The following is a 288358-nucleotide window of genomic DNA, read 5'->3' on the forward strand; positions in this document are numbered from 1 at the left end:
AAAGAACCATGGGTTTTTTTATAGATACTGTGAGACATTGTTATGCTGTGGTAGTGATTGCATTGTAATTATTGCTAACCTGTTTAGTGTCCTTTTGAGTCTTTTAATCACTTGATTCAAGTGTACTGTCAAAAATTCTAGTATTCACAACTGGGTTGTGATGACCAAAAGAGAGAGAGCGAGTGAGCGAGCGAGCTACTGGTATAGTCAAAAACAGCAAAGGTTTTCAAATAAAAGAAGATCTGGAGACATATTCCATTGCACCCTAAGTATAACCTAAGATAAATTACATAAACTTTCTAAGTTTCCTCATCATTAAAAGAAGGACAGGGATGCCTGGGTTGCTCAGTTGTTGAGTGCCTGCCTTTGGCTCAGCGTGTGATCCTCAGGTTTGGGGATCAAGTCCCAAGTTAGGTTCCCTGAGGGAAGCCTGCTTCTCCCTCTGCCTGTGTCTCTGACTCTCTCTGTGTATCTCTCATGAATAAATAAAATCTTTAAAAGAGAGACAAAAACACTTATTCTATAGGAGTTGGTATGTTGATTACATAAAAATCATCCTTGTAAAGGGCATACAGAGTAAGGACTTAGTAAGGCATAGAATTCTGCATCTTACAAAACCTCCTCTGCCTACAGAATATTAATGCACTCCAGTAAATTGTGTCATAATACTGTGGGAACCAGTCAACTAGTGCACCTTCATGTCTGTGGGAAGGGAAAGCATACAGAAGAAAAGTAAGATATTTAGAATAGGTTTCCTTTAAACATCTTTGCAGCCAAGCCGACTGAGTCATCCATCCCAGTTTTCATGAACTAGCTCAAGTGGTTTGGCCACAGAGGGACTGGTGGAACTCCTGTTAGTGGACTTCCTTGGTGATCATTTTCCAACTTGAATACTTTTACATCATTTCTCCCCCCCTCTCTCCAGTGCTTGCTCTCTCTGTGTCTCTCTTTCTCTTGCTCTCTATCCCTCTTCATTGTTTTTCTTTTCTTTTCTTTTTATTTTTTAAAGAAATCTAAGTGTTTACATGGCAAGACTGTTTTTGCAACCATTTTCCCAACAAAGGTTTCTATACCTGACTATGACAGAATATATAATTAATTTCCTGCCTTCTCCCCTCATTCTATTCCAAAACTAAGTATACAACATATTGAAGATTTTATTATAATGTCATTGCAATCAATTAAGGCAAAAGAATAAAGAACCTTATTCTGCTTCCTCTCTCCTCCTTATCATACTCTATGAAAAATGAAAATCAAGAATAATATCCTTCAATAAGAGCTAATGGCAGATTTGGGTACATAAACAACAGAAATAAGTCCTATCCACTTTTGAGAGGAATATAATCCTGAGAATATCGGAGCATTTCTTCTGTGCTAGGGCTGGGAGTCAGTGCATGGGATGTTCTCCAGATAAAGTGCAGAAGAGAGAAGGGAGAAAGGTAAAGATGGGAAGACATCAGCTATACTTACTAGAAGAAGTAGCAGAAGGTTAATAGAAGATCAGCTTCGGGATCCCTGGGTGGCGCAGCGGTTTGGCGCCTGCCTTTGGCCCAGGGCGCGATCCTGGAGACCCGGGATTGAATCCCACATCGGGCTCCCGGTGCATGGAGCCTGCTTCTCCCTCTGCCTATGTCTCTGCCTCTCTCTCTCTCTCTCTCTCTCTGTGACTATCATAAATAAAAAAATAAATAAATAAATAAATAAAAAGAAGATCAGCTTCACAGAGTTATTTCTCCTCTTTCTATCCCATTGTTCTTACCCAGATCAATATTAATCTTGCCTCACAAGTTGTTCTTTAGTTTTCTTAGGATAGTGATAATATTATCAACTTCATAAAGTTGTCTGAGAATTAAACATGATAATAAATGCAAAACACTAGAAGCAAATACATTGTGCATGTAAGAACTCAATGGTGTTAGTCATTATTATTTTCATTATTTTACCTTTTATTGTTGGCCCTACCCTGGAGTGATACTAAGGCAGGATAAAATACCAGATGGATCGTGTGATGCGTGTGAGATAGGTAGGAGAGAAGACAATGTTTCCTGTACTGTGAGAGGGGCTTGCAGATGAATGGAGAACACACACACACACCACACACACACACACACACACACACACACACACAAATTCAAAAGCAATCTACTAAGAGGAAAGGGGAGGTCCCATATCCATAAACATAGAGATGTGTATGGTCAGTGTTTGATTCCAGCCTAGAAGTAAAAAATGCACAGACTATAAAGTGGTGAGAGGGCAAAAAGGCGGGGGGGGGGATTGTGTCAGGATGGAAGTGGAATCAGTAAGCAGGAAAGTCGTATGGTGGATGGATGGTCAAGGAGGATGACCTTAGAAATGCGCACAGATAATTACGAGTTTCAAGCCAAACACCGAGGATTAGAGAGGAGAGCGGTCTAAGAATAAATGGTTCTTCTCAGACTGGAATGTGGTGGCAGAGCAGCAACATCAGTGCAAAGCAAAAACAGTGAATGTATCAGAAGAAATTCAGGTCAGCCCAGGAAACACATCAGAAAATTGAAAGAGATTACGAACAGAAAACTATTCAGAGTTTTGTCCATTGGAAATGAACCAAGATAAATTAGAAAGGAGTATAACCTCAGTCAAAAGGGGGCTCAGACATCAATATTCCCTAGGAACCAATGTGATATGAATTCATAAAAGAATGGGATCAAGTAATTAGCCTAACTTCCCAGGGAGAGTTTTTGAGACAGACTGTTGCCACCCAATCAGGTTGTGTGAGACATTTCCAAGAACATCTTAAGAATAAATTAATTAACTAGGCTTTTATCTCCTAAGAAAATAAGCAGGGCATCCTCCACATACTCAAATGCCCATCTGACACACTTGATTGGAGCAAAGATAGTGCAAGTCTTCTCTCATGCTGAAAGATTTACATTTATGTAAACCAACATACTACAATGCTTGCCTCAGTGTAAGTGCTGAATAAATGTTCACTATATCTAACACTACATTTACATTTTAATCCCAGTACAGAGTATTGATAGGGGACTTTCTAGGACATTGGCAGGAATACAGATGAAGATATTTTGGAGCCAAGAAGACTTTTGCTTGTTTGCTTGCTTTCTTTCTCTTTCTTTCTCTTTCTTTCTTTCTTTCTTTCTTTCTTTCTTTCTTTCTTTCTTTCTTTCTTTCTTTTTTCTTTCTTTCTCTTTCTTTCTTCTTTTTCTTCTTTCTTTCTTTCTTTCTTTCTTCTTTCTTCTTTTTCTTCTTTCTTTCTTTCTTTCTTTCTTTCTTTCTCTTTCTTTCTTTTTCTTATCATTTATTTATTTTAGAAAGAGAGAAAGAGAGCACAAGCAGGGGGAGGGGCAGAGGGAGAGAGAATCCTCAAGCAAACTTCCCACAGAACACAGAGCCCAACATGAGATTCAAACCCAGGACACTGAGATCATGACTTGAGCCAAAATCCAGAGTCAGCAGCTCAGCCAGTTGAGCCACCCAGGCACCCTGCATCTTTTCAAATCCCATCAGAAACCTGTCTATACCAAGAATGAATCTTAACTCAGGCAGTTTTTTTTTTTTTTTTTTTTTTTTAATTTTTTTTTTTTTAATTTATGATAGTCACAGAGAGAGAGAGAGGCAGAGACACAGGCAGAGGGAGAAGCAGGCTCCATGCACCAGGAGCCCGATGTGGGATTCGATCCCGGGTCTCCAGGATCGCGCCCTGGGCCAAAGGCAGGCGCCAAACCGCTGCGCCACCCAGGGATCCCCTAACTCAGGCAGTTTTTATAGACGTTTCAGGGAGTTGTCAAGGATGCCACATATGTCCACATTCCTTGGGAAAATCAATTCGAATCACTTACCAATTGTGTTGAAAACAGTCTGAAATTGTGAGGTCTTCAGAAAGTCACAAAAGTTCTGTCATGGGACCATGTGAGCTCTTAAAATTTTGTGATTTGGGAGCTAGAGAATATATTAAAATTCTTATTAGTTAAAATAAGGGTAAAGGAAGCAGGGTACAACACTGTTCATGTTTATATAGAAATTACATATATATCTAATTTGGCTAACAATATACTTGCCAGAACTTTAAATTTGTGGGAAGTTTAGAAAATAAAGTTCAGGGTTACCTGAGAATAAGGGGCTAACTTTATTTTACCCATCACTGTAATGCATCTATCAATATTTGTTCAAGTAACCTCAAGTTCTCTGAAGTCTTCTGGATTTAACTCAGATTTCTAATACCATTTTAACATTTTACACAGTGGTTTAATAATACAGAGTTTTCAGCTAAAAAAAAAAATTAAGAACAGATGGTGAGAATGGACTCATTCCCATTCCTGATGTGCACTTTATTATACTACTTTCAAAGAGTGACTTAAAGCACATTCCAAAAATGTACAGTAGGTGTGTGGATTGTGTCTCTTGAGAAATGACTATTTTGTGCGGTATTCCTTTAACTATTGCTATTCCTAGCTCTGTTTCAGAATGTAATGGGAAAACTTTAGATGAAAAACAAAGCAAGTATATATTTAGGGACGGAATGCTCAACACAACAGTTATTTTATAACCTGTAAATGAATTTTACTGAGTCTCTTTTTAAAATAGAAAGTGTATTCTCTCATATTTAAAAAGGATTTTTACAACACTCAGTATCATACAATAGGATACTTTGATTTTTTAATTTAATCTTTAATTAACTTTTTGAGTTATAATTAACATATAAATATTGATTCCAAATGTACAATATAATGATTATATATAATACAAAATGATCACCACAATGATATATTTTATATTCCTGATTTCAGAAATTGATAATGGAATAATAAGATAAAAATAATGGTAGCAATAGCTGATATCAAATGATTAGTTATTACTTTCCAGGCATCATATTAAGTGCTGTTCATTTTCAAATCTCAATTTTTGCTCAAGGTTACTCCAATTTTAGCAAATACATATTTAGATAGAAATTTATCCCCAAATCATAGATGAGAACATTGAGATACAAAGAAATTAAATATTTTGCCTTACCAAGATTTATAAATAACATACTCTGTTAGAAGGCAATTAACAGTAACATTTGATCAATAGTAGAATAGGAAATATTTTACCTACAGAGTAAAAAACTTTACTGATTTTTTTTAATGTTCTTACTACTAGATTACAGTACAATTTGTGTCTATCAGAAATATAGCTAGCAATGAATACATTTCTCCAAGTATCCCATTGGCTGCTCAGTGTACTCCACCTACATCCCTAAATACTAGAATTGTGTTTAAAATTTGATATTCTGCTTCATATGTCATAGCTATTTTACTAGAATAATTAACAGAATGCAGAGGTTAGGAGAGGCGGATACATCTTTATAGTGGTAATATCTTGCTTGTGTGCACATGTGCTGTTTCTCTCTCTCTCATATATATATTATTATATATATGAAAAAATATATAATAATATATATATGGAAAACAATGATCCAGATCTGATTCCGGAATAAAGCACAAATACTACCAAAGTGACTGAATGAAATATACTTTGGTATTCTTGAGTCACACCTTCTCTTAGGGAGATTTTCAAAATAACATCCTGTCTTTGAAGAATAAATATTTTCTTCATGTGACCTCCAAAAGATCTTGCTTGCTTGAGAAATTCAAGATGGCTAATGAAACAAAAGACCCATTTTATCAAGCGACCAAGTGTTGGCTTGCATTTCCCATGGATTTACAATTTAGGAAGACTGTACTGAGGTAAGCTCAGAATTAGTTCTTGCCAACCTTGTATGCTGCATAAAGCAGTGGTTTTCAAACATAAGTGTATATCAGAATCACCTGGAGGCTTGTTAAAATTCAGTTTATTTGGGATACCACCCCCAGAGTTTTGGACTCATTAGGCCTAGAATGGAGCTAAAGAATTTGCAACTCTAACAAGTTTCCAAGTGACGTTGAACTGCTAGTTGAGAGATCTCACTTTGAGAATCACAATGCAGTGTGTGCTATGTGAGTCTTAAAACCAAGCATTAACCATTTTGATTTGCATATAATTTTAAATGACTGGGACTATTGCCTTAGAGTTAATTGACATTATTTAAAATTTTATAGTTAAGTATGTTTTAAATTTTATACCTCCCTTTTTTCAAGGATGGTTTCCCTATACATTCTTCTCATCTGGGCACTTGGATCCTAAAAAACAAAAACAAACAAACCAAAAACTAGAAATGTAAATTTTCATAAAGGGATACATTCACATATGTAAATCTTTCTTCCTACATTACCTTCAATTTTAGGTGGGAGTTTCACTTAAGAGAAAGGATTCTTTAAATTGAAAAAATAGTCATACGCTTCAAGTTGATCTTTCTAAATAGACAATATTACAAAGTATTGTTTGCAGTTTTCCAGAGCACATACAGACCATAAAAAGTAAGTGAGACTTTGTGTTAGATGAGTCCCATTATTTTCTCTTTTACAGAGAAAATCACTTATTTTAATAGGAATTAGAATAGTATAAATAAAATTTTGCATAGCACAATTCCTATCAGGTTTTGAGAACAAATTTTTGGTATTACTTAGATATGCCTTCTCTTTTCAATAAGTTTACCCTATAAACCTAATCTTGAAATTAAATATTGACTAATATTATAAAAAGAAAACACATTAAAAGTTGGCTAGAAATTACTTTCTTAAATAACTTATTAAATTCTAATTTATAGTCACATTTGTGGCTTAATATGAAATACATTTTACAGATTGTTGTCATGTTATTTTTAATGGAACTAGCAAGATATCCTCTGATAACTCTACACATGACTATGTTATTAAGGTACCATATTTAAAGAAATGCTTACAAACTTAAAAAAAAAATGCCTAACATCTGTTTGCAAAGTAATTTTGCAGTCACTAAGAGTAAAACTATATTACTATCAGGAGACACCAAAGAAGGCCAGAGGAGTTGTATTTTCTCGGCTTGTTTGTATTGTGAAGCACAGTTAAACAAATAGTGTCTCCCTTTCATGGCTCAGAATCCCAGCCAATAATACAACTGAGGGCTGAAACTATTTGAAAGGGTGATGTGGCTTTTGTTGGGATCTGGCTGGATGACCTTGCTTAGGGGAAAGCAAAAGCGCTGTTGCTCTACCACAAATACTTTACAAGGCAAGGAACTTTAGTGAGGGACGACAGCAGAAACTATTAGAAGATTAATGAGGATCCCCACAGCCTGTTCTTTTATGGATTGCCAGGAACTCTTTCATCAACTATATATACTGAGCAAGTGACTCTACTGCAAAAAAAAAGAAAAAAGAAAAAAAAATATATATATATAGAAAAGGATTTCCTGTGAAGAGACTCTAAACAAAGAGTTAAAATATTTCATCAACAATGAAAAACTCAAGGAAAAAAAAAAAAAAACAAGGGGCAAAGCTAGGAAAACTTTCACTGTGCATGTCAATTAGACGTTTTGCTCTTCAATGCCAACAAGCTTCTGGGTTTTCTCACAAACGTAAAGAAGGTAATGTAGGATGAGAGTAAAATATATCAAGGGTGCCTGGGTGGCTCAGTTGGTTGGGTGTCTGCCTTTGGCTCAGGTCCTGATCCCAGGGTCCTGGGATTCAGCCCTTGGCAGGCTCTCTGCTCAGTGGGGAGTCTTCTTCCTCTCCCTCTAACCCTGCCTTCTGCTTGTGTTCTCTCTCTGTCAAATAAATAAGATTAAAAAAATAAAATTCTGGGGGATCCCTGGGTAGCTCAGTGGTTGAGCACCTGCCTACGGCCCAGGGCATGATCCTGGAGACCCAGGATTGAGTCCCGCGTTGGGGTCCCTGCATGGAGCCTGCTTCTCCCTTTGCCTGTGTCTCTACCTCTCTGTCTCTTTCTGTGTCTCTCATGAATAAATAAATAAAATCTTTTAAAAAAAGATAAAATTCTTTAAAAAAAAAAGAAAGTAAAATATACCCTACTAGCAATGTATTATTGTACATGACAAACCATTTTAAAATTGCTCAACAAATAGTATTTGGTATTTCAACAACAAAATAGAGATTTATGAATTCATTACACAAATTAACAAATGAGTATTTTTCAATTGCAACAAGTTTGATATCAAGTTGATATACTACCCATACAAAACTTATGTTTTTTTTTAAGTAAACAGATTGAACAGGTTTTAATCTATTAATGATTTAGAGCAGCAGAATAAGCTTAAACTTCAGTATTCAAGTAAAACATCAGAATAATCCATGCGATTCTGTATTAGTTTTAAAACAATGCATCTGTGGTAAAGACTGCTCTCTTCTTTTATAGCTCCCCTCTTCCCTTCCTTACTACCTTCCAAGCATCATAAGCATATATAGCTGAGGCAGAAATATGCCAGTTAACCTAAAGCACACATATGATAACTCTGCTAAGAAAGGATGTTCTCTTCCATTAACAGGGACAGTTGCAGCAAAGTTAAATTCTTTTTTAAAAACTGTTTTTGGTAACCAGATTTTATAAAATTTAACACAGGTATTACATGGCCTCCATACCACTTTGAATCACTTTATAACATTACTAAACAAAATAGTATCCCAAACACAGATGTATATTGACCCAGGATATCATTCATTTAAGGAAAGAAACCAAATTAGTGTAGTGGAGTCTGAGCACCATCAAAACTCATAATGTAACCCCAGCCACATACCCACAGTCAAGAATATCATAGTAAAAGGGATGTTCTGCATCATCATAAGTTGAAGACCATTAGAGACGTCAACTATGTATGATTAGAACAAAATTAAACACATATTTGAATATAACCTTCTCAAAATATATTTCAGAAATACTATTGCTTGCACTATCATATTATATCTGTTTGCCTCTTGTTTAACCAAACCCTAAGACTCTTCCATTAGGTGAATGAACAGTGTCATTTACCAGATTAACGAAAAGTATAAACCAGAAGATCTGTCCTCTTCCTTTCTGAACCAAACCTTAAAAACACAGTCATAAATAAAATGCTTAGACTTCAAAGATGTTCTCTGTTAGGCAGCAAGGAGGCCACAAAAGTAATCACATTTACAAAGAAGATTCGAAAGTAAGGTATATCTCTGAAAAACAAGACTAAAGGTAAATTTATTTACAGAATTAGTGTTACTTTAAGGATACTTTCTAATACTGGTTTGGCAGTGATAAAACATTTCAATGATATGAAAAGCTATTAAAAAAAGAATGAACCCAAGAATGTACCACCTAGATTTGTTATCAGTTTGCCATATTTGCTTCAGATATTCTTCCTTCCTTCATTTTATTCTTTTTTAATTAAACATTATAGTTTAATATTAAAGCTACTTACCACATTTGCTAATCTCATTCCCTATCTCCCTCCCACTGGTAGCCTCGATCCAGAACCTGGTTTCTATTAGTCCTTTCCATGTTTTAATTCTTTTATAACACATGTTATGTATCAACAAACAAGATGCAGCATTGTTCTATATTGTTCCATGTGTTTATACACTTTATATGAATGACATTATACTTTTTGTATCATTCTGCAACTTGAACATTTTATCAAATATTGTATTTTTGAAATAGCCACTTTGGTACATATCTATTGAAGCTATTTGTTTTAGCTCTAAATAACTTTTATTATAGGTATATAATATCATTTATTTCCTAATTTCTCCCATTGATTAGTGTTTTGGTTGCTTCCACTTCTTTCCAATTTCTACCCTATGAATAATGATGAATTTTGTGTTGTTTTCTGATATAACTTATGACATTAGTTCAGATTTCAGGCTTCTTTCTTCTGCTATAACTTTTTCCCTCTCCTCTCTGCCTCTTCCTTTCTCTTTCTTCTCCTCCTTCTTCCTCTTATTTCCTTGTCTCTTTTAACTTTAATTGATTTATAGTCTAATGATAGATAAAATCTATATTCAGAATAGTAGAATTTAGTCCTTCCATAAAAAGATAGCCATTTTGATGAAGGATTTGGAACCTATATCATATAAGGAAGAGGTAAAGGTCTCAAAGATTTATCTTTAAGAGGTGACTCTAAGGAGACACAGAAACACTCCTGTCTATATAGTATTTTACTGTTTCTATGCTTTGTTTCATTGACACTTGGGAATATCATAGTTAAGTGTTGTTACCCCTCTCCTAGAAATGAGGAAACTGATGTTCCCTGGCTATATCACTTGATCAAGGTCACAGAACCAATAAATAATGAAGTCAGGTTTAGAACTTAAATCCTTCCAAACTTGAACTGTTGCTTGGTCACTGTATTGTATAATTTTCTGAGACTACCATGACAATTACCACCAACTGGGGGTGGTGGTGGTGCTTAAACAACAGAAATTTATTCATTTACAGCTCTGAAGGCCAAAAGTCCAAAATCAAGCTGTCACACTCCCTTAGAAGGCTCTAAGGGAGAATCAATTATTCCTTTCCTCTTCTAACTTCTGGTGGTTCCCCACATTCTTTGTCACTGCATCTTATCTCTGCCTCTGTCTTCACATAAAAATAGCATCTCTAACACATCACATGATGATCCTTCTTTTCAGTGGTTGGAATCATTACTTCTAGTCTCAGCAAATTTAATGATTATAACACAATATTGTTGCTTATATTCATTTTATGGTGACTATATTTCTAGGACTTATTTACTACTGATTGCAAATTTTCCTCTTAAACAATATCCATCCTATCCCCTCAACCCCATCTCCTGGAGCACCATTTTACTTTCTGTTATTACTAGTTGGCTTTCTTATATTCTGCATATAAGTGATATCAGAGAGCACTCCTGTGTCTGACTTATTTTAGTTAGCATATGTTCAATATCCACCCATGTTGTTGCAAATGGCAAGATGACCTTCTATCTCAGGGCTGAATAATACCACAGAACAAATTCTTAAACAGGTGGAGAGAAAAAATGCTTTTTAAGAGCCCTTTTAACATTATATCTATACTTCAAACTTAAACTTAACTGTTCATAAAGTAGCTCTATAGAGCTACTTTAGAAGCTACAGAAGCCATGCTAGTTACTATGTTATACACTTAGAGTTGAAACAAAACTGGAGCACCTGCAAGAATGTTCTTTCAGTTGATTTGTGGAAATGGTATCAAAGGTAGCTTTATCATGGTGTAGTAGATCCATTATGCAAAAATACAACTGGTTTTAATATTTTCAATTTTTGTTAAATAGGTGATAGGAATGTAAGTTACAATAATACTAATACCTGGAAGGCAGTGGGTTTTACTGGAAAGAGCATGAAGTTTGAAATCGAATATACCTGAATTTAAATCTTGTGCTTTATCACTATGTGAGTTATCTAAGAGATAGCCTTCTCTCAATTAAGATTTTGAGAAATAATGAATACTTGACAGTATTGTGAACATTTTTCTGAATTATGATACCTAAGATCTTAGTATATAATAGTGGTCAAAAATGTTAAATCTGTTTCAAGTTTTGACTGGCTAAACTTAATGGTGTCTTCCATTAAAATGAATAATCCAGGGATGCTTGGGTGGCTCAGCGGTTTGGCGCCTGCTTTCGGCCCAGGGCGTGATCCTGGAGACCTGGGATTGAGTCCACATCTGGCTCCCTGCATGGAGCCTGTTTCTCCCTCTGCCTGTGTCTCTGCCTCTCTCTCTCTGCCTTTATCTCTGTGTCTCTCATGAATGAATGAATGAATGAATAAATGAATGAATGAATGAATTTAGAAAAAAAGGATGAACAGTCCATATTCTAGAATAATATACCTAAATGGTTACTCATCTCTTTATTTGTGTACCCAATTGGCATCTCAATTGACAAGTATAAAACAAAAGTCTTGGGATGCCTGTATGGCTCAGCGGTTAAGCATCTGCCTTTGGCTCAGGGTGTGATCCTAGAGTCCCAGGATTGAATCCCACATTAGGCTCCCTTCATGGAGCCTACTTCTCCCTCTGCTAATGTCTCTGCCTCTCTCTCTCTCTCTCTGTCTCTCATTTATAAATAAATAAAAATCTGAAAAAAAATAAAAGTCTTGACTCCACCTTAGCCCCAAATACCGTACCCCAAAACTGATTCTCTTTTTAGATTTTCTCACTCATGGTCAATGATACCTAGATGATCACACTACAAATATAAAAGGTAAAATTTATTAATCTCTTTCATCACCTACCACATACAATCTATCAGAGAGATCTAATCACTATACTTCTTACATATATCCCAAATCTGACCATTTCCATTGAACATTGACCACCTTGTTTGTTACTTTCTTCTCTCACCTGGAATATTGTAACAGCCTCCCAACCTGTTTCTCAGTTTCCATCATTGGCTTTCACATGGCTCATTTTCCACATGCTAACCAGGGCAAACTTTCAAAAATGTTAATCAAATCGCTCATCTGATGACATCTTCCAATGGATTCTCATTGTAATTAGATTAAAATGTCCTTGCCCTTATACTCCAAAGCAGTGGTCCATTCTAATAATTCAAGTCTCAGCTCAAATGTTACCTCCTGAAAGAGATCTTCCTTGGTCATCTTATTTAAAGCAGCTCTCTCTTCTTTATCTTCCTCAACCACTCCTGATCCCATATTTTAGTTTTATTATTACAGCACTTATTACCATATAAAAATGTCTTCTTGTTTAACTATTTGGGGATATGTTTATACCTGTTCTCTCTATTGGAAGGTATAATCTTCATAAGAGAAAGCACCTCTTTTGACTTGCTACAGTACCTCGTGTCAACTATCAGATAAGCACTCAATAAATGCCATACTTCAAAAAAAGTAGATGACAGCAATAAAATAGCAAAAATGTGTGAAGATTGTGGGAAAATGTTCAAATGATCACAAATATATTTAAGTGTCTGACTGAAATAGAGAAAATAAAGTGAGATAATTATTTTAAAATTCTAAAACAGTGGGAGAAATGTTAGTGTTTTGAAATATTGATTTAATATCCTTATCTTCCTTCTTAAAATACTCTTTGCTGCACATTGAAAAATAGTACAGAACCTAATTACTAATAATAAAGATATAATATTAAGCAATAATAATGCAATTATTATGATTTGGTTTATAAAAGAAGAAATATAAGGAAAATAACATCCCTTAATAAAACTTTAACTCACATAAACATTTAAAGATCCAAACAACCATGCAGTAGGCTGATTCATGTGAATAGTATACAATAATTCCTGCATTAATAAATTAATAATAGTCATTGCTTTTAATGAAGGTCAATTTCCTTCTTCATGTTAATATAATAATTTTGAAGTTTTATAACTGAAGGAAAAACTATATGGAGGCTTGAAAACTATTTCAAGTAAGTCACAAATAGCAAAGGTACACTCTACTCTTGGAAATTTTATTAGTGTAAAATGAACATGATTATGATTTGATTTGTGCAGTCTTGTATCTGTGATTACTCTAAGTGTTACCTATTAATTCTTAGAATTATATTAAATATACTGAAGGAAGATTGGTTAATATCCCTTGAGATTTTCATGAGAAATACATGTCTTTTTCATTTGGCTAGTCAGGTGGGAAAATACGAACACAAAGTCAATACTAATTTACATAACATACTGTTACTGTTTCCAAAGGCTCAAGAATATGCATTTTTCTAGATAGTAATAATGCCTTCCACTTTATAGTTTGCAAATTATATTGCTACATTAATTCATTTGAATCTTATAGCAATCATGTGAGGTAAGCATAAAAGTGTATTTCATTTTTACAAATAAGAAAAAAATGAGGATTAGAAATGTAAGTAATTTTTCAAACCGCATGGCTAGAAAATGGACAACTAACCAACAATAGCCCAAGGTTGAAATTTCTGTCCAGCATGCTTTGTATCATACCATCATCCACCTCTGTTAATTTCCTGACAGGTAGGACATGAAGTAATTAAACAATGGTGCCTTGAGCTATTGCTACCTAAGGAAGTGTCATGACATCAATGTTTCCCTGCAACAGCAGATCCAGTTCTGATTCCAAGCAGGAAGTGAGCTTTAAAACAAGGAACTAAAAACCCCTCTTGCATCAGCAAAGTAAAGAAGAGAATACTAATTCTACAAAGAGAAACCAGCTGCCAGTAGGCACAGAGCTCTCAGAATAGAAGGGCAGAGAGCAGCTGGAAACTACTCCCGGACAGCAGTTTCCAGAGCATATTGAAGTGAAACACAGCTTTCTGTAGAAATCAATTGATAAAGATCTAGTACTTAAAGAGTACGCATTCAGGAAGGAAAATAGGAAAAGACTGAGAATCTTGTATTAAGGATCCTGGAGCTAGGTCAGATAGATTTGGGCAAGACAAACTTGAGACAGAGAGATCAGAACCCAGATTGGATACATCGTATTGTTAAATGAATGTTACAAGTTTTATGTGAGAGTAATTTGGAAATATCAGGACTTACACCCTTTCCATTATAAATCTTATCTGAATATACTGTAAATTTTATAAAGTCCTCCTTTGGTTTATGGACTCAGTTACTCTGGACAAACAAAAGTTGCTTACCTTCATTAAGTTTCAGTGTGAAGAAACTTCTCTGAATATCTGTTTATATGAAGATACCTAAACCACACAGATATTATTAGAGTTGAAATTCAGGAGCCCAGATTTGATTTAATGAGGCTGTTAACCAAGTTTATACCTTTCTGAATGAAATTTATTTCTGTCTTAGGCTGACTGTGTCCCTCCAAGCTCCCAAAACTTATTCCTCCACCATACCCCCTGAATCCAAGTGTGGTAACAATTTGTCTCCTGCTATGCTGCTCTACATTATTGCAATATCCTTTGTGGTTACCATACACCTATACCTCCATAATTAGTATCTCTATAAATACATTATTCTAGAATGAACCTAGTGCAGGTGTGCTGTTTCTTGCTGGTACTATAACAGACACAGACCCACATGGTACAAGACCATTACCTAGTTCTCATCACAAAGATGACAGATACTAATTTTAGTATTTCCTATTGACACCAATGAAACTTGGGCTTGTAGAGTTTAAATAAGTTACCTAATGTCCCACAGAAAGTAAGGTAGCACCAAAATTTTGATATGGAATAATCTGAGCGAAAATCCCTGATATTTCTACAATACCACATTGACTCTTGAGGGTTTTGTTTTTTGTTTGTTTGTTTGGTTGGTTGGTTGGTTGGTTTTTTTGGTTATATATATTTCCACATATATATGCCTTATCTCTAACAAACATTGTTATAAAGTGACAGAAAGTGTTAATTAAAAAGATAGTAGAGATACTCTATCTTATCCTTTTATAAATAAATGAGGTAACAAAACTGGGGAAAATGAACCAATTTGCTCAAATTTACAAAGGTGTTGATTGCCAATTAAGAATCCCATTGATGCAAAAAGGTGAAGTGACTTACCAAACCTGAAATACTCAATGGTTGAGACGTTTCTTATCATCCTCAAATACATGTTATATGAATCGAAGGGCAGAGTAGGTCTCAAAAGTCTAAGAGAGGAAATTGATAAATTTTTGTTAACTGAATATATCCATCAATTGATTTCTCTGACCATTAGTGGTTTGGATTAGAAATAAGAAATCAATTTCTAAAGGTATGGTAATCTGAGGGAATATATTTGATTTTTGCAATGCTATACTTCTTATTCTTATCCTCACGCAATTAGAAGATCACTATCTGATCAAATGAGGAATAATTCTGATATTTGAGGCAATTTGAGTAAACCTTACTACTGGCTTTAAAATATAAAATAAAAGCAGAGATAACTTCATACTAAATATAAAACACTAATAAAATCAGGGGGGAAAACAAGAATCTCCAGTAAAACTGCCATAATTTTTAATGCCTTTGGAAGTTCTATCCACTACAACTAATCAAAAATAGAAATTAAAAGTCAGTCAGAAAAAGACAAGTCCCATATGATATCACTCACATATGGAATTTAAGAAACAAAACAAATGAACAAAGGGGAAGAAAGAGAGACAAACCAAGAAACAGACTGAACTATAGAGAACAAACTCATGGTTACTATTGGAGTGGTTACTGATGGGTTGGTGGGGGGAGGAAGGATGAAACAGGTGATGGGGATTAGGGAGGGCACTTGTGATGAGTACTGGCTGATGTATGGAATTGTCGAAACACCATATCATACACTTGAGATTAATATAATGCAATATGTTAACTAATCAGAATTAAAAACATCCTTTTTATGGATAATATGTTTATTTAGCTAGGAAATCTGAAAGAATAAAGAAAAATACTATAAAACTACAAGAAAATTCAATAAGGTAGCTTAAAACAAATACAAAATGACATAACTTCCTGGGTATCAGTATTAAACAATGAAAAGTATAATTAAAAAACATATATACTAGTATTAAATTTCAGGTACTCAGTAAGAAACGAGCAAGAAATATATGAGATTTGTATAAAATAAACTACAAACTTTCTGAAAGCCAGAAAATAATATTTGAATGAATTAAAAGTCATGAGTTATCTGTGGACATGATTACAAAATATATAAATACCTAATTGTTTCCAAACTACTTTAAACATGTAATAATATTTTTAATTAAAACTCCAAAGAGGTCTTACCATAATTAAAAAATATATATACATTCATGAACAGACAAGCAGGAATCAAACAATTTTTTTGGAAATTTACATAAAGCAATTGGTTTGCATGATGAAAGGAATATATGATTAAAAAATGTGGAACATAGTCATTGTCCTGAATAAATGGTCAGGTAATAGAAAGATATCAATTCTTTATATGACATACCAAAATATATTTAGATTAATTAAAAACTTAAATATAAAATACCAAGACACATAAAACAAACAAAAAAACATACAATTAAAACTTATATGTTTAAAGTCATTAGAAAAAACAGGGAGGATACAATTAATATATTGGCAACATGAAAACATAAAACTGAAAGTTGAAGGTATCATAAACATTATTCATAGAAACTAAAGTTTGAGACAGTAATGAGACAACAGATAAAGAATATGAGACAATTAACTGAAAAGGAATTTCACTTAAATGTATAAAATGTATAACTGTATAAAAATGTTGACTATCAAGTGTAATGAAATGCATTTTAATTAAGATAAAAATCAATTCTTCAAGAAATAGCTTTGCAAAGATATTTTTAAGGTTAATAATTCTACAAGTGGGTGAAGAGAAAAAGTTTCATCCATTAATGGAAGTTTGACCATAGTACAATGTTTATGAGAAGTAATATGAAAATATGTATTGCTATGTCCTGTAATTTCACTCTTGGTAATTGAAAGCATAACAAGGACATAATCTGAAACACCATATTTATGCACTAAATTCTTCTACATTGCATTAGGGTAAAAACAGGAATAAATTGAATATGTAATATGATTTTAACTATGTTCAACCAGATAGGAAAATAGTAGGAAGTTTTGTAAACTGTAGTTCATGTTAATTGATTCTTATATGAATCAAAATATCTGTAATATGCATCGCCCTAATGACAAATGGTGCTGCGCATCATTTCATGTGCTTATTTGCCACCAGTGCATCTTCTTTAGTGAAATGTCTATTCAAAATTTTCCATATTTTCAAAAATCTTTTCTACATTTTTATTAGTTTTTTTATTAGCAAAATTTGAATGTTTTATATATAAAATAATAATACTTTATTTTATAATATTTTTATTATATTATAATATATTATTTTATTTTATAATATTATTTTATTTTATAATATTATAAATATATATATATATGCTACATGGTGAGGTCTTACTCTACACCTATTAGGATAACTGACTATACCAAGAATGAAAATGTTGTAAAGGAACTGAAACTCTCATACACTGTTGCTCATACACTGTACAACCACTTGGGAAAACAGTTTGGCAGTTTCTTAAAGTATTTACTATAAGATCGAGCTATACCATTGCTAGTATTTACCCAAAATAAACAAAAGAATATGTCTGAACAAAGACTTGAATACAAATTTCCATAGTTACTTTATTTGTAATAGCCTAAAATTGGAAAAAAAAATCTTCAATAGATCAACAGATAAATGAATAGTAGTACTTTCATATAACAGAATACTATTCTGTCAATGGAAGGAATGAACTTACTGATATATGAAATGATATGGATAAATTCAAAATAATATGTTAAGTGAAAAAAGCCAGATAAAATGTATGGATATTCTATTATTTCATGTATATAGTATTATAGAAAATGTTAGATAATCTATAAAGAAAGCAGATGAGTGGCACCAAGAGTGTGAGAGGGGGAGAGTGACAGGAGCATGGGAAGGGCAGAAAACAGGAATTCTAACAAAAAACAGGAATTCTAAAGGGTTATGAGATTAGTTTAGGGAATGAAAGATGCATTATCTTGTCCTATTGATGGATTCACAGGTGTAGACATCCCTCAAAGCTTATCAAGATATACATTAGATACACAGTATATATATAATATATATATAATTTAGTGTAGGCCATTTACATCATAATAGAACTTAAAAATTCACAATGACCACGTACTACCTTTTATGTTTATTTTCAATATTCTGTGATTATATAATTTTGTGGCCAGATTCTGACTTTGTACCAGTAACATAGTGGGTGAAGAATTTCCCTCAAGGGAAAGGCTTATGGAAGGAAGTCACATAGGACTTTTAGGGAGGGGATGTTACACAGAAGTCTCTCCATAGAATCTACACATAGGAGGGAAGACAAAGAAGCAATAGGAAGGAAAAACCAGAGGAATAAGAAAGGTGAACATGGGTTAGTGAGATGAAATGAGTTTTGAAAAGTCCAGGAGCATATGTATGCCAAGGTCAGTAATTAAAGATACAAGAGATCAGCGCAGGCTAGTCACCCAACAGGTACAGTCTAGACTGTCTAGTTAGATTTGGAGAGTCTAGCATATTTCATTGGAGTAGAGTAAGACAAGTGACACTTCTATTTAAGGTAGGCAATGAATTTGCTGATTAAATAAAGAAGAGATCTCTCAGTGATGCCCCTTCAAGGAAGAGAAATCCCTATGTTTGAGTAGGAAGAGCATTATGCACATTGTGGAAAGAAAAAAAAAAACAAAAAAAAAAACCTCTGTTGATGACGTTGAATTGTAACTGGAAAGGAAAGTATGTGAACACTTTCTTTTCCTTCTGCGTATATAAAATAATTGCTTTTTGAAAAAGTAAAATCTCAATTTAGTGATAAAGCTTAGGGATTAAGATGTTCTTGTTAATTGAATTTTTTATTTATACAATCATCGATGACAATCATAGAATTTCACAGCTGGAAAGGACCTTGGGGATCATTTAGTCCAACCTCATTTTATAGATTAGGCAACAGAGGACCAAGAGGTTAAGTAAATGGCCCAAGGTGGCAGTCAATTAGTGACAGAACTGGGATTATAAGAGAAATTTAACTAGAACATGCTTTTTGTTTCAATCTTTGTGATTGAAAATTTTCTACTCCAGAATGTGTTCACCTACTTAAATGTTTTAAAATGAAAATACAGGACCTCTGAACCCACAAAGAGGTTGTGCCCACAATTTCTTCTTTTATTAATTTATTTAAATAATATTTATTGAATGCCTATGGGCACTGATTAAGTTCTGAGAATTAAAAAAATGTGCAAAGAGCTCATAGTCTAAGGAACTGAAATAAAATAAATGTAATAAATGCTATGAGATGAAAGCTCAGGTCTCTGAAACCACAACAGAGGGGTGTCTGCTGGGTGGAAAAGAGTGGTGACAAATATTGCATTAATACACACAACATATTAATTAGAGATACACACACATATATAAAACCATAAAGAAGAACAAAGATATGATTATCACAAAATTTAGGATAGCAATTACCTCTAGGATAGAATGAAAGGAGGCAATTATCACAGGCCTATTCAATTGTATTAGTAATGATCTATTTCTTAACTGGATAGGCACATGTGTGCTCACTGTCCCATTTTTAAATAATTATATACACCTGTTTGTGAATTAAAAAAATATTTTAAGCAATTGTGAAGAGAATGAGATGAGTGACAATTACAGTCTCCTCCATGGTAAAAGGAAGAAAAGAGATCTGAAAACGTTCAAGAAGTACCAGGGGAAGAGAGAGGAAATGTTTTAGGTGTTCTGATGATCACAATGAAATAGATTGAAAATGAAGAGGAGAGGACTATAGTAAGAGAGAGAATTATAGAAACTAGAGAATGTTAAAGAAGCTGTGTTAGGGGCACTTGGGTGATTCAGTGGTTGAGCTTCTGCCTTTGGCTCAAGTAGTGATCCTGGGATCAAGTCCTCTATCTGGCTCCCCACAGGGAGCCTGCTTCTCTCTCTGCCTGTGTCTCTGCCTCTCTTCCTGTGTCTGTCATGAATAAATAAATAAAATATTTAAAGGAAAAAAAAGAAGCTGTGTTAAAGAATGGTGGCAGGCACATCTTTCTGTTAGACACAAGGAAAATGGAAAAGAGTTGACAGAAATATTAGAAGCAAATAAAGCCATTGCAGGGAGCACCCCTAGAGTGTCTGTAGTTCTCTTCACAAAGAGGCTTGTTCTTTATTTTCTCCGAGAGTAAGGGCAAAAGATAGTAAGGGACGAGTGGGGGAGTGGAAGTGACGGGGATGGCAGAAATGTTCTTAGAAGCTGGAAAGAAACGAGTGAGTGTAAAACAGCTTCTCAGGGATATAAAAATTACCACCAAAGTTTCTTTGAGGGGTAACAATGAACCTGTAGTTGATTACATTGACAGTCTTAGGATTTTTTTTTTCTTTTTTTAAGCAATGATAAACAACCTGGCTGCAGATGTAGAGAGTTCAGAAAGCTTAGAATACCATAGAATGTGCTGTGGAATTACTGAGGGAGTGAGGAAGCATAGGGTGTTGGGACATGTCACACATTGGGCTGGGGTATGAGATTTGGAGCTCCAATCAGCCAAACAAAAGAGTGGAAAGGAAGAAGCCATTTGGACCTTAATCTAAATCCACTGGACAGAACAGGTGTGGAGATTATGTGTAGGATTTAATAGTTAGATTTATTATGAACTAACTACAAAGTGCAGTTGAAAAGGGAAGGGGTGTAGGAGGTAGTATGAGCCATGAACAATGTACAAAGAATGTAATAAACTCAATTTGGATTCAGACAAAAGTCAAAAAGGGGTTTACAAGAGCAGGTGTTAGATCCCAGCAGGAAGGCAGAGCATGGCTATAATCTGGTTGATGGCCCAGGAAATTTAGTAAGAAAAAAAAAGGTCACTATTCAGAAACAGGTCTAGGTGGAAAATAAGGGCCCAATTAATAGGTAGGTGTTTAGAAGCAACACTTTTGTACATCTAGAAGGGAAGAGAAAAAGAGACTGGCTTATTTATTAGTCCTTTTCTGGGAACGGGATCCCCTAGGGATAAGAGTGAGAATGACTCTAAGCGCTACATTCCAGAGCCTCAGGCTAGAAGAGTCACTTACTCACTAAATATCTTCAGGTTGATGTCTTAGGCTGTTCACCAGTTCAATTGTTCATTCCTAAGTCAGATGGTTTAGGAACTGGGAATATGAAGTTGTGCTCTAGAGAAGTGGACTCGTTTCTATTGGTGGAGTCAAGCGACTCCACTGGGACAGTAGAGTCAAGAGAACGGACATAGACTCTGTCAAAGAGAGCATAGTAAAACAATGATTTAGGTTAAAAAAAAATAACATAAGGTCTAGGAGATTGGCAGAATTTGTGTCCAGCAGTCAATGAGATTCTCTAGTTGTGACTAAATCAATATGTTGGTTGTCTTCAGGTTTTCTATTTGTTCATATCTCTAACTAGACTGTATCAAATGATTTATAGTCACTTGTGTTTCTTCTTATAGATGGACTTCAAGATCACATTCATCAGAATGTCAGATCATGGGTTAGTGTTTTTTTCATACTGGTGTTATTCTTAGGAAGTTTGAAGTATGACCCAAAACATGAGCACCAGTGCTGTCAAAACTTCTATAGTATATGAACGTGCCACAAAAAACATCAAAAACAAAAACAAAACAAAAAACACAAACCTGACTTTATGACCAGTTCAATCAATTTCACCTATAGGCCGTACTTTGAAAAATGACAAATCAGAGTCACCAATCTTGATTACGCAACCTGGTCTCTCATTTGGGAAGGTTCAGAAAAACGGGGCAGGGGAGGAGTACAGGTTTTTTTAAAAAAAGTTATGACATGAAAAATAAAAGGAATAAGGCTACAGAAACATAGAAACAGATATGCGTATAAAATAGAGCAGTTAAAGGCATAATCTTTGCTTCAGAAAATTTCCCTTGTTAAAATGTATTTTAAAATTATCTTTTTAAATATTAAGGATTGACTCTTAAAGAGCTATGTGTGGAAACCATGTTGTACAAGCTAGGTTCTTCACTAGACAAAACATTATAGAAGAAGCAAATCTATTTGAGCATCATCTGGAGGAAGGGTATTTATTAAAATACCAGGAGGATCTTAAAATGATTTCACAACAGGAACCCTGAGTACAGTGTTTTAGCAATGTTTAGTATATTTTTGTATTTTAATACTTTGGAATAAAAACCACAATTTGGTTAGAAACTAAAACAGTACACTAAGAATCTATGACAAGAATGCTAAAAAATTATTTCATGGTCTTAAAAATAATTTATTAATACCTATAACATGTTACTATTGGTGATATCTTTAATTTTCACCTTTTAAAAATATGTTAGAATGAAGAAAAAATAAAAATAAATAAAAATATATTAAAATGTTTGAAAATTATTTAAATTATTAATCTTCCTTACTGTTGATTTTAATTATTTTCCATAGAAAGTATAAAACTAGCTTTTGTTTGTTCTAAACACAAAACTTTCATGGAAGCTTTTCTTTCCTTTTTCTTTTTTTAAGACTTTATTTACTTACTTGAGGGAGAGAGAAATAGGGAGAGAGCACAAGCAGAGAGGAGAAGGTGAAGCAGTTTCTCCAGGAGGAGGGAGCCCAATATAGGGCTTGATCCCAGGACTCTGAGATCATGACCTGAGCCAAAGGCAGATGCTTACCCAACTGAGCCACCCAGGTGCCCCCATGAAAGCTTTTCTTAACCCGAGTTACCCTGAAAAAATACTCTATTTTAATTTGATTTATGCTCTTTATTTTTTAAGATTTTGTATATTTATTCATGAGAGACACAGAGAAAGACACAGAGACATAGGCAGAGGGAGAAGCAGTTTCCTTGCAGGGAGCCCAATGCGGGACTTGATCCCAGGACTCCAGGATCATGCCCTGAGCTAAAGACAGATGCTCAACCATTGAGCCACCCAGGTGCCTCTGATTTATGCTCTTTAATAAATAATTCTGCTTAACAGAAAATTTTCTTAAAATGCACATGCTATTCAACTTCGATTTATATAATTTTGAATTATCGGTCTCAAAGACATTTTACTAAAACATGCCATTGTTCATTTTTAAGTTAGTCTTGCACACACGTGCATCTGCCTAAGGGTGAATAAAATCTATGGTTATATAAAGTTGTAAAATTACACATGCGCACACGCACACAGACACACACAGAAAAAGCATTCTTTATTTGCTTTGAATTTTGTCTAAGGAATAAGCAATCATGGAAATAGGAGAGAATTATATCAGTCAGGTTCCCAATAAAAAACAGATGTCACACTCAAATGAGGATAACTCAACAAACCACCCAAATATGGGGCTATTTGCAGAGATAGGGGTGCAGAGCAACCACAAAGTACAATGCAGCAATGAGAGCTTAGCAGTAACTGTGTAGTTGCAGCACCTTGACCCAAAGGACAAGAGAGGGGGCAGGTACTGGACCACTGCATAAAGAGGACCAAGAGAATAAATAACTGAGTTTATTCTCTTCCCTCTTTCAGATATTCCACAGGGCGCTAGACCCAACTAGAAGCTTCTGGGCACAAGAGGCCAATGGCTATAGGCCAAGTTGTTCAGATTCCTCAGAGAACAAGGTAAAGAAGAGGGTAGAGGATCTAGAGGAGCAAACCAGCAATGTTGAAGCCAAAAATACATAGCCAGAGCAGAAGTTTTTCTCCTAAACTGACATCCAAGGTATTTAAATCTTCTTCAAAACTATTATCTAAGGTGTTTAAATTATAATAATTATTGAACAGTGTTAGTAATTACAGCCAAGAATTATTTGAATTACTTTTGATTTCGATTACTATTATTGATAGAGTTCAACATCTGGCCTAACACAAATCTCATTACTAAATATGTTAGAGGAAATGCTTTCTGGGATTTATTCACACACATACACACACACACACACACACACACACACACACTTAATATATTCAACAGCTACTTTCATTATTCATTCTTTCAATCATTATCATGCACTCTGCTAGGCAGTAGGGATTAAAAAGGAGATCTCTGCTTTCCAGAAATTCACACTGTAGTGAAAGAGAGAAATTTAGCAAGCAATTAGAAGACAATGTAAGTGAAAGTGGTTAAAGACCTCAGAACAGGGAAGCCTTCTTAAAAAGCTAACTTTTGACCTGAGACTTCAAAAAAGAATGATCTAGACAGAGAATAGAGCTTCTGCAAAAGCATGAAGTGAGAGGGTCTGGTATGTTTGGGAAACCACAAAAATTCAGAGTGATGTGGACAAAGAGTGAATGAGAGTAAAGGATACAAATGAGATGAATTAGAAATGATGAATTAGAGCCAAATTATTAAAGGCTCATATGCCATGAAAATAGCTTAAATTTTGTCCTTAAGATATGCTTTTCAAACTTTTTGTCATAATAATACAGAGAGAAGATAGTGAACTTACACACTACAGGTCTGTTGGCAACATCTGTAGCAGTATTCTACTACAAGCAAAAAAATATATAAATCTTATACTTTATCTTGAAAATTAATGAGAATTTTTCATTCTACTCTTTTGTTTGTCATAACATTAAAGGGATATTTTGACCCACTTACAAATGAGTAAAATGGATACTACAGTAAGCACAACCACAATCAGTTTGGGGTTTCTAAAATTCCCATGCATTATCTGAGAAAGCAGATTTGAAAAATTTAAAAAGCAGATTTGAAAAATCTCATGAGGGAGTGAAAAGGCGATGGAAAAATATATGTGAAATACTTGGATGTTAGGGTGGATTTTTAAATGATGTTGCAAATGTACAGAGCCATAAAACAGTGATAACAGAGAAAAGGGAACTGACTCAAGAAATGCAGGATCTCTTGACTAGAAACATTGAGAGATAAAGAATAAGTCAAGGTTCCTACCTTGGGCAGTTGGTCTCAATGATGATGATATTTTTGAAAATCACAAATAAAGAGAGGGACATTTGCAAATAAACATAGTTGACCACAGTTTGGGAACATTCTGAGTGAGTTTCAGGAGGAAGCCATACAGATAAATAGGGCTTTCCAGAGAAATTATATAAAATCAAATTTAGAGTCATAAAAATAAAGGTTGAGATTAAACATCAAAAATTAGTCACACTGAAATCAAATCTAGTCTATACAAGTGTTTTGCTTGATATACACAATGTTGAAATATGTTTCTGGACTAATAGGACAACATTTGGAGACTGATTTCAACTCTTCTTGAGATACAAGTTTAGGGAGGCCTGAAGTAAATTAACATATAATTCTTCCACTTACTAAGTAAAGGATGGCCTTTCAAAAGACATAACCCCTCCTCTCTACTCCACTACTTAGTGAGGAGGCACATACATATACCTCCATCTACCTCCATCTGCCTCATTCATTTGTATTACCTGTGAGCCCCTGATGATGTTTACATTTTCAGCCTCTGGTCTAGGTCAAAGTTAAAGCTGTTACTTTTTTAATGAAATCACTTATAGGAGAAAGGAGGAGAGTAAAAGATGAGAGAGACAACAAAAGGAAAGGAGGGAAGGAGAAGAATGTTTTCCTTGAGTAACAGTTGAAAATTTGAAGAAGTGCTATGAAAACAATTCTAAGAATGGTCAAGCAGGTAAGAAAACAGATTTGCTGCCATGAAAGTCAAGAGAGGAACAATTTCCAATAAAGAGATGAGAAATCCCATGCAGTCAGGAGGTTCAGTCCAAATGAATTTGGCAATCTGGAGATGATTGTTTCAAGAGGAGTCAGATTGCAGTACCTTTTAGGGGAATAAAAAGTGAGAGAAGAGATACAAATAGTCTTAAACAATCTTTTAGGTAAGTGATTTTTATTTGTTCTGTGAGAAGTTTAACACATATGAGAGTATGAATGCATTCTAAAATGATTTTTTAAATTTAAAAGTTTGTGAGACAGATTACAAATTATAAACTCTTGGGACGTCTGGGTGGCTCAGTGGTTGAACGTCTGCCTTTGGCTCAGATGATCATGGTATGATCATGAGGTCCAGGATTGAGTCCTGCATAGGTCTCCTTATTCATAGACCTCATGAATAAATAAATAATGAGAGACACAGAGAGGGAGAGAGGTGGAGACAGAGGCAGAGGGAGAAGCAGCTCGCTGTGGGGAGCCCGATGTGGGACTCCATCCCAAGATCCTGGGGTCAAGCCCTGAGTCTAAGGCAGAGGGTCAACCACTGAGGCATCCCTAAACTCTTTCTTAAACTTGAATTTAAATAAATTTATTTTCAGGATACATAGATCACAAAGGGATCAGTAAAGAGAAGAATGACTCCTATTTTATTCTAGAACACTTCTTGAATCTGAGGATAGATGAGGATTTGAAATAATAAAAAAACCTTCAAGCAAGGCTGTGGTGACTTTTTCAAATTGACCTTGATACTGATTCATCCTTATTTTAGAGGAATGAAAGAAATATTAGTGAAAGCATGCATTATGCCCAAGATTTACACTGATTACCCTCTCCCCCTAATACTAACAAATATATTTCTGGAACAGAGTAAGTCCATTCCCAGACAATGATGTGTCCCATAGCCCACCTGCATTGGCCATGTTATGGCAGGAAACCAGACATACTCCAAAGGAGTATGTGATTGAAGAGAATTCAGAGAAGGGAGTGTTTTACAAAGGTTTTGACACAGTGAAAGGAAAACAATAAAGAATTGTATACCGTCCTTAGATGTTCAGGATAGTGGGAAGAACTCTCAGACTCAGGCCTGAGTAAGGAGAGAATATTTACTAGAACCCAGGTAAACATGCAACTGTAGGAAAAGGAGAACAGGAGCTGTGGCCTTCAACAGAGAAATAGCTACAACCAACCTGAATGCAGCCTGACAGGAAGGCAGCTGGACGAATGAATATCTCAAACTCATGTCCTCCTGATCTCCAATTTCTGGCTTTGTCTCCCATTCTAAACCTAATCAGAAGATAAGGGAGACCAATTGATGTGGCCGTAAAAGTCAGCCTTTCCTAGCACAAAGCAGAGTGGGGGAAAAAAATCGCTAGCACATCCTCCAGAAAGAAAATAAATGAGTTTTCCTTTAGCAAGTTGCCCAGATCCTGTATTATATAATTTTCTTCAAGCAAAAATGAAGTGGAACCCCTATTTCAACAGTAGCGAAGTTTCATTTTCTCTTTCGCTTTGGAAGACTCGCACATAAGGCAAGTACTATAATGTGCTGTTTCTTCTTTGTTTGCTTTCAACAGCATCAAACCCCCTTTTTTATTTTGAGGGAATTTGTCACTGTTTATCGTTTCCATGGGCAAGTGGGGAAAAGTGTTCCTGCCTTGGACTGTGAAAGCTAGACAGATAGACCTTTCCTCTTGCTGTCCTCTCCCCACTAAGGTGAGTCTCTGGAGCTAAGAGCCCTGAATGGGATGCATCTTCACAAGTTTTAAATTTGGAGGAAGTAAACAATATAACCTAAGGAATTAGGATTTATTCCAAGCAGAAGAAGATCTGCTCATTTCCTTAGCAGCAGCAGTAGGAGCCTCTGAACATTTGTAGTACCTTCTGTACTTTTACTACTGGAAGCACTTAGGTCAATCCATTCCACTAACCTAGCCTTCCAGTTTCTCTCTAATTACATAATCTCCAAAAATTCTCCCAATAAATGCTCTTGTTGCCTTCTGCTATGAGTACCCAAGAGCATCTTAACGTGTATGATTCCTGTGTTCAGGGTCAAGTTGCCAGTTGGATGACACCAGGTTTCCCATGGAACCACTGGAGTCTTTTACTTCTGTAACCTGGGCCTATCCCTATTTGTCCTGTTCTCCCTATCCAGTCACTTAGTCCCCTTCTTTAGTGTCTTACTGGGTCCTCTCTTTGTGCTGACTCTGTCCTCATCTGGGGCCTTTCTCTTCCCATGTCTACCCATCTTATTAAATTTGTGATTTTTTTTATCTCAATATCATCTTTGGACATTTAGTAATTCCAGTATTTGAATTCACTTAGGTGTATATCACTGATAGAAGCTTGATAAGATAACCGATAAATTTTCAGGTGTCAGAGGCACACAATTAGTTAAAATATTTGGAGAATAGGAGGATCATCCTGTTAGTCTTAAAAAAAAAAAAAATCAGTAGTTAGCATGCTGACCACCCTGCTTAAAAATGAGGGAAAATAACACTCTGTACTTGTCTCCTGTAAGTCAACCACACTGTACTTTTTAAAAACATTATCTCCATTCATTCTTACCATAAGAAACTTTACGTAACTTCCCAAGTCACTGCTATCTAGTGGCACAGCTGGGCTTGGGACCTCTGGCGCCCACCTTCAGCTCCGCTACACTCTCACCCTGCCTAAAAATGACAGCTACCTCTTTGAAGATCCTGGCACTCAAATATGTGTGTGAGAAAATCAGTGGCAGAAGTCAGTTCAGTGACAAAGGTAAGTGACTATATAGCACCTTAAATTTCGAGATGAATTTTTGACAGCAAGAGGCATTTTATTAAGAAGCCATGAATTTGAAGGGGTTATATGTAAAACATCTACTGGAAAACTCTTTCTTAAATTGACATTTTATTTTCTACGATATTGACAGAACGGAAATTGTATAATTTGTTCACGTGTCAGAGATAATCTGCTTGTTTACTGTTAATGATAATCAAAATATCTGACGTGTAATAATGTTCTGGGTAACACTTAAATCAACCTGATTACCCTGGAAACCTAGTAAACAGTAACTACAGAGTCTTTTTAATATGCTTCTGGCTGTTGAAGCACTGCCAATCTGTAAAATATTTGAATTCCAAACCGCAAAGGGATGTGTAATCGATAGCATAATCAAAATAGAGGAAATAAAAACACAGCTTTGATTGACTAGCCTTTTAAAATTAAATTTAAAAAAATAACTGAAAATCATAAAAAATCGATTTCCATTTTGAATGCTAATTTTAGGGAATTAATATTATTTTGTGGGCAAGATGAGTTTCTTCAATGTAATTGAATTCTTTTTGGTAATCGGGTTTCATAGGTGTGACCGGAAGCAGCTGCAAAAGCAAATCAAGTTTGCTCAGAAAGAATATTAATGACACTCTGAAATTCCTTATTCCCAAGAGGAGAGTAAAACTTTAAGCCGAATACTTGAAAGAATACACATTTTACATGTTTCTTTTATTAGTGATGAGAGTTGCTTATTAATCAATGTTTAACAATGTAATTACAGCTGTTTTAGTCCTACCAGATAACACAGATTAATAAATGACCTGCAACTAGTGAAGTGTGTAGAAAGGGTAATGAATTCTTTCCATCAGCACACTAATTTATTAGTAATAAACAAAGACCATGATGAATTAGGAGAATTGTAGAGTTTCTGAATATTGAAATCAAATTTCCAGATGAAAGCATTTAATCATTCAGTTTTCCTTCATTTATTTCTCTTCATGTCTGATAATGGTTTGGGATTTGCCTTTCTGGTCTGCATTAAATAGTTCATCTAAAGCTCATCTCTTATACTGTTTGCAAGTTTACATTGATTCAACTCTTATTATATATTAGTTTTACTTAACACCGAAAGTAGTATAACTTTGATTTCAAGTAATTGGATTATTATGTTTAGAAGAGCAACTTTTTCCAGCTCAACAATGCACTATTGGATTAGCTCTCTTTTTCCAAAACCGGCTTTAACTATGAAGAATTCTATTTGAAACTTTCAGTTAACTCAAAAGAGAAAGATACAGGTACATGTCACAAGCACATTCAAAACTAACATTGTGCAATGTTTAAGACTCATCTTATATTTTTTTTTGTTTTAAATCTAGCCTTCTTTGGAAATTCTGTGGCATACAGTTGTTCAAATATGAACTTTGCCTGATGGCATGTATTACAGTAAATGCTCCTTCAATTACCACCAATTGGGAGGGCGAGACAGTGAGGGGAGAGCAATTTAAATCTGAATTAGAAATGCAATGTTTCTTTGAAGAAAAAAGATTAGAAGTATGAGATACTTATTTCAGATTTAAATATGTAGGATATTATTTAAGAAAATTAAGAAATTATTGTGCTTAGAATCTCTGTTCTCAGATGGTAGTAACATTTGTGGTAAGCATGCATAACATATAGACTTGTCAAACCACTGTGTTGTACACTTGGAATTAATATAACATTGTGTGTTAAATATATCTCAGATTTAAAACTGTGTGTGTGTGTGTGTGTGTGTGTATTCAACGGAACTGTCTTTTAAGATGTGAATTCTGAAAGAAAGTTGTAATTCCCTTTAAGAAACAGGATGAAAGTAAAGTAGAAGTAGGAAGAGTCAAAGAACAAGGATTTGAAGCAAAATAAATTTTTGCACTAACTTCCTGACCAGCATGAAAATGAGTCTAGCAAGAAAATTACACTTCTGATGAGAAAGGGTAAATTATAGAATTTCTCAAGGACCCTGAGGGGTAACATTGCCTTCTGTCTGTATCTCTATACAGTTGGAGGTATCCTCTCTTCTAGTCAAGTCTGTCTAGCCTAGTGGAGCAGAAAGCTTTTTCCTTCATGAAAAAGAGGCAAGTAAGCAGAGGAGAGTTACTCATGTAGAAGTGGGAGGTAACTTAGTGTTTTTAATTTAATTAGTACCAGGTTGCCAGGAGATTGGGGCAGAGTGGCACAGACTGATACTGTGTTCACTCTGCAGAAGCATTCAGGGTTTTGGGCTCCTCAAACCTACCCCAGATATATGAGGGCTCCAGCATGGCAGAGATCTGTAACTTGTTCCAAGTAAGAGACAGAGGAGACTGGAGAGGGTGAGGCACTTAGTAGGAATGTTGGGATAGAGTCAAAGACTGGGCAAAGGAACCAGGACACATTTAGCAATTTTCTCCATTATCAATTAGGCTGCTAAGTAGTCCACAACAGGTCCACAATTTTATATATATAAAATATATACACAGATTTTATATATAATTACCTATAAATGTGTTTTGTTAAAGACTAATAAAATGTTTTTGCTTAAAAGGTTAATTGTAAAATTTGACTGCAAAGCACTAAGTGAGCTATATTCATAATTTTGAGTCATTAAAATTACTCTGTGAGACGCATATTTTCATCTCTGCCAGACAGATGAGAAAACTGATACTCAACAGCTAGAAGAGACCTGCCCTAAATCACAAAGCATATAAGAATGGGACTGGGATTTGACCCTAGATGCGCATGTGTATATCATTATGTATTATTTAATAATGTACCCCAGAGTAAGGCTGTAATAACCTTTTTGATAGTGTTCCCTGGATAGTATTTATTTCCACGATATATGTCTGGAACTAAGAGCTGGACTTATTACAAAAATCACATTCAATTAGTGAATAGGTACCATCAATTCTTTCCCTTTCATACAATTTTTCTAACAGTGCGGTCTTAGAACTTAGTCAGGCCTGAGTTATTGAAGCTATACTTATTGAAAACCTTTGAGAAAAATGGATGAAAGCAAATGGTGAGATGGAATAGAGAATTCATTATCAACTTTTGTATGATGGAAACAGAGGGAATAGAGCAGGTGCTCAGAAAATTTAATGAGCACTATTTGAGGTTATATGATGCTAGAACCTATACCTGAAGAAGAGACAAAAAGAGAGCTGTTATATGGAAACCTTCTTTGAATGGATAAAACCATCACACATAGTACCAAGAAATCTACCCTGGAAACCTACTTGTTTCCCCAGTCTGTCCATATATAGCACACATGGTAGATCATGATTGCTTTAATAATTCCTTTTCTTTAAAAGTAGTTTTGTCTTTGAAAGACAATGATATATGGATAGCATTTTGCAACTATATTCACCTGCCCAACTGAGTTTAGACAAGGTTATTAAAAATAATTGATAAGTTGTGGGATCTGCAACGTGCAGAGAGAATTTGTTTATGGGTAGCTCTGGGTATAAAGAACAAGTTAATCTGTTACAAGTATGTGGAGTGTATTTCTCTGATCAGCTGCACATATATATATATATACACGTGTGTGCGTATACATGTACACATGCATGTATGAATATACATATATACACACGTACCCATATATTTTATATACATACACATATATTATACACACACACATATATATGACTTCTGTCAAGGCATAAGTCTCTGTAGTAAGCTAAAAGGGTCTTATTCCATCAAACTCTGACAGGGAACTCTGTTGGGAACTCTAGTCTCATATTCTTCCTTTCAAGATGTTTTCCTTGCAAGGAGCTTCTGCCTTGTTGCAGTAGATGCAAAGGGAGTGTGTCAGTGGCATTTGATCATTTTACATCTCATGAACAACTGAATTAGGACCTAGGAGTTAGGCTTAATGCAAGTTAAAGTAACACTATGTTTTCCCTTTTAAATCTACTTTTCTTTTAGTGGGTTATCTTTTGACCTCTTTTCTTTTAAAATTTGTTCTACATATTGAAAATAGTGATCAAGTACATGCTATACATAATACAGTCTATTATGAGGATAGTTTGAGCATAAAGGACTAAAGCTAGGGCAGTCCGGGTGGCTCAGCGGCTTGGCGCCTGCCTTTAGCCCAAGGCGTGATCCTGGAGACCCGGATCGAGTCCCACATCAGGCTCCCTGCATGGAGCCTGCTTCTCCTCTACCTGTGTCTCTGCCTTTCTCTCTCTCTCTCTGTCTCTCTCTCTCTGTGTGTGTGTATGTCTCTCATGAGTAAATCAATAAAATCTCAAAAAAAAAAAAAGACTAAAGCTAGATTTACATCATGAAGATACACACTCTCCTTAAACAAATCTCAGATTTTGCCCATGAATATGTTCCCTTAATTGCTTCATATTAAAACAAACAAACAAACAAACAAACAGTGCCCAGTACTTTGCAGAGGCAGTTCAGGAAACTACTAGATCAACAGGACCATCTACTCTTTAGAAACACTGTATTTCAATTTTTAAAAATTAAAAACTTATTATAAGTCATTTGTGTGCTCATGAGTGTGTGTATATATATATTATACACATACATAAATATGCATTTATATGTCACACATGATTGTGTGAACATACATATGAACATTTTTATGTACATGATGAGGATACAGTCAACTCTTCAATAGACTATTTCATAGATGGAAGTAAGGAAAAGTTGAAAATGTGTTTGTTGAATTAATTGCAACCTACATAATCCTGGTTATTGTCCCAATCTACTCCTACAGAGCCCCTACCTCCCTGCGATGTCCTCTCCCCACCTATGTCCTAGAACCTCCAGAGAATGTACCCCTCCCAGAAACAAGTTCACCCAATAAAGCCAGAGGTGGGAGGGAGTGGTGGAGAATTAAAGACACAGTCAGAAAGAGAGCCTTGGAAATGATTGATTCCCCAGCCTCAGATAGACTTAAAATCAGCCTGAACTCATCAATTCCTGAATGAGTCAGTAAGTTTTCATCTAGCTTTAAGTTATTTTGCTTTCACTTTTCAACCCTGTATGTGCCACAATATTGCAAAACTTATTATGAAAAAACTTCTCAAATTTTGCTTCTATCTTTTCTTCAGACTGTAGGACCAGAGAAACATAAATTTCTGCCATCATATTTCCATCACCATAAAGTACACATACATAAAGTCCATGAGCACTTCTCTATCTTAATCAAATACTCCTTATGCTTGACCTCTTGTCAGTATTTGGCAGAACTGACCACTTCCTGAAAGACATTTTCATATCGTACTCCAGTTTACTTGGCTTCCTTTATGAGGGATAGAAGAAGAAAAAGGTTCACCTTAAGCCTAGAAGACTGACCAATAGCCTGCATAGTTTCAATAACGATCAAGTAAGTGCTGGTTGCTAAGTTATATTTTTTTAAGATTTTATTTATTTGACAGAGAGAGAGAGGGGGAGAGAGCGAGCACAAGCAGGGAAAGTAGCAGAGGGAAAGGGAGACGCAGGCTCTCCACTGAGCAGGAAGCCCAATGCAGGGCTTGATCCCAGGACCCTGAGCTCATGACCTGAGCCAAGGCAGAAACTCAAATGCCTGAGCCACCCAAGTGTCCCGGGGTTGCCACATTCTTAAAGGGTCTCATGACAGACTGCAAATTTCATCCATAGTTAATATCAAAATGAATGATAAACATCAGTGAAATCTTGCAAAATTTGTTTTATGAGAGCAGCCCAGGTGGCTCAGCGGTTTAGTGCTGCCTTGAGCCCAGGCCAGGTCCTGGAGACCCGGGACCGAGTCCCACATCAGGCTCCCTGCATGGAGCCTGCTTCTCCATCTGCCTGTGTCTCTCTGCCTCTCTCTGTGTGTCTCTCATGAATAAATAAATAAAATCTTTAAAAAATTTTGTTTTATGAGTAGAAATTTGAGGAAAATGTTTATGATTTAATACTTCCTGCATGTTCCCTCCTCCTTGAGCACTAAGCATATAACCACCAGCTTTGTACAGCAAAAGCACAGCTGTTTCTACCCACGGGTCTTGTCCCTGTGCTACTTAAATAAACTTACTAAGTTGCCCTGTAAAACATCTCAAGAATTCTTTCTTGATCATTGCACTCAATGATCCCACAACATTCCTCACTTTTACTCCTTTACAACTCCTGTATATTGGGATCCTTATATATCCTCTTCTATATCTACATTCTCACTCTATGTGATTTCATCAAGATCTGAGGCTTTAATTACTATATGACAAATGCATGTGTTTGTATCTGACCTTTCCCTTGACCTCCAGATTTGTATGTCCATTTGACTACTTAGCATCTCAACTTGGATATATTGTAAGCATCTCAGAATTAGCCAAGCGCAAAATAGACGTAGGATACTCAACACTTCACAGATTTATTTTCCACCAGTTTTTACCCATCTCAGTAAACTATAACATTATTTAGCCAATCTCTCATATCATTGAATTTACCTTTTATTCTTCTCTTATGGTCACTACATATATTTATTATATGTACAAATCTTTTCACCCAACTCCAAAATGTAGTTGGAATCCAAGTACCTCTCTCTATCCCCACTGTTACTACCCTGGTCCACACCACCATCATCTCTTACTGAGAATTCTCCAAGAGTCCTTTGACTATTTTGTTTGACTTATTAGTCAAGGTGATCATTTTAAAATGTGTGCACTGGGACGCCTGGGTGGCTCAGCGGTTGAGCATCTGCCTTTGGCTCAGGGTGTGATCCTGGTCTGGGGATCCCAGACCCAATCCTGGTCATTGGGCTCCCTGTGAGGAGCCTGTTTCTCCCTCTGTCTATGTCTCTGCTTCTCTCTGTGTCTCTCATGAATAAACAAATAAAGAAATAAAATCTTTAAAAAAATACAATGTGCTCGCATTACTTCTCTATTTATAACCAACCACCATCGACCCATGGAATGACAGTAAAATAAAAACTTCTTACCTATGCCTAGAAGAATGCGTATGATTTGGCCTCTTTCAACCAACTCCAAAATAGAATCAAACTGTCTTCTCCAACTTCAGCCATACTGACCTTGTGTGTTCTTCAAAGGGATCATTTTTTTTTATTTTTAAGATTTTATTTATTTATTCATGAGAGAGAATAGGCAAAGGGAGAAGCAGGCTCCCTGTGGGGAGCCTAATGTGGGACTTGATCCCAGGGTCCTGGGATCATGACCTGAGCCAAAAACAGATGCTCAACCACTCAGCCACCCAGGTGTCCCAAAAAAGGATCGGTTTCAATGACAACTTAAAGCCTTTGTTCCAACCATTCCTTCAACCTGAAAAGCCCTTTCCCCAGGTTTTTCTCTGCCTCCTTCCATCTCATTAATTCAAAATTCAGCTGAAATAGTACTTCTTAAAAAAGGATTTTGCTTACATCTTGATTTATAGTAGTCTTTTCTTCTAATAAACTTTATTATATTACTAACATTTACTAGTTTCTAAATACTTATTACTAAAATTACATTGCTTTTAGTTCATATTATGTCTCATTCATGCAGAGTATAAATTCCATGAAGACAAGTATGATTTGTTCATTGCTATATCCCAGTATCTGCAACCTCATCTTGCTATGAGAAGGAGAAAGAAGAGGAGAAATGGAAGAGGAATAAAAAGGAGGGGAGGAGGAAGAGTATAAGAAGGAAGAAGGAGACATGGAGAAGAAAGTGAAGAAATGTATTTATAAAACTGAACCTCAACTTAAAATACTTGAATTAGCCAAACCCCAGATGTTTCAGTGAATTTGGAACCTGAGACACTTGAAAGATACTTCTAAATAACTTACAGAATGCACTAGAACAGGTGTGGTAGATGTAAGGGTAATAATCTGACAGTTCACAATGGTTTTCAGACTTTGCTGGGGAAGTATTATCAATAAGTAGTGTGGGAGCAATTGGAGCATAGACCCCTAAAATGAAACTTTACCTAAATCTTCCACCTTATAAGAGAACATTAAATTCAAAGGATCACATTTTTATTTTTTTTAAAGATTTTATTTATTTATTCATCAGAGACACAAAGACATATAGGCAGAGAGAGAAGCTGGCTCCATGCAGGGAACCCGATATGGAACTCGATCCTGGGACACCAGGATCACGCCGTGGGCCGAAGATAGGCACGCAACCACCGAGCCACCCAGGCATCCCAACAGTTTTAAATATAATATGTAGATCTTTCAAACTTTTAGAAACACACACACACACACACACACACACACACACAATGAAAAACATAGAAGAAAGTCCTAAGTCTTTCTTAGGGCAAGCAAAGAGATTTTAGCCTTGATAATAAATACACAATTTATAAAAGAAAAAAAATCAATAAATTGGACCTCACCAAAATTAAAACCTTTTTCCTTGTTAAAGACCTTGTGGAGAGGATAAAAAAACAAGCTACAGCCTGAGAGATGATATTTATAAAGCACATATCTATAAAAGGTTCAGTAACTAGAATATACAAAAACCTCAAAACTCAACAGTACAAAAACTAAAAACCCAAATGATTTAACTATAAAATAGACAAAATATATAGAGTCATTTCATCAAAGAGGATACATAGATGGCAGAAAAGCACATAAGAGAATATTCAGTCTCATTAGATGCTAGTAAAATGCAAATTAAAACCACAATGAGCTATCACTACATTTCTAATTGAATATTTTTTTTAAAGTGATAACACCAAATGCTGGCAATGATGTACAAAATTTGATCACTCATGCATGCTAATCATAATGTAAAATGATTACTTTGAAAAAGATTTTAGCAGTTTCACTTTTTTTATGGAGCTTGTACTTAACCATATAATCCAATAGTTGTAATTTTGGGTATTTATTCTAGAGAAATGGAAGCTTATGAAGATACAAAGACCCATACATGAACATTCATAGTTTTATCTGTAATGGTTAAAATCTAGAAACAATCCAAATGTCCTCCAGGAGATGAATGGGTAAATAAACGGTGGTACATTCATATAATTGAATGCTACTCATCAAAAAGAGAATGAACCATTGATACATTCAACAAATTGGATGAACCTCACACATATCATGCTGAGTTAAAAAGCCAGTCTCAGAAGGTTCTAGACTGTATGCTTCCATTTGTACGTTATTGAAATAACAAAATGATAGAGATGGAGAAAGTATTAGTGGTTGCCATAGTTAGAAATGCTGACGGGAGGGGCTGTGACTATAAACAGGGAGCATGTGGAATCTTTCTGTTGATATAACAATTCTGTATGTAGATTACAGTGGTGGCTACAGGAATCTACACATGGAATAAAATTGCATAAACACAAACACACATATATGCGTAAAACGGATGATGCCTGAATATGCTCCATGTATTAGACCAGTGTCAACTTTACAGCTTTAATATTTACAATAGTTGCTCAAAGTATTGATATCAAAGGAAACTGGATGAATGGCATATAGTCCCTCTCTGTACACTTTCTGTAACATCTGTGAAGCTATAGTTATTTAAAAATAAAAAGTTTAAAAATATCACCTAACAATCTATTTAAAAAACCAAGCCCAGGCCTCATCTCAGATCAGTTACGTCAGAACCTCTAGGTGTAGTATCATGTTAAAAATTTCCTAAGGGATTCCAATAACAGTCAACATTAAAAGCCATTGTTTCAAAGCAGTGGTTTTCATGGTGTGATCCCCAAATCAGAAGCAAAATATCACTTGAAAACCCATTAGTCATGTAAATTCTCAGGTCCCAGCCTAGACCTACTGGTTCAGAAACTCTGAGGAAGCGATCTTAATAAAATATTTAGGTGATTCTTATTCATACTGTATCCAATAGGCTAGCCACTAGCCACATGTAACTATCGAACACTTGAAATGTGGCCAGTGACACATGCTGAAATTATAATATTTTTTATGTATTATGTTAAGTAGAATGTATTTATAAAATGAGTTTCAATATTTATTTAAAATTCTTTCCAGCTCTATTAAGATAGAACTGACATATGACATTGCATAAGTTTAAGGTATATAACAAGATGATTTGATATACATATTGCAAAATGTTTACCATAATAAGTTTAATTAACATCCATCACTTCACTAAGTTACAATTTTTTTTTTTTGCTTTGTGTTGAGATCACTTGAGATCTACTCTCTTAACAACTTACAAGTATATAATACAGTATTGTTAATTATAGTCATCATGCTATATATTAGATCCCCAGAACATATTCATCTTATAGCTGGAAATTTATTACCCTTTGAGCAACATTTTCCTTAACCTATTGTTTTTTAATATTTTTAATATGGCAACTACAAAATTTTAAATTACATATGGCTTACATTATATGTCTATTCAACAGAGCTCCTCTAGAACCATTATTTTTAGTTCTGAATATACAATAGAATCACCCAAGGAGCTAAAAAAACTAGTGCCTATACCCTACACTACATTAGATCAAACTGCTTATAATGAGGCCCTTATGTTAATAATTTTAAAAAAGCTTCCTAGATGATTTTAATGTGTTACCAGATATGAAAATCATTGATCTAAATTTTTGCTTCTGTTTTTTTTTTTTTTTTTTCAGCTTGGATTAGATTTGGGACAATTAGACAATTAGATTTGGGAAACTAACCTCCCTCCCAAGAAAATAAAGTTTTACACATGATTTGCATACATTTTCAAGGTAGTTCTAGTCATCATATAAAGAATTGCTCTACAGCTTTTATATAACTTACTTTTAAGAAACTTGTGTTTTAGTGAATAATACTTTTTCATGTCCTTTATTATCACATTTCATTTCTAAGTAGGTAAACTGTAGGTAGGATGAACTTTCCCACCTAGATCTTCCTGAACTCTCAGAAATGATTTTTTTAGACTAAGCATTAGAAAGAGAACTTATTTTGCTTAATTCTTCCTTATTTCCCTAATAATTATCTGCTGTATTTTAATAGTTATAGCCCTCTTTAAAATGAATATATATCCTCTGATATGTTGTTCCCTCTGTTGAATTTTATATATTAGCTACTCTAATGCTCTTTAAAGATTTGAATTGTTATTACCAGTGGCATTGCCAAAAATCTTGCCTCCAAGTAATCTAAACTGCAAGAAATGTCCTCATAAAACATTTCTCCAGAAATAGCTTTATAAAGCTAATTATAAAACACATGGTCAAACTAATTGAAAACCATTCATTTATTTAACAATTAAGTAGCTGGTATATGTGTGCAGGCACTGTTCTAGGCACCAGGGATATAGAATTTAAAAATCCCTCATCCTTATGAGTCCTCATTCTAGTTTGGAGAGAAGGACAATGTACAAGGTAAGTAAAGCTATGATATATTGAGATGTGATAAAATCTGTGAAAAAAAACAAAAGGGATAGAGAAGCCCAAGGGAAACCTTTGAGAGAAGAGATGATTGAGTAAAACTGTAGGAGGTGAAGGAATGATTTATGTAAATGTCTAGAGGAATTACATGCCAGGCAGAGGACACAGGGAATCTGAATGCCCAGATGTTGAAGTTTGCCTGGCTTATGAGAAAAGCAAGATGTCAGTGTCATGGAAAAAGTAAGAAGGGGGAAAGAGGCAAGACAGGGGGAGTCAGATACATCCTAGATTGGTGGATTGTTAGGCCTTTTATTTTTATCAGTGAACTTGAGTTTTACCACCAAGTGAGATGGGACCCACTGGAGAGTTTCCAGTGGAAGAGTGGTGTGTTCTGATATAAGTTTTTAAAAGAATCCCACGGGGCACCTGGGTGGTTCATTGGTTTTAGTTGAGGTCATAATCTTGGTTGTGAAATTGAGCCCCACAGGCATGCTCTGTGTGGAGTCTGTTTCAGATGCTCTCTCTCTAAATAAATAAATTCATCAATTAAATCTTTGAAATAAATAAATAAATAAATAAATAAATAAATAAATAAATAAAACAGTTTTAGGACCGTGGGTCCATTACTTGCCCACTAGAAACAGCCCTGGTCCCAACTCCTGAGCTCTCCTTGGCCTCTCCCTGCCCTCTTAGAATCTGCCTGGAAGGGGTGAAGTACTGAGGAAAGTGGCAGTGTTCGGGGGACTGTATTAAGTCTACCCCACCAAACACACACAGGAGTCTTTCTTTGATCTCATTAAAGAGATGTGAACCAACCAAAACAAACAAACAAATAAATAAGATAAATAGAAAGATCCCTCTGGCAAGTGTTCCCTCAGTGCCAGAAGCACAGACCTCAGTTAACAGAATAATACAAAAATTATAGGAGATAGGTAATGTATTTTAAACTTAAATGCTGTATTTTATACCTAAATTTCGAAGTTACTTTAATCACTTAATTTACAATCACTTTCAGCTTGTGCTCTATCCCAGGTTGGATAATGCAAGAAGTGCAAGAACAGGAAGCTGCAGGAATACATGGCTCCTGGATCTCTTTTATCTTGGAAAAAGTTGATGGACATACTGTTAAAAGCTTTTCTGTCCCGGCCATGATTCATAATATCATTCATGGCACTGCTTGCTACTTCCTATCCAGTGAAATGGGAGCAAGATAAAACATCTGTGGGCTTGTCTACATCAAGCAATACATTTTCCAAGGATCAAGGGAAACTTAAAATAGATAATAACTAGACAGTGTCTCAAAATATAGAGTAAGATTTTTTGAAGTCCTATTAACAAAATTGGGATCTTTGTAGAGCTGTATGTGATGGCATAGGATTTCAAACAGCACATTTCTCTCTCTTACACAAATAGATAAATATGCAGATTTCTGACTAGCACATTTTTTCTGACAATAGAATTTCCTTAAAAACTTAGTAGGATTGGGGGATGCCTAGGTGGCTCAGCGGTTGAGCATCTGCCTTCAGCCCAGGGCACGATCCTGGAGACACAGAATTGAGTCCCATACCAGGCTTCCTGCATGGAGCCTCCTTTTCCCTCTGCCTGTGTCTCTGCCTCTCTCTCTCTGTGTGTCTCTCATGAATAAATAAATAAAATCTTAAAAACAACAACAACAACAACAACAACGTAGTAGGCTCTTCTACACACAGTCATACACTGGATCTATGACCCAAGCTCTATTGCACTGCAATACAGAAAAGTTGGTCTTCTCAAATGTGATGCTGGGTTCATTGAATAGTAAATGGGAAAGAAAATACAACTTGATCCCTAACTCTCACCATAAATAAAATCAATTCCAGATGGATTGAAGATCCAAATATAAAAGGTAAAACAATATTTATTTTAGAGGAAAACAGAACTATCTTTGTGACCTTGAATTAGGCCAAGATTTCTTGAACAGAATGCTAAAATTACCTATCACAGAAGAAAATAATGATTAATTGGACCATATTAAAATGAAGAAATTTGGGGATGCCTAGTTGGGTCAGTCAGTACAGTATGTGACTCTTTATCTCGGGGTTGTAAGTTCAAGCCCCATGCTGGGTGTAGAGCTAACTTAAAATAATAAAATAAAATGAAGAACTTTTTATCAAAAGATGTCACGAACAGAGTGAAAGGCAAACCACAAAGTACGGCAAGACATATGTATCTGACAAATGATGCCTATCTGTATATCTGAAAAATTCCTACAATCTCTAACAAAAGGACAACTCAGAATAAAAGTACAATTTTTAAAAAATGGACCCTTCACAAATGATAATATTCTGATGGCCAGTAAACATATAAAGGAGTATTCAACTTGAATAGTCATCAGATAAATGAAAATTGTAACCACAGTATGATATCACCGCATAGAATGGCTAAAATAAAAATGTGGAAAATATTAAGTGTTGGTTACTATATGGAGCAACTCAACCCTCATACCTAGGTGATCTGATAGATGATTTGAGAAAAGAGAAACTAACCTAGGCATTTTAAGTTGAAGAGATTCATTTTGGAAATTAGGTGCTCACAACAATTTGTGTAAGTTTTTGTATTAGTTTCATATAATTGCATAATAAGTTAGCCCAAAAGTCATCTGCTTAACACAACTAACATTTATTATCCCAGTTCCTCTGGGTCAGGAATCCTGTGACATTTGTTTGGATCCTCTAGCTAAAGGGTCTCTCACCAGCTGCAGTCAAAATGCCAGTTGGGACTGTGGTCATCTCAAAGCTCAACTCAGGGAGGATTCATTTCCTAACTCACACATCATAAGATCTACTTTCAAGGTCATTTAAGTTAAATTACCTCAGCTTAAAATATCTAGAGTGGTTTCTGTTTCCTCAGTAAACTATAACTTATACACTCCCTGAATATTATCTCTGCTGTATGAAATTACCTTTCCCCTATCGCCTTTATTTTATCTGACCAGGTCTGTGCAACCCCAAATTAATCTAAAATGCCAGTCCCTTCTAGAATGCTCTCCCAGTCTGATTTATTGCTCTAAGCACATCTAACAGACCACCTCTGTCATTTAAAAGGCACTTTTAATTTCTGAATTGTGTTTATTTCTGTCATGTACCAGGAGGATTATTTCCTCTTTATTTTTGCATACCAATACCTAGCCAAAGGCTAAATAATTGGAAGTGCTTTGTAAAATGTGATGAATGAAGGGAAAGAGGAAATAAAGGAGGGAAGGAGCAAAAGAGAGAGTAAGAAGGACAAAAGGAAGAGACGACAAAAGGAAGAGGTAATTCTAAAACCAGGCCTTATTCTACTAAGTTTAGTAATTACAACATGACTTTTGATAATCAGAGGAATAATACATTCTATGGCATCTCATGATGTGGCAAAGACATTGCAGGCTAAATGTAGAAAAAAATATGATAGTAGAAAGGGTCAGGGCTGAAATAAGGTACACCTAGGCTTGATAAATGAAATACCTAAATCTGCAGGTGATTAAGGGCTCTAGAAAGGCAGATGGTATTTACTGGACAATTAATAAAAATTTGATGGGAAAAATGGTACTACATATAAATAGTAGAGATATTACATATAAATAGTAGAGATAAGACAGATTCAGAAAAGTATAGCAGGTGGCAGGAGGAAAAAAAAAAAATAAAAAAGGCACTGAAGAGCAGTTAGCACAGAGGCAGATGGCAGATCGTTCACATCATAACCAGTAATGAGAAAAATCTAAGAGGCCTAAGTCATAGGGCTAGGTTTTAGAACAGGAATCCCATTAGAGGGATGGGTAGTGGGAAGGGACTCACACTTAGGGGCTAAGACAGGGATTTGAATACCAGATTTAGAAAACCAGATATAGGCCTTGATTCAAGAATGAAACATAGGTTCTCTGAATGTTTAACTCATTCTCCTTGAATTCTGCTTCTGAAGACTAGGCTTAGTTAGGATAGAGACTAAGGTGAAAGTCTACTGGTTTCTACTAGGTATAGAGAAATATACAAAGACTGTGAGTCAAGCAAACCTTAGAAATGGTGCATTATATGTGTATCTGAATAGTGAATATTTCTGGATCTGTGTTCATTATTCCTATTATTTATGTTTAAATAAGTAAATGTGATAGGAAAAGCATTACTCTTAACAATGGGACATATGCCTTATAAGAATAACCTGAAAACATTTTAATTTTGAATAACAGATATTATTAACAGAGTATATTTCACAATAAACAATAAAATATGAGAAAATCAAAATTATATATTTTCACAATTATACAAAAATATATACCATTATAGCTAAATTTCATATAGAACTTTAAAGATCTTTATATATAGATACATACAGACACAGATATAGATAGATATAGATATAGATATACACACATATCTCCAACAGCAAAATTTATATAAAATTTATACTTTCATTATCTGGTCAAAAATGAATCTATTTTTTTGAAGTCCTAAACTTTATTAAAGACATTTAAATGAATGGTTTACCTGGGTGGTTCAGTTGGTTAAGTGTCTGACTCTTGATTTCTGCTCGGGTCATGATCTCAGGGTTGTGAGATCTAGCCCTGTGTTGGGTGTGGAGCTTGCTTAAGATTCTCTCCCTCTCTCTCTTCTCCTCCCTGCACTGCACCCCGCCCCCAATAATAATAAAATAAAATAAAAGACATTTAAATGGTGATTATAGAGTAAAATTTTTAAAATACTCATTTTGAGATATTTGAATACATAGAACTCTAACATTAATTCTAAGCTTGTAACTGCATTTTTCCCTGTTTTATTCAGTATCTTTACCATCCTGTTGTATAGCCTTGAGAACAAATACAACCAATTGAGTCATAGCTATTATTCTGTAAAATGGATGCAACTATTTTTTAGCTAAAATGTGATGATGTACTGGACAGTTTCCCAAAAGTACCTGGAGACATGTATGTTATTATAATATATCTTTATTCAAACTTAGAAGGTAATTATTTCCTCAAAAGCTTAATTCAAAAATATATGTAAATATAAATTGTTAAAATGAAGAGAGATTTTTGATAGTATAGAAACATTGAATCTCAGGCAGCCCGGGTGGCTCAGTGGTTTAGCGTCGCCTTCAGCCCAGGGTGTGATCCTGGAGACCCAGGATCAAGCCCCACATCAGGCTCCCTGCATGGAGCCTGTTTCTCCCCCAGCCTGTGTCTCTGCCTCTCTCTCTCTGTCGCTCATGAATAAATAAATAAAATATTTTTTTAAAAAAAGAAACTTTAAATCCCTGTTGAGATCTGAAAATATTCTCATAAGGAGTCCTGGCCTTCTTTATTGGATTGTAGGATAATTTATTCTATTCCTATACTTGTGAGGTAGATAAAGGAGGTTTTGTCTTTTATGGTTCTTGTCTATCCTTAAATGAAGCAACCTTCTGCCATGCTTTTCACATCTTTAGTTTTACAGACTTTGCCACCGGAGCTTGCCTGTTAAAAGACTGACAAGAGAGTGACTATCAGATATTAAAATACTTAATTAAACTGAGATTGACCTCAGTCATTTCATCAATCTAAAATCAACTGAAGAATGTGCCAGGTTAACTCTATAGCTTTAGCTAAAGCAATGCATCTATAAAACCAAACAATGATAATAATAACCCCATAGAATCTGAGATGGAGTGCAAATTTTCATGAAAATTTTCTATCTGATCTGAGTGCAGACAGGGGAAAATGAAACAATCTTGGGTAAGCCAGATGATAAAATCGTATTGTACACTGAATCATCTTGCAGTTTATGTCAATACTGTGATTATGAAGACATCATCACTGTTGACATGACTGAAATCAACACTGAGGAAAACTGGCTAGTTACCTATTTCTCTAAACATATGATCTCCTTGATTCTAAAAGGAAATATGAGTCACAAAGGAATCCTGCTGATGATATTTGGTCTCTGGAGTATTGGGCTAAGCTTTATTCACCTGCATATGCTCCTTTGATGTCTTTCTAACTATACAATAAATACTTGAACATTCTATTTTTTTTTTTTTTTTTAGTAAGCTGAGACCCAATGTGGGGCTTGAACACACAACCCCAAGATCAGGAATCCCATGCTTCACTAACTGAACCAGCCAGGTGCCCCCAAATCCTATTCTTAATTGAGGTTTTTGTTAGTATTCTCCTTCTGAGATATTATGCTAGTTAGATTATGAATCTGTAATCAATTTGATCCATATCATTAGGAAGAAATATAGTCATATCCCTTTTAAGGGATAAACTAAATAGGACTAAATAGGAAATCCTGCATCTCCTTCTTGAGGCTTTCTCCTCTCCATAACTAAGAACTCCTAGAAGTACACTCAGTACAAAGGGTTCAGATTTTTTTCCAAATGAGTAGTATGTTCAGTACATTTTCTTTCCCTTTTTTTTTTTTTTAAAGATTTTACTTATTTACTCATGAGAGACACAGAAAGAGAGGCAAGGCAGAGACACAGGCAGAGGGAGAAGCAGGCTCCATGCAGGGAGTTGGATGTGGGACTCGATCCCGGGACTCCAGGATCACGCCCTGAGCCAAAGGCAGACGCTGAAGCGCTGAGCCACCCAGGCGTCCTAAGTCCATTTTATTTTCATTACTGCTTTACTGTGTAACTTTTGAAACCTGGCTTTATAGAGAATTGCTAGTGATGCCTTACTTTATAGTTCCTTTCTCAGCTATGTTATTTCACATTTGAGCTACAACAGTACAGCTCTTTTAGTTCATTCTTACTTACAGATCCAAGTTGCTGGGTTCAGAGAGCTTTTGACCGTCAGGTATATGACACTTCACCTAGCAAATATTGAGCCTAGAATTATCTTTCCCTCACAATGGGTACTTCTTTGAGGTTCTCTATATCATTTTTTTTAAATAGTCAGAACCATCCTAATATTTCAGAACTTCTAATATTGTTGAAACACCCAGATTGGGATGGGGACTTATGATACCTCTCCTCCCAGGAGGATCTTTGTCTTATATAAATTTGCTCACTTTCTTCATAGGGAACAACACTGCATATCAGGTCAAGGGGTTAGTAGAAGTCACCACCTTTGGCAGTATACAGAACTTCATTCTTAGTGCAGAGAGTACCTGCAGTTTTATAAGTTTATAGTTTGGAGATACTCTTCAAATCTATTTTCTCTCTGAACCTTTAAAATCTATTCCTAAATTACTTTGATACATAGAAATTCCTACTGTTCAGACCTTTTCTTATACCTCCTTGAGAGAGTAGCCAGGCAGATTTTGATAGAATTTCATTTTTAGTATTAACCATGGCAGAAGGCTATGGTAAGAAGTAGTCTCTAAAATGCCCCTTAAGCTAGAGAGTTCTAAGAACTTCACAGGATCCTTAAAGCTCAGAACCATCAAGTTCAAGAGAATACTCAATCTCAGCCTGGTACTATTTCCCAGGTAAAAAAGACTTTTGGGAGTTAAGTGGGTGGAGAATAAGAAAGAGAATATCTAAGGTCTATCTAGGGACTCAGAGTCCCTCAGATGTTAAGCTTTAAAAAACTGGAGAGAGCTTTCCTGCAAGATATTCACCTTCTAAGGTACTTTTGGAGCCCCTTCAGTTAACTTGGTCTCTATAGACTGAACTAGGTCACAGAACATCTCACAAATTTTTATGAAGGCCTTCAGTCGGCTGGCACGGGTACAAAGAGAATAAGAAACTCAAAAGTGCCAATGGGGCAAATATATATTAATTACATATCACGTTATATAGATATAAATACATATAATTATATATTTAATTTCATAATTACCTTGTCTTCATTCCGTGTGGACTTGATTGGCCAGAACACCCAGAGATCCTGGTGCCCCCTGGTGGTCACTGAATCATCGCAGATATCCTTGACACCTAAAATCCAAAGGTTTCAAAGAGCTAAAAAGATTGCAAGAGGAGAAACTACGAAAGCATGTAGAAGTAATTTGCATAATTTAAGCTAGTTCTTCCTATCAGCGCTGGCGATTTATGGCAAAATGAAATATAACTAATAGAAAGGAAGAACCTCTGCAGGCAAAATCAAATTTAAAAAAAAAAAATTCTCAAGAGTACTGAACGTGGGGTAAGTGATTGTGAGTATAATGTGCCACTTTCTCTTAGCAGTTCTTTTAATATTATATCAAATAATAAAAGTTATTTGACTCAACACTTTTGAATACTGTAAATGATTAGAAAATTTCCGAGTGACCACCTTAGCAAATTCAACTGGACTCTTACAATTTTGATATAACTTTTTTTTTTTAATTCTGTTAAGTGGTCTTACAGCAACTCAATAATTGCAGTTAGAGAATTATATTTGTTGTTTTCATAGCAGTATCTATTTATCTGACCTTACAGAAATGAATAAACTTTTGTACACAAAATACAGTCTTGACTTATAATTTGATTCCTGACCTCTGACTTCCTATACCGTTGGCTAAATCTGAAGCTTAGAAAAATAGGTGAAATTATGACTATGAGTTTTATGAACCTAGCTTATGTACTTTTTTTACACTGGACTGCAAATAAATATTTTATATATACTACATAAATCATGCTAATGTAAATATGTAAATGGTTTTCCTGCACAGTGGAAAGATTGTTTACATTTTGACTGAAATCACAAATAGAGAACCCAATTTTCTGTAATATCTATTAACAGAGACATAATGTTTCTTTTCTGTTTATAATCAGTTTCTTCTGCACAGTACCTTTTCTAATTCAGTTTAAATTACCCCTTTTTCTGTGATGAACTTGCATTTTCACATTTACCAGCTGTGAATGCATTTAGACAGTAAGTGCAAAAGTAGTAGGTTCAGAAACAGCCATTTGATTTCATTGTTGTTGTTAACTATTTAGTTTGGCAGCCTTGGATTTGTAATATACTGAAGTCTCAGATTGTACTTTATCCTCTAAAGGCCTGTTTACTATATGCACGTGCACATACACACACACAAAATGGCTTTTTATTTGAAAATTCATGGAACTAATTCCCCAAAGTCACTATGATTTACTCCTAAGTTACTATTTCTTCCTTAAAGTCATAGAATATCTCCCAGAGATAAGCAGTGAGGTGAATATGAGTATTGAAGCATGTTAAAAGGAGATAACAGCTATATCCTCATTTGGAATGTGTGTCTTGAATTTGTACATTTATTTTCATATATATATATATGGTTATGTGTGATTATTAGTAATTAGATGGAAATAACATGGTGCAGAAAAATTAGGCATATCTTCTTGCATCTAAAAATAGGTATTTTCATCTTTCTACTATACATTTATGATAGATGTTTCAAAAGAAGGCATGCAAATGGAAATGTTAAGATGTAGCTCTATTTTTTTCCATTTATTTCAAATGAGCTAAATATATATAGGCTACTCCATCAACTGCACTGCACAATTAATACATAAAAATTAAAAAAAAATAGTTTCAGAATTTCTGCTTTGGCTCACATGTGTTGTTTGTATACATCATTTCATATAGCTCAGGAAGATGAATTCTTTTCTAACTCATTTTGTATACACACAACCCTTTACTTTTCTAGAATTTTCTATAGAGATAATAACAAAAATCATAGATGTGAAGCTAAAATAAACCATTTCTAACGTGGTAGAACGAGATTCGCCATTAAATGTTATTTTAAAACGTGAAAGTTTCGTGAACTGATTATTTTTATTTCAAGGGCTTCATGTACAAATAGGTTTATGTACTTTTCTGTTACCTGAATACTGTCTATTAACAATTCCTATACTAAAATATATGCTGCATAACACTGCACGATAAGCATTCTTTTGTTGACTAAGTCATTCACTTTTATTTAAATGTTTTGACTTCTTTATCAATACCTAGAAAGAAGGTTGGTAAACCTAAAAATGAGTATCACTATGCAATTCTGCAGGGAAAACTGTCAGCAGCCTGGCACATGTGCATTTAATGTGAAGCCTCTTGTCTCTAAAAATAAAAGCAAGGCTGCACATGCCCCTGTGTCTGACAGACAGAAGGGACACAATAAGGGGACTCCCTATACCACCTACACTCATCAGAGTGAAGGATGTTACTTCTTTGGTTTCCTGGTTTAATGGAAAGTTATTTGTATTCACATCACTGAGTATTAGTCATTCAATAGATGAAAGGAATATTTTAAACTTTAAAGGCTACCTTGGTGTCATTGTAAGTAGTGGGGATGAGACCCTGGAGAAAGTGCTGAAATCCTGTAGAATTATTTTAACTATTAGAAGTGGTTTAATATTTGTGAGTTTGTGGTTCTGAGATTAATAGTTTTATAGCATATGTGTGGAGATTTATGTTTTTAATTATGTTTTACTTTACAATTTTTTACTCTAAAGCATCTATTTGTGTAAATACCACTTGATTTTCTCTGTAACAAGTACACTCTACATTTTTTTCCGGGGGGGGGGGGCGGGGGTCTCTTTTCAAGGTTAATCTATTAAGCAGTTTACATTTTCTATGCATCCTTTTAAGGGCACTTAAGATGCTTTTAGACAAAATTTCTGAAATATTTAATAGGCATAATGGCTAGGAACAAGTAACATTTAAGAAATAAACTACAGAAGCAAAGAGAGGCTAGGGAAGGAAATTTCATTTCTTTCTTCTTTGTAATTGCATTAGGCAAGTTAAAACTACAGGAGACAATTTACCATAAAATACAACTTAAAAATCCGGGGATCTGTCATCTCTGAGAGTTCTTTGCTACAAATACCAGAAACAACTCAATTTACTTTATATTTCTATATAGAAAGGGAAGGAAAAGTTTGGAGTTTTAGGCGAGATCAAACTTTGTGTTTATCATAAATAAAGGCAAATCATGAATGAATGGCAGATTTTTTTTTTTAAAGGAAGAAATATGAGACAAGAACACAGAGCTCATCTTAAACATGTGATCAAGTTACTCTGCTGTGACCTTTGAAATTGGTGATTTGGCAATTAAGGTTTTAAAGTTCTTCCTCTTATTACATTACTCACTTCTTGAATTGCAAAGTGTCCGAAACTGCCTAACGGTAAACGGATTTCTCTACGCAGTCGCCCTTGCTATTTTAATTGGATGAATTCAACTGGAGATGTTGGTTATACTTTTTCTTCTCAGTTTCCCTTGAAAGATTGAGTAATAGTAATTATATAATTGGATGATTATTGGAATGTATCGATTTGCTAAAGAGGTCTTGCCTTATGAATTCAATGCGTGGTAACATTCTTTAAAATTAAGTGTAATTCATGCAACGGAATGGGAAACATTCAAAATGGGGCAATCCAAGGAAAACCTCAAAAAACATTAAAACATATAAGAAATGTGACATGGAACCTTCTACACGTTCTTAGAGTCCTACTTCACCCCACAAACTATTGTGAGATGATAGGGCTGGGGGGGGGTGCGGGTGAAGAGGGCACCTAAAACAAAAGACTTCCTTTCTCCACTCCCTTTTCCTCTGTTTCTTTTGCCAGAGCTTGTTGCAAACTCTTGGAAACACTGTTTGGACATGATACATTTGGATACTTTTCTTCTTCCAGGGTCTGTGCGGGGTGGTGCCTAGAGCTGACTGCTGTGGAGTAACAGAAACAGGAAAAGTGGAAACCTTTCAAGAAATGAAAAGAACAAAGTTACCCGACTCGCGGAGGTTTTGAGTAACAGAAAAAAAAAAAAAAAAAAAAAGTAGAAGGCACTCTACTCAAAGACACAGCTTATTTCACTTTCCTGGTTCCGTGCTTGGTAGCTGAGAGGTGGCTGGCATTGCCTCTGGTTCCTAAAAGACCACGAGGAGTACCGTTATATGAACATACACAGGACTCTAAGTTGGGAGCCTTATTCTCGGATTGATTCCGCTCCCCGCGAGCTGCGGTTGCTAAAAGCCGAGCGCCCACAGCAGCGCGCACCGCGGCTGCCATCCGCGTCCTCCCTTTCCGAGCATCTAGCGAAAGCTGGGAGCTCGGAGCCTGGAGGGAATCCTGGACCCGCAACCTGACTCCGCTCGCCGCCGATTGGCCGGCGCCCCGAGGCCCGCCCCCGCGGCCGGGGCGGCCTTTTCCCCGGGCCCCGCCCCCCGGCCCTGGGAACCGCCGCCTGACAGGCCGGCTGCGCCTGCCAATCAGCCCGAGTGGCGGAGGCTCTCGGCTCGGAGCCCCGCCCCCTCCCCCCTAATTGATATTATTGGAGTGTGGAGCAAGCGGCCGGTCTGCAGTCGGAGACTTGCAGGCAGCAAACACGGTGCGAACGAACAGGAGGGGCGGGGGGAGAAAAAAAAATTAAAAAAAAAAAAAAAAAAAAAAAAAAAAAAGCAAGCAAGCAAGAAAGCAAGCTAAACGTGGAGCAGCCGGCCGGAGATCGAGCAGGGGAATTCGATGCGAAAAGCGCAATACAAAAGAACCCACTTCGGAGCAAACAGCATTTAAAAAAAAAAAAAAAAAAAAAAGCTGCGACTCCACTGAAACCTAAAATAAAACCTGCTCATGCACCATGGTTTTTCAAACTCGGCACCCTTCGTGGATTATTTTGTGCTACATCTGGCTGCTCCGCTTTGCACACACCGGGGAGGCGCAGGCTGCCAAGGAAGGTAAGGCGATGGGAAAGCAAAGTTTGTTCTGACTTATTTATTTAGCGGTCTACCTGCACGAGCCGCCGGGTCCGCGGGGCTGCCGGCCGCGCCTCCCGCGCCGGGCGACCCTCCCCCGCCGGCTCCCCGCCCCCTCCCCGCTCCCGCGGCTCCCGCGGCTCCCGCGGCTCCCGGCGAGCTGGGCTGCTCCGAAGCGCCTTCGGCCCGGAGCCCGGAGCCCGGGGCCCGGGGCCCGGGGCCGCCCGCCCGACGGGAGCGGGCTTCAGGCGCGGGCAGTCCGGAGGGCGGGAGCAGCTGCGGGGAGCGGCGGGGCGAGGTGGGGGTGCCGCGGGGGCATCACCGGCGGGCTGGTTCCCTAGGAGCGCGGGCGGGGCAGGTCTCCGCGCTGGCCCTCTCCTCCTGCCCCTCCTCCCCCTCCTCCCCCTCCTCGTCCTCCTCCTCCCGGTGTTCGCCTCCGGCGGGTGAGCTGCGGCCGGAGTTGGTGGGAGGCTGGGGAGCGAGCGCCGCGTCTCGAGTCGGGGCCAGCCGGCCGGCGCCCGAGCCCTCCCAGCGGGGCCGCGGCTCGCGTGAGCCCCGATCGCTCGGGTGACTAATGAAGCGCTCGCTGCGTCGGAGGCGGCGGCGCGGGCCTGCGGTGGGCGCTCGGCCGCCGGCGCGGAACAATAACGCCGCCGAGCTGGAGCGAGCGAGCGACCGTGCGAGCCCCGATCAGCGCGCGCCGCGCGGGGGTCCCGGAGCCCCGGGGCTCGGCCGGCCGGGGAGGCGGGGAGGGGGGCGCTGGGGCCGTGGAACCGACAACGAGGTGCCGCCCGGGCCACTTCAAGTCCCCCAGCAGCTGCCCGGCGGGCAGTTTTGTCCTGACTGGTCAGACCTTGCGGAGGACCTGGACCCTGAAGGCTGGTTCGGGACGGAGGGAGCCGGTTTCGTGTGGGCGGCCAGATAACGCCTCAGTGTATATGGTCATCATCGTCATCATTATTGTTTCTTCTCCTTTGAACCACTGACAAGGTAAAATACCTTTCGGTGCCTGTAGTTGGAGCTGGGGAAAAATAAATCCTCTCAATGGAAATGTCTTGCTTGTTGAGCAATGTCACCATCTCCATCACCCCCCCCCCCCCGCCCCCCGCGCGCGCCCGGCTCCCCGCACCTTGTCTTCCAGACTGCACACCTGAGGTTGATTTCCCGGTATTTAACAACAGAGTACTGATAATGAATTGTTCCTGGAGGCTGGAGGAATCTGTTATCAGATTTAGGTCACGGTGGTGATGCGGGGCGGGGGTGGGTGGGAGGGGGGCTCCGATCGATACCGGTTCTCGCTTCAGGTTGCCCTGAAAACTTAGTGATTCAGTGCTGCCTTTTTTTTTTTTTTTTGCATTCCTTTCGTGCACCCCTCTTCTTTCACTCAAACCACACTCCCCCCAACCCAACGCCCTGTCCTACTTCTTGAGCCAGCCTGACCTTCTGACACCCGCCGCCCCCTCCCCGCGTTTCCACATCTGCAACCGGTGCTGACGCTGAACCCATTCAGAGAAATTTTCGGAGGAAACCACGACTCCGAGCTGTCGGTTACGCGGTAGCGTATGCACCGACGTCTGCCCGAAACACACAGCCCTCCACGCCAAAATGCACGTTCTACTCCCCGCATAACGTTAGCGATTAGGAGCATTCGATCCTGGAGCCTTGCACCGATCGCTCCGGAAGAGCGGGACCCGAGGAAAAGTTTGCACCGCTGCGGCGAAGCCGGGCGCGCAGGCTCGCGCAGACCCGGCAGGAGTTTGAGCTATAAATAACTGCATCACTAGGGGGAGAGGTTCCTGCAGCCAGAACGCCTCGCTCGCTCGCTCGCTCGCTTTTCTCTTGTGCGTGCAGGGTACGTGGAGAGGATTCTGATTCTAGGAGGCTGAATTCTTTCAGTGCAGAAGTGAGATGCTTCAAAGGTGGGCGGGAGGGCGAATGCGCCCCGCTCGGCGGCGGCGAGGTCCGGAGCCGCGGTTCTGGGGCGAGCGAGCGGGACCCGGGGGCGCGCGCTGGGAAACGCCTGGCGCAGGTGCCAGCCAGGCCTCCCCGGGGCGGGGGGCCGGGGGGGACCGCGGGCTGGACGGAGGAAGATGAGGAGGGACCTCTCCTTCCTGCACTTTCCTCCCGCGCGTTCTCTCTCGGGAGGTCAGTTCTCGCTCCTGGGAGCGCGTGTCCAAGTCCGAGTCTGACGCTTGGAGGCGAAGCGCAGCTGCTGTTTTTCGTCTTCTTTAGTAAATGCCGCCGCCGCCGCCTCTCCCTCCAAGGAGACGCTTCCCGAAAGCCTGTCGCCTCCTCCCCCTCCTCCCGCTCCCTGTGGAGCCAGGGCGCCACGGGCCCCCCGGAGCGGCCGGGTCTGGCGGAGGCGCGATGGATGCTCGGCGCGGCGGGCGGGCGCGCCCGTCTGGCCGCCCCGGCCCCGCCCCGCCCCGCCGGGGGCCCCGCCCCGCCCCGGCCCCCGCCAGGCTCGGCAGCCGCGCGCCCCGCACCCTGCCCCGTAGCCCTTACCCCGCGCGGCGGGGCGCGGGGTCGCGAGGCCTCGGCCTGGGCGCCCCAAGCCCTGGTGGGCGTGGAGGTGGAGGGAGCCCCGCGCGGGAAGGCACAAGCGCGCACCGAGAGCGGACGGCGGGAGACCCGCGGCGCTGCTGAGCTCCCCCCGCAGGAGCGCTCCGGGGCCGGCGTCCCGTCCGTTCTGTGTGTTAGTTTCCCCCTTTACTTGTTTGGCATCACCCGCCCTCCGCGGCCCCTGCCCCCCCCCCCCGCCCCCAACCCGGGCAGCGCTGAGGGGTAACGGGGCGGCAGTAAACAATCATCACATTCCTTGTTTCACTCTCCAAAATGACCCGAAGGTCACCTGGGTTTAAAATCCACTTGTCTCCTGTCAGTGCAGAAGACAAAAATAATAGTAGTAATAATAAATCATCTCAAAAGGAGCCCAGATCCCACCTTGTTTCGTTGTGCTTCGTCTGTGTTGTTGAGGACAAAAACAAAATAAACTTCAAACATCCCTTTACGTAAATTCACTAACCCAACGATTTAGCGATGTTCCCAGCGCCAGATACAATTTGGTGTTTTGCAAGTGTGTCGTCCCCCCCCCCACCCCGCCCCCTTATCTGAAAGAGAGGCGAGTGCTTGTGACCGAGGTTTGTGCTTTCCTGGTCTTCCCAAGAGTCTCAAGTGTGAAACATTTTTTGCAAAAAAAGTGTCCCTTTATCCATGTGTTTTCAGTTGCAGAGAATAACCTTGACTGGTGTGAAGGAGCTGAACACATAATCAATGTATTCCTTTGTTTTCTTAGCGTAACAAATTTCCATTACCTTTTAAATGCACTTTTTTTTCCTCTAGTGATTATTTAAAAGTTCATATAAGCGTATATTTTGTTTAAGCCCAGATTTTGACATCTTTGTTGAGGTTGATGTTAAGCACATTTACGAGATTGGGAATATATCCAGTATTATTTCTGGACAAATTGATACATTTGTTAGAACGCTGTAGAGTCAGGAATATTTTTGAAGAATAAAAACTCTTAAGTCAATCAGTTTGAACAGAGTGATTGCTTTAGGAGAGTAACTGCCTTAAAAAGCAATAAAGTGTATTGAATTGGATGTATGATCTATATTAATGTATAACATTTGAATACGTTGTCTTATTACTATCCGGAACATTTGTTACATTTATATACATTTAAATGAATTATTTATGCTTTTTGATAGCATAAAAGTGGAATACAACCGTTTTTAAAAAATCAAGTCAGGAACAAAGTCAAGTCAGAGTTTAAATATATCATTTTGAGAATTAGCTAATGCTTTGAAATATTTGGAAATTTTAAAAAATAGAAATATTGAAAACAGATGTTTGACTAACCCAGAAATATATCTTGTAAAAAAAAAATGGGCAATTTACTTTTCTCATGATGACATTGTCTGATAAAATTTTCTACTGTAGTCGTTTGGCTTAAGAGAAGATACTGTATGGAAAAGTTTTTAAAAAATAAACTTCAATTCTGAAAAGGTGCTAGGAAATACTTTTGGCACAACATTACAAATTAATGATTAGCCGAGGACTAATACAGAATTACATTTTGTTATGTTCATGTTGTTATATCTGACAAAATTTGGAGTGCTCAATGGTTCATAAAATTCTTTACAATATATAATTACTATAGAATCGATATACCACGAATCTTTTTCTTATGTTACTTTCATGCTATTTTTCAGTTTTTGAACTTATTTAATTTAAAAATATCAAAAATCATATGGTATTTTGACATCTTTTCTCCCAAGAAAGGGGAATATACTTGTAGCAGGTGGGTATTCATTTCATCGTTCATTTACATAGATAGCTGTTTACATATCTTAGATCATAAGGTGATAATTATATAAAAATTGGATTCACATTAATAACTTTTACAAATGTGTTTACATTTTTCATGTAACATTTGGAACTAAAACTTTCTTTTTCAGTACTACTGCTGGATTCTAAAGCACAACAAACAGAGTTGGAATGGATTTCCTCTCCCCCCAACGGGGTAAGTGCTTCTCCTCATAAAAAAATCACCTTTTATTTTTGAAAGTAAGAAATACAACCTCCTCCCTTCCCCCATGGAATTATTCACATTCTTCTTATTTAAACTGTTTTAATTCCAAATGTCTCATTCAACATTTTGTTGTGTTATAATGAGACATTGAGTTCTTTGAGTTAAGAGAGGGTATACTTAGTACTTGGGGAAATGGATTTTAAAAAAGTCTCTATAACCATAATCTTTTGAGTTCTTATTGTGAGAGGAATCATACCTCAGTTTCCAGGCTATAAATGCTAACTAATTACAGGGAACATTTCCTCCACAAACTCACTTAAACCTCTTTAGTTGCTTTATACTTCTTAGTATAATCACTAGGTAGGTTGTATGTAGTTCTTTAAAACAGTATGTGATATGTTTCCTCTTTTAAAAACAGTTTTGCATCATTCAAAATACACTTTAAAAGGTAACTGAAAGTGCAATATGCTCAATATTTTGGCATGGAATTTGCTGTAAAATATTATTTGGATTCTCCAAGTTTTTATCACGTGCTATCTGCTGTTGTTAATCAGAAACAATGGCAGGACATGTACATATTAAAAACCTACTATAATAGATAGGAGTAAAAGCTGCCCAATAAAAATTTATGAAAATATAAGTAAAGATATTCTGACCATTACATTTCACATGTCAGGAAAGGTATATCGCTTACTTAAATGTAGTTCAATGTCTTTGACTTTAGGTCTTATTTTAATTGTGAGAGAGGGCACATACTTTATCCTTATGAAGAAAGGGGCTCTGAGAAAGGAGAGTGTATATCTCATTGTTACTTAAGTTGATCTTCCTTACAGTAAGAAGCATAAGTGAGGATATAAAAAGTATAACACATTTTGCAAAGAGAAGAAGGAAAGTCTGAAAGGGATTTTTTTTAGTATAAGAAGAGCATAAAATCAATATGTCATGAACTGGAAGTAAGTTTAATACTGCAAAATGTGAACAATGCAAATCTGCTTAAAATATTGAGATTTTTTATTCAATTAATATTTGAGATTGCTGAAGATCATATTGTAGTTATCTGTATAGGTCAGATTGAATTATGAAAAAATGACAAGTATTTTACAGATTAATAATAAAAAGTGTTCTGGGCTTAAGGTAAGAATGTCATACTTTTCTCGTAAGTGGAATAGTTTCCATGAGTAAAATAATACACATTTCAGGAAGACATTCACAATTAAAAAGAAACATCTTTCTTACCAATGACAGATGTAGACTATTTTCTACCATCCATCAATTAAAACAAATGGAGGTAGAGGATAGTTTTTATCTCTAAGGAGAAGTAAACTGATACAGGATTGTAGTGATTGTAGTATTTCATCAATGTAATCCGCAAAATGATAAATTATGACTGTCTATGTTATCTTTGACTCAAATGGGCATTTTTTATCAGTCCAAATATCTTAACAGTTAACCCTACATATTTGGAGGAATCAAGAGATAATATTAGGAAATGTTGACCGCAGAATTTTTTTATATATGAAATGGATTGACTTTCATGTGATTAAATATCTTGCAGGTAATAAAGTGTTATTAAGATAATGTTTCTAGAAAATATTTTTAGAAGTATACTATAAAAGCATAGTATCTGAATTAAGGCTTCTTTCCTAATGATGTCATTTCTAGAAATGATTGCAATCTCTTAGAAAAGTGAGATAATAAAACAAAAGTTGTGTTAAATGCATTTGTGTAGTCTCACTATTTGTGATCTATACAATAGTTGTCTTGAAATTTTTCCCTCAGGAATAAATTTTTTAAATAAAAATAAAAATTAACTGGGTTTCGTAAGTAGTGAAATTGATTTTTCATACGTAAAACAAAGTAACACGATCGTTCTTGAAGTTAGAAAAAGAAAATCCTGAGATATGCCTTTATAATAATTAGCCTTGGTTTCTTCAGGCTGGGGAATTGTTAAAAAGAGCACATTTTTCTTTGGAGCTTTTGATTTCTTGGTAGATATCATTATTAGTTTTACTTTTAATAATTTCAATCTAATTTAGAGACTAAAATCTACGCATCCAAATGGATGAATTTGGTTATATTTGGCTAAGTGCCATTCAGACAGATTATAATAAGCAGCTAACTGAGACAAAGGGAAATATGCACACCATTAACTAGTCACAAACTCAAGTTGTGTTGAATAAAAGCTGCACATGACAAAGGGTTCTTTGCTGCATTTGAGGAATTTTGATATATATAATAAAATTGTAGCAAATATATAATGTCATACAAGAGATTTCTGAATGATAGTATTTTGCTAATTTGTCAGTTTTCTAAAAAACAATTTTAAAAGTAGGTATTAATATTTTAAAGTATTGTAATAAATTGATTCTCTAATCAAGTTTTACAAATAAAACTCATTGCCACAGGCTTACTAGTTTATTTTCCTATCTGCTTTCTTGAAACAATGGTTTAAATATTACATGCTGTGTGATTTTTGAATTGAATACGAACATATTTTCATATTTGGCATTTTATTTTGGGGAAATGAATACAAGTGGATGATGATTTCACTATTAAGATAGCCTAAATATAAAGTGGGAAATTTTGTAATATGGGTAAGAAAGGACATAATCATCTGTTATTTTAGACTTCTAGGACTATTTTAGGTGAAATGAATTTATTTGCTAATGAGCAGTCTAGATATTATTATACATGGCTTAATAGTCTTTAATTGTTGCAAGTTCTGCTAAACTTATTATTTTCCCTTTTTATGAAAATATATGTTTGCTATAGTATATATTGCATCAGCATGTGAATGGACATTTTTAAACATGTGATATTTTTCCTGTCAAAAAGCTTATTACTGAAATATGATCCAGCATGCTGATTTGCCATGTACATTTGATTGTCTATTGAAAGCAATTTATTTATAAAGATGAATCATGCTTTTATAACTACTTATTTATAGTTTTGTGGCTTATGTACAGTATTATATATAACACTGCAATAAATAACGAACTCTGTAAAATGTTGCTCCCTTATATCTCATTTTGAAAAGATGGTAAAAGATTTCGCATTATGAATATCAACATGTTGTGGAATGCTTTTGCATTTCAGAGGACTCTTGGCATTTTCTTCCCTTGTTTTTTAGGTGCTCTAAGTTGAACATCAACACTTAAAATGTCAACTGAGTTATCAAAAATTCTGCCATGTGTCCATATGCATATGCATTAAATGGTAATTTAAGCGATGTGTTGTGCACTTAGTCTATAAAAGTTATAATCTCAGTGGAGACTATAGACATAAGCAAACATGTAAAAAGAAACACTAATACACTAGCAAACAGACATTAAACAAAATGAAATATTTATTGTATGTGCAAACGATACAAGCAACCTGAATGATGTCCCGCTACCAGGATGAAGCTGAGCTAAGAGCCCTGTATTCTCAGGTGACAGTGTTGGCCACGGTAGGAATCTACCTAACTCTTTCAAAGATAATTATTTGTGCTACGAAAGGTTCCTCATGTACTTTCAAAATACAAATGCTATTTATTTATTTATTTATTTATTTATTTATTTATTTGCTGATTGACTGATAGCCTTTTAAAAAAAATTTTACAGTGGGAAGAAATCAGTGGTTTGGATGAGAACTACACCCCAATACGAACGTACCAGGTGTGCCAGGTCATGGAACCCAACCAAAACAACTGGCTGCGGACTAACTGGATTTCGAAAGGCAACGCACAGAGGATTTTTGTAGAATTGAAATTTACCCTGAGGGATTGTAACAGTCTTCCTGGAGTCCTGGGAACTTGCAAGGAAACCTTTAATTTGTACTATTATGAAACAGACTACGACACTGGCAGGAATATAAGAGAAAATCTCTATGTAAAAATAGACACCATTGCTGCCGATGAAAGTTTTACCCAAGGTGACCTTGGTGAAAGAAAGATGAAGCTTAACACTGAGGTGAGAGAGATTGGACCTTTGTCCAAAAAGGGATTCTATCTTGCCTTTCAGGATGTAGGGGCTTGCATAGCTTTGGTTTCTGTCAAAGTATACTACAAGAAGTGCTGGTCCATTATTGAGAATTTAGCTATCTTTCCAGATACAGTGACTGGTTCAGAATTTTCCTCTTTAGTCGAGGTTCGAGGGACATGTGTCAGCAGTGCAGAGGAAGAGGCGGAAAACTCCCCCAGGATGCACTGCAGTGCAGAAGGAGAATGGTTAGTGCCCATTGGAAAGTGTATCTGCAAAGCAGGCTACCAGCAAAAAGGGGACACTTGTGAACGTAAGTAATATGTGCTATTAAAATTCCACTTTGCATTTTTTTCTATTTCAATATCAGATATATTGAGTAATGATAGTTATTTTAACAAGCAAGTCTATGCTACCCCAGCATTCCGATCCAGCCGATCTTAAGCGAAGTCACTGTTGAACTCTCAAAAGTTTCTCCACAGTGATAACTGCATGAGTGATATGCAATGAATATTGGCAATAATGAGGTTTGCTACTTAAGATTTAATTTGCCCTATGTTTGACCTAGAAGTTGACAGTTGCACATTGGTCCACGAGATTTAAGAAAGAAGAGTGAGCAGAGTGAGGTGTGATATTAATCAGGATTCAGTGATAGGGGATTCCTCCTATTGTGAAATCTGTATTCTCTGGACTTGTAAATCACATAAAAAAAGGAGATTTCAGGGGTCTGCTAACAAGAGCTCTCCTGACAGGGCACATTAAAATATATTTCTAAACTTTCAGAATTTTTTTAATAACTACTAAAACTTTGGTACAAAAATCATCAAATTTCACTTGATAAATCTCTGAGGTTACTTCTGCCAAAGCCATCTTTCTTTTCTGGACTAAATAATAAAATGAATGCTTTTCTGATAAGTCATGTTATCGTGGACCACCTTTTTTGTGGAAGTGGGCCAAAGCAAAGCTTTAGTTATTCTAATACATCAGTTGGACATTCCCTATGTTTTAAAACAATAAGAGCATACGAATTAGTGAACCTTTTCCTTTATTTGGCAAAACAGGATTTTTTTCTTATATAGTATTTTGTAGTCATTATAATTGCCCAGTATTTTTCTATTTAAAACTATGTCACATCGACCTTCAAAATTGATAGATATTTTTCTATTTGTGGATATCCCAAAATATTCTATAATAAGGTTATATTATTTATATATGATTTAATTTATAAGTTATAGAACAAAATACATTCCCAAAATAACTTTTATATACTCTTTGTACTTCAAAGCCAGCAACATAGTTTAAATAATTGCAAATCCTAATTTAGAGGGGACTGGAGCTAACAGTAGTAACTTACTATTTGGAAATACTCTTCCATCTGCTTTGTATATACTAGTTTATTTAATGAGGTAGATTTCATTATCATATATGTTTTATAGGACAAAAAATATTGGCACTATCAAGGGTAAACTGCTTGCTTGTCGTTACTTTAGGAAATAATATCTGTCTTAGCTTAGAATCAAATTCAGGGCATTCTGATTCCCGAGCTTGGACTTTTAGCTACAATATTGACCTGGTTTCTGCACAAAGCAAAGAGAATCCTGGCAAATACTCTGAACTGAACTCACATGTCTTGGTCTTATTAATTTGGTAAATGAAACATTACTTTCTCATAAAATTCCTTTCTAACAGAATAGTTAAAGAAAAAAATGGTCTTAAAAAAATATTTAGGGATACCTGGGTGGCTCAGTGGTTGAGTGTCTGCCTTCAGCTCAGGGTGTGATCCTAAAGTCTGGGAATTGAGTCCCACATCAGGCTCCCTGCATGGAGCCTGCTTCTCTCTCTGGCTATGTCTCTGCCTCTCTCTCTGTGTGTCTCTCAGGAATAAATAAATGAAATCTTTTTTTTTTTTTTTTTAATAAATGAAATCTTAAAAAAATATTTAGATCTGTGTTGTCCAACATGGTAACTAGGAGCCACACATGGCTCTTAGGGTCCTAAAATTGGCTATTCTAAATTGAGATGTACTATAAGTAAAATTTGCAAACTGAATTTCAGTGGCTTAGTAGAAAAAAAAAAGAATGTGACATATCATTAATAATTTTTATACTGCTTACATGTTGAAAGAATCATACTTTAGATAGGCCGGGTTAAATAAATTATAATATTAAAATTAATTTTAATTGTTTCTTTTCTTTTTAATGTGGGTTTTAGAAATTTAAAAATTACATACTTATATATTATATTGTCCAATATATAAGTTATAAGTCAAATAAATTGTTTATTACATAACTTTCTTAATTATATATATATATATATTGGATAATATATTGGACAATATATTACATTGTCCAACTAAATAGTTAAATAAACTATATAGATAAACGGAGCAAATATACTTCTCTATCCTGATTGAAGAATTAAATACTTCATGTGGAGTGGATGGCTGCTAGCATGTAAAGTACTGAGGACCCAGCACTCAATTATCATCCATGCTATAACTAATGTTGTGAAGTGAACTCTGGGCAAAACAAACAGATGCTATAGGTTCAGGTTCTATAGGCCAGTTTAGCAACTTCCTTTGACACCCCTGTGAAGGAGTAAAACCTGTCCTACCCAACTGTCTTCTTACCCTATCCCTTATGCTGGTAGAATTTCTTATTGAGTAGATCACCCTGCAGGTTCCATATATGTGGAAATAAAAAACTTTTGAAAATTTATCAGTATTCGTAGGTGGAATCCTATACCACTGGGGAAGTGTCGAAATCTTCTTAGTGAACTAATCAATTCAATGAAAGGCAATATTCTTATTGACTGAAAGTTAACAACAATTACTTATAATAAGAAAATTTAAGAAAATACTATTACATGATAGCTGTAAAAACAGCTAGTTTGAATAGTATGTTGATTTTTGAATGATGTGAAAGTGGAATTTAAACTTTCGCACTATTAAAAATGGGAAACATAGTAGATAAAGTGAGAATATATATAAAAATGCCCAAATAAATCTGTCTAAGAAAAGTCTAGGAAATAACGGTAAAGTTCCTCCTGCCCTTTTAAGGCTTAAAGATTTTTAAAGAAAATTACTGTGTTTTTTGTATTATTTTGTGTAATTTAATCTAAATGATTTTTGCATTTATTAAAAACAAACAGGAACTATTTGATTTTTATACTTACAAATATAGAACTTAGTAAGAAAAACAGTCTTTAACTACAATAGAGACATTTACTGTGAAGAAAACACTCTCAATTTCTTCCAAATCTGCAAAATAATCTCATTAAATGTGGTACTATTAAAATTATCCACATTTATTTATTTCAATTTCAAGAATTGGGACCACATTTGTGTACCAAAATCATTGTCACCTGCAAACCACACTCAGGTAGTTAAAAATAAAGTACAATGACTTCTCTGTCATATGCATTAACCCTGCATTGAAATAGATGGAATTAACTATTAAAAAGAGTTTGTTAAAAAAACTGTAATTAGTCAAGATGCCTCCTTTATGGTTGAACTGAAAGAGTATGTGTGCACTGTTATAAGTCAAGTAAATTGTTTATCACATAACTTTCTTAATTTTTAAGCTTGGTGATGTTGACAAAGGAATTAAAGACCTTATACTTAACTCTGGCACTATGTTCATTTGCAAAAACACTTCCCTCCTTGGCATAATTCCAGTGCATTGCTGTGAGAGTACTTGCCTCTGGAATCAATCCAGGCCTGCCTTTATAGTATTTCTCCTGTTTCCTTTCAATGATCTTGTTAAGAGTTTGAAAACAAATTCCAGTCCCATATTGAGGAAAACTGAAGTGTTTGGGAGAGGATGCTAGTGAGTCTCTAGCCAAATGAGGGTGGTTAGCCACTTAAAGGCAAGTTTATCAAGGCACTTTGTGGAGAGGAAGTTCATGGTGATATTTCTTAGAGTATAATTTGAAATATGAATAAGTGTGAAAACTGATCACAGTTTTGATTAATTGATATGAGCTCTTTTTTCTTCATGATTTTGAAAAAATTACTCAATTTTGAGAGACAAATGTTTCTCAAGTCGGCCAATCTATGGAGAACTTCTAATTCTTTATGATAATGCTTTAATGAAGACATCTCTTCAGTCATTTAAAAATAAATAAATTCCAGTTGGTTAGCAAGCTTTTATTGTCAAAAAGTCATTTAAAAAAATTACTATGAGTTGTCGTAGCTTCTATGCACATTAGCAGGTTATATTATATTTACATATATAAATATATTCAGAAGATTAATAAAATTGTATTCTGAAATATATTTTGAAAATTTTGGAACTCTTGAATAATTTTTAATTAAAAAAATGAAAGTAGAATTAAAAAAAGTAGAATAGTATTTGTAAAGTGTGGAACATTAATATTATAACTTGGGTTTCTATGGGTGATTTTCAGTTTACACTAAATCATGTTCATTTTATCGATTAATCCTTACCACATCACTAAGAGATTGAAAGTATTATTTTTTCACTCACTCAACATATGAAGAAACTGAAACTCAAGGAAATTAGTATGTAAGAAAATTGGGTAAGAATCCAATATCCTGTTTACCAATTTAAGCCTTTTTTCCCCACTATACTACACTGCGTCCTAAAATTTGTCCTGGATTTTAACCAATGGATTCTAGTTACTGAAGAAATGGTGAAACTTTATTCTAACTAAGGTGACTCTATGCCTCAGTTGCCTGGGGTAATTGTTCTGTTAATATTGTCTCTCTTTGCTTTCCAAAGTGTTCAGATTTAGATAATAAAATATATGGTCTCCCTAACTGTAAAAAGTCCAAGAATATTACACAGTTCATATGCACATATATCAGATCATAAAGATATGATATACTTGCATTATTTATATTGCTTAATTTTGATTTTCTGAATTAAAACAAAAATTTAGGAATTTCTTTTTTGATGATGTTAATGTAAAGGAGAACTCAAATAATTTTCGATTCCTAATTTTTATTATAAGGGATTTCCCTAATAATTGCTTCTTAATACTTTATATTAATATATTAACATATGTCATTATTTTATTAGCATACAATTAATGGACAGATCTATAGTTAAGTAAATGAAAACGTTTATTCAATTTGAAAGCATTGATAATATTAAAATCTGTGTTGATTAGATTTTTGAAGACCATGTTTTTTTTTTTTTAAGTAGCATATAATTTGTACCATCACTTTTTATGATAACAAATGAGTCTTTATAAGATATCTTGTTTATAATTAAATATAAATAGAAAAGTAAGTTAAAGTACAGGGTTGAGAGCTCAGTTGTAGAGTCACAGAGTTTTCAAATTCTCTACAACATACCAAGTCTATAAACTAGGACAATCTCACGAAGTCTTAATTTCCTTAAGTATTAAATGGGGCTAATAAGAAGAGTACTCCCGCATAGGGTTCTTGTTAGAATTGAATGAAATAATGCATGTAAAAACCCTAAGAATAGTATCTGGGACATAGCAAATAATCAATGAATGCTTGCTATTACCTTGTTATTAATAATGCAACAAGGAGTTTGCTAAGTAAAGAAATCTTATGGCAATGACTAAATGAGGCTAGATCTCATGGGCCACAAATGGTTAAATACCCTTTAAGACAGTAATCTCATCCTTGGTAATTTTTTGGAGAAGATATTTCAAAGAAAATAATTTTTTACATAACCTTTTCTTTCTCAGCAATGTATATGACTTGAAATATTGGAAATAACCTAAATGTCTGAAGTTAAGTGCATCACCTTGATTGAAATTAGTCCTTAAAATATCAGCAATGTGACATAGGAATTTTAAATTGCTCTCTATTAATAATTTTGAATGAGGGACACCGGGTAGCTCAGCGGTTGAGCATCTGCCTTCAGCTCAGGGCATGATCCCAGGGCCCTGGGATCAAGTTCCTCATTGGGTTCCCCACAGGGAGCCTTCTTCTCCCTCTGCTTATGTCTCTGCCTCTCTTTCTGTGTGTCTCTCATGAATAAATAAATGGAATCTTAAAACATATAATTTTGAATGAAAAATAAAGGATAAAATTTTGCAGACATTGATATTAGAATATGCAAGATATGCATGGGGAAAGAATAGATGCAAGCATAAATAATGCAATTTATATACTGGTGGGATCGCGAGTGATCTTTTGTTCTCTGAGTTTTTAAGTTATCTTGAACATTGATCTTTTTTTAACAATTATAAGTTATGCGTAACCTGGTATTTCATATAACAACAGCTTGAATTGTATCTTGAATATATGTGTTTTAAAATTAAGTTAGCATCTGTGTAAAATACAGGGCTCAGGTGATGGAGTAGTAAGCAGAAGACATAGTTTAAATAATTTAAAAGAAGGAGATTCAAAAAAAAGGAGATTCAAGGCCTTCAACAAAAGCAGGTCATAGATTTTGGGTGCTTTCTAGTTATTAATAGATAGCAAGAGATTGTTTTAAGTGTTTTCACCATATATTAATTCATTTAGTCTCAGAGGGATGTTACTATTTAATCCAGTAGGTAGGTACTATTATCACCCTGTTTAAAGTACAAAAAAATACTCCTACTGAAGTGTCACATTATTTATCTATACTATATATATTGAGATATGTGTATAAGATGTGTATATGTACATTTACGTATACATATGATATGTAGATGCAAATTCACACACACACACACACACACACTCACACACACATTTTTACGTAAGGAAACCAAAGCACAGTGAGAAGTGGGTTACGTGCCCACAATCCACATAGAGTGGTAGACTGCTATTTACTCAAAGTGGTCTGGCTCAGGAATCCTTGCCCCTACCCAATGCAGAGCTCACATCTTTAGAGATGGGCATTTTATCTATCACAGTCTTTTATAAAAATAAACGGTCTTTCTAAATCTCGAAAGTTGCTACAACTCTTAACATTTTCCTTTATTTATAATTTCAAAATACTTCTATCTCTGTCTTTCCCCACATCCTAAATATTTCATCAGTTTTGCCATTATCTTTCCTCTCCCAGTTTTTTTTTTTTTTCATGTGGCAGTCAGAATGCAGCTTTGCCAAACACAACACACACATTACTTTATTAATCAGAAGGTTTCAAGCTCCTCATTACCAATAAAAAATTTTGTAGTTTTCTAGGCTGGCATTTAACTCTCTTCAACTTGAATCTTCTTTTCTCTTTTTCTGTCACATATGTATCATACTCAGAGCCCCTGTTCCCCGGCCTGGTACTGATCTGTCATTCTACCGTAAGTACACTCATAGATAATTTTTATGATGCCCTATTACTTAACATTTGGCCCCACATACACAGAAAAAATAAAACCCATCAGGGCCTCTCACAGTTATTGTATCTTAATCCTGCACATTCCCAAATTCTTCAATGACCTTTCTCTTCCAGATTCTGATAGCAGTTACTGGTAGTAACACTCTCTGGGTACTTAACATGCCTTGCTTCTACCTGCAGTGCTAGCTAGCTTGTGCCAGCAGGTTGAAATTTTGCCTTTCCTTACAATTTCAAGTTAAATGCCTCATATTCCCTTTTAGATCACCTCTTTTTGTGGATACTTATAAAATACTTTGCACTTTCCCTGTGGGAATCATCATAGGAAATCTGATTTTAATCTTTATTTGTCATTCCTTTTATAGCTTCTAAGCTCCTTAACAATCAAAACTTATGGTTTTTTCCTACCAGCCATTGTACCCACCTAAGTACAGTTCTTATACCACCTTAGTCTTCCAGTAAATGTTTTTCAGCTTTCTTAAAGAATTAATCATACACTGCCCACTTCCAAGGCAAATATTTTTTAAATTTCATATTCATATAACTATTTAATTTCTTGCCTTATATGGCTAGCTTCTGTTATTAGCCTTAAACCTGATGAGTATGAGAACCCTTTATTCTGTTTCGTTCTCCTTATAGCATATAGCAAGATGATATGCTAATCATTAGAAAACCTGGGTGGGAGTCTGCTTCAGATATGGAATTTATTTCTGTGAATAATAAAACTATTTTTCTTTGTTCATTGTCATATTTTCATTCTCTGTCTCTTTGTGTCTTTCTTTAAATTTCTGCTTCTCCCTCCTCTGATGGATTGAAAGCTAGTCCTGTTACTAATATATGTGTTTTGAGAAATATTTAGTTCCAAGAGCCTGGTAACATTTTCTTAAATAAGAAGGACTTGGGGCATGTGGGTGGTTCGGTCAGAAGAGCATGCAACTCTTGATCTCGAAGTTGTGACTTTGAGCCCCACATTGGGTATAGATATTACTAAAAGAAAATAAATAGACTTAAAAAAAAGAAACTCTTGAAGTATATTTATGTTGATCTTACATGGGAAAGTGATTTTTATAAGATTATTTTGCTTCCAAATTATATACTATAAATATTATCTTGAATTGCCAAACAAAATGAAATAATAGAAACAAACCTGAAAAATCAACCCCTAAGCTAATATTATACTCTGTTCTACAAATCAGGAATTATATAAATTGGGTATCATGTCCATATATATTTCTATTTGAGTTATAACTACATTACAGATTTTTTATACTCTTCAATCATTCACTCTCAGAAGCTCGTGATACTTGTTTAAGGCATTTTTGAACAGGTAATGTATGTAGATCTGCAATGAGTGCCATACCTGTGCTCCTGTCTCACAGGGCCTTTTTCTAGTGTACCTACTGTTAGCATTTTTTTCTGTCCTTTACAGAGATATGTGCTCATTAGTCTTTAAAAATACAGATAAATATCATGATCATAGTTAAATTAGAATCATACTATAATTTCCTACCAGGACATTGTAGACTTCACTTAAAATTATACTGCTTTTTACTAATCTTCATTCATCTTTGTATGTACCCACTGTGCATGGAACATGGTAACTACTCACTACAGAAAGGACAGGAAGAAGGAAGATCTGAAGTGAGGGAAAATTAAGGGAGCAAGGAAATATGAAATTAATGTATAGAATTTATACCTTTCTATGATTTATATGACTTCAGAACCTTTCCAATTATCCTAACTTTGGCAAGTATATGGTCAATCTTTTATATTTCAGTGGAAGCTTAAATTGTCATTAATTTCTGGCAGGCAGTGTCATAATGCAAATCAATGATACCTGATAATTTTATATTTGGTTTGATTTCTGTATCGAACTTCTAGCCATTTCCTCTAAGATTATTATCACTATAATTACAACCCACAAAATATTTTCTTTATGATGATATTGTGTATAATATAGTTATTTTGTGCAAATAATATTTTTTTTCATGGGAGAAATCTGACCTAGCTATACTTTTGATATTTTCCTCTGTGTATAAAAATCTGATGCATGATTCAGAGAGGAACGTTTCAGAAAGTCTCTTTATTCTAATTTCCCTCACATTTAATAGAATTTAGTTATCGCATCATCTGCAAAATACCTTAGTAATTTAGTTTATGGAGGCATGTCTTTATTAGGATAGTCATGTCGTGTTATTATGTGAAAAGTAGGTTTTGTGCCTATATAATTTGAGGTTTTAAAAAATCTGATAACAAAAGCAATTCAGCTTTGAGTTTAGGTCAAACTAATGAATTATAAACATAACTTTTTGCTTTCTACCTGTGATATCAACTTTGTTAAAGATTGTAACATCTGTGTATATATATCGTAGTATTTTCCCCATCTAACAGCTTGTCACGGGAACACAGAGTAAGATAAACCTTAGTTGAAGTAAATGTGTATTTTTTCTTTCAAATTCTGTGGTCTTATGAACAAATATGGAAGGTTTATTATTCGGTTTACTTTGTTTAGTCTGGGGTCAATGAATGATACAGAAAACCAGGGAAAATATATTCTAGGGTATAGGAGTGTGAAAATATTTTTCAAGGTTATGTTTTTTGTGTTGTGGGTTTTGAATTTTTTCATTTGAAATGAAAAAATTACTGTTGATGATAATATCTCTTGCTTCTAAGAGAAAACCCAGGAGGCTTTGAATGGACACATACTGTATTTTATATTTAGGTTCAACTAGAACCTAGTTTAGCTTCTCACTTAGGATATTAGCTTCTGACCTGCACTGAAGCCATTAACACTAAATTACAGCCTTTTATTGAAAACCTATATTTGGTGAAGGGAACACCACGGTGGTTTTATTAATAAAATAGACAATCGGATATAATTATTATCTGCATATTTTGCATTTTTCACTTATTAGAGTTGGTTAACAATCTATTAGGTTAGTATTACCTACTTTGCTTTTTAAGAACATTCTATAACAGAGTAGGATAAGAGAGGGATTAAGGATGGGAGTGGAAGGTATGGAGGGATAGAATATATCTAAAGAATCACTAGATATAATAAAAGTTTATTCTAAGAAAAAGAAGCTGAATATTAGTGACTTTACTATACTACTCTGTATTTTCCAGTGATTTTTATGTTCTGTGTTTATTTAGTAGTTTACTATTATTAGCTAAACTGGTTCCCGTTTAGACAATGACATCTAATGGCATTAAGTTCCCTAATGACATTAACGAATGACCTTAATTTAAACTAGTAGAATGCTGAAATAAATAAACCTGATTGATTTTAAAACCATTTCTTCATATCTATTACATTTCACAGGCAAAATAACTTATACTACACAGTGCTCCTATTTCACTTGACCTTTTCCTATAAAGTACTTTTATCCTTGAAAAGAGATGTGAGATAGGACAGGCACCTTACTACTCAAATATATAAATTCATTATAACAAAACTGTTCTGTGGACATTCTTGCACTCCTTGAGGGTATAATCCTTTCCAAGACAATTAGAATTATCAATTCTTGGAGTTTGAGTGTACCTTAAAGATTATAAAAAATAAATTAGAGGGTTTTTCTCTCTCTCTCTCTCTCTTTTTTTTAATAAGTGGGACAACTAAAGACCTCATTTATAGTTCTAACAGTTCATTCATGGCAGATCCCAAAGTGAAATCAGAACTTACTCTTTCCTTTTTTTTTCTAAGTTGACATTACAGACAACACATACATAACGCACACACATACGTATATATGTATGTATACATATACAGATGCATGCACACGCACACACGCCCATTAACTGCTCACCTCTACCTGCCTCAAGGGTAAAAAAGCATAAGTCAATATAAGGGAATAAAAAATTAAGTTTATTTTTTCCTTGACCCATTTTTAGATTTCTAAATTGCTCTGCACTAATATTTTAATTTGTAAGTGCTGAATAGTTAAGTCTTCCTTCTCTGTGGAAATCTCAATTGACTTTTACAAGGAGGCTGAAAACTCTTACAGGATATTCTTGGATTACTGCATATTCAAAAAAGAAAAAAAAACAAAAGCTACTTTAGCAATGTCATTAAATTTTCCTTCACAAAGAGTAACATAAACTAATGTTACTTCTTTATTTTTAAGTAGGTTGTTTCAGGTTTCCTCTGCCATTTAAGAAAGTAAAGTCCTATTTTATTCTTTCTTTTGCTTTTTTTTTTTTTTTAATGTCCAATTCTTTTATTTTACCAGCTCTTAGGAAGGTGAATTTTTAGCAATTAACAAATTTTGGATATTGTGACAATTGTATATAAATGTGCTTCAACACAGGATAGTGGACACCTCTTACATTACCAGAAACCTAGAATTTGGAAGGAAGTAGAGACTCTGCCATTTAACCTAGATTTCTGACTGGATGTCTTCTGAGAAACCTTCTTCAGACCTTAGCCCCTTGGACCCTGCAAGGGCAGAGGGACAGTCAGACTTTTGCAAAATCTATTTCTCAAACTGACCTTTAAAATTAAAACATACTAAGCTTAGGCATTCAAGTTGTGACCTAGAGCTGGGAAAACATGTGGCTCCAAGCTTAATATGTTGAGATAGTATTTTAGTTTGCAAATGAAACCTGATAGGAACTTTTAAAGTTTGCTATTTCAGCCATGCTCCTTGCTGTTTCTCATGTTTATTCTGCACAAACGTTATGTACAAGAATACTGTGTTATTCAAGGCTGAACATAATGGTTAGATCATTTTACTGCTTCTTAACTTTTTCCAATATAACAACATTGCTGTTCACTTCAAATTTCAAACAGCTCTCTTGTTGATTTTCAAGATTATCTACGAGGCTATCCCAGTATGTTTAGCCATCTTTCTTTCTAATATCCTTCCTCTTTTTTTTTTTTTAATCCTTCCTCTTTAAATGTGGTAAAGTAGATGTTCTTTCCCATCTCCACTTCCCTCTCTTTTCTTCTTTTTTTCTCCTCCACATCTTTTCCCACAGTGTTGTAGACTTTGGCAATAGCTTTTCATTTACTTTTTAGAAAATTCTATGCTATTCCCTGGATTGAAACTTTTCAGGGCAAACCTCCCCATCTACCAAGTGCATTAAAATAGTGAAGGTATTACCCACTCTGTGTTTTCACTTATTGAATCTATGCATATAGTTGGCAACATTATGTCTTTTTGCCTTCCTTACGTGACAGTGATTTCACATATTATAATTTCATGCTATGCATATCAATTCAAACATCTTAAACCTTATTAAAAACTATTATTCATTATTGTTGCAAAATTTTAATCTAATGGTGGCATACCTTTGTGTTTTGAACTACTCTCTATCCTTTTATGTTTTGAATAGAAATCTTAATTAGATATAAAAGGAAATCTATTTTTTAAACCTTTTCAAATCATCAATAGTGTTCATTATTTACAAAAATTTATAAAATTAAGCTTTTAATATTAAATTAAGAAGAGAGTTTCATAATGGGAAGGTAAAATGGTCAATTTAAAAATAAAAAATCACAAGTCATAATATGTGGCAAATCTTTTATAATCTGAATTCTAACTTTTTTTTTTTTTTTTTTTTTTTTACTAAACTAAGAAAATAAACTATACTTTGATCAATGCTGGAGGTTATCATCCCTTTTGTAATGTTTGGACTGCGACTGTATAATTCTAGAATTATCATGTCAGTGTCAAAAAGGAATTTAGTCAAGTATATATGAATGTTTAATTAAAGTTCTTAATTCTTATTTTTCAAAAAGCTATAACAGTTTTGTTATGGTATGAGAAAGGGAGATGGGGACTTAACAACAAAGGAGAGTTAGTAATAACTTAAATAGTTTTTCCCACCAGGAAGGAAGATTAAGGGTGAATACAAAGACGAGCAAGGTTAGGATACTGCCACAACTTCTTCCGATCTTTAGTTTTTTAAAGATTTTCTGTCATCAAATACTCTATCGTAGAGACAACAAACTACGTGTTAGGTCCGTAAAAGACAGCATAAATATTCAGGGGCCTGTGAATACAGCTCATTGAAGCTTATATGATACAAGCTGCGACAAGGTTGACTTGTTGAAAAGCAAAATACAAATGTATACCAGAGTTCACATTAAGCACATCTTTTATTGCAGCCACTTGCTTTTGTTTTTGCTTGCGTATTTTTTTTTTTTACCATTGCCTAATGAATTAGATGAGAAACAAACACCCCCCCCCAAACAAAAAAACAAATCTGCTTTTGCATATAGGCTAATCTACACTGAAAATAATATACATCGTATTCATATAAACCTAAAGGGCATACTTATTTATTATTCATTAATGTCAATAGATAACTGACTGTCACTGGCAGTCAGAGTGGATTCTGACAGAATGTTGACATTGATTGACGGACATGCTCCTGAGGATCTTCATAGGCATACTGCTTGGGTCAGTTGAACACATAAAACCATCCTGGACCCAGATTGGGCATGAGGAGTCTTTCTGGTATTTTTATTTTTAAAAAACATTGCATAGTCTGAAGAACTCATCAGGTCTTAATATTAATCTTAGTTGTTTAGTGCCATAATTATCAAATTAAAGTAGTAACTGATTTGATTTTTTTAAAAAATCAGGTTCCTGATCCTTCTGGCTCACATCCTAGAGGCAGAATGTTGACTTTGTTCATTCTCTCCTCTAGAAAAAGAAGTGAAAAAATATATATATATGTATAGAGAGAGGCTGATAGTTGCTTCATGCATACATACTTGAAATTATTGGCATTGTATTGAGGGAATACTATTCAATTTAGAGAATAAAAGCTAAAAGTCACTGATGTACAGTCTATATGATATTAAAAATAAAAGGAAGCTGTGTTCTTGAAGTTTTTTTCCTTAAATCGTCTCAACACTATATTTTTAAGTGGATTCCTCAGCTTTGATAAGTATACTCATTTTAATGAGAGTTGTTAATAATTTATCTAGAGCAAAATGTTTGGCTATGGAGATTTTAATAAATAGTTACTTTCAACTGTAATTTGCTAATTTTCTCAATTTGGATGAAAGCATTAACACTAAAAATAATAGGCAGAATTTCAGAATCTTTGAATAGAGGCTTAATATTTTTATTTCAGAGTACAAGAAAATGATCACATTATATTTTGTCTGCAGTTTAACAAAAGGGTTAACTTGAGATACAATTGGTATATCCTTATCTTCATTTTTGTATAATTTATTTTTATTTTTAGTTCTCTCTTTTTGTACTGAGATCACTATATTTTACATACATATATATTTATTAGTTAACTGCAATTCCATCTATGCCAATATGTTAAATTATATTTTGCATGGAATAAATAATGCTGACAGTTACATATTATAATATTTTAGAGCGTCTGAGTTATCCACACATACTCAAAATAGTCATTTCTCGTAAAATGTGTTACATGTAAATCTGTTTGTAAGAACTTTTCATCATTTTAGCATATGTGTTTTAGAACATTTGAATTTGAGGTTAGGTAATTTCTTTCAGATTACTCAAATATCAATAACAAATCTCTAACATATTAAAATAGCTCACAGCCAGGATCTCAAAGCAACATGTAATTTATTATATCATTACAGCATCTTTGTTATATATTAAATATTTTATATATATTTTTTAGTGAGAGAAGGCCATATTTCACAGTGTCAGCCAGTAGTACAAAGCAAAATGGAAAAATTATATGGAATAGAATCATATAGAATGAAAATCATATAGAATATTTTTGGGTATATTTGTTTTAAAATATGGTTGTCGGTAACTACTTACATAAAATGAAAAGTACTTTCTTTCCTACCTGCTGACTAGTTCCACATAACGTATTTTACATATATTAGTCATCAAATAGGCATGAGATTTTGACTTTCCATTTAGAAGTATACCATGAGATTATCTAAGGGTTAATTCCTTCAGACAGATGACATATCACTTTCATTAAAATGACATTGGGAAACTGAGATAAATAGTTCAACATTTTCTGTGCTGACATGATGTTTGCCTGTCTGACTGCATCCTTTCCAATAGACAGCAAAGACGCAATTACAAAAAAAGACATCTGTGCCAAGGTTTAGCTAGCCAAAAAGGGCAAGCTCTTGTGTTTAAAAGGTAGAGAATCCAATCGATGAAAATGTCTGGACCTGTTAGCACCAATAAAGCTGAAGGCCACTGGGAAGCTCAGAGAGGGTCTTTTGTTGTGGAGATAGAAAGAGACCCAAACTATGACACTTTAGGGGAGCAGGGTCAGCAAAGAAGATCATCCATCTTCTTCAGTGGCAGCTCTCTGTCAGATTCTAACCCGGCTCAGTAGAGGAACTAAGCCTCTCCTGTTGACACCAACTGATTCTCAGCCAAGTGTAAATGAAGCTAATATTCACTGACCTTATGCATAGCAAATGAAGCCCTGTGTGTCATTTGAGAAATAATGTTTTCTGACACTTCAAAAAGTGAATGATGGACAGAATGTGTGTGTGTGTGTGTGTGTGTGTGTGTGTGTGTCAAGTAAGCAAATATATATCCTTTCGCCCCTCCATATTTTTAGTTGATTTTCACAATAGCCACAGATTTACCATTTAGACACCAATTTAGCTTTGTATTATTTTCATTTACATGTCATGACACTTTATATGCAGAGCTTGACTGTGCTGTAGACAAGCTCTTATTTGGCTTCTTTAGTCTTTGTGACAGTGCCTTGTCACAGGAAAAGAAGATTGAGTTTTCACTAATAAAATATGTAAATTTCCAGAAAATTCTGAGTTACTAGTTTGCATTTAAAACATAATGAAACAATATATTTCTTTGTGATTATAAAAAGTGGAATGGTCTCCTTAAAGACTAAGACAGAAAGGCTAGATTTTGTTATTTTTACAGCATTGTCTATAAGCACCTTTTTTTCCTAGTTAGCAATTTATGTTGCAATCTAATAGTCTTTCTTTGTCTATAAATCAAGATTTTCATATATTTTGCTTACTGAGATTACACTTTAAATTGTATAGTGTGCATTTTTCACTCTGAAGTATTTTTCATAGTACTTAAAAAATTCTCGCAAAAATGAAGGTTAACATGTACCAGTGATCATAAATGTCCATTACATCAACAATACTAAGTAGCCTCTGTACTCTGTAAGTAAAACATTACCACTGACAAAAAAAGAAAAATAGCTGTGATAAATATAAAACAATGATTTTTTTAAAAATTGTGGAATTTAAGGATTTAGGGAAAAGATAAAGCACAGCATTGGATTTTCAAAGAGTTCCATGGAAGGTGATAATCTGACATGGTGGATTCATGAGAATCACCAGGACAGATCTGCATCTAATTGACATCAATCATGTTTGAACTGAAAATAAACAGTTGTAAAATTTGTAGAATCTGTGTATTGATTGTTGTTCACCTCATCAGTCTTGTTTTTTTGTACTTATTAAAGGAATGAACATGGTTTTTGTTCCACCAAACTTAAAAAGACACCATCTAATGAGTAAGAAATTTTCTTCTTCCTTCTTTTTTGACAAGTAACTAAGATCAGATGAGATCATAGACAAAGTTTTCTCCTGGCGGTGTGCCTGAACCTAATCATACAAAGACACTAAACATGTGTTTTGTCAATTCTTATTTTTCCCCACATTTGTCTGAATCTAAGCACTCTTCTAAGTAAAGTGATGCTCAAACACCAAAGCGAAGTTATCGTGTTGATAGTACCTTCACTGAGTTCTGACAGCTCTTTCTCATTAGTTGGTTATCTTCTGCAAGATTTAACAATGATGTACATATAAGATGCAAGTATTAAAGTGGTAGTTTTGTTTATGAATTATATGCTACATCTACACATGCAGGTGTTAAACTCAGTCTGTGAATCCATAATTTTCCAGGCAATACTCTGACAAAGAGTAACTTCCTAAATTATATTATTGTGCCTGGTTGTAGCGGTGATTATGATGGTGGTAGCAGTAAGGGTGATGGACTAAATTGAGCTGATTTTCACATCTGTTGAATTACATTAGTATGTGCAGAGGGTCTTTCAGATGAATCCAGTGACATAAATACACATACTCCAGGAACGATAGGAGCCTCCTATCCTGGATATAAGTTTGTTCTTAGTGATCGGTACAGTCTGTTCTCTTTGATAAAAATTTGTGAAAAGTTGTCTGGAGTACAGATACAATTTTGCTTATTTTTTTATTTTGTTGTATATTTTCTTGATTTCTTCAAAAACAAAGAGCTTCCAAAAGGAAAGAAAATAAGTATTGGTAAAAGGAAGTAGGTTTTGCTTCATGGAATCACTGGCTAATGGATTTAGCCAGGTGTTTGAATCTAAATTGAAAAGGCCAATTGTACTTTATGGTCTGCAGAAGTCAGTTTGGATTAGTAACACTGAAGTTTAGAAACCAGTGTCATTTTATGCTGCTAAGTATCAGCCCCTTTGCCCTGAGAGCTTACAGAGTTCAGTCCAGTTCAGTTCTGCAAGCCTAGTAGAGGGTGTTTTATATGCGAATCAGTGTATTATGGTATCATAATGGTTTTTGGTAAGTTTCCAAAATCATCCCTTGTTGAATCATTTGAACCCGTGGAGTAATCTCACAGGACATATTGGCTTATTCTTCAAGGCACTATTTTGGATGGGAAATTTTGAGACTAGGACAGTACTAAACATCTTTCATGTATGTATATAACAATCACTCATTGAGTTACCTCATTCAAAATTATATTAGATACTATAGTTACATACAATATTGATTTATAGTTCAGATTTTTTTAGGCACCAAGCAATGCCTGAAATAATTGGGCTTCCTAGATTCTGATCTGAAAGCCATAATTGCTGAGGGCTATGATTTGAGAAAAGATACCAATAAGGGTTATTAGTAATGGCTAAATTAATGATGGCACATCCGTATGAATTGTGATTTGTTAGAACAGGTCATAAAGTGAATTTCAGAGTTTTACATTCAATCAGTCTGCAGGATCAAAGCATTCTTTTTCAGAGTTTATTGTAATTATTGCCATACATTATTATTAAGTGAGATATTTTGTCCTAATGATGTTCTTCAGAGTAAGAGGTTGCTATAATTTAATAAGTTCACATGTACATTAAACAATCATTCCCAACAAAAATTTGGTTCTGTTTATTTTAAAAAATTGAAATATTTCAAGTAGCATTCTTAATTTTGTATTTTATGCTTTATTTTTTAAGATCTTGCCTGGGAAATCTATGATTTCAAAATAGGAATTACACTTGTTATTAAAATAATAAACGATGTTTATTTTGTAAAGGACAAGCTTCACATGCTTATATTTTTAAATATGAAAGAAATTACTATGTATTTAAATGTCCTCCCTGGAAGTTAGTCTTTTCCTTGGTAGTGACTTTACACACTGTGTCACAGTGCACTAAATATTGCTTTCGTATCCTTAAGGTGCAATTTATGGAAAAATCAGGTAAATGGAGAGTAGCATTTAGTTTTAAGGGCTTTTTTTTAATTTTTCTTGTTTAAAAAAGTACAGAAAAAAAAAGAGACAGGTTATTTGCAGTCTTATCAATGGAAGAGAATCATCAGGTGAACAGTGACATCTCTAACCTGATCGCCATGAAAGTTATTTAATTCCTTTGTGTCCATCTGGAAGGAAAAATAAACCAGCATTTCCAATTCCCAGTCTGACATTTCCCATCTTTTCCTATTGAGGCAGCCAGGCAAAAGCACACACTATAACCCACACGGTAACCATCCCTCTGAGGGCATGGTTGATTTTACTTCTGATTCTTACTGTGCTCTCGGGGTCAAGGATTTCTGGAGAAACATGACCTATGTTTGCTGTCAGGAAAAGTGGGTGATTTTACTCTCTATACCTGCAGGTCTCTGAAGTTATGTGTAGATTGGGGTTTACTCCACAGTGCTTTGTCAGCATAGCTGTGGCTTTTTTTTTTTTTTTTTTTTGACAGTTGTGAAAGAATCTTGAGATGGAAGGAATTCAGTACAAAAATTGCTTTCTTCTGTAAAGCAGGAAATGACTATATAATTTTTCAAATTTTTGATTGTACCATAATTTTTTTTTAATTTTAGGTCGTGCCGCTTCATATTTAAGGAAATCATGCCTAATGGTGACTGACAGATTATTCCAAACTATAAACATTATAATGAGATGACATCCAACTACAATTCAGGTGTTCGGTTTTCAGGTTTAGATTTTCTTTCTCCTAAGCCATGAAGAGTTTTTAACTTCTATTTTTAAGTAGCTGGAAATTAAATGAAGAAGTAATAGGTTACAAGAGTGAATTATTTTATTTGGTTCCCTTTATCTTTTAGCTAGTTAACTAAAGAACATGCTCCCCTGCTTCCATTCCTCCCTTCCATCCTTCTTCCTTCCTTTCTGTTATTTATATTCATAAATATAATACTTATAGGTCATAGTCATATAGACATATTCATAAGTTTTCTGAGGTCAGCGGGCTCTGCAGTATATCCTTGTTTATCTGCATCTTTTCTTTTGTGACTGAAGATATTATTCCTATTCATTTTACTTCCTTTTGGTCCTTCTCTGTTCCATTCCACCAGGACATAAACATTGACGTGAGAAGGTCAAGACGCTCTGTTTTGTTCTTTGTAAAACCATAGAATTGTGCTTCATCATTTGTATACTATAAAGTGTTTTCTAGTTTTCTTTTCCTCTGTTTCCAGTTGTCTGTTTCTGTTTATTTCTTGGACAGTGGTATCGTATTAGTTTTTCCAGAGAAGGTGACACTGAAGTTTCCATTCACACTTTTAGACCTGTAATGACCTTTCTTACCCTCAAGGCAGAGATGCATGTTTTGGAATCTGTAGGAACCTCTGGAGGGTTAGTATCTGGTATAAAATTCCAGAGGGATTGCTCTCATTAGAGTATACTCCTAGCAAGGCTACATATTAAGCTAAATTTAAATATTTGTTGACAATTTTAATTATTGCCAAGATTTCGTGCATTTTACTGAGAAAAAAGGATGAAACTGACAGGCATATAATATACAGGGAGATTAGGAATTCTGCAGTGCTGCGTGGGAAGTAAAAGATCAAACAATACAAAAATATTGAAGTTAAAAAGAATTCAGCACTCTAAGACTTTTGGGGAAAGATGTTTGGGATATAAAACCAATTCAATTTAGTTCAACAAACATTTCTTGAGTGCTTTTTGTTTATAGATAACTATGATAAATTTGTCTGGGAGAGATAAAATTACATGAGCTTATAGATTGCCAAAAACACTTAAAATTAATAACGTTAACAATCCAGTGATGAATTTTTAACTCCATTTGAGAAATTTCTACCTTATAATTTTTTTCTTTTTCAAATGTTTAACCAATAGAAAAGTATAAAGAATAACACATTAATCACCCTACTGGTCTTCAGAGTCTCCAGTTTTTAAAATATCGCCACATTTGTGTATGTTTACCTCTCCCCACCCTTGTGTGTGTGTGTGTGTGTGTGTGTGTGTGTGTAATTTTTTTTTTCCTGGCCGAACCATTTGATAATAAGTTGCTGATGTCATTACACTTAACTCCTACTAAATTGTTCTAGCATATTTCCCCAAAACAAAGACTTTCTGTCAGATAAACACAAAACTATATTTCAAACACAAGAAATTCAACATTCATTAAAAAGTTTAATAAATAATACACATGCCAATTTTCCAGTTGCCTCAGACGGTCTTTATAGTTGACTTTTTTAAATCCATGATCTAATTAAGGATCCTATATTTCTTTGGTTGTCATATTTCTTTTCTTCTCTTTTAATCTAGAACTTTCCCTTAACTTTTGTTTTTTTGACCTTTTAAGAATCTAAACCAGTTACTCTTAGAATAATGCCACATTCTATATTTGCCTGGCTGTCTCTTCATTATTCAGTTCAAGTTAAATTTTTGGCAGGGATACAATATCCTTGATGTGATTTGCTTTCCATTGCATCACATCATGTCCCCTTATTTGTGATGCTAAGTTTGATGACTTGGTTAAGGCTATGTATACCAGATTCTTCTGTTTTAAGTTTACTGTTTTCTGTTTGTAGCTAATTAGTAAACCAGTGAGCCACCCAGGTGCCCTGCAAAATGTTGATTTTTATATTTTCTTCTTCCTTTTACATTTAGAAGTTTTATTCTGTAAGAAAGTTTCCTTTTTCTAGTCTCAATTTGTCTTGAATAGTGCTATAGACTCAGATTCTAATAATATATTTTTTAAAAAATTATATCTACTGAGTATTTACTTAAAGAGAAATAATTTCTGCTTAAAGAAGAATGAAATTGAATATTAATTATATTTACTTTGAAGTCAGGTTATAATTTTTAGGATTTAAATTCTAGCCCACATTCTTGTCTTTGTTCTACTCTTTTTAATTTTTTTTGTTTGTTTTTTAAACCTCTGAAGAGAAGTTTAATACATCTTTATTGTTATGTATCTTTTGTAATGAGTGAATAGGTATTTTATTTTCAGGAGTCTTTTTGAGACATCTTTCAGATTGGTAACATCACTCTACTAAAATAATTAAATAATGGTTAAAAATACCTCTTCTGACTAGATATACATAGGGTCAATTAGCTGTGTGCTCAGGCAAGCTACATAATCTTTCTAGGCCTTGGTCTCTTATATTCAAAGTGAAAAATATTAACTATCAATTCCAGAGATTGTGTATGGACCAAATAATCTAATATACAGAAAACACTTGCAACAGAAAATGGATAATACATGTGCATAAAAATGGGATGGTACTTGTAGAGCATTTAGCATATTGTCTAACACAGGTTGAGTAATCAATAAATGTTACCTGCAGTTGTTATTATTCTACGAATTGCTCTGTGTTTCTATTTTGGTAAATGTGGCTGGAAAAGATCCAGAAATTATATCGATTCTACTTCCATAAAATCTTTTCAATATATCTAATCAGTTTTCCCCATCTCACTGACACTATCTTGGTTTAAGTCTGTGACATACCTACCTTACAGGAGAGTGTTGGTAGCCTCCCAATCTATTTGTTTGAGTTTGCCTTATTCCTTTTCAGTATTTTTTCTACTTACTCTTTGAAGTTATTTTTAAAATACAAATTGAGTTATATCATGGCTTTCTTTTTTATTTTTTTAAAGATTTATTTATTTATTTATTTATTTATTTATTTATTTATTTGACAGAGAGATAGAGCCAGAGAGCACAAGTGGGGGGGCGGGAAATGGCAGAGGGAGTTAAAGAAGTGGGCTTCCCACTGAGCAGGGAGCCTGACATGGGGCTTGATCCCAGGACCCCAGAATCAGAACCTGAGCTAAAGGCTTGATGCTTAACCAATTGAGCCACCCAGGTACCTCACCATGGCTTTCTTTAAAACGTATCATTTCTTCATGTAGTTTCCAAGATATATTTTTCCCCAAGATATTTTTTAACATCTTATTCAAAAGATATATTTTTCCCCGAGATATTTTTTAACATCTTATTCAAAATCCTTTCTGACTCGCCTCTGCTTATCTTTTTCCCCATTACTCAACCATACTGAATAATTTGAATCATCCTAACTGCTGAATTCCCCACTGCAATTTTCATATATTATCATTTTCTGCCTAAATTCCATCTTATTGGGGAAGACTTCTAATCTCCTCATCGTCCCCTCCCAACTCTGTGTACCCTTCCCCATAAGGCCACAGTCATGCTGGTCAGATGTTCATTAGCCTTACTGTAATGGGCTCCATTAGATTATAGGTTCTACAGAATAATGGCATTCCTTTATGTCCTTCCAGCACCTTTATATACAACTAGCACCCTATGTAGCTAACCTCCTTGCTCAGTAAATAAAAGAGGAATGATTGACCATATACATGAAGTTAGGTTAACTCCTATAAGGCAGGATACAAAGATTATAAATGTCCAGTATTCAGTTAATTGCCAACAAGTAATTTTGATGGTGGTAATTATAATAATTTTATATATTATAAAATTATTTTTTTAGGGTAAGAAAAAGACCTTTGACTCTTGGGAAGGAGGTACCAGCCTAAATATCCAAGAATAGGAGATTAAGACTGTTATGAATATCCATAAGATGAGATATCATATAGACTCTGAAATCATGTTGTTAAATTATATATGTATTTATGGGAAAATGTTCACTGTATTAGGCCAAATAAGAAAGCAGTGCAAAAATAGTTTAACTAAATTTTTAGGAAAAGAGTGAAAAAACATACATGAAACTGTTAATATGAATCATCCATGGTCAGTGAGATATAGGTTATGATTAGTTTTCTTTAGATTATTCTATGATCTTTATGTTTTCTGCACTGATCATGTATTACTCTGTGCGTATATGCATATGCATGTACACACGCATCTATCTATCTAATCTATCTCTAACTTTACGAAGAAAAAAAGGAGCAAAGAAGTAGAACATGACAAAATTAACCAACCCATCCTTGCCTTGTTCTTCACTCTCATTAATATTTGGGGTACAAGTACTATTTTTGGTTGTCATTTAAAAATATGGGCTACCATTCTAGTTAACAAATAGAAGGTTCCTTATTTTCAGTAATATTTTAGTATTAATTTAAAATATAATCTAGACCAACTTGGTGACTACACCAAGTTGGTGTAGCAGGAAAACAGGGACTTCGTGGAGGTTAAAAAATTATGAAGTGTTTTAATTGTTATGGTTTCTTTCTGATTGCTGGATGAACAGATTACACTATTTAAACACATTGTAATATTTAAAATTTATCAAAATGAATTATGTTATACGTATATATACACAAACACATAGTTTAGAACTCTTATAGATTGGTAATCCTTGAGATACTGCTGTTAGTAATAAGCCATTATGCATTTTCAGTCAATTGTATTGTTTTGTGGCAATGAATACCACTTAAAGAATAAGCTCCAAATGGGTAGCATGAGTTGTAATAGGTTTTATATATTAATTCCCCAAATGTAAGTGTGTTTTTTGTGTGAGGAAGAAATTGATATATAATTGCATATTAACTATAAAATGATACCAAAATAAAAAACTTAACTACACAAAGGAAGTGAATATCATGAAACAATTTTTTCAACACATACTGAATCTTGGTATATTCTGTGTATTACATACACATTAGTATTTGTAGTGCAAGTCATTTTTATTGTCTTTTACAGCATATCTAAATTCTCTGGGCTTCTTAGTTCTATCAAGAATACAGGTTTTTTATTTTAGATTTATTTATTTCTTAGAGAGAGAGCATGAGCTGGATAGGAACAGAGGAAGAGGGCTGAGCACGGAGCCTGATATGGGGCTTGATCCCAGGACTCTAAGATCATGACACGAGCCAAAGTCAAGAATCCATTGTTCAACGAAATGAGCCACCCAGGCACCCCTCAATAATAGAATTTTTAACTTACATGCCATTCAGTAGATTTCTTTTAAGCAATTAACACTCACTTTCATATTAGACTACAGAACATATTTTAGGGAGATAAATCATCTGTGAATTATGTGGTGAAGTATAATAAGAGGATTTTTTTAAAGATATATAAACTTACAGCCTCTAGCCCTGCTTAGTCCTATATAAAACAAACTACAAAAATAAGGCAAAATTGTATTGAACATTTATTCTCTGCACCTTAAGTAGACTTCATATTTTCATCAACAAATGAATGTTTAAATAACTAGTTACAACATAAGCCAGGAAATTCTAATTGCACACAAATTCTGATTAAACAAGGAAATAAATTTCTATTGGGGAGAAAATAAAGGCTTGCAGGAGATGGTATATGCACTGAGTTTTAATCAATAGATATGAAGTCATAAAAAGGTACTTCCAGGCCCAGTGAATGTTATGAGCAAAGATGGGGGATATGTGAAATTATAGGTCATACTTGGTGATAGTTGGGGTCTGTGTGAAAAGGATTATAGTACTAATGCTGGAAAAATAGATGATAAATTATATTAAATCTTGGGGAGAGGTGACTTTTTATGTTATATGAAGGAATTTGTAGTACCTTTTGTAGACATGAGGAGTTCATCAAGAACTTTTAAGAAGGGCATATAATTAAAGTTGTGTTATGGTAATAAATGAAAAGGAAGTTGGAAACTGGATTAGAGGTGGGAGAAGCTGAAAGCAACAGCTCCTTTCACAGTGACTCAAGGACCCTGTTATGGAGAATGGGAAGCAAGGGTTGTGTTAGGGACAACACAGAGGTAGAACTAATGCTTGGAAAAACAACATCTAAAGGGTGACACATGGCATTAGAATTTTGAGTTATCTTTTACTACTCTCCTTTTTAAAGATTATTTATTATTATTTATTATTTTTTAAAATATTTAATTTATTTATTAATGAGAAACACACAGAGGCAGAGACACAGACAGAGGGAGAAGCAGGGTGCCTGTGGGGAGCCCAATGTAAGACTCTGATCCTGGGACCCCAGGATCATGACCTGAGCTAAAGGCAGACGCTCAACCACTGAGCCACCCAGTTACCTCCCTACTATCCTTAAAAAAAAAAAAAAAAAAAAAAAAAAATATATATATATATATATATATATATATATGGGGGAGGGGCAGAGGGAGAGATTCTTTTTTAATTATTTATATATATATATATATATGGGGGAGGGGCAGAGGGAGAGATTCTTTTTTAATTATTTATTTTTATTTATTTTTATTTTTTAGAGAGATGAAGAGTGAGAGAGTGGGGCTGGGGGAGGGGAGAGAATCTTAAGCTCCCAGCGTGGAGCCTGCTGCCAGGCTGCATCTCTTGACCCTGAGGTCAAGACCTAAGCCAAAACTAAGAGCTGGAGGCTTAAACTGACTATAGCACTCAGGCACCCCATTACTACTATTCTTTTAAAGCCCGTTTTACTTCAGCCAGACTAATTTGGTTTGTCAGTAGTTTCTAAATGTAGCCTTTACTTTTTTGGTTTCAATATTTTCTATTTTGCTTATTTCATTTTCTTGACATGGCTTTTCTTCCATATCTTCACAAAATATTCATATATTTTGTGTCCTTCAAAAGCCCAAGTGTTAGCTCCTTCAGGTAAGCCCCTCTGATCTTCAAGGTCAAAATTAATCTTCCTTGTTCTGGAAGTCCCAGAATATTTAATTTTTCTGCTTCTTATGAAAATTAAGTTAATTTCCTAAGTTACAACATTTTAGTTGGAGACAATTTTTTATTTTATTTACTAATTATGACCTTAGGCAAATTACTTAATCTCATATAATTTCAGATTCTTCATTTCAAATTGAGTATGATGATAGAATCTATGGATTCTGAGTGATATCTGATATTATTATTAACATTAAATTATATAATGCATATATATTACTGAGTGACATCCCAAGATCAAAAATTAGTGCTTGGTAAATTTTAGTCTAACTGCTTGTGTGGTGTGTGAAATTATGTAAATTACCTCAAAGATTTAAGACAATGGGGAATGAGACTCTCCTATCAAAGGATGGGTCACTTAAATTGAACTCTTAATGCTGGGCTCCTAAAACTAAGATAAAGACTTTGATTGAGTACATTGGACAAAGAATAAGAGAGTTTTTTCAAATACCTGCATTTGCTAGTCTCATCCTTGACGAGGTCAGAAAACCTGACAGTGTGGGCTTCTCCCTTTAAAATGAATGTGGTTGTAGATGTTGGCTGTGTGTAGTAGTGGCTTGTCAGAGATAATCTGTGAAAGTGGTAGTAGTAGAAAGTAGTGGAGAAAGCTGGGGAGACAAGTTAGATAAAATCCTGGTAGGAGGGCTTTTCACAGGGGTGTCGTTCCATCACCTAGATAATGGTAAGGGCAGAAACCAAATTCACATGAGCCAAGAATGAATGGTAATGTGAGAAAATCGCTGGAATGAGAATAAACAGTTGTCTTGAAGAAAAGAGGGCAATAACAAAGTAAATTGTTGCAAAGTCGTTAAAGGTTAAATTATTTGGATAGTGCACATAAAATGGGATCTGTTCCCATTTGGAGAGTTCATAATAAGAGAAGAAAGCTTTGAAAGATTGTATTAAAGACCGTTTCTGTCCAGAGTTTGCTAAACTTATTTGATTGATAGAATGTGGAGAGTTGACTTTAAGATAAATCCTTTTTATGTAGTTCAAATATTACTATATTTGGAGCAGTGTTTGCAAACACAGTTGGGAAAATGATCATCTAGGATCCCTGTAGGAGAAGAGCATAGAAAGCAGGATTATAGTGGGAAAGGAACAAGATTCAAAACTGAGATCAAAGTGAGTCATTTCAGTTTGTGAGTGGGAAATAAAAAAAATAAAATTCTGATTGATGATGGTGGCATAAGTATGGCTGGGCATGTTGACAGACAGAAATGCTATCAATTCATCTCTCCAAAAATGTAGCTAAAGAATTGAGATGAGAGGATCACAGGGTGTGAGAAAAAGGGTGGAAGTGGGGGAGAGGGGATTCTCTTAGAATTCCAGACTGTAATGACTTTTTTTCTCCTAACTTATTAGCTCATTGGTTCCAACAACCTTTGATACAGTTTTTAAGCTTTTTAATTTGTGAAATAATTTGTGATTAATTTAACTTAATTTGTGATTAATTTGCTAATGTTTATTAATTATCCAGTTGTTAGAATTACTAACTACATGTGTTAGTAATCACAAAGTCAAAAGAAGCAGCTTATTTGCCCTACAGAATAAATCAAACAGAAAGGTTCTGGTTTTTAAGGACATATTTCAAAATTAAATTTTTTTTTTTAAAACAGAAATCTTTACTTTGTTTCAGGGAATTTAGTAAAACAGAGTATTATCTTTTAAAGGCATACTGCATTAGATCTTACTTGCATTCCCCACTATTTCTTTTCAGTTCTTAATTTATGAAAATATGAATTACTTACCAACCCAGTAACTTAAAAAATAATGACTTGCTTTTACTGCTTATTTTCCTTTTAACTTAAAATTCATCACCTTAGAATTTTCTCTGTGTATAATGGTATTGTCAAGGACATATGTACAGGGAGTAGTGAAAATAGATGAATTTGTAAATAGCAAATGTGATCCTTGGAAATGAGTATACCTGGTTGTAAAAGAGTAAAAAAAAAAAAAAATCAGAAAAATCTACTCTGTGTTTTTTCTAAAGAAGACTTTATTATTTTTAACTAATATGCTCTTTGAAAATGTTCAGGAGGCACTTTTTTAAAATGGTAAGTGAAGCAAATGAAAAGCAAATGGCAACAAGGCAGTCACCTTCTGCAGAGCTTTTAACAGTGAAAAATTAAGGACCACCTGCCATGTTGGATTTTATAAGTATGAATGATGTAGAGGCACTCGCCAACACATCCATGACTATGTGAAAAAGAGGGGTTTTATATAGTAACACAAACCTTCAAATGGAGTTAATAAAAGACGAGGCTTTTCTTTACTGGGTGGAAAGTTATCTGCTATACAGAAAGACCTACTGAATGAAACATTTGTCCTCAAATTCTTTTTAATCTGCTGTGAGGCTCTGCCTGTTACCTCACTTGGAATAATGTGCCAATTTTGTAAGGATAAAGAGAATTTTATCCTTTTTTCGTTCCCCCAGCTTCTTGATGCAGCATTTCCTTGAATTTCACAGTACCTGCCTGTTTTTAGCAGCTCTAATTTCAGACTATCACTTTCCTGGACTAACGTGTAAAAACTGATATTCTCATCTCCTTGATGGAGAATATTCAAGAAATGCAATCCCAGTGAGAATGCTGCTTACTAATGGATATTTCTTTCTCCAGGCATGTTAAAAAGTTCTGTTTCTGTTTCAACTCTGTAATTCCTCCCGTGCTTTACAAAAAACGGATTAAAATGTCTCCTATCCATGGAGGAATGCTTCTGTGGCAGCAGATTGCTTTTGTATTATATATTGTGAGTGGTTCTTGTCACAGCTCACACCGTAATGGTTCTGAGTTAAAGCATTTTTCTTTGCCCCTACCAAAATATTTACTTTGTCCTGTGACAGTTTAAAACTGACATGCAAGAATTGTGAGAGAAATAATAGGGTTGGGTTTGTTTGGTGTTTGTGCTTTACTTTTCAAAGTTAATTGGGTATTGTTCTTACAGATTTAATAGAGTTAATGGAAATAATAATAGATTTTTTAAATGCTATTGGAGATTGACATCTGATTTGTAACTTGTGGCAAGGACCCCCGGTTCTAGCAGTATACGGGGTACTTTAGTTACTGTGGAAGAAGGTTAAAAGCAAATAGCCATAAAACCTTCTCACAGTTTTAAACTCAGTTTTAAGCAAGTTGTTATTGTGAAGTATATTGATCTTAATTCAAAAAACACGTGTAGAGGAGCTCGCTGCTAAAATTTCCCAAATCTCCAAATTTTGGAATTTTGGTATATGTCCAGGTTATTTAGTTACTACAGTTGTATACTAAAGTGAATTTTATTAGGGGCTCATCATTGGAATTTCAGGAACTCTTAGAAAAGCCATTTCCCCTTGTTGTTATCTCATTCTAGTGATTAAGGTGACACTCATTCCGTTGTTATTAATGGCCCTCCTTTCAGTCTTGAAAGGGTCCTGGCCGAGATGATGAATTATATAGTTACCTTCTATGTAAGGCATTTGGTGTCCTCTCACCACACATTTTATAAATTTCCAAAATAATCACTTTATAATTTATATTCTAGTATGTTTTGGTTTTTTAGAATATAAAGTTGTTACCTCCCATATACAAAATAAAATTTATGTATGTGTAACTGGTAGTTTTATCTACTAACAAAAGTAATTATTTTATCCTATAGTTAAGTTATAAAATCGTGACTCAGGTATTCATTTTTCATGATAGCAAATTAATTATAGGCTTTTTTTGAGTCAAATTTAGAGCTGAGAAGGTAAAGCACCTTATAGGATTACTTGTCAAATGCAGCTAGATGGAAAGAAAAATTATGTTTTGGGGGAAGAGGCAATTTAACTTTTTTTTGCTTCTCTGGAATTAATGTGCATTTAGAGTGAACTTACATGAAGGCAAATTTGATTTTCATAATTCATTAAATATTTATATTCTGATCATACTGCCAACTAATCCATGTGAAACACAGTTTTAGCCTGGACAGCACTAATAGATCTCTTTTTTCCTGTATTGCTTATATTAATATAAATGTCTATTTATGATTTTATTCATTTAGTTATATTCCATATAATCAGAGTTTATGACTTTCCCCCCCCCATTTCTTTGTGAGATAGTTACTGAATATACATACACATTTATGAAGTGATTAGAAAATTATACTTGACAGTAATCAGGTGCAAGACTGCACAGTATCCACCAAACAGCCCAGGACTTTGGCAGAGGTGTAGTTCCAGAAGAAACATGCCACTAGAAACTGAACTGGATTCAGAAACTGCTGGCTGGGTTCTAAGCCCATTTTTACCACCTAGTAACATTATAAATTGGTATCAGTTACTTAACGTCTCTAAGCCTCCGCTTTATCTATTGAATGAGGGAAATTTGCTTGCATTGCATATCTCATATGGTGCTGTGAGGACCCTCTTAGCTATCGTAAATCAAACTGCATTTTAATTTCCAATATTTTAAAACCAAAACTACTGGCGTGAGCTGGATAATTGGAAAAATGTAAGAGTAGAAACTGGGGACTATCTAATAAAAATCTCTTGATTCTACCTCCCAAAGATTTACTGAATGTCCAGCTCTCTCAAATGAGCCCCTGTGTCCTGTTCCAGTCCACCACACCATCATCTTCCACCTGTTACCATGGCCCTTTTCTCTCTTCCCTTTTTCTGCTTCCTGCTGATCCATTGCAGCTACAGTGATGTTTCTAAATGCGAGTCTTATCATATAAACGTTGTCTACTCAAAATCCTTCTGTGGCTTTCTGTTCCTCTTAGAATGAAATAAAAGCTCCTTAACTCTCGTCCCTGCCTCTTACCAGCATCATCACTTGCTCCTCTGCCATCTGTATCCTACATTCCGGCATATTGACATCCTGCCATTGCCTCAGATTGCCATGATCTTTTTCCTCTCTGTTCTGTCTTTGCCTGTGAAGAATCTCCTTCCCCTCTCTTTCGCATTTTTCCTACTTATTCTGCAGGTTTCACTTACACCAGAAGAGATGCCACTTATCTGTGTCCTTGCACTGATTCCTGTTCATGATACATCACGCTTTTTAGAATTGCTTGTTGAATTATTGGCCTTCCACCAGACAGAACTCTGTGAGGACAAGGATTATGCCTGTCTTTCTTCCCATAATGTCTACAGTTCTTTGCATAGTGAGCACGTAAGAAGCATTCATAATATTTGTTGGATGATGAATACGTGAATAACTGTACAGGAAGATAGTAGAGTAAATAAGATAAACATTTGTCACAGGGTTACTGTATTGAGATTGTCAAAAGAATAATGGACAAGAATTAACTTGATATTAAGGGAGAAGGAAGTAAAACCTCCATGTTTCCTGCTTCTGAAGGAATTACAAGTTCAGGCTTTATTTATTTTTTGTTGTTGTTGTTTAATTCTACGTTAAGCTGGATTTCTTAACCGGAGACATACCTTATATGTAGATGGAAATTTGAAATAGTGACACTGATAGGAGAGAGGGGATAGTGATAAGAAGAATGTTTCTGTCACATCTCTGTAGCATTTTAAAAAAATTTAAACCTTTTTAAATAGAAATTTCAAGTGAGGTTAATTTTTAAGCAAATAATCTAGGGCTTTAGCTGGAGAAATTTTGAGAAAAACTAAGTTTATAAAAGCTAAAACTAACTTTTATGGCAAAATCATGTTCTATTTTGTTTGCATATCAAAAAGTCTAACTGTAATTTTTTTTTTCCCCTGGTTAAGACAGGACTTCCTTAACAAGGTGACAACTAGGACTCAGAAGTAGAATGAACAGATACCTATTTGTAGGAAAGCAAGTTTTCTCAAGAGTAGCACTGTTGACATTTGTGCCGGATAATTGTTGTGGCAAGTTCTGTAGGTTGTTTAGCAGCACCGCTGATATTTACCCACCAGGTGCCAGTAACATCACTCAGTTAAAATGATCACAAATGTCTGCAGGCATTGCAAAATGTTTCCTGGGGGCAAAATAACCCCCACTTGGGAAGTATTGCACTGGAAAGTTAAAATTATACCCCTATGTCATATGGATAACTTTATAATATATTGGAGCCTTTTAATTCCTATGTAAATTGTTTCTAGATCTATATTTGATGATAATTAGAAAAAATGTAAAGGATCAATGTGACTACTTTTAGATTTTGTGAGGAATGTGAAAGTGATGAGGACTCTGGACTACTTGTTTCAGAAGGGAAAGACGTCCAAGGAATAGAATGAATGACAGAAATATAAGATAAGAAAAGACAGTGAATTTGTGCTTTGAGGATCTGCCTTAAAGGTGTAAAGAGAGAATGAATGAGTCTGCATGAGTCTTTGACTTGGGACCCAGGACTGAAGAATTGAAGAAGTCTTACATTTCTTCCCAAAGGGTAGGGCTTCAGTTATTGGGTATGCACTTATTTATATAGTCTTTGTTTTTGTTCAAATGCACCTGAATGGAAGACAGTGAATGGTTCTTATAATGGATGGATACAATTTTCCAGAAAATCAGCTGCATATATTCCTGTACGTGGGTGAGACATCTTTGGGGTTCTGTTATCATACACTATGATCAGTTGTTTTCATGTCAGTTGTTTGTGGACTACCAGTGTTGTATTAGCATGTGAAAATGAAACCATGAAATGTCACTTGGTCACTGATGGTGACAGTATGGCATGCTTTCTGGAGTGTTCTCTCTCTCTCGATTATTATCTTCAGACTAGTTATTAATTATGAGAAGGCCCCACTTCCTTCTGCCTAACTTCTCTCATGTCTATATATCATAAATCTCTTATAATGAAGGCTTTGTGGACATGCTTGCTAAGAGAAATAATGACAGAAGTCCTAAAATACTGTGATTTTTCTTCTTTAGTGGTCATGAAGAAAGAGAATGGTAGTTTTCATTTTTCTTAGTTGTCTTTAGAAAAAAATGTCAGACTTTACAGATATGGATGGAAAGCAGATTGATATCATGTGTATGGATGATTACATTACTGTTAAGAATAGCAAAGAAAACTCAGTAACTAACTTGAAAAAAAGTTGTATTTTCATAGAAATCTATTCTTTCTTCATGACTTTTCCTTCCCTCTCTCTCTCCCTCTCTTTTCAGTGAATGTTTTATCTGTAATAGCTGCCTGTAGTGTATTAGAGTTTTTCTTGACCCTTTCAAATCTCTGAGTTTTTATCAGCCTGTCTTATGTTGTTTTATTTTAGTTATTACATGGCAAGTTACACAGATTGAAATGTGTATTTGGCATATTTCCTTTCATTGTAGAGTATAGGTTGAAATTGCACCTCTACCTAAATAACATACTAAACAAAGTAGATTTATTCAGACAAAAACAACAGAAGAGAAAATAGGTTAAATTTCAAGTGAATATTTTTCAAAATGATGTTATTTCAAAGAATTCTTTGTATATGATTTCTTTAACTGTCAAACCTATTAAATGAATTCCTAAAATGAAACTTCCAGACATTTAGCTACATAATTTCTATAATGATGCAGTTAAACAGATTGCTTGTAAAAATGTTGGAGAATATTCCAGAAGTGTTTTTTTCTTTTTTTACATTTTAGTGGAAGCTAAATATTCTTGATTAAAAAATAGTGTTCTCTACTATGTTAACATAGTAATTATAATATTACTGACATGTATAAAATGCTCATATGTGCTAGGCACTTTTGTAATTTCTTTAGTTCACATAAGAATTCTATTATGAAAAAAAAAAAACCTTACTTTTCCTAGGCAATTTCCTATCTAGTGGTCTAGTGGTAGATCTGGCATTCAAACCTAGGGTTTGAACGTAAGGTGTTTGGTCCCATAGTTTGCCTTCTTATAAATACTGTTCTCTACTGACCTATAAACTTTTTCTTAATCATCAATATATATTCATGTATACAGGATTCTTCTATTTTGGCAAGTAAAATTGCAAAATACGTAACTATGCTTGAGACCCTATCATCCTGGGCACTATTACAGACTTGCTTAGTCAGGCATAACATTCAGAAGGAAGTCTTCGAAGGACCAAACTCTTGTGAAATATAAAGGAAATATAATTAACACCTTTATATTTGATTGGAAGAGTATGATAACTATCTTGCAAGATTGCAGTGAGAGTGTAATGTACCCTGCATGAGATAGATAGATGGACAGACAGAGACAGAAGTATACATTTTAGCTATAGTGATTAATTATAGAAATGGGAAGAGACAGGAGGGACTCAGTTGTTTAAACCAGAGGTCAGATATGGCTTCATAGGGAGATGAGATTTGGAATTATAGCAAATGCATTTGTAATGAATCTTCTTCAGAAAGTTTAGCACCACATAGCTTACTTCTTGATATAAATAGCTCTAAATTCAAGCCTGACTTAAAAAAATGCTCTAGTTAAATACCTTTTATAAGACTCCATGTAATTTTAGTGCTTTCTGTTAGTTGGAAATTCAATATTCTACTACTTTTTTAAGATTTTATTTTTTTATTCATGAGAGACACAGAGAGAGGCAGAGACATAGGCAGAGGGAAAAGTAGCATCTTGTGAGGAACCCGATGAGGGACTCAATCCCAGGACCCTGAGCCAAAGGCAGACATTCAACTGCTGACCCACCCAGGTGCCCCAATATTCTACTACTTTCTTATTGTTTCTTCTGACATTTGATAAATTCTTCTTTATTTATTGTTACGCTGTTTCTCTCTGGAAGTTAATAGTAGGGGTATTTATGAAACACTGAGGTGTATTGTAAAAGGATTTGTTCCTTCATATATTAATAAAATATGTAAAATGGGAATCAGAATACTATTTATTTTTTTCCTTTTTCAAGAAAGCATGCAATATATTTATCCATTAGTAAATAGCATGCTTATGTTAAGCTCATGATTCTTCAGAAGGGGATGCATTGGAATGCCAGTTTACTTTGTGTGATATAACTTAGATGGATAACTTAATAAAGCAAAGATATAATGAAGATAGTAAGTAAAGAGTGATATACCTTATCGTGATGAAAATTTGTTTCCTCCAAATTCTAATTTTGCAAAATATTTTTATAGCACTCAACACTTGTCCCTTTCTTTTTTTTTCTTTTTATTTTTTTTATTGGAGCTCAATTTGCCAACATACAGCATAACACCCAGTGCTCATCCCATCAAGTGCCCCCCTCAGTGCCTGTCACCCAGTTACCCCCACCCCCCACTCACCTCCCTTTTCTACCACCCCTTGTTCGTTTCCCAGAGTTAGGAGTCTCTCATGTTCTGTCTCCCTTTCTGATATTTCCCACTCATTTTTTCTCCTTTCCCCTTTATTCCCTTTCACTATTATTTATATTCCCCAAATGAATGAGACCATATAATGTTTGTCCTTCTCCGATTGACTTATTTCACGCAGCATAGTACCCTCCAGTTCTATCCACGTTGAAGCAAATGGTGGTTATTTGTCATTTCTAATATCTGAGTAGTATTCCATTGTATACATAGACCACATCTTCTTTATCCATTCATCTTTCGATGGACACTGAGGCTCCTTCCACAGTTTGGCTACTGTGGACATTGCTGCTATAAAAATCGGGATGCAGGTGTCCCAGCGTTTCACTGCATCTGTATCTTTGGGGTAAATCCCCAGCAGTGCAATTGCTGGGTCGTAGGGCAGGTCTATTTTTAACTCTTTGAGGAACCTCCACACAGTTTTCCAGAGTGGCTGCACCAGTTCACATTCCCACCAACAGTGCAAGAGGGTTCCCCTTTCTCCACATCCTCTCCAACATTTGTGGTTTCCTGCCTTGTTAATTTTCCCCATTCTCACTGGTGTGAGGTGGTATTGTCCCTTTCTTTGATAAAAGAAGGATTTTGGGATGCCTGAGTGGCTCAGGGGTTAAGCATGTGCCTTCAGCCCAGGGCATGATCCAGGAGTCCTGGGATCGAGTCCCACATCGGGCTCCCTGCACGGGGCCTGTTTCTCCCTCTGCCTATGTCTCTGCCTCTCTCTGTGTCTCTCATGAATAAATAAATAAAATCTTTAAAAAAAAAAAAGAAGGATTTCATTTTGGGAGAATTCTAGAACTCCAAACCTTTACTGACATTATGATTAGACATACTATTTTAACATTTGTAGCTTTGAAAAGATTCAGCTTTTAGCCTCCTAAAGGACTGCTAATTTAAACTCTAAGATAGTCATATTGAAAAATGGCAAAAGTCATATTCTTGTGAGGTTAGGACTCTCTCCTCTTATCATCGTTGGCATTTGGCAGGGATCACCATTGGTTTTATCATGCCATAGTTATTATTTACTATTTTCATTATGGTGATATAAAATAAGAACATATGAAAATTTTCAAGCATCAGATGCCTCATTTTTCATTGGTATACATCCACTTATAAAAGGGTTTCACAAATTCTTACACAATGCTTGATTATCCCTAAAAGTCTATTACATTGTGGCTTATAGACATTCTGTTTATTTAGACATGTACACAACTGGTATTCTAATCACTCTGTTGAACATTTATAAAAGAGTAATTCAACTTAAATGTTGAAAAAATTATTCTAAAAGTATTGTCTGACCTATTCCACCTGGTTTCCATCTGTCACAGTGTGTCTTCACAATGAGTTATTCTGTTTTTCTCCTGTATGTTCTTTACCATTAATTTTGCATGCAATCTTTGAACTGCTTTTTTCCTTCTTGACTATCTGTAATCTGGTTAGTATAAGTTGATATTTTCAAAACCTTTAGGTAGGTGTTGAGATTACTTGACTCTGATTAACTAGGAATATTTAATGCACTGCCAACTTTTTGTGCATATATTGTGCTATATTATAGCATCGTTGGTGTAGAAATAGAATGGATCGTTATATTCCAGTTTATACTTTCCTTTGCAAGAATGTCCAACACATTTTTGTTTGGAAATACACATTTACATTATTATCCTCTACCATGTAAAAATCAATATTTAACTTATGAAGTTTTCAATTATTTCAGATTTAAATGTACTTTGTAGTACTTACATTACTTTTTCTGAGCTCATTCTTTATGGTAAGGTACTTAATGTTCTTATCCAGTTTTCTTGTCTGTTAGTTTTTTTTTTTTTTTAAGTTTTTAAATTTTACAGTTTATTGAGTTATATTTTTTAAATAAGTTATATTTTTTAAATACTATGATATATTCATTGTTTCTTTTTTTTTTTTAATTTATTTTTTATTGGTGTTCAATTTACTAACACCCGAATAGCCAGGGGAATTTTAAAAAAGAAAACCATATCTGGGGGCATCACAATGCCAGATTTCAGGTTGTACTACAAAGCTGTGGTCATCAAGACAGTGTGGTACTGGCACAAAAACAGACACATAGATCAGTGGAACAGAATAGAGAATCCAGAAGTGGACCCTGAACTTTATGGGCAACTAATATTCGATAAAGGAGGAAAGACTATCCATTGGAAGAAAGACAGTCTCTTCAATAAATGGTGCTGGGAAAATTGGACAGCCACATGCAGAAGAATGAAACTAGACCACTCTCTTTCACCATACACCAAGATAAACTCAAAATGGATGAAAGATCTAAATGTGAGACAAGATTCCATCAAAATCCTAGAGAAGAACACAGGCAACACCCTTTTTGAACTCGGCCATAGTAACTTCTTGCAAGATACATCCACAAAAGCAAAAGAAACAAAAGCAAAAATGAACTATTGGGACTTCATCAAGATAAGAAGCTTTTGCACAGCAAAGGATACAGTCAACAAAACTCAAAGACAACCTACAGAATGGGAGAAGATATTTGCAAATGACATATCAGATAAAGAGCTAGTTTCCAAGATCTATAAAGAACTTATTAAACTCAACACCAAAGAAACAAACAATCCAATCATGAAATGGGCAAAAGACATGAACAGAAATCTCACAGAGGAAGACATAGACATGGCCAACATGCATATGAGAAAATGTTCTGCATCACTTGCCGTCTGTTAGTTTTTATTTGAAAAGAGAGGGTATGGCTGGGTGGCTCAGTGGTTGAGCATCTGGCTTTGGCTCAGGTCATGATCCCAGGGTCCTGGAATCAAGTCCCACATCAGGCTCCTTGCAGGGAGTCTGCTTCACCCTCTGCCTGTGCCTCTGCCTCTGCATCTCTCATGAATAAAAAAATAAAATATTTTTAAATATGAAAAAAATAAAATATTATATGTACATATAAGTAGGCTTTAACCCTTACTTTTGTCATGCCCCTCTGCATAGGTCATATGCAGAATGAATTAATTTATCTTAGAGACATCTGAAATTGAATGCAAAAAGACAAAGATACAGAATGGTGTGTGGATATTTGTGTGTTTATACTTATAATAAAAGAAAAGATGTAACGGCCCATTGTATTTAAATTAGCTCTTTTGTTTACAATAATTGTTTTTAAAATTTAAAAGAGAGCCAGTAAGAAATAAATTGAAATCATTTTTCATAATGTAAGGCATCAGTGATATTTCTGTGTTTTCCAATAGAAATGTTAATTACAAGAATTTATTTTAATAGTGGCCTGTCTAGTTTCAAATTACTAACAGAAATGAAAGTATATGTGTACTTTCTAGAATATGGGAATTCTAGATTATCTACAACTAGGATATTCTTTTTTTTGAGGTTGGTTAGGTCATATATTTAAGGAAAAATGGACTTTTTAAGAATGGGGAGTTATCACTTGATCTTTTTGGTCTTAGAAAAGAGCCTTACACTGACAGTTTTATTATGATTTATAATTCACAACTAGTAGTTTTCCTTCTCTTGGAACTTTTCTTTACCATGTTCAAAGAAAAATGCTCTAATTATATGCTTATAAAATATTTCATATCTCCTTCATTTATTCATGTTACCGTGTTAAGGATGCTCATAGGATCATGTTAGAAATTATCTAAAGCATTAATCTAAACATGGCTGTGCAGTTGTCTCCTTGCACAGCGTAACAGCAACCTCCTTAAGAATAAGAGCCCATGAAATATCTTCCTTTAACCGATACAGTCAGGATTCTGCTACATTCTACTTAAGAATGTGCCATGCTGTTTCCATGGATCTGATTACTATAAAAAGTTTACTAAGTTGTTTTGGTGAATTAGCCTTTGGTAAATGGGACAGTTAGTACCAGATGCCTAATATTGCAAGTTGAATAATGATTCATTCAGTAAATGCAGGTTAACTTTCTGCTATGTGCTAGACATTGTGCTAGGCTCTGGGTTGTATAGATACACATATCATAATCTCTGCCCTTGAAGGTCGCACAGGGAACTGGAAGACATATACATGGAGAAATAAATATGACAGCATTAATGCCATAATTGTGGTATGTCCTACAGACCAGTTTGTACTGTCCACTTCAGTAGCTTTAGGAGGGGTAAGGCTTTTAACTGATTCATAAAGTGTGAGTTAGTTATTCATTAAAACAAGAACTAAACTAGATGTCTTTTTGCATGCTAACATAGCTACCATTTCTAAAAATAGTTTTTATTAAAAAACATATTAGACAATATTCTGGTCTTACATACATTCACTTTTTGCAAAATGCCATGAATGCAAAGTGGATCAGATACAGATAGAGCTGTGTCAGATTGTTTGCTTTGTGTGGAGATAAAAATGAATAATTATTTGGTTTTCTGTTATTAAGGAGTAGAAAATATGGGGATTCAGTTACAAAATTCTTACTGTTTTCTTTATTTTTTAAAAGATTTTATTCATTTATTCATAAGAGACACACAGAGAGAGGCAGAGACATAGGCAGAGGGAGAAGCGGGCTCCATGCAGGGAGCCTGATGTGGGACTTGATCCTGGGACTCCAGGATCACACCCTGAGCCAAAGGCAGACACTTAGCCGCTGAGCATCTCCTTACTGTTTTATTTCTAACAATTTTGTTTATCTCAAAACTCTCTCTATATACATACATACATACATATGTGTATATATATGTAGAAGTCTGTCTGCTTTTGTGTGTGTGTGTATGTGTATATGTGTAGTGAGCTCCTGTTTTTTGAAAAAAGGATTGAGCTCAACATTATCATTTGTTGTGAGGATTTATTCTGTCTGTTATTTTCTTTTATTTCTAAGAATTAAGGATTGAGTGAATATCCTCATTGTCCTAATGCATCTTTTTAAAATGTCATGCTTCAGGGCAAACTGATTTCTTTATGATCTTCAGAAAATTTTCCACTGACATAACAGAAATGATTATTTATCTCCCCACATGTTCAAACTGCCTTAAACTGCTTTAGGGTTATTTGCTTCACAAGACTTAGTATTGATTCACATTATATAACTGACTAAGGAAAAAACTAGTCTTCATAAAAGAGCTAGAAAGATTGTCTTAACTGATGATTTTGTTTTAATCATTTTTGAATTTTTTTCTGAAAATTATAGTGAAAAGCCCACATTTTGTACTACTTGAAACGGAAGGACTGCACTTTGTTTTAAGAAATTCAAATGGAATTATTTCTTTCATTTTGTCTGTGGATCTTGCAGACTTTTTCTACAGATAGGTAGATTTAAGTGTCTTGTGGGAGAAAAACTGATTATTGATGAATCACTCATAAGATAGTTTAATTTTCATTCTTTGAACTAAAAATGTTCATTTTATGAAATGATTAAATTTCAAAAGTTTGTATTTATAAACTATTTCTTACCCACCTAAAGTTTTTTGAACTTAAAGTCACCTGCTTTTATGAAATATTTTGATATTGCCAGATCCACTATTAGCCTCAGTGAAAGACAAAACAGTAACTGCCACAAATAACTCTCTAGTTTAAATATAATTGGTCAATAAGTCCCTACCCACATTTCCTGCATGTCAACCTGCGCTGAATTCTCTCTCTTCACATTGATGAAATGCTACAGCCCTGGCAGGAAAGGTGACTTTAGTGTCTATATTCACCACTGAATTGGGAGATAATTAAGCATATTGCAAAATATACAAATTAAGACACAATATTTATAATTTATATAATAATTTCTGATCACATATCAGAAATTTAATTAGCTTAAGCACACAACCAACTGATTATACATAGTATTTGATACCAGGTCAGAGGTAAAATGTATTTAGAGATCATCGTATTTGTTTTTTTAGTGGACATAACTTTGGTCCACTGCCTAGCACAATGCCAAGAGTAGGCAAACAATAATTATTTAGTCAGGGAAGGAATAGTAATTTGGCTGTATTTACCTAATAATTAATTTGTGTTTTTTGTTTGCATACACATCTGATAATAGAGAAGTGGCTCATTGTTTATCAGAGGTAGAAACTAGGGTGAAATCAAAACAGCATGGAAATTGGCATTGTGAAATAATCATAATAGTTATTTATTGAGTGCTTATTCTCTGCCAGGCAGTGTGCTATATTTTTCACATGAATTAGCACTTTAATTCACAATAGCCTTATGAGATAGTCGTATTATTAGGTTTCTCTATTTTTAATATGGACAAACTGGGCTCAGAGAACTTAAGATTTGCAAAGGTTACACAGCTAGTACAGGCTAGAGGGGAAACCAATGTCATAATTTATATAAAGGGCAAGTTGTATTGCCTTTTCAGGATTGTTGAAGTAAGACTTTCTGTGGTGAAATTAACAATATCTGTCATTCAGAATATGAATTTTATCTTTTAAGAAGTGCAGTTTTAAAAACGATTGTGTTAAAAAAATAAAAACGATTGTGTTAAAACCAGAGTATTGATCTTTCAAAAGAGGAATCCTCACTCCTATATTTTGCATCATTTTTTGTCTTATTGCTACATTGGCTACATTGTCTGACCTTTTTAGGTATATTTTCAAAACTGTGAGGAATGGCTTAGTATAGTGAAAATGAATAATAAAACTGAAATTATAAAACTTACAGTACTATATAATAAATACAAGAGAAATATTTAAAAATAAACTTGACAGTGACCTAAATGATATAGTAATTTGTGCCCCTGCCAAATCTTCCCAGCACCAATTGCTATTTAAGAGCGCTCCTCTTTGCAGCCTCTTGTTCTTAATGACAATGCTCTCAAGGAAATCTATAGTAAAATAAAATAATACTGTATCATAAATAAGTGACTTTTTTTAGTCACTATGAATAAGTAATGTGTGAAGTTGGCTTCCCCTAATATAAGTGTTTTTAATTCATGGGAACCCAGTAATTGTATTGTTTTGCTATAGAGTTGAATTAGGGCTAAAATACTCTGGTTTAGCCCTTTTCTAGTAGGTAACTAAATCCTAAGTTTGTGTAGGTAATTCAGGTTTTTTTTTTTTTTTTTTTTTTTAATCTGAAGGTTGATCTCAGAATAGACCTCTGAGGACAATATTGAGTGAGATCCAGAAGGGTCTGATTTCATTCTGCATCTTTCCTTTTATGGGAGTTGGTTTTTAAGTTATTTACATAATTTAAAAACTCCACTTTTGGATTCATATCTGCATGAACCAGAATGAACATGCACGTGTCTTGGAACACAGACGGTGTTTGACAACAATGGCATAGGGAGAGCTGGAGGTGAACTGCTAGGCAGATGCATCTCTGACACAGTGCATGCCACTGCCTATCAAGGATGGCATGCAGAGGCAGACCAGCTCTTCAGAACCCGTCTTTCACACTCTTGCTGATGCACAGCTGAAAGACTAAGTGGGTCTAAGTTTATATGTGGGGTTTTGGGGGTTTGGTGATGGTGGCCGAAATACACATTTCAAAAAAAACCAATTGTATGGGAGCTTAACAGCTAGATAACTGTGTTATTGTTAAAACAAGTTTTTGTAACTAGAAAAAATATATATATTTATATATACACAAACACACTAGAGTCTCCATAGCACTTAATAATTAGTAATGAGGAAACAAAGACATCGAAGCCCAGGAATGTGAAGTAGCCTTATCCAAATTACATGCCACTAAATGGTGCAGTAGATTTGAACATGGATTTTTTTAATTAAAATCCAGTTCTCTTTTGCTGTTTCACATTACCTATGTAATAAAACCTAATATTTATAAAATAGAATAAGAAGAGAAAAGAGATTTGAATGTTCTAACGATTTTTTTTCCTCTTTTTTTTTATCATTTTGGCAATGACGTCAAAATTACAGTGATTTTCTGGTAAAATAAAGAGTATTTTAATGCCAGACCTCAGCAAAATTCCTAGCATATTCTAAACTAATAATTTAATACAGAACAAAAAAACCTGTCTTTATGTAATCCTTTCTTTTCTTTTCTTTTCTTTTATAGTTTTAAAGAAGTTTTAAAATAAAACTTTTAGAAGGTTCTAATTTTACATGTTTCTTTTCCACTGTATGGTATTAATAAAACATCAAGTTCTCAATTAACTAACACAAATAAATAACACAGATAGATTTATAATGCCCTGAAATTAGTTGTGTGTGTGTGTGTTTTTTTTTTTTTTTTAGTTTTTAAAATCCCCAAATATTTTTGGCAATTGAGCACCTGTTATCACAAACTTTACATTCCGCATCATTTCTTCTCCAAACTCTTACAAGTTATCTGTAGGGTAATGTGGATGGTGCCTCACAAGCTATAATATACTCGTTGCATCACGTTGTTTTTATCCTCTCTGCCCGCTGTTCATTCTCAATGTGAAAAATCATAGCATATCAGTGACAGGAGGTCTGGCGTTCAGGCAGACTTTTGTAATTATTCCCACTGAGGCACTGTCAATAGGATTAAAAAACAGATTCTGGATCTGTCCATCCCAGATGAGGTCAGCACTTTGAGCAGTGGGAGTACTATTTCTACAAGCTGTGCTTTCCCCTTCGCATTATAGAGCATAGACATTAGACATTAATTTGAATGATCCTATGGAAACGGACTAGCTTTTTCTGAATTAAGCTCTGGATTAAGTACAGTGTCCACATGCAATAAATAAAATAACAACATTCGTTAGTATCCCTAACTATGTATGTGTATAGATTCTACAATATTAAAGCCCAGAAAGTTTCAATTACAGAACAATCCACTTATAGTTCATAATTAATAAACTCTTTGCAGCTGCATAACTGTGGCCGGAAACATCTGCAAAGCCTCGTATTTTACACACAGACACATACACATAATTCCTTCAGAAAAAGTTCAATTGTGCTTAAAATCACAGGTCTGGAAACAGAGTAAGACTTGAAGAAGCTGAATCTAGTTGTATTCAGTTAGTTTATGGTAGGAGAAAGAGCTGCTGGGCTTTTCTTGCCTAGCAAAGAGATGGGTTAAAATAAAATAATGTTTAAGGCCTATTCAGATATTCACACAAAATTAACTTTGTATAATTAAAAATCTCTCCTAATTATAAGCTTGTTTTTTTTTATAAGCTTGGTTTTGATAAGAATCTATTTCCTTCTTTATAAAATTTATAAAATGAAATTGCTATCCCTCAGATAAAAGATAAGTTATTATTTATGAAACTCTAAAATTAACAAATGGGTAAAATGAATATATTGATTATAGATTATGATGTAGATTATAGATTTAAAGTTTTCTAATATTTTTTATAATTCATAGTTAATTTATTACATCTAACTATGGCCTTAATTTTTTTAAAGATTTATTTATTTATTTTAGAGAGAGACAAAAAGAAAAAGCAAGAGCCTACAAGTGGAGGAGGGGCAGGAGAGGGAGAAGGAAAGGGAGTGAAGTGGACTCCCAATTGAGTGCAGAGCAGGGAGCCTTATTTGCAGGCTTGATTTCAGGACCTTAAGAACATGACCTTAGATGAAATCAAGTCAGGTGCTTAACTGACTGAGCCCCCCAGGTGTCCCCTAACTACAGCTTTATAAAAATAGATGAATATAGAGTATATGTGTTAGAAAGACAAATTAATATATTATTAACATGTAATTTGGCATTTTTCCTTAATGTTTGCTTGCTCGTATGTTCAATCTGAAGTTGAATTATTAATGGATTTCATTATATATGCCAGCTTTACTGAAATGTAATTCACATACCATACAATTCATCCACTAAAGTGAACAATTCAGTGGCTTTTCAGTAGAGTCCTGATTTGTATGACTATCACTACAAATCAAATTTAGAGCATTTGAATTACCCCAAAATGAAACCCTACACTCATTAATAATCACTTGCCATTTCTACTCACTGCCTCAGCTCCTGGCAACCACTAATCTACTTTGTGTTTTTAAGGGTTTGTGTATTCTGGACATTTCATATAAGGGAAATATATTTTTGTGACTGGATTCTTTCACATAGTCTAATGTTTTCAAGGTTCATCCATGTTTGATTGCTGAATAATATTCCATTGTGTTTTATTTATTAGTTGATGCACATTTGGGTTGTTTTGGGGTTTTTTGGCTATTATGAATAATATCAGTGTGAACCTTTATGTACAAGTTTTTGTGTCGATATACGTTTTTATTTCTCTTGAGTGTATACCTAGGAGTGGAGTTTTTGGTTAATCTGGTAACTATATTTAGCTTTTTGAGAAATTGCCAGTTTTTGTTTAAAGTGGCTGCACAATTTTACATTCTTCACAGCACGGTATGAGGCTTCTAACTCCTTCATATTCTTACCAACATTTGTTATATCTGCCTTTTTTTTTTCTTATTGCCGTCCTAGTGGGTAAAAGTAATATCTCACTGTGGTTTTGATTTGCATTTCTCTGATGGCTAATGATATTGATCATTTTTGTGTGTGTTCATTGGCTGTTGTTCTGTCCTCCATATAGAAATAGCTGTTCACATCCTCTGCCTATTTTTGATTGGCTTATTAATGAATTTTCATTTTTTTCATTTTTATTTTTCTTAAAATTCTAATTTATTAGATTTCTTTGTAATATCTCATTTTACCATCAATTTTATGGTGGAGATATCTTGTCATGCATTCTTTAGAAACTTTGCTAGTTGGAAAAAAGACCTGGGACTTACAGGATGATAGTTCTAAACACGTAGAAAGCTTTTAAAATATAGAAATGTCTGGACCTTAATAATGATTCAATTATTTTGATAAGGCTAAGTTATTAGTGTTTTTTCAAAGAGTCCCTAATGTGTAGTCATGGAAGACAGCTGACTAAGATATAGATTATCAGTGCCTTAAAGTCCAGGATGGTGTCAAGTGTGTCTGAGATTAGAAGTGGAGCTTAAGACTTCCAAAAAATGAGTCCATTAAGGACCAGAAAATCTTTCTTATCTGTAGAGGAACTCTAAAAGCATGTGGATTTTCTGGGATAACCAGTTTGTGGGAAAGGGTCTTTATAAATACAATCGATAGGATATCCCCCAAGTTTACCCTTATAGGTCATAAACCTGAAGAACCAGAGCGAGTGTGAGAATCTGCACCCTCATTCACAAGAAAGATATTCCATTTCTCCTAATTGCTTAACCTACCCAGAAATCTGTCTGTGGCTTTTAGGATGACCTTTAGAATTGTTCATCTGTGTTGAACACAGATTTGTTCTACTAGTACCCTGATTGTTCCACAGACTACATGCATCATGCAAGTATATACTCAAAGGCCTGGCACCTTGTTGCTTAAACACTTGACATCCATTGAAGACAAGTATGGAATCTGATTGTTAGAAGAGTTTAACCAAGAAATCAGAATGCCAGGTTTTAGTATCAACTATCGTGTATTTAAATGTCCTCATGTTCAGAATTTGTTACAGTATTATTACTTTTAAGTAATTCATTTCTAAATGGGAAACTCTGTTGTCTTTGTGTTCTTTTTTTTAAATAATTGAAATCTCAAACATTATTTGAACCAATGCAGTCACATAGGGGCACTATTCTTATTGAAAAATAGTTGAAATTAAACATAATAAATTATATTTATTTCATCACAGTAGATCATATAACATCTTGTAATATAGCTTATTGTAACATCATTTAGTGGCTGTATTGCAGTATATTGTTAGTGCGTGGTAAATAGATGTTTCACATGCTTCCTAGATTCCTTTTACTTTGGTGGTTTTTCATTTAAAGAGTGGAATAAGTGAAGGCTTGCTTAAGGTATGAAATCTGACAAGATTATGGTTCTTGGCTCTAGGATAATGAACTTCCGTTATTTTATTCATTAGGACCCTAAAAGACTGAAAAAAAAAAAAAAAAACATTCGAAAGAATCAATCCCAGGCCTTTGTGGTAACACTGCTAAAATACTATTAATCAAATGATAACTGAAAGATTATTTTTACCAAAGTAATTAAATATTGTAAACAAATTTTATACATATTCCCAGTCTTCATCAATCTAGTGAACGTTACCTTAAAATAATATACAATTAAAAAATCAAAAACATCAAAAGGCAGGAAATTACAATTGTATGGGTTTTTTTTGTAACTAACTTACCATAGTGCTCATACTGCATTAATTAAATCTTGCTTTGAGTTCAAATGCTGTTGAACAACTTGAGAAATAAAGCAGAGAAAGTTTTAAAATTGCATTTGCAAAATTCCTAGAAAGTTATTCTTGCATACTTCATAGTTGCATATAAAGGGAATTTTTCTTTAAGGTTTTAGAAGGCCTTTACCTCTAAAAACTTTTGTATTAGTACATTTTAGAAAACCAGCTGAAAAAAAAAAAAGAAAGAAAGAAAGAAAGAGAGAGAAAGAAAAGAAAAGAAAAGAAAAAAGAAAAGAAAAGAAAAGAAAAGAAAAAGAAAACCAGCTGCATTTGTAAAAAGAAATTCCCTTGATTTCCACATAGGCTTTTTGGGAGCCATTGGAGAGATCACCTAGTTCTTATGTGGCTGACTCTCAGATATGTCACTTCACCCCAGTTTCTTGCACTGAGTATTTTACTCAAGCTATTTTGTATGATATCTCATCTAAAATTGTAATTTTAAGAGCATCTGTTACTTCCTTCCCAAACTTTTTTACCACCCAGTCGTTCACTATTATCCTAAGAGATACAGCTTATGCCTTTGCATGTTCTTGGCTTTACTTTTAACACCATAGCTCCAAAGATTTTGTACTTATTTTTAATAACTCTAAATTAATAGTCTTCCTAGAGATTAAGTGAAAACTGTCTTGTCACAACTTATTATTTTCAATATTAACTGAACTGAAACAGCATATTACTTCAAAGAAAAAATGTTAAGACTTTGATGACCACATTTTTCCGGTACTGCCTCTATCATTATCTATTTAATGATAGCCATGCATGTACTCCACAATTTTGCAGGCATCTTTGGTGCCAGAATTCACAGTGCAATTGAGAGCACGTATTTAGTATCTCTTATGTGAGGTGTGCGAGGCTATTATTTCATAGTTTTCTAAATTAAAATAATAGTTTTAAATTAGTAAAGGGGTATAATAAAAGGCAGCAAGGACCCATAGAAAATTAATTTTTAGGGTTTCTAAAGCCCTGGAGACCCATTGAATAAGTGCCAGACTTTGGCTCATTGAGCAGTCAAGGCTGGTGGAAGAGCATATGGTTGAGTATCAGTAGTCCTGTGTTCTAAATCCAGTTTTAACCTAGACAAACAGAATTATTTGAAGAACTCAGGTTACTTTTGCTTCAAATCTGCTTTCCCATCTGTTAAAGTGGTAACAGAATTTAATGTAACTTTGAAAGTTGAGTGATAAGGGTTTTAAATTTCTCTACGTTAGGTACCATATATATTCTACAAACCATGCAAGTTGAACAAGCAATGTCCCTCCTTATTTGTAAGAAAAATAGGAATATGCCTTTATTAGAAGCTTTTATTTGCAATGGGAGAATTAGGATTCTGCAGAATTCCACTAGGTAGTGTGCTGCCTACTAATTCTGGAAGCCTTCCCTAGTACATATTAAGTTATGTTACCATTGTGGGCCCCATCTCCCTGCTCCCTAAAAACTATTATACACATGTCATTAAAGAGTGTCAGCACATACCTCTTCTCTCTGTCTCTTTCTTTTTCTTTGTTAATTCTCTTCTCCTTAGTTATCAAGCTGCAGGTTGTGAGTAAAGCCCGGTCTTCTCTATTTTACGGATATCATATGTGATCATTGCATTATAGATAATACATAAAGCAAGATACAATGAATACTTACAAAGAGGAATTTCTATCCTGAGAAACCCATGCCAAATCCTTTATCTTACCAGTTAACCATTTTTTTAATGTGGCATTCTATCTTTAGAAACATTTAAAAAAATAAAAGAAAAAAAGAAACATTTTAAAGTGTGGTCTTTGGTTATACTATTTTATGATCAATCTCATTGTTCTCTCTGTGATTTGTAGCAATTACTACTGAGAACATGTGAAGTTGTAATAAGCTTCTTTTCCTAAAATATCTGTGAGTGTTTTCCTCCTGTATGAATTGAGGAAGCCAACTAAAGGCAGATTGGCTTCCGAGGACAGTAGTGGATCATATATTTACAAGGAGATGGTTGTATTTCTCTGTTTATACATCTATCCCTTGTCTGTTGCAATATAACACACCTTTAAGTTTATAAATTATCTAAAATACATGTCTCATTTGTGTGAAATAGCCTTATGCTCTTGAAGCTCAAAAGATGATTGTAAACTCTCAGGTAGATCAGAATAACTTGTTAAAATATTGAGCATGTGAACACAAGTAGGAAATGACTCAGTATACCATTTTGGTAAGATAGGACTGTTTATCCCACCTAAGAGTGAAAATGTGAGTAAGTTCCTGAGTGATGCCCAAGTTGAGGACATTAAACAAATGTGAATATCATAAGTTAAAAGTCATAATTGAACTTATGTTAAATATTCACTAATCTTTCTTTAGAAATATGATTAATTTTTATTAAATATGAGAGTCACTAAAATTTTAACATATTTCATTTGATAAATATGAAGGGTAAATTAAACTTATTTAATATATTCAGTGTATAATGCCATTAATTAATAAAATTGTTGAAATAATGAAAATTTAATTTGCTAAATTTCAATTAAACGTAAAAATGATAAGTAATAGAAAATGGTTCAAGGTTACTTGATTTAATAGAAAATAGGATCTAAATGAGTAAGAGCAACTTCACTAGGAGGTGATAGAGACATTCTTTGTACCTGTCTATTCATTGCTGAGAGCAATTGCCATGTTAGTATGATTGTACTGTTAACCTCTCTCAGCCGAGGAGGAACAGTCCTCATCTGTTTACAGTTGAAGGCTTTCTCCTTATTTCTGGGGGAATAGGTTTCTCCTTTTCATAGGATTTTGTTATTTTTAGTAACAAGGGAATTCACTAGCGGAAGGCAGCCTGCCTTAGAATTGGTTGAAATTATATCTTGAAATTTTCTGAAAATTTGGGGGGGCATACATTTCTGTCATTATCAGTTGATATTTTTTATACCATTGTTCTTTCTGTCAGGTAATTAAAATTATTTTAATATTTTCTATATGAGCCTAATTAACACACACAAAGTTAATTTACAGCTACATTATATTTAGAAAACAAAACTTTGAAGTATATGAATATGTATCAACAAATAAGTTAATTATATTGAAATTGAAGTTACCCTGAATTAAATAACCTGAGTTTTTGTTCAGTTAAATTATGCTTTTGTTCAGTTTGGGGCTCTAGATTTTGAACTGATGCCAACTACAGGTGCAAGGTCACTGTATCATTTGGTTTTTATTATTTCATTTTAAAATGTAGTATCATAAAACTAGGTTATTGATATACACTAAAATTTTGTCATAGAGAGCTTGGGTTTCACAAATTAAATTTCATATTTTATTCTTTGCTAAATATTACTAAAATCAAAAAGTAAGTCTATTTGCTCATATTGGTATTTTCACTTTCTTTTGCATACCCAGCCTGTGGCCGTGGGTTCTACAAATCTTCCTCTCAAGATCTTCAGTGCGCTCGTTGTCCAACTCACAGTTTTTCTGATAAAGAAGGCTCCTCAAGATGTGAATGTGAGGATGGGTATTACAGGGCTCCATCTGATCCACCGTATGTTGCCTGCACAAGTAAGTTCATAATAATAAAATAGGAAAGGACTTTCAGAATCCTTCCACTTGTTTGTACTCGTGTAACATTGTTGAGATAGTCATCAGATTTGTGAATGCATCCTTAATTATTGTTAAATGTTTGCATTTTTTCATGAACTGATAAGGCTAAATAATAACATAAAATAGACACATCTTACGCTGTCTTTAGTGAGACTTTCACATTTGTAAAATCAAGATATATTTAATAATATTTTTCACATATATCTAATGGGAATCATAAATAAATGTAAAACTTATTTGAGTCTTAACGTGGATATGAAATGTGATTAAAAAGTCATGATTTCCAAATTAAAATTCCATCACTAACTAGAGCAAATCTCACATCTTGGTGCTTCAATTAATGAATGTTGGAGAGACCCAAATCCAAAGCCGATCCCAGACTTGCTGTAAATCATTCTTGAGCACATTAAGAATGAATAGATGTATTCTCTGTTATATAGTTAAATGGGAGACTATTTTTAAGCAGTTGCACAACTGTTTTTTTTTTAGGTGCATTAACTGTTCTTTTTAATTGCTTAGAAGAAAAATAACTAAAGACTGTGGCAAAAGTACAAAGACAGTTGTTATCCTGTTTTCATTTTGACATATTAAATGGAAAATAAATAAAGCCTCTTGCCAAGTGAATTCAAGGAGGCTTTTATGCAGCTTCCCTAGGCAAGGTAATGAAATGTTTATGTAAAAGAAAGCATTTCAACTAGTTTTCTGTATGGTAATTGAGCCACTAGCTTAATGGCCCATGTAGATCCTTTCATTCATTTTTTTTTCTATTTTTGTTTATTTGTTTACTTATTTTTGGTTTCCAAAGGGCCTCCATCTGCGCCACAGAACCTCATTTTCAACATCAACCAAACCACAGTAAGTTTGGAATGGAGTCCTCCTGCAGATAATGGAGGAAGAAATGATGTGACCTACAGAATATTGTGTAAGCGGTGCAGTTGGGAACAGGGCGAATGTGTTCCCTGTGGGAGTAACATTGGATACATGCCACAGCAGACTGGATTAGAGGATAACTATGTCACTGTCATGGACCTGCTAGCCCACGCTAATTATACTTTTGAAGTGGAAGCTGTCAATGGAGTTTCTGACTTAAGCCGATCCCAGAGGCTCTTTGCGGCTGTCAGTATCACCACTGGTCAAGCAGGTATGTTTTTGTGTTTGTCTTCACTAAGTGAATAATGTGACTACATAAGTGAGGTGTCTCACTTGGATATTTGGTTAACTTGGCTACACAGAACCCAATTATTCCAGCCTGTTGATTATTCACACCTTTAACTTTTCTTTGTTATTTCTCCTGTCGCCTATTAAACCATTTGCTAGACTCATTAACATCTCCTCCAGAGATCTGGCCAGAGAAATAAAAAGGGATAAATTGTAAACCAGTTAAGACTGTTCTAAGACAGGCAACTCTGCTGAAGATCTTGAGGAAGAGAGTGAAAATATTGGACAAAATGAGATGTAGGCTAATTCTTGCAGTTTTACTTTTTTGTGTGGTACATGCTTATGATCAAAATCTACATGATAATTAGTAATGATGGAAGAGTTGAGTGCACTGTCTCACATTGTGTTAACCAATATTTTACCACATTGAAGGTGATATTTGTAATATATGGCAAGTCTGTTAAAATTTGCATGAGGGAATTTTAAGTTCATCAGATTTATGATCATATTACTGTTCATAATATTAGAGATCATATTACTGTTCATAATAATAGAATACTTGGGAGATCTCATGAGGGTTTCAAAAGAAATGAATTAGGAAATAATAACCATGATGATTGTGAACTTGTAACTTAGCCTAAAAGCAGTTTTCATTTACTTTCTTCTTGGAATTTGAGGTATCCTACTCAGTCCTTCTTTATTGTGGTATGTTTTGGAAAATACAAATTGGTAAAGCAAGTTTCAGAAATTGGAGACTTTCTAAACCTTCAGAAAAATCTTATTACTGAAAGACGTTTCAGAAATTGAGGGCTTTCTCAACCTCTAGCTGCTGAAAGAAGATGCTGTGTAGTAGATGCAACCAAGTGCCATGTCATCATCATTAATAAAATGGGACCTGTGCTGGAGTACTGAGCTGTGTGAGCATCATAATAAGCTTATAACAAAGTCTTCTTGATCTTTGGCTAGTTGTCAGAAACCAGTATTATCCCAAATTCCTGGACATAGATTAATCTATTCTTCACTTCTATGCCAATTTTAACAAAATGTTACCTATTTAAATTGTATCTGCAGAATGAAAACTATGCATATGGTCTCATGCTTACCATTTTGAACAAATTAGTGAGTTCTTAATCTAAAGGTTTCATTTTGATATTTATTTGAAAGGCTATTGCAGATCCGATCTCCTGTGTAAAAGCAGAAATCTGGGGGGAAAAACAACCTAGAAAATTTCAAATTTTCAAAAATTAAATGAAAGAAATTTTTGCCTGTGTTGTTTTACATTGGAATATGTCACTCTAACTTTACAGTGAGTGGGTTTGAATCATTTTAGGATCATGATTGTGACACTATAGCTATCTTTGGAACTATTAATAGAAACTCTTAGGTCTACTGTGTTGGTATGTTCTTTTATCCCTGCTGATATCAAGTATAGAAGGGACATTTTTATTTATTTTTGAATATGACCCAAAGGTGCTGAACTGATGCCCCAAATAGAGTTCACCAAATAGGCTGCTTTGGGGGTTTGTTTGTTTATTTATTTATTTATTTATTTATTTATTTATTTATTGTCTGCCGTTTAATTTTTTAGGTTAATACTTCATGGGCTAAATAGGCCATAGATTTTTCCCATAAATTCTTGAATCAAATATCTTACAGTAGTTAGGTAAAGTGGTTTTGGGTGTTGATTCTCTTCTGGTTAAGAGAAAGTAGTTTTGTTTGTTTATAGGGAGGGAGGGAGGAGGTAATTCAAATGTACGAAAATTAGATTGTGATGATTACAGAGCTCTGTACATATACTAAAGAAAATATTGAATTGTATACTTAAAAAGAGTAATTTTATGGTATATAAATTGTACCTCAATAAAACTATTAAAACTTTCAAAAGAATAAATATAAGAAAGTTAAAAAGCAAACCATGTTTATACTTCTATGTTAAAGTATTAATTCACAACTGTATAGTCTCTACTGCATCTCAAATGCTAAGACCCCATGAATTTAAAGTTAGCTTTTTTTTACTTTCAAAAAGAAATGCATCTAAATAAGACAGTAATCTGTGATAATTGTAAATGTTTTCCTTTATTATTTTTTGAGGATATTATTTCCTTGAGAGAGAATGTGTGCCCATGCATGCGAGGGAGCATGAGCAGGATTGTGGGAGGGACAATCTGTCTGCAAAGGGGCAGACAGAGAGGAAGTAGGAGATTCCCCACTGAGCGGGGAGTCCCAACATGGGGCAGAAGTTTTCCTTTATTTTTTAACAGAGGAAATTTAGATTATATTAGTGATTGCTCTATGGAATTTGTATACTCACTTCCCGCTGCTCCCCATCACCAGTATTTTTGCTCTTTCTAAAGGAGGAATGATTTGAAATTTTGCCTATGTTCATTACTGTCCATGGAAACCTGCAATGATCCTTGAAATTCTCATTCTCTATTAACTAAACAGCATCACCTCCCACCTAGTTTATGCTACAGTCATTTCAATAATGATTTTAAATCTGGATCTCTGGTCAGTTATCCCCCTCATCAGCAATCCACTGATGCCTACTATAAAAAGATTTATTAGGGGAATCTACATGTGTCTGGGCAAGAATAGAGTGAAGATGGAAAATAATCAGCCAGTGTTTGAAAGGTAGTATGTACACCTTGTAGTTTCTTTTAGTTTGGAGTCTAGAGCACAAGACCTCTCTCCCCACCGGTGTTTGTGGACATGGAACTACACTAAGACCCCTTATGCTTTGTTCAGGGTAGGAGTAAGGTATTCGTGTTAAAGAATCTGTGCCCTAGCCCCTCCCCTGCCCTTATGAGTTATGTGCTCTTTGCTGGATCACTGAAGATCAACATAACTAAAATGGAGATAAAATGTTTGATGATAGATATTAGAAAAAAATTGAAAACTCTTTATTGTCATAAAAATATTATTTTAGTAGGTTACAAAATGAATGCTGAATTAATCCTCTTTATATAACTCTTTGTGAACCTGTCAAGGCAAAACACTGTAAAATCTTTATCGAAGTGTGGAGGGAATTAGCAATTATGTTTCATAACATTGGAGGAGGAAGAGATTAATTTTGTTTTGCCTATGTAAAATGGGACTATTATCTAGTCACAGGCTATCTTAAGACTGAGATTCTACTTTAAACTAATAATTAGCTTTAAGATGAAAAGTGTATAGAGAACAATATATGATATTCATATCTAGATAATTTTTGTATGTATTTATTAGGAATATATGACCTACATAAACAGTCTAATATATATACTTCTCATTTTTGTTTTATTTTGTTAAGAATAATATGACACATATCAAACATATGTATGTTGAAGGTATTTTTAAAAATATATAAGTGAGGGGGAAAGCACATACACTTAATATTAGATGTTATAATCCTGATTCTTCCTTACATTGGAAAGTTCTCTTGAACAGAAATGGTATAATAATTACATAAGTGTTCTTTACAGCTGAGTATTTAAATGCTATTTTTTATAACAATTATAATATTAATTCAGCCAACTGTTCCAAGTAGTGTGTATCGAACAGTATAGAGGATGGTGGGGATAGCAAGGTAAAGTTTGGGTCTACCCTTATAAGGATTCTATATTGTAGTAGATATATTTAGTTGCACATCTAATAAGGCAGAGCGCTTGAATAGAATGTGATGCATATTGTCGAACATTAGGAACAAAATACAGGAATCCCAAGAAGGAATAATTCATTCTATCTTTGGGAAAAAAGTGAGATCCTCACAGAAAAGATGCCAGTCAGTGTAGAACATTGGAATAAATATGATTTTGCCAGAAGGACAAGTGAGTCATGTTCTAGGCCCTTAAAAGGATCTCCCCTATTAAAACATTGTATAAGTGCCACTACATTCCTTCTACAAACTAAGTGCATTAACACAAACTTCTGGTCTGCAGAAGTATTAAAGTTCCAAAAATTTTTGTCTCTTTTTATAATACCTCAGTTCACTGCATGATCACTTAAACAATTAGACAGTTTTAAAAGCATTTATAGTATGTGGTCTTACCCCTGGAGAGATTTAAAGGACTCAGTAATTATTCTTCAGGTCAGTGATTATATGTTATGTTCATCTGTACCTTTACCATGTAACACAGTTCTTTCTGTCTGCAAGCTGTACAATGAATGTTGTGCAATTAATTCCAATGGGAAAACTAGTCATACACAAGAAAAGTTAAATGATTTTACAAGAGTGGAAACATTGAGACATGAATGGAAAAGGCATAGGATTTGATATTCGATGACATAATTACTTAATTTTAGATACATTATTTCAGCTCTTTGAACTTGAATTTTCTCCTGAAATGGTATCATGCACTTGACTCCTCATATTATAAAAATTGAGCTTTTAGCTTAACACCAGTTACATTTATTAGAATAGAAAAGTGTGTTATAGTACTATAACAATTATAGTAGTGGAAATAATAGTAAGAGTGACGAGTTACTGAATACTTACTATGGTCTTGATATTTTTCATATGTAAAATGTACATAAATAGAATGCCAATTGAATCACTTAACTCCTTTGAACTCATGTAGCCCTCCTAAATAAAGGAGAGGTTTGGAACAGAGGACCTCTACAAGCCTGTTTTATGCCCATAGTTAAATGAACAGTCATAATACCATACAAACTATACATTGTGCAGTATGTTGTTGATTGAAATTATGGATTAATTTATAGCTGAGTAATACAGTTACAGATACCATAATTTTAATGGGATTGATAATTTTAGAATGCTGTAGAAAGCACTGAGTCAGAATTAAAGATGAAAACTATAATCTCTTGAAAGAGGATATAATTTCCCACGTTGGGCTCCCCAGGAAGCAGACACTTAGATGGAGACTACTGTGCAGGGATGGTATATATTAGGCCATGCCCTTGGGACCAGTGCCATAGGAAGAGAAAGGAAGGGAGCAAGTATGGAGCAGAGAAGCAGCTGAGATGTGATGCAATCTCATGGAATCCTCAGCCTACTCCATGGGGGAGCTCTCCACCTGTAAGGAATCTTCATATTGCCCAGAGTTGAAGAGAGAGTGGCAGGCTTTCATACCTTTGTATTGTCCCAACATGGCTACAGGAAGGAGCCTAGGAAGGAGGAAGGTGTCATTTTTCAGTCAAGGAAATTCTAAAGTGGGGTAGGGAACTAGGTTTGCTTTTTAGCAGCCATCTTGGCAGCTGGGCAAACAAATTCTTCAGTTCTTCACTGAGGAAAATGTGGGCAGTCCATCACAGCATCCCAGGTTATTGCAGTCAAATACACTGCTTACCTAGAATTATTAAGTATTATGTCATCTTATCATGAACTACTTGTTTTAATGGATTGGTAATAAATTATTCTTCAGTGCAAAAGGGACATACTAAGAGGTGTTATCTGCTGAGGATATTAATAACAAAATCTCTTGCAGAGAACATTGGCTGTAGCATTTGCCTTCTGGCTATGATTTTATTGCCCTTTTATAAGAAACTTTAAAAATACCCCTGCATATCATAATTTGACTAATTTGTCTTATGTTTTCAAATGCCCAGATTTTTTTCTGTCAAAATTAACATTTGCTTCACTGTTCTCTTTATTTAGATTTATAATGTTTATATAATGCCCCAAATGAAATATAACCATAGAGTTATATAACATCATACATAAGCAAATCTATATGGAAAGGAGATAGAAAAAGTCATTTCCTAAATTTGTTAGATATATCTTCACTCACTTTTATTAGTGTGACTCAACTGTGACTATTTTCTCATAAATTAACTCAGATCATCTCTTTTCAATGATTTAAAATGGTAGGCCATCAAGTTATGTGTCCTGTAAGTAAAATAAATTATTCTTATTTAAGTTTATACATTTTGATATTTCTTTGGAATTTATAAGCTTGATTTATATTTTAAAGGAACAAGATGTTAAGAAAATATATTTTCTTGTTTGAGAGCATTTACTGGTTATATCAAGTAATGTGAAATGCAGCATTATCCATAAAGTGAAATGATATAAATGCAAAAAAACAAAATCTGCCACCACTACCAGCAAAAAAACATTTTGCGGAAATAGTGTTAGTTTTCTTAAAACATACGTACATAAACATACATGTACTCTACAGCAGAAAAATCAACCGAATAAGATTCCTTCAACAGTAAGCCATTCAAAATACACATTTCTGTCATGTTTCTAGTTATTTTATAAATCTGATGCATCTGAAAGGCAGACCAGGATTCAGTCATGCTAATTCATGCCTTAGGGCATGATACTTTATTTTTTTCCGAAGGATTTTACTTATTTATTCATGAAAGACATACAGAGAGAGGCAGAGGCATAGGCAGAGGGAGAAGCCCTGCAGGGAGCCTAATTCGGGACTCCATCCCAGGACCCAAGGATCATGACCTAAGCCAAAGGCAGATGCTCAACCACTGAGCCATCCAGGAATCCCAGGGCATGATATTTTATATATATATAATTTTGTTTAGCAAGTCAGTCTTAGACTATATTAGTGAAATTTAATTCTTTAAAGCTTAAGTATTTTTGAGATAATTTAAAAATAAACATGTAGATACATTTATGTTTTTTTCTTTAGTTGCTAATAGCAATTAAAACATATATATATATATATATATATATATATATATATATATATGAAGATCTTTTCAGATACTATTTTAATCAAATTGGTGACCATATTGGCATTGACACTGACAACTAGGACTTAATGAATATTTAGTATGTGCCAACCACTTTATACGTAAAGACCTGTATGCCTAAACAATATCTTCACATCCCAAACTTATAATGGACATTTAGAAGACAATTACGTCTTTCTGTGACATAGTCTTACAGTAAATAGCTCATGGATTTTCTTACAATATTTGTCACATAGTAGACTTCCTATTAGAATTCACAGTGTAAGAAAACAGTGACATCTTTGGTCTTATTCTCTATCCTCTGTAACTAGTTGGGCCCAGGGTCCATGCTTAGTAAATTCACTGAATTAAATATATAAATTCTTTGTATATAAAAATATTAAAAGAGATTTTGTAGGATTATCAAGATTAGTATAAAGGGTTAGTTCAACTCAAATTCAATATAATTTTATTTAAATTATGCAATAAGTATAGAAGATAATAATTTCAAGTATAAAAACTTTGTGATTTGGTCTTGAAACTATAGACATATTTAGAATCTTAAAATGAATTTTCACCATAACTTGATATTTAAGTAGAGATTTAAAAGAAAAGCTTAAAGGACTTGTATTTCAAAATACTAAGGTATAAATGACCTTTATATTTGAAAATTTTTACAGTTCTTCATATTTTGAAAACCTACTGAAAATAGAATTATTATTTTCTTTTAATATAACATTGAATATAAGGGCACCTAGATGGCTCGTTCAGGTGATGGGGCGTCTGGCTCTTGATCTGAGCTAAAGTCTTGATCTCAGGATTTTGAGTTTGAGACCCTTGTTGGGCTCCATACCCAACTTAAAATATTTTTTTCGTAACTTAATCTCTTTCCCTTTTGTGGTTTTGTGACTTGATAAGACTATAGCATATAGCTATTATATGAATTTCCTCAATTAAAATATATGTAAGGAGATGTCCTTAAATAACCTTGTTCTCAACCCCATGTCATCACTTTCTTGCGACCTCCATGTTTTCCAGTCCCAGTGTCTATGTGAGCTGTCATATCTCCCCTTTTCTAATTTTATAAATACTTATGATGAACTATTTTGCTTATGTTGAGATTAGGTTGAGGTTAACAAGTTGATCTGTAGACTCTTGAGTGGAAGGACTCTGTAAACATTTGAAAGAACTCTAGTGTTGTAAGGTGTTTTAAGTAGCCTCTCATATTTTTCAATTTAATATATCTTAATCTTTTCTCAAGTTCTTTCATCTCAGCTTTGCTATTTTGTGGATAGTGATACTTAAGTATCTGAGAAGAGTTTAATTTGTATAATAACTCATTTATAACATTGCTATGGATTGAATTGTGTCCTCCTCTAAATTCATGTGTTGAAACCCTGACCCCCAGTGTAACTATTTGAAGACAGGGACTATAGGGAGGTAATTAAGGTTAAAAGAGATCATAAGGTTGGGGCCCTGATCTTGATAGGCTTAGTGTCCTTATGAAAAGAGACACCAGAGAGCTTGCTCTCTACCCATGCACATTCACTGATGTAGAGCATGTGAGGACACTGTGAGAAGGTAGCCATCTACAAGCCAGGAAGTGTGGTCTCATCAGAATGTGAATCCCACTAGACCTTGATCTGGGACTTCCAGCCTCTAAAACTAGGAGATAATAAATTTCTGTGTTTTTGAGACACCCAGTCTGTAGTATGGCATTCTGAATGGGCTAATACAAATATCCATCCCTGACATAATTTAGTTCCATCTTATCATGCTGAAGGAAAGTACTTATTTTCCATATGCCTACGACAGGCATAGACACTTTTGTGGGTGGGTCAAATGGTGGGAGTTGAAGGAATTTTATGCATTTCTATGATTTCTCCCCTTCCAAATGGCACTAAACGTATTTATTGCAATGCATTGGTAAGTGCCAGAAAGACCAATAGTAATATTTTGCTTTTGACATCCAAGGCAGTTTTTTTTTTTCTAAACAGAGCCAATTTATTATCTCATAAATTATAGAAGGTGCTACTTTGATGGTAGCAGAACATTCTATATAAAGGAAGTTATGTGGTTTGTCTCTGAATTTTTAAGCTTGAGCAAGTTTGTCAAATTCTTGGCAATTTTAAACTAGCAATTTCAACATGATTAAGAAGTGAGTGCTCTTTTAGGATTTTCTAGTGAAAAAGTTTTTATAACTGTATTTTGGAGATTTAAATTTGTAACTTGTTAAATTTAAGCTTCCTCTAAATAGGCTCTTCAACAAAATATATGACTGCCCATTAGGATCATTGTCCTGGAATAGTAGATAATGATGGAATTATGTAAAGTAATTCTTATTATATGTCTTGCCCTTAATAGGAGGTCCTTCATTTTGCTACTGTTAAGTTTATTGAGTGGAGATTGTAGAGAATTGAAAATGCATTCACTAGAGTATTATTTGTAAAGAAATAGCTACTTTACTTTTAAAGTCAAGAAATTTGTTCAAGTGAGAAATAGAAAATCCATTTTAACTCAAATGTGACTAACAAGACCACCTACTCTTCAAATTTAGCAGGAAATAATATAAAAAGCAAGTTACCACCAGAGACTTAAATATGCAAGAATTTTTTCAGAGTACAAACCCCAGTCAATATATATTGAATTCAGTCTCTTTTTCTGGAAGTATTACACAATTATAAATAATAAAACAGCAAAATATATGTATGTAGGAGGATTACTGTGCTAAGAATACAAATTAACACATTTGTAAAAGATTGTCAATATGAATTGAATCAGGAAGTGATTTTTGTTTGATTTTTAGTTGACCAAAACTGGTTACCTGATTTACTTGGTGCTCTTCCACAGTACAAAATGGTTTTGATCTGGGAGTTGTTTGCTTATTTGTTATAGAGAAAACTATCACAATCATTCCCCCGAAGTATTATTAAAGGAATTGGATTGTGAAGACAGACACTGTTTCAGAAAGAAATCATTTAAGAGCAAGAAATCAATAAGCCGCATTTCAGAGAATGAAAAGCCAGTGGATGGTAATTTCATACATTATTCATATATAGATGAATACACATGTGAATTGGTGATGAGGAGGAGGATGATTATGATGATGATGATAAAAATTTGATGATGAAACTAATATAATGTATGTCAATTATACTTCAATTAAAAAAATCAGGCTCATGAATTTGAAGTACATATTTTGGTTCCTCTTGGTTCCATTTCCTACACTCTGCTACACCCCACCATACAAACCATTTTAAGCCCTTGGGTAGGCTGAGGGACATAGCTTTGAAAAAGGTAAGAGATGGTTCTAAAATTGACAAGTGTTTAGTTGTTCTATTTTTGGTACCAGTGTTAAGAGAAAGTAAATGTTGATTATTTTATTCCTTGCTTCATTGGTGATGAATTGAAGCAAATTTGATTCAGACAAGCAATTTGGTGGAATGATGCAGAGCCATCCACAAAAACATCTGTACTAATCATCCAATGCAGTAAATTAGAGCTACAAGCAAAAGACATTGATCCAAGAGGATCATTAACGGTTTTAACCAAATGATCTAAGTAATAGGGTAAAGGAAAGAACACTATCAAGGTCTTGCTTTTCAGATGTGTCGATTACTAGTGCAGAACCCTGTTGGTACTTGTGTCAATTCCAGCTGCTTTCTGACTTCAGTTCCCTTTATACTACTGTAAGCAAGAAACAAGGATCAATTAAGAGTAAAAACCAGGAAAAATTATCCAAATTCCTTGGATTTCATTTACAAAGAGGTCTGTTGCACAAGGAGAGATAATTACTGCAACCGAACAAAATTAATCAAGGAGAAGGCAGAGTAGATGATGTATGTCCTCTGACAAAGTAGGGGGCAGAGATGTACTTGCAGTCCTGTAGCTGCTTGACTTGTTTAAGACACAAGCATTAGAAAAGATCTGTGAAAAACAATTATCATAGCTTAAATGCACACAGTTCTTAATTATCCATAGCATGTTGACATTAGATAATTAGTGTCCCAATTTTTAATAATATTTGATCATTAACTTCAGCATATAGAAAGATGCAGGACATTGTCTGAGCATAGCATTCATAATGACAATCATATATGGAAATAAAATGCAGAGATACTGGTTAAACCATATCACTATTGTACAGTTCATTCAAATGTTCCTAATATACTTAAACATAGCACCTTTAGCTCCTGTGACATCAAGCTATATCACCTGTAATGTGATGTATCTGTGTGTATAGGCATGTATATAGACAGTTTTGATTATATGTACTTTTAAATTTCATACATTTTATGAACACATATATATTCCTATGAGAATAGGTGTTGAAATGGTAGAGGAGCCTAAGTGTTACAGATTTGGGAATCAGGAACCTATAGATGACAAGTTAATGAATGGACTTTTGAGGGGGAAGAGGAGAGAGAGCTATAATTTAAAAGTTTGAGAGAGGAGTTTTGAGAATACCACAGGAGCTGGCTGGCTATCAAAACAACATGATGAAGATCAAAAAGGAGTACCCAGGCCAGTTGGGGTGTCATAGTAACTCAAGGAAGGGATATTTTCCAAGTCAGTTAATCATAGAATCAAATGTCACAGGAGGTCAATAGAATGAAGACAGAAGAAAGTCCTTTGGATTTGACAATTTTGAGCTATGAGAAACAATTTTGATAGACAACTCGGAGTAGAAAATGTCATAATCGTATTTGTCATGGTTGAAAACAAAGCATAACGCTATGGCATATGTGGTGTAAGTGCTCAGTGTTGGCTGAATTGAATTGTAATAGATTACTTTTTATGCTGATTTCATACAACATTTATCAGACTGGTAAAAACCCTAAGATAGATTATGAGTCTGAATTTTGTTTGGAAAAAAATTACTGCCTTTGTTCTTTTCTAATACATTATCATAACCTTGTTTTCTCCTTGTTTTGACATCTCATCCTATTTTCGCACGTCTCTGACATCACTAAGAACCCAAATTTAGCCTCACATAAATTTCATTGTTGAGAACCTGGTAATCTCAGTAGAGGTCATAAAAGGAAAGATGTTAATTCCATAAAGATAAACTATGCATTTGTAACACTGTCTCCTCTAATATTTTTATTGTCATTCTTAATATGAAATATTGTTATCAAATCAAATGACTGCACAGATCTCATAAAGACTGTTATTATATATAACATATATAGTATGTATGTATATTATAGTTATATTTTATACTTTTATTTTCACATTTCTTTGTCTTCCTAGTTTCTTTTTTTTTCTCCCAGACATTTTAAAACATGCCACCTATCCTGTACTCACCCATAGAAAAGTTGGAGACCCACCTAAAAGTTTGGAAACTTTATTCTTGCTATCTTCAGTCAGTATATTAATACTAAGACTTTACCTTTTATTTTAAACCACATTTCCTTTATTTTTAAAAATGACATAAATAACAAATCCATAATGCTATTGCAACCAACCTGGGATATTAATATGATCTGTAAGTTACTTCTGGTGCACCTGCAGCATTAAATACCAGTGTTATGTTTGAAAAGATACTAACTGACCTTCTTTAGATTGCTGTCTGACTACTTTGATGTTTCATTATTTTCTTCAATCCAGGGATGAAATGGATGAATGAATCTTAATTATAGTGTCCTGGTGACTCTTTTTTTCAGACCATTTTTCTGGACAAGCATCAGCTAATCTGACAAATCATGAACAGTTTACTTTATAGTTTGGTTGGGATTAAGTTACTTACTGGAACCTGCAGAGAACATAAAAAGCAGTGTCTTCTGATAAAATATCTTGGGTGTTTGCCATGCCTATTTTCAACTTTAATTAGTAAGTAACCTTTAGGAGTTGGGAACTATAAACAGATAATTTTTGACAGATGTATTTTTTATACATTTACTTATAGCACTTCAAACACAGACCCTCATATATCAAATTTACATGTCTAAAATCTTGTTATGTATTTGCCTGTCAATTTTCTTACTTCTAAGTTTTCTTCATGTGAAAAGAGCTGCAATGTAAAATTTATTTTTATTGAAAACAATTTTAGAAATATTACTTTATTAGGTTAGAGTATTTGCAATAAGCCTCTTAATTGCCTATAGGTAATATTGCAAAATCAGTTTTTGTTATTTTGATGGTCTCTTAATTGGAAGGATTTTTATGTGATATTGAAATGAGTGGATTCCTGAGGGGAATTTCAACTCGAATTTTGTCTTTTTTTCAAGTTTAAATAAAATATAAAGTGGGAATTTTTAGAAAGGTTACACAATTATTCAAATGAGTGTCATAATAAGCCAATATCTACATTGTTATTAAAGATTTCCATAGAACAAAGATTTTTCAAGTTTTATATTGTTATGTTTTTTCTAACAGTGATTGTCCTTTTTTGTGAATTTTATATGCCATCTACTAGATGACACAGTATTCCCATTCAGCATTAACTTTATTCTTGCAGACAAGAAAACTGTTATGCATTTTTATACAGGCCGATAAAAGCAAGTTATGTTCATTAGTTAGAGCAACCAAATGAGTAACATATAAAGCCATATTTTCCAATAACTATCATTTAATTGGACATTTTGTTTCATCTGTCTTCTCTTAGGTGTATAATAAACACATCTAAAAGAACTCAAGGTAGAAATTAGATTTAGTATCCCTCTGGGTAACTGAAATTACCCTGCTGTTGTTATAAAACACTGTTTTTTATTGTTCTTAGACTGTAAATAAATATATTGACAGTAAAGAATTAACAACACATCCAGGAAGACTTTATTTAATAATGATGATGTAAAATACTTCTTATGCCATTCAATTTAACTAATTTATAACTCTGTTTGATTACCCCAGCATGCCTTTCATCTGTAAGAATTGCGCCCTGGGGACTAGTCAACTTATTAATTCATCACTTGTTCTTTTTATGGTTGCAATCCCCATTATAGTATGAACATAGAGTGATACTCTCTTCTGAAAGCTGCCAGCCAACTGGTTCCAGTCTAGCTGACCTTTTGTTTGTAACTGTGATCCTAATGGTTTTTCTATTGGCTTCTATTTTTAATAGGTTACATTACAATCTACATTTTTTTTTTTTGTCTCATGGTATCATGATGAGGATAGGACAGGAAGAGTGAATTCCACACCTGCAATTACAGAGTTTCATAAAGAGGAAAGACCTGCTTCAAGTTAACCTGTAGTCTTTTTTAAAATGTCTTTTGATTTATCTGTCACCTGATCCATCAGCAATGAATAATTTTCATGGAAGGTGCACTTTAATTACATTCCCATTTGACTTGCATTATCAAGCCCTATCTAGGTAATTAATCTCACCAAGTATCCAATTTCGGCCTTTATTGCTGGCAGGCAGGCCTCCTGAATTATGTGTGCCTGAATGGGTCTTGGGTCTTTTTAACTGGGCAGACCCTGAAAAAGATCTGGGCCTTCCAAATCCTGGAACTGTATCTCAGAAGTTTTTTTTTTTTTTTTTCCTTAAATATTATGATTAAATTATATTTGGCATCACAAGTACACTTCCATATTCAGTGAAGCCTATAGATTATTGTAATCATGAAAGGCTTCACTTCTAGGTGTAACCAATCTGCATGTCCTTTTGTTTGTGGGATGTGTGTGTTAAATTGTTAACTGTAGCTAACATCTGTATCAATTTGCTGGTATAAATTTGCCACAGTTATCACCTAAATTTAGGCATGTTCTTTTACTTCAGGATTTATTTGTATGAATTTAGGTGAATCTTTAGGTTAAAAGAAAATTAGATAAAAATTAGAATCACAATTATTCTGCTTTATATTCAGTCATATACTCTGTTTTCTACAATTTTCTTTATTCTGAATTAATAGACAATTTGCCTTTTATGTTTTACCTATCCTTTGATTTTAATAATTTTCATTCCTTAATTACTTATACCAATTGATGCCAAAGTTCAATGATCTTACCAACTTGGTTTACACACATACACATACAATAATTTTGACTTCTATAATTTGCCTTTTTGTAATAGTCTTGTTTAATAGTCTAGTGCAAAAATGCATTAAGTGTTTTATAATGTTTTATTTTGGAGAGGGTGTTTATTATATGTATGGTGTTTTACTTCTCTTCTCTGAAGACATTTTAAAAAACTCTGGGAGCTCCTTGAAAGTCAAGTTGAAATATAGTATAAATAGATTAGCTGTCTGATTGAAGGTGATCTAAATATTCAACAATATTTTAAGCTATAGATGGCCTGATTAGCACAAGAGAATGTGTCCAATACTTAGAATAGGTTATAATGTTTACACAGTAAAGTAAGATATTTTGGAAAATTTGTTCTGATATTACTGGGGAAAAGGATGAGTATTTCTTCAGCTTCTGCAATCTCATCTATATAGTTAACTCTATAAATCTGTGCATCTAAAACTGACCTCACTCACAAATTCCTGCCTTGTATTTTTACAAAACTGTAGGTTATGATTGGATATATAAGTATTTCACCATCTAATCAAATTCTATACAGCTAAAATCTAACTTTATTTTTTAAATATCTCTTAATGTAACTTTAATTTGATCCTTTGTGTTTATGCAAATAATTGAATGTGTTTTAATGTAATATGTATTAAAATGGATTTCTGAAACATTTGATATTACTTTGTAAAAACTGAATAATGTTTCTTTATCCAAGTATTGGTTTCTCTCATCACACAGAAATGAATCTTCTATTTATTTTTTCCTCAATGATTTGATTGCAAGAATATACAGAAATATTTTACTATCCATAATGTTTCCACATGAAGTTATAATAATTTAATACTAATATGATATGTCAAAATATTGCTTTTAAGATGGTATAGATTAACTCAGAATTTAAATTGTCTAGGAATATTTATTACTGAATGGTTCACTATTGTGAATTTCTCAGTAAAGTATGTGCACATGTATTTGTACATGCATGCATGTATACTCAGACATGCATATTTATGTCATATGAATATAAATAAATTCATATTTAAAGGAATTCTTTCATGTGTGACTATACTATTAATATATACTGCCTCTAATAATTAGGCTTATTATCTCTTAAGTAGTTAGATATATTTCCTCTTAAATATTAACAGCCAAGCAGTTTATGGCTTTTTTACATTTAGTTTCTTTTTGGCATTTCTGAATCAAGAGTTTATATTTTACAGTAATTATTATTGTTTGCCATAACACCATTTTGAATTATAAATATAAAAATATATGCATTTATTTATTTTTAAACATATAATTAATTTAATGTTTGCAGGTCAAGGAATTGAGACTTAAACAAGAAGACTATTTGTGTAGCATTATATAATGAGCCAGTAGGGTCAAATGGCTTTTAACCAGAAACATTCCAATTGAGTTATTTTGGCTTTCTCCTATATATTCTTAGTTGTAGATCTCAGTGTATTGACTTGCCAAAAATATGTATTGTTTAAGCTCTTGACATAGTCAATACATATACTGAGTTGAGCAGATTATTTTATTTCTATCAAAATAAAATCTGTTTTTATATAGTGATGCATGTGTAGAAATATAGGCTTCAGAAATTTATCAGACAAGTTGGACTCAGAACACTGAAAAAAATATATGTGTGTGTATACATATATATATTTATTTTACTTTTTAAAATTTAAATTCAAGTTAGTTAACCTAAGGCATTATTAGCTTCAGGGGGTAGAATTTAGTGATTCATCAGTTGCATATAACACTCAGTGCTCATTATTTCAAGTTCCCTTCTTAATGCTCATCACCCAGTTGCTCCATCCCCCTCCTACTTCCCCTCCAGTAATACTCAGGTTTTTCCCTATAATTGAGAGTCTCTTATGGTTTACCTCCTTCCCTGTGTTTGTCTTACTTTGTTTTCCATCCTTCCCCTATGTTCATCTGTTTTGTTTCTTAAATTCCACATATGAGTGAGATCATATGGTATTTGTCTTTGTCTGAGTGACTTATTTCTCTAGGCTAATATACTCTAGTTCTATTCGTGTCATTGCAAATGGCAAGATTTCATTCTTTTGATGGCTGAGTAATATTCCAGATTATCTATCTATCTATCTAATATATATATATATATATATATATATATATATATATATATACATATATATTTATCCAGTCATCTGTCGATGGACATCTGGGCTCTTTCCATGTGGCCATTGTGGACATTGTGCTGTAAACATTGGGGGTGCATGTACACCTTTGAATCACTATGTAGAACACTGGATTTAATTCAGAATATTTGAATATAAGTTGAACAGGTTGCTTTTTGACTTTGGGCAAGTAATACAATTTTTATATCTTACTAGTTAATATTAGTATTACATGAAGCAATGCATGAAAAAGTGTATTATAAAATAAAAACACTTTATTGTTGACTGTGGTGATATTGATATACAAGAATATAATTTTGAACAGTTGTGCTATAAATTTAGCTATAGCTAGGCACAGTCTTGGAAAAGTTAGCAAAATAATGCCGATTATAATACAAATTAATGTTGACTTCATTCTCACAAAATTCAGCCATCTCAATAGACAGGACTACAAAAGTGAAGGCATTTCTAAAAACTTATTTCTGGGCAAAACCATTGTAATTCATAGAGTTCCAGGAATTTATAAGAGGTGTGTTAGATATAATCCACTCCTTAAAGTGAATCTTGAATTCTTAAGACACAAGAAATTTGATTGATTGATTGATTTATTTATTTATTTATTTATTTATTTATTTATTTATTTATTCATGAGGGACACAGAGAGAGACAGAGAGGCCTAGACACAGGCAGAGGGAGGGATGCAAGGAGCCCGACATGGGACTCGATCCCGGGTCTCCATGAGTACGTCCTGGGCTGAAGGCAGAACTAAACCTCTGAGCCACCCAGGCTGCCAAGACACAAAAAAGTTTAAAACTATCTGTTGCCAGTTTTCATATTGTTATACTTTGAGGAAAAGATGCTAAGTATTAATGTATTTTATCCCTAGTTTTAAAACAGATTAAGTAGTGTTAAAATATTTGCCACCTCATGGTACTATATGTGTGTTTACATAAAGTTTAATGTTTACTTAATTTAACATAAAATTTAGTTCTCTAGGTATACCTAGAATTATATCTCTAGGTGTAGATCTCATATCTATGTATAATTTTCTCTATTCCTTTATCAGAATACAGAACTGCTTCCACTATCGGATCCAATTTATATAGTATTTTGAGAATAAGATAAAATTGGGAGAGAATGATTTTATAGAAACAATTGAAAGATTATCTAAAGATCAACAATTTTAATTAAATTTTTAAAAGATACTCTGCTGTCCATCTTTATCACATAAGAAGAAAAAGATTTAAATGACTTTTTAAATTTATTTAACATTCAGATATACAATCTTTGAGGAAATTTTAAATGAGAACATCTACATTTGAAACATAAGCCCACTTTTGGCAAACTGGGAGCAGGAGAAATAGGATTTATTGAAGTACTAATTTAGAAAGAAAGTTGAATTTCAGAATTTCAGATGTGGTATAGAATCACCCTTTTGTAACTCTGTAAAAGCTTCCAGAGTACCTGAAAGTTGTTCTCTCATGTAATATATTTCGCTGGTTTCTGGTTTTCCATTGGTTCTTTCTCTGTTGGATGGAAAATGAGCCCTTGAATACACATCCTTGTATGCACATCCCTCTTAGATCACTTCAAACTATTGGGAAAACAAAGGCAAGAATTAGAAAGCCAAAAGATGTAAAATAGAATTTAAAAAAAAGCAAGGAAGGAGAAGAACATAATTTTGCATATCTATCCTTTTTTTTAAAAAGATTGTATTTATTTATTCATGAGAGATACAGAAAGAGAGTCAGAGTCATAGGCAGTGGGAGAAGCCTGCTCCCTGTGGGGAACCTGATGCAGGATTCGATTCCAGGATCCCAGGATCACAACCTGAGCCAAACACAGAAGGTCAACCACTGAGGCATCCAGGTTTCCCTTGCGCTAGTATTCTAATTATGGGTAGAATAATACATAGAAGCAATTCCAGACAGACCTTTACCTTAGAAAGTTATTGCCTTTGCCTTTTACATTTCTACCCCCAGGGGCTGTTGATGAGGATTTTTGGAAACTTGTCAGTATTCTTGGACTTCCTGGCCTAGATCTGTATGCTATTTGACATGTCCCCTCTCTCTTTTTCTCTCATCTTTCTTTCTCCTTTCACCTCCTCCCTGGTCCCTCCCTTACTTTCTTTTCTTTACTTATTTTTTTTAACTTCCTTACTCCTCCTTTCACCGCTTCATCTCTGTTTTTCTCTCCTTCCTGCCTTTCTTGACCTCCTATCTGGTTTGCCCATGAGCAGCTAGGTACAGGAAAAAGCATGAAACAATTGGCAACCACTATTCCGATGTCACAAGAGTCCTATAAATGGTGAACAAAGAACGGGCTGTTCCCTGAGAATTCATTTCTTTGCCTCCAGGATGCTGCAGATTTTTACATCCTGTGATATTTACTTTTCTTTCTGACGTACATCTAACTTGAGAGCTGCAGGTTTGAGATCAGTAGTGAAAATAACAACAGACTTGTTTCAGATGCTGTACTATTTGATATGGAAAAATATTGGAATATTTTCTTTTTCTGCTAGTCCTCTATAAGATAAATCTCTCAATTTCTGCTGAATACATTTATACAAATCAGAATGAGTGTTTTTAAAAAGTAGTTGTTTAAGGCCCCTTCAAAACAGATTTTCTTTCCTTGATACTTTAGGATTCTCCTAAATAAAAAGCAGCATTATGAACAAACTGATTTTATATTTGTAAGAGTAGCTTTTTCTAAGGGTAGAATTTGTCAAAGAACTTCCCACAGAAAAGTAGGTCTCATTTCTAATCTGTATTCCAAAGAATGAAAATAGAGTCTTTTGTTAAAGTCTTACTCAATCAGTCTGTAAATACAGTCACTTACTACAAGATCTCGTGATTCTGACCTTTTGGAAATGGTGTGCGGTCACTGGAACCTTGCTTTTGATCACTGGTAATCTTTGACATTATTCAGCAACCTTATCCTTGAGGATCTTTCTCTAGTGTTCTGGGTCAGTCTCCCATGGGAGAAAAGTGAGGTTTTGAATTGTGGATTTGAAAACAAAGCAGCAATACACTCTTCTGTTGTTTAAGGTACTTTCTGTAAAGATTCTCACTATAGTGAGTGTGCCTTTGCCAAATACCCTAAAACAACACCATCAATCACTTCTAATCACTCGTTTATACTTCACTCATGCCTTTTTCCTGACCATTTCCAACCCTCATCCCCACAGATGCCGAACAAAGGAACAGGTTAGCCGATACGAGCCTGTTTGTGTTTTCTTTCCCTAGTACAGTTTTTTATGAAGGGTATCCAATTTATATCACTTTAAACATTCTTCTAATTTATGGTAAAATTGTTAAAGTGGAAGCAAAAGGTTACCTTGGCTGCTGGAGCAGTAGTTGCTATTGGAGTTGGTGTTGAGGAAGATCTGTCTGCTTCTGTTCTTATAAGCGGTTTAAAAGGCTTTGTTGGGTGGTACATGTGACTGCCCACTAGGCTTTCAAAGTGATGGCACATCATATCAAAGCAGTTTGTAACATATGGCATATGAATAGAATCTGAAACTTTCATGTATGCCATGCACTTGCATGGTTTACTGATGCTAAACTCATTGAAGAGAGTGTAAAGAGTATCCCTCTGGGCAATCTTAAAAATCAAGAACCATGTTACAGTTACAGTTATGCAATGCTTGTATATTATTTTTCTCTTTTATATTAAACAGCCATAGTAATTTTTGAAAGGCTCGAAAGTCTTTGGTACTCAATACACTATGTGAACTAACTTTTTTCCCTTTTATGATACTACTTTACATGTACTTTTCAAAATTTATAAATTGGAATTAAACAATAAATACAATAAAACAATATAAATACAATATATAAATACAAATAAATATAATATAATCAATATATTATTAATAATATATTATATAATATAAATAAAAATATGAATAATAATATAAATAAAAACAATAAATACAATACAAATAAAATTTGTATTGGGTAACTAGGATAAAAATAATTGTGCCACTTTTCATAGGTTACAGAGAGAAAGAGGCAGTGTTATCTCTCATATCCCAATAGATCTTCAGATCTCTATCCCACTGTTTCTCTGGAATATCAAGAGATATATAAGGGAGTTTCCCCATGAGTGATTTGAATCCTAATAATCTTTTTTTAATTATTACTAATCCTTTCTCTCCCTAAGATTTCACCAAATGCAAAGGAAAATTTACAATTATTCACATGCTAGTAAGAAATTATCATTATGAGAATTCAGAAACTATACCTAGTTTTTAGGTCTCCATTTTGATTGGTATAAATAGCATTGGATTTAAAAATTAAAAAAAAAAAACCTGTAGATGATTATTTCAGTGTTACCAAATTACAGTTTAACTTAGGGTCCAATAGGTTTTTCCTTCTTGCCTCTTTTTTTTTTTTCACTGCTCTGTATCTTTTCTGGTGGTCTTACAAGACACAGGTGCTTTTTTAAAATATAATTATTTCACTAGTTTTTTTTTTTTTAAGTAATTCCTTATGTCTCTAATGACACCCAGAACTTTAATCCTTTGGAATTATAATGTAAATACCAATGAAGTTGTAAAATTTTAAATAGAATTCATGTCCCAGATTTGGTCAGGGCAAAAAGCTTATATTACAACCCTAGACAGATAATATAACACATATGTAGATGATTATGCTTTACATTGGATGAAAAGTCTCATTTCATTCTAATACTAAAAACAGAAGTAAGGAGAATTTGTATAATATTTCTTGAGTCTCTCCCCTCACCCCTCCACCCATACTATTTGGAAGCAGAAAAAGAAAGAATGGAGTAACATAAAAGATATTTAAGGATTCAGCTCTGCCTGTTAACACTTTATTGACTCCCTAGGTATCAAATTCTCAACAATTTTATGAAGAATATGTTATTATTCAGAACACAGGAAGAAGTTAACAATTTGCCCAAGGTGATAGGCTGTAAAGTGGCTGAGTGAAATGACCAGTGACGTCAGACAGTCCCTGTGGCCAATCCTCTTTTTCCCTAGGTTATATTATCTATTTCTGCTCTTGATGTTTATGGTTGTGTTGTCCTATTTCTGGAGAAAATGTCAATTCTAATAAACATGTGATGCATACTCATACTGGAAAATTTCTAAATATGGTCTACACATCACAATCTATACTACTTTTGGGTTAAACAGGGAAACATCCAAATAGATTCATGGTTATCAGGGAATTAAATGGATTTGCATCACACTTTTAAAAACCCTGGTATTTTTGGATTTTATTCAGAATATATCCTAATTATAATGCCTGGAAAAACCCACAAGGACATAACAGAGTAGCAGTCATGATAACATTTAATATGCTTCTTTGGACACTTTTTCTAACACTATATGTTAACTTTGCTCTGTAGTAATTGGAAAGTATTTCAAACTGTACCTATTGTATATTAAGATTAGAGAGCTTTTGCTAGAAATATAATATTAATTTCTATTATTTTGATGATTTTGAACCATCATTTTTCACATTTTCATTAACACTGCACAATTTAATTGCTTTAAATCTTTGCCTGATCACATTGTTGATCATATCAGTTTATTTGAAAATTTGAAATTCAAAAATGTTCTAATATTTGTAATTAATTGTACCAAAACTTTAAGGCATTTTTCTAAAAAAGTTCTTGCCTTTGGCTTCAGAATTTAAGGTGTATTAAAAAGATGTGCACAAAACCAATACTAATGTTCATACAAACTTGCTTATTTTGCCATGAGCAAATACATTAAAGTGTAGCACAAAAATTAAACTTTATTACAGTTATGATTGTGTTCCACTGTAGAAATTGCATGTAATAAAAATATAAGCCACTTAGCAGAGAGAAATGAATTTGAAATTTTTATAAAAGTTTGTCAGTTTAAAGATGACAAATATACAAAGCTCACTTTCTGTAAATAACTATTCATTGTTTATAACATGTTCTCTTAAAATCATAGCCAGAATTAGCAGAAATGTAACTTGCCAGAGTGAGAGCAAAAGGAATTATAATTTTAATTATTGTATTTTATTTTCTGAAGATTATTATTCATCTATTAAGTTTCCAAGAAGATTATTTTTTACATTTTTTGCTTGATTTTTATCTCCTCCTCAGCTCCCACTAGGTTCTCTGAGCTCTGCTGTAAACATACTTTGAATCCAATTCTGTGAGAATATTCTTGAATAAGTACTCTTTATTAAACATGTTTTCTAAAGCCAAGCACCTAAAAATGCAGGTGCATAGCAGGTGCATAATATGTACTTTTTTTGAGAAAATGGGTTAAGACGTTATTTCTTTTGAATTGAACTATGTGAGTGAATGTGACTTAGAGTTGTGTATGTTCCCCTTAAGGCAGAGTTAATAAAATGAAAGACTATTCATTCAATATTGGCTTGTGGATACCACAGAACAGATAAAATGGCACAGTAGTTTGCACTAGCAACTAAAAAGTGAAAAATACATACCTTTGAAGCAATCATTGATAAGCTAAACAATGCAAAATGTAGTTGTTGCTGTTTGCCACACACAGATTACATTGGAGATTCATTGGGTGAGAAAGCATCATTACCTCAATTGTTTGCATATTTTAAGTGAAAAAAAAATTGTCCTCAGTTATGCAGATTATTTCTTTAACTCTCCATGATAATTTCCTTGAAAAATGCTATGTGTGTTTGTAAATAAATCTAGTATACATTCTAGAAGGAATCTCTTTTACTAAGTTCTAAAAGAAAAGAAAAAGAACTATGTCAATGTTTGAGGGAGCTCCAATACTTGCTTCTTATATTTGTTTTCTGCTAAAGATATAATCTGCATATTTCAGGAAGGCATGTATGTATTCAAGAGTTACAGATTTGGAAAGGGTTTATGGGTGAAGAAAATGAGAGAATAAATTCAGATTTAGCTGGAAGAATATCAATGGAGACCTTAGAAAATGAAGTTTTATGATAGTAATGTAACTATATTATGTGGAGTATAATAAAACTAGAGAAACCTGGTAGGCTACCTCTCTACTTATTTTCCTAAATAACAGTGATATACTTTATTTGTAGTATTCTCATTTACACATTTTTTTGCCAAAAGTTATATTTAAACTCATTCTTTTACTGCATTTCTATGTTGCTAATTTATATTCCAACATTTGCAATATTTTTCCTTCAAATAGTCATTGCTTTATTGAAATGTTTGATCCATATGCCCACTCTTGAATGTGAACTTGGTCAGAAGATCTTCTAATGTAAAGCCACTTAAGAAATGCTTGGGGTTCGGGGATCTCTGGGTGGCTCAGTGGGGGATCCCTGGGTGGCTCAGCAGGGGGGCCCTGGGTGGCTCAGTCGTTTAGTGCCTGTCTTTGGCCCAGGCCATGATCCTGGAGTCCCGGGATCAAGTCCTGAATCGGGCTTCCTGCATGGAGCCTGCTTCTTCCTCTGCCTGTGTCTCTGCCATTCTCTCTCTCTCTCTCTGTCTCTCATGAGTAAATAAATAAAATCTTAAAAAAGAGAAAAAAGAAAAAAGAAAAAAGAAAAAAGAAATGCTCGGGGTTCAAGATTGTAGTTAAATGTGTGTGTTCTCCATAAAGCGGAGTCCTATGATCACTTCCAGAGTAAGGACTCCAATAAATGCTTAATACCTTTTGAGATGCCTTTTTGGCCGATGCCCAAGCTAACAATGAAGAGAGAAAATAAAACATTTTTTGTCTTTGGAGAAAATGCTGTTGATTGCCTTGGATAAAGAGTCACTTTCATTCAATGATTACCACTTTATGCATTGTTTGCAAAAGAACTTAGTTACTATTTTTAATAATGTATAGTAAGGATTATTCCAATTACCCATAGTCATGCCCTCCCCTCATTCCACTGATTATCACATTTTCTTCATTGCCCTAAAAATGTAGTTTATTTTAAAGTAAAATAATAGATCTGGTTATACTTTAGAGTATAGTGAGAGTTTACATTGCTAATAATTTAATTATCAGTATCCTTGTTCAGTATCTTCTGTTCCAAGCCTGGTTTTTGTTTCTGGTTTCATTTCAACTGTTTGGTATAGTGGAAAGAAAATGAGCCCTTGAGCAAGAGAGACATGGTTTTACCTACTTCTGCTGTATTATTATTGTGGGAAGTAGACTATGCATAGAAAAATTATTTTATACATAACATTCTCAAAAATATTTGAGAAAACGGCAAGGATATTTGAGAGGATTTAGGATAGCCTAAATTTATTGAACCTCAATACTTTCCAATGGATGTCCCCTTATTTTCAAAGGTATACAAATAACATCTGTGTTGGAAAAATGCTTGCAAAATCCCATATATCAGCATTTGCAGTTCATGGTAATGAACACCTATTCTTTATTAAGTGTGGAGTAAAATTCTTGAAAAGGCTCTTTGACCACATGCTGTTGCAGTGTCGTATGACAATTTTATTTCTATTTTGTGTTAACATTGCTTATGGTCCTACTTAGATTTTAATTGACAAAATCAAACTTGTATCTGAAATAAAAACTGCTAATGTTAGCAATTAAAATTTTTAATTATTTCTGCTTAACATATAGATAAATGTTTGGAGGCCAATGTCTCATTCAAAACTTGAGGAACATTCCCTGAAGTCATTTATCTCAGGCATGTGTTACTTTTATCATTACAATACAGATCTGAAAAAAAAAAAGATTTTCATTCAGTCTAACTGATGCTAAGATATAAAATTTCTAAAGGAGACAATAGTTAAAAGTTAATGGTAATAAAAAAACTGCATTATTTCATTAACAACAATTCCATGAGGATTTAGTTAATTGTGTGTGTTAAAATGATGAGACTTTCACAATAATGGTGTCATCATCACAAGTTGTTTTGATCATGAAAGATGTGCACGGATTTTTATAATATAGTTTTGGTTAATTTATTCTATAAATTGTACTCTTCTCTTTGTTTCTTAATTTTGTTATCTTTAAATTAGGAACTTAGAATGTTCACTTATTATTTGTTTATTTAGCTTTTTTTTTTTTTTTTTTAAGTCCAAGTTTTATTTTGACTGTGGTTGTATGTAGTTTGCTTAAGGGACCATGCTATCTTCCCCTGGCAGATTTCTCTCCTGTTGTTTAAGTTATGTTCTTTGAGGGGTCACATTGATTATTTTTAGGGCTTCCATGGAAATTTTCTAATGAGGATATATAATTTCCCAGAGTGAGTAGTAATCATAGTATGCTTTAAAATTGCTGTCACTCAGGAACCAATGTCCAAGGAGAAATTTTGACATCCAAGGATAATAAAGTTGGGTAAGACCAGCTTATCTCTATTTTGAGTGGGGAAAAAATTCAATGGAGTGTGACATATGGTGTACTTCTAGGAAGGTATGGATTTTGTCACACCAAAACTCTTCCCAGCTGGCTGATACTTGAAAGTGTACAAGTGAAATGTTTCTCCTTAAAACTTTCATTCATTCTTTTATCATTCAAAAATATTTATTCAGCAGATGATAACTTTTACACATTGTTCTAGATACTGGGAAAACACAGAAGACACACACACACATACACACACACAAATCTGCCCTTATGAAACTTTTAGTAGGAGTAAGGTGTAAGATGCAACAGACAAAAATATATTAAACATAGGGAATATTTAAACATTAGATGATGTCCATATAAATAGTTGTAGGAAAGGCATGAATAGAGTAACAAAAGGGATGCAGTTTTTAAAAGGTTATCGGGATAGACTTCAAAGTTGACTTTGAAAAAAAGCCTAAATAAGGTAGAAAAGCAAAACCAAAAAAAAAAAAAAAAAAAAGAAAGAAAGACTGTTTCAGTTAGAACAGTCTATGTAAGGTCCTGAGCAAAAAGCATGTTTGGTATGTTCAGCATGCATGTGAGCATGGCTGGTGTGGAGAGAGAGAAAGTAGAAGCGGCTATCAGAACACCAATGGGGTTGGAGGATGTTTTATTGGTCCTTGCAGGTCATGACAGTCAGTATTCCCTCTCTTATCCATGGTTTCAGTTACCCACAGTCAGCTTCGGTCTAGAAGTAGATGATTCTCCTTCTAAGATATCAACAGAAGGTCAATAGTAGCCTAACACTGTGTCACAATGCCTATGTCATTCACCTCATTTCATCTCACCACACAGGCATTGTATCATCTTACATTACCATAAGAAGAATGGTGAATATAGAACAATAAAACATTTTCCATGAGAGACCACAGTCACATAACTTTTATTATAGATATTATATATTTTTCCATTTTATAATTAGTTATTCTTGTTAACTTCTATACCTATTTGATAAATTAAACTTCATTGTAAGTATATATGTATAGGAAGAAACATAGTATATATAGATTTTGGTACAATATGCAGTTTCAGGCATCCACTGGAGTCTTAGAACATTACCACCCCAAATAAGGAGGGGTTCTGCATAACCTCTGGCTTTAGATTGCGATAGAGAGCCATTGGGGATTTGAACAGAAGAGAGGTATCAGTCTACTTCCATTTTAACAATACCATTTGGGTGCTATATTCAGAATAGACAAAAGGAGCTCAAGGGTGGAAACAGGAGGGTAGTTTGGGAGGGATTTTGCAATAATCTAGAAGAAAACTGACATTGGGTTGGCTTATACTATTATCAGTAGAATGGTAAGGAGTGCTGGTCAACCTGGGTACATTTTGAACAGAGTGAACAAGATTAGTTGGCCATTAGAATGTGAGGTATGAGAGAATGAGAAAGACTAAGGGTGACTGAGGATTTTAGCTAGAGCAACTGGAAAGATGATATTGCTGGTATCTCAGATACAGGAGATTATGAAAGGGACATGTTGGAAGTTTAGAAACTCAGTTTTGTTCATGCTAACTTTAAGATGCATGTAGTTGACTTCTGGTTGTATATACACATCTGGAGTTTTATGTGTGAGATTTGAGTCTGTGATATAAATCTGGAGTTATCCGCATAGATATGGAATTTAAAGTAATGAAACTAAATATGATAGTATGGAGAATGCATATCAATAAAATTTTTAAAAAGTTCAGATCTGAGTGCCAGAGCATTGGATGATGAAGAACAATTAGAAGAGTGACAGAGAATGAATATCTGGTGAGATTGGAGGAAAATTCAGTTTCATGCCCTGAAGTGAAAAGAAATGTTTCAAGGAGGAGGCGGTGATCTGTGTCAAATGTTAATAGCCCTGCAAGGTGAGGAGTAAAAACTGAACTTTGGATAAAATCAACTCAGTATGAGTCTAATGGCCATCAGAATATCTTATATATCTTATATTGCACTAACCTATAGACTAAGGGTGGCTGACATTCAGCTCTGCTCTACACTTGTCACCTCCATCTGGGACTATTGTGTCCAATTATGAAATGGAAGTCACAGTTGAAAGAATGGGTTTAGCTAACATGGAGAAAGCTGAGGAAGATATGATAGTAATCTTTGAAGAACTATGAAGCTTTATGTCTTAGAAAGTTCTTTCTTTACAATTTGTCTAAGTAATCTCTGCCCATTCACTCATTTATTCAATAAATATTAAATGCCTATAATGTGTCAAACACTCTGCTAGCCACTAGAGATCAAGTAGTATGCAAAGAAGACAAGAGTCCTGTGTTCGTGGAGTATAATGTCTGAAGAATTTTAATCTAAAACTGCGCTAGATCATGATAAGATCCCAGGTCTCTGGATATTTCCATATTAGCAGGAAACTCGCCCACTAAAATGGATGAAGAAGAAGGAACGAATATAATTTTACCTTAAAAAAATCCAGGGACAAATAATTTCTATTTTAAAAATCGCTCTATATGTTTGCTTCTGCTTATAATTTTCAGTGAATTACTAGAAATCATCAGATATGGAGGATTTTAGATCATAGGCTAGTCAGCCGTTCTCCTAAATAAGTTCTAGTTATACTTTTCATTAAATATTTGACACTCAAATAATTTTGCTGAGGGCTGGGAACTCAGTAGTGAAATGTTCATAGTGTCTCATGGAACCTACATTATTGGGAGAGATAGACATCAATCCCCTTTTCTTTTTGCTTCCATCATCACTATGGTGTTATTCTTGAGTGTTCTTATAAGATTTTCATGAATGGACATTAGCCCATGGATAAAATTATCTGCTATGTGGCTGATGTTTGACTGAGGACATCAGACAGCATATAAATCTACAATTATTGTTCTTGAATCTTTAATGGATCTAACTAACGGCAAAGATAGGATGTTATGTCATTGTTTTCAGTTAGCGAACGCATCAGCACTACTTCTATCTTGAGCCAGCAAAGAAAACAGATAATTATTTAATCTCGTGTTTGATGATAACCATTTTTTCTTGGCAAATGCTTGAATTAAGCAAGTTTTCTTCATTGATATTTCTATGATTCAAAGTCCTTTTTTTCAGCCAATTAAATATATTCAGATTCTGCAAAGTGTGTCTGGATAAATATAAAGTATTAAGCATACCAGTGTGTTCAAAACAATTTTTTTTTTACTGCAATCAATGTTGGTTAAGTGTACACCTGTTTTCAATATTAACAAAAGTGGTAGTCATCTTGTTGGCACAGTTTTTAAATTCCCTTTCTTATTTTATCTTTTATTTTTCACCTGGGTGCCTTAGGTGGATATATTTTGGCAAGATCAGGAGTAGGTGTGGAGGGTGGAAACAGTGTAGTATAGCAGGATGTTATTTCCTAACTTTTACAGCTTTAAACAAAGGTTGCAATTATGGAAAGTTTTAGACAATTGATTCTAGAAGACGTCTGTTTTGAGTCAGTTACCCATCTCTGGTCTGGCCTATATGGAAAGTTTTAGACAATTGATTCTAGAAGATTTTTATTTTGAGTCAGTTACCCATCTCTGGTCTGGCCTGTGTTATATAACTGAAAAGTCCTGATATTTATTTTGATAAAGGGGGACATTATCTCTTCTAGAAGGATAAGTTGAAGAGTTTTTTACTTAAAGAGGTTTTTTTTTTAGATTTTATTTATTCATGAAAGACATGAGAGAGAGAGAGAGAGAGAGAGAGAGAGAGGCAGAGACACAGGCAGAGAGAGAAGCAGGCTCCATACAGGAGCCTGATGTGGGACTCGATCCCAGGTCTCCAGGATCACGCCCTGGGCTGAAGGTGGCGCTAAACCGCTGAGCCACCCAGGCTGCCCTAAAGAGTTTTGATTATTAAAAAAATATAGAATAGGTGAGGTAATATTGAGATTTCTGTGAAGTAAAAACCATTTAGGACTAATTCTTTCTAAATTCCATTGGTCTCTTTGAATTCAGCACTAGAATTGAGCTATATTTTTACAAGTGTTTCCCTATGTACATATATTATTCTTTGTATTTCTATTTTTTTTTTCCTGCTGGTAGAATCTTATAAGAAATTTTGGCCTCCACCATAGGTGTTTTTATGCATTGTGATTTGGATCTTTTATTTGTCTCCTTAGAGGAAGTACAGACTTGGAAGCTGAAAGGTGTTTTTCTTGTAAGATACTTACTTACCTGAACAAAACCTCTCTATGTGTACTCCCTTCCTCTCAAATCACCCTTCTCCCATCCACACCCATTTTTTATCCTATATAACCCCCATCCTGGAAAAGATATTTACCTGAAATAATGTTTTTTTTCTGGATTGTTATTAATAAGTGAAGAATAGAATAGTGAATGGAAAACATATGGATAAAGGTCTTATACACCCCTTTTCCTGCTTGGAAAAGGAACCTCTCTTCTGCTCTTGCTAGGAACACACAAACATTTCACTCTGCTTCCTGGCCAAAGACTTGATGTGTAAAAAATTGCAAAGTTCTGAATGCTTCATGTTTGTTTGCCGAGGTGCTAAGAAATGCAGATTTGTGTTTCTCTCTGTAAATCTTGAAGTCATCATTAATCCTTTGCTTTCTTGAATATGTTTTTCAAATCTGAGAGAGTGGACTCCTCCTACTTGCCCCAACATACTTACACACATATTTTTAAAAGGATGGCCATCAATATTATCTAAGGTAGTATACACAGTTCTGAGAGTATGCAGTTTCCTGTTTCCAAACTTTTCCTATTATTCAGTAATATGTTGTATGAATTCCATGATCCCATTTTTGCCTCAATGGCAATATCACTATATTTTTCTACTTCATGCCTTTCATCTGCTCTTAGGTTTCCTAAAATCTAATAGTCCTTTATAAATGATTCTTCCCCAAGCTAGAAAATCTAACAGCCATGGAGGCTTATGGAACCATCTTAATTAATTTTGTTTTTCAGGTAGAAATGTTTAAAAATTACCTGAGATGTCATTGGCACCTTTGTATAATAGAGGCCCAAATAAAAAGCCTTTGATAACTATTATAAAGATTTAATTATAAACACGTTTATTGACAATTAATTAATTCATATGTAGGCAAGAAAAAAAAGCTCTCCCAAGACAAGCTTAATGCGTATTTCTACAAAATCATCCTGTCCACTAACATTAATTTTGCAGGTTATTTTTTCCTAAGCAAACATGTCAAAAGCTGCTAAGCCAAACTTCTGTGAAAAATCTAAAAAATATTTCTTTTGCTCAGAAGTCTGTCTGCCCCTTCATGGATAGTTTAAGATAACTTTTGACAACAGAGAGCAAGCATACCACTGATAGTACTCGGAGGTAGTTTTGTATTCGTGCTTAAATGCATGTGAAATATGTAAGTGGAAGGACTCCTGGAGTTAAGATTTTAATATTTCAGTTGTAGATAACTGTCTTTGAAAACATAGCTTTTTATACAGATTTGGTGTGAAAATGTTTAGTTGAGCAGATGGAGATCCAGCTGGTAGAGTGTATGTTTGTCAGGGTATCTGGCATTTAGCTACATCCAAAAATGATATCAAGCTGAAAGATGCTAAGGAGCAGCACTGTGTGAAAGCCAGTAGGATCAGTTAGGGGTAGCGTTCTTTCATTTCTGATTTTCTAACCTTGTAGGAATATATTTTAATCCAGATGGAATTTTCAATTTCAAAAATAAAATCTGAGAAAATGTAAATAAAATTGTCAAACAGCTGCCTTTCCAAAATCTTGATTACAGTAGGCCAGGAAACACATGCTACTTTGTGTATTGAAATCTAGTACCTAATGAATAGGATATATCTGTAAGCATACAAAATCTTGCACATTTCCCAGAACTTTCTATTCTATATACCTCAAATCATTATTTTGATTTCATGAGCTAAACTGTAAGAAATGGCAGGAGATAATGAGTAGAATTGTGAGAGAGAGAAGGAGAGCATTTGGGGAAGAATGACAGGAGTCCTAAATATATAGGAACACATTTTTCCCTATTGGAGCCCAGATGAGGAGTTAAAAGGCCATCTTAGGAAGGTAGAATAATATATTTAGCCCTAAACTTTAAGGCATTTATATTTGGCTGATTAATATAGACCACTTACTCATTTCTTTACTAGAGAGATAAATATTTAGAAGTATATTATTAAAATACTTAAATACACATACTCAAAAAGTTCTATATTGCACATTTTAAATTGTTCACTTGAATTGAGAGCAATGAACAAAAGCTTTAATTGCAGTTGATAAAAAATTTCACATCATATTTTCTGTTTGGCTTCCCCTTTGGATACTGTATTAATAAAGTCTGAATTCAAACTTATAAATTGGTTTCACTGAAAACGACCAGTTTAAGTATTGTTTTATATGGTCCCCAGAGAGCATTAATGTATTTATTCATATAATTGTTAAAACTCTCTCTCTCTCTGTCTCTCTCTCACTCTCTCTCTCTCTCTCTCTGACACAGATACACACACACACACAGTAGGGGATGCAATATCCCTGAGTACTTGAAACTACTTAATATAGTGAGTAAAAGTATCTGCGGGTGACTTTTGGAAGTCTTGCCTCAGAGATTTATGTGAACCACTGAAACCACAGATAATTTTTTAGTCTGATTTGATGCAAGTACCTCATGAATTTGGGACCTAAGGTTTACAGAAATAAAGTCAGGATAAGAGAGTCACTAATATGCACCCCTGATTTAGTCATTGATATAACCATAGCTAACTGCTTTATCCCCATACCTAAAACGTGGACTGGAAAAAGCATGATTCTTAGTGAGCATGAACTAGTGAGTTCAAATATAGAAACTGTTTAAGGAAAAGTATCTATGTACTCTATCAGAAAAACATCCTTCTATGAAATAAAAATCTTTTTTATTCTCCAGGAAGTTTCATGTTTTATAAAGCAAGACAAAAATAAAAGAATTGTTATGCAAAGACTATAAAAGTCGCTTGCTTCCAATATCCATGTAATTTTTATTGGAATATTTTTTCCTAAATTTTAAAAAGAATGTTAATAAATACTTTATTTCCTTTCTTCAAATATCCATCTTAAATTTACTTGCTTATTTCACTTTTATACAGTATAAAATTATATAGTGTATTATAGTTATATAAATTATATAGAGTATAAATTGTATATGTATATATGTATATATATGTATTATATACATAAAATATGTGAGTGTATGCATCTGTGTGGTGTGAAAAACTGATTTCTTCATTTACTTTATACTGACTTCTGTGTTGTTTTTGCACCCACTATTTCAATGAATCTTCACAATACTCTGTAATGTAAGTAGTGTTAATTTCCCCATTTTACAGATAAGAAAGTAAAGATGTAGAGGGTTTGGGTAAGTCAAGGCTGTACAGAGGCAGAAATCAAACCCCAAATCATGCTCTTATTCACTATGCCTTATGGCTTTTCCTTATTTTCTAGTGCTTTTAAAAGCCAAGATTAAGTCTTAAAGGGTGGAGTTTAGATAACTGGCCAATTCATTTAAACAAATTCCTGAACAACTGACCTATTGATGTTGAAGCCAATGTGTAGTTGTGGACTAAGGGGAGATGGAGAGGGAATTACTCTTCTTGAGGGAAACAGTGGCCTCCCAGTTCTGGTTGAAGATGCATGCATACATATACAGTGGGGCCATATGTCCATTCCAGAAATCTATATTTTTCAGTAAAATCTTCATATTGTGCAATTTTTGTCTAATAATTCAGTCTTTTTTGTTAAAGATTTTATTTATTTATTCATGAGAGACAGAGAGAGGCAGAGACACAAGCAGAGGGAGAAGCAGGCTCCTTGCAGGGAACCCAATGTGGGACTTGATCCCAGGATCCCAGGATCATCCCCTGAGCTGAAGGCAAATGCTCAACCACTGAGCCACCAGGCATCCCTAATAATTCAGTCTTAAAGCAAATGATGCTTTCATTGTGCCAAACAAAACAGATATATAGGAAAGAACTAGAGGAGCACTAATTTGTAAACTCAGCTATAGCCGGGCATTGTGGGTTGAATTCCAAGGTTAAAAAACTTCGAGACAAAAAAACAACATCAAAAACAACAACAACAACAACAACAACAACAACAACAACATTTGACAGAGATGTGTGCAGGAAATTTATGGAGGACAGCTCTTGAAATGAAAACATGTGGGTGCAGAGGGAGCAGGATCGGATAGAGGAAATCCTTGAGCATCCAAACAATCTCTTTAGTAATCCCAGGAGTGCTTTGGAGTTGGGAGGGCACTCTACAGTTGTCCTGATTGGGGTAAGGAGCCAGGTCTTCATGCCATCCCCACTTCTGCCATTAAGTAGTCATTGGATATGGCCCCTATCTGAAGGTGTGAACCTGGGCCAGGGTGCTCTTATCAGCCCGGAACAATTATCAAAGTGATAATCATAAGCTGTCAGTCTCCAAAACACTTAAGTACCAAAGAGTAAGTTTTGGAGATCTGGATTATACATACAACAGCCTGCTATCCCCAGTCTAACCCAAATCACTTGGACCACCTAAGTCATACCACCTACTGTTTTCAACAATTCCCTAAAAATCCAGTCCCCTCACCAGAAATGCCTTCCTCCTTCAAATTCACAAATTTAAATATGTGCATTCAAATTCTACCTATCCTTAAAGATCTGCTCCAGTCTCCTTTTTTCTACTGATCTTTATAGACCATATTCTCAGCCACTGTGATTGATACATATATACCAACAATTAATAATGTTTTACTGTTGCCCATTCTTTGAGTCTCAAAATTTTATGTCCCCAAAATTCATGTCAGATGCATGTTACAAATGCAGATACTGGGGCCCACATTTAAGAAGTCCTCATTCTGTACATAACTGGAGTGGAGCCTAGTTCTCTGCATTATTTATATGTATGCAGGTGATTCTTAGGATTTTAATATGGTTGCCAAATGTTTACATAGCACTTTGTGATATACTAATTTAAAAGCGATGCATAAAAGTACAAATTCATTTTCTTCTTCAGGGCATAGGTTGTGTATTAAAGACCTCTTTTTTTTTAAGCCTTCCTCATAGCACTTATGATAAGTAAAACTTATTGCTATTTTTATTTAGTAGTTGTACATGATAACAAAATATATAAAAATATACAGAATCTTGATTAAACCATGGGACATTTTATAAGTGAAATTATATTTTAACTAATCAAAATTATTTTGGAAAACTTCTTACTTGAGAAGCTTCTACAATGTCGTATTTCAGGGTTTTAATGCTGCCTCAGGATTTGGCTAATTGTGTTGGGCCATCTTGTCTCTAAAGCATTAAATACTAGTAAAGCTGTGTAAGCATTAAATATAATTTTCTAAATTATATTTTCTGACTAATGCTTATGAAATTTAAAATGCAATATATTTCTTTATTACAAAATATATCTATTTTCCTCAGTTTTAATTGTACATCTGACCTGTGTCTAGTGGCACCTTTTTAAAACCATGCAAGAAAAAAGTAAGCATTATGCTTATACAGAACCTGATTTTTCTAGCTCCATTCTTTCTTTTATCTAGCTACATTCTTAAGTATATTTACTAAATATGAAAGGGAATTGTTTTCCTCCCAATTGAAGCAAAATTGCAGTACAAATCATTTTGTGCTAATGATTGTATTCTTTTAAAATAGCCAAGCATATTCAGTGTCTAATCACTCTGCCTATCACTGTAATATAATGTTAATTTTAAAGAATTCTCTTTTGGAATGAAGGAACTAATATACTGAATCTTTATTTGAATTTTACATGTATATCAAAATGCTTTGCTAAGCTTTTGTTAAACCTGTAGGATATTCCAACATGCTGCAGCTTCTTAGTATTAAAATATGACATTTATTAAAGCACTTCTGAGTAAAATAAAACCAGGCATGAAAATATAATATTGAGTAAAATTTCTACAGTTTCCAAAGGAGGTTAATTAATCAATGCAATGGATCAGCAATTTTCTTTTCTTACTTTTTTCTTTCTTTCTTTCTTTCTTTCTTTCTTTCTTTCTTTCTTTCTTTCTTTCTTTCTTTCTTTCTTTCTTTCTTTCTTTCTTTCTTTCTTTCTTTCTTTCTTTCTTTCTTTCTTTCTTTCTTTCTTTCTTTCTTTCTTTCTTTCTTTCTTTCTTTCTTTCTTTCTTTCTTTCTTTCTTCTTTCTTTCTTCTTTCTGTCTTTCTTTCTTTCTTCTTTCTTCTTTCATTTTTTCTTTCTTTTGCCTTTTTTTTTTTCAGCGAGTTTCTTTTTCTTAAATGAGTAACCTGGTAATACTAGCACACAATGCTTGTTACAGATTTTGCCACTGAGTCACAGCTTTCATTATCTACCATACTTTCTTACAGCAACATTTTACCCAATTCAATACACAGTCCATCATCTAAATAGCTAGTAAATATATAGTAGTAAGAGAGAGCTTCAGCATAGAAAATTTATTTTTCAGCTTCCTACAGAAATGAGGAAAAAAACTATAAAATGAACTGTATCATTGATTTATAGTTTTTTATGTGAGTTTATAATTATCAGTTATTGGTTCCTAAATAAAGATTACTATAATACTTGATTGTCAATATATGCAGTCTCTCAGGAAATTCTGTTGACTCTACATTTTTATACATTAATAAAAAATATGTAGAGAGAATCTGACTACTTTTCCACATGCAAGGCTGTCTGGCTGTTCCAGGCCACTAGCATTTTTTACCTGGATGACTGCAAAACTTTCATTTAGGTTTCTGTTGTTCTACACTTGGCCCCTTACAGTCTGTTCTCAACATAACAACTAGAACCTTTTTATAGTATAGGCCATTTTATTCCTTTGCTCAGAAAGCAGCTATGGCCCCTCATCTCACTCAGAGCAAAATGAAAAGTCCACCAGGCCTTATGTGCTCTGCTTCCTGCCCCACCTCCTTAACTCCACCAGCCTCATATCTTACCATTGCCCTCTGCTCTCATTTATTCCAACCACATCAGTCTCTCCCATGGTCCTGAAGACACATCAGTAATGTGCCTACCTTTGGGCCCTTTCCAGCTAATCTTGCTACCTTAGAATTATCTTCATCTGGATGTCTCTTTGGCTAACTCATCTCCTTCAAATCATCCTTCAACCCCTCTGTTTTCAATTAGGTCTATCTTGACAACATACTTAATACGACAGCTTGTTACTTCTCAGCATCTTGACACCCTGACCCTGCTCTACTGTTTTCTTTTTTTCCAGATCACTTTTCACTTTCCATACCATACAATTTTCTGAGTTGTTAGGTTTATTATTGTCTATCTTCCTTCTGGCAAATGTAACTTCATTAGAATAGATCTTTCTTTTCCTTGATTTTATGTCCCTTAAACTTCTCAAGAGTAGTGTGAACATAGTAAGCCCTTAATAAATATTTGTAAGTTTGAATTGAATTGTGACATTAGGAAAATGAACTATTGTATACATATTATAGTTCAGAATTTAAGTTAAATTTAAATAACAACAAAGATTGAAAAGTTGAAACACCAGAAAAAATTAGTTATACTTATCAGAAAAGACCATCATTTTTTTTTTTTTCTGTCAGCCACGACAGTAGTTTTCTGGTTCTAGAATTTTAGGCGATTTTAAAATTAAAAAAGAAAAGAAAGCCTGACAAATGAGAAAAACTGCATGAAGCATTAACAACTAATTCCATTATCATATTGCCATGATGGTAATAACATAGCCAGGAAAGCAGAAAACCCCAAAATACCCCCAAATGACAATATACTTATTCTCCACTATTTTGTAAAAGCAATTGTTGTTTAAAAATTGTACAGGCAGAAAATAAAGTTGTATGATTAAGGACATCTAACAAAATAAATACATTTGTCTATATTAAATATGCACTAATTTATAGCATTATCTGTCTTTTTCTTCTTTCTACTACATTGAAATGAAAACTACATTAAGGAATTGCACCAGTCCACAAACCTGTACTTAGATACCATAAATTAGTGAACTCATTGGCTTCAAAATGCCAGATTCCAAGTAGTTTCTTTCCACACATTTCTTTCACTTTCTCACCAAGCAGATGGCAGCATCGTGGCAAGCTATGGAGACATGCAGGCCAATTCATTCTGCCATGCATTGAAAACTGTGTGAGAATCTGTAGGCAAAATAAAGGCAAGAGAAAGAAACTCACAGTTTTGAGAGCCATATTATATACCAAGCGCTGTGTTAGTGTTTTCATATATATTATTTCATTTAAGAAACCCATGAATTAGCAAGAGAGAGATGTTAACACATAGGAATACAGTATGTCTTATAAGTACAACATTTTTCTTCTGAGGGTAATGCCATAATTGGATTAGCTCTCCAAGCTTCATGCAATGTAGTATTTTGATCAAAAAGAAATGATAGAGTGTTCCAGATACAAAAAAAAAAAATGACACTGAAGAAGATATGGAGGTGAGAATGAGTGCTATGATTATTGGGTGGCTGACGTGAAGGAGGATGAAGAGTTCCAACTCACATTGTAACCTCATTAGATAAGCTATTTCATCTCTTTCTGTAGCTAATGACTCTCCAAGGGATTCTTAAGCCAGCTGTGATGGCAGCAGGAGCCAGTTTCACATATTGTAGGTGCTAGACAAGGTCAAGGATTTCTGCTTTTATAACAGCTGAAGGGATTGGGGATGGGTAGGATTTATGTGGGGGAGTATACAACTGAGCAATGTTTTTATTCCAGTAAAATTGGTTCTGCCCAAGCAGTTAATATTTAAACTTATAATTATGTATAACTCTGGGATCAAGTATAAATGCTGCTTAAGACTAAATCTTCAGTTGGCAAGGCCTTATTAAAAGAAAGTTCATAGTTGGATTAATCACTTTGCTATTCTTAAAATGAAATACCCTGAAAAATATGTCAGAGAATCAATCATGGCCCATAATTCACACATAAAGGACCAAAAGCAGCACAAAGCTGAGTCTTACATAAGTGTGTCTCACAAACTAGTACCTCTCCATTCTGAACTCTGTTTCCAAGCTGATCTCTATTGTGGTTCATACTGTGCATTCCTAGGACACACTAACACCTATCATGCAGGAGCATGTGAATTTGTTTCATTTAGTTTATTTGAAACTTAATTAAAATAGTAGTAGATCTTTAAAATTCCTCTGATACATTCCAAAGCCAGAAGGTTATGGGGTTTCTGCAACATCGTTGTATGTCTATCCAAGCAAACATACAACATACACAGTATAGAGTAAAGCCCCAAAAAGCATCTGCCCTTAAGCTTACTTTCGTCCTAGCAGAGAGAAGAGAGGAAATCCAAAGTGTCCAGCATGTTATTATTTGTTTGGCAAAGAGCGGCTAGGGAGGAATGACCCTAGTAAACACAGCAGGTAGCTTTACTAAATGTGCAATATGAAATTACTACATTCCATCTTAAGGCTGTGGTTCAGTTTTCTCTTGTCAAGGCTAATTGTTATTTTCCATCCAACTTCTAAGTGTTTCCAATATTTGTTTTTATAGCTACATCACTTATACATTTAGAAGCCATAACATATAGGCTATATGTCCAGAGAATCTTCAAATGAACACCATTAATTTATGTAATATAGAAGCTCAATAATCAATAGAAAGTTCTTAAAAATATATCATTCTTCTTTAATCAGACATAATAAAAATGTATGCCTTAGGTTTACTTAGTCATTTTTAGCAACTTGTATAGGAAGTAATTACAATTTCTAGTTGATATTTTATGTGTAAATGATTAATCACATATCAAATAAGCAACTTGAGACCTGATAGGTAGTAATTTAGAAGAACAGATAATGCTTAAAAAGTGTAGATGTTTGCAGTGAAGTTGTATTATACACAACCTAGAAATCCTTTAAGTGTAATATGTAATCAAATACAAATCAAAATGATATACATCAAAATGATAGCTTTCAAGATCTCTAAAAATATCTGTGGCTTCAGATGAAGAAACCTTAAATATTTTCCAGTTGATTCTGTAAGAGTAAATCCTAATATTATAAGCTGCTTGACATGTTCAGTTCAGCAAATGAAAAACTTCTAAGGATTTAGTTTTCAACATTAAATTATTTAGGAAGTTAGAAAGGGGATGTCATGTTCTCATTCTTAAACATAGATAATCTGCCACATATTCATCGTTGAATAGAAAAAAAATTAGAAATCAGTTCTTGCCTGCATTATCATTTGTGTTTTGAGAGAGTAAAGTACACTCACCTAATTATCTGTTGGCTTCACTCTATCATTATAACTATGGCAGTGCAGAACCTTCCTATGGTAGCATAAATAAATCACATGCTTTAAAAAAAAAAATTGTGTGTTCTCATTGCACCCTCTAACCATTTTCAAAAAAAAAAAAAAAAGGTAGGAGCTTAGCTCAGGCATCTCTTCTTTGAACCTGATGAACTTTAAGTTCTATAACAGGACCAATGGTATTTACTTTTACATAAGCCATTAAAGGTATATCTTAAGGTACCCATTCCAGGAGGCCCAGTCCTGCAATAGGGCTTATAAAACAAACTAGTTCTCTAAGGAGAGGATCAAAACTGAGAATGAGTTATGAGCACTTTAATCATGAGTAAAAGAACGCATTGTGAAAAGCTTAAACAGCTTCACCAGCCATGAAATTCGCAAGGCAAAAGCATGGAAGACCATAGGTAACAAGTTGAACAAGGAAAGGTCGGCCAATAGTGGAAGGTGTTTAGAGTTCAAAGATTGTCATGTGTTGTTCTTCAGAATAATGTCCATTAATGTGGTTCTAATAGTTGGTCGTGGTTGTGGACCATGTACATAAGGTTTACTTGCTACTCTGTTGGTTGAACTGAGGTCTCTGTCAAAGCTCAGTAAATGAATATTCTAATTAATGATGGTGAAGCAGGTTAAGAGCAATGGGGGGCCAGAGCGAGTCTGGGAAAGCTCCTCTGCCCCTTTGCAGTGGGATGTTCGTATGCTACCTTGTTAAATGCTCATCCAAGTCTAAAATTCTTTGTCTCTGAAATTGGAATCACAATAATAGTTATTAGGTTGATTACTATGCCACTTAAATAATAGATAATTAGTGTTAGAAATGCTGGTAGTGGTAATGGGTATATTATGTAGACTATTTTTTTTCATAATAACTCTCTTTAAAAATGAACAATTTAACCAAAATGAAACTTCTCAAAATTTACTTTCTGGTGTAATTGATTTTGACATATTGTATTTTTAAAAACAAATTACTTTAGATATTTTCCTGAATAAAAAGCAATATTTCCTATGGAATTTGCTTGTTTAGCCACAAGGGGAAAGATGTGAACACTGTAAGATTGTTTCAATATGACTATTTTTCAAAACATTCTACCCATTTCTATCCAGAAATGGATAAAGAGAGGGATAAGGCAGTTGATGGAATAGAAAAATAATGGAGAAAAACGTATAAGCTAGAAGTAGAAGGATTGAAAAAAAAGATTTTAGGAGTGAGAATATAAAATAATGTTTTACTATATGAGGGTCTCACAACATTTATTGTTTTTAGCTATAAAATATATGTCTTTGTTATAAAATAGGAAATTCAGATATGTACATTGTACAAACAAGGAAGAAGATAATCAACTGTTAAAATCTACCCAAATTTTTATTAATAACATATATTTGATTCTATATATTGATATATATATTTAATATATGCTAACATGTATTTGATGTTACTTTTTTCTCAATATCATATAGTATCATTTTCTCATGAATAGAAGTATTTTTGAAAATGTTACATCACTTTCTGGTTTTATAATAATAGGTTATTTATGTTGTTTTCAATTCTCCACCATTATTGATAATCCCCTCCTATTTCTCTAAAAATAGATCTTTTATAATCTATTTGGTACATTTATTACTGAAATAGACTTACCCAAAGACTTGGTGCTTATTGTTAAATTACTTTGTAAATGGATTATTTCATTGTATATTGTAACTAACAGTATAGGAGAAAACTTGCTGTGAGCTTGTTTCATTTTGAATTTTAATGAGTCTATAAAGTGAAATACTATATGCAGAAAAATTGATGTCCTCTATTTGGGGGATTTTCCATTCTGATTTTCATTCAGTTTACAATGTCTTCCCACAAAGAAACTGAAAAATTATATGGGGGTTGGGCGTGACAATTTTCTCCACTGAGGCTATAACCAAAATTTATATGAACTTGACTCATGTCATAGGCCAAGTAATTTATTCCAAAACTCAGCACCATGAAAATGTAAATGAATTATAATTCATCTTTATTAAGACTGTTCAAAAGCATACCCCCTTTTAGTCTCTTTAAATGCACTTGTTAGATGCCTGATAAAGCAGTAAAGCTGTCAAGGAATTAAGGACTGTGAACCAAATACAAAGTGACTGAAGTGGTTAAAATCCACCTCTTAAAAATTTATTCTCCACACTCCTGATCTCACTTTTCTTGTTTGCCTTTTAAAAAGTAAGAACTGGAAAATGTTATTTTCTGATGTTAGTGAGATTAACAGACTATTTACCTACATTGTTCATTTAATTGTGTGACTACTCATATATGTACTATGAGAAACTATGTTAAAGCTTTTAATTGCTAGTCTCCACGTGAACATTTATTTTACTCTTTACTTAAATTGAACGGAAGAATAAAATGTCTTATGATAAAATATTTTAATACTAGTATAATATTTGTGTATAGGTATGCATTTTATATACTTATATTAATTATATAAATTGCTTATTACTATAATTTATGAAATTTGAAAAATAGATTTCATTTGAAGGGTATATATAATAAAGATATCTTTGATTAGCCATATTGGGTGACAGGGATTTTTTGAATTATTTCAATAAGAATGATAATTTCTTTATAAGCCATTAATTTTTAAATCAAGATCAGCTTTTCTTTCTTTCTTTTTTTTTTTTTTTTTTTAGATCAGCTTTTCAATGAACGTATTATTGTGGTAATGCTGGAAAAAAAGTTGTGCCTTGAAAAAATTTAGAACTTTGGTAACTACAATGATTTCTTACTATCAGCATTTCCTATGGTATAGTATCTAATACAGGACATTTTTAAAATAGCTGTCATATGAAGAGTTTTGAAATTTAACATTTTAAAATAGCTGTCATATGAAGAGTTTTGAAATTTAAGATTACTATACGTACCCTTTCAAGGGAAAGAGAGCTCTGAAATTTATTTCTTAAAAAAATATTTGAGGGTCACCTGGGTGGCTCATTTGGTTAAGTTTCTGCCTTTGTCTTAGATCATGATCCTAGGTTCTTGGGATCAAGCCCAGTGTCGAGCTCCTGCTTAGTGAGGAATCTGAGTCTCCCTCTCCCTCTGCCTGCCACCCCTCCTCCTTGGCTTGTGCACTCTCTCTCTATCTCTCAAATTAATAAGTAAAATATTTTTTAAAAGTATTTGAATCACTCATAAAAATATCATATGAAATCTATATATAAATATCCATATAAATCCACATACAAATAGTTAAAAGTTATCAGAATTAATAGTGCATTGATTCTACTGATTATAACAACAGAAATAATAGAATACTCTTTCCTTTTGTGTATTAATCTGTTGCATGGCAGCCAGAGCAGGTGTGGAAGGGACTGTGTGCTTAGTTCAGTGAGCCACAGAGAAAAAGTTCTAGTATCCTGAGCAGAAGGGATGGCTGGAGCCTGAGACAGAGTTTGAGTTATCATATAGCATATCACTCAATAGTGATTAAACCTCAAAAGATTAAAAACGGTCAGCATTTCATGAAATAACAATGGGTATGCTTTCTGTTTGGACAGTGTCAGGTTTCTGTGACTGATACTGTTAGTCTGCTTCTATTAGCTTATTCCACTCACCCACATCTCTCCCACCCTCCACCCTCCACCAGGAACACTGAAAATGGAAGAATCCAGGATAATGTTCTTCTTTTATTCTGACAGTGATGACATTGGAACAGAAATGTCCACATTCATATTCATTATAAAAAAATATTGATATCTGAGAACCAACTACTTTCACTAGTTTCAAGTGACCGTGCAGGGTAGTGTTGTTATTAGTAGATCTTCCTGGTTTCACCCAGGCTCAGAGCTTGGATGAGTACTCTCTCCAGAATGAAAAGGACACCATATGATCACATAATTTGTCAGGGGATAAGGAAAACAGTCATAACGACTGGTCCGTATTAATATGTATCACAGGTGCATACATGTTTTAACATAACTGTTCTTCTTTTTCCACTGTCTACTAACAGTTGATCTCAATGCCATGAAATTCAATTTGTAATAAATAAGCCTGAGGAGAATAAATAAACTTTACTTGAAAATTCTATACTCTCCAGAATAAAATTTATTTATTTATTTTTAAAGATTTATTTATTTATTCATGAGAGACACAGACTGACAGAGAGAGGCAGAGACATAGGCAGAGGGAGAAATAGGCTCCTCACAGGGAGCCTGATGCGGGACTCGATCCTGGATCCCGGGATCACAACGTGAGCCAAAGGCAGGTGCCTGACCACTGAGCCACTCAGGCATCCCTAGAATAAAATTTAAAATAAAAATAAAATACATATATATTTTATTGAATAGATATTTAATTGGATATATAGCTTTGATTGAATAGATTCAGTACCCTGGTAGTCTTCTAAGTTAGGAAGAGAAAGGGAGTGAGGTTAATCTACTTTTCATAATAACTATTGCTGAGGTCTTGTGGGTGACATTTAATCCAGAGAAAGCTGAAGATTATACCAGAAAAGGTTATTCAAAATGTGTCATCAGAGTCAAAACAACTCATTAATTAGCTGAATAGATTTAAAGGTTTGTTATCTTTGATTTATTTCTGCTATATTGTATACACAATATCTTCTCAATTAGAATTTTATGTTTGTCATCATGGTGAATTTTTTTTATACTACATATTGTCAGACTGGCTGGTTTTCTAACACAGAAAATATGGATAACTTAATATTTAGTTGATACAATGATGACAACATTAAGCATTTCCTTTGTAAACAGATGCAATTTAGATAGGTTTGATGATTCACAGTCTGATTTCACTTTATTACCAGTTATGTTTTCAAATATAATATTCATATTTATACTCCTTTCATACAATAGTATCCTATTAAGATTAAATTGAAATAGGAATAATTCTAAGTGTACATATCCACTATGATATTTTCTGTTAAATAATTTCTACCAAAACAACGAAATTCCTTGGTTTATCTTCACAGAGGGATTTCTCTCTTTCAAGAAAGAGTTGATTTCTTTCATCTGATAAACCAAAAGCTATTGTTTCCATTGTAGGTTACAGAATTCAGTTCCAATTTTAGCCTAGCTGGAAATAAACTGAGGACTAGTGGTCTTGAGCCTTAGCAAATTTAGTTAGGTTATCTATAAAGGGTCTATATTACTTACATATTTTATAAATATATAAATTAATTTGAGTTACACATACATGGAATTTAGCTTAGAAATTAGGGGGAAAAATCAACCTAAGTTATATTAACCATTGGAACTAATTTCACATTTTTTAAAAAAGCTTGTGTTTAGTTCAGTACAACAGACTGTGTGAAATATTACCTAGCTTTAGGTCTTTATTTTCCTCTAATTCTTCATATTTTAGAATTTTTAAGTCCACAGTACTGTGTCATGGACACATTTGGGGGTTGGCTACATCAACATAAATTGCTACTTAATTAAATCTGAGTAGCTGAGAAATATATTCCTACAACTTTTTGGTACTTTGTAGAAACTTGATACTTGGCAAACTCCCTAAGGGCGTTCTTTATATTTTCATTCCCACAGAAGCTAACATTATGGTTCCCTTATTCCATTAAATGAGATAAAGTGGAAAGTTCTCAGTATAATCTCTGGCACATCAGCCAAATAAAGAGTCATCCAACTGGGATTCCTGGGAGGCTTTATGAGCGAGGAGAAAAGATTGTGGGCTGCTTCTCCAATTCTCCAGCCAAATCATATTTTCTTTAAAGTTCTTTTAAAGTTAGAGATATGTGTGGATTTACTTAGTTCAAATAAGTATGATTCTAGCATAAATAGTGATTTTCACAGTCATTTTTTAATTAATTAATTAATTAATTATGAGAGAGAGAGATACTGAGGGAGAGCGTTAGCTGGGAGGAAAAGGAGAAGCAGACTCCCCACTGAGCAGAGAGCCCGATGTGAGGCTTGATTCCAGGATCCTGGGATCAGGACCTGAGCCAAAGGCAAACACTTAAGTGATTGAGCCACCCAGGCACTCCCATGCTAGTTTTTCTTTAGTGTAAAAATATTAGCAAATATTTCCACTTCTTAGACTAAAATAGGTTTTATTCTGATATTTTATTGTGGCATTCATTATGCAGATTGATTTATTTTAAAGCAAAAAAAATCTGGATATTAACAGAATATCTGTAATCATTTACAGATATTGGTACTGGTGTTTGTATTAAATATCATTATATCTCTGTGAGCATTCAGAGTATATGGGAACAAAAACTTTTTTATCTTTCTACAAGTTTGCAAAGATGTCAAAAATAGAGGTATTAACAGCAAAAAAAATTGCTTATTTCCTAGTATCTATTCATATAGGTAATAAAGACTGATTTTTATTTGCTTGCCAGTTACTAGTCTACATTATTTTTCACAGTAACCTAAATATATCTAATAAGTGTAAATTAGCATTAACACAAAAAATTAGCAAGAAAGCCACTTTCAGAATTACTAGTTATTGGTCACTTACTTGTATAATTGTATGTATTGTGTTTTTTTTTTTTATTATTATCAGAAAGTATTTCTCCCTTACATGGTTATTTTATTTATTTTATTTTATTTTATTTTATTTTATTTTATTATTTTATTTTATTATTTTTTTAAAGGAGGGGGAAAGTTGACCCAAATCTTGTCCCTTTAAGATTATTTATTTATTTATTCATGAGAGACAGAGAGAGAGAGAGAGAGAGGAGAGGGAGAGAGAAGTAGAGACACAGGCAGAGGGAGAAGCAGGCTCCATGCAGGGAGCCAGACCTGCGACTGGATCCCGGAACTCCAGGATCATGCCATCGGCCAAGGGCAGGCACTAAACCACTGAGCCACCCAGGGATCCCCTACATGGTCATTTTAGGTTGGAGTTGCCCATGTGGCTTTTAATGGTTATAGCGAAATTGTAGGAGGAAAGATTCCTTTAAAAAGTGATTTATAACCAGCATTTGGGAATTATTAGGGGATTTTAATCCACTACATTCTGTATAGTAGAACTGCTTCAGCCTTTCATATAATTCCTTGCACTTTTTTTTGCATAATTTTTCTCTTCCCTATCCTCACCTTCTATATTTATTTCTCCTTGCTTAATCATTTCTCCCTTTATTTTAGGTTCAGTTCATGCTTTTCTTCTGTGAACTCTTTCAGTTGCTCATTGATTCTATATACATGTATTTAGTATCAGGAGGCTATCAAATTACTGTGGGGGGAAAAGACGGACAAAATTTACAGACCCCATTGGAGCTGCAATTTATTCTTTTAAATAAATTTTAAAATTAAATTTTAGAATTTATTTTTTAAATAAATACTAGAGAGATGAAGGACATAATCAACAAAAAAATAATAATCTGTATGATATTTTAGAAGGCAATAAAGAAGAATAGGAGTAGGAATGAAGTGGTAAGGCAGGGGCTGATTGACAATTCTAATAGTAAAAGGGTGACCTTAATAATAAGGAGGAAGAAAGAGGGCAAGCCTGTGCATAACTAAGGGAGGAATGTTCCAGACAGATTGAACACCCTATGTGAAGCCATCAGGCCGAACTGCCTGGTGAGTTGTGGTAATATGGCAAGACGATTGCTAAAAATTCAAGAGGGAGATGGTAGTAGGTGATGAAGTCAAGTAGCCCCCCTCTAAGGACTTGGGCTTTTTAACTGAGGTACTTGGGAAGCCATTAGAGAGTTTCAGCAGAAGAATGACATAATCTGACTCAGGGTTTTAAAGACTTCTGTAAACCCATGGCATTCTTTAAAGTGTATGTCTTATTTTCTGCACTTATGCCTTACTTTCTTGACCTGATTATATCCTCCTTTAAGTCAAGGACATAAGGTATAATCAATCATTCTGTATCCCCTAGAGCATCAAGAATAAAGTAGGTGGTTGTAGTGGCATTCAGTAAATAATCATTGATTTGGTTTGGGAGGCTGGAGCAGAACAGATAAAGCAAGCATTGCTACCAGCATTAGCAACCCCAGACATCTTTTCTACACAGATTCATTAGTTTACCTTGTAAATACAAGCAGTCCGATAGAAACTGCTTTTCTGTCTTCAATCTAGAACCAAGAATCAATCGCAGACCCTCAGGGTGTCTTTTTATTGCCTTTCAAAACACGTAGTTTGAACAAGTATCCAAAATGTAGAACTTAAGTGTTAAAGGTCCCTCTGTCCTAAACTGCCTATTAGTCCTTTATACTTTTTTTTTTTTTTTTTTTTTTAGTGGATCCTCTGATTTAACCAGAAAATTTTCCAATGAATGTTCTCTTCGTTAGAGTGCAGTGACGGCTGTCTTTAACAACAGATGCGAAATCATCTTTCTTCTATTCATTTCTCAGACATTTATGTCTTGCAGCATGTGAGAAGCATATTAAGTGGCAGTTAGGTAATAGTAGAAAGGTTTCCACAGATAATGCTTGACAATTCAATCAAAGAAAATCAGGAGGAACAATTCATGGAAAAAGGTGACTGAGAGATCAGTGAGGTTTCTATGGACATTCATAGGATAAAAAGAGTGGTCTTTGCCTTGCTTCTTCATACTTCAGAAACACAACTTCACCTCCCATTTTTACAGAATCCTAAATCACCTATCTACTGATGAAATTACAAAATTAGAAAATCTCCAGTAAAAGCCTATTTAATTTAATTTAAAAATGCAGAGTCAGTACTATGCTGATCATGTGCTGCTTTTGTCTCCATTTATTTCCATTTTATGTCTCAAAAAGGAATATATGGTAAAGTTGTACTACTTAAGGTGATCTGTATGCCCGATCTAAAATTGCACCCATCAACAATGTTTCCCATATCTCACCCCTGCTTTATTTTTCCTGGTTAGTGCTTCTCATTAGTAGCTAACTATCGATTCTACTTATTCATGTTACTTTCTAGATATCTCCTTCCTACTTCTATTAGGATATAAATTCCTTAGAATTATATATGTATTTTTAAATCTATTTTATACATTGTTCAGCTCAGAGCTTTAAGAAGTACTTAGGATATCTTAGACACTAAATAAATATTTATTAATTGAATGAATAAAACAAATAGGATATATTTCAAATTATTTACATACAGATGTTTCCAGTTTGTTGTGTTTTAATTTTATATAGGCTGCCCCATGATACAGAGAAGTTTAAGTTTTTTGTCTATCATTTGCTTAATGGCTGGTGAATACAGTATGTTTTGAAAAACCTTTAACAACATTATAAAAATACTTATTCATATGTTCTTTTATTCAATGGCTTAGATCTTATGTTAAAATACTTAGTTATCAAGAATATATATACAGCATGAAGGTGTTTCTGACGACTTCCACTAATCTTTTCAGTGGCTTTGATATTATTTACTGTAAAATTTATCCTTCTCACAGTATTTTAAAATGCTTAAATTGTCTACCAATGCCACATAGAGACTGCTGCCTACTTCTGGACTTTCTAATCCTAACTTTTCATTGTTTGTTTGTTTTTTGCCTAATATGACATTTTTTAACTTAATGTAGATTTAGATTCTTATATTTTGTCATTTCTGCCACTAAATTATAATCATCATTCTTAATTTTATTTATTTTTTCTCAAATATTATTTGCCCAGCTAAATGATAGTATCTTTTTGTTGAGTTTTTTTAAAAAAATCCTTTTTGAAGTTCTCGATGAGTTGGCCTTAAAAAAAAATTATGGAAAAAAATTTTGCCAAAAGGCAAAAATTCAAAATAATTTGAATAAAGTAAATATCTGTCCAATATTGAGTCTTCCTATCGGAAAACATTCTATACCTTTTTAAAATTATATATGTCTCTTTGTAGCTGACTAAAGAATTAATATTTTCTTTATATAAGTCCTGTTCATTTCTTAGGGTTATTCCTAGGTGATAATTCTTAAAGAGTTTTTGCATCTGAAGGAAAATAAAATAGCTGTTGACTTTCAGAGCTGTAAGACTAAGTCTATAGAATAAGAAAACCAACTTTTCAATTCATAAAATTTACAAATATGTGCTATATCTTGAAGGTCATTAGTTCACTATGAATAACTGATCATGTATTCTTTCTCAACCAATTTTCTCAACTGAGAATTTCTTGAAAGTGCTTCACACCATGCTCAGCAGTCCAACTGTTTAAACTCTCTAACAAAAAGACACCCATAAGTGGAAATATTTTTTGTTTCTGTTCTTTGTACTTCTAATACATAGATCAGAAAAAAAGTTGTCTTATGGCTGTCCAGAAGGGGCCATTTTAAATACTAGAAAACCCACTGACCATAATACAAGTAAACCAAATCATAATCTAATCTCCTACTAACTAAACACTTTCACTTCGCTTTTTGAAGTCTCAGTGTCCTAGCTATAAAATTCAAGATCTTGAACTGAAAATGTATTTTAGTTTATTCACTCTGTTCTTACTGTGTTCCTAATACTGTTCTTCTTGCTGAATATATGGGAGTGAATAAGGCAAAGTCTGTGTCCTCATGGAAGTCAGATTCTAGCGCACCAAGAACTATTCTGATTCTAATATTCTCTGTGCCTATTGCAAATTGTGATGAAGTGGGGAGAGGAAGGGAACTAACCCTTAAGTTATAATCAGAAAGTTATCATAGTTACTGGAAATCAAATATAGTAAATTGGTAGCTAATACCAAAACCAAAAGCTCAGATAATAGCATCATGTAATATTCTAGGCTTTGTAACCTGTGTATTTTTACTTAAATTTAGTTCAGCCAGTTTCTGTATGTGCCTGTGGACACGCTTCTTTACCTTTACCTCTCTAAACTTCAAAATGCTCATGTGTAGAGAGACTATAATAATAGCTACTTTGCTGGTTTATTTTGTGGAGTGAATGGGACAATATTTGTGAAGATTCTAATATAGATCCTCAAAAAAAACTGTGTTCAACAAATGTTAATTTTTAGCTCTGTTCAACATCCCCTAAAATTGGAACTTTTCTTTACCTGTGAATTATATTAGGTTGAGGTTAACATAAAGATCACAGTAGGTCAAAAATCGAGAAGCATAAGACACAGCAGCAGCCTCTCTGTTGTACAGGATACTGATCTACCAAACACCTGGAAAGGCAGTCTCTGAAATGCCATGTATCTAAAGGCAGAGCTTGTTTAGTTGAAGGCTAATTTTGTTCCTATTGAAACTTAGGATAATTCCAACTCTAATCAATGGGGAATTACATATGAAATATCATAATGGAAATAGTGGTGACCTGGGTATTTTGGGCAGAGACATATGCTGAAGTAGAAACTTTAGCGGCTTAAAAAGCATTTAGCTCAAGCCTTTGTAGTATGTTTTGGTGCAAGCTTGCAGATATAGTATATAGGAGCCTCAATTACCGAGTTCCTGTTTTTAGTAAATAGCTGCCCTGTAGGTCACTAAGTGCTATTGCTGACAAGGTTGTATATGAGAAAGCTTTTATTTTAATAACCAGTGGCAACTTGCACTTATAAAGAACCTTGCATTTCTCAAAATCTTTCTTTAATTCAGAATAGCTACAACAGAATTGCAGCCACCTCTGGTATAGTGATCCTAAACCAATTATTAACACAGGACTAAATGGGAGACAAAGAAAGGAAAATTTTTGAGTAGTAGAGAGCACCAAACCTTATTCTCACAAAATGTGGTTTGGGGTCTTTACGGCTACAGAACAAAGAGAACCTTGGTTAAAAAAAAAAAAATGTTTTTCTTAAGATTCATATGCAATAACCTGCAAGTAATTAAGCTCACTTTCTTAAAAAAAAATTAAGTTAGGCCTACTCCATGTAGAATCTATATTGTACTTGTCAGCTTTTAGTGTTATAGGTTTAGTGACCTTGAGAAAGTTATATAAATTCTTTTAACCTGTTTCCTATCAGTAAAATTATGAAAATGTCTTCTCCAAGGACTGTTTTCATGATTAAATTAGGTGCTTATATAGGGCATCTTCCTCAGTGTGTAGCATACCGTGTTGCTAATGAATGATGAAAATGAATGCTGTATGAAGAGAAAACATAATTTTAAAAATGCAGTTGGCAGCTATAAAAATTAACAGACCAAAATCATAAGGAGCAATGATATATGCATGATTTTATATAGAAAAATACAAAACATTCCCAAGTGGCATAAAGAAAACCTCAAAATATAGAAAATAGATAATATTTATTGCTTGGAATTCTTCATACCATAAATATATAAAACCCTCCTAAATGGATTTATATATTCAATGTGATTAAAATCAGATTTCTCTTACAGTGTGTGCATGTATGTAAAACCCCATTCCTAAATTGAATGAAAAGGGAAAATGGCTAGGAATAACTAAAACAATTTTGGAAAAAAATGGTAGCAAGACATCACATAAAGCTATATAATTAAGAAAATATGCTCATAGCAAAAGACAGGTAAGCACCCTAATACAAAAAGATAAATATCTTAAACATATATGGAAATATGATCTATGACAGAGGTGATATAATTAAACAAATAGGACTACAATACTATTTATTGCACTGTACATAATACATATCAATTCCATAGAATGAAGACAACTGTGAAGGGAAAAAATTATAACTTAAATAATTTTGACGAAAATATAGAAGGCTATCTTTATGGCCTTTGATAAGAGAAGCAATTCCCAGGAAATGCAGCCCATAAAGAAAAGATTGATAAAATTGACTGTGAAAGTGAAAATATAATGGGCAGGGTGGGCAGTAGATGTTATATATTTGACCAAGGGATAGGGTAGTAGTTTATATTAAAAGAAAAGTGTGAAATAGTAAGGAAAAGAAAACCAGATATATGAAACTGAAGAAACAAGAATAGATAATAAATCAATAAGTAGGAAAATGCAAAAATGAATGGCAATTAAATGCATAAAAAAGGGAAATTTTATAAATTCCTGATGAAACTAAGAATTTACAAAACTGCTTAATGTAGCAATATCTGTTAAACTGAAAAGAATATTACTAATGAAACTAGTACACACACACAATAGTTCACTGTATCAATTATTTACAAATAAAAATGGAGATTAAATGTCTATTAAGACCATGGCTACTAGGTTAACAATTTTATTTCTATTTTTAGATTATGTAGGAGTTTTGTTTTTTTTTAATTTCTTAATTTCGTCCAAAGTTTCCTCCGTCTCTCCCTCCTATTTTCTTTATTCCTCTCTTTCTCTCAATTTCAAAAAGTAATCACACTTTGTAAGATTTAGGAGATTTTTTCAGAAAATAAAATTTTTTTCAAAACTGGTAAATCTGAAACTTTGAGAGAATGATTATCAAACAAGCCAGTCTATTTTAAAATAGAAATGTCACATGTTCCAAGTGAATTAAGTAAAATGTGTATAATCAAAAGTATTAGTTGCATTCTACTTTCTGTAGACTTCCCAAATTTTGACTTACTATCAGTGCCCTATGTGAATCTTTGCCTATTAACAGATACACTGAAAAAGTTGGATTTAAACTAAGCATGAAAAAATAATAATCAAGGGAGGCATGAATGTTTTTGAGAGCTGGTAAGCTGCAATTAATGTAACTATAGTTTTCTATGATGATATATATTATATTCATATATTCTTTGGTACAAAGCAACATTTAACATTTCTTTAACAAATGTGAAAACAATGTTTAATGCTTAATGAATTGATGACATCATAATCTTATTTTCTAAAAACCGGTATATGTTGGCAAACATTCACCTTAATAAGGATCAAACTAGTTACCCATCAAAAAAATATGCATTTCTCCAACAAATATTCTTCTTCATGTTATCAAGAGTTCTATAGAAACCAGCTTTTTGATACATCAAAATGGAGTTTATTTTCTTAACAATACTTGTCACTGAATTTAAAGTTAGACTACCTTGACACCTTATCCCTGGTGCATGGCCTATTTCAGGGGTAAGGAATATCCTTATTACATGAAAAAAAAAATTAGTTTGGTATATTCTATTCCGAGTCCAGGGTTAAAACCTAGGCTATATTGTCATCTACACATTCAAAATCATAGTGTATTAAGACTTTTTCCACAGCTAACATCCTTGAGGTTGACATCTTCTTGTGACTGAGTAGATAGCAGCAAGAAATTCAATTACAGAAAGCCGGCTCTGTCATTGCACCTGTCTGCTTGCGCAGGAAATGATTTGTAAATTGGGCTTTATCTTTCCCATCCCATAAATCTCCTGTCCATAATTGACACTTGTCAGCATAGATGAATAGTGGGAGAAAGAAAACAGAAAGTAAATGAGTAGCCCACCTGGGAAAACGATGTCTTGTTGCCTTTGGGAGTCATTTACAAACAGCAGTACCTACGGGCCAGTTTTTATCCACGAGCAGGTGACAAACATTTTGCTTTTGAAAAATATAGTGCCAGAGCTGAATCACAACAAACACCAGGCAATTGAGTGATAATTAATATATAATATTTTCCGGAGAATATAAACATGTCTTCCAAAGAAGTAGAAGCTTTCCTTTGCTATTTTTGAAATCTTCTTATTGCTGCTGCACATTTGTAAGTATCAGGTTGGTGTCTGACCTGTCAAATGCATTCATGAAGCAAGCATTTCGGCTGTCTTGGGAGTTGATATTGTCACTTGTTACACAACTCAACATCAGTTCAAAGTTGTTTAATACCAGTGTCGACAGATTGGTTTAAAAAAGACATAAGAATGACGATGTTTTCTTTCAAATGTCAAAGAAAGGAACAAGGGATTTCATAAAGATGATCTTGGGAGCAAGCACTAACCATAAACACATGACAGATAAATCTTCCTATCTAATTTTCCTAAATGACTTATTTAATTTTATATTTCTTTCTGAAGCTTATTTCACATTGTGAGACATGCATATTTTTAAATAAGAAAATATTTCAGAATTTATCTCTTGACACTGAAATAATCAAAGTATTCTAAAAAATCCTTATCACCAAAATTTTAATTGTTTTAAATAAAAAATATGTAATCATATGTGCAAATAAATTTAAAAACAGATAAAATTTTACAAACTAAATTATGAATAACAAAAAACATTGTGCATCATGTGTTGCTTTTCGTAGTGTTTTCTACATATTATTTGTTTTTCAGTTATTTAGTTCTTAAGCATATATATTTATCAATATTTTTAATGATCTCCAGCCTGTTAGGAAAAAAAATTTATCATTCCTTTTCAATTTTGCAAGATCTAGAATTATTCCTTTCACTTGTAAAAGACTAACCAAAAGGGTAACACCTTCATCTCTCTCTTTGCTAGCATAGATCAGCAAATTATAAAGAGCTTATATTTGTCCTAAAATGGGAGTAGATGATTAGAAATTGGAGCATTGGTAAGAGCATAGATTTGACTTAAATACCTCTACTCTATTTACTCCTCCTTTAGCTAGGGTTGGGTTGTTCGGCTGTCTACCTAGCATGTACAGAAGTTGTAAGCATTCTGTTATTTTTATACTCCAGAATGAAAGTTTGCTTGAGAAAGTTAAGTTACTTCTCTGTAGGCTATTGTTGGTGTAAAATAAATGATTTATTTATGCCCACGTTAGTATGCTGGGCTTGTAAATACAGCAGGGAATTTCTGGGATATTGATCTAAAGCAATAGGCATTTATAACATAATACAGTGGTACTCCATAACCCTTTATCAGGGTCAGCTTTGTCATTTGGCATCTTAACTGAAGAACAAAGCAAAACCTTTCAGTACAAATAAGAGTGCTGCATTTTTCCTCGTCTTTTCTTAAAGCAGCAGTTTTCAATAACAAGTATATCTGCTATTGTTATCTAATGAGTATCTTCGGTTTAGACACAGATATTTAAAATGCTCAGGTGATATCAACAATAGTGGGAAGCATTGAACATAGAGATGTGAATATTGTGTTCACATGACAGATTGATTTAAAAGCTTCTTTAAGTAGATACATTACTTGTCCAAATGTGATTTAAAAAAAAAAAAAAAAAAGCCTTTACAGTTTGTTGCACAGAAATGCATGAAGTGCCTTCTTTGTGTATGGTACTATGCAGTGTCAGGGATGTCCCCCAGTGGAGCTCATATCCTGTAAGAGAGCAGGCATAGAAGCAAGTGGTTGCCTAGATGAAGTGGACACCAAGTACAGAGACACCTCAGTTGTCTTGAAGTGGTGAGCAGGAAGTTGGCCAGCAGGCTAGGGTATAAGGATTTCCGTGTAGAGTAAATCAGGCAGCCGTAACGATGGAGTAATGAAATAGCATGAACTGTTCAAAAAGAGAGAGATTTTCCTTTTAAAGAGACTTGAAGGCATTTTGCAAACTTGACGTCTAAGTATGAAAAGGAAATGATGGGCAGTGGTGCTGGAGGAGTAAACAGAGGCCAACCATGACAGACCTTGTATGCTGTGCTAATATTATGCCAGCTACCATTCATTCTATACTTAGAATGATATACACTTCCCATCTTTTCTCATTTTATGCTTTCAGCAACTCAGTATTATCTTAAAACTCAATATTATCTCCATTTGAGAAGTTAGATAACTGAGGCATAATGAAATGAAATGTGTCCAAAGTCACACAGTTTAAGGTATACACCCTGTGACTCTCAATTGGAATTTATCAAAAGCACTTCGAAGTGCCATAATAACATAAACAAAATATGTTTTATTTTTTTTATTTTTTAAAGATTTTATTTTTTATTCATGAGAATACACAGGAGACAGAGAGAGAGAAGCAGAGGCACAGGTGGAGGGCTGCCCTCAAAATATGTTTTAAAAGGTTATAATAATGTTATAAAGAAGTGTTAAGGTTATACTTCCAGATCAGTTAAATTAACAAACAAACATATTAGTAAAGAAATCTCCCTATAATCAGGAATATGCTATAGTTTATAATTAATATCCAGAGTTTAACATATAATATTTTATGTAGTGTCCTCTTTACATTAGAATCAATATGGATGGATTTTGTAGAGCATTTACCAAGTCATGTTCAAAAATAAAAATAAATTGTATAGGACACAATAATTGAATAAGATGGTTCATCTCTGCACCTCAGCAGATTCCTAAATATAGTATATCCTTGTGGACTTAAAATGTCAGGATTCCAAATATATTGCATTTAAAATTTTGTTAAATTTTAAAATGCCAGCTTACATTAAAACAAATGCAAATATTGTAAATGACCTGAGTAGAAATGGTTCTTGAGTGTAGCACCAGTGACTCAGCGGTTTGACGCTGCCTTCAGCCCAGGGCATGATCCTGGAGTCCCGGGATCGAGTCCCACGTCGGGCTCCCAGCATGTCACCTCTGCCTGTGTCTCTGCCTCTGTCTCGATCTGTGTCTCTCGTGAATAAATAAATAAAATCTTAAAAAAATAATAAAAAAAGAAATGATTCTTGCTTTTGTTGCTTTTTAAAGTGATTTGACATGTTTATTCTTTAATTTTTTTCTTAGTAATACTAACATTTATTGGAAGATTGCTAAGTATTGTGCTAAGTGATTTCTAAATCCTTGCAACATTCTTTTTATTCCCATTTTACAGGTGAAATGTGTGCCTCAGGGCAGTTTAGCAACTTGAGCAAGATGGTGTAGCTCATAAGTGGCAGAGTTGGGATGGGATCTTTTCTGTGTGACTTCAAAACTTGTGAAGCTGGAGATGGCATCATTAGCAATGCATTTTCTTTCTGTTTACTATAATTATGCATATATACATATAAAAAATAAGCAATCATATGTTGTGGTGGTGGTGGTTAATTTCAAGCACGGAAATCAAATTTAACCTAGACTGATCGAAAATAGTTTTTCTTCTAACTTTGGCACATAGTGGAGTTACATTTTTTTGCATGCATGTGCACAAACGTGTGTTTGTCCTCACACCAGCTGTCTGACAGTCAGGTGTCCTTTTGCACCTTATCAAAGGAATAACATACAGTTTTCAAAAAGGATAGTGGGCATAAGCTATTGCAATGGTTCTCCATTTCTTCAACACATAACCTAGTAATCTGGCACCAGAAAATTATTCTTTGTCTGTTATTTAATGGTAGAATAGTAATCTCTTTTGCAACTTTTAGCAAATATTTTATTTGGCTTGTGTGGCTAGGTACTTAATGATAATCCTTTCTTTTGTGTTTGACTAAAAAAACCTCCAAAACCATAAAACCACTAGCCTTCAGTTCAAAATTCTTATTTTATTTATAATTTTTAAAGTTTTTACTTAAATTCTAGTTAATTAACATACAGTATAATATTAGTTTCAGGTTTATAATATAGTGATTCAGCACTTCATACAACACTCTGTACTCATCACAAGTGCCCCCCTTAATCTCCATCACTTATTTCACCTTTCCCCTGCCCACTTCCCTTCTAGTAATCAGTAAACTTGTTCTCTGTAGTTAGGAGTCTGTTTCTTAAAAGAGAAGCAATTCAAAAGTTCTTAACTTAAAATACTACGGAAGGAAACTTGTATTTATTTTTTTTTAAGATTTTATTTATTTATTTATTCATGAGAGACACACAGAGAGAGGCAGAGACATAGGCAGAGGGAGAAGCAGGCTCCTTACAGGAAGCCTGATGTGGACTCTATCCCTCTCTACCCCCCTTACCCCCCTATCCCCCCACCCCCGGGGATCATGCCCTGAGGCAAAAGCAGACCCTCAACCTCTGAGCGACCCAGGCATCCCTAGGAAACTTCTATTTAAAGTAAATTCTTAGTAAGTACAAACCACTCAGAATCTACCTATCGTTTTTCATTGATATATATAGCACAGAATGTGTTATACACTTTCTTCTGCTTGCCTTCCAAGGCAATTTAGAACAAAAATAAGTAATGTGTTCAGAAATTTGATGTTTTCCAGAGAATAAAACACTGGACACATCTTACTAGTGGAGAAAAGAGAGAATGTACATGTTTTAAAAGGTAATTAAACACATGGGGGCCACTGATTACAAATATCAAGTCAACATTAGTAGGGTACTATTTGCAACACAGACAATGGTGATATATTTCAGTGTTGTAGTCATTTTCTGCAGTTGTATTTTTTGTGTTGTTTTGTTTTATGATAATAATGAATCAGATTTGTATTAACCAGAAAGTAGAATGATCTTTAATGAGTCATTTTTTTTTTTTTTTTATGTAAGTTTCTACCAAGACTCTAATCTTAAAAGGCCCAGACAGTGGGATCCTGAGGAGCCTTGCTATGGCACTGAGTGAACTAAGATTGGTATATGAACATGTAATGAAAGGTGCTGATACCCCTTCACTGCTGCCCTTCTCAAGAACAAGAGTTGTGTGTGAATAGTCTACTGATTTAAGGCGAAAAGATACAAAACTAAATGATTAACCTAAAACTAAAACTAAGACAGGAGAGAGAAAGAAAGATGAAGAAGAAAAAAATTTCTTTCAATTCCAGAGGAAAAGTTTAGATCAGAATTTTGTAACAAAAATGAACTACAGTGACAATAGTCCCTTAAAATTAAACCTGACCGGGTACCCCACAGAACTGAGGAATGTCTAATGCTATTTCTCATACACTAACTGTTTTTGAACAGGGAGTTGAAGTGTTGTCAATTCCATACCTTTATTAAATATGGAGTTTATTTTTAGAAAATCTCAGCCAATAAAATTTCTGAGGCTATGTCTTACACAAATGAGAAATGTCTTTAAGAATGTGTAAGTCTTTTCATTTACAATATCTTTCTGTAGTTACCACATGAAGGAAATTAACCATAGAATTAGCAAAACATGTTGGTCATAAATTGCCAGCTACAAATATAAAGAAGTTTTTATATAAATATCATTATGTGTATGTATATATATTTGCATATGTTCATATATGACTTATATTTAAAAGTCATTTTTATGATTGTTTAGAAACTATAAATTAAGGGCTATAACCATTCCATTAAATGGAAAATTACTTACAATAAATATTAAGAAGATAAGTTTTATAAATAACATATATATTATCACTTTTGATTAAAAAATAAGTATAAACTAAATCCATCATTATAATAACCATTTAAATAAAATTCAGGGAATTGAAACTAGCATTTTTCCTTATTGCTAATTTTTTTTAAATTGTATTTATTTATTTATTTATTTGAAAGAGAGAGAGAGTGAGAGGAGGGGCAGAGGGAGCGGGAAAGAGAATCTCAAGCAGGCTCCCACTGAATGCAGAGCCCAACTGGGCACTTGAACTCAGGACCCTGAAATCATGACCTGAGCCAAAATCACAAGTCAGATGTTTAACTGACTGAGACACCCAGGCGCCCCTAATCACTAATTTTTTTAATTGGCATATAATTGACACACAATGTTATGTTAGTTTCATTTTAATAGGCTTTATTTTATTAACAAGTGTATTATGTATAACCAATTGTTTTATATGTCCTACTTGATCTCCAGAATCCTGAAAGGCACATAGAATAAGACAAAATGAGAGAACTTGGTTGCATGTGAAAAAACTTTTTAATAAGATAAAATAAAGCCCCAGAATACCATAAGCAAAATTATGCTAGGTTCTTTCAAAAGCTATTAGTTTAAAAACTATTTTAATTAATAGTTTGGACTCATTGCTATCAAAATTTGTCTTAGTGATATACTGAAAATTACTAAATATCAATGCCTGAGTTTTAACTTATCCTAATTAACACTGATTGGTATCCCTAATTTGTTTCTTCTTAAAAAAATCATTTGGAATTTTATGATCTTTTCCCTTAAAGAATTGCACTATACATTGCAAGTAGTAGTAAAAAAAAATGAAGTCTGATCTTAAGGTATATATACTACATTACAAATTTTTATGAGATATTTTAGCACTGTAATTTGAAAGAAGAATTAACCTGGAAGTAGAATAAGAAATACACATTTGCATTCTAGATGAAAATTCATAATAATTGAGAGTTATTATTTATTCATAAAACCAGAATTTAATGGACACGTAAAGACTGGGATAAATATTGGGGACATACTGGCTAGCAGAACCAAACATGACCTCCCAACTGTATGGAACTTACAGTCTAATGGGGGAAACAGACATTCATCAAATAATCCTACAAACACATGTCAGTTTCCAGCTCTAAAGTGCTGTAATGGGGCATTCCCTAATTCCAGGAGGACACATAATATGTTGAGTTGTATCAGAGAAGAGAAGTTGGGAAATATACTCTAAGAGGAACAGTCAGAATGATGTTTTAACTCAATGCAAAAAAGGAACTTGACACAGCCGAGGAATAAAATGGAGTCCCAGGGGGGTGCCTGGGTGGCTCAGTGGTTGAGCATCTGCCTTTGGATTCAGTCCTGATCCCCAGGTCCTGGGATCCGGTTCCACATCAGGCTCCCCACAGGGAGTTTCCTTCTCCCTCTGCATATGTCTCTGCCTCTCTCTGTTGTTGCTCATGAATAAGTAAATAGTAATAAAATAAAATAAAATAAAATAAATAAATTAAAATAAAATAAAATAAAATAAAATAAAATAAAATAAAATAAAATAAAATAAAAAATAAAACGGAGTCTCAGATGCAGACAATGATGGGAGATTAAACATGATGAGGTTGGAAAGATAGATGGAGAGTAAGTCATATTAAGAATTTTGGTTCTTATTCTAGAAGTCATGCAAAGCCAATTTTTAACAGCTTTCATTAGATATAATTTGCATACAATAAAATGCACATACTTCAAGTGTATAATTCAGTGGATTTTTAGTAAATTTAGAGTTTTGCAACCACACCCGAGTCCAGTATTAAAACATTTCTGTTACTTCAATAACAATAAATAACAATAAATTCAGTAATAGTCACCATGACCATTTACCTTCACTCTCCATTTCTACCCCTGGACCTAGCTAAAAACTAATCTATTTTGTGTCTATATTGGGTCATTTTCTAAACATTTCATGTAAATAGAATCATGCAATGTGAATTTTCTGCATCAGGAATTTTTCACATTGCATAATGTTTTTTGAGGTTCATCCCTGTTGTCCCATATAGCAAGTCCATTCATTTTTATAGATTAATACTGGTCCTTGGTATGTATTCTATTTTATCTGTTCACCAGTTGAGGATCTTTAGGTTTCTTTTAGGATTTTTTTTTTTCCTACATGAATAATGCTATTGTGGGCATCCAGATTTAGGAACTCATGTAGACCTATGTTTTCTCCTGGGTAGGCAGCTAAGAGTGGAATTACTGGGTCATATGGTAACTTTATATTTAACTCTTTCAAAATTACCAAACTGCTTTTCCAAAGTAGCTGCTTCGTTTTATATTTCCACCAACAATGTATAAGAAGAGTACCTTTGTCCTCATCTTTGTTAACACTTGTTATTATCTTTTTGATTGTGGCCATTCTAATGGGTAGCAAGCGGTATCTTAACATGGCTTTAATTTGCATTTCCTTAATAACCATTGAAAAGGAGCTCCATTTTATGCAACCTTGAGGAAATTAGACTTTTTTTTTTTGTGAAGAAAGGGCTTGCAAAGGACAGATTAAAGAAGTAGCCACTCAGAAAAGCTAGAATATGTCATGAAAGCCAAGGAGGGAAGGAGATAAAGAATAACAATATTAATGTCACAAAGAATCCAAGAAAGATGAAGAATGAGAAGAATACTTTCCTGTGGTTAGATGAGGGCACGGGTAGCCTTATCAACAACTCAGTAGATAGGATGAGATATACTGCAACCAGACTGGAGAAGGTTGGACTGTGAATGGAAGTTGAAGTAATGAAAACAAAGAACCTAGACAACTTTTTTTGACATATTTGTATGTAATGGGAAAAAGAAAGATTCCTTAGCAGATGGAAAGGGAATATAGGCTCGAGAAAGAATTTTATTTCCATGGGAGAAAGTTGAGTTTATGTAAAATCTGTTAGGAAGGGCAGACTGGGTGGCTTAGGGGTTTAGCGCCACCTTTGGCCCAGGGCATGGTCCTGGAGACCCCGGGTCAAGTCCCACATCGGGCTCCCTGCATGGAGTCTGCTCCTCCCTCTGCCTGTGTCTCTACCTCTCTGTCTCTCTGTTTCTCATGAGTAAATAAATAAAATCATTAAAAAATAAAATAAAATAAATAAAATAAATAAAATAAAATAAAATAAAATAAAATAAAATCTGTTAGAAAAAATATAATGGAAAGAAAGAGATTAGTTATATAAAAAAATAATGAGTGATTTGTAACATAATAAATTTATCCAATTAGTTAACATATACTAAATATCTAAAATATGGATGGTGGAGTGTTTCTTGCTAGTACTGTGAATCAGTGTGAGACCCTCTTTTTCACAAAGGAATTTCCCAAGTATAAAATGGTTAAATGAAATAATGTCATTGAAGGTGTCCTTCTAAAAAGGTCTGTATTTATGTTAGTTGACATATTATTCATGGTGTATAATAAATGTTTAAATCACTTGGTACAACCTTTTCAGAACTGGTGTTACTCTGCTCATGTTTCCTACAACTTTCTGGCCCTACAGGGAAAATCCTTACCTGAAATAACTCCTTGATACAGTCAAACAAGGAAAACAATTTTTTCCCACCTTCCTCTTAAATGTGACAGATAAGGACTTAGTGGTGTCATAAATATCTCGCGGAGTCCTAGTTTACATAACTTTACTTTTTGTTCATGATCTAGTGCCTTCATTTAGGAATCTGAATGACTTCCCTTGGTCCTTACTGTTCTCTATTCTGAAGAAACATGAATTAAGGAGGTGGGGGGTGGGATGGGCATCATGTGAATAATCTTACTTTCCTCTGCTATTGGGAAAATGAAAGTGGCAGGCACTATTACTTTCCTCTTTAATATTAAGTTCTTTCTTCTCTTTTTATTATTATTTTTTAGGGCAGCAGTATACCCAGCTTAAGTTTTAAAAATCCATTTCCAGTCTAGGGAATGAGATGAATGAGATGTAAACAGAAGATTGCTAAAGCTTGCTGGAAAAGTTGGCTTTCCTTATTTAGATCTTGAGCATTCCACATTGCCTTTTCATTGCATGCCAGCAATGTGGATGTGAGTGAGAGCTGTAGTAGCAGCAACAGCAGCATATTGAAGCCATGAGGGAAAGGCCACAACTATCATCTTTAAATTCTGGAGCCACTGAACAAAATATAGCAACTGCCCATCTGCAGAGTACATTTTTTTTTTTTTTTGCATGAGGAAAACAAAAATAAAAACCTTAAAACACTGTTTATTTGCTTTTTCCTACTTGCAGCCAAACAGACTCTAGGTCAGGGGTACACAAACTTTTTCTGAAAAGTATTAGATAGATAAAAAGTATTTTACATTTTACAGGCCACATTTTCTCCGTTGCAATTCCTCACCTTTGATATTTTAACACAAGAGCAGCTATAGATAGTGTATAAACCGAAAGATGCAACTATTTTAAGAACTTAAATTTTATTTATAGGAACAGTTGACTAGCCAGGTTTGACTCATGGTCATTGACCCATGCTCTAACTGATGAAAGGTAAAATTGAAGATGTTTTCTTAATTGTATTTATGTTCTAGTTAGTTACTGACATAGTTATTTCTTGGAGACTGGGTAATATGTAGGAATAAGGTTTAAAACTGCATAAATGGCAAGAAGAGGAGGGAAGCAGAGAGCAAGCAGAAGTTGATCAGTTTCTGTCTCTGGCTAAGGGACATCAGAATTTTTTAGGGGGATTTGGGAAGATCTTAATTATTGCATTGAACACTTTTCTCAGTAGTGATTACAAACACATTTTATTCACTATATTGTTTTCTTTCTGTATAATACTAGTCCCTATTATTAAAATAGGATTGTTTAACTCCTGTTTTGAACCAGTGTAGAATATTTGCGGTCAAATATGTGTTTGTATACTAACGTGGCAATCAAAATGCTATTTATAATAGCGTTTCTATGAGAGATGGAGTCCAAATTACAAACAACTAAACCTCAAATTAACTTTTGGAACCAAACATTCATGAATCAGTAACTCTCCCTACATAGAACTATTCATTATAAGCTACATTTTCCCAGTGCATAAAAGTTACTCCTTGGGTATTAATTGGCCACTATAGTAAACGGCAGTAATTTTCTCTTGGAACTAAAATATTATTTAGTAAATTAATGCCATAGTGCACTATTGGCATCATACAGGTTTATAGAATTTAATGAAGTTTTCATTTATGCCTAACTTCCTAGGCAGTAGCTTATATATTGTGAAACAGCAACTTTAAAATCCAAGCTGCAATGCTAGGTGAAATGTATTTAGCAGACTCTATTAAACGAAGTGCTTCATTTATAGTAAGTTCTGTAGTCAACTAATAATTTATGACTGGTATTGATAACGTATTAAGTAATAAAATGTGTTAAGTTTATGCATATTGGAGAGAAAATATATTCAGAATACCTAGAGAAATCAAGGTGATAACATTTTATACTTACACATTTTAAGTGAAGTAATTTTAGTGAGTTTTGAGGTACTTTAGGTTTTATTTTTCTTCTTCTTTTCTTTATCCGTAGCTTCTCCCTTCCTTTCCTTTCATTTTTTCCTTCTTCTCCTCTTGAACAATTCAACTTAGAATGAGATTAAAATGAAAATCAAAATTAATTGTGAGCAACACCACCATAGTGTGATTTTGGGGAAAAAAAAGTAAAAAATTAAAATTAACAAAAGCACAAATGAGGAACAATTTCTACAAAAAAAAAGAAAATTGTTAGATAATATTTTAGAAAGTAGGATGGTTTGGATACATATGAGTTTTAGGTCTACAGAAAAATAGAGTTAAAAACAATTCTCTGATAGAGAATAAAATGAAACCATAAGGTGGAAAAGTATGAAATTGATAGCAGACTTAATATAATAGAATTGGTCATTCTCTTCAATTATTATCTCGAACTTTGAGATACAGTAAGAGTACAATATGAAATTGTCAATATTTGCTGCCTTACATTTAGTATTGTATGGCTTTAAACACGTGTATATCATTCTATAAGTGTATAAACCCTGAATTATATATATCACATAAGGAAGTGGCTTTCAAAAAATGTTAATATATTTACTAGTAGTAATTCACAGAGACATGTTGTATATCTTTACTTTTGTAAATATATATATGAATACTCACATGTGGAACATTTTTATGAAACCCCATCATCATACCAATGAACACTCGATTTTTATTCTTTCATTAATTTTTAAAAATTCTGGTGGCAATACATTGTATTGATTTTTCAACAATGAAAAATAGTGGTATTCTGGGAAAGAATTTGTAAGCTCTAAATGCAGTGGAGGCACATAGTAAGCGTACAGTGGCAGTCAGTAATGCAAGTTTTATTCTAATAGAAAATCTGATTTATTCTGAAAGTATATAACTAATACACTGCTTTAAGGCAAAACTCTTGTCCCCTCGTTCCTTAATATTCTTGTTAACAGCATTCCTGTTAGTAAACAACCTACTTATTTAAATACACTCTTTACTGCTCCTGAAAAATAAACCAAATCTGTGGATTTCCAGAATATTGTTATACTGAACAATATTTTAAACATTGTGTGGATATTTAGGAGAGGAACTAATGAGCTTGCTTAGCCACAAATTTATATATATATATGTAAATTTATATAAATATTAGTGTATATCATTACATAATTTAAGAATATTCATGAGATTTCATGATATATGGAATAGTATATAAATTAAACTTACCTAAATAAGAGATTACATTCATATACATACTGTAAAACCATCTAGTTACAGTAGCCAAATGCAAATATTCAAACATAAAAACAATTTACAATCTTTATTTAAAATCAATTAATAGAAAGAATATGTTGTAAAGAACTTAGGTAACTATGAAAATTATAATTAAAGATATTCATAACATAAGAATTTGTACTAAATTAACATTTCAAAAATTGTCAACTGGTATTATAACTGGTTTTGATTAAAATACAACACAATTCTTTATTTATAACAAAACGTGTTCCAAGACCAAAGAAGATGTACACAACTGAAAATGATACTTTGATAACATGTAGGGGAGGTTTTGGTCAATAACAAATACACACACACACACACACACACACACACACATCTCTTATTCTACCTAAGGGTTCATTTCAATTATTAAAAAAATCTGGTTGTGGACCAAAGTCATATCATTGGCCTTATAAATAACAAAGTCTTTAGCCTTCTATGGATTCATGGAAAATTAGAGATGGAGGCAGATTTCCTGATAGACCACATGTGATAGGGGTTTTTAAAACTAACATTCAAAATATTTGCTTTCTTACTACCCCAAATAGAGAGGTTGCTTCATCGTATTTTGTTCTGAATTCAACATATATTATAATATATGTCCCATTTTGGGTGTTATTTCATTTTTTAGAATGATATGTTCTTTCCGAATAACATTAATGTCTTTCTGTCTATCTGGTACATATAAAACAGTATAAATTACAGAATTTAGTTGTTTCTAAATTCTAGAAATTGAATAAAAACTCTTAATATAATATTTAAAAATGTAACTGTTGTCAGTATTTATTAGGGAGAACACCTTGAGATTTACATTCCTCCCATAGCCGGAAAGGAATTGTTATCAAACTCAGCTGTACATTAGTTTCATCTGAGAAGCATTTGAAAAATACTGATGGCTGACTCTGACTGTAGAGTATTCTGAAATGAATCCCAGGCATCAGTAAATCCAATATAGATTTTTAAAAAGTATAGGGTAATAATACATTATATATTGTTTTGAGTTCTTACCATATGCCAGGAATGATTTTAAGCATTTAATATATATTTATACATTAAATTTCTAGAACAATTCTATTTATGAAGTATGCGATCTGATTATGGGTATGTTAAAGCTGAGAAAGCTAAGGCACAGGGAGTTTGGTTCCTTGCTCAAGGCTGCATAATTTGCAAATAAACAGTGGAACCTATGATCGGATCCAGTAGACTAGTTCATGGGGGCCATGCCCTTCACTCCTACACTCTACTGCTTAGATTAAAAAAAAAAAAAAAAAAAAAAAAAAACTACAAAATAATTAAATGTTACATCTTATAGTACTGTCAACAAAGGAAATATTATTTTAGGAAAAAAGTTATAATTCTGTATTAGCTGAGGCAGAGAAAGGATGTTTCCATAAGTTGTGACTTATTAGTGGAAGCCGTTACAGAAAAATCATGCGCTGTTGTTATTTAGTTGATAAAAAGTTCTCTCTTGCAGATTATAGACTTGATGGCAGCATTCCTGATAATAAGTTTAAATACGTAGTTATACAGTTAAACACTGAATTAGAAATGATTTTTTTTAAACAGGGAAATATGGGGGGCACTTGGGTGGCTCAGTGGTTGAGTGTCTGCCTTCTGCTCAGGTCATGATCCTGGGGTGCTGTGATCAAGTCCCACATCAGGCTCCATGCAGGAAGCCTGCTTCACTCTCTGCCTATGTATCTGCCTCCCTCTCTGTGTCTCTCATGAATAAATAAATCTTAAAAAAAAAGAAACAGGGAAATTTTTTTTGTGTGGTTTGCTCTTTACTGCATCCCAGGAATTTACTAGCACTTGGTTCACATCTCATCTAGACCATTACATTTACATGTGCATTCAAAATGTGCTTATTCACATTTTAACTCGATTTCTACATTAAAATCTCCTGAAAGTGAGAATTTTGGCCTCATCCTCTCGTAGTCCATACAATTCTTAGTTTATATTATATTCAATCATGAAAATTTTTATGTTGAATTTATAATAAAAAGAAACTCTCATCAGAAATCAATAACCGTGTTGTTAGAGTGATCTTACCTTCTAGGCATTTTAGTGTAATAGTGAAGGGTACTTAAGACTAATGCTAGAGTACTTTTAAAAGACATTGCTACTCAGAATGCTAATATATGATAAGTAGCTTGTCCCATAAAGAAGATCATCAAGGAGTCTGCAAAGAAAAAGAAATGCTTCTTTCATCAAGAAAGTTTTGCAAAGGAAAAAGATGTCAGCTGAGCAATAATAAAAAAAAAAATACTGTTGTAGATGTATATCTGACATAAATTCCTCACCTCCTCAAAGGCCATTGACTGACAGCTGCACGGAGAGTAGCCAATCTGCACTTAGAGTGGCGCTGTCTTAAACATTTAAGTGATAATAAATTTATTTACTACTCATTTCCTTTTATTAAGCAATGACTCTAAATGAATTTTAACAATGGCCACATTTTGCCTGTCCTGTCCATATAACCTCACCCACCTTTTTTTCACCAGCTGGCACTAGACTGCTCTGAAATATTTTATTCTCCTTAGAGGATTCATATTAAATACTGGTTTACCAGCAGTTTCATTGCAGCATAATTTACAAGAGAAACATATGGGGAAGACCCATGCTTATTGGAAAAGGGCTGGTCAAATATATTATAGTACGTGTGTATAATGAAATAAACAGCTGATGAAAGAGCTGTGCAGATCCGTGTGTGTAATGCAATTTTTAAAACATCAAGGTTTTCAACTGTGCTATGAGAATATTGCCATTCATGTAAAAACTTCATATACTTATACACACCTAGACTATTTCTGGAAAGAGAGCAAAGAAACTAAGAATGGTTGCTTTAGAGAAGAGTAACTTTGTAACTTTGTGACCAGATTGGGAGAGAGTCTTATACCTTTCAAATTTTGTAGCATATACATGAATTTGCCCTTTAAAAAAATCTCTATTCCATTTAACCTCTTCTGGTATATGCAGGTTCTGGGACTGTTGCCTACTGAGCAGATCCCTAAGGGTCTCTTCATCATTATGGCACATCATGGATTCTCAACAAATGTTGAATGAATGAATGAATGAATGCTCAGCTTTCCTCCTTCTAGTGTCTGCTCTCACCTGGAATTATTGTGCTATAGTTGAAACCAGATGGGACTGAGAACTTAAAAACACGGGGTTCAATTTAAAATCTGCCCCTGAGGGATCCCTGGGTGGCGCAGCGGTTTGGCGCCTGCCTTTGGCCCAGGGCGCGATCCTGGAGACCGGGGATCGAGTCCCACGTCGGGCTCTCGGTGTATGGAGCCTGCTTCTCCCTCTGCCTATGTCTCTGCCTCTCTCTCTCTGTGTGACTATCATAAATAAATAAAAGTTTTAAAAAATAAAATAAAATAAAATAATAAAATAAAATAAAATAAAATAAAATAAAATAAGCTGCTGAGGGGCAGCTAGGTGGCTTAGTGCTTGAGCATCTGCCCTCGGCTCAGGGCATGATCCTAAGGTCCTGGGATCAAACCCCTCATCAGGCCCCTGGGCTTCTCCCGAGGCTTCTCCCTCTGCCTATGTCTCTGCCTCTGTGTGTGTCTCTCTCATGAATAAATAAATAAAAATCTTTAAAAATAAATAAATAATAAAATCTGCCCCTGAGTGGAAGCTACTTAAGTTTCTGTAACCCTTCATTTCTTCACCAATAAAATAGAACAGTACCTACTTCACAGGGTTGTAGTACAGAAAAAAGATTATATACATATGTATTACTATATAAAGAAGATTATATATGTAAATATTGCAAACTATAATAGATTTATAGATTTGCCACAGTTCCCTGCACATAATAAATGCCAAACACGTACGTGTTACATAGAACTGAACTACAGGTGGCCCCCAATTTATAATGGTTAGGCTTAAAATGTTTTGACTTATGATTTTTTAACTTTACAAAAGGGGCAAAAGTGATGCATATTTTCTCAGAACTGTGCTTCGAATTTTGAATGTCGATGTTTTCCTGTGCTAGTGATAATGTGGTACGATCCTCTCTTGTGAGACTGGTCAGCGGCCCTGAGCTGTAGCTCCCATTCAGCCGCTCCATCGCAAGGGTGAACGGCTGATATGCTTACAAGCATCCCGTTTTTTGCTTTCAGTACAGTATTAAATCAATTACATGAGATACTCAGTACTTTATTCTAGAATAGGTTATGTGTTAGATGATTTTGCCCAAGTGTAGGCTAATCTAAGTGTTCTGAGCATGTTTAAGGTAGACTAGGCTAACTGCTGTGAGGTTTGGTAGGTTAGGTGTATTTTAATGCATTTCTAACTTAATATATTTTCAACTTAGATGCATTAATCTGGGCATGACCCTAACATAAGTTGAGGGAGATCTGTAGTAAAAAAGCATTACCTGTTCTTAAAATGATAGATTAAAATGTATGATTTAATATCAAGGATTCCTTAACCTTTCTGAATTGTTATATTAGATCATCATTTAGTTACTCCTTTGTTGGTATGACTGACGTGAAGAGTACAGCTAGTTCTGGGAAGATGCCTATTTTATACCTACTGTTTGTACAACATTTTACTTTATTTACATTTTGAGTTGCAATTACATTGTAGTTATATGAAAATGACAAATTAAGCCCTCATCAATTTACATTTTAGAAGTTAGCAGCAGTCCCATTATACATTTAGGACCAATTGCTGCTGTATGTAGCTTTTTTAAATTTATTTTTTTTATTTTTTTTTTATTTATGATAGTCACACAGAGAGAGAGAGAGAGGCAGAGACATAGGCAGAGGGAGAAGCAGGCTCCATGCACCAGGAGCCCGACGTGGGATTCCATCCCGGGTCTCCAGGATTGTGCCCTGGGCCAAAGGCAGGCACTAAGCTGCGCCACCCAGGGTTCCCTGTATGTAGCTTTTCTCCACACCCTCACCTCCTTGCCCTTAATGCATTTTGCATAGAGATTTTCTGGGGAGTGGTAACTCCTATGATAATTAATTAAACATGCAAACAATTGGTTGTTAATCATCTGATAGTAGCAGAGAAGACAATTTTATTATTAGCAAGATGTTTTCTCAGATCATTTTTACAGAGATGTTGTGACTGTATCTTTAAAGACAAGGCCATTCTTAGTTATTCAGATAGCAGAGTAGTGACTTCTGTTGTTCCTGTTATGTATTTTATCACTCTACCGGAAATGTATTGACATGACTTACATATATCCCTGACTTGGATTCCAATCCAGGATGCAATCTTTTCCTGCACTGTTAGTTCAACATCATAATCACTTTTTCACAGAACTTTCAGATCTTATTTTTAGCTCTCACTCAAGTTGTCTTTTTAGTAGTTGTTTTTAAATGTATTTCAAAGTCTCTTCTGTGATACATCTTATTTATTCTATTGTAAATCTTACATTTTGAATAAAACATTATCATCCTCATTGGTATGCTAAATGTGTAGCAATGCAAAGTATGTAATTTAATTTTGAAAAAAAGATCAATTCATTTCCCACTGTTTTTTTTTTTCAACTACTTATGGAACGAGACCTTGTCTGTTTTAGCCACAGATCATGCTTTTATCCAACCAAAAATAATTTGACAGACATCTATTGCAAATGGGTTGTTCATAATTGCTGCAAACTCAAATGCCCTTAGTCCCTGCACTTTTTCTTTCATATAGAATTTTATATTTATTACTCATAATATTATTAGTGACTATTTTTTCATGAGATTAGTGAAATCACGTTAAAACTTTTTTTAAAGATGTATTTATTTTTTGAGTGGGGGAGCACACACAACTGGGGAAGATAGGCAGAGGGAAAGAATCCTTAAGCAGACACCCTGCTAAGCACAGAACCCCACAATGGCACTCAGTCTCAGGACCCTGAGATCACAACCTGAGCCAAAACCAAGAGTTGGATGCTCAATCAACTAAGCCACCCAGACACCCCATTTGTTAGAATTTTTTATGTATTCTAACATACCCTAAAAATAGAATTGATATGTTACAATGCTACTCCACTGGGTCATGTCTACTTATGGCCTAGTGTTTGTTATTGAAGTAAATTTATATATATTTTTATATATTTGTCCAGTAGCATAAAAATGCAACATCTGTGGGGAAAAGTGAGAATGCTAAAAGTTGGGTTATAAATGCTAAGCTTCTAGGAATACACATATTGGCTATTTCAAACAATTGTTACAAATGAATTCCATACTGGATAGCAAATAAAGCATTAAATAAAGACTTATTCGATTATTGTCAGATTTGTATTTGACTGTATTCTAAAAATTTCTTCATTTTCATTGTTTGTATTTACCTCATGGAAATCTAACAACTGTCAATATATTTAGCAACTTGAGATACATGGTAAGAGGTAATTTCATGTTCGTCGACCCAACAATACCTCACTGTATTGTTTAGAAATACAAATACTATTTTTTCACGCACCATTCTTTATTGAAATTCAGTGAGAATGCTTAACTACAATAAAAGTAATGACTAGTATAAATAAATTACTTTTTAAATCCAAAATCAAATTCATGAGCTTCATTCAAGTTCCACCACACACACACACACACACACACACACACATTCTTCCAAATATGTATTGGAGATTTTTTTTTTCCTATAAGACATTGAATTTTGAGTCCTAAGGAAGATCAAAATTCCTTGACTCCATGCTATTTCAACATAAAGTCTGACAGATCACATTATGAAACTATCACTAACCTTTTTTCGTAGACTTCATTAAAATTCCAGTAAGTCTATTTTTATTTTTTTACAATGTTTATTAGTTTTCTCTTGCTCCCATAAAAAACTACCGCAGAAACCGTAAAGTAAAACTTGTTTGTTATCTTCTAGCTCTGTGGGTCAGAAGTGTGGGTGCAGCAGGGCTCAACTGGATTCTCAATTGCCAGCCTCACTAGCTGAAAACAGGTTGTTAGCTGCACTGGCCTGTTACATGGAGGCTCTGGGGAAGACCCACATCCAAGTTCATTCATGATGTTGTCAGAATTTGGGGCTTTTGTACTTGTAGTATTGTGGCCTCCATTTCCCTTTCTCTGTCAGCCAGGGCCAGTCTCTGATCCTAAAAACTACTACACTCTATATCTTCTCATGTTTCCCATGTGGCCCCCTCCAACAATGGCAGGTTGATTTATTCTCATATTTAAAATCTCTCTGGCTCTTCCTTCTATAGCATCTCTCTGACTCTGGCTAGAGAAATTTCTCTGCTCCCAAGGGCTGATGTGATTAGATTGGGCCAACAGGCAAAGATCCAGGACAATACCTTTATTGGAAGGTGTATAACCTTAATTACATCTGCAGTGTCCCCTTTGCCATGTAATGTTACATATCCACATGATCCAGCACTAGAGTATGGACATCTTTAGAGGGCCATTTATCTATTATACAATGTTTTTAAATTATCTTTTTCCTCCACTTCATGCTGGGAAATTTTCCCATATATGTAGAAAATTTAATATTTTATCGGGAAAAAATAGAGTCCTTAGAAGTATTCTCCATCTTGTAATTTAAATATATCTGCTATACTTGATTTTAATTAGAAATTGATTAAGAACGGGATACCTCGGTGGCTCAGTCAGTTAAGCATCTGCCTTTACTCTTACTCAGATCATGATTACATAGTCCTAGCATTGAGCTCCACATCAGGCTTCCTGCTCTGCACGGAGTCTGCTTCTCCTTCTCCCTCTGCTCCTCACCTCCCACCACCACTCATGCACTCTCTCTTGCTCACTCTCTCTCTCTCTAACAAAAAAATAAATAAATAAATAAATAAATAAATAAATAAATAATAAATAAATAAATAATAAATAAATAAATAAATAAGTAAAATTTTAAAGAATTAAAAAAGAACTTGATTAAGATTGAAACCTTGCACCAGTAGTAGAAGCTTAAAATCTGTAAAATGTTGATTGGCTCAGGTTTGTACGTAAACCCACCATTCTTACTGATTATTTTTAAATTCAAAGCCTTCTACTGACAATTGCAGCCCACAGGTTTTATTTTGGTCTGTTATTAGACCTTTGATTTCCTTACATCAACTTCATCAACTTTGTTCTTTTGTGTTGAGATTTTCCACTTTGAGCGGTAGAAACCATTTTCTGAATTTTCTAAGATCATCTTTCACTGTCAATTGTAGAGACTCCGTATATGTCCCTAATAAGTTGTGAGAATCTTTAGGGGTAGAAAAAGTTCCATCTGTTTCTTCGGTTGAAATTAATTTTTATATTCAAATATTGCTAGAAACTTAGGTGAGAAATGAATGTGTTACATTTTTGTTAGAAACCCTGTTAAAAATTTATATTGAAGAACTCCTCTCTATGAAGTATTTGTTTTTCCTACATTTTCCAATTTAGGAAATTTATTATTAATTACTATTTATTAGCATCACATCGATTTCAATGACAGTAGGTTTTGTTTCACTTTACTAAGTACAAAAATTATAATTTAAATGTCATAACACCTAACTTGATCTTAAGTATGTATATATTTTAGTTGTAGACATTTCTTTTCAAAATGAACTTCAGATTGTAGTTAATTGGATATTTTGGTGTAACAGTCAGTGTATTGTTTAAATTGTTACAATGTGATTAATTTAGATCAACTATATTAAGCATAGAAATCACTGTGTCTTAAGATTAAAGTCTTTGTAGCACTTCAATTTTACCTTTACATATAACTTTGTCTGAAAGTAATGACTGTTAGAATCCAACTAGCTTAGAGATATTTTGTTTATAAGGTATATATCTTTATGCCTAAGATATTGAAACTCAAGGGAAAATATTATCAATTCTCTTGTACCAAAATGTTGTATTTGAAGGACATACAGCAGACAGAGATATTTCCTATCTTGCATTTTGCCTATCCTCAAGAGCCATGTGCTAGTACTTCTAGCTCTGACCCTCTTAAATGTGTGACTCGATATAATATCAGCAAGGGACACATTTTTAAAAAGGAGATATCTAGAAAATCACGAGTATAGTCATTTATAGCTGTGGCTCCTTGTACAAAAGAGGGAAAAGTCACTGTTAATGCTGTGATACGGGTTTCAAAATACCGTATATTACAAATGCATTTTTTGACATCTTTTCCCCCAAACCCCAAATTACCACAATTTTATTGGTAAAAGTGCTTTTCCAGGAGAAAATAATGAATATAATTTTACAGTGTAACTTGCTGAAATCAAATCTCATTATATACTTAGATTTTGCTAGGATGTGTCATAAACAAACTGAGGTACATCTATGCCGCAAGTCTCCTCCATACCTTGGAGAATGCAGTCTCTCTTCACCTTACTATTTAGGATAGAAACTAAACAAAGTGTCATATAGTTTGCTTTACACTGAAAATCACATTAAGCCGGGTGTGTTGTGTGAAAGAGACCTAGATGGCACCTCCCAGCTGTTCCCAGCGAATGTTTCCAAATAGCCCACATCATATCATAAACCCCAATCAGAGACCAACAGCCTTACTGAGTAATTCAGCCTATTGGCTATTACTGCAGTAGTCTTACTTGTGCTGCATTCTAGGTTTTTTTTATTATTATTATTACAATTTAAATACAGATTTTTCCGAATGATTTTAAGTGAATTAGAGTACTGGAGATTATTTGCTAAGTAGAATCTCACTTCAAAATTCAGTGGGGTTTGTATTTCCCCAGGCTCAGGCTTGAGGATGCAGCCTCTTGAACATCCTAGGCAGCTGAAGTATGCTAAGCATGTTCTGGATGGAGAGACAAATCACTTTAGAAACAAATTCTTCTTCTGCACTACATTCAAGTTTTAAAAGTTATAGCAAAATAAGATTTCTTATTAGAAATTTGTTTCATTGGAAACATATCAGAAACGCATCTAGTCTGTAAACACAGTCTGCTGAGTACTTCAGCTGCATCCCCCTAAAGGGAAAGTTGCTCCACTTAATATGCCCTAGTTACGCTTCTGTTAGTAATCTGAGAGGAAATGGGAATCATGCATCTCCCACGTCCTTCCCTGAAAATCGCCAAGCCAGAGAGAAGTGAAAAATGCTTTTTCTTAGACATTGATACAAGACAATATTAAGAAGTAGAAGAAACAAAATAAAGTCAAAAGGATAAACATCAGAAGCTTGCTTAAACAGCTTTGGCCCTATATAATTGCTTTTCTGTCAGCAGGATTATTAACAATTTTGGACATCTGAAAATTAAATTAACAGCCTGAAAATATTTTACAGAATGAGATAGAGCATGATACATGAAACATAATGACCCCACTGAAATTCAGCCAACCCAGTACAGCTACTCATTTAGACAGAGAAGACAACTAGTTAATCATCACCGAGCAAATTAGACAGAGCAAATTAGTTTGCTACATTCCACAGTCTTAGCTACCAAAAAGAGTATATGCCACTAATTAGAATGAAAGGACTCTAAGCATTATTATCTATATAGAAAGAGAGAGCAAAATTGTAGCTTGAATTGCTTCTATCAAAGCTTGAAGCCTAGGTTACATAGAATTATATGTGAGTCTATATGTGTGTGTGTGTGTGTGTGTGTGCATTCATACACATATTTAAGTAGCAGCAGCTTTAGCGTTCTCTTGCATCTTGACCTAATGAAGTGTAAAAAATTTTTCCCAAGGTTAATTGGAATTCTTTGGGAATACACACACACATGCATGCATGCACATGCACACACACCCCTACACACAGTTAAAACATAAAAACATTTTTTTTAAGTGTGATCCCTTTAATTGAAGACCAAAGTAGCCATTTCATATAATTTTTTCTTACACAGTACTAAACTATTTTTTTCTTTTAAAAAGTGTATTGCCATTGCATGTGAAGTAAATATTTGGACTTAGTTTATCACTGGAGATTAATCTGAAATCATATTTTGTAGCCTTAATTAGCATTCATTTGCTTAATTGTCATTCTCAGCCCCATCATTTCCATTTTTCACTAACTTGAACAATGCTATCTTCTGCTGTTTGCACTTTAATTTAAATTTCTATTAAGGTTTATGAACAGTAATAAGGTCCTGTTTGAATATTCATTAGCTTCTGAATTGTGAGCTATGAAAAGGTGCTTTCTTTTACCTTAATGAAACTGGCACAGCATGGGACTGATCAGTTGTGACATTTGATTTGAGGCATCCAGTGAATTTTCTCATTGTTTATTGACATGTCTTGTCCAAACAGCTCCCTCGCAAGTGAGCGGAGTGATGAAGGAGAGGGTGCTGCAGCGGAGTGTCGAGCTTTCCTGGCAGGAACCAGAGCATCCCAATGGAGTCATCACCGAATATGAAATCAAGTATTACGAGAAAGTAAGTGCTAAGAACAGCTGAAATGTGCAGCCGATGTGTCTCATGTCATCCTACTGCACTGTAGACTGAACTTGGTCATTATGCCAACTATTTGGAGCTATTTTGCAATTCATAGTTAATTTTAGCCATTTTTAATAACCATCCTATTGCATCTCAGGTTCATCGTTATTATGATTGCTATATATTAAGTTTCTGGGTTACACAAAGGAAAATATTCCACTAGTGGTATATTTGTTTGATTTTTGATATAGTTATTAGATACAAGATGTTTTAGTATCATGGGGCCACACAGCCCAATGCATTTTTGAAAAATGGTTCTTTTAGGATCTCTACTTGGGCATTTAATGACTTCTTTTATTTATGTGGTTTTATTGATAATGATGATGGCCTCAAATAATTTAGTAATTTGAAAAAATAAAAATGTTTTCTGTACTAAATAATGTAGTTCCTCTAAACTTTGGAATCCCCTGATGATATTCTGCTCCTTTAAATTCCTCCTGAAATTTATTCCACATATGTTATACTAAATCATATCTACCACTTCTTCACACTCCTTTCTCCATGAAAAATGGGATGGCTAAAACCCAAGTGCTGCCCTTTAATCTCTTCATGCTGACTAGAATTTAGTATATAGTGACATAATTGAGTGTATGCGCGCGTTTATTTCTGACCCATCTGGAGGGGGATGGGCACCCTGTTCACAAATTATTTTTTTTAAGATTTTTATTTATTTATTCATGAGAGACACAGAGAGAGAGAGAGACAGAGACACAGGCAGAGGGAGAAGCAGACTCCATGCAGGGAGCCTGATATGGGACTCGATCCCGGGTCTCCAGGATCACGCCTGGGCTGAAGGCGGCACTAAACCGCTGGACCACCGGGCTTCCCCTTGTTCACAAATTATTACAAAGGCTCCACTTCACATAAAGACCTGGTTCAAGGTGTGAAACATGGAAATGATTATTATTACCAATATTAATATTAGTAATTAACATTAAGGTTATCATTAATACAACTGTTACTTCTTGACTTAAATAAGTTAGCTAAGATACTGTAACATACATGGCCGTTTTAACCAGTTAGACAGAATTTCAAAATAGGAGCCCAAAGCTTTGGAAAATCTTGGGTGCTGAAATGACTTGCTTGAATAATTTAAATGCATGTAGTGCATTGGCAATAGATACATTTTTTCCCGTTGAAGAAAAAAAAGTTCAAGATTAGTTTCAGTGTTCAGATTGTTTATATTTTTGCTTATTTTTTGCATTATGAATTCATGATCTCCATGGCCAAAGTTACATTTTAAACACTTTTTTTTTGTACCAGGAAGTACATTTCTTGCCCCATCAAATGTGTTTCTGAGGGAATCCTTGTTTTACTGTTGGTTTTGTTATGTCCCTTTTCCAGTGAGTTCTAAGAGTTTATAGTCAGTGTCTTCTGAAAGTTCATCAGATTTCAAAAGCAATGCAATACATTCAAAAAATATGCTCAGTGGTAAATGAGAGTGAAGTTTCTCACAGGGCAAGGAAATATTTTGCACATCCTTACTCTGGAATAGATTTATTCAAATAGTTTCTTTTCTATTTTGCATGATAAAAACAGAATGTATCTACATTTGCTGAACTTACAAATTAGGCAATTATTAGAACAGAATAATATATTGCATTGTAACATACATAAGCATGGGATCTCTAGATATCGTCATGTCATTTAGTATCAGTTAGGCCAAGTTCTTTATTTTGAGATAAATGTGTATTTATGATACCAACATTTTTTATAAATGATTATAATTAAGACAATCACAAACTAGCTTCACTAAATACAGTTTAAGTATACATTTATTTACACTTTTGCAAATATCAATGTGAAAGCAAATCAAACAACCAGACTGACATTTTCAGATTTCAATGAATAGTTTTATTGTCAGACATAGTAGAACATAGCTATTTATTATAAAACAAGACACTATCTAAAATTGTATATTTTCATGGGTAGTTTTTAGCTTTTTAAATAAAAAGTCCATTAGAGTCATATCAATCAAGATTGATTGTTTTGATGGAATGTCTTTTTATATTCTTTTTTTTTTAAGATTTTATTTATTTATTCATGAGAGACACAGATAGAGAGAGAGGCAGAGACACAGACAGAGGAGAAGCAGGCTCCATGCAGGAATTCAGGAAGCCCGATGCGGCACTCGATCCCAAGACTCCAGGATCACGCCTTGGGCCAAAGGCAGGCGCTAAACCACCGAGCCACCCAGGGATTCCCTGTTTCTTATATTCCTGAATTTTTATACTTCTTTAATTTTTAGTCTTATCATATATAATATGACAAACACATTTTTAAGCTCTAGGCCTCTGAAAAGTGAGGACATTGAACTAAGTGATCTTTAAAATATTGCCAAACCATAAATTATACACTACTTTAACTTTTATGTTGATCATTTTAATTTAAAATACTCCATTAAATACTGTTATTTTATTTTGTGAGAAATGCAGTTTTTAATGAGAGCAATTGATAGGTGAATATGGTGTGGTATTAGCTAAATTTCTTTATTTAATACCTTTATTTTGTGCATATGAACTTTTGCTTGCTGAATAACATTCAGGAAAAATATTAAAGGAACTACATTATTAAGGAAAAACCTCTACTAAACCATGGATTTTACAAGTGTACCCAGGTTTTGTTCAATAGGACATTTGATTATATTTATGGCTAAATAGTTCTCACCACTGTGCCCTCTACCAACAAAGCAAAAGCTCAAAACATATAAATGATTTACAAAATTATTTCTCTTTGAAATGTATAGAACAAAGGCATGTGTTCACATTTACATTTTATATTATCTTAGAAACAACTCAATGTTACAATATTCCACAGGGTACAATGTAGCCTTTATAAAAACAATGCAGCAAATTGAAATAAATTGCAAGAATTGGCTGTCAGATTGCCTGGTTGCAATTACAATTAAATATTCCCTGAATATATTGTTTCCAGGATCAAAGGGAACGGACCTATTCGACAGTAAAAACCAAGTCCACTTCAGCTTCCATTAATAACCTGAAGCCAGGAACAGTGTATGTTTTCCAGATTCGGGCTTTTACTGCTGCTGGTTATGGAAATTACAGCCCCAGACTTGACGTTGCTACACTAGAGGAAGCTACAGGTAAAATGTTTGAAGGTAATTACCACCTTTGGTTTGGATTCTTATTCTATAACTGTCAATTTTTTTTCCCAATATGAGGGTACTGATTTGGTTTAAGATTATTTTTATATATAAAGGTAAATATATAAATATGTAAAGGTTATACAGAATAACACTTTAAAATTTGCTGTTTTGTTTCTCAGTGTTAGAATCTAATAATTCAAATGAGTCTCTTTAATACACACTGGGTTTATTTGGAAAAGATGAAGTCAGAAATAGAAACAGGACATGTTCAATTGTGTACTGACACAAGATGTTTCTATAGAACCCAGAACAATATTACCCTGATTACATCAGCCAAAGGTATTCCTTCAAAGAAACCCCCAAATGAAGCCAGGATATACACAGGGTGAGCCAGAGAAAGATGATCTATAAAAATATTTGTTAACTGAAGCCACTTGGATTTTAACAATGATTTCAATAATGGCAGTTCAGAGAGAAGATCTTAGAGGTTGTATGTATTTTTATTTTTATCATCACTTTTCATCTTTTATAAAATATTTCAAGCATCCTAGAGAATATATTCAAAGTATATATGAAATATTAGGAATAATAATTAAATGAATATCTCTGTGTCAACCACTCAGCCTAAAAATAGAACATCGTGTATCTTGAATCCCCTTTATCATTTTGTTTGTTTTATAATTCAGCAGAACATAACAAAAATGTATGTGTCTATAGGGTAGCACAGATAAGCAGATATATGTTGGAATGCATGTCCCTGTTTATTGTCAGAGAGCAGGATCAGAAAAGCTTGAGTACTATGCTGGTTGTTCTTCCATTCGCTGAGGAATCAGGGTGTGTTTCAGCATTTTGTTCTTGATTTCTCCTGATATTACTGCTCAGACCTAGGGTTCGCCCAGCTGTTACCTTGTTGTCTTGCCAGTGTGGTCTACCCACAAAAGTCTAAAGAAACATGAGCTAAAAAATATTATGTGATTTTTTTCTTTCCTCAATTTTTAGTAAAAAGTTTTTAAGTAAATTAAATCAGTATAACTTTGATCAATTATTTTGACTTCAGAAAAATATTTTTATGGTTCTCTTAAAAGGCAAATTGACAAATTTTCTTTGATTAACAAATCCTCTGTAAGTCCACTAACTGCATTTTTCTTTCAAAATATGTTGCTGTGTTTTTAAATCGAGCTTTAACTCTCAGAACCTCAAATAATAAAACAGACATTGAAATAAGTTTGAAATAGAAATTATTTATATAGAATTATAGACACAAAGGCATCAGTTGAAAAAATGTCACATAATTTTGTTTGATAAACTTAACACCATTATTCTTTATTATCTTTTCAAAGTGGAGTATCTAAGATTAAAAATGAGAGCATCTAAGTTCAATGGCAACAAAAACATTAAAGCATTTTATGTTAAGGTTTCAACATTTGAACATTTGAGTGGTCTTGTATCAAATGTGTTCTAGTGGTTTTCATTTTTTTTTTTTTGTGGTTTTCATTTTAGACTGATCTCATAATACCACTTTGTGATTTCTCATATAACAAAACCTTAAATGATTTTTTTATATTCTAATGAATAGTTTAAACTTAAGTTAGACACATTAATTAGTTGTCTCACATTTATCTAATCATTCTTTGTCAGTTAAACCTCTAGGTTTGGAAACTTTCAAAATGAATTTGTTCATTGTGCTCAGTTCATAAGTTGAGGATATTGAGCTAAACTATTTTTTATTGATGCCTGAGATTCATAGATATTATTTTCATTATTTAAAAAATTAAATAACTAAGATTCAAAGAAAGTAAGATGCAGTAGTAGAACCTGAATGATCATATGAAATTAATGTTAAAACTAAATTTTTGCATAGGAAAGAATTTGCAATTTTTATCATCAGAATATTCTCTTCCACTAGAATATAAAGTTGATGGAAGTATAATCCATATATTTTCCCTTGCTATTGTCTTACCAGTTCCTACTATCAGTGCTTGACAGGTAGAAGGCACTCAGTAAAGACGCAAGGAATGAATACCTCACAATCATCAACATAGAGCAGATTACCACTATCAATCAGTGCAGTAGGCATATTTCTGGTTTCACATCTTAGTTCCACTATATCCAGTTGTAAGACTGCATAAGTTCATGTACCCTAATTGCTAGGATGGCAATACCTAATTCAATGGTATTCTGAATATGACCTAAGTTAATGCACACAGAGTACATGCAGAAAGTTAGCTTTTATTTATTATTTAGCACAGCCATTCCTAAGCTTTTGTTCTACTAAAATATACTGAGGATCTCCAAAGAGATTTTGATTTTTTCGGTTTTGATTTTTTCGGTTATATCTATCAATATTCACCATTAGAAATTAAAACTGAGAAAAGTTTCAAACACACAAACACATATTTCATTTGCCATCAGAATAATGATGTTTTCACATGTCATGTAACTTCCAGAATACTCAACTATGCACCTGTGAGCATATGAGTGTGAAAAAGGCAAATAACATCATATCGTATAAAATAGTTTTATAGCCTGCAGATCCTCTGAAAAGCTCTTGAGGGACCATTAGGTTTCCAGACCACCCTTTGCAAGCAGGGTACTGTGCTAAGAATTAGAGATGCAGAGAGACACATGACGCAATTATTCTCTGTTGAAAGTACTTTGAAAGAGAGAGACTTGTATACAAATTCTGCTCTACAATTAAGCATTGGAGTGCATGGCCCAATGCTATCGGAGTGTCAGGAAACAGTGATCCACTATGCTTGGAAGAAGGGAAAAAGAGAACATGCCACCAAAGAGAAGTCCCTTGAGCAGTGTTTGAAAAGGGAAATTAAACAGATTATTCCATTGCACATATATCCTAAAATCCCCATCTCTTCAGAGTCAATACTAGTGTTTTTACAATGATAAAACCATGGTGTGGTGATTATGGCACTTAAAGATTACTTTTAAAATTTATTACCCATGAAATAGATGAAAATATTAACCATAAATGTTGACTGTGGAAAGATTAAAGTGTGACCCTGACTATATATAAAAAAGTATAAATATTCACAAATTCTAATCATCATTCACTTGAGTTCAATTTTCTCGTTGGAGTTATGTTTCTGACACTAACACAGAACTAAGCCTAAGACAAGCAAAGAATTAGACCCATGAGACACATAGACTGAATGGAAACTATTTCTACACATAGACGTATAATGTTTTCCTCCCTTATGAACAGTAGTTATGAACTACTCTGTTCATCTATAGAGGGGGGAATAGAAAGATAGATAAAAATTTGAAATAAACAACCAAACCAAACCAAAAATCAAAAATACTTGAAAGTTTTTCTTTGTAGAATAATAGCTGCAATTCAGAAATTAAAGCCTAAAAGTTTTCTTTTTCTTCTTCCCCAACCTTCCTTCCTTGTGTAATTCCCTCAGGGAGCTAATCAGCAGGTGGTGAATTAGGGAGAGTGTATATGCCTTTGTTCAGAAACTGTCAATTACACCAGAGCTACTTCACTGTTTTTCGATATAAAATATATCTATAGTTAGCATAGGTATACAAAATTAAGAAATGAGTGGTCAAGAGAAGAATATAGATAAATAGAGAAGGGCCAATCAGAGAAAGCTTCATGCTGCTTGTTGTGGCAAGACATACTCTGCCTACATATAATTTACTGCTCTGGAGACCTAGTCCCTTGCTGCCACCGGGAAGGAGTAGTATTTTCCATCCGGCCTTATATTAAAGATTACAGCTGTTGATTGTTTCAGCAATAAGCAAACTATATTAGTTTGACATTATAAATTAAATGATATTTGGAACTGGATCATTTGTTGGAATACACATTTCCATTGTTTTTTACACTCTTTTGATTGTTTCATGAAATCTGCACTGGTATTGAAAATATAATACTCTGGGGAAAATATGACAATTATGAATTATCGTGTAAGTAAAACTTTTCTAATTTGGAAAAATGGAAGTGAGAAAGCCATGTGACTTGACGAGGAATCGGAATCAGGGCCTGCTTTAAAGGACATGTAAACATATACTGCTCCCAAAGAGACTCTCAAGAGAAAGGTCTAGCTAGGCTTGTCTTATTAATAAGCTTAGAAGAATCACTTAGCATTGTACAGGAAGTATCTGCAATTAGATAATGCTAAAATATTTTAAAGTATTTCCAAAGAGTTTGCTCTCTCATAAATAGCCTACCTCATCTCTTACCTTAAACTCTCAGTTGGGTGTATAGCATACTTTGTCAAATGAGTACAAATAATTCTGCTTATCTTTTTCCTGAATTATGGTACATTAAAAATCAGGAAGATTTACTATGAACCCATGATTATTTTTATTTTATATTGATGATGTGAGAGATAAAGCACTTAAGATGCTTTGAAAAAATTAACAGTATGTGTTGCTTCCTTTTTATTTTTTTTATTTTTTTTCCCCCTTTTTAAACATATCAGAAGAAGAGACACAGAGATCGAATACCTTGCTGGGGAAAAGATGGAAAGTTAATAACGATTGTAGATCAAAGATCTCTCTCCATTGATTCATAACTAAGTTTTCAACAGCTAAGCGGGGGATAGCCATTCAATAAAGGCATTTTATAAGTATCTTTCATAGCTGAGAAATATAAAATAGATGAAAGTATTGTCATTGCCACACCCTCAAAATGCAAAACATAAGCATTTATTTAAATTTATATTATTATAATATAATGCATTTATTTAAAATTAGAGGTAAATTACAAAGCATAGATATCTCTTATGCACAAGATTTTGTTTGCCCTCTCAAGTTCTTACATGGTATTGAGTGTTTTTGAGCCTATTTTCTCTCTTTCTAGCGACAGCCGTCTCCAGTGAACAGAATCCTGTTATTATAATTGCCGTGGTTGCAGTGGCAGGGACCATCATTTTGGTGTTCATGGTCTTTGGCTTCATCATTGGAAGAAGGTAGAACACAAATTTGTTCTAATCTTTAACACAGAATGTATTGATTTTTCAGGATTATGTCAGCCTATTACTTACTATTTAGTGTATTAGAATGTTAGAAAGTAAGTGCAAACGCTCTTTGTCTGATATAAAATATTAAAGGTCAATAATTTTCACTTCTCCCAAGGTCAAAATACAATGTGAGCTTAATAATTCACTGCCTTTCATTTAAGAGCAATGAATATTGTAATTTCTATTGGATGCATTTTTATTGGTTACTTTTAGTTAGGTTTTCATAATAAATATAGGAGATAGCTGGTGGAAAATGTATGCTTTTACTTACTGGTCTGTGGAGACCATTTAAAATCCGTTGTTGTCATTGTTGTTTTTCAGAAAAAAGTATGAGCAACTATTCACTTACTGATAAATCTAAATCTATGAAGTATGTTCCTTCTATATTGTTTCACACAAAGATTTTATATTCTGTATGTTTTTTAATCATATAAGTTAATATATTATTATTAATGAGTCCATAACTATGGACAGGAAGTTTCTGTATTTTGTTTATTGCTCTAACTAGCATGTTGTTAAAGAATTAAGGTATGTTGTACTGAATTTTAAATATATAAAGTAGGATCATTGATTGGGATCATCACAAATCTGATTTTTTTCTAGGCACTGTGGTTATAGCAAAGCTGACCAAGAAGGGGATGAAGAGCTTTACTTTCATTGTAAGTGTTTGGCTTTTCTTTATTATTATGTACCCCAATTAATGCAGACACCTGGTTGTTAGTATTGGCATGAATAAATTCCTAATGTCTCATGCTTCAGAGTATGTAATGAGCTCAAATGTTGCTTTAAAGCATTTGAACAAGACATTTAGAATGAAAATCATATGATGTGAATTTTAAAATCATAAAATAGATTGAGAAATGTAATCTCTCACAAGAGATTTTAATATTCCTGCAGGATATTTAGCTACTTTTATGTGACAATTTTTCTTTTTGCAAAATATGTCCAAGTGTTTCATACCATTGTAACAATACTCCATTAAGTATTGTATGGCCCACGTTCTAGCTAAGGAATCCATTTGGAATTAGAAGGGTAGACCCTTGATTTCCCACCCAGTGGGTGATGCTACCACGAAAGACAAAGCTATGGAGACTTTTCTCTTCAGCTACCATACATTGTCTGTCAGACAGATATTGCCCCAGATATAAATTACATAATAATGGGATTCAATTTTCCAGTGTTTTTCTGAGGATTTGGGTTACCTGACTCTTAAAAGTTGATTATAGAAATCATATTTTGATGAGATCTTCAGAAACCCAACAAAACAGATGCCCATCTGCGTTAATCTTATTCCTATTGCAATGTGGATGGCAAGTAAAAAAATGAGAGCTATGCAAATCAATGCTATTAGTTCATGTAGCCAAAGTAAAAATTCACAATCATATGATTTTAGTTCAGACAATTAATGATGTTCTTATCCAAACCTATTGTTTTTACTCTTAATCCTTGAAAATATTAAAAGAAAAATGCATTTATTATTTTTCTTGGTAGTATAATCTTTACTAAAATTTCTCATGGATAGATAAATTGGCCTAAGAATTACATCAATTATCGTGTCATTTATCAAATTACTTTGTCAGTATCTAAAAAGATACTGCCATGTACCCATTCTAAAGTCACAAAAATGTATAAACATCAATCAAGAAAATGTGTGGGTTAAAGACACAAATTGTGCGCACTGTTATTATCATTACTATTATCAGTGATGAGAGTGCCATAGGCAGTTTATAGAGATACACAGAAAAAATGGAGGTTACATTTTTTTCTCTTTCACAACATGAATTATTTGTAACACTTCCCCAACAGAAAGGAGCAGATTGAAACCTGAATGCCTAAACTTTTATATCTAGTTTAAAATGTATATTGAAGAGTAACCTACAGTTCCGAAAATGCCCAATTCTACCCATTTGTGAATAATTTTATGACAGAGTCATTTAATTTTACCTTCATCAGTATGTCACTTTTCTTTCCGTTATTGAGCATATCTGAGATATCCCCAAATTATCAAATACCTTTTAGCTTATTTGCTTTTAGCTTTCAGGTTAATGCAGAAAGTAAATTGAAACATGGCTTATCTAAAACATGTTGTATACCCTTATGCTAAATTGTCATCACTTAGTTTTAATATTTTGATGCCATTTGCTTCTTTTACATTTGACATCAAGTTTGTAATCAGAAAAAAATAGAGCCGCATGTTTTACTTGCTGACATAGACAAGATAAACTTACTATATAAAAACAGTTTTCATCTCTAGAGCAAAATATGAATGGTGGTTTTAAGATATTTAACACTTGTGAGAAATGTAAATGAGATATTAAAACACAAAAAAGCTCATACTCTTAAATTAAGAGAAGCAACAAACCACAAATTCAGAAATTATGTTAATGTTTTCCTTACTTCGGAACATCCATTTTTAGATGAGTAATGAAAAACCAAAGTGCACTTCACAATATCCCCTCCTGGTAAATCCTGGATATTTTAGAATCACCTTTTTTACAAAGATATCCTTTCTTGTCATTTGATGAGAACCAGGCATTTTATTTGATTTTATAGCTGTATCTAAAATACGTAAAGCACAAAGCTATGGTCACCAGCTATTTACAAGTCAGTGTCCTTTTATTTCGTTAGTATACAGACAATTTTCTTAGGTGCTAAGACACCAGATTGAATTTTTACAGGAACATGAAAGCAACCATTTAACTAGCTTTTAGAGCACTGAATTTAATAGAATGTCCAGTCATTTGTATCAGGCGCCCTCAACTCTCCATGGCCCCAAATGCTACATTTAAAGATATAAACACAATGGAGAAGTTTAGTGAAGCAATTCCAATTTACATTTTGTTTCCTCCTACCATTTCTTCTAACAATGTCTTTGAATCCAAGCTGGGCAGTATTTCATGTTTTTATGCCAAAATTGCTCTGGCCTGTCAAAATGTTTTATGACAGCTTGAATAAAGAACCATCAGAGACCCATTTGAGATGCAGAAGGTTACCTCCAATCTAGCTCCCTTATCACAAAACAAAACCAAAAAAAAAAAAAAAAAGTGAAAGAAAGAAAGAAAGAATAAAAAGGGAGAAGATGGCTCATTCTCCATCTGCCTGCCAATCTAGGAGGTTAACCTATTGTTTTCTTCCCTTCTCTCTTTTTCTCTTTCCCCCTCTTCCCTGTACTCCTTCTTCTATCTTTTCTCTTTCTATCCCCTCTCTCTTTTCTTCTTGTGTTTTTTTTTTCATGTTCAGCTTTAGTAACAAATGAGCATCTGTCAGTTTTATAAACTGCAACAATAATTGTTTAAGACAATCAATTTTGGATAAACAATCAACTACAACAGAATAAATCAAGATTTTTAAATCCCATTTTCTTTAGACATTCTGCTTCTTTTTGTTTGTTATGTGTTTATTTTTAAAATATAATTTTAAGTTAATGTAATGACATAAGCACAGTTAGGCTGCAGTGTAATACATAAAGAAATATATTGTTCTCAAAATAGTAAGATTTAATGAAAAGATTGTTCAGTGGCTTTGTTAAAAACAATAAAGTTTTTTTGAGGATATAGTGTAATTCTTTTTATTGCATTAATATAACCAAATATATGCCTATCTATCTTATCTTTGTCTTTAACCAAATGATTAGATTTGGAATACATTATTGTAATTAAATTTGATTTAAAGTTGACATAGCATTATCTGTTACCTGCATGCTTCTGGGTGCATTTTAAGACGAATTTTAACTTTTAAGATGATTCTATGTTGTTTGAATTTTGACTACCTTTTCTGAGGCATATTGGCTACCTCTTTCCAGAGCCTTATAATTGAAAGTTCATATAAACCATTCCTTTTCAAATTGCTGTCATACATGGTTAGCAGATCCCAGGAATATTGTAAATTTTCTAACTTTACTCTGCATTTTGTATCTGGCCTCTACTGCCCTTCAAGGTGAAGATGAAACTGTGTCTTTAGTAGATTTCTCTCTGATTCTGTGATAGCAGTCCCTCACATCTTGTACTAATTTTATGTATATGTCAACGGTGGTTGGTCTTTAAGAAAATAAATCAAAAGAATAAGTAAGATGTCTAAATGTTTTTAATATTGCTGTCAGTGTAGTAGGCTACCTGTAAATGAAATGTCTTCTTTTCCCAGTGTATTAATTTGATTGATTGACTGACTGATAGATTTACAAATGTGTTTCCAAGTCCATTACAAACCTCAATATGGCTTGAACTATGCCATGATAGCAGTGAATTTAATTAAACCTCCACTCTGATAAGAGTCATGTCAGAGAATTTTGGTGATGTCTTTTGTTGATTTACTGGAAAAGCAATTCAGTTAGTAACCTATGAGCTGGATCCTATGTTACCTATAGAAGCTTGCAGATAATACCTATACGCCAACAGACTGAAGTAGTCTGTTGAAACTGCTGTGAATCAGGTGATGTGGAAGCAAGTTCACTGTTCCAAGGAGCACTCTGCATAATGAAATTCCTGGGCTGACTGCACAATAAGTGCTTTGCTTCATCACAGTCATGCTTTCTTACATCATTACAGTTAAATTTCCAGGCACCAAAACCTACATTGACCCTGAAACCTATGAGGACCCAAATAGAGCTGTCCATCAATTCGCCAAGGAGCTAGATGCCTCCTGTATTAAAATTGAGCGTGTGATTGGTGCAGGTAAGGCTGTTGTAGCTTCCTTGTTCAGCTGTTCCATTTAGCCAGGATCGAAAGTCATACATCATAATGACAGGCAAATAATTATACCTCAAGTATAGAACTTTTGCATTTACCTGAACTGTTGGAAGCAATGAGGCTGTACTTGTTTATGAGAGCTCAAGGAAAAAAAAAAAAAGTGAAAAAGAAGCATGTGGCACAGAGAATCTGTGTATCTTTTGTCTTCTGTTGGATTTTTAACATATCATTCTACTGGAAGCTACTTCATAATAGTTCTGGAACGTTGTTTAGGAAATGACTTAGTATTTTATTTTAATTAATATTAAATTTCTTAATATTGCTGGATTTTACTGGAATATACATTTCCTCTTACTTGATTTACCGTCTTCTTGCCAGGCTTTAATTTTATCTTTTTTTCATGTATTTGTAGGTATCAGCCATTTAATTCCATGCAGAAAATTAATATATGTGACGTATTTACAAGGAATGTTATTTCCTATGTATACAACATATTTTCATAGTAATTATCCATGTTGGATCCAACTCCATTAAATTTAGCAGTAATGGTACACACGAATTCCAGACTTTTAAATCTTTAAAAAATATTCCCTTCTCAAACAGTAAAAGCAATAGCCATGTTCAGAATTTGCAAATGTGACCTTATGCTTTTGTCACCAATGTACATTATATACTGTATTTCAAATCTAAATTTTTTTTCATAAAAACTTTGTGCTAATCCAGTTGAAAAATAGTAGTTTAACAAATAGTCTAGTAAACCTTAAAACTGTTTCTAGAGTTATGCATTGACTTCGAGAGAAGAAATATTTTTGAGATTAAAATACACCTGCCTGTTCTATTACTTCAGGAGAATTTGGAGAAGTCTGCAGTGGTCGTTTGAAACTTCCAGGGAAAAGAGATGTTGCAGTAGCCATAAAAACCCTCAAAGTTGGTTACACAGAAAAACAAAGGAGAGACTTTTTATGTGAAGCCAGCATCATGGGGCAGTTTGACCACCCGAATGTTGTCCATTTGGAAGGGGTGGTTACAAGAGGTAGATATTGATCTTTCATTTATCAAGTGGACTGTCAGAAATTAGTGTTATTTTGTGCCTAGTTAAAAAGCCAAGTTATGAACATATTGCATATTCTAAATGAATGTTTTTCTTGGTATATAACAGACTAACTTCTTCTTTTATGTTACTACCTCTGAAAAAAATCAGTATAAATGAAGACAGGATGAGAGTCAAAGAATAAATCTGATAGACAGATGGAGCGACTGATATTTTCATTCAGCTTCAACATCCATAAAAGTGATACACTTTAGTCTTTACACTTTATATCAAGTGTCATTTTCTCTTGAGTTTCATTCATAGAGCAGGCATCAGAAGAGCACACTGACTTTGTTGTTTAATTTTGTGAATCATAAGCATCTTCCAAACAGACAGTAAATGACGCTGAGTTTAGCAGCAGCACTGTGGACATTAGAAACACTCACAGCTCACCCATTCAGCCTCTCAGAAGAGTACCATGTATTTTATCCAGGGTGATAATGGGAATATGCCTGAAGTCTAGGTTATGGTTCCTCAAGCAATGCTTTTTTCCTTATGTATACATATATATATATATATGTGTGTGTGCATTTCTTTTAATTTTAGGGAAACCAGTCATGATAGTAATAGAATTCATGGAAAATGGAGCCCTTGATGCATTTCTCAGGGTAAGTAACAAAACCGTCTTCTCATTCTAAATATACAATCCATACTACCGCTATAGTTGTTTGATTTTTTTTATAGTATAAAATGTAAACATTATAAACTTTAACTGATCAGAAAATTGCTTTTAAAAAAGCAAAATAGGTTAAAAATCAGTTTCCTAGTCTGGATTGAACTAGAATCTTTTTGAGCACATAAGTGATACATTGTAGTTTAAACAATAGTTTTCATTAATATGTTCCCTCAAGTACAGAGGATACCCACCTGAAGCCCTTTACTTTGAATATATATTGTAGAGTAACATTGTACTTTTTCGGGACAAAGAAGTAGTACAGAGAAGACTAAAAATTGAGATCACCATCCAATACTGGCATGATGATCCCAATTCTGCTCTATGGGACCATTTCTATCATATTGCAATGTGAACAATGAGTGTAAAGGGCAGAATCACTAACATTTTGAAAATTAATAATATGTAGTTATTTTTGTAGTAAATTCTAAATATACAAACATACACAGTTTTGCTCTGAGACTTTTCTCCTACATATATAAACACGTTAACATTTTTTTCAAATGGCAAGGAGAAAATAGTCTGAGGAATAAGAGGACTTCCAGTTTTATCATATGTAATTTGGAATGATACATTCAACTTAAATTTATAAGCAATCAGAAGATTTAGAGAAACTTTTTTTTTTCTCATCTTTATGGTATACATAATTATCAATTCTTTGGAATAAAGCATCACCCAGCAAGTTTATTAACTCAAACCAGTATTGTCATGCATCATATTTAAAATCCAATTGTAAGTTCAGGAGAAATCTATGAGTTAAAAACAGCTTAGAAATAGATGGTGGGGGATGCCTGGGTGGCTCAGCCGTTTAGTGCCTGCCTTTGGCCCAGGGCATGATCCTGCAGTCCAAGGATCCTGCATCAGGCTCCCTGCATGGAGCCTGCTTCTCCCTCTGCCTGTGTCTCTGCCTCACTGTGTGTGTGTGTCTCATGAATAAATAAATAAAATCTTTAAAAAAAAAAATAAATGGTGGCCCGTTTGTTGCAAAGAGCTCTCAATCCCACTTGCTAGTGCATCTGTTTTAGAGAATCTTTGTTACAAGTAATATTCTCACCAACAGCAAAACAACAAAAAATATAAAATGAAAACAAAGTCAGCTAGGATAAGCATTTTATACTTCCTAGTGTCTCTTCATTTTTAATCAAATACTTTCTCCTTTCCATTTATATATTTCTGGATTGTTTACATAATTTTTTAGCAAAAAAAAAAAATTATCCCTGACTAGTCAGGGATAAAATTTTCAGATATTCCATTCCATATCTTTGCCTCAAAAATCTTTGTATACTGTTGGATCTGACTAACCTGATGCTATTTTTAATCAATACAAATGGCATCAATCTAAATAACTAAACAATTACCAAAACTCTATTTTGTATTCTCTGAAGGTCAGTAGAATCAGCAGCTGTTTTGTTTTTGTTTTTTTTTTTTTTTTTTTTTTTTTTACAAATGTCTGTATTACTGAGGGAGGCACTTGGTGGGATGAGCACTGGGTGTTATGCTATATGTTGGCAAATTGAACTCCAATAAAAAAAAAGTCTGTATTATATAGAAAATTAGTTAATAATTCCTATTATACTATAGTAAATGACTAGCATGCAGACAGTTTTCACTGCATTTTTTTTCCCTTTGAAAGTACAGTAAAGGACTTTTATTCTTGTCTTCCTGTAGAAACACGATGGGCAATTTACCGTCATTCAGTTAGTAGGAATGCTGAGAGGAATTGCTGCTGGAATGAGATATTTGGCTGATATGGGATACGTTCACAGGGACCTTGCAGCTCGCAATATTCTTGTCAACAGCAATCTTGTTTGTAAAGTGTCAGATTTCGGCCTGTCCCGGGTTATAGAGGACGATCCAGAAGCTGTCTATACAACAACTGTAAGAAAAAGTCTCTTACTGCACCTCTTCATCTTCCTAAGATTTTCCTACCAAGAAGGCAGGACTTAACATGAAACTAAACAGGAGAAAAGAGACCAATTGATCTCAGCTTTTTGTAGTTGCTGTTTTTTTTTTCCTTTTGGAAGAATCATTGTTGCTTTTCACTCTATGTATAGACTAAGAGAAGAAGTGTGATAAGAGTAGCAACATGTTTGTCCTGTATCAAAGTGTTCCAATATATAATATACAGTTACGCAATATCATCTAGTTGCTAGCTCTCATAATTGCAGGAGAGAAATATAGTCCCATTTCCAGTAAATATTTTCAAAGAATATGAACTATGCTAATTCTTATAACTTTTGTGAGATTATAAAAAGGAAAATATGTGAGGATTTAAATTCCCCATATTTCATTCCATTTTCATAATTATGCTGCCTGATTTGTCATTGTCTTTCCACTAGACTCTTGCCCTAAGACCACCAAAGGGTCCATTAAATTGAGTTGCCTTAAAATTAATTAATTAATTAATTAATTAATTGAGTTGCCTTTAAAATGAAAACTTGTGGTGATATTTTAAAACCAGATTAGTAAGTTTAAATACACTTGAGAGATTTAAGATGGATAGATGCAATACTGCTGAATTGCTAACCAATATACAAATGTTTAACTGTAGCTATATAGTTTTGCTATAAATGATTTATAAGTTATTATGCATATTTAAAATTTCAATATCTTTTTATAACAGGGCGGAAAAATTCCAGTAAGGTGGACAGCACCTGAAGCCATCCAATACCGGAAATTCACATCAGCCAGTGACGTATGGAGCTATGGAATAGTCATGTGGGAAGTTATGTCTTATGGAGAAAGACCTTATTGGGACATGTCAAATCAAGATGTAGGTGTTACATTATTTAAACAAAAAGGATTTCATACATTGATACCCATTGTTATTGGAACATGTAGGTAATGGCTCATAAAAAAGAAACATATAGAATTTTTAAAATATGATTGCTGAGTTTTCAGTTATTCCCACAAAAATTACTGTAAATTAGTGGTTCAGTTAATTTCATTTTGAAGACTTGCTTTCTCTTTCTTTTTTTTTTTTTTTAATCTTCTTGATATAATAGAAGCGTGCAAAGGATATGTCCTCCTAATAAAGATAATGATACTGTACTTGCACAGCTCTAGAGGAAAAGTAACACGAGTAAGATCATTTGCAGAGAGGAGGGGAAGGAGGCCTGTGTTTTGTCTTCGAAGCTTATCTTTCTTTTTCTTTTAATGTTCTTAGAAAACTAGTTTAAACCATCTATTGTTGGTTGATTTGATTAAATTTTAATTTCATGAGACAAACTAGAGATTATGATCAACATTGGTAAGTATTTCCTGTGTTATTTTAGAATGGAATCACATGGGAGTACTTTTGGAAATTCCTAAAAATTTGGTGCTTATTAAATATGTATCTTGATACATACTAAGGCATAAAACATATTGTTATCCCTTGAGAAAAGAAGGTGATGGCAGTTCTTAGGGTCATACATCATAGCAAGAGACCACTTATAAAACCATATAGCATAAATGCAAGCGAATATTTGCTTCTCATAGGTTGAATCTTATGAAATCAGCATTTGTATAGGTCAATAACTTTCAAATACTGGCAGATTCATATAGTTCAACTTACTGAAAATAGGAGTGAAATTTAGATAAAAGTAGAGCAAGTTTAAAATCTAGTAAAGTACCCTAGATTTGAACTAGAAATCTGGAGATGACTTTGGTCATAGCTAATGAGAGGATTTTCCAAGGGGGCATATTCAACAGTCCAGGAGCAAAAACTTAGTAAAGTGTGTGGAGACCAGCCAAATAGACTCCCTGTCCTACAACAGAGATGTACACATTGGTAGTGATTTGATATGCTGATTAAGTTGGGACAAATTGATCAAAGGTTTTATGAAGGAGTTTGGAAATGGTACAAATGCATGTTCCTTACGAGTAAAGACACAAGTGGTGCTTGAGGAAAGTCTATATTGCCATTTAAAAGAAGGATGTGACCAGCAAAGTGGAATAGTGAATTCTGGAAGTATTATAAACATGCACAGCAAAAGAAGGTGAGTAAGGTTAAAAATGACTTATTTTATTCAAAAAGAGGTCATAAGCATTGTTATATCAAATCCATATTTGGGTTTTGTTTTGTTTATTAGAATTTACCATATCAAATTCCTGAAACTTGTAGACAGTTATTTTTTGACAACTAAAATCAGATTGTTTGTTGGTAAGGTAATTTTCAGGACACTTTCCCACAAATTTCTGAATTGGCTGAGAAGTTCACAGCCTGAAGAGGTGGAGCTTTTTAAGTCATCTAAATGTTTTGGTGTTTTGAAGTGAGAGATGACATGAAACTTTTTTTTTTTTTTTTGGTTTTGGTTTTTGCTTTTCAAAGATAAAGTCTAAATGATGAGTCCGTTTGGCAGAGGCAAAGTTGTTAATATTTGACAGGACTCAGTGTCAAAGATTTCATGGACTGTCAAAATGTGGGCAAACAAATCCTTGGGGCAGAGAAAGAGAAATATTTACATTCCCTAGACACTCAGTGGAGTTTCATTTCTTTTGACACCTTCCTTCTGTACCAGATTCAAACATAAAGGGAATGACAGGAATATAAAATGACTTAAATTCAAAGTTCACTTAACTTCCAAAAATCAGATAATAGAAATGGTTATAAGAAAAAAAATCTTCAATTCTAATTTTTAGAAGTCCTTAAATATTCTTTTGTTTTTCCTGAAAATGAAATGTCAAAAATCTATAATTATTATATCATGAATTGATAAATATTTTTGCTGATCAAATGAAATTATGTCTTCAATAACACTGACTTCTGATCTAGAATGCTTAGCACGATCTTTCTTCTTTTTTGTGATTTTGAAAGTCTGATTTAAAAATTCAGACACAAGTTCATATTAATAGTAAGAGATTACCTACACAGTTCAGTTTTTATACTGAAATTTATATTAATACTCCTCTTATAGAATAATATTCATTAGTTTATACTTATGTTGTTAAAGTGCTATTTGAGCAATTACATGTTTAAGTTTCAAAATGCAAATGGTGAAAAATGGATAATTCAAAATAATTTCATTCTGGCAAAAAATTACCTAGATAAAAGTTTTTTTTTTTGTTTGTTTGTTTTTTTTGTTTGTTTGTTTGTTTTACTAGAAGTTTCTGGTAGGAGTAGTATTCCCTGGAGAAATTTAAGAGATATGACAGCCCTTCGATGTATATGGAAATCCTGTTTATGTGTGAATAGATTGTATTTTTGGGGAAGTTTGCTTTCAACAGATCTAACTAGATATTATTATTATTTTTAATTAGCCAGGGTTGATCTATTAAGTGAATTAATTAAATTGTTCAAATTTAGTAGCTAGGAATTTGTCAGGAATTTTAGAAAGCCTTCAAATTTCAAATGCCTTGGATCTTAAGACTTTTCATAAGACACCGTGAGAAACAAACTGTAAATTGATGGTTATGTTTGTAAGCAAGTCCACAAAATTCCAGGCTGAGTAAAGGGAGGTTTCTGTGATCACTCTGAACAGACAAGGGGTATTTTAGAAGTCAGTGAGGTAGATAGTTTCCAGAAGGCTTTATTTGCATGCTAGGCAGGGCAGTGAGCAAGAAAAACTCAGGAAAAGATAGTATGCGTGTTCTGATGATACCCACATCCAAACAGGTTATCACTTGATTAACACTTGAACAGATTCTTACCGTATTTTCACATACTTACAACTTTCTTGAATTTTTACTGCAACAGAAGCAGTTAAAATTTAGTTATTTGCTAATAAAATTGACAGTGAGCTTCCCAAATAAATTTCTAATTTTCATTAAAAATCTGCAGATGTTTAGCCTTTTCTGTAATGGCCTTTCAAAGAAAAATCTGTATGTATGTAAATTCAGTCAAACATAATAAATATTACAGAAATTGAAAATGGTCTTATTTGGCATTCTTAGTAACTATATTTTAGTTAAATCCGTGTCTTAAATATTTCAAATAAGACTTTTACCCTCAATTCTTTGAGGGTAATTTTGATTTTGAAATTCTTTATATAGATTATTTTTTTTCTGTTCATATATTCAATAAAGTCATTTCTTCTCACTTTAAGCTAGACCAATAGCTTGTTAGTTCCACTAGTAGATAGAAGGATGATAAGAACAGCTAAAGTTCCATAAGATATGGGACATAAAGATAAATGTTTAAAGTGGTTCACTAAAAACATTTTAAGAACTTCAAAAATATAATACACTTTAGCTAAATGTACTCAGTTGAATTGTGAGCCCTCTATATGTTAGCAAATTAAATTTAAATAAAAATAAATTGTGAGCACTTCAGCTTTCCTTTTAAAATTCGCCACTGGTTTATGACTGAATTTTTTATATTATGGTAGAAAGAAAATTGTGATTTTTTTGGCAAAACTTGCTATCATCCTGTATGTGGGGTCCAAAATATTTAATTGCATAAAATGTGGGTCATATATTATTGTAAGGTTAATGGAATGGAAATGAGCATGAACAAAAAACAAAGTCAGTCTCATTAGATCACATTTTGAGTTATTACAGGCCCATTATCATGGAGTCTTTCTGTATTCATTTTTCTCTTAATTACAAAGATCATACTATAATAATACTGAAACACTTTGCAGCAAGCAACTTTTGTTTTTATGTCTAAGTTTTTCTTTACAATATATACCAAAGAAGTGCTCCCTTTATAAATGTCATTTACCAAAAGTCACTTCCTATTAATCTGGGACCTATCTAGAACTGGAAATTGCTTAACATTTTTCTTTTTTCTTTGACTTTTGTTAGAAGATTAAGGCCAGACCTGGATAGGCAAACCCCTGTCCAAGGGGTTTCTGGTTATTTCACAAAAAAATGTTTTAAATGAATTCTGTAAGTAATTACATAATGCTCTAAGAAGCGTAGGTACAACCACTTTACCTGTGTGCCTTGTTGTTTCCAAGAATGTATAACTATTTGCAGAAAGTGCTTTGTATTTTCCCAATTGCAATGAAATGCAGCTAACCAAACAAAAACTGCAGAACCTCTAGATTCAGTTTGTGCCTTCATCGTCACCCATTAGCAGGTTTACCCTACAAGGGTATGTATATCTTGGATTATGCCAACCTGTGTCCTAGAGAAGATGAAGGTTCCAGGCAATTATCTCTAGTGCTCCTAGAGGTAGGTGCATGATTGCTAATGGGAAATTTAGAGTTCTTAAGTCCATTTCCCATCCAAAGCATCTCTTTTTTTAAATGCCATCCTCAGCTGCTGTTCCTTTAAAAATGTGTAAACCACTGAATCTTTGAAAGCCAGAAGTTTCATTTGGTGCTGAGATAAATGTTTCCTGCTGTAGTAATAGGAATCATGAAATTCCTATAATGCAACAGGACTAACTCCAGGGGGTTCATTAACTCAACCCTGTGAGAATCACTTACTGGTACTATGTTCATTGGGACAAAGACTTAAGAATATATTGTGTTCAATGGTGAATTCTAAATATTTTTATGAAGGCTTGGAGAGCTGCTGAAGAGTATTAATGTCAGGAGAATCATGATAAGGTTTAGATTTACATTTTATTTTATTTTTAAATAATTGCTACCCAATGCTCCCTTGTTGGGGCTCAAATGCTCCATCGACTGAGCCATCCAGGCACTCCTAGATTCCCGTCCTTAAAGATTATTTACAGGGCAAGGAAAAAAGAAAGATCGCTCTACATGCATTGTTCCTTTCTGGACATCTGAAGACAAACTACAAGCAGGGACATAGATTAGAAGGTGGTTCAAAATAATGACTGCACTAATGTTATGAGCATGGGAATGGAGTCCTGTCAAATCAGAAGGAGACTGCTTATGTTCAAATACAAGCAACCACAAATATAAGGAAAGCCCCTCCTTTCCCCATAAATAATGGTTCTCAATTGTTTATTATTTGGTCATTTTCAATATGTAAATTTTTAGAAATCGTTAACTTTGCTTATTCACAACTTAAGCCACTATTTAAATAACTTAACCCAGCTTTCCAAAGTACAAGTAAACTGATGTGAGGACATACAAACTGAATCAGGGGAGAATTTCACCTGAGGATTTTATCATACAATACTTTTCAAAAATTACTATAACTGATTTATTTATCTTTTAAATTGTATCAATTTGCATACAAACATAGATTTTTCTTAAAGTATACTTTTTTGACTTTTCTCGTACAAAGAATTTCCTGTAAAAATTGTTGATCCAGCTACTTTATTCATCCCGTTCTGCAATCTTTTACATTTTAATATGCTATTCTTGAATGTCAACAAGCCACTTAGGGAGATGTTTCCCTACAAATATTAAGCTAATCAACATTTCTTAAAGCCAGCTTTTAGTCTGCCTACATTTGCCTTTATTTTCTTGAGAAACTCAAGATTACCTCTGTTTCTTTCTAGAGTCACCTTTTTTTTTTCATTTCTACTGCTATTTGTCAGTCAGTATCAAAAAGGATTTGTTAACCCCCCTTGATATTACATAAATGTTTTACGAGTCCTTATTTGTGTTGCTTACCTTCTTAATTATTTTGCTGTGCTGCTCAGATTTATAACAATTTCTGATTTTTAAGATCTATTTTTGCTTTCCATATAAATAAAAAGACTCAAGTCTGAATAAGTAGCTTTCAGACTCTTTGATTGCCGTGTACCAATATCTCTGGAGACTTACTTTTCATGAACATTCAAAGCTTGATTCAGTGTCTTAGACTGTTATTAGATATAAATAGAAAGTGACGTGCTCATAAAAGTTCAACAACCAGTACTCGGAGTGGGAGAGCCCTAATTTCTAACCTTTCCTGATTTCCTGGTGTAACCCGCACTGTGCCCTTCCCAGGGCTGATTTCACTCTGCTAGTGTGAAGTCACTAAACTTGGAAATTGGTACATTCACCTCACTGAGCCACCTGTTTACTACTTGCTCTGGCATACCATTGTAGATTATAACACTATACATTTCAAAAGTTTTATAGGCTCTGTAGTATTTAAAGTAATAGTGTTCTTGGTAATACTGTCTATCATAGCATATGCATGTACTTTGAGATCTTGTTTGAAAGTGTCATTTGTACGCTGCAAAAAAGTGAAACTTTTGGGGGGTCAATTCTGGGTAACTTAGACTGCCCTCTTACAACCTGAAGAATTCAGACATTCATAGATAAATATGTACACGTACAACCATATCCAGGTAAAATGGTATCAGAGAATATTCCCTTTTCGAAATCTCTGGGATGACACAAGTTTTTTTTTTCTATCTGTTGCACCCTGGGGGACTATAATCACTGCTCCTAATTGCTGAATTATCAAGGAAGTGTCATGGGGTCGTGCTCTTCATGCACCCCGTAATTACATATTTAACATTCATGGGTGTTTGGGAATAAAATAAGCAAGCCTTTCACAAAGCCTCAAAGTGTGCTTCACTCTTATCTAGATGAACTACTTTGCCTACTAGATAATGCATTTTATTATAATTGAACCTCAATCAGTAATAATTTTAATGTCCCTTTGGCTATTAGGTTATAAAAGCGATAGAAGAAGGTTATCGTTTACCAGCACCCATGGACTGTCCGGCTGGTCTTCACCAGTTGATGCTGGATTGTTGGCAGAAGGAACGTGCAGAAAGGCCAAAGTTTGAACAGATAGTTGGAATTCTAGACAAAATGATTCGAAACCCAAATAGTCTGAAAACACCCCTGGGAACTTGTAGTAGGTAAGAAATACCTATGGGAAGGGAATCTGGGGGGTCATTCAAATACTCACTTAAATCATTTATCTCCTCAGTCCTAACTCAATGGCAAGTTGACATTTGTGTTAAACTATAAATCAATGTGAAGTTTATTGTGTTCATGAAGTTTTTGTTTTTTCAGATGGCTTACCTTAACTTATTAGTGTATAAAGAGACCTATTATTATTATTGCCTTTTGTTTGTTTGTTTTTTTTTTTCTTAAAAGTTATGGCAGATATCACTGGCTGTCATTTTTAGAAGACTTTCCAAACTGGAATTTTGTGATTAGGTGGCATTTCACATTTTCAAGTCAGTAATATTGTTACGTGGGTCTTTATTTCTCTCGCCTTACTTTTTTGCATGCTGTATTTTCTTTACTTTGAGTCTTTTCATAAAATGACTCTGGGAAGTTAAATTTTATGACAGTAGCTCAGTGTGTGATGAACAAGGCTTAGCTTACCCATTAAAAGGAGTCCAAAATACTCCATCCATTCTCTGCACTTGGCTTGCACCATTGTGAGGAACACTAGAAATTATTCAGCTCCAGCTACCAGGTAAACCTGATGCTCATTGTGCCTTTGTGGAGGTGTGTGGTACTCACAAGGTACCCACAAGGGTCCAATGGCACAGCAAAGGTACAACTTCTCAATGGCACCACTTAGTCCAAACAAGTAGTCCACAGCCAACTGTGCTTCCTTCCTTTACTCCCTGTCACTTTTGGTGAAGCAGATGAACAAATAAATGTAGACTGATTACAAATATTTTTAAAAATATATGGAAGACACATCTGGGTGATTGTCAAATCTAAATAAACTAACTTTTGGAGTTTGTAGTGACCAGGCAACCTTCAGCTTTTTTTTTTTTTTTAAGATTTTATTTATTTATTCATAGCCACAGAGAGAGAGAGAGAGAGAGAGAGAGGCAGAGACACAGGCAGAGGGAGAAGCAGGCTCCATGCAGGGAGCCCGACGCGGGACCCGATCCCAAGTCCCCAGGACCACACCCCAGGCTGCAGGCAGCGCCAAACCGCTGCACCACCAGGGCTGCCCAACCTTTAGCTTTTTATTAACTTGTCTGTTTATCTGTTACTGTAACACCCATTAGGATATGTAATTTTATTCTTTATGCTCTCATTTTTGTATGAGCCAAGACATTCTTTCTTTAGTAGTTGATGAAAAAAAATTTCCTTTCTGTTTCATTTGTGTCTAGGCCAATAAGTCCTCTTTTGGATCAAAACACTCCTGACTTCACTACCTTTTGTTCAGTTGGAGAATGGCTACAAGCTATTAAGATGGAAAGATATAAAGATAACTTCACAGCAGCTGGTTACAACTCCCTTGAATCAGTGGCCAGGATGACTATTGAGTAAGTTGAAACTTTGAAAACTCTATTTAAGTATATATTACGTACATTCCAAGCTTTTTACATCAGGTCACCTGCCATATTATTAAAGAGGGGTAAGCCAGAAAATCAGAGAGAAGGTCATCTCTTTAATTAAGTGCCTACTATGTGCCAGGCATTGTGCTAAATAGACCTCTGAATTTACAGTATATTTTTAGGCTCTCACAGCAATAATTTTATTCAGTCATTAGTTTTGTACAAAAGGCTCAGGCCTAGAGAATGTATATATTTTCCCTGAACTGACTCAACTAGTAAGGGGTAGCTAATTTGTCTCCATAGCCAGTGTTCTAAACACACAGTGAGTCTTCCTCTTTCCTTAACCATAGTATCATTTAGATGCCTATTCACTGAAGGAACTTTTGCCACCGCAAAGAAGGATTTCTTTCACTGTGTTTGTATGACATTAAAAACTCAAAGCTTCAAACCCAATACCAATGCATCACTGACTATGTGGTCTTAGGGTATCCATTTCTTATCTCTGAACTTCAGCTTCTTTGTCTGCAACATAACTCTTATGGGCAATGAAGTTCCTCTCATTCCCTATGTGTGAACGGGAAACAGTTATGGAGGTTCTATCCAGCTTAGGTTCTGTTGTGCAAAGGGTTTCACATTTTTCAGCTGAGAAGGCCAGCGATCAACTGCTCTCTCCTGGTGGGTCAGGAAGTGGCACCTCCAAAAGTTTAAGCATGTGCGTGCTATCTTGTTTGGTTTACTTCTGATCATCACGTGGGTAGAGCTAGCATAATTATACCTTATCTCTCCAAAGCAATCTACTTCCCTGAAAAACTAGGATTCTCAAAGTCTTATTGGACCACTACTAGGAAATATTATGGTACTATACTCTTGCTATATTTTAGCTGCTTGCAAACACCTAAGCTCAACCTCTGTGGCTATTAGGAAAGGTAGAAGTGCACACACAGAGACACAGTTAGTTGGTGTCACATTTACACTATTAAACATAGAAACCAATTTTTTTCTAAAATTGAGTTAAATGATTGAACTGAACTGGGGTTGAGTATGCAACCAATAATATCTGCTCAGGATTACCACACGGTAATTAAACTCAGTATAAATCTTCTGTGATCGCGAAGATTCTTTTCTTTTTTAAAGATTTTATTTATTTATTCATGAGAGACACAGAGAGAGAGACAGAGAAAGAGAGGCAGGGACACAGGCAGAGGGAGAAGCAGGCTCCATGCAGGGAGCCCAATGTGGGACTCAATCCTGGGTCTCCAGGATCACACCCTGGGCTAAAGGCTGAGCCCCCCGGGCTGCCTGAAGATTCTTGATTCTCACATTCATACTGCATTCTTTTGAGACAATTTAAAATTTTAGACTTCACCTAGGTTCAGGGATGCAATGTTTCAAATAACATTTCCTGATCTTACCTTAAGTTAAGAATAATTTTAAGATTGGCAATACCATATACAAAATTTCAAATCAGTTTAAAAATGACTTATTGCGAACTGAGAGCCTGAGCAGTTAGGTTCTTGCAAAGGAGCACGCTGATACAGTTTGCCAGTCTGACCCACGGCAGGAATAGGATCATAATACCCAAGCCCACTGAGATAAGATCTGTTTGTTCATGATAAACAGGTGATTTAATTAAAGCGCTGATGACAGTTTAGTACCAAATAAATTCTTTGTAGGGTAACTAACAAAATGCATTTGTCTTTTTCAGAGATGTGATGAGTTTAGGGATCACACTGGTTGGCCACCAAAAGAAAATCATGAGCAGCATTCAGACTATGAGAGCACAAATGCTACATTTACATGGAACTGGCATCCAAGTGTGATAAGCATTTCTCCCTTATGAGGGAGATTACGGACTATATGAGAGAACAGTACTGGCCTTCGGTATATGCATAAGAATGCTGCTAGAAGACAGTTGAAGTCCTGGGTCCTTCCTCCAGTGAAGAGAAGATCTAAGAAGCACCTATAGACTTGAACTCCTAAGTGCCACCAGAATACATAAAAAGGGAATTTAGAATCCACCACTGGTGGCCAGGAAAACAGCAGTGACAATAAACAAAGTACTACCTGAAAACATCCAAACACCTTGAGCTCTCTAACCTCCTTTTTATCTTATAGACTTTTTAAAATGTACATAAAGAATTTAAGAAAGAATATATTTGTCAAATAAAATCATGATCTTATTGTTAAAATCAATGAAATATTTTCCTTAAATATGTGATTTCAGACGATTCCTTTTTAAAACCATTTGTGTTTATTCTTCATAAGGACTTTGTTTTAGAAAGTTGTTTATAGCTTTGGACCTTTTTAGTGTTAATCTATGACACATTACTACACTGGGTACCTTTGAAAGAATCTCAAATTAAAACAAACAAACAAAGACATAGCATGATTGAAGATCTATTTCCGTCAGAACATTGGTATCCTTTTTGTGCCATTTTATTTTGTTTAATCAGTGCTGTTTTGATATCGTTTGCTAATTGGCAGGTAGTCAAGAAAATGCAAGTTGCCAAGAGCTCTGGTATTTTTTAAAAAGAAATTTTTTTGTAAAGATCAGACAACACGCTATCTTTTCAATGAAAAAAAAAAAGCAATAATGATCCATAAGTACTATAAGGCACTTTTAACAGATTGTTTATAGAGTGATTTTACTAGACAGAATTTAATAGAATAAACAAAACTCAAATTGTAGGTTTGTGACTATAAAAAAAAAAAAAACAAACTGAGGCACTTCATCTAAAGAGTGTTGGTGAAGGCAAGTCTCTGAGAGCAAGAACTATCCAGTGTTATCTAAAATTTAATCCGAGCACATCAAGGTTTTTTTTTTCAATATTGAGACATTAGGAAATTTAGGAGAAATAGTTGACGTATATTTTGTATCCTATTCTGTTAGCAGTCCAAACACGAAAAGAAAGAAGTTTTATATTAGAACTCCAAAGCGTGAGAAAAGGGGCAGTTCACATTTTCACCTCTCACAAACAAATTGGCTGCAGAGAAGATCACCACTGCAGGTTTTAAAAAGTCTTTTATTTGTGAGCGCTGACATAAGAAACTTATTAACTGAAATAACTCTTTTTACCGTATGAGGAAGAGGTGAAGGATCTGGCTTTTCTTTTTTTAAGCTTTATTTATTAAACCATATTATTTGATTACTGTGTTAGAATTTCATAAGCAATAATTAAATGTGTCTTTATAGATATTTCAGGAATGTATACATATTGTGAGTAATGCTTTCAAAGTTACGAAAATCATGAACTACCCCAGAATTGAACTGTTGTACTTCCAAAGAGAATTGGGCTGTTTATAATGATTTTAATAGAGAAAGATCCCAGGGATCGGTCATAATTGGTCTTGTTTGATAATGTGGGCATCCACAAACAAACAAATAACAGAAACAAAAACCTGTAAATGTTCCTTTGTAAAACTTGTAAATTTTATTTATACTGTCTTGTTTTGTACACACATTTCTCTGTAGTGGGCTCTGAATACATTGAAAATGCACTATATTTTTCTATTTTACTTGCAGAGCATCACAAAAGAACAGGTATTTTCAGTGCTACATAATGTGTTTTCCCACATTTAGGACCAAAGATGGCTATAGAAAAACTCAAATGGATTGCTTCCCAAACCCCTCCCCACCCTTTTTTTTTTCTTTTAAATCACTGTACAGTGTTATTTGATATTTTAATTTATTTTTTGATTGACTAGAAAAATCATTTTAATTTCACTAAAATGTTTTTTGTCCCTAAGGAAAAATAATCTGTAAAATAATTTTAATTAGCATAATACAGTCACCTAGACACTTCCATTTGTAATCTTTGTAATAGACTGTAAATATATTTTTGGAACTATAACACAATGTGCTTGAGGGTTATTTTTCAGTGTCCGCAGTGTATACAAGTGTTTATACTAAGTACAGCACTTTACAATTCTAATCAGTAGCATTGGCCTTTGAGAGAATGAGTGAAAGAGTTTGAGTGAGTGTTCCTAATTCCGTTTGGATTCTAAACTCACTAATAATGAAGTTCTTTTCCTGTTCATAGCTTAAGGTGCTTATTTTTTCTATTAAAATTAAATTAACAAAAAGCCATTCTAGAAATAGAAGACATAGTATGGTACATGCAAACGGTGTCTTTCCTGCTTTTTTCTAGCACTAGATTTATAGTTGAGTAGTCTTTCTTGAGTAGAAGGGCAGAATAAAAGTTTTTTTGAGTTTTTTTTCAAAAATAACTTTTTTCTTCAGCAATATACCTCATCTGCCTTAAATTTTTTACAGCTCTTTACAGGGAAAGGGGAGAAGGGATGGGAAAGACACACAGCACAATAGGAAGTGTATGAATACATCACTCTCTCGTTCGTAGGTTTCTTTTCCCAATCAACGTTATGATTTTGAAATACATGTATGTGAAACAAATATTCAGAGAAAAAGAATTAACGTTGTAATGCTGATTGTAATACTCTCTTCCAGAAAGAGACGAAGTGGTATAATGATAAGAATGTACAACTTGCACCTTGAAGTCTTTTTTTGATAAATTAGTGCTCAGGGGAGGAAAGGTAGAGAAAGCAAACGTCAAAAATAGAATTGAGAAATTATAAAAATGCAAAAGGAAATGGCCTCCTTGCTTTAATAGAACCACCTTTTTAAGAATGCTGTCTTCACACTTGACTTGTGTTTTGCATTCAGTACTGAAATAAAAGTAACTTTTACTACATCTGAATCTAACATTTTCTCAGCAATTGATCTGGGCCTTGTTTACTAGAACTGGTGGTTTATGCTTGTCAGAGCACTATTAGTTGAATCATATTGTATACTTATGTAATCTACATTAGCTAGTACTATTTAGGACTATATTTTAATTGCTCCTCTTATCCGTGTTTTTAAGACAATTAAAATGGTGTAATTCACCTCTTTTCTTTTTTTAATTTAGGTAATGCTAATATTCTCCCTTTTGTTTCCCGAGTAGCCAGAACTGGGCTACTCGCTGATGTGCATGTTCAAATAAATTACTGATGTGTATTTTTTTGCTCTATGTGGAGAAATCATGGGGAACTTGGGGCGAGATGTGCTTTTTGTTGGTTGAATTTGTCCCTCCTTGCCTAAGAATTACTACAGGGGTCATCCTTTTATAAGGACAAACTGCTTTTGAACAGTGTCTTCAATGTATCAAGCACAAATAACTCTTTCTTCAACACGAATCATAAGTCTCTTTTTACCAGCTTAAAATAATAAACGAGTCTATTAGACAATGTAAAGAAAATCCTGTCTCCAATCATTGGCGGGTTCCTTTATGTCCTTTACTCATTTATTTTATTACACAATATCATGAAAGGAGATGTCTAGAGTAAAGGTTTCATTGAAATATTTCAGTGGACCAATCAGAATATGAAGAAAATTAATAGCCACTGATTCCCTTCATCCTTTTGCACAGTGACTTAATTCCACTTTAATTATTACAGAATAACAAGTTAAGACTGTATCTTCAAAGAGCCCTGCTATCAAGCATTTTAGTTAAAACCTTTATTGTTCTTTTTTTGAAACTGCACTTACATGATCCTAACCAGGATATTTGCGTGTGAAAGGAAATATTTTGTCATCAAATCGGGACAAATATTTTAGACACTTGATATAAAAAGGCAACCTGGGGAGTTTTTGCATTTAAGATGCTGCAGGATGCAAACATAGGATCCAGAGCAAACAGAAAAGGTGAAGCTCGGTAGTCTGATTGGGTCGTTTGCCATTGACACCGACTCAGTGATCATTCCAACTTGCCCCTGCAATGCATTGAACTAAGTGCTCCCTATTCTGCAGCATCACCAATTTAAGGCCTAGACACTCTAACAAATATCTAAACATGCTTCCAAAAATGAGAGTAGACAAAGACCAGATAAGGTGCTACCATTGCTGATCAGTTGTGATGCTGAGGTTCAGGCGAGGCTAAGCTGAAATGCAAAGTTGAACCTTGAAGTCTTGGCTATCCCTGACTGTTCTACAGGCAAAGTTCTTGTGAAGTTCACATGGTGAGAATAATATGGCTCAAAACACTGAGGGGCAGTCACATGATGACTTAAAGGACTGGATTCGTAAGTAGTACCAAAATATGCTCTCCTACCAGCACCCATTTCTCTGCAAAATCATAAAGCTATTAAAGATACACAAGTTCTATCACTAGGCAAAAAAAAGTAGATGTGAAACTCATGGTGATCATCAGTAACAATCTTTTGTTAAGTATTTTTAACTCCTACCTTTACCATTTTGTTTTACATTATTAGCTGCAGTGAAAACTCAGTATCAATTTTGAAGAAAGCTGCTGAAAGGAAGACAGGTAAAGCAAAAAGGTGATCAAATTCCTGAATGCAAAAAATCGCAACGAATGAGAAAAGAGTGCATGGTGACTGGCAAAGGTCCAAAGTGCCCTAACGGAATGCCATCCTTTTGGTTTAGTGACAGTGTCCCCTCAATACCCCTTGTGTCCCTGCTCTTCTACCTCTGGCTAGTACATCTCAACTTGAAGAATACAGGCAGGAGAATATAATATTTCAACAGGAATGCTTCTGTGAGCCTCATCAGGTTTAAGTGCTGTAAGGGGATATTTTTTTCAAGTTCAGTGATTGAATGTAATTAAATCTATAATTAAACAATAAAAGACCTCTTCTGATTGACCTTGAGGTTAAAAGAAATTTAATTAATTGATCTAATTTAATTGGACCTATTGCACAAAGTTTGGTAAGTAGCAATAAGTAGCTCTAGTGTTCTGTAGGTATGTAATAGCACTAGGAATTCTTTGTGTCTAACAGTAGTAGGGATTTCTAAATTTCCAACATTTGATGATTTGGAGATAGTAACAAGTGAGGTGTTAATCTATTCAAAGCCTCCATAAATAACAAAGCTCAATCAGATACAACCTGCAGTGTGTATCATCATTTCGAATATCCCAAGGTTCTATTGCTGGAAATTATTCTTGTTTCCCTTTTGAAATCTACAGCCTTTAATTAAATATATTTGTGGATTTTATATCTAAATAAAGAATGCACAATGTATTTTGAAATGAGTGTTAGGGTTCTTCATTAAAGATACTCAGGGGCACATTTATTTTAAGTAATGTTGGGTCTGGCTTAGTAGAGAACAAACCTATACTGTTCAAATCTCATCTCACCTTTCTCTATGTAACCAAAACGAATTAAAGACAATGACTGGACAACAAACTAGTAAAACAAAAAGAGAAAATTAAACTATATATGTAGAACGAATGTTCAGAGAAGTCATATGCTTCTTTTAAAAATATTTTGCAATGCATAGAAATGAGGCACCCAACTCAAGAATGCTTTCTAAAAGTGGTGCGAATTTGCAGATACTTACTACACTGCTAGGCTAGACTCTGAGGCAAATTAAAAGAGGAAGTCCTAAGTTTAACCTGCTATCCCTCTTGACAATTTGCTAGAGGTACAGACACTGCTAACATTAAAAACTGGATAGAATACGAGGCTAAGATGTGCTCTTTCCTAAGGAAAGACACCCACACATTTCTTCAGCTCTGACATTTGCACAAGAGTTTTCAAGGCTCTGCTGGTCAGGGGATCTGCTAGTCATGCATTATTGTAATTCCATGTTTTCACTAGATCTTTGCTAGTTGCACACCAAGCTCCATGTGTGTTCACCAGAACCCAATGTAACAAAGAATAAAACAGGAACCTGATGTCACAAGCAGACCTGCTGAGCTCTACCTGACAGGTGGATGGGAGTTCAGGCATGGGCTTTACTGCTGGTTCACTGACTGCACTCATCCAAATGAAGTGCTGCCTGTTAGGTCAGGTGTGGTGTGGAGCCAGCAGAACCCAGAGCAGCTAAACCTCCTCTGATCTACTGACAAAACAAAGCCAGCAAACACCAACTAATGCTACCCTTTAGATAAGAGGCAGGGATAAATGACAGGAAGCCGAGGGAGTCAGCTAGGAGACCCTGAATTTAATGAGAGAAGCAATGGAGAGCTGTTGACAATTCCCACCAGAATAAGGATATGGTGGGAATGAAGTCTGAAGGACCACAGTCTGGCAGTGGTGCCTGAAATACGAATCAATTATTTTTTATTTCTGGATCAGAGCCCTAGAACATATCCTTTGCCTCCATATCTTGGCTCTTGATTTTCACCTGCCCTCTAACTTTTCTAAATGGGGAAAATTCTCCAAGACGCATCTCAGAAGTTCCTTCCTCCAAGTCTTCTCTTCCTGACCCCCAGGAGCCAGAATTCTCTTTCCTGTGCTTGGTTTTTTTGGTTGTTTTGTTTTGTTTTGTTTTGTTTTTTTGGCTGCTTGTGCTGCGGTTTTCCCACTGTGCTCTGTCAGACTATTTGTACGTGTGTCTCTCCCACTGGATCAAGTACTCTTGGAGGGGCAGAAGCCAAATGGAAATCTTTGTTTTGCGTCCTTGGGGATTTAGCAGTTTCTGGCACTCGGTAGACACTCTATAAATATTTTAGAATCCTTGAAGTGCAAATTAATTCAAATTGGCTTCTTCTTAAAAGGTAGTGAGGATCAGGTGCTCTGAAGGATGAATGGGGTGCAGTGAAGGTGGTAGTAAACCGGGTGCTGAGGGAGAAAACTAATTTCCGAGCACGGATGGCTGCTCCTGTGATAGGTTGGGGCAGCAGGATGGCCCAAGGGACCCTGCAGAGGAATGCGGACACATGGACCCGTGTAAGAAAGGGAGGCAGAAGGAGCTGATTAGCAAGCAAGACGAGGATGCGTCAAATCCAGGATCTTCCAGCTGTTGGAGAGGAGGAGGTATCCCTGGTTGTAAATAACTGAGCAAGATTAAAGAGGAACTTGAAATCAAGCAGAAGAAATTGGACTTGATGAGAGAAACAATGAAGGGCTATTTACCAATATCTTGTTTGATGAGACAGAGGCGTGACAAAAGTGGTTTTTGTTGTTTTTTTTTAAGGAGCAGTAATCTGCAAAAATAAATGAGATGTGATTGTGACTAATTCAAAATCAGGCTTAGACAAGAGAAAAGACTCTTTTTCTTCTTCTATGATGAAAACACCCCTCACTTCCAGCTCTCTCAAACTCAAGACAGCGTCAGTAATTCCATAGTTAAATCAATATATCATAAAATTGACTTTCGTGAGCCAGCCTGTAAGTCTACTTACCATTTACATCATGAAGAGGCAGTTGTGGTAGGTGATGGCAGAGGCTTTGAAGACAGACCACAGGGGTGGGATTCCTGTCACTACCCGTGCAACGTGGGGCAAATGACTTAATTTCTCTGTTTCCTTCGTCCTATCTTACTTGTAAAATAGACATAAAAAACACCCACTTTAAGAGTTGTCTAATTTGTGAACTGATAGTTGGAAAGTTCTCATAACAGTAGGTACTTAATACATGTTAGCTCTTATAACTTTAGAAGAAATATTTTTGTCTCTATTTCTAATTACCTATTTAACAAACACTAATGAACACACTTTTGTGAATTCTGACCCAACACACAATGAATTTTAGAAATAAATTATGTGTTTTTGTCCCAAATTTCATCCTTATCCTTTTCTCAGGTTTTGGGTTTTGTTGTTGTTGTTGTTGTTGTTGTTTTAAATCACCATTTAACATATCTTTCAAGTCAGGACCCAAAGAGTCAAACTTCACTCATCTGGCCATAAACCATCTTTCACTATGTCCAGCTGATTTTACCTCTTTGATATCTCTGGAATCTACCACCATCCTCCCAGCCACTGTCCTACAGTTAGGTTTTCATCACTTCTCACCTAGACTAATGTCACATCCTCTACTCTGTTTCTCTTCCTCTAAGCCTTTTTAATTATAACTTTCAGAGTCTTTTCTCTAACACGTGTCTGATCATGTTTTCCCCCAGTTTAAAAGATTTTAACGGCCCCTCACTAATTGGAGAATTGAATTCACTTCTGTAACACAGCATCATCAGTTGAGATCCTGCCTGTGTGATCTTCACCATTACCACCTCCTGCTGGACTAACCAATTTGTGTTTTTGGCATACAAAATTCTTTCACACGCCCTTGTCGTTATGATTTTTCCAGTGAGGGCAAGGGAATGTCTTTTATTTCACCTAGTAACTATTGAGCTCAACCCAGGTTTAAAGGACAGAAATAGTTTCTATTCCCATACCTCAAAGCAAGAATATGTAATTACCTTTAAAACACACATTTGACAAAAAAAAAGTTAAGTCTGAGGAAAAACACATAATCCCCCTTAATTCGTAATTTGTATCTTAATATCATTTTCCCACTTTTTAGGCATCTCTTTCAATGACGTAAATATGCCTCTGGAAACTATAAGAAAAACAGGTCATTTGGTTAATAAACATTGCATTCTGAGCTATAGTAGAAAATCACAATCTACATATCTACATGCTAACTGACATTTTCTTTCCTCTAAACATACATTTAAAATTTTGTCTTTTACTGCTATGTATTGAAGAAGTGGTGGGTAGATTTCTGCATGGCTTTATTCAGCATCTTGTCTGGAATTTGGAAAACCTCTCATTTTCCTTTACCCAGTCATATTATATTATATTATATTATATTATATTATATTATATTATATTATTATATATCTTAGATTTTCCTTTATCTGTCAATTATGTTGCCTCACAGACAGGAAGTAGAAATTTTGTCCAGCTCACATTTCTATTTCAAAGCCTGGCACAGTGCCTAGCACCTAGCAGATTCTTAAAAGGTATGTGTTGAGTGACTGCAAGTCACGTGACCCTCAGGTCGCGGGCTCTGATACTCTAGCAGTTGGTCCCAACCTCATGCAGGAAGACCAATCTCCCGAACTGAGCCTCTTAATACTCTCAGCCTACTAAAGTGTTTCTCTTTTCAATGTCACAGAAATTTCCCAGATGCTGCCCTGTGCCGTTCCTCACATAGCCCTCATCTTTATTGACCTTGAAGCTGTGTATAACCCCATTAGGAACCTCAAGACCACAGTATCACAATGATCAAAACACTTTGTACCAACACATGATCCAAAAGAAATCAGCAGTTGAGGGTCACATCTCAGTTTTTGATTCGATAAAGCATCATATTATATTTAACTAACTGCTCACAAACTTTTTTGTTTGGGAAACAGATAGGAATTATAACTCCATCGTTTCAAATTTGGACTAGTTTAAATTTGGCAACTGCCATAATATCTATTTATTTCTTCTACTTATCTTTTACCAAATAATCGATTGAGTGATTTGCATATTTCCCTAGCCTTATAGCTACTTCTCTCTTTTGGCAAGAGGTCTGTATGGCCTTAGCACAGAGCAGTATCATGCTTAGTATTTAGCCTGTTTTCTTGACTCTAGTATTCTTAAAATGCATACCTTCATGCTTCATCATTTATTTATACATGTAAGCTGAGTTAAATAGGCTAAACACAGGCTTCTGTAATTCTTACTCTATCTCTGTTATCTGCTCCCCATCCAGGAGCAGACCCTGCTACCTGCCCAAGCAGTGTGTTTGGGAAGAGTGCTGAAGCGTCTTTGCATCTGCTGCCTTTATACATTCAGTGCGTCAATGATAAGAACCAAAATTTGTTACTAGAGACATGCATTTAATTACATGCTTTTGCCATCTTTCAGAAGTAAATATATTATCATGTTTCTTTCTGTCTTTAATAAATAGAGATTGAATTTACTATTATAGTAGTGCAAATTTTCTCTATGCATGAACTGTGGCCCTGGAGTTACTGCAAGGGAGCTTCCTTCCCATATATTTACCTAGCATTGCCTAGAGGCTGAATAAATAGTGCTTGCACATGGTAGGTACTAATCAATAATTTTGACTGGATGAACAATGATGTAGTTGCCATGGGGGCTAAAAAAATTACAATTTCAAGTTTAACTGAAATACAACCTTTTACTTCTTTTATGATATCTCAATTTTGACTACTAAGTTTTAACTACCATCATATGTAGCTCATATAAATTAAATATCAACGAAGAATCTTCACGCTTGGAAAGGATAAATAAGAACCAAGTCGGATGTGAAATTTAGAAGCTCTCATTTTTAGAAGTATTAGCCTCAATTTCATCATTTACCGATTCCTTGACCTTGACAGAACAATTCACATCTATGAAACTCAGTTTTCTCATTCATCAGATTGGATATATCTGCCTTCCTTTTTTCTTAATGGCAATTTTATGAAGAACATATAAAATTAAGCAGACAAATGAGATTTAAATAATATAGAGCAAGTTTTAAATTCAGATTATGATGATTTTATTTTTTTGAATTGAATTTGACATGCTGTCTTCTTGCCAACTGTTTTTTACAATTTCCAGTTAGCCTGACAAATTCTAAATATTGTGTGTCGGAAAAGACATCGACAGTTCCTTATTTATTCATGACTTTGGTATATTTTCTTCTGATCTGGATTGGTATTTCCTAACTTCATTGTGGCTTTGCAAGCTTCCTGACTTGGACATTATGTAACCTAAGAATTCCTCCACTTTGCTTTCACTTCAGTGGGTTCCAGTCAAGCGAAGGCTCAAATTCAAGGTGTTTTAGCTTCTAAAGCTTCCTACAATCTGGCGGCTAGTAACCTGCTAGGTCCCCTAATCCCATAAACTCTAAATCATATCCCCAAATCTCCAAAGGACATACCATTTATCTGTTGTTACAGCCCACCCGGAGTTTCTCAGTCGCCATGAATTCTGTGTGTGGGCCCCTACGTTCTGGGAGGCAGGTGTCACCCAGCACACATGTAAGCTGCCTAAATGTAACATCTGTAACTTCTGCACTTACAAGTCATGTTTGCTTGTTCGGCAGTGCTCTGGGGTACAGTAAATTTTGATTTCTCTATTTTAATCTTGTTGGTACGCATGTCTAATTATGCTTGTTGGTTTAGCACTGTGTGGAGAGTGTTTAGCTAACGTTATTATCTAGAGTTTGCTTATCTTGAAATGTCAGCCACAGGACCAGAGCAGAACATCTAGAATTGAAACAACATGACTAAGGTTGGGTCAACATTGCTTCTAGGCTCTGTATAATTGTAGAGATTTATAACTTGGGTGTAAATATTCCCATCGAATTCAACCATGGCAGGCCTTTGTGGCCCTTCTCACTGTGTTTCAGATGATCTCAAAATCAGGTAAGAAGACGACTGGTATTTGGGGGACTGTTTTTTGTTTTGTTTCTGATTACTCTTTGGATTTTCAAATGGCTCATTCCATTTAAAATAAAATAGACTCCATTCTACTTTTTTATTTTAATATATCTCAGGTAGAAATATGTTTGCATAGGTATAAATAGCAATACTTAAAAGCTAACCATTTCAAAACTATTGCGATTGGGTAAGTTAATCCATAAAAGCTATTGAGACGAAAGAAATATATTTCACAGTTACTGAAATAAACTTGATTTACTTGGTAGTTCTTCCACCTTTGACTGAAAAATTATAATTATTATCAAGTTCAGATCTGCACAATTTTTATAATATATGGCACCTTGTGTCTTGATTTGCATTTTGCAGGTTCCTAAAAATCTCCTGCCATTCCACTTCTCAAAACTCACTGGTTATCAAGTTTGCACCATCTTTTTCTCAATTTAACTTCTGAAATCTGTGGCCAAAGGTGGTCCCTGTTTGCATTTCCGAAGCAGATGTGTGAAATTGTCACCTTCATGGGATTCTAAGACATGACAATTAAGTCTCTTCTGTTCTCAGTCAAATTATAACAAGTTTGAGCAAGTTAGGCATCTGCACATACTTGCACTTGGCTGGAGGGAAAGGTTAGTACTTTTTGTGACAGAATAAGGTAAGAAACTACTTTGTTTCTTCTTTCAAATCCAAGTTCTATCCACTACTAGGGATATGACCTTGGGCTTGTTACACAACCATGATTGGCTCATTTTCTTTTTTGTTAGAATAAGAATGATAAATAGCACCTGTTTCATAAAGTTGCTACTTAAATTAAATAAATTAATGTATGTGAAGATCTTAGAAGCATGCCTGGAGGTTACTACTTTAATCGTTAAGCTTTGTGACTAAGGACCCTGCAGTACCTGTCAATTAAGAGGCAGGAACCCATTAGAGGATGGTTTGCTTTATTTTACATATCCAGAAAGGTTCTCTGGAAGCAACTTAAATGTTAAGCATTTTGTTAGGCCTCAGAGCCCTGTGATTGTGGAAGAGTTAATGATAAAAGATGTTAGAGAATCCAGAAAACAGCTATAGAGAACTTTCAAAAGAAGGATCTATGCCCAATATGCAGATTTCTGGAGTCAGCATAAACTTTTGGGAGAAACCTGCCCAGGCACTGCCTTAGGGTACAAATGTGAACTGTGGGTTTCTTAAACCTCTTACTAATCAGTTGTGGATGAGACAACTGCACAGATATTGGAGCAAGACACACTTTGCTTATGGTACAGACTTGGCCATTCATTCATTGTGACTTTGAGGAATCCCCTGGAGCTATTTGAACCTGTGTCATCACCCACGAAGTGAGGCTAAAATATTTGCTTCCAAGTGTGGCTTTGAGAAAAAAAAAGAGAGAGAGAGAGAACAAAGCCTACTGTCTACTCATATAATACAATCCTTATGTTCCTCTCCTTGACACCACCAAGGCCTCAACAGGACACATTGAGGTAGAGTGCACCTTTTCCCTGGTCTACCAGGTTCTGTCCCCAGAGACAAGAAATGCTGCAGCCCGGGCAGGGTTAGCAGTGACCACATTTCCACAGCATACAAGAATACCCTGGCTGCTCTCTTTTTGCCAAGGAAGCCGAGGGAGCAAACTTTTCCAGTTTATCTACACCCAAAATTCTCTCCCTAGTAAGGTGCCATCAAGGTATGGCACAGCCTAAATTCATTATTATTACTACCCCTAGTTTTTGTTAAGATTAGGTACAGAGTTTCTGGAGGGAAGCAGAAATGAAACATTCAGTCTGCACCAGTAGCCTGCATGATCAAAACATAATCAGGATACTAATTTTTTAAAGATGCAGCAAAAGTATTTGGATTACTCCAAATTGACGTTTGGTATTTTCTAAAACTCAACTGAGATCACAGATATACAAAATCCAAGTAGAAAAAGAGGGGAGAAATAGTCAAGGTGAAAGAGATTAAAAGCCAATTATTTGTGGAAGCAGAGGTATATTGATGCAATGCACACACACACACACACACACACACACACACACACACACCAGAAATAAGCTCATTGAACAGGGTGTTTGTGAATACATAGGAAAACTTGGTAGGAATAATGTAATCTAATTCTGCTGATAGTGAGGATAACAATCTAACTATCAGAACTTGATGATTTAAATAGTGATGAAATGTAAGGCAAAGAAAGAGAAATGCCTAATTATTATTTTTATAACTTAATGTCCCCTTTTGCCCAAATTCCCTTTCCTTTTACTACTACTACTTATTGAAAGTTAATTTTCAAGAAAGTATAGCAACAGCCTGTCTTTCTAAAACTGCATAGGTTTACAAAACCCATTTCTTTCCTATTTTCTAAATAGCTGTAGGCAGAATCATGAAAATTATAGAAAAACACAATCTTCCTCTACTTTATCTTGATATGCATTCTATATTGTGTCACCGGTAGGAAAAATAATATCTTGCCTTCATGCACAGTTCAGCATATAAAAGGTAATCTATTTGAATAACTATGCAAAGAGCTTCAGCTAAGCAATAAAATGTAAGTCAAGAAAGTATCTACATCTCATCCTTATATGAATGTTTTAAAATGGGAGCATGTAAACTTCTAGTTGGATAGCAGACAGACTTCAAACTTACAGTTCTATCCAGGCTAATGTTGTACTGGACAAAATCTCCATTTGAAATATTGGGGAAGCTTTTAAAAATCAAAGTAATGTCATGACTTCTATATTATAGAATTCCAATGGTGAATTCCTGCATTTTTGGAAGCATTTCCACCTATTGATCAAGCTTTCAGTGTTAGATGTTTTCTATTTTTTTTTTTCTTTCATCTGAAGGGTAGCAGTTGAGGCTTACTTGAAACTATTTTTTTAAGCTTTCAGTGTCTTAACTGTTTATGAGGGAGAAGCCATGCGAACTTATTTGTTGGGATCTTAAGGAAAAAGAAAGAAGAGTTAGCCTTATTTTTTAAATAACCAAAAATAATCAGGCAAGCAAACAAGTTATGGAGTATTAGGTCACCTAAGATCGTCTTGACAGAAGTACAATTTCCATGTTTACCTCATGTGATTTTCACAGAACTATCAGGAAATATTTGCAAATTGCTTAGCTGTCTTTAGAGCTAAATAGAAGCACATTGGTCAAAACTCCTCCAATAACTATTACTTCTCACACTACCACCAGGTTGGGAATCATTTGTCAAAAACCTTGAGGGACCCTGGCATTTAAAACACGCGCACACACACACACACACACACACACACACACACACACACACTTAATTTTACTTCAAAACAGTGTAGGAGAATAGTCTTTTTGTTTATATTAGGAATCAGAGTTCCCATTGCCTAGTAAGCTATAAATTAAGTGTTTTCTATGATTATCTAAGCCCAAGCATTCTAATTCTCTTGCCAGTCTCATAACTGCTAGCACCCCTTGCACCTTGCACACCCTCTATAGCAGCCCTGATATGTTACTTACACGGTTTGAAATCTTGCCAGATAGAAATATCTTATTATTTTTTTTTTATTTTCCCACTTTCCTTGGGTAATACTTCATACAGAGGCCGAAATTCGTAGCAAGAAGGCAGCCCCAAATAATTTCACCGAAATGTCTGCCTGAGTGGAAAACTTTAGTTTTCAACTGGTGCTACATATAAGAGAACAGAGCCTAGGGCTGAAGTCTCCAAGCTCACATTTGAGCCAATGATTCCCAAACTGGGACACACGGAAGGATCCATTGGGGGTCTTTTAAAATTACCGATGCCTTGCGTCCATCAGCAATATTTTGATATAAGTTGTTGGAGGTGCGATCTACACATGTGGAGTTTTATTTTTTTTAAATCCAGGTGATTTTCTTTTGCAGCAAAGTTTGGGAACCACTGATGTGGAATATGGATTATCATGCTTTGGGATGGTCCAGAATAGCACTCTCTCAGCTCTTTCCTCGCCTACAAGAAATCTTATAAATGATGATTGTTTGCAAGTTTCCTTTCCACCCCTACCCCTCATAACCTCAGGGAAAATGAAACAGTTGCCTCTGTCTCGTGATTTTTCATAAAGCTTCAGACATGTCTACAATGGGGGAATGTACGGGGAAGGATATTCATCTTAATTATGTTAATCCTCCTTAGCCAAGAAATGGGAAGTTGAGATCATCCCTCTGGATCAACAGAAATATGTTTATCATTGCCATAAAATTGTTTGGGGCCAATTTGAATACATCCTTCAGGTTTGTAAAAGATTCACGAAATAGCACTATATTTCCCTGTGGGTCATTCTATACCATGTAGAATACCAAAGACTATGACTTTTTTTTTAATTTCCCAATGTTATTATTTCAGAACTCTAAGTGATTCTGTATGAGTATGCCAATTTAACTCTATAGTAGTCATCATGATTTTGCTTCTTTGTGGAAAATATTTTCTGCTCTCTCTCTTCAGCGGGATTTTCAAATAAATGGCAATTTTCAGACAAGTAATAATAGAGCTTTGTAACATCGTTACAAGACAAAATACATAAATGATTATAAAGTTTGACTGATTTTTATTAGCCACTTGCGGTAAATATGCTTTTAGAACCGTTTTAGATGGACTAAAAATGAGACAAAGGGTATTTTCATAGATTTCATCATACTGAAATTCGTTTGTATTTTCTTATATTTTAAATATTAGAAGTGTTCTTTAGATATATATAATCAATAATTTTTTTCAGTCTCTAAACTTTCATTATTTATTTGAGTATAGTTGACACATAGTGCTACATTAGTTTAAGGTATATAACATTCAACATCTCTCTACATTATGCTATGCTCACCACAAGTGTAGCTACCTGTGTCACCTACAATCACTATTAAATATCCTTGACTATAGTCCTTTTGATGCCTTTTATTTCTGTCTTATTCACTCCTTAACTGGAAACCTGTATCTCCTCTTCTCCTTCACCCATTTTGCCCATCCCCCACTCTCCTTCCTACTGGCAGATTTAATTTATTGGCTATATCAGAAGCTCTTGAGCTGATCTGTTTTCCTTCTTTTCTTAATTAGTATTAACTAAGCATAGTTTCCAAATATATTTAAATAATCAGTAATAAAAATAATAATAATTAAAGTGCTATTAACAATAATAGTAGTTAACCTTTTGCCAAGAATATGCTACACATGGTACATGAATTATTTCAATTATCCCATCTAAAGTTCATTAAGGTAAGAATTTTTATTATCCCCACTTCCTAGATGTGGAAATAAGATTAGAGAGATTAAATGATTTCCCTTAGTTACACACAGACCAATAAGAGCCAGGATTCAAACCTGGGTAAGTTATCTCCAGAATCCATGTTCACTGTAACATAATACATTAAGAGCTTAAGTAAATGTGTTACATCTAAACAACCTGAAGGAAAGCTTAAAAGCCAGTCACTATTTATTGGCTTTTGTTCAGATATTTAGAAACATTAGTAGATATGGATTTTATTTTATTTTTATCCAAATACTTGCTATCACTTACATGTTATCTCTGTTCTTACATAAATGGATAAATAACAAAATCCAAAAGGTTTTTTTCAAAACATATACATTTAAAATACTAAAGATTCTATATGAATTATCACCATCTGGATACATATTAATGGGGCTCTTAAAATATATAAACTTATACATTAAATAGAAGAACATGTATTGTCCATTTATGGTGTAAACCTCATATCCCTCCTTCACCCTCCTATTATCTGACAACATAGGAGCATCAGGGACCAGATTCTTTAGAACATCAAACTTAAACAGCTTAACCCGTAACTGGTTCCTTTCAAGGACTTTCAGTAAAAAACAAAAACAAAAACAAAAACAAAAAAATGTTAGGTTTTTCTTGCAGCTACATTCACGAGGTGATATGTGTTCTGATGTGCTAAGACAATACCTAGAATTCAACAGTTCCTCTTGCAAATCATTGTCATTCCATAATTGCACATAGAAATTAGCTACTTTTTAGATGGAATATCTAATAAGCTAATTGTCTATAAATTCTAAAAAAGAAGAGTTGCCATTTAAAAATGAATTCACTACATTTTGGATGCAGATTGAAAAACCATATCAGAAGTAGTGATAAACATAAACAGAATTGCAAGAATAAAAATTGTCCTTAATTCAGAGATGATGCTGGGGTATTTGAAGCTGCTGAAAATACACACACACACACACACACACATACACACATTCATACATATTAGGTACACGTAGGATTATGTAGTCTTTTGATGAGAGAATAAAGAGGCATATATAAATCTAATAATTAACCGTTGATGGCTGACATCATTACATCATAGCCATCTGTAGGGGAGTGCATTGCTAAACTCAATATATTGGTCTCTTTTTATTTATCATAATTCTATGAGACAGGTATTATCATCATTCTCAGTCCACAAATGGGAAAACCAAGTTCTAGAGCAGTTAAGTAATATATCCAGGATCTTATAGCCTTCATAGCTATATTTAACTCTGAAACATCATGCTCTTTTCTGCATATGATAATAATCTATTTGTTTTTGTTTGTTTGTTTGTTTGATTTCCTGTTTTTAAAAGGGCTCTTGCTGAGCAGGAGAGAAATATAGGCATATATCCCGGGAACTTTGTCCTAAAAGCTTTCAAGAACCAGGGAATGTAAATATCTTATACTCTCCATTAGATGATCAAAAATGTAAATTAGGAAATGTTTTTACTGAAAATAGTCTTTATTTCAGACTTGTTTAGTGATTGGTTTAGTCTTTCAAATAACTTCCATTCAGAAACATAACAAAATTTGAAATCTTGAAGTTCCCAAATGAGAAGTGTAGTTTAAAAACATTGAAAGAGGGCAACCCGGGTGGCTCAGTGGTTTAGCGCCGCCTTCCGCCTAGGGCATGATCCTGGAGACCTAGGATCAAGTCCCTCATGGGACTCCCTGCATGGAGCCTGCTTCTACCTCTGCCTGTGTCTCTGCCTCTCTCTCTCTCTCTCTCTCTCTCTCTCTCTGTGTCTCTCATGAATAAATAGATAAAAATCTTTAAAAAATAAAAACATTGAAAGAAATACCTTCATAATCGCTAATAGGCAACATGAAAGCATTTTGAAATGTGAATAGTCAACAAAGACTCCCATCTTTCCAGTAGATGCTGGAAAAACCCAGACCTAGTCTTTCGGGTGTAGGGGGCCTGACGATTTATGCTATCTGGAGAAAAAAAAATAGAGCATAAATGGAATAAAATATGAGAAAAATATCCAAGCAACTTAAAACTGAAAAAGCAGAAAAGACTACAGTAATTTTATAATCATTAATTACAAACACCTGCAATTAATGTTATTGGTGCCCTAGAGTTGTAGCAGAATGCTGGGACTCTGATAATAATTCAAGGCTGAAATCCTCGAGAAACACAGGATCCTACCACTGTGGTTCTGCTTCTTTGTTTCTACCCTGCAGACTTTTTTACCTCTAAGTTCTCACAGCTGTTCTCTGAAGAAAATGATTACTTAATTCATGACTCAAGTTCAAAATATAAGCAAGTGCTCAGATATGAAAAGAACAAATACCACCGGCAAAAGAAACTTGGTTTCTAATCTCACTTTGCCCAAAATGATGAATCTAGTAACCAGTCTGAGCCTCAGTCTTCAGCCAAGTGAGGACCCTGAATGGGATCAGTGGCTCTCAAACTCCAGTGGGCATTACTGTCAACAGGAGGGCTTGCACACAGATACCACGCTCTACCCAGAGTTTCTGATTCTTTGGCTTTGAGGTCAAGTGGCGGAACGTATATGTCCAACAAGTTCCCGAATGATGCTGATGCTGCAGGCCTTTGCAAATGACTGACTTAGATGCTATCTCAGGTTCCTTGTGTCCATCATTCTGGTCTTTCTATGTGAAGATTTCAGCACATTTCTCCAATTTTTCCTCCAACAGTATTGTAATACTGGCCTTTTCACATTTTTATTACACAAATGATAGAATAACCATATCCTTGTACTGGCTAGTGTGAGTATGGGTAAACATTAGTATTTTCTGGCATCTTTTTTTGGAAAATGAAACCTATACTATAACTAACCAATTGTCTTTCGTCTACTGTTCTTATTATTAACAGTACCAGAAGTGAAGACAGAGGAATTAGCTTCCTCAGAAGCTTGCTACTTAAAGGAAAGAAAAAAAAAAGTTTAACTAAAGTTTTTTTTTTTTTTTTCCTCCTGTGTCACTAAATTATGCGTTAGCTCAACCTTGCTTTAGAGAGATATGCCTGATACCGTATCTTTCCACTGAGGAAAGATTTTGAAATTATTTTGGTATCTCTATATGCTCTAGACATGAATAGATTCAAATCTGAATCAACACAACAATCTCAAGGTGCAATTTTTCTGGGTAATAGTGTGAACACAATGATACCAACAGTCAGAATAATCATTATCACAGCCCAGCATAGTAGTTTGAATCTATATCTGATGTGTCAGCTTTGATATGAGTTCTGGGTATAAATATCAGTTCCATAGTGCTTTTTCTCCACCTTTCGAAGAGACCAGTTCAACAAGAGCTCTTTAGCAGTCATGAGGCCGGGGCAAGGTTATAAAGTTGTCTGATATTTCAGGTGCTCTCCTGCCACACAGCTGTTACTGCAATACTTGGCAAAGAATTGTCTGCAAAGGAGGGATCCAAGGGCAGACTCATAGACCAACACGGCCATGCTCTCACAACAGCTATGGGGCTTGGGATGCTTTGGTCAGTTTCCTCACAACAAATCCAAATTAGTTTTTCCAGATATATAAGGTCTGAAAAGATTGCATTGCCTTCCATCCCTTTTATACTCAATCCACACACCTTATTGGTGTTTGGTTTAGACTGTGTCTTCTCTATGTGGAAAACATAGGTGTAATTTAAGACACCTTATTACAGGCAAGAGTCTTTTTTTATCTCCTAACATCCTAAGGTACCTGCAGACTTTTGCTGATCTGGTCTTAAATCCTGGGCTGGCCAAGCCAGTAGAGCTGAGTGTTGAGGTGTGCCATCCACCCAAGGAAGTGAGAGAGAAAGAAATCCTTGTTCTGTCAGCCAGGCTTCATGTTCTTCTTGTGTTGGATTGAACACTTCTGTACTCTAGCTTGGCTCCTGAGTACCAACTGGGACCTTTATTCTTAACGTTTGGTAGCCAAGGTTTTTCATCTGGACTTCGTCATAAATTGTCCACTGTAGGCAATTTAGTATAATTCCTTATTGTAAATATTGTTATAATAAATAATGAAAAATAAAAGTAAGGATAGTATGGTCATAACATTATAACTGTATGATTGCTGGTCATTTCAGACACTGAGATAAAGTCTGAAAGAGGAGACACATAGGTTATTAAATGTTCCTCAATTACCAATAGTTTCTGAACTTAGTATGGTGGCACAAATAGTAAAGAATCAAGACTAATGACAGTTCTACTCATGTTGCTGAGTGTCAGAATGTAGTTCTTTTAAATTATCATCACATGAGTAAAAACACTAATTGCTTGGTGGGAAGAAAATGTTCAATAAGTTGACTAGGTGACTCAGCCGTTGAGCATCTGCCTTTAGCTCAGAGTGTGACCCCAGAGTCTTGGGATCGAGTCCCACATTGGGCTCCCCACAGAGAGCCTGCTTCTCCCCCTGCCTATATCTTTGCCTCTCTCTCTCAGTGTCTCTCTAGATAAATAAATAAAATATTTTTAAAAAAATAAAAATAAAAAACACTGTGAGGATTGATTATAAAGGTTGCCATAGAAAATGTTAATTTAAATAGAATCCAATTTATGGGATCCCTGGGTGGCGCAGCGGTTTGGCGCCTGCCTTTGGCCCAGGGCGCGATCCTGGAGACCCAGGATCGAATCCCACATCAGGCTCCCGGTGCATGGAGCCTGCTTCTCCCTCTGCCTGTGTCTCTGCCTCTCTCTCTCTCTCTCTGTGACTATCATAAATAAATAAAAATTAAAAAAAAAAAAAATTAAAAAAAAAAAAATAAAAAAAAATAAATAGAATCCAATTTAAAATATTTTTCAAATTCCCTTTAATGTCTAGACTGAACTACAGAATTATCATACATTTTAGTCAATCATATAAATCAAAAGATAAGTCTAGTCACATATGTACATGTATGTGTACATGCATATGGTTTTTAAAAATAATTTTTAAATTATTAAAATGTGTTAAGAAAAAATTCAAATCTCAAAAACTCCTCCTCCCATACTTTTGTGATTATTCTTACATTTAACTTAAGAGAGTATAGACAATCAGTCTCAAACTTTATTTTTTAAAATAGTTTATTTATTCATGAGAAACACAGAGAGAGAGGCAGAAACATAGGTAGAGGGAGAAGCAGGCTCCATGCAGGGAGCCCAATGTGGGACTTGATCCCAGGACCCCAGGTTCACGACCTGAGCCAAAGGCAGATGCTCAACCACTGAGCCACCCAGGTGCCCCTCAATTGCAACTTTAAATAAGGTTATGATTCCAAGCAATTCGGGGAAGGTAAAACATTGAGTTAACAGGCACAAACGTACTATGGCTAATTATTATAGTCTTCTCCAGAGCAGCTTTTCACAGAGAGATGGGCACAGGGTGAAAGCATAGTGACATAGAATATAGACAAGCTTGGAGCAAGGAAGTGTGAATGTCCAGTATTAGCACACTTCAGGTTTTGTCCATAAAAACTTTCCCTAGTGAAGAATGCTAGACAATATGCTGCCATGGTGAGTATTTGTCAGTTCCCTTCCCACCATTCATTGCTTCTTCCTCCTGGTGGTACTCTATATCCAAGAGTAGGATGCTATTTCATGAAACTTTTTTTTTAATATTTTATTTATTTATGACAGATACAGAGAGAGAGAGAGAGAGAGAGAGGCAGAGACACAGGCAGAGGGAGAAGCAGGCTCCATGCAGGGAGCTGATGTGGGACTCGATCCCGGGACTCCAGGACCACACCCTGGGCCAAAGGCAGGCGCTAAACCGCTGAGCCACCCAGGGATCCCTCATGAAACTTTTTAATTTAATTTTGTTATTTGACTTAGGTATACAATTTGGATTAATGGTCTTTGACTTTTGATGCACTTATTTCGCTGGTCTAAATCTGACCCATTTTTACATATTTATTTAGTTAAGTAGTGAGTTTAACATTGTAATAAGAACACATGGATCCGATATCTTAAAGGTTTAACTATGAAATTGTTATAATATCGACAAGTTAATTACTTGTACTGATTTTGTTAAAGGTCAAATAAATAGAGGTATTACACTCTGGCCATCTGACCAACTAGGTGATAGTGGACATTTTTTTGTTTTTGTTTTCTTACTGTCCACAACCTTTCTCTGGGGAACCACATCTGCTTGCTTCATATCATTCTGGTGGTCTGCCAATGCAAAGACCCTAACTAGCCACAGGATGGGCATGTGGTCCAGGCCTGATCAATCATGGCAAAAGCACCACCTGGCTACTGTGGGTAGACCAAGAACGGATATGTCACCAAAGAAAGATCATCAGAATGATGATCAGTTACACACTGATGCTGAGAGATGGTGACATTCTCCTATCTAGGATTTTAGGACCCATGCGCTATTCCCAATCTCCCCCACCTGCAATTTTCTGAAGAAAATCTATCTGACAAAAAAATAAAACAAAACAAAAACAAGCAAACCATTAAACAAAAAAGGAAAGGAAACATGCTCAGAAAAGCAAAGATTAAATAGGGAGAAGGAAAGTCCTAAAGATAAAATGTGAGTCCCTTGAGTCACTGAGACCAGTTCTATCCTAATAAAATATGACAATATGTTCCTTATGTTCCTTTTGACCTGTAAACTAATCTGGCTTGGATGTCTGTTACTAGAAAATTAAGTTCACAAACTTTAAGATCAGGTTTAGTCTCTTGCTGAAGAGAATTAATAAATTATGATGTTTAAAGCATAAAACCTAAATTAGGTTATTTGGATATCCTATGTATGTCACTGACCAATTCTGAAACTCCATACACTCAGTTTATCTGTCTTATTATCTATAAAATAGGATAATAATGGTATCTGTCTACACAGGCTCTTGTAAGAATGAAATGAATTAACTTATTTCAGAATGTTCTTGGAACATATGTAGTCATTGATAAGTCTTACAATTAATGCCTCTCCTCAAATGATTACTGTAAAGGCCTTCGTTATAACCCATGTTTCCATCTGGTGGAATTAAGTACAATAATAGTTATATTCATTATGTGCACTTATTCAACAACTACTTTCTGAAAGCCTATTTACACAAAAAAGCACTGTTCTACGCTAAGTTGCAGCAGTGAATGAAAGTCCACAGAAATTTAAAACCTCACATTCTAGACTCTAAAAGGTAATGAACAAAGAATGATTAAGTAAAATATATTGTTTGTTAGATGTTGATCATGCTATCAAGAAAAATATGGTCAAAACGGAGCAACATACTGTAGGCTTTGTTGAAAGCCCAGGTCTGTGTGTCAGCCTTAGAGAGGATGGTTGGGGAAGACTGGTGAGAAGGCATGATTTAAGCACTCTTAAAGCAAATAAAGAAGCCAGAACATTCCAGGCAGAGAAATTCTAGGAAGAGCAAGTGCAAAGCTCTGGGGTAGAAGAAAACTGAATAAGTTTGAGGAAAAAAAAAAAAAGGGAAGACGAATAGAAAATCTGAAAGGTAATAAGGGGCAGAGATGATGTAGAGCCTTCTGGACCATTATAACAGTTTCAGCTTTCATTCTGAGTGAGATTGTGAATCACTAGGAGGTTTAAACAGAGAAGTGTGATGCTCTGATGTACTGTTTTAGGATTATTCCAGCTTCTTTGTGCAGAACAGGCTCAAGGAAGAAGCCCACCAAGAGTATTGTGAGGGAAGGATCCTAGCCCAGCTGATGCCTTTCTTCTTTTCCCTAAAAAAACCTTGTGCTTTGTACAGAATAAGCTGGCAAGCTCACAATCCCATTGCACACAAAGAGCTCAGAGCACAGTCAGGATACCCCTGTTCCTGCATATCGGACACATAAACTTTCCTTGGCTATGCCCATGGCCAGTGGCCCTCGGACATGCCCTCAGCTTTCTGTATTTCAGACCTCACTTTTTCAGGGTCTAAGTCCTTCTACTATAAAGTGCAGTGCATGCCCGCCTCAGCTGGAGAATGGATCCATTGACCATAGGGGATCAACACATTGCAAGGGGCTGGATCTTGTGTACTCTCTCTTCTTGCTGTAGCACTTAAGCCTGCTGTACATGTTGTTTGCTCTTGGTGACCTCAGATCATACTCTGTGTGATGTTTGTCTGCCTTTTGACCTTGGTTGCACCCGTGTTATATTCTATTCTATGACAGCCTGATCGCCTAATGAAGCAATATCCAGGAGAGAGATGATGGTGGCTTGGAGCTGGTAGAGTTGGTAAGAAAAATTAGATTGTGGATCTGTTTTGAAGTAAAGACAAACCGACACTTATTGGAGTAAGGTGTGGGCTAAAGAAGCAGAGCAGTTAAGCATTACTCGAAGGACTAAACAGCTGAAAAAGAGCAAGGTAGATGAGGGTCCTTGAAGAAGAGTCTATTTGAGGCTAGGCAGAAATTAGTTTGTTTTTGGTGATGTTGATTTGCAGCAGGGGCTATTGGATAAACCAGTGGAGGTGGTGAGCAGTAGTTTGGCAAGAGGGTCTGGGTTTAGGGTAGACACTGAAGCTGGGAGATAAGTTCAGAAGGCATTCGCATGTAGATGGCAAGTAAAACCACAAAACTGGATGAGATCATCTGCAATGAGTGTAGATAAAAAAGTAGGCCAAGGACAAATCTGGGGTATTCCTGAGGCCAGAGAGAGGAGGAACCACCAAAGGAGAGGAAGGAGAAAGGAAGAAAACCAGGAGAGAGCATTATCCTAGGATACAGAGGAAAGAGGGCTTCATGCAGGAAAAAGTGATCAACTCTGTCAAATGTTGCAGATGAATCAAATAAAATGAGGACTAGATACCGACCCAGGGTGACCTTTACAACAGCGGTGTTTGCAGAGTGGTGGGGGGGAAATATTTACTGGAGTTGTTTCAAGGGAGAAGGAGAGAAGAGAAATTGAAGATCGAGAGTACTGATGTTAGGCTTCCCCCTTGGAGTTTATATCTTAATCTTTTGGAAAGATTTACTTGCTATTAGACATTTTACTAAATTTAAACTTACATGGCAATTAATTTAATAAATTCCTTCTTAACATCTAATAAAACATCTGTGCCTTTTTGTCCACTGTGATGATTGAGATGTATGGCATGCAATAAAATTATTAATAATGTTATCCTTTTGAATGAAAATCTACTCTTTGATTCACACCATTAAATACCCTTCTAATCTGTGAGCCAAAATGTCAACCAGTACCTTGGACTGGATCCTAGGGATATTAGTGGGTAAAGAAGAACATTCCTTAGCTGGTTTATTTTTCTTTAGTATTAGTGCAGTTTGGCTCATCTGAACGTCTATAGTAAATTACTTTTTACCCTGGAATTCGCAAATAATTTAGTTGGAGCATTTCTAACCACACATATATATGTATATCTTATTAAATCCTGGCTAGAATCCATCAGTTCTGGAGTTGTATTGTTTTACAGATTTTGTGACTGGTTTGTCACAGAAAGTAGAACAAAACCCAATCTTTTTTCTTTGTTTCTGGATAGCAGTTTCATTTGGCAATGCTGGTATTTCAACAGCATCTACGAGATGCCTGATACTGGGTCATGGCAGAGGCTGAGACACTGTTGAGTGTTTTTGATAACCCACATTCATAATCCTGAGCTCAGTGTATCACTAGACAGACCAAAAAAGGTTGGCTCTTTTGAGCAATGCGTTCCCAGCAGTCTACTTGGTTTCGACTTCAGTACAAACAGATTTCAATAACATACAAAAAGCCCCTGCAATTTGGGGAAAAATATTTTTCCCTAAACTATTCCATTTGAGCATTGAATTTTTCCACTTATAATAATTAGCAAGAATAGACCAATTTATAATTACATAAATTACATGAATTTTAACACAGATACACACACACGTATATGTATATAGTGATCTCAGACTATATGATAACTGTTATTTATGTCTGGGGATTTCTAGATGCAGGCATAGATGATTTAAATGGATGTATCATTCATATATGGTATAATTTTAAAATATCAGATTTTAAATATCTATAACAAGCACACTTATGTATATAAAAAAAGAAATCCCTGAATACTTACTGGAAAGAATAAGGACACATTTGTGCAGAATTTTACAGAAATCTGTATTGTCTCGGGGCACCTGGTGGTAGGCTCAGTTGGTAGACCTGGCAACTCTTGATTGCAGGGTCGTGAGTTCTAGCCATACATTGAGTGTGGAGCCTACTTAAAAAAAAATTAAAAAAAGAAATCTGTATCTTTTGTTTCATTAGCTTTCTGGGGCTACTAAGGCAAATACCAGACACTGGGTGGCTTAAACAACAGAAATTGATTGCCTCACAGTCCCAGAGGCTAAGAGTCCAAGATCAAGGTGTTGGCAGGATTGGTCTCTTCTGTCTCTCTCTGTGGCTCAGGGATGGCTGTCTTCTTCTTGTGTCTTCAGGTGTTTTTTTTCTGTGTCTCTCTGTATCCAGATTTCTTCTTTTTAGAAGGACACCAATCATACTGGATTGGGCTGACACTAGTGGCCTTATTTTAACTTCCCTACCTCTTTAAGTCTGTATGTCTTCTCCAAATACAGTCACATTCTTAAATCCTGAGGTTAAGAATTCAGCATAAGAATTTGAGGCAATGGGGCACAATTTAGCTATAACATTTTCTTTTGTAGTAAACAACTTAAAACTCATGCTTAGAGCAGTGGTTACCAACTGTATTTGAGTGTATAGCCTATTTAAAAATATTCTCAGTGCATACCCACAATATTTATCCACTTATTTGTTTCTAAATCGGGACATCTAAAACATACACAGATGTGGACAGTCTAAAGAATTACCTGAAGAGGGAACATATTACATTTTTTTCATCGTGACTTCATATGGCTAGGCTATCTGATTTCTCAAGGGGCAATGTGCATTTAAAAAGAAATCTGTCATATCAATAATACAATTCAAATAATTCCCTTGCTTATGTAATTTTAAGGGGAATAACCTCTACTCACATTGTCATTGTTTTTCTCTTAGTGTGGTTGGAAAAGAGCTCTGATAATTGGAGATCTGGACAAAGTCCCTGGCTTCACGGAGCCTGCCTGGCTTCAAGAGGATTGCCTCCCACCGGGGAAAATAGCTAAAATAAGAAACAAGTAACTGTAGTCTCTAAAGCAAGCCGGGCAAGGAAGCAAAAGTCAGTAAGATAAAGGGAATGTGCTATTTGAGTTGAAATGCCCATAGAAGACTCTATAAGGTGACATGAGAGAAGAGACCAGAATGAAGTGAGGGACAAAGCCTTGGGTAGGTTTGAGCGGTGATCCAGACAGGCGGTTGGTTTGCTTGTTGCCTGTTGCTCTCTCCTTCACGACAACGTAAATGCCACAAATGCAGAAAACTTTGGCTGTTGGGCTATCTGCAGATACTCCCTCAGCACTCAGCAGTGCACAGGGTAAAAATTCAATAAATCTTTTATCAATTCATTGTAAAACTACTTACCTTTTGAAAAATTAGTTTGGTGGTAAGTTAGGAAAGATCATAAAGAGGTAGTGGACAAAAGTGTTTTAATAGCAAATCTGGGGTGACCCGGGTGGCTCAGCAGTTCAGCGCTGCCTTCAGCCCAGGGTGCGACTCTGGAGACCTGGGATCGAGTCCCACATCGGGCTCCCTGCATGGAGCCTGCTTCTCCCTCTGCCTGTGTCTCTGCCTCTCTCTCTCTCTCTCTGTGTCTCTCATGAATGGATAAATAAAATCTTAGAAAAAAAAAAAAAACAGAAATCTGCCAAGATTCTATGTGAACAATGATGTAAAAACAAACCCAAAGGAAGCAATGCTAGATATGCTGAAAATAGTGAGTGAAATGTTGATTATTAAAGGTACAGGAAACAAAGTAGACAACTGAAGAAGCAAAAGAAAAGGGCCATAATATCATACTTATTCACTTTCTGTGAGAACTCAATTTCCAGGTCCCAAGTCTCAGTTATTAAACATTTGCGGACTCCCTGTGTCATTTAGGTTCTGTGGGAAGTGAGGCTGAGATGCTGGTCCAAGAGTTTTGTTGGGTAGAATCAGAATGAAGCTTCAGACTGCCAGGCTGCAGGGCTGACATGCATGAGAGGGAGGGCAGAGCTAGGGGGGCAGAGGTGGAGAGGAGCAGGAGTGGACAGGGAAAGCCTCTGACAGAGCTGCAGATCTGAAAATGTCTCCACCACACCAACAGGGAGCTCTAGATCAAGGATGGCCCAGAAGGAGTCCTGCACCAGGCAGAAACGGGGGGTCCTCCCTTCCGCCAGGGCTCAGTCATTGCTGGGGTGGGGTGTGGGGTGCCAGCATAGACCAGAGGCAGGTGATACAGCATGAATGCCCAGAGGCCATCAGCTAACTCTTCCCTGCAGCACCCCCGTGCCCCCCCACCACACTTCTTTCTCACTGGGAGATCAGAGAGGGGCACCCCATGCCCACCGGTCTCACAGGAGAAACAGCCACAATGTGGATGCCAGTCCAAGAAACGAGCATCAGAGATTTCCTCCTCACTGTACCTGCTCTCTTGTGCTGGCATTATTAATTTTATTTAATTTTATCAACAGCCAGACTCATTTGGTGGAAATCCTTTTAAGCGCCCTGCCTATTTTGTGAGTGTTGATTTTGTTAAATTCAAAAATTCATGCAATTAGCCACAGGTAAACTGCAAACACTCCAAACTGCTAAAAGCTAATGGAACACTTAGCGTCCCATCACACCTTACCCCTCTCTCAGAGACTCTCCATGTCATGTAGTTGTCCCGCACCAGGGTTGGGACAGGGCCAGCTTAGGTCTCTATTAATATTAGCAGAGACTAATTCATCTTTGCCTTATTTATGAAGTTGCATACACAGACAACTGGAGATTCTATTTCCTCCCGTTGCCCATTTAGAGAGCGGGAACGATCCATGACATCTATGACATCTATGAACAATGAGGACATTTTGCAAAAAGGCATGAACAGGTCTTGCAGGCCTTCTGGAGGCAAGATTCTGCGAGGGATTTTGCTTACCACACCTGCCAACTGCTGGTATCAGAGGCAATCCCCACCGCCCAGTCCCCTCCAACACTAGCCCAGGTGGCTTTTCATATGGCTACTTGACTACCATTTCTTGAGGGCTTAATATATGTCAAGAGACTTCTAATCTATTTTCTTTTTTGGCCTGTAGAGTAATAAGATTATTTCCTCTCTTTTGTAGATGGTAAAATTGAGACATAATAAGTGATTAAATATCTCACTCAAAATCACACAGCTGGAATGTGACAGAGCTGAGATTCAAATCAAGGTCTGATTCCAAATTTCAAAATCTAACCACTAATTATTTCTCAGAATGAGAACTTGCATGGCTCCCTAAAATACCATTTAAAAAATTAGAAGCAAGAGCATCACTTCCAGCCCATATATATATAATATGAGGATATATGCATTTATTTTTCTTTGTTTTATGATTTTTTTTCTATCTCATTACTTTAGATCTTGCTTCTTATGGGCAGCTACTCTTCCTATGCCCTATTTATATTTCAAAAACTCTCTTTTGCTGTGATATTGAGAACAGGTTTCTCATTAGTATTCAGGTGACAATGAGAGGAAGCTACCAAACAATGCACACGAAGGAGGCAAGGCTGTCATTATAAACTGAGCTTATGAGAAATGCCAGTCAGTGCTGGTTGCTCATAGGCTTTTCTTTCTTTTCTTTCATTGTCTTTTTTTTTTTTTAAACAAGGGAATCATTTAGAAGCAGCCTCTGCCTGCATGGTAACATGCCGAGAGCAATGGTAGTGTCTGGGTGGGTTGGAACCAGAGCAAAGAGCTTAAAAAGAGATTTAGGAAGCATGCCAGGTCCACAGAATGAGCCTCTGAATCAGGTGGGGGTATAGTTGACCTTTCACAGAGGGCAACAAGCTTTGCTCTCTTTGTTCTTGACAAAATTACTCAGCATTGCCATGTTCATGTCCCTGCTCCATGTTCAAAAATTCCTGGGGCAGGCTCTGCTTTGACACCCTAATAAGAGCAGCCATCTATAACCGGCTCAGCATTCATTAGTTGGCAAAATCCAGGGCAGTGGTCACTCCCCACCAGGTGTTGAGGACCCTCCTGTGCTGGGATGTGTGTGACTTCCCAACACTGTGCAGCGAGAGCGCTCATGGAACAGCATTCCTTGGTTGGATTCCACTGGCTCCTCTGTTCCTGCCACTGTGAGTGAGGTTTCCAGGGCCATCCATTTGCACACTGCTAGGTGCTCATCTCCAGACAGGACACAGGCAGGTGGGATGACCCCCCAAACTGGAGGTGGGGAATACATTCCTGCCCCGGAAGAACTCTCTCTGCTCTAACTCCTATGTGGCTGGTGATATGCATTGAGTTTAGTACTTCTACCCTAGAAGGTAAGTTCTCTGAAAGGAACAAATGGGTCTGTGGTGATATGTCTGAATCCCAGCACCCTGGCACTGAGTTCATCAAAGGCTGTTGATGAGTACTTACTTATTTTTTTATGAATAGATGGGCTGAAAGAAATCCTTCTCTTTGTTGATTGGTGTCATCACCTGATAGAGTACCTCCAGGCCTGCCGAGAAACTCCCTGCAGATCCACTGAGGTTCTTAACCACACACCTGGCTTTCATGGCCCACCTGGCCAATTCCCTGCTGGTTCCTCCTTATCTACCTATTACTGGTTCTCTCTCACTATGTGTGCCTCCTCTAACTCTGGCTGACTCTCAGGGCTCTGGCTTCCTGCTTTCTCTAACCTCTCCATGCTACCTATCTCCTAACAATCCGACCTCTGTTCCCATGATCTTCACTCTCCAGGGCCTCCCAGGCCTTTTCATGACAAGTCACAACTTTAAAGCTCAGTGATCAAACCAATCTTTCTCTCAAACAACCACCTTCCTGCCGCCTCTCCCTCCCTAACCTTCATTCATGTTCTTCAGGTGGGACAATGTTATGAACATGGGGGATTTTCTTTGAAAGTAAAGATGCGTGCTAATGTGAAATGCTTCTCTGGGAACAGAGTCTACGGTGAGCACAGCGAAAGAACCCTTGCCCGGGGTAGAAATGAAATGCAACGTGGCTTTCCATGCTCTGTACTTTGAAGATACGCTCTCGTTCAGCGGCTATCTGAGCAGCTATTTTGAGCATATCACCAGGCCTGGTTCTGGGAGGAATACAAAAAAAGCAGGCTCCTCACCATTCAGTGGCCTGCAGGAAGAGCACTGTGGTTGGGCCTACAAGACTAATACAGGGAGAGATAATGGGATGCGAGGTGTATGTGAGCACTGCTGATATAGCAGGAGTTTGAGGAGAAAGAGGATTGCCAAGAATCCCAAAGACCAAAAATAAATGCTTTACCTCAGGCTGGTTTGGTTCACTCCTAAAGAAGTGCAATCGTCCTGGGAGAGTTCTCATATGCTGGAAACATCCAGTGGGACAGATTCTAAAACCTTTTATCTATCATACTTCAAAAAGAAATAATGGAAAATGTTTCTTTTAGAATGTGTGCATTAAAATATTTGCCCTTCCAACAAATTGTACTAAAAATGTTTTCCCCATGTGTTTTCCACACATATCTCACTTTAAAATAAAATCAAGGAAGGTGACCTTAAAATATATTATTGTTATTTTTAGAAGTATTGAGTGTACAAACATTTGCACAACCCAGACCAGAAGTCATGTGAATAATTTACCTTTTTTTTTTTTAAAAGATTTATTTATTTATGATAGACATAGAGAGAGAGAAAGGCAGAGACACAGGAAGAGGGAGAAGCAGGCTCCATCCGGAGCCTGACGCAGGACTCGATCCCAAGACTCCAGGATCACACCCTGGGCCAAAGGTAGGCGCCAAACTGCTGAGCCACCCAGGGATTCCAATAATTTACCTTTTTTTTTTTTTTTGGCTACTGGAGAGAGTGTTATCTTCCACATTGCAAGGGATTTGGCTCCTTAATCAATGATGTTTAGCAAAGGAAGAGGAAGAAGGCAGGGTGATCTGTAGGGTCTGTTATAATTTGGACATGTTTCAACTGAAGTAACTTCTCTAAGGTAACAATTCCTTTCTTCTGACTGAACACAAGCCTTTTGTATAGATCGTCTACTGTTGTGTAACAAACTATCCCAAACTTCATGGTTTAAAAAAACAATTTATTCCCATCTCTCATTCAGATGCAGGCAGATGGTGCCTGAAGCTGGAGTCATGTGAAGTTCAAACTGGGCTGAACATCCAAGATGGTTCACTCACCTGAATGGCTGTTCAGACTGGCTGTTGGCTGAGAGCTCCTCTGGGGTTGTTGACTAGAACACACACATGTAGGCTTTGGATGTGGCTGTTGAGCATTCAGCAGCATGGCTCCTAGGTTTGAGAGGGATTATAACAACTGTTAGATATCACATAGCTATAATATATGATACATAATATATCATATATAATTAAATATATATTATACAGGTATAATTACTTTAATGAATATATTACATATTATGTTATTATATATTCTATATATTGTACAATATAGTAAAATATATTATAATAATTGCTTACAATTTTGTACATTGGGAACTTGGGAAGAACTTGGTTGAGAGGTTTATCTCTGGTCCACGCGATGTGTAATGGGGCCTATTCCAAGAGACCCAAGTTAGAACTAAAAGGTTTCTTATGATTAAGCCTCAGGAGTCCCAGACTATCATTTCCACTGTAGTCTATGAGTCAATTAAACCACTGGGATTAGCCTATCATATTCAAAGAGAAGATATTAGATTCCACTTGTTAATATGAGAAGTTGCATGTGTTTAGAGAACAAGACTATTTGCCAAAAAAAAAAAAAAAGACTATTTGCCAATTTGCCTCTGGCCAGAAAGGACTATTCTTTCACTTGGAAAATACACTCAGTCCCATCTGAAGGCCTGCATGTTCTCATTTCGGTATGACATTAGCTCAAAGTCCAGGAGCTCACGCTCTAAACAAGGTCCAGGTGTGGTAAAGGTTTCTCAAGTGTAGTTACTCTAAATCTGAGACCTGTGAACTAAGGAGACAAATAATCTGTCTCCCACACATCTAGCATACAATGCTGATTGAAGAATACGGTAATGTAAGAAATGGTCCAGTACGCAAAGCAGAGAGTGTAAAATGGGAAATATGTGACAGTGACTCATAAAAAGCATTTCTGAAATCTAGCCAGGCTCCGATTCTGCTCCCTTGCAAGTGATTGTGGATTTAGGCTGTGTGCTCTGAGCTTTTTTTGTTTGTTTTTTAAGATTTATTTATTCATGAGAGACACAGAGAGAGGCAGAGACATAGGCAGAGGGAGAAGCAGCCCCCCTGCAGGGAGCCTGATGTGGGACTCCGTCCCAGGACCCCGGGATCACAACCTGAGCCAAAGGCAGACGCTCAACCACTGAGCCACCCAGGTGCTCCAGGGCTTGAGCTTTGGTCCATGTATGCAGTTGCAGATCTTTCTCAGCCTGATTCTCGCCCCAGAAGATTGGGGGCCCAGAGGACTTTTTTTTCATTTTGAATTATCCTGTTTTTTTAAATCCAAGCTAGCAAGTAACATTTTCTTATGAACTTTATGAGTTCTTCTAAATCACATCGGGGGTCTGCTCTATTAGGCAAAAGCCAGCTTTGTTGATCTCTTAGACACAGGTTCTTCTACTTTGAGTCAAGATGGCTGTAAGACAACACCGGTAGGATCCATTAACGTCCTTTTATCTAGCCAAGTATCTAAATGGCATATCTTCAAGATTCTTAGAAGTCTCATTCTTTTTTTCTTAGAGAGTCTCTGATCATATCCTTAAATCTTTCTGAGTTCTCAACAAAGGATCTTAGCATTCTATCCTTGACTTCATCTTTACCCCAAGACCATTTCTTACTTTGAGAAACTTTTCCTTGGCTGGAAAGTCTGTCTCAGACCCTCTATAATACCATTTTAAACTCGTTTCTCTCTCTCTTTACCATACGGCTAACAAAAGTTGTCACTTTCATCATTCTGCCTGGAAATCTCCTTAGTGAAACCCACCAGGTAGGCACATTCTATTTTCCTTGTTATTATAGGTGACAGTGTTGGCAAACTTTCCTCCATAACATAACAGAAGGTGTCTCTTTAGCTCCAATAACAATATCCTCATCCTTCACTAATGGTCTTCCCAAGGCTTCTTTAGGTTCCACCTGCCTTCTAGCTCTAAAGCAAATGCTTTTTGTTTCAGGTTTTCCTTATAGCAGGATGTAATCTCGAGATATAATTTCTGTTTCAGTTATTTATTGCTGAAGGAAAAAAAAAAACATTACTACAAAGCTCAGTGACTTATAACAACTATGTTACTCTGCATAATTTTGTGTATCAGGAACTTGGGAAGAACTTGGTTGGGAGGTCTGTCTCTGACCATGTGATATCACCTGGGGCAGTTGGGATTGAAGATGCACTTCCAAGATGGCCTCTTCGCTAACATGTCTGGTACCTCAATGTTCATTGGCTTCTTTGTCCCTCTCCACATGGTTTCTCACCCTTCAGAGCCTCACCACCTCACGCAGGCTTTTTATAGCATGGTGCTCTCTGGTGGAGCCACCTCTTACATAGCAAATGGCTTCCAAGAGGAAGGAAGTAGAAGCTTTCTGGCCAGATAAGATTGGAACCTGGAACTGGCACAATACTATTTCTGCAGTTATTTCTATTTGCCAAAGAAGTCACAGGGTCTACCAACTTCTATAAAGTGGAGCAATAAATTCTATGTTTGATGGGGGAATGTCAAGGTGTCATTGCAGAAGGGCATGTGGGTCAGGGAATAGAGTGTGAACATCTCCAAATATATAGTCTGCCACTCTTTGTTTGGTATTTCTGCCAAAACTTTCATTCCATGGACCTCATGGTCATATCCTCCCACCTGTCTACCCCACTCAATACCATACTGAAAAATTGATGCTGTCTTACCCTATCAACATGAAAATTGGCTTTTAGTGTCAAATTGACATTTTATTTACTTAGAATTTTAAGAACAAAATTTAGATGTTAAAAGGAGGCTCTGTGCTTCATCAATTACTTGGTTATCTGTAATTCCTCCCCAAAATGATGAAACTTAGGACTGCTCAAGGATCATCAGGTGAAATGAGATCAGTTCAGGCCTTCCCTTAGCCTTTGATGTAGACAGTATTGTTGTGAGATTTAAAACAATATTTACAAACTTCTGTATGAAAGAGAAATGCACAAATTCTTTGATAAAATTTAGCCATCTGCATTTATTTCTGAAGAAACTTTAACAATCAGAAGATTGCCAAGTAATCTGTGAAATGCACAGTATTCAGCATATATCTACATATATTATTGTAACTTCACATCATGGTTTTTAATTTTTCTCAACTTGTGATTTTAAGAATAATTTTTTTAAACAATGATATAAACTTGCCATAGAAACAAAACACAATTTTGGGTTTAAAGAAGATGTTACTATGAAATGGACACAAATAAGCTAACACTTCCCTATGTTTAAATGATAATATTTTGATAACATTTTATAGCAACCAAAGAATTAAAGAAAATGTGTTTAAGCTTTTGTCTTTTGTCCATTGATTAAGATTCATTTATACTTGCCCCAATGTCTAAATAGTATATGCTGTTTTCCATTGTGGTTGGAAAAGATGCTTGATATGATTTCAATCCTCTTAAATTTATTGACTTGTTTTATAACCTAACATATGATCTATCTTGGAGAATGTTCCATGTGTACTTGGGAAGAATACGCATTCAATTGCTTTTGAATGAAATATTCTATAAATATCTGTTAAGTCCATTTGGTCTAATATGTCACTTAAGGCCAATATTTCCTTATTGATTTTCTATCTGGATGATTTATCCATTGACGTAAGTGGGGTATTAAATCCACTACTATTGTTATATTGTTGTCCTTTTCTCCCTTTGGGTCTGTCAATATTTGCTTTATTTGTTAAAGTGCTCCTATGTTTGGTTCATAAATATTTATAAATGTTATATCTTCTCATTGGATTGATTCCTTTACTATTATGTAACACCCTTCTTTGTCTCCTAGTATAGTCTTTGTTTTAAAGTCCATTTTGTCTGACACCAGTATAGCTTCCCCAACTTTCTTTGGTTTCCATTTGCAGGAAACATCATTTTCCATCACCTTCTCTTTTAGTCCATGTGTCCTTACAATTAAAGTGAGTCTTTTGTAAGCAGCATGTAGATGAGTCTTTTATTATTTTTTTAATTCAATCACTCTAGATCTTTTGATTAGAGAATGTAGTCCATTTACATTTAAAGTAATTCTTGATAAGTATGTTCATATTGCCATTTTGCTGATTATTTTCTATTATTATAGTTCCTCACAGTTCCTTTCATTTCTTCCTCTCTTCCTTTGTGATTTCACGACTGTCTTTTCCAATACACTTCTATTCCTTTCTCTTTATTTTTCGTGTATTTACTATAGGCCTTTGTTTTGTGGTTACCATGAGGTTTACATATAACTTCTATTGTCTATCTTAAGTTGATGTCAGGTGAGGTGTCCCAAATGGTTCTTGGGTGGTTTCCTGATGTAGTCTACAGTGCAGGCAGTAGAATTGGTGTCCCCTTAAATGCTTCCTGAGATTCCCTGCCTAATGTTTTCCCAACTCCTCCCCGTCCCTATTTCAGCAGCACACTTTGGTATTCTGGATGGGATTAGAAAAAAGTGGGCCTCTTTGGCAGCATCTCTCAAAGTTGGGGAAGTCAAGTACTCACTCAGGCACTCTTACCTTCTCTGTCTCTCAGGCTGAGATAGTCTCTTTTGGCAATGAAGTGTACTGCCTTAAAGGAGGAGAGCGGTGGGTAAAATGAAACTGTTGCCTTACTGTCTTCACTGCATCTAATCTTTTTTTTTTTTTCCTCCCACAGTGTGTTGGAACTTTTTTCTGGACTCCTGGACTAGAACTTTTGTCTGTGAGTGATTATCACAATGAATGTTTTTTGAGAAGAAGATGTAGAAAACTCCTATTCCACTATTTTGTTGATATTTTTTCTAATTTGATATTTTTGTGTTTTTATAAATATTTTTGAGCTTTGTTCTGGGATACAATAAGTTACTTGTAAATAGTCCAATTCTTTCAGACATTGGTTTTAAGTTTTGATAAGAGGGACTGGGTCTGCATTTGATCTCAGTCTAAATTTTCCCTGTTACTGAAGCATAACCCTTCTGAGCACTGTACCCATTGCCCCATGAATTATGAGGATTTCCAGTCCGATTGGTAGAGGAAGATACTGGTTTTGTATGTATGACTATTGGGTACTGTTCTCCCTAATTTTCTTGAGTATTTTTTCCCCTAGTATGGGGTAGCTTCCTTCCTCTCATGTGGTACTCAACACTATGCTGAATAATCTAGAAGGATCCTCTTGAGATCATCAGAGTTCTCTCACTGTGCAACACCCACTTATTTATTACTCTGTTCTACAAAGTCTAGCACCTTGATCTCCCCAGACTCTCAGCTTTGTCTCTTCAACTCAGAGAGTCTGTCTCACCATGATCTGTCTGGGTCCCCCTTTCTGAACTATAACCTAGAAAATTTCTAAAGAGGAAAGCTGGAGCAATTGTAGGTTCATCTGATAGGCTTCCCACCCCTCAGGGATCACTATTCTTTTTGGCTTGATGTCCAGAGTCCTGAGGTCCATTGTTTTGTGTAGCTATATATATATTTTTTTCATTTATTTTGGTTGCTTCATTAGAAACATCAGTTTGTTCTCTGTTGTTCCATTTTGGTCAGAAGTAGAAACCTCAGCTTCTTCTTTTATATGTTAGAACACAACACCCACTTCTATCTAATTTAGGCAAGGTGTCATTTATCTGTTTTAGATTAAGAAAGCAAACAAATATAAACCTAAATATTATCCAGTGTTTAAAAGAGAATTTAAAACCATTTTGAGCATTCTACGGAGAGACATGGGAGGCACCAGACACAAATTCCATTCATTCCATTCTCCCAGAATCCCCCTTCTTCAGCTCAGCCAGACCCCAAAGACTCAGCACTAATTCTGCCCAGAAACCCTTTTCAGACCAAGTCTGAGTAGGAGTTTTTCTTTCTCTGCTCACCTACATAGTCTCTTGTGTCTGCCTCTCTAATGTAAATCAATACATACTTTCCAGTCTTCTTTCAAATTCTTTTCTACCCATCTTTTAGATTAAAAAATGCTTGACTTCAAAAGAGGTAAAAAATGGAAACCTCCTGACAAAGTGGTCTGTGTTTGTGTCTGCGTGCATGAAAGAAGGATTATGAACATATATGGTCTAATTTTTCTTTTGGATTTGTCATATACCTTAAGCTTAGAAAAGCAATAGGCTTAATTAATCACTCTTATAATTAGACAAATCACATATGTGTCTGTTTCTAGTTTCCTGATTGCTAAGATCTTTTCCAGCTTAAAAAAATTTATGAATTCTCCTGGATTGGATGACTTCCAATCCTTCTGTGTGCTTCTGAAAGCATTTTTAGGGACTGGAAAACCTGGAGCATCAGAGTATCCCCCTTGTGGCCTGACAGGAAAGCAGGGATCATAAGGACCACTGCATATCTGCCCCTAGGATCAGCTTACCTGGGAGAGGTGCACCTGTGTTCAAGGCCACCATAGACCTCTGGTTTAAAGGTAAGGCAGGAGTCAGCAGAGGATGTTTAACTTTGCACTTTCCTGACAGTCTGTGAAATGAATGGCCCTGACCTGGTCTCTGACACTGACCTCAGAAGGCATAAAAGCCTACTTCGAATAAGCAATCACATGTGGCAAGGGAGCCAAGAATCTTTCCTGAGAGGAGCACCTGGCAAGGCAAACAAGGTTGTCATCCTGGAAGTACTCTCACATGATTTCATCTTGCCCTCATGTCTGTGTCAAGTTTTTTCTGCAAAAGAGAATCCCCAACCTAGAAATGGTAAAACAGATGGTGGTAAGAGTGAATTCAAATTCAGAAAAAAAAAAAAAAAGAATATTATGCATGATAGTAAGATGGTAGTTAAATATTTTAAATATTTAAACAAATGAAAATCCAGTTCAGTGTAACAATTCCTTCACTGATTCAGTAAATATTTGTTGAGTGCCTACCAAGTGCCAGTACTGTTCTAAGTATATGCTCATGCAGCAGAGAATAAAGAAGATAAAGATCGTGTCCTCAAAGTGCTTTTATTTGTAATTGTGATTGTAAAAGTGTTTGTGCCACTCTGTGAGATGTCATAAGGAATGGAAAACTGCCAGATGATGGGGGACATCAAATTCCTTCTTACTGTTCAAAGGAAATGGCGGAAACAGAACTCAGAAACTGTGCCATTGACAACGTTGGGTAAAATTACAGACTGGATTTGAATCCTGAACCCAAGAAAAAGGAACTAACCACATGTCCAGTCATACTTGCTTTGCTTTATGATTATTATTAGGTGGGGAAGTCAGGAGAACTCTGTGCATATCACAATCTTGATTTCAACGAGACATTTCATAGTAGCTCCATTGTCACTTTGAGGATTGGTTTGAAGGGTATGAACTGGCTGAATAAGTACTCTGAGAATCTAGATTCAATGGATTGATACCAAGTTGGAAGGAAATTTAAAATTTCAGCTGATATAAATATGCTTTTCTCTAATATAACAGAGGCTCTTGACAAAAAAAAATATTTAATTGTGAACCAGAGACACAGGTGAAAAGTGAAATAAAATAAAAACATCTACCTCATAAAATTTATATGAGGATTATTACTTCACACGCTTGAACACATAATAGGAACTCTGTAAATATCACTTTGATCCCTTGCTCCTTGGCTCAAACATAAAGTTTACTTTTCATCCTATTCCTGGTGATATGCATAAATATCACCATTCCTAAAACAAAAGATATGCATACTATAATTCACACAAGAGTTTGCATTTAAATTTTTTAGTATAGCCTTAAAAGAAAGAACTTAGTAAATTTAATAATTAATATTTATGCTTTTTAATAAGAGCTAAAAACATATACAAATTCACCCTTGAAATACCTACATTTTCTCATAAAAGGAAAATGGAAAGCGTACTTAACCATGTTCTCAACATAAACTATAGCCTTGGTTTGTCTTTACTGTGAATGTTAACAGCTGAATGACAGCTTCATAAAGATAAATATACAAGCATGCTCTTTGCAGCATTATTTGAAATTGGAAAAATAAAACAAAATTGTGCCTTTAGGGGAGTGGTCATGTAAGTTATAGTACATCTATACAATGGAATTATATGCAACAATGAAGGATAAGGAATGACATGAAACGGCCTCAAGAAAACTAAGAAAAAAATGAAGCCTTAAAACTATGCAGTGTATTTCTCATAGCATAACTAGCAAAAGGACAGAGGATGTGTGTATATGTGTGTGTGCACGGGAATAGATCCCTAAAAGATGATACTTAATCTCTCATAGTTCTTACCTCTGATGAAGGAAAAGGGAATCAGTATAAGAAAAGTGAATGGGACATTTATATTTTGTTCTTGTTGCTTCTATATTGATCAAGTCTTTAAAACAAAAATTCATGAATGTGTATTTTTTTAATTAAAAGTAAAATATTGACAAACACTCAGAATTGTTGGTCAAGGGACAAATTTGTCTTTAAGCTATCTCTCAAAGAGCACAGTGGTACTAGGAGAAAAATTAAGGACTCAAATCCAAACTGTGATTTATTTGTTTAAATAGAAAAATGAAATAATATTCTCATGATTAAATTTTTCTCTAGAAGTCTAATTTGCCTATACAAAGAAGCAATTTTACCATTTGCAATTAGTCTTCTTTAAACAATAAAAGCAAATATAATTACCATACTTTCATTTTTGCAATCATTACATGAAAAGATCTAAACCAACAATATAAGAGGGAGATTCATTAACTAGATTTTATTTTATATTTTCATTTTAATTAATTTGTCCAGACTGACCCCCAAATGGAGTAAGAACTCATTTTCCACTTTTGATATTCACAGAAGGGATGCGGGCTCTAACACAGATTGTGGTCATGGTGTTCTCCTCCTCCCTCCTCCTGCTCTTTTTTTCCTTCCTTATTCTCCTTCTCTTCCTCTACCTTCACTTTCTCCTGCTTCTCTTTCTACTCCTTCCTCTTCAAATGGAACTTCTTTGTTCATTTAGTTACCAGATCAGAATACAGCAAATAGAAAGGCCTAAAAAAAAAAAAAAATAGAAAGGCCTGCCTGTTACCTATGTTAACTAAATCAACATCAATAAAAACATTTCTAAACAATTTTCTAAGGGAAATCTTTGGAGAGACCATCTTCAAGCTCAGTATTCCCAGCAGTACCTCAACCACATTATTCTGACCTTTGCTTTTTCCTTTTTGACCCATAAAATTTCAGAGACTGTTGGGTATAAAATAGAAGTTCCAATGCCAATCAATCATCCCGCTTGAATTTAGATATGTTCCAGAGAACTAATTGGTCTTTTCATAGGGCAATGCCTTTGATGTTGCTGATGTCAAAAATGTCATCCCCTCCTGCTAGAGACCTGTATCCTTCTGAACAGGTCATAGCTTTTCTGTCTATCTTGGCAAGTTATATCTGCTTTTAAAGAGGCTGTCAGTTTGGTCATAGGTCACTTAAAGCACTTATTTTGTAAATTGCGGGTGTTTTATTCTCTCAGAGGTGTCAGAGCACTTTGTTCTTATTCCTTTCTAAATTTTGCCATGGAGAAAAAGAGCTGTCATAAATCACCTTCTTTGACTTTCTCTGGGTCAGGACTGTATCCTTCAGTTTCAAGAAACAGTTATTACCACACAGATTTCTTTGTCCTGTCTCTTATAGAAAAAGACAAATTAAAAAATCATATGTAACCATTTGTATGACTGGTGAGGACGTTCTGGTATAGTTACTGTGTACGCATCCATGCCACTCTACAGGGAGAAGGCCACTCTGTCCCACTGGATGAGGATGGGGGCAAGACTTCTCTTTTTTCTACATCCCATTCATGCAGCTTCCACCAAATTTCTTAGTCTGTTTGCAACACTCTTTCCATGAACACAGACGCAGACAGGAAGGAGATATATTCTAGTTTTAGAGCTTGAGAAGTATGCATCCACAATTGAGCTTCATTGTGTTCATGTGCATGTTTAAATTATTTTCTTGTATTAGTTGAGCAAAACAAACAAATAGCATTTCTTGGCTCAGCATAGATCTGCTCGAATCAGCCTGGATTCCAGTCCCTTGACCCAAATTCAGTGAACAAGAAGTGCTAACCATGACAGAGTCTAAATTTTCAGCTATCTCATTTGAAATCAGAATTTAGGTGGACATACAGAAAAGAAAGTGATGCTTTATTCACTTAACAAATACTTATTCAGTATCGCCTCTATTCTAAGCACTGTTCTAGGGGCTGGTAACAGAGCTGAAGAAAAAGTGGTCAAAAATCTTTGGCCTGATAGAGCAGACACTCTGGTGCACATCTATGATCATGTACTGAGGATCAACCTATTACATGTTGGGACTGCTTGGAGTTGCTCACCATCCTCCACAAATGCAGAGTTTTGCTAAAGTCCAATTATTAACCCTGGACACTGGCTGTGATTGTCCTAAGACACACAAGGCAAACATGATGGTGGACTGTCAGAACTAATTACATATACAGTGTATTAAGCATATGGCTGAATATAGACTTTTTCTTTTTTTTTTTTTTTTTTTTAGAATTTTGCAACAACCTTTCTTTGTTCCTGAAGTATACTCAAGAAGGAGTAGCATGCAAAGTAATGTAAGGCCAATAGTTCATACTCAAAATTCCTCTTAAAAGCTGTATCCAAACTCTGGAGTGTTACATGATAATGTTGCCAGAGTTCTATGAAATATAAACATCCCTATTGCCTGGACCCACACTCTGAGGCTTTCATCTGAGCTAAGGAGTTGGGATAGGCTAATACTATAATGGGAATGATGAACCTTTGGAAATATGTATACAATTTGGAAATAGAGGCTGCATTCTGAAAGTGAACCTTATGCCATAAAAAGAGAGATATTTGGAAGTTAGTAAGCATTCTAGAGATGCTACAACAGAGCAAGTATGTAAAATTTTCCCATATATTGAAATATGACCTGAGCAGTGGGAGTTAGTAAATAGGCTCATAAAATAAGTAGCAATTTAGTGATTGTGGATGAATAGCTTTACAATTTAAGATAATTTTGAGCACATAAAAAAACAAAATAATTGTCTAGAAAAAAATTCAGAAAACTTACCAGAACACTGATTAAGGACAAAAATGAATATGGTGCCTACATTGTTATGGGGGTTAGAAACTGTGGTCCAGAGGCTGTATTCCTATACCAGATAATCTGGTTCTGTTGATCTCTAACAATTTTGACAGAGTCTAGGTCAAGTCCCATTCTGTTCTCAAGGTTTTCCTGACTATGTACAAGGGTTTCCATCCTCAACTTCTTCTAAGTACAGAAGCCATTAAAGGAGGGAGAGGAGTTGTAACATCTCATGTCTATAAGTCACTGGCTCCAAGCTAAGTCTATTTGATAAGCAGCACCTCAGGCCAACCCAGGCAGGGAAGAATGACATCTTCTGTAGCAAGTCAAGTCCCCTGCCTGGTACTTTAGAGGGATTTGAGGAACCAGATAAAAGCACTTTTTGCAAGATTCCTAAAAACTATCTGTCAGATAGTTTTCTAGTATTCTAGAAAATGGATGTGCCATTTACGTGTTGGCCAAAGGCCAAGATAGGATAATGCTGGTGCAGAACTTTAGCCCATAACCAAGAATCATCAGCCTCACAAAGAAGGTCAATATCATGAAAAAGACATTAAAAATTTCATGGAAGGCCTGTGAAGCAGGGTTAATATGCTAAGCACTTCATAAAACAGACTTAATAGACCAAATATTGAATAAAATACAGAAATAACCTTAAGTGAAATAGATATACATAATAAAGAATGTTGTGTTCAGTTACATGTCCATAAACGTGTAAATATGGATGAATTTTGGGGAAACAAGAAAAATGCCCACATTGGAGCAAGAAAAGATAAAAATGTGAACAGACTTATAACTAACAAAGAAATAGGAATGCAATAAACAAGCATCCTCTTCAAATACTTCTAGACCTAGAGAACATTATAAGTAAATACTATCAGGATGTCAATGAACAGATTGTATTTCTCTTTCTCAATATGTTTCTGCAAATTAAATCCGTATATTTAGTCAGGCAAAGTGTCCAATTAATTTCATTATGTAAGTATAACTTTGATACTAAACTAAGAAAACAAAACTATAGACACATTCCAAATGAATATAGATGTAAAAATTCAAAATTAACATTAGCTGATCAAAAAGAACAGGATATCAACAAATGATACTTTAAAATTGAGTAGATTTTATTCAGAAAATGCAAAGGTAGTTAAATAGCAGAGTATCTCCCAATATCTTCCACCACATTAATGGAGGAAAAGAAATCACATACTTTTTCATACATGGAGAAAATCAGTTGAGAGATTTCAGCACTTAATAATGGTAAAGGTGTATAGAAAGCATGAACAGACAGGGAATTTCTTAACTTGATAAAAGCTGTTTTCCAAAAAAACCAAAGCAAATGGACAAGGAATTTTAGAAATATTATTTCCAAGGTTTGGATTCTTGGGATTGTCCCCATTGTACAATATATTATGGAAGATCCTGGAAATGTGTGGAATAGAAAACACAGACATTATTTCTGGATAATTTGGGAATTTATCTAGAAACCAAAGGGGAAAAAAAGAAACAAAAAGCTATTAGAACCAATAAAATACTTCAGCAAGATTGTCAGATTTAAAAAAAAGTACCCTAAGGTCAGCAGCATCCCCGGGCACCAGCAAGGACCAGAGATAATATAGTAGAAAGCATACAATAAATATGTAGGCGTTAATCTAAAAAATTCTATTAAAAGGCACAATATAAGGCCTGAATAAATGGAGATTTACATTTTGTTCATAAACTAACTGGTCAATGTAACATCAGGAAGAAGTGAATTTTCTTGGGAGGTAGGGAAGGCTTTTTAACACAAGCCACAAGAGTACCAGCAATAAAAAATCTGCATTTATTTTACAGCACCGCACAAGACATACCATTTAAAGTAAAACTCTAGGAGCACCTGGCTGGTTCAGCCAGTGGAGCACAAGACTCCTGACCTCGGGGTTGTGAATTTGAGCCCCCTATTTGAGTGTAGAGATTACCTAAAACTCATATCTTGGAAAAAATCAAAATGAAGTAAAAAAATCTAAAGTGATCACAAGGAAACATTTCAATATGAAGACTCAATATCAATAGAATACAAAACTTCTAATAAATCAGTGAGAGAAAGCAACCTACTAGATACAAAGTCAATCAAGTGCTATGAAGAGGCAATCCCAGAGGACAGCATTAGAATGCCAAAAACAGAGGAAATGGTGGTCAACCTCACCAGTAATTAGAGATATCATATTAGAAACACTAGCAGAATATCATTTTCCCTCAATCAAAGCAACAAAAAACATAAATTCTGATATTATGAACGTGTTAATAGCGAGGGCTATAAGGCACTGATTGCCAAACATGGCTACACATTGGAATCACCTCTCTGGTAGAGCCATGGTGGTGGTTGGGAGGGTAAGGGACAGCTAGAAAGTTCTCTCACCTGACTACCACCCCAGTCTCCTGATTTTCTTAATATGGACTTTCAAAACCATGCCTTAGTTTTGCTTTATACATATCATATGAGATGACCTATACAATTTCAAATATTCTAAGGGATGTCATATCAAAGTTGAGATTGCCTAGTGTGAATCTAAGAGGAAGAACAAGTACAAATAAATGGAAGTTGCAGAAAATTAGAAGAACTTTTAGCAATAGTTTCCAAAGAAAGGACCTGTTTTATGAGATGGAAAGCTTCCTGTTGGAATAGATTGGTAGATGGAATAGATGACCTTGAGATGGTCTGTAAAAATGTGATACTAGAAAATCTGGTGACAATCTAACCTGAATCTTTCTTTCCACTTTTTTTTTTTTTTTTTTTTGCAAGAATTCCAGACTCAAGGTTTTTTTTCTAGGAGGGAGGAATAACCCAAAGGTGATTGTGCATTCTCAACTCTTGTTTCTACATGGCTCTCCCTCAATCTCAGTCTTCTTTTTTGGGGGGGTTTTGTCCTTTTATGTTGTGTTGTTCTAATAGGGAAGATGGAGAATAGGAATCTGACACCTCTCATGGTATATTTAACAAAATATCTCCCACCTTGGAAGAGAATGGGGATTTTCCTTCACCTTTGTGGGTTTTAATGGGCTCCAGCTTCAGAGATCAGGTTTATGTGATCATTCCACTGTTCAGAGGCTCGGGAATATTGGGGCACATCCTTATACAGGACCTGAGGTTTAGCAACATGGAGCTAAAAAGGCTGCAATTTCTATGCTGCGACTGTTTATTGAGAACAAAAGTGATTAAATTCAGTGATCATATATACCAAAATTTTTATTCGGGGTCTGGCAAGAAATAGAGTTTTCAAGGCAAATAATCATACATCATCATTCAAACAACTCCTTTGTATGATATATCAATTATTATATAAATAGTGGTTTTTCTTACTCAAGAGATAAAAAATTCCTTCTATTTAGTAAAACAAAAATAGGCCACACTTAATCCATATTTATGCATGTATATTACCATATGTATAATATACCATACATGTATATATTTCCTTCTGACAATTTACTCCAGCAGGTTATAAATATAATTATGGACAGGAGAAAGAAAAGAGGATATTTGTTACTACCAAGGATACTCAAGCTTTTGAAAGAGGTTAAAAATCAGTAGAATCATTTATTAAGCAGTGAAAATGAGTTGATTTGTTACTGAGACTATTGTCCTGACTTCCTCATCTGTTTGATCACTCTTAATATCTAGATTTCTTAAATTCTCTGGTACCTTAATTTTTAAGGAAATTATCCTCAAGTTCTTGGCTGGGTGAAGATGAGGAGTATTGAGGGATGACTGGGTGGCTCAGCAGTTGAGCATCTGTCTTCTGCTCAGGGTGTGATCCTGGGATCTGGAATCGAGTCCCGCATCAGGCTCCTCGCAGGGAGCTTGCTTCTTCCTCTGCCTGTGTCTCTGTCTCTCTCTGTGTGTCTCTCATGAATAAATAAGTAAAATCTTAAAAAAAAAAAAAGGAGAAGGAGAGCCAGCATGCAGTATAATTAGGGTGTGGTGAGCAGTGTGCAAAATGCTTCATAGGAATTGTTTTACTGGAGCCTCACATCTCCATCAGGTGTAATTATTAGCTTCCTTTTACATGGGACAAAATGAAACTTAGATTAAATCATTTTCCAAATGCTGCAAGACATCATCTATTTATAAGATTTTAATTCAGACTTTGTGAATAATTATACCTAAGCTAGATAAAATCTACCTGTGCGCGTTTTTAAGAAAAGAGTGTTGCTTGTAAAATTACAAGTGTTTTTTTTTTTTTTTTTTTTTTATGCAGTTAAAAAAATAAACTCATACTGCGTGTTTTAACACGCTCATTCTTTGCGACCAAATGGCAGGGCTAAATGCAGCGCATCCTATTAAATTTAGACCTGACACGATCTCCTTTTAGCGATATGTAGCAGCTAGCTCAAATGATGCTAAGTACTTTAAAGCCATAAAATATAGTTCATTTAAAATATTTAATAGTTCAGATATTTTTCAAAATCGAATGAAACTTCCATCCAGTAATTTCAGATTAATGAAGTTTTATTAGGTCTGTTGGAATCAGGGCCTCTAATTCCCATTACTTTTGAAGAGATCCGGGAGTTTGTTAAGACGTTTCAGTTGTAGGATGCGATAAATGTTCATTCTCCTTTTAACAAGCATTTGCTTTTATTAGCTGAAGCTAATGTTACAGTAGTTCTTCCTTTTGAGTTTTATATTCAAATTGGTTTTAAGTCCAGGCACCTGAGACCAAAGCTACTGCAGCATTCTTAAACCCTAAATGATATAGAAGTTTCTAAATTTGGAATGCATTGTTCTTCCTCCCAATTTGGGGATTGTGTTTTATGGATAACTAATAACTTGCCACAGCCCTTGAAGGAAATTACTGATGCCATTTCCAGGGCTGTTCTTGTTACGCTCTACCCCTGACACCGAAAGCAATAGTTAGGGCCCGAGCGCAGCATAGGTGCTTGTTCGCAGCCTGATCAAACAAGCTTAATTATGACCTCCAGATAAAGGTACTGCCATTAAGCCATTGAATTATCACAGATAAGGCCGAGTCTCCGTTACCGTCTGATGATAAATCACAGCTAACAACAGCAAAGGAGTCAGAGCTCACACAGCTAATCCTTCGGAGGTTTTGGATGGGCTGGTTCTCCTACTGTTTTGCATCTATTTATGTTGCACTCCGAACCCCCAAATGGCCTCTGCTTATCTCCAGCTTTAGATAATTTATGCTTTTTGGTGTGTCACCTCACTGCAGAAGCTGTTATCAGGAATGAGGAGGTTTAGGAAATCGGATCCACTGAAATGCTAATCCTCCTGCCAATTACGACACAAAAACAAGTTTTCTTCACTGATTTGCCTTTGTTTATTTGATACTGCCAATGTGGATTTTATGATTACAGTTTAGGACAATTGTTTAGCTCCAAAACAAAATAAGCATTTAATTTGACTAGCTTCCTCTTTTCACAAGAGCGGTTGGGCAATTTGCACTGATTCAAATGGCCAGATGGTTTCCTCTCTGTTTGTCACTGACTAAATAGATGTGTAAATATTTTTATTTTCATAGAGGGCTGGTCTTGAGAAGAGAATTTGTTGAAACCCCTCTCAATGGTGGGCTTCTGCTCCAAGATGCACTCGTCCTAATTTAGATTCTCCGATGTAAAGTGTCTTCTGTGTGGAACTATTTCACGTAGAAATATGATGCCTGTCTTGGAATTTCATTATGATGAAATTTTTTTTCAGCCCTTACTGCTGTCCAAGTTTTATGAAATCTTATCTCTGAGAATTTTATGAGGTTGTTTGACTAGTAGTTAAATGTATTACTTTCAGTGATTTGAAACATTCCTAAATGAGTAACTACCAAGCCCATAAAATTCTCATGTGCTTATTAGCATAGTATAATGAAAATTTGAAATGCAAGGTTAGACTGTACTTTCAAACAGGCAAATTAAACTCATACCTAACTGTGGCTATGTTTTTCTATTTACTGTTTCTAAACAAGATCTCTAAGGTTTTTAAGGTTGAGGAAGGATGAGGTCACCCAATTGTCATGATTGATCACCAATTATTCAAGTCTTCTTGTGTTGACTGTTGATGCCAGTTATTGAGATAGTAATCTTTGGAGTGATAAGGGAAGCTACAAAATTAATTCAACCTTGAGATTCCATTACACTTAATGTCACCTAATAGAACATTTGATATTTTTAATCCTAGTTAAAGGCTTTCTCCCTAAGCTATTGCTGATGGCAGAAATGATGGAAAAGAAAAATATCTGACTTTATAACTCCTGCAATTCTTTTTCCTCTGGGTATATTTCAGTGTATAGCATTTATGTAGGTGGCTTCTCAAATGGCTCCTTGATTCTTTTATGGAAATGTAAGGTAGGTGTCTGTATTTTAACTTGAAAATGAAATGATCATATTCCCTCATATATAAAAGCTGCTTCTCTTAAAGGACTTGTTTCTGCAAGGTATTCTAAAGGTGAATTTAGAAAACTTTCTCAACTTTTTCTTCTAAGGGATTACATTTTTTTAAAAAAATCTGGGTTGGTAGACCCACACCATTCCGGAAACTACTTTGAATTGAATTTTAGGTGAGCTCCTAACTATTAGCAAAAATTTTTAATATAAATATTAAGTCACTAGCCAAGTAATACACCTCATTGTTTGTTCTGTATTTATTGGTAGGCACATTATTTTTGAAATTGTCACTTTTGTTTTATTTGGTTTATTTTTCTCCCATTTAACCATGTTTTTGGATATCGATTTCAAATTCCTTGGGTACCAACAGACTCTACCATGAACTTTGACACTTGTTTTAGTTGTATCCAGGTCTATGGTAATAAAACTCATTGCTTTTTATAGAAACACATAATAATTAAGCAAAGCTGCCAAATTGTTTGCTTCTGTATATCCGGAATGAAGTTTTCAAAAAGAAGAGTGAAAGCATTCTTTGTTTTATGGCACAAATAAATCGTGTTGTGAACAGGAAATCGGTAACAGTTTGAATCTAGAAATAACAATGTCTGCTGCCTTATTTAGCTTTGATGAGCAAAAATCAGAAATTAAGTAGCATTAAGGAATGTATGTGTGTGTGTTTATTCATCTCAATCTATTCAACTTTTCTCTGATATTACAAAACACAGTTAGTAAGCTCATGTGTCGCAGAGTCCTGGTGGATGGAATGTCCTTCATTGAATATAAAGACAAAATAAATACAAAGTAGACAAATGAAAACAGAATAATTTGCCTTCTCGCTGGTGATAATTTTTTTTACAGGAATGGAAAACAAATATGATAAAATTAATTAAGCATGAAGGAGCTATAAAGTCCCATTTTGTGCAACTTGGGAGATGGTCATAAATTTTATTAGTCTATTTGTTTTGCAATGATAGTTTTCCTGTACTACCTCTACTTTCATTCACTATCTTTTCTCTCCTCTGCGTCTTCTCTTTTTCTTTAAGAGAAGTCTAGCCTCTTTGACCTAAACTTTCTTACTCTACTACCAGAGGAGCTCTTCTTTTAGGGTACACATTTTCTCCTAATCTAAAACATTTGTTTTCTCTCTGATACCATTCCCCTGCCTTCCTATTCTCAGATATCGCCCTGCTTGGTTAACATTTTACACATGGTCCTCACAGTAGTGATGCCTCAAATGGTTTTACTATGAAAATTGTCCTCTCTGTGAGAGTAAAGCCTTAAGTCAATGAAAGAAAACTTCTGACCTTAATATGAGAAACGTTAAGCATTTAAAGTTTTACAATTATTTTTCTGAAAAGATGTGCTATCTTTATGACTCAACCTAGCAAAGTTCAGGGAAATGTGCTTAGGGAAATCTCTGTCAGCTGAAAGAGAATGTGAAGGAGAGGAATACAGGGAGAGAGAAGGAGGGGGGATAGAGAGGGAGATGAGGAGAGAGAGAGAGAGAGAGAGAGAGAGAGAGCTGGGGAGAGTGAGAGAGCTGGGGAGAGGAAGCTGAGACACACACAAAAAAGACATTGGCCTGCAAGGGAAACCACAGAATTTGAATATTCTATTTCCCATGACCTAAATGTTAGTGAGGAAGGAAGTTACCATCAAATCATACATACAACTACTGACATTGTCATTTTTCTCTACCTCAAGCTTGGGTCTCTTAGGAGAAGCAAGAAGACTATTAAAGGTTCTTTATTGCTCTGTCGCTTTTCCAAATTCTAGACATATTTATTGTCTGAACTACATGATTTATTACTTGGCTATAAATAATCTTATACCAGATCTTTAGTTGTCTCATATTTAAATTTTATCTTCCCAAACAGATTCTGATTTCCTTGAGAGTAGAAATGCCGCTTCTTATTCTTTTCTGTTTTCTTAGGACTGAGATAAGTGTGTGGCCCATCAATATTGGCTATTGGTATATATTTGGAGATAGATAGAGATGGAGAGGTCATAGCTGATGATCAGTGGGCAGCTGCTCAACGGTGGTGCCCACAAAACCCTCTGAGGGCTTGGGCTTGAGGATGATGCATGTTTGCAAGAGGACTTTGACAGCAATGGCAATAAAAAGGATAAACTTTGATTTTTCTGAGAGGTCAAGTGACTACACAGTCTGGTAGTTGGGAAGCCACTGTAGAGTTGTTTAGGATACATGTTTCCTTCTGTAGCCTGTACAATGTAAGGCAACAGCCACAGATACCTGAGATCATATTAAGAATTCTGTTTAGACACATTTTTGGTCTTTCTCCATAGGTATTTTTGGTCATTCTATATAGTTCTGTTTTGTGTTATGCAAAAATATATAACTATTAGAGTAGAGATCTTTATTTTTTTATTTATTTTTTTAGATCTTTAAAACTATATCTAGACTAAGAAGAATGAGAACAAAAATTTTGGCATTGGCTACAGAGAGTGAGGATTTTTCTCATAAGTGTTTATACCCCGTTCTATAGAGTTGCAATAATCATAAACCCAAACAAAACCAAATGACCGCATGTTGTGGTTTGAGTTAAGCAAACAACTAAGGAAAACATGGAAATCACTGGTTATCTATGTAAACTTGCAGTTTGTTCCCTGGTTTATGCACGTGTATTCATGTGAGGTGTTGACTCTGTTTTATGAAAGCTCACTGAGAAAAAAAGTATTGGCTTTAGGATTTTATTAGATTCTTTTTTTAGAAAAGAGAAGTCCAAACCTTTTATAAATCTTGCCAGCCTCTCTAAATCTGTGAAAAATATTAGAGTCCTCTAGAGCAAAGGTGAAAGTGCTTGTGTTTATTTTTTCCCTTATTTTTCAACAGGGGACTCTCAAAGGCAAAGACATTTCTTTGTATCTCACATTAGAGTTTGGTACACTGGTATGGAAACAGGGCCGTTTCTCTGGAGATTCTGGTTCCCTTTTCCAATCTCTCCCATGTTTATTTGCAGGAGATATCAAGTTAAAGAGCAACTTTGAATGGAAGAAAGGACAAAAAAAAAGATACTGAAGCTCAAGGGGCAACCGGGAAGAAATGGGGTCAGGAAGATGCGGCCACCTTGATTGAAGGCTGGAGCTGAAAAGGACTTTAGAAATCTGATACCCTGATCTACAGCTAAAGAAATCGAGGTCCAGGAGCTGTAACTTAAACATACTCACACAAGTAATCAATTAGTGGCCAATAGGGAACTGGATCTCCTTTTCCTATTTCCTACTCTAAGCCCTTTCCCCCACCCCAAATCAAATCATCTCTCTCACTGCATTGTAAGGGAGCGGAAAAGTCACAGTTTTGATCATCTTTTCGGCTTTCAAACTCCTTGCTGTCAGAAACCTGAGCTTTGTCTTTTCTTATCACTGCTGACAACAGATCTCCAGCCTGATGGTAAAGTCCCATAATTCATTATAATCTAAGAAACCACAGGCTACCAAGCTAACTATCGAATATTTGTAACTGATTGAGTGATTGCACATTGGTTTGGAAAGTAAACTAGGGCAGCCCGGGTGGCTCAGCGGTTTAGTGCTGCCTTCAGCCTGGGTTGTGATCCTGGAGACCCGGGATCGAGTCCCACATCAGGCTCCCTATGGGGAACCTGCTTCTCCCTCTGCCTGTGTCTCTGCCTCTCTCTCTCTCATGCTCTGTGTCTCTCATGAATAAATAAATAAATAAATAATATTAAAAAAAAAGGAAAGTAAACTAATGTTTGTTTATCCCTAATGAAATAGAAAACAGACTATGTTGTGTTGTGTAAACAGCTCTATCGTGGGCCTGCATGTTGTTCCTGACTGGTGGGCAGGTGCTTAGACCTGTTTTGAAGTAGCCAAGGGAAAGCACTGGGATGGGAGGTGGGGGCAGTTGGTTGTTGGCAGTGAAGGCCTGCCTGAGATCAAGAGCATATTGAGTTGAATGAGCTGGATCCACATGCTTTTTTTTTATTCTAAAAGCTCATGGCAATGAACTGAAAAGAAATTTTTTGAGCTAGAGAGCACAGAGAACGTATAAAAATTGCACTGACAAGGTTGTGTGATCGCTGGGAAAGAAGCATACAGTAAACTCTTTGCACAGCATGACTAGTCAACTTTGGAAGAGACCGAATGTTATAATGAGGATTCATCTCCTTTCCGAGCTAAGGGACAGGTAGCTGACCGCGTCACCAATATTTTAAACATTCACTATCTAAGGTGCCTGGTGTCAAAGGCAATAGAAAGCCAAAAGCTCATAATCACTCATCTTTGTGCCCATAACGAGCTATGTTGCTGCATGCTCCTTTTTGATCTTTAAAGCAAATGGAGAGGAATGTGTAAACCAGAGCTGCCTCTCCTTGTCTCTGTGAGAACTCAGGCAACAAGCACGTGGTTCCTGCTGCGCAGCATTGTTAGCTGTAGGCCTGCAGTATTGGCTGCAACAGAGCCAAATAAACTTGCAGACAGCAGAAGGAAACACCAGTCCTCTTCACGTGCTGGGGTTTGGGGGGGTTTCTTTTTTTGGATTTCGGTGTTAAGTTTGCAAAAGATTACAGTTCACTGTCAATATGGAGGAAGAAAACACAGATCTCCAATGAGAGAACATCATGAAAAGGAGTGTTTTCTTTTAACCTCTGCCTAACAAAATTTTCAGACTAGTAGAAATTAAACATAGATGTTACATGGGACCAGGAAGGCATTTATTCAGTCACTCATTCGTTTATCTGTTTGCTATCTATTTGATGGCCCATGCATTAGATCTTATTCTAAAATGAGATCTGTTAGGAGTCTAACATCAGTATTAAGAGACATATAAAATGAGTTCATATGTTTTCTGTTCCTTTAAATAAAAAGACATGAAAAATAATGGGGACATATGTTATTTTTCATATTGAGAACACATTTACTCTATCTTTTTAAAATGAATCTCCTAATCATTGTTTCATGATGCATCACTGAAAATGACAATGCAGGAGCATTAAATGAGAATCTATAATGGATCCTGACTCCATTTTTTTCTTGCCTCACTTCTGAGAAAATTAATAAAAGGGTTCTGGAGCTCCATATCTTGTGCCAGTGGGAAGGAAACTCAAACTACCAAACTATGCTACCTGCTGGTGCCTGGGAAGCCTCACTCCAGACCTGCCCTCAAAACACAATCCCCAAAACAATTGCTCGTCCTTCCTCTCTCAAGTCATTTTCAAACTTCCTTAGGAGCCACCTATATCCTTCCTTCTATGAGTAATAAACGTTTTCATACCCTCTTGGTGTATGCATGGTGCTTCAACATCTGAACAAAATATTGGGTAAAGAATTGGTCCCCTGTAGGGTGACCACAAGGTAATATTTAATATATAAGGGTCTTATATAAACTATCCAATGTAATTGTAACACAAACCAATAAAGTAGGTAAATCACTGATGAAAGAGCAAACTTAATGTGATTAAATACATTGCAGAATTTCCATTTAAATTTAGATCTGACCCCAAAGTCCGTATTTTTTTTTTACAACATGTGTTAGGGAGATTGTTTTTAGCTTCAAATGTCAGAAGATCCATACAAATATTCAAATAATAAACAGATAATTCACAAAAGAAGAGTAAAATCAAAATTGCTAAATTTGTAAAGTAGTTGTAGGAGACACATGATATCTAATGAATAAAATGGACATTTCTCATCCTGAGTCTGTTTTGATCAATGAGAAAAACTTCCAGAAGCCACAGAACATATTTCCTCCCCTAGTATTAGATTCACATTGGAAAGCCTCAACCAGACACTGACAAAGGAATTGATACCACTTTGTCTAGCCTATATTGGTTATGCTTCATTCTGGAAGGAGGAACAGCCCACCAAGCTCATCATAGAAGAAGATGATGGTCTGAGAAAATTAGGGGTTTGGGCTGCAAGAACAAGGAGGAAGTGATGCCTTTTGAGCAAGCAATCAATACAATCCACTATTCTGTCCTGTTCTGCCTTATATGGGCCATGATCACATGAACCCTAATACTATAGTTTATTATGTATTTAATACATTTTTGGCTTATTTTACATGGTAGTATTTACTAGCTCTTATCTCCCCAAGCCAAACAATAACAACAAAGAAATGACCTAGAGACTCTCTCACTTTCCTTCAGTTCTCAATTGCAAGCAGTTTGTCACTTCTGAGTCTGGTAGCCACTGAGACTTATAAATGACTGAGGTGGATGGATTCCTGGCTCTGCTCGGTTCCCGCTCATATCAGCTACTCAGTTGATCAAAGAATAGCATCAAAGCCCAGAGAAGAGGGCAAGGTGAGTAGTGGGTTTTAGAAAGATCTCAGTGTTTGGGAATGTGTACACTCTATCACCAAAGGAGGTTTATGATCCCTTCTTTTAACCCTGGTTAAATGACCCCCTAAAAGCCAGAATTAGGGTCTTGGATGATTCTTTCCTGATCCTACACCTGTGGAAATGCAAGGAAAACAGAAAATAGAGAGGCCACTTTGGGTGTCTCTGGAAGAGGCTGATAGCCTACCATTGAAAACATGAGAAGATAAAAAGGAAAGAAAAAAAAAAGATAACTCTTGAGCCTTTTATCCTGTATAGAATTTCTGCCCCAAATAAATTTTAGCCACCAGAACTGGGATCCAGTGAGCTGCTTGAAAAAATAATGTCCCCTTTAAGGGTCCATAGCAGCTAGAGAGAAGAGGATCAGATTGAAATACTGAATATTCACCCAATGACATATGAGCAAAAAACAACTAAATTTAAAAGAATCAGGAAAAGAAGGAAAGAAGAAGGAGGGAAAGAAGGAAACTTTTAAAAACAAATGCAACACACACAAATTCTTAAATTGGCAACTAAAAAATTTAATATAAAATTAAAGGGGAGAAGAGTTACTATTGAGAATAGATGATCTAAGTAGAAGAAATATCTCAAATTATAGAAAAAAAAAGCCATAAAGATAAGTCACACAAAGAAGAGAAATTATGAGAATAGCTTAAACAACAAAAAACAAAGATGATTTGGAAGAGGGAAAAGGAGGGGATGGGAGTGAGGTATTACTATACAACTTCTAAAATAAATTTTCCTGAACTGAGAAAAGATTTGAGTCTAGAAATTGAAAGGACTGACAAAGTTCCTTAATAAGCCACAGGCCTTATTATTTGACTTTGGAAGCTACTAGACAATAGGAAATTATTTAGTACTCTCAAGAGAAAAACAAACTAATGAACTAGCATGCAAAGAATCCTATACTTAATTTTCCTGTAAATGTAAAAACTCAGTTTTCCATGCAAGTATGCTATCCAAGGAAAATACTTGAGAAAAGACTCTAAATAAAGATAATCATTAAACAAAAGAGAGAACACACAATATAGGAAGATGAAGTAGTGGTGAAAAATGAAACCTAAAATACGTTAATTCAGTAAATGAAGACATGAGGACTTTTAAAACTTAAGGTACTTAATGCAAAAACAATTCCAATAATCACTGAATTATTCTGGCAAAATCTAGAGGTTGGGAGTGGGTGTGAGTGAGAGAAGAGAGGTTGGAGACATTCTCACAGTCTTGGGGTACGGAGGAGAGTGAGAGAAGAGGGAGAGAAACAAATGTATTCTGAAGGTCTTGTCCTATGTGAGTTGGTGAAAGGAAGTGAAAAAAGTAAAGGATTGCAGGAGGAAGGAAAGAATACATTTTGGAACAACTAGCAGTAGAGTCATAGTAGAATGATAGAAACACGAATGTAGAATAGAGCCCAGAAGCTGGTGATGCTGTGGAAGGATGGTATCCTGGTCTCTCTGGGGGTTGAAATTCCACTGACATCCATTGAAATTTTATATATCCCCAGTGAAATTTGGGCAACCTATGAGCTACTGTTTAGCTTCCATGTGTCTAACCTGGTTCCTGCCAGTCTCATGGACAAGTCCAAAGAGGTGATTGAGTGACAGATCAGCAGAGACTTGGAGAGGAGTCCTTGCAGATGGATCCTGGGAAGATGTGGAGAGTTCCCAAGAGTGCTGTGTGTGAGCATAGTGAAGGACAGCACAGTATGCAGGGACATGCTTCTGCTTCAGCAAGGGCTGTGACATTTCCTTCAGAACAGGAAATGACTCCTAAAAGTCCAGTAGGACTCTTGTGCTAGACATACCCATTATTCACTGATACTTGGTTCTCTACCCCTTTGGGCCACTGGGAAAGATTGTATTTTGAAGTTAAGCATGGCAATTGGCTCTCTTTGGCCAGTGAAACATGACAATTGATAAAATGTGTCACTGTGGAGGAAGCATGTATTGCTAGTGTGTGTGAATCTCCCCCTCTTCCCTACTATGACTATTGTGCAAATGTATTTAAATGTTACCATCGTAAGGTGATGGAGGCTCCATCAACCTGGGTCATTAAAAGACAAAGTTAGTGGTAAGAGATTTGGGCAAAGCCATCTGTTGACCCACTTTGATCACAGAACATGAGAAAGAAAGTCCTGTTGTTTTAAGCACTGAGATTTGGGGCTGGCAGTATTATCGCATCTATTTTGATTGATTTATCCAGCCAGCAAAGGGCAAGGCCATAGTGTGGCTCTCAGACAAGACTGTTGTCTCCTGATGCCAGGACAAAACAAAGTCCTGGTAAATTGGATCATCTCATTGAACAAGGGAAGAAAAAGAAAAGGAAACAATATGAAGGCAGATACATCTTAAAAGACTAGAGACAGAGTGTTCAACTAGAGGCAACTCTATTCATGAATTAGCAAGATTAAATTTCTCAAAAATCAGAAGAAAGAGAGACAGACAAAGTTCATTCAATTAGGGGGAAAAGGTCATCTTCATATACACTATTTTAGGGATGAATGTGACCATTAAAAGTTATAAGGTGCAGAAAATCATAATTTTAATGATATAATAAATTTAATTCAAGTATATATGCTGATGAATAAATCCAGTGAACTCTTAAGGACATTGTATTATAGAGTGGTATTGTGGTATCATGACAGCAGCACAGTGTTACTAGCTATCCTTAGATGGTTTTTTTAAAAAAATAAATAATCTGTCAGTTGGGCTCTCTTATTCATGCTCAGTTTATTATGTCCAGGAATAGATACTATAAACAAAAGAGTACATAAAGGAGTGCGGAGCAGGGGAAGGGAAGCTACCTATTTTTTTTTTTTTAAAGAATGAATACCGAGGTCTAAGTTTTAAAGATGTTGTCATTGGTTTAAAATGTTGGAAAATGGTGAATAGTCAGCAATGCCCTTACAGTAAGGTTGGCATAAAATTCCAGTGGCTCTCCAAAGAACTCTGAATATCCACACTGGTGTGGGAATTCAGAGGCCACTAATCACACTCCTCTAGTCATCCTTTGCCAAGTAAGTAGGCACACTGTTTCCAGAATTACTAGCCTCAATGGCTATACAGAATTTGGTCAGACATTTTCAATTATAAATGCAAACCATCCTTTTATAAAATTATTTATTATAACCATATATTAATTTATAATATAACATAAGTAATAAATATCACTAAAATACAACATACTCTTTATTATAGCGTATACTAAATTATAATTGATAATTATAATTTTGCATTATAAGCAAGCTGAATACTTTTTCATTTGAAACTGACTACCAGGGCACCTGGGTGCCCCTAAATAAGAAAATCTTAAAAAAAAAACTGACTACCATATATACATTAAAAATTTCAAGATACATTTAAATGACAAATTTTTAAAAATCTTAAAGAATGGACAGTTCAGAAAAGAAGGAAATCCTGCCATTTGTGACAATAAGGATAAAATTTGAGGGCATTTTGCTGAGTGAAATGAGTCAGACAGGGAAAGAGAAATACTGTATAATCCAATTTATATGTGAAATCTAAACAGGCCAAACTCATAGAAGCAAGAGAGTATGAATGGTGGTTACCAGGAACTGGAGGATGGGGGGAACAGGGAGATGTTAATCAAAGAATATAAACTTCCGGTTAAAAGATGAATCGTGACTATAGCTATACTGTATCACATCCTTAAAAGTTGCTGAGAGTAGATCTTAAATATTCTCACTACTCACACAAAAGAATAATTACGTGAGTTAACAGAAGTGTTAGCTAACCTTATTGTGGTAATCAGTTCACAATATATATGTCTCAAATTATCACATTGTACACCTTCATCTTACACAATATTATTTATCAATTATATCTCAAAATAGCTGAAAAAATTTGCAGTACATATGCACACCCAAACCCACTCATGCATGCACACACACAAAATTAATATGTCAAAACTGAAGATTGACTAAAACATAAAGGTAGTAGAATCTGCCTCCTTTAGTTTAACAAAAAATATCATCGCTCACAGTCCTCAAATACTCACTACTGAGCAGTTTACTTGTTGCTTTGGATTCCAAGTGTCCTGAAGTCACGTGTCTTAACATCTTATGCCTAGTAGTCCATATTACAGTAGTATACTTATGTTCAGAGATTGAGAAATAATTCACTTTAATAATTAACGTTGGTATAAAAATACTCATTAGGAGTGCCTGGGTGGCTCATTTGGTTGGGTGTCTGACTCTTGGTTTTGGCTCAGTTCGTAACCTTAGGGTTGCAAGACTGGGCCCTGCATTAGGCTTGGTGCTGGGCATGGAGCCTGCTTAAGAGTCTCTTTCTCCCTCTTCCTCTACTTCTCCCTTCCACTCCCCCCAGCCAGGATAAAGAAAGAAAGAAAGAAAGAAAGAAAGAAAGAAAGAAAGAAAGAAAGAAAGAAAGAAAGAAAGAAAGAAAGAAAGAAAGAAAGAAATAGTATGTGAAGAGTCCTATAATGTTATACATTTTTTAAAGATTTATCCATTTTTAGATAATTTTGATGAAAGTTGCCTCTACCTGCATGTATGTGTGTTATTTAATGATATGGAAAAGGAAAAAAAAACATTTATCGGAGGTCAGCTGTCTTTATTGTCTATTTCAGTGTTATATTGTGATCTATGAACTTCAGATCCCTAATTGCTAATTAAAAAGTTACAAAAATTGAGAGTGAGAGTTGAGAAACTTTCATGACGATTTGACATTGCTCATGACACACAAACACAAAATTGGTGGACTCATCTCATCGAACAAGGTATAGATCGGTTTCTATTTTGTTTAACTTCTGTGTGAGTCACTTGGAGTTCAAGCTGCTGAGTTAGATTAGTCTAAGACTGGAGAAAAAAAATAAAGGCTGATTCTTGACAATGGCTAAATTGAGAGGCACTGGTCTGCATTGTGTAAGATGGATGGTAATCTTAGGTCAAGATAGTTTACTTTTTGGCTTTTGTTATTAGCATTTGTTTAAATGATTCTCTAAATTAAACCGCCGCTGATTATCAATCAGAGTAAGTAGCGATAGAAAATGCTATCTATTTTCCTCGTAAATAATTTGCATATACTTGAATATAGTTATCAGTGAATTTATGAAGTTACACTTGAATGGATTTAATAACTAATAATAATAAATATAACAAAATAGCGATTAGGCAGTACTTATGACATGCCAGGTTAAACACTTTAAAATCATTATGTCCTTTACTCTTTACAATAACCTTAGAAGTTAAGTACTGTATTATCCCCTAATTATTTAGGAAGCCGAAGCACAGAACAGTTAAGTAAATTACCCAAGGTCAAATATTTAGGAGGTGCTATTCCAGGGATTTGAATTTTGGCTCAATAATATTTAGGCTCAGTACCTCATATTAGTGCTTCTTTAACTTTAGCAGAGCTCATTAAAGAGATTCCTTGTCCAATAAGTCTGGGAATGGCTGAAGAATTTGCATTTCTAACAGGCTCTCAGGAGATGCTTGACGCTGCTGATAACACACTTTGAAGAGAGTATTACAGGACCCTCTACTATGAAGAAATGGGGCAATCAGGGTGCCTTTCTCTTCTTCCTAAGTATGCTATCCATTGTCAAAAGGTGATGACACCATTGCACAAAACCTAAAATAAAAAGCACAAAGATGAATGTATTACAGGAGAGCTTCATGGGTCGGGCATAGTGTCTCTGAGCAGAGCAGACAACTGATCTCATGCGGGTTGTAGAGAAGGATAGAGTACAGGCATTGACATACATCCGCAAACGCAAGTGGGTTGACATCATCTGTAGATGCTTAGTGGCTACTTGATACCATGGCTGCGGAACAATCTGTCTCTTCTTAAAGTTGTGGAAACTTTTTTATTTTCACCCCCAAACCTATATTTCTATATTACAAATATACTGCCACAAGAATCAACTGTGATCTTCTTCATACCATTGTCCCCAATTTTTGCAAATATATTTGATTACTGAGCCTAGGTGAGCATTTGACAAAGTCTTTATCTGTTTTTAGAGAGCTCCTCTTGAATTTGCAGTGGATGCTCAATCCATGTTTGTTGAAATCATAAACGTGGTAGAGGTTTTGAAACAAAGTAGGATTCCTGAGAATCAAGTAGCAGGGATAAAAGAAACATCCATAGGGGGGCACCTGCGTGGCTCAGTCTGTTGAGTGACAGACTCTTGATTTTGACTCAGGTCGTGATCTCAAGGTCATTGTTTTGAGCCCTGCGTGGGGCTCAGTCCTCAGCTCAGAGTCTGCTTCAGAGTGTCTCTCCCTTTGTACCCCCTACTCATGCTCTTCCTCTCTCTCTCAAATAAATAAATTAAATAAATCTTAAAAAAAAATAAAGATACATCCATGGGCATACTTAGCAGATATGGGAAAAGAAAGGCTCTTTCAGAAGCTCTTATTCATATATACCATAATTCTACATCTGGATGAATAATTGTAAACATTTTTGTCTTCTGTTTTTTACCAACACAATCAGCAGTGTACTCACCCAGGATACTGTGTTTGTGTGCACATGTGTGTATGTATGTATATAAATACATGTATATTCATGCATATGCATGGGTATGTGTGTATGTACACAAAAATAATAAAATGGAGAACAGTTTTTTCCAGCATATGCACTTTTTATTCTACTTGATGTTAGACACTGAGAACTATGAATGAATTAGTTCATTACTGAATACTTAAGTACTAATTGAAATATTAACAATAGCACAGAAATTCTGTGTACCATGTAGTCAAAGTTAATAACATCACTGATTTATTCTAGTTTTTCTTATGGGTCTAACTATATAATGGGACTCACTTTTAGAAATGTAAGACCATGTTTCAAGGTGGCCAATAAGTTAACTCACAATTTATAGAATTATCCGTTTTGCCCCAGAACTAATAATTTTCTCCATGAAATATAATTTTGCAATTATTTTCTTATTAAGTGTTCTGTGACCGCTTAAATGTTTTTATGCTTCTTCTCCAGGGATTACCCTGGAAATAGATAACCAAAGAAAAAGATTATTCTAAGTAATACTAATACTAAGCAAGTAAAATACTGATTTATTAAAGGTCTTTTAGGTAATACCACCATTTCAACCATTCTGAAGAAGTAAAGAACAAAAGTTAAATATACTAAGTAGATCATCAATATGTAATTATGTAGTATTAGATGCAAAGCCCACTCTGTTTAAATTATGCTCCTTCACCAACCAGCTAACAAGGATGATGCATCAAAATTTTCTGTAGAAATCACGTGCTTTATTTGCTTAAGGACTTTAGGAGTTAAACCCTATGGCTGCAGTAAAGTAAGGATTTTTGTCTTGAGAAGAGCCTAGAAGAGTGTCTGGGATACAGTAAGTGCCAATATCCTGATTGAGTTAATGAATGCCCTTAGAAATAGTCTTCCATGAGAACCCAAGCCACCAAACCAAAAAATACAAAAACCATGTATCTCCATAATGGACCTAGCATTTCTCAAACTTTAATGTGACTTGTAAATAACCCGGTGGGCTTGTTATAAGGCAGATTTTTCACTTAGTAGGTCTGGGAATCTGCATATCTAACAAGCTCTCAGGTGAGGACAACGTTGCTGGAACCTGAGCAATAACTCAGAGAGCAAAGGTTCAATCACTTCTGCTTGAAACTGGCCCTAATGCCTTCTTACACAGTAACTGTGGCAACTAAGTGCATTATTAAAAAAAAAAAAAAAAAAAAAAGGGCAAACAAATTCTATGCTGGGGATTTTAAAGGAAATAAAGTACAATGCCACGTTATTGTTCACAGTTCTCTTTGTAAATTTGCTTGGTAGGACTTTGTAGTCTTAAGTGATTATAAAGCTCATGGAGAAAGTGTGCTTTTTCTTTTAACAAAAGGGTCTAAGTCTTCAATGGGAAACAGACTGAAGTTGCTGTCAGTTAAGTTAATTGATGGTTCCTGCTGGAACCTGTGAATTTCCTCAGGTGAGCTCAGTGAAAAAGTCACATTGTTTTAATAAGCCTAGTTGGTTCACTGCTTTAGGTCCCCACTCACTCCTCCTTCCCACACACTAGAAAGTTTGTTTTTACACGGCTTCTTTCCTTTATTTCTCTGAATAAGATTTTCCTATTTTGGGAGTTTTTAGAAAGTGTAGAAAGTTGGCAGAGTCGGCCACAATTTATTTTGTATGAATGTAGAGAAAGGGAATGTTTTGTGCTTGTAGAACTGTAACCCATTCCAAGCTTATGGAACAGACAAGAGCTATAAAATAAAGTCATCTGGAATAAAGTAATCATTCTCCGGACATAATACACTAAAGAAAGAAGAATCTCTGAGCCTTTTCTGTGACATGTTTGATCATCCTAAAAACAGGATGTGAAAACAATACTATATAACATCCTGTTGCTTTTTAAAGTCTGGGTGGCTTGACAATACAGAGTGTATTGAACAATAAATACACCAGGTAATCCTCAAGCTACTTTTTTTTTCCAAGGTCAAGTCCACACTAGCAATTACAATGCTTGTTGAAATCATTTGAATGGCAGCTGTATAGGCTGCCACTTAACCGAACTGGTTGATCGGGCAACTGTGTAAATTTTGCTTCTGACTTTTGATTTAAAAGAATCACTTGTGTGGAAAGATAAACAAGTTACTGGCCTAGCCTAATTAACCGGAACACTAGCAGTGCCTTGTAGATAAAACTATCAAGCATTCTCACAGAATTAAACAAAATCCATTCACATTTAATTGAACACGATCTCTAGATTCTCACTCTACTGTGAACCCAAGATCTGGGGATAGAAATAGTCATCGGTGTTCTTCTTGTGATGGTATTCACCAAAATAGGAACCAATGAGAGCACTCTCAATACACATAATTAGATTTTTAAATTTGGGGACAGGGAGAGGTTTTTTTTGTTTGTTTGTTTTGTTTTTTTATATGTGGGTTCGGGCCACTAAGTTCTAATATCTTCCCATTTTTTACCCTTTGTCACTTTTGGACACTTAAGGACTTTAGGAGTTAAACCCTATGGCTGCAGTAAAGTAAGGATTTTTGTCTTGAGAAGAGCCTAGAAGAGTGTCTGGGATACAGTAAGTGCCAATATCCTGATTGAGTTAATGAATGCCCTTAGAAATAGTCTTCCATGAGAACCTGTATTTACCTGTATCTATTAGATGATTTGGGAGCAAACTCACCCTCACTAGCACCTGGTAGACACACAAAAATATTTTTTTTGGAACCTTATACTTTTTCTGCACAAAGCAAGTATGCTTGGAAGAATGACATTTTAATGGTGACCTTAAATGGGGAAAACAAAGCTTCCAAAATAAACTTGAAGTGTATCATAGTAACCCACTTACTCTAATACAGTTTATTACAGAAACTATAAATAGGCCTCGATTATCAATATTATCACAGGTCATCATTTGATTGGACAGATTTTATAGGATAGTTATAAATATTTCTCCATTACTAAGGTACAAATTTGTTCCCGGTGTCAGTTGCTTATTACATGCTTGATTAATATCAAAGATATTAAATTTTCTTTAAACTAACCAAGAGATACGGTGTTTGTGAAAGCAAGTTGTAAATTGGTATTTATACCATCATCTCAATTTTAAAAACATAAAAGTGAAAATATTTTTATATACCCTTGTTTAACTCTCTATGTACGTTTGTATGCATAGTATATCAGTCGGGATAGGAAAGGTTTTTTTGTGGTAGTATACGATTTTAAAGTCTCAGTGATTTAAAGCAACAGGAATGGAAGGCTTACCATTATGAGTCCATTGTGGGGGTGGCAGCCTTTACCGGGTAAGTGTCCTCTCCAGGGACTCAGTGATTCTCTGCTCTGCTGCCTGAATAAAAGGTGTGGTCAGTTGACCCAGAAGAAGGAAAAGGAAACTGGAGAATCATGTGGGGCTTTGCACACTGTCTTGCTTGGAAAGGACATACATCATTTCTACTCAAACATTATAGACATAGTTACTGAATGAGGCTTGCCTACCTGCGCAGAGGTTAAGAAATGTAGGGGAGGGTCAGCCCCGGTAGCCTAACGGTTTAGTGCCTGCCTTCAGCAGGAGACCCAGGATCCAGGCCCTCCTCGGGCTCCCTGCGTGGAGCCTGCTTCTCCCTCTACCTGTCTCTGCCTCTCTCTCTCTCTCTCTGTGTCTCTCATGAATAAATAAATAAAATCTTAAAAAAAAAAGAAATGTAAGGGAGTACATGGGATATTTGGTATTCTATATTCCCACAACAGGAAATGGATAAAAGGAGACATGTCTAATTGTTAAGAGTAGAGAATTTGGGGGCGTGGAAGAGAAGTGGTAAGGAATGGTCACTTTTTATTTAATTCCATCTAAATTATTTGTTTTTTTCAACAATACTGAGTTTTGTTTAAAATTGAAATATATTTTAAATTTTATAAACTCTTATACTCCTGTGGGAGGAAGGGAATCCTTTTGGCCTAATTTGTTTAGAAAGGCCATGACTGGTTCAGCATCTTATATGACATTTAGGCTCTTTATCACTCATAATTGATCTTTTTGGTTTTATTTTTCCTAGTTAACATGTTTGTAATGTTATCAATTCTCTTTGTACAACTAAAATGTTCTGGGCTTTGTTTCTGTAGGTCAATGACTTTGACTATTCAATTCACTCCTAAGTCCTTCGTAAGATACCTAGCAGGTAGACTCATCTAGTAAGTCCTCGTGAATCTCAGTGGAGTTCTATCAGAGCAAGAGTGACCTGTAACCTTGGGAAAGTGTTTTTAATAATAAAAACTTCAGATATATTTTACATTTAATGTTACAGAAAAGTCAGAATCTAAAATTTGGTAAATTGGATAAAGCCCTAGGAAGTCACAGGCTTTTACTACTCACAGTAGGAAGGAGAAAGCTGTTTAGTGAATTTGCTTGGGAAATGACTTCGGGGAAATCCCAATTTGTCTTTCGTTAGCTAATTTCGGAGTGTCTGACCGTTTTTAGGCTTGTATATTCCCCTAGCTCACTTTGAAGGTATATAATTTGTCATTCTTTTAGACACATAGCATGTATTCTTTAGATGTGAATAGTGTCATAAGAATGTAATACTTAGCAAGTGCTTAATAAGCAAATAACATAACTTTGGTTATTTTAGGTATAATGTAATTATTAAACAATTGCCATTCCCATGTTTTAAAAATATATATATATATAAAATTAAAATTAAAATTAAAATTAAAATTAAAATTAAAATTAAAATTAAAAAAAAAATATATATATATATATATAAAGTCAGGCAAGATAGGATAGGCTGAAGGTAAAAAAAAAAAAGTCAGGAAGGAAATTTGAGAACTCAGTATTCTTCAAAGGGTTATTTGCATGAACAAATGCATATTAAGTTGAGGTAACCATAGGAAGAAATGTAGGATTTGTTCAAAAGAAATCTGAGACCTAAAAGTTTAAGTAACACACAGGCCGAAGCCTGCATTACCAATAAATCTGACTTAAAGTCAGAGGTCTAGGGATCCCTGGGTGGCGCAGCGGTTTGGCGCCTGCCTTTGGCCCAGGGCGCGATCCTGGAGACCCGGAATCGAATCCCACGTCGGGCTCCCGGTGCATGGAGCCTGCTTCTCCCTCTGCCTGTGTCTCTGCCTCTCTCTCTCTCTCTGTGACTATCATAAATAAATAAAAAAAATTGAAAAAAAAAAATTAAAAAAAAAAAAAAAGTCAGAGGTCTAACTGATCAGCGAATAATATTATCAGGGAAAAATTCCCATGTGAGAACCATATTAATTAGAGGAAACAAACTTCACTGTAGCTAACATAAGAAAAAAAGGGCAATGCAGTTCATAGACTCGTTAGAAGACTCAATGAATCGGGTTAAGACACTATTATAGCTTAAAGCTACACAGAAGAAAACACAACTAGGAAAAATGTCTAACAACCTAGGTATTGCCACTTAAAATGTAGGCTGCGTACCAGCTGCTGATCCGCATACTGTTCCTAGTCTGGGATAAGAAAAAGTGCCTGCACCAGATTGCAAACGAACTGTGTTGCCAGGCACACAATTTAGTTTAGTTGACAATTATTTTCGTCGTGAGATTTTCTCAATAAGGAAGTAGTGTGGCCATTCATTTTTGGATGCAAGCGAAGGTGGCCACATTAAGCAGAACTGTTCGAGGGTGCACCACTGCCTTTGCCACCGGCCACTTGATTCCTACAATTCTGCAAGTGGAGACCAAGACAGCAACCTCAGAAGAACCAAATGACTCCATCACCTACTCACCAGAGGATTCAATGTGCTTTTGAGCTACAGATGCTCCCCAGGCTTCCATCTGCTTCCAGGTCTTCTGTGTGGGCTCATCATCTTAGGAAACCTGGGTTAGTTCCCAGGCCCTAGTCTGCAGTGGAGTCTGGGAAGTTTGGTTTTTAAGCTGTTTGGCACCTATAACATGACAACAAGTTAAAAGGAAGTTGAAAATGTGTAGAACTCTAATGCCTGCTACCTATGACAGCAAATCCTCTAACACAGGGGAGTATTTGAAAAAAGAAAAGGAAAGAGATATCAGTGAATATTGCTGATATCTCAAATGTGATAAAGGAAAGAGATGTGTAGAGGAACCAGTAAAGGTGAGAAAATGGACAAATAAATGAGCATATGGAGTCTCAACACAGGATGGGCTCATTTCATTGAAAAAGCATATGGTATTATTTTTCTTAGATTTTGTTAGGAGTGCATTTGTGATTTATTTGAGCTGTAGAGTTTTTTTTAATAAAAAGTCTGAATTATTCACATGAATCAAGAAGTTAAATTATAACCATATTGTATGGGCCTTTGAGGCCAACTAGGTCAGCCTTCTTCATTAAAATATTTTTTGAAGCAGATAAAGATAATGTTTACCAAAATATCTAGTAACCACTAACAACGCATTATCAAATAAATTTCTTTGGGGCATGTCTTAATAGAAAGTACAATGTGTAATTAACACATCATTTGATGTGAATAGTGATTCTTGAAAATTAGTTGGCTCATTTAGATGGAATAGGTATTTACTT

At 34.9% G+C, this 288358-nt stretch overlaps 1 protein-coding gene across 6 annotated transcripts; it reads left to right on the plus strand.

Annotated features, from left to right (window-relative positions):
• Positions 1–52179: 52179 nt before the first annotated feature.
• On the plus strand, positions 52180–219958 carry EPHA7 (EPH receptor A7). 6 transcript variants are annotated; one of them, XM_072832041.1, is made up of 17 exons: positions 52180–52560; positions 57039–57103; positions 60715–61384; positions 112043–112198; positions 113046–113381; positions 191438–191562; positions 194557–194740; positions 199557–199665; positions 200320–200375; positions 204261–204386; positions 205249–205434; positions 206038–206099; positions 207833–208042; positions 208788–208937; positions 215617–215810; positions 217035–217190; positions 218908–219958. In XM_072832041.1, exons 1-17 carry the CDS (start codon positions 52464–52466, stop codon positions 219020–219022), a joined length of 2997 nt encoding a protein of 998 aa, XP_072688142.1. In that variant the 5' UTR covers positions 52180–52463; the 3' UTR covers positions 219023–219958. The 6 variants fall into 6 exon arrangements, with proteins under 6 accessions (XP_072688142.1, XP_072688143.1, XP_072688144.1 ...); XM_072832042.1 differs by having other exon boundaries at positions 204273–204386; XM_072832043.1 differs by having other exon boundaries at positions 194557–194725.
• The last annotated feature ends 68400 nt before the right edge of the window (positions 219959–288358 follow it).

This window comes from Canis lupus, chromosome 7 (assembly GCF_048164855.1).
Source record: "Canis lupus baileyi chromosome 7, mCanLup2.hap1, whole genome shotgun sequence".
Lineage (NCBI taxonomy): Eukaryota > Metazoa > Chordata > Mammalia > Carnivora > Canidae > Canis > Canis lupus.

Coding starts and splice junctions, on each gene's coding strand:
- EPHA7 (XM_072832041.1), top strand. CDS start 52,464: ATGGTTTTTCAAACTCGGCACCCTTCGTGGATTATTTTGTGCTACATC. Junction 113,382..191,437: donor TATCACCACTGGTCAAGCAG/GTATGTTTTTGT, acceptor TTGTCCAAACAG/CTCCCTCGCAAGTGAGCGGA. Junction 215,811..217,034: donor CCCCTGGGAACTTGTAGTAG/GTAAGAAATACC, acceptor ATTTGTGTCTAG/GCCAATAAGTCCTCTTTTGG.